This window comes from Apiospora marii (assembly GCF_038362585.1).
Source record: "Apiospora marii strain CBS 49790 chromosome Unknown utg000007l_segment0_segment0, whole genome shotgun sequence".
In the NCBI taxonomy this organism is placed as follows: domain Eukaryota; kingdom Fungi; phylum Ascomycota; class Sordariomycetes; order Amphisphaeriales; family Apiosporaceae; genus Apiospora; species Apiospora marii.
The window spans coordinates 876,586-1,102,347 of NW_027117379.1; the positions used below are offsets into that span (position 1 = coordinate 876,586).

The 225,762-nt window shown below is 53.1% G+C and overlaps 54 protein-coding genes across 54 annotated transcripts; 28 read left to right on the forward strand and 26 right to left on the reverse strand.

Moving 5' to 3' along the window:
* Window positions 1-6,256: 6,256 nt before the first annotated feature.
* On the forward strand, window positions 6,257-7,254 carry PG985_010677 (uncharacterized protein; the record flags this gene model as incomplete). Its single annotated transcript, XM_066830445.1, has 3 exons — window positions 6,257-6,431; window positions 6,487-6,890; window positions 6,943-7,254. The coding sequence occupies 3 exons, from the start codon at window positions 6,257-6,259 to the stop codon at window positions 7,252-7,254; spliced, it is 891 nt and encodes a 296-aa protein (XP_066681127.1).
* A 13,228-nt stretch (window positions 7,255-20,482) lies between these two features.
* Window positions 20,483-21,028, forward strand: PG985_010678 (uncharacterized protein; the record flags this gene model as incomplete). Its single annotated transcript, XM_066830446.1, has 1 exon — window positions 20,483-21,028. One exon carries the CDS (start codon window positions 20,483-20,485, stop codon window positions 21,026-21,028), a length of 546 nt encoding a protein of 181 aa, XP_066681128.1.
* A 1,802-nt stretch (window positions 21,029-22,830) lies between these two features.
* On the reverse strand, window positions 22,831-25,302 carry PG985_010679 (ferric reductase like transmembrane component; the record flags this gene model as incomplete). The annotated part of the gene is made up of 1 exon (XM_066830447.1): window positions 22,831-25,302. The coding sequence occupies one exon, from the start codon at window positions 25,300-25,302 to the stop codon at window positions 22,831-22,833; it is 2,472 nt and encodes an 823-aa protein (XP_066681129.1).
* A 3,119-nt stretch (window positions 25,303-28,421) lies between these two features.
* PG985_010680 (uncharacterized protein) lies at window positions 28,422-29,458 on the forward strand (the record flags this gene model as incomplete). The annotated part of the gene is made up of 2 exons (XM_066830448.1): window positions 28,422-28,672; window positions 28,696-29,458. The coding sequence occupies 2 exons, from the start codon at window positions 28,422-28,424 to the stop codon at window positions 29,456-29,458; spliced, it is 1,014 nt and encodes a 337-aa protein (XP_066681130.1).
* A 636-nt stretch (window positions 29,459-30,094) lies between these two features.
* On the forward strand, window positions 30,095-31,866 carry PG985_010681 (Rab proteins geranylgeranyltransferase component A; the record flags this gene model as incomplete). Its single annotated transcript, XM_066830449.1, has 3 exons — window positions 30,095-30,168; window positions 30,250-31,313; window positions 31,517-31,866. 3 exons carry the CDS (start codon window positions 30,095-30,097, stop codon window positions 31,864-31,866), a joined length of 1,488 nt encoding a protein of 495 aa, XP_066681131.1.
* A 577-nt stretch (window positions 31,867-32,443) lies between these two features.
* PG985_010682 (REC8 protein) lies at window positions 32,444-34,729 on the reverse strand (the record flags this gene model as incomplete). The annotated part of the gene is made up of 4 exons (XM_066830450.1): window positions 32,444-34,181; window positions 34,249-34,524; window positions 34,618-34,654; window positions 34,711-34,729. The coding sequence occupies 4 exons, from the start codon at window positions 34,727-34,729 to the stop codon at window positions 32,444-32,446; spliced, it is 2,070 nt and encodes a 689-aa protein (XP_066681132.1).
* A 2,537-nt stretch (window positions 34,730-37,266) lies between these two features.
* PG985_010683 (uncharacterized protein) lies at window positions 37,267-38,273 on the forward strand (the record flags this gene model as incomplete). The annotated part of the gene is made up of 2 exons (XM_066830451.1): window positions 37,267-37,498; window positions 37,576-38,273. Coding segments are annotated over 2 exons (930 nt in total), but the record flags the coding sequence as incomplete, so codon positions are not given.
* A 577-nt stretch (window positions 38,274-38,850) lies between these two features.
* PG985_010684 (uncharacterized protein) lies at window positions 38,851-39,659 on the forward strand (the record flags this gene model as incomplete). Its single annotated transcript, XM_066830452.1, has 2 exons — window positions 38,851-38,899; window positions 39,118-39,659. The coding sequence occupies 2 exons, from the start codon at window positions 38,851-38,853 to the stop codon at window positions 39,657-39,659; spliced, it is 591 nt and encodes a 196-aa protein (XP_066681134.1).
* A 3,517-nt stretch (window positions 39,660-43,176) lies between these two features.
* PG985_010685 (uncharacterized protein) lies at window positions 43,177-44,224 on the forward strand (the record flags this gene model as incomplete). Its single annotated transcript, XM_066830453.1, has 3 exons — window positions 43,177-43,270; window positions 43,366-43,959; window positions 44,124-44,224. The coding sequence occupies 3 exons, from the start codon at window positions 43,177-43,179 to the stop codon at window positions 44,222-44,224; spliced, it is 789 nt and encodes a 262-aa protein (XP_066681135.1).
* A 1,139-nt stretch (window positions 44,225-45,363) lies between these two features.
* PG985_010686 (uncharacterized protein) lies at window positions 45,364-46,132 on the reverse strand (the record flags this gene model as incomplete). Its single annotated transcript, XM_066830454.1, has 5 exons — window positions 45,364-45,406; window positions 45,471-45,754; window positions 45,837-45,919; window positions 45,986-46,016; window positions 46,085-46,132. 5 exons carry the CDS (start codon window positions 46,130-46,132, stop codon window positions 45,364-45,366), a joined length of 489 nt encoding a protein of 162 aa, XP_066681136.1.
* A 2,469-nt stretch (window positions 46,133-48,601) lies between these two features.
* PG985_010687 (uncharacterized protein) lies at window positions 48,602-52,539 on the forward strand (the record flags this gene model as incomplete). The annotated part of the gene is made up of 4 exons (XM_066830455.1): window positions 48,602-51,055; window positions 51,118-51,451; window positions 51,512-52,359; window positions 52,426-52,539. 4 exons carry the CDS (start codon window positions 48,602-48,604, stop codon window positions 52,537-52,539), a joined length of 3,750 nt encoding a protein of 1,249 aa, XP_066681137.1.
* A 1,136-nt stretch (window positions 52,540-53,675) lies between these two features.
* Window positions 53,676-55,298, reverse strand: PG985_010688 (D-arabinono-1-4-lactone oxidase; the record flags this gene model as incomplete). Its single annotated transcript, XM_066830456.1, has 1 exon — window positions 53,676-55,298. The coding sequence occupies one exon, from the start codon at window positions 55,296-55,298 to the stop codon at window positions 53,676-53,678; it is 1,623 nt and encodes a 540-aa protein (XP_066681138.1).
* A 1,103-nt stretch (window positions 55,299-56,401) lies between these two features.
* PG985_010689 (uncharacterized protein) lies at window positions 56,402-56,785 on the reverse strand (the record flags this gene model as incomplete). Its single annotated transcript, XM_066830457.1, has 3 exons — window positions 56,402-56,566; window positions 56,634-56,693; window positions 56,759-56,785. 3 exons carry the CDS (start codon window positions 56,783-56,785, stop codon window positions 56,402-56,404), a joined length of 252 nt encoding a protein of 83 aa, XP_066681139.1.
* Window positions 56,786-63,269: 6,484 nt separating this feature from the next.
* PG985_010690 (uncharacterized protein) lies at window positions 63,270-65,467 on the reverse strand (the record flags this gene model as incomplete). Its single annotated transcript, XM_066830458.1, has 2 exons — window positions 63,270-63,840; window positions 63,918-65,467. The coding sequence occupies 2 exons, from the start codon at window positions 65,465-65,467 to the stop codon at window positions 63,270-63,272; spliced, it is 2,121 nt and encodes a 706-aa protein (XP_066681140.1).
* A 1,054-nt stretch (window positions 65,468-66,521) lies between these two features.
* PG985_010691 (uncharacterized protein) lies at window positions 66,522-67,911 on the reverse strand (the record flags this gene model as incomplete). Its single annotated transcript, XM_066830459.1, has 2 exons — window positions 66,522-66,715; window positions 66,771-67,911. 2 exons carry the CDS (start codon window positions 67,909-67,911, stop codon window positions 66,522-66,524), a joined length of 1,335 nt encoding a protein of 444 aa, XP_066681141.1.
* A 622-nt stretch (window positions 67,912-68,533) lies between these two features.
* Window positions 68,534-71,426, forward strand: PG985_010692 (Phosphatidylinositol 3-kinase- root isoform; the record flags this gene model as incomplete). Its single annotated transcript, XM_066830460.1, has 4 exons — window positions 68,534-68,592; window positions 68,656-68,742; window positions 68,800-68,901; window positions 68,957-71,426. 4 exons carry the CDS (start codon window positions 68,534-68,536, stop codon window positions 71,424-71,426), a joined length of 2,718 nt encoding a protein of 905 aa, XP_066681142.1.
* Window positions 71,427-72,769: 1,343 nt separating this feature from the next.
* On the forward strand, window positions 72,770-73,653 carry PG985_010693 (uncharacterized protein; the record flags this gene model as incomplete). The annotated part of the gene is made up of 2 exons (XM_066830461.1): window positions 72,770-73,065; window positions 73,599-73,653. 2 exons carry the CDS (start codon window positions 72,770-72,772, stop codon window positions 73,651-73,653), a joined length of 351 nt encoding a protein of 116 aa, XP_066681143.1.
* A 2,326-nt stretch (window positions 73,654-75,979) lies between these two features.
* PG985_010694 (uncharacterized protein) lies at window positions 75,980-76,666 on the forward strand (the record flags this gene model as incomplete). The annotated part of the gene is made up of 1 exon (XM_066830462.1): window positions 75,980-76,666. The coding sequence occupies one exon, from the start codon at window positions 75,980-75,982 to the stop codon at window positions 76,664-76,666; it is 687 nt and encodes a 228-aa protein (XP_066681144.1).
* A 1,443-nt stretch (window positions 76,667-78,109) lies between these two features.
* On the forward strand, window positions 78,110-79,382 carry PG985_010695 (NAD(P)-binding protein; the record flags this gene model as incomplete). The annotated part of the gene is made up of 2 exons (XM_066830463.1): window positions 78,110-78,291; window positions 78,356-79,382. 2 exons carry the CDS (start codon window positions 78,110-78,112, stop codon window positions 79,380-79,382), a joined length of 1,209 nt encoding a protein of 402 aa, XP_066681145.1.
* Window positions 79,383-80,015: 633 nt separating this feature from the next.
* On the reverse strand, window positions 80,016-80,767 carry PG985_010696 (ubiquitin-conjugating enzyme E2 35; the record flags this gene model as incomplete). The annotated part of the gene is made up of 4 exons (XM_066830464.1): window positions 80,016-80,200; window positions 80,300-80,431; window positions 80,524-80,612; window positions 80,715-80,767. 4 exons carry the CDS (start codon window positions 80,765-80,767, stop codon window positions 80,016-80,018), a joined length of 459 nt encoding a protein of 152 aa, XP_066681146.1.
* A 998-nt stretch (window positions 80,768-81,765) lies between these two features.
* Window positions 81,766-86,338, forward strand: PG985_010697 (uncharacterized protein; the record flags this gene model as incomplete). The annotated part of the gene is made up of 2 exons (XM_066830465.1): window positions 81,766-81,917; window positions 81,985-86,338. 2 exons carry the CDS (start codon window positions 81,766-81,768, stop codon window positions 86,336-86,338), a joined length of 4,506 nt encoding a protein of 1,501 aa, XP_066681147.1.
* Window positions 86,339-87,786: 1,448 nt separating this feature from the next.
* On the forward strand, window positions 87,787-88,895 carry PG985_010698 (uncharacterized protein; the record flags this gene model as incomplete). The annotated part of the gene is made up of 2 exons (XM_066830466.1): window positions 87,787-87,792; window positions 87,849-88,895. 2 exons carry the CDS (start codon window positions 87,787-87,789, stop codon window positions 88,893-88,895), a joined length of 1,053 nt encoding a protein of 350 aa, XP_066681148.1.
* Window positions 88,896-89,729: 834 nt separating this feature from the next.
* Window positions 89,730-90,712, forward strand: PG985_010699 (oxidoreductase; the record flags this gene model as incomplete). Its single annotated transcript, XM_066830467.1, has 4 exons — window positions 89,730-89,762; window positions 89,826-90,405; window positions 90,479-90,574; window positions 90,645-90,712. 4 exons carry the CDS (start codon window positions 89,730-89,732, stop codon window positions 90,710-90,712), a joined length of 777 nt encoding a protein of 258 aa, XP_066681149.1.
* Window positions 90,713-94,871: 4,159 nt separating this feature from the next.
* On the forward strand, window positions 94,872-97,000 carry PG985_010700 (Pal1 cell morphology protein-domain-containing protein; the record flags this gene model as incomplete). Its single annotated transcript, XM_066830468.1, has 4 exons — window positions 94,872-94,890; window positions 95,261-95,553; window positions 95,667-96,135; window positions 96,195-97,000. 4 exons carry the CDS (start codon window positions 94,872-94,874, stop codon window positions 96,998-97,000), a joined length of 1,587 nt encoding a protein of 528 aa, XP_066681150.1.
* A 969-nt stretch (window positions 97,001-97,969) lies between these two features.
* PG985_010701 (uncharacterized protein) lies at window positions 97,970-99,974 on the forward strand (the record flags this gene model as incomplete). Its single annotated transcript, XM_066830469.1, has 2 exons — window positions 97,970-98,236; window positions 98,352-99,974. 2 exons carry the CDS (start codon window positions 97,970-97,972, stop codon window positions 99,972-99,974), a joined length of 1,890 nt encoding a protein of 629 aa, XP_066681151.1.
* A 413-nt stretch (window positions 99,975-100,387) lies between these two features.
* On the reverse strand, window positions 100,388-102,295 carry PG985_010702 (FAS1 domain-containing protein; the record flags this gene model as incomplete). Its single annotated transcript, XM_066830470.1, has 2 exons — window positions 100,388-101,134; window positions 101,216-102,295. 2 exons carry the CDS (start codon window positions 102,293-102,295, stop codon window positions 100,388-100,390), a joined length of 1,827 nt encoding a protein of 608 aa, XP_066681152.1.
* An 865-nt stretch (window positions 102,296-103,160) lies between these two features.
* On the reverse strand, window positions 103,161-105,012 carry PG985_010703 (FAD-binding domain-containing protein; the record flags this gene model as incomplete). Its single annotated transcript, XM_066830471.1, has 4 exons — window positions 103,161-103,253; window positions 103,335-103,441; window positions 103,533-104,663; window positions 104,787-105,012. The coding sequence occupies 4 exons, from the start codon at window positions 105,010-105,012 to the stop codon at window positions 103,161-103,163; spliced, it is 1,557 nt and encodes a 518-aa protein (XP_066681153.1).
* Window positions 105,013-106,423: 1,411 nt separating this feature from the next.
* On the reverse strand, window positions 106,424-109,159 carry PG985_010704 (uncharacterized protein; the record flags this gene model as incomplete). The annotated part of the gene is made up of 1 exon (XM_066830472.1): window positions 106,424-109,159. The coding sequence occupies one exon, from the start codon at window positions 109,157-109,159 to the stop codon at window positions 106,424-106,426; it is 2,736 nt and encodes a 911-aa protein (XP_066681154.1).
* A 1,401-nt stretch (window positions 109,160-110,560) lies between these two features.
* Window positions 110,561-112,216, forward strand: PG985_010705 (uncharacterized protein; the record flags this gene model as incomplete). Its single annotated transcript, XM_066830473.1, has 1 exon — window positions 110,561-112,216. The coding sequence occupies one exon, from the start codon at window positions 110,561-110,563 to the stop codon at window positions 112,214-112,216; it is 1,656 nt and encodes a 551-aa protein (XP_066681155.1).
* Window positions 112,217-113,595: 1,379 nt separating this feature from the next.
* Window positions 113,596-115,293, reverse strand: PG985_010706 (putative heat shock protein HSP70 (regulator protein involved in pleiotropic drug resistance); the record flags this gene model as incomplete). The annotated part of the gene is made up of 1 exon (XM_066830474.1): window positions 113,596-115,293. The coding sequence occupies one exon, from the start codon at window positions 115,291-115,293 to the stop codon at window positions 113,596-113,598; it is 1,698 nt and encodes a 565-aa protein (XP_066681156.1).
* Window positions 115,294-116,057: 764 nt separating this feature from the next.
* Window positions 116,058-116,868, forward strand: PG985_010707 (exosome complex component RRP40; the record flags this gene model as incomplete). The annotated part of the gene is made up of 2 exons (XM_066830475.1): window positions 116,058-116,261; window positions 116,329-116,868. The coding sequence occupies 2 exons, from the start codon at window positions 116,058-116,060 to the stop codon at window positions 116,866-116,868; spliced, it is 744 nt and encodes a 247-aa protein (XP_066681157.1).
* Window positions 116,869-118,335: 1,467 nt separating this feature from the next.
* PG985_010708 (uncharacterized protein) lies at window positions 118,336-119,754 on the forward strand (the record flags this gene model as incomplete). Its single annotated transcript, XM_066830476.1, has 1 exon — window positions 118,336-119,754. The coding sequence occupies one exon, from the start codon at window positions 118,336-118,338 to the stop codon at window positions 119,752-119,754; it is 1,419 nt and encodes a 472-aa protein (XP_066681158.1).
* Window positions 119,755-122,844: 3,090 nt separating this feature from the next.
* On the reverse strand, window positions 122,845-125,518 carry PG985_010709 (uncharacterized protein; the record flags this gene model as incomplete). Its single annotated transcript, XM_066830477.1, has 5 exons — window positions 122,845-123,015; window positions 123,076-123,522; window positions 123,601-124,505; window positions 124,559-124,686; window positions 124,740-125,518. 5 exons carry the CDS (start codon window positions 125,516-125,518, stop codon window positions 122,845-122,847), a joined length of 2,430 nt encoding a protein of 809 aa, XP_066681159.1.
* Window positions 125,519-132,719: 7,201 nt separating this feature from the next.
* Window positions 132,720-134,416, forward strand: PG985_010710 (uncharacterized protein; the record flags this gene model as incomplete). Its single annotated transcript, XM_066830478.1, has 5 exons — window positions 132,720-132,857; window positions 132,935-133,289; window positions 133,344-133,415; window positions 133,495-133,867; window positions 133,945-134,416. The coding sequence occupies 5 exons, from the start codon at window positions 132,720-132,722 to the stop codon at window positions 134,414-134,416; spliced, it is 1,410 nt and encodes a 469-aa protein (XP_066681160.1).
* Window positions 134,417-135,729: 1,313 nt separating this feature from the next.
* Window positions 135,730-138,280, reverse strand: PG985_010711 (uncharacterized protein; the record flags this gene model as incomplete). The annotated part of the gene is made up of 6 exons (XM_066830479.1): window positions 135,730-136,327; window positions 136,403-136,771; window positions 136,827-137,146; window positions 137,200-137,536; window positions 137,617-138,023; window positions 138,122-138,280. The coding sequence occupies 6 exons, from the start codon at window positions 138,278-138,280 to the stop codon at window positions 135,730-135,732; spliced, it is 2,190 nt and encodes a 729-aa protein (XP_066681161.1).
* A 5,775-nt stretch (window positions 138,281-144,055) lies between these two features.
* PG985_010712 (ATP synthase subunit D) lies at window positions 144,056-144,879 on the reverse strand (the record flags this gene model as incomplete). The annotated part of the gene is made up of 4 exons (XM_066830480.1): window positions 144,056-144,085; window positions 144,141-144,227; window positions 144,323-144,718; window positions 144,871-144,879. 4 exons carry the CDS (start codon window positions 144,877-144,879, stop codon window positions 144,056-144,058), a joined length of 522 nt encoding a protein of 173 aa, XP_066681162.1.
* Window positions 144,880-145,504: 625 nt separating this feature from the next.
* On the reverse strand, window positions 145,505-146,385 carry PG985_010713 (nascent polypeptide-associated complex subunit alpha; the record flags this gene model as incomplete). The annotated part of the gene is made up of 3 exons (XM_066830481.1): window positions 145,505-145,826; window positions 145,887-145,945; window positions 146,149-146,385. 3 exons carry the CDS (start codon window positions 146,383-146,385, stop codon window positions 145,505-145,507), a joined length of 618 nt encoding a protein of 205 aa, XP_066681163.1.
* A 1,100-nt stretch (window positions 146,386-147,485) lies between these two features.
* Window positions 147,486-148,013, reverse strand: PG985_010714 (60S ribosomal protein eL14; the record flags this gene model as incomplete). Its single annotated transcript, XM_066830482.1, has 2 exons — window positions 147,486-147,800; window positions 147,885-148,013. The coding sequence occupies 2 exons, from the start codon at window positions 148,011-148,013 to the stop codon at window positions 147,486-147,488; spliced, it is 444 nt and encodes a 147-aa protein (XP_066681164.1).
* A 2,011-nt stretch (window positions 148,014-150,024) lies between these two features.
* On the forward strand, window positions 150,025-152,218 carry PG985_010715 (4-coumarate- ligase; the record flags this gene model as incomplete). Its single annotated transcript, XM_066830483.1, has 6 exons — window positions 150,025-150,067; window positions 150,138-150,373; window positions 150,451-150,819; window positions 150,940-151,197; window positions 151,278-151,796; window positions 151,880-152,218. 6 exons carry the CDS (start codon window positions 150,025-150,027, stop codon window positions 152,216-152,218), a joined length of 1,764 nt encoding a protein of 587 aa, XP_066681165.1.
* A 318-nt stretch (window positions 152,219-152,536) lies between these two features.
* Window positions 152,537-152,896, reverse strand: PG985_010716 (uncharacterized protein; the record flags this gene model as incomplete). Its single annotated transcript, XM_066830484.1, has 2 exons — window positions 152,537-152,763; window positions 152,827-152,896. 2 exons carry the CDS (start codon window positions 152,894-152,896, stop codon window positions 152,537-152,539), a joined length of 297 nt encoding a protein of 98 aa, XP_066681166.1.
* Window positions 152,897-153,562: 666 nt separating this feature from the next.
* Window positions 153,563-154,075, forward strand: PG985_010717 (mitochondrial 37S ribosomal protein uS14m; the record flags this gene model as incomplete). Its single annotated transcript, XM_066830485.1, has 3 exons — window positions 153,563-153,669; window positions 153,780-153,951; window positions 154,013-154,075. The coding sequence occupies 3 exons, from the start codon at window positions 153,563-153,565 to the stop codon at window positions 154,073-154,075; spliced, it is 342 nt and encodes a 113-aa protein (XP_066681167.1).
* A 661-nt stretch (window positions 154,076-154,736) lies between these two features.
* Window positions 154,737-156,362, forward strand: PG985_010718 (arb2 domain-containing protein; the record flags this gene model as incomplete). Its single annotated transcript, XM_066830486.1, has 4 exons — window positions 154,737-154,804; window positions 154,873-154,988; window positions 155,115-155,794; window positions 155,928-156,362. The coding sequence occupies 4 exons, from the start codon at window positions 154,737-154,739 to the stop codon at window positions 156,360-156,362; spliced, it is 1,299 nt and encodes a 432-aa protein (XP_066681168.1).
* A 300-nt stretch (window positions 156,363-156,662) lies between these two features.
* Window positions 156,663-157,751, reverse strand: PG985_010719 (uncharacterized protein; the record flags this gene model as incomplete). Its single annotated transcript, XM_066830487.1, has 1 exon — window positions 156,663-157,751. The coding sequence occupies one exon, from the start codon at window positions 157,749-157,751 to the stop codon at window positions 156,663-156,665; it is 1,089 nt and encodes a 362-aa protein (XP_066681169.1).
* A 475-nt stretch (window positions 157,752-158,226) lies between these two features.
* Window positions 158,227-159,945, reverse strand: PG985_010720 (uncharacterized protein; the record flags this gene model as incomplete). The annotated part of the gene is made up of 1 exon (XM_066830488.1): window positions 158,227-159,945. The coding sequence occupies one exon, from the start codon at window positions 159,943-159,945 to the stop codon at window positions 158,227-158,229; it is 1,719 nt and encodes a 572-aa protein (XP_066681170.1).
* A 970-nt stretch (window positions 159,946-160,915) lies between these two features.
* PG985_010721 (uncharacterized protein) lies at window positions 160,916-162,122 on the reverse strand (the record flags this gene model as incomplete). The annotated part of the gene is made up of 2 exons (XM_066830489.1): window positions 160,916-161,159; window positions 161,218-162,122. The coding sequence occupies 2 exons, from the start codon at window positions 162,120-162,122 to the stop codon at window positions 160,916-160,918; spliced, it is 1,149 nt and encodes a 382-aa protein (XP_066681171.1).
* An 8,826-nt stretch (window positions 162,123-170,948) lies between these two features.
* PG985_010722 (uncharacterized protein) lies at window positions 170,949-173,680 on the forward strand (the record flags this gene model as incomplete). The annotated part of the gene is made up of 2 exons (XM_066830490.1): window positions 170,949-172,320; window positions 172,371-173,680. 2 exons carry the CDS (start codon window positions 170,949-170,951, stop codon window positions 173,678-173,680), a joined length of 2,682 nt encoding a protein of 893 aa, XP_066681172.1.
* Window positions 173,681-176,459: 2,779 nt separating this feature from the next.
* Window positions 176,460-177,848, reverse strand: PG985_010723 (uncharacterized protein; the record flags this gene model as incomplete). Its single annotated transcript, XM_066830491.1, has 7 exons — window positions 176,460-176,644; window positions 176,705-176,962; window positions 177,035-177,063; window positions 177,123-177,312; window positions 177,560-177,653; window positions 177,707-177,731; window positions 177,781-177,848. The coding sequence occupies 7 exons, from the start codon at window positions 177,846-177,848 to the stop codon at window positions 176,460-176,462; spliced, it is 849 nt and encodes a 282-aa protein (XP_066681173.1).
* Window positions 177,849-184,922: 7,074 nt separating this feature from the next.
* On the reverse strand, window positions 184,923-186,330 carry PG985_010724 (short-chain specific acyl-CoA dehydrogenase mitochondrial precursor; the record flags this gene model as incomplete). Its single annotated transcript, XM_066830492.1, has 2 exons — window positions 184,923-185,673; window positions 185,756-186,330. The coding sequence occupies 2 exons, from the start codon at window positions 186,328-186,330 to the stop codon at window positions 184,923-184,925; spliced, it is 1,326 nt and encodes a 441-aa protein (XP_066681174.1).
* Window positions 186,331-196,369: 10,039 nt separating this feature from the next.
* Window positions 196,370-197,956, forward strand: PG985_010725 (uncharacterized protein; the record flags this gene model as incomplete). Its single annotated transcript, XM_066830493.1, has 1 exon — window positions 196,370-197,956. The coding sequence occupies one exon, from the start codon at window positions 196,370-196,372 to the stop codon at window positions 197,954-197,956; it is 1,587 nt and encodes a 528-aa protein (XP_066681175.1).
* A 2,856-nt stretch (window positions 197,957-200,812) lies between these two features.
* PG985_010726 (uncharacterized protein) lies at window positions 200,813-203,260 on the reverse strand (the record flags this gene model as incomplete). The annotated part of the gene is made up of 6 exons (XM_066830494.1): window positions 200,813-201,711; window positions 201,780-202,060; window positions 202,119-202,304; window positions 202,357-202,926; window positions 203,025-203,120; window positions 203,166-203,260. Coding segments are annotated over 6 exons (2,127 nt in total), but the record flags the coding sequence as incomplete, so codon positions are not given.
* A 671-nt stretch (window positions 203,261-203,931) lies between these two features.
* Window positions 203,932-206,177, reverse strand: PG985_010727 (alpha/beta-hydrolase; the record flags this gene model as incomplete). Its single annotated transcript, XM_066830495.1, has 8 exons — window positions 203,932-204,230; window positions 204,283-204,447; window positions 204,533-204,649; window positions 204,694-204,856; window positions 204,922-205,312; window positions 205,373-205,420; window positions 205,481-205,986; window positions 206,055-206,177. 8 exons carry the CDS (start codon window positions 206,175-206,177, stop codon window positions 203,932-203,934), a joined length of 1,812 nt encoding a protein of 603 aa, XP_066681177.1.
* Window positions 206,178-206,919: 742 nt separating this feature from the next.
* Window positions 206,920-207,432, reverse strand: PG985_010728 (uncharacterized protein; the record flags this gene model as incomplete). The annotated part of the gene is made up of 1 exon (XM_066830496.1): window positions 206,920-207,432. The coding sequence occupies one exon, from the start codon at window positions 207,430-207,432 to the stop codon at window positions 206,920-206,922; it is 513 nt and encodes a 170-aa protein (XP_066681178.1).
* Window positions 207,433-208,121: 689 nt separating this feature from the next.
* PG985_010729 (ATP-dependent RNA helicase SUB2) lies at window positions 208,122-210,242 on the forward strand (the record flags this gene model as incomplete). Its single annotated transcript, XM_066830497.1, has 5 exons — window positions 208,122-208,350; window positions 208,995-209,405; window positions 209,460-209,820; window positions 209,882-210,139; window positions 210,194-210,242. 5 exons carry the CDS (start codon window positions 208,122-208,124, stop codon window positions 210,240-210,242), a joined length of 1,308 nt encoding a protein of 435 aa, XP_066681179.1.
* A 10,834-nt stretch (window positions 210,243-221,076) lies between these two features.
* PG985_010730 (uncharacterized protein) lies at window positions 221,077-223,155 on the forward strand (the record flags this gene model as incomplete). The annotated part of the gene is made up of 2 exons (XM_066830498.1): window positions 221,077-221,461; window positions 221,519-223,155. 2 exons carry the CDS (start codon window positions 221,077-221,079, stop codon window positions 223,153-223,155), a joined length of 2,022 nt encoding a protein of 673 aa, XP_066681180.1.
* Window positions 223,156-225,762: the final 2,607 nt, after the last annotated feature.

Here is a 225,762-nt window from a genome sequence, read left to right on the forward strand (position 1 = left end):
TGCAGAATACCAACGTTGCACTAACTGCATATGTCCGACGATATTATAGCTTTGCTGTGGTAAGGTTTTGCGTGTATTATTAATACCAGATCAGGTTATGGCAATATGTGACCGCGCCAATGGGCCCCCTCGTTTGGGGAACACCCCTGGCCTGGATCGCCCTAGCCTTGTAGATCAGTCTTACCTTATGCGGGCATGAGGTTGCTGGCTGTACCATCCTGAGCCGGTGTACCTTCAGGTTCGAGCTTCTGTGATCTTGCTGCATTCTAGTGTAGTATCGCGCTTTTGCTGGCGGGATGATCCGGTGCAGTTGAAGCCGGTTCCAGGCATCGGTCAGATGTGCCCTCCAACCCCTCTGATCCTCCTCCAGGTGGAAGATCACTTTCCTCCTCAGCATTATCATCATCGCACATGCGTCTTCTCTGGTTGCGTGGGGTGGTGTGACCTCATAGACCGATCGGAAGACGACGGGTTTCCTGCTAACCTTGCGCTTGCATCTTCATATGGCGATCGGTGTTCAGGGCGATAGTGCCTACTTACATCAACAGCTACTGTAGTCAAAAAGTACACTTCCCCTCCGGATTGGATGTGGGGGTGAGTGGTGGGCAATGATGCAGGCTGACTGCGCTGCTCTTATACCGAACCTGTTTGCATGGCAGTTGTAGGCAATGTTGCAGGCTGGCAGGTTGGCAGATTGGCAGGCGGCCGCTATACACACGTGCATGTTCAGCATGACGCAAGGCGGGATTTTAAGGCGTCGATCATTAACGCTTGCACAACGGCATTGCGGCGGAGGAGGGAACTTTGAAGCGCGGGAAGATCAGAACAAAACACGGCATGGCGTCGGGCTCAGAGCTTCCTGTAACGAATGCGTGCTTCAGGACCCTCATGCAAAAATAAACCACATGGGACGACAAGTGATGCATGCCATCATCCCATGTGTTTTGTGGCCTGCAAGCATTGGGGCGCCGTCTCGGCCGACTGATTGAGAGGGGAGAGCCGGCACGAGCGTGGCCCGGCTGGTTTCCTCTTCCCATTCGATCATCCGAAACGAGCCCCAAGCTAATAACAAGAGACGAAGTAGCCTTGCCATGGAGGTTGGCTCTACCAGAAGAATCTTTGCTTGCCACCAGTCACCGACACTTTATCCGTTAGCCCAGAGGCGCATCCCCGTTGGGTAACATGGACTCCTACCCGACGAACAAGACGACCGGCTGGCGCGACATTAGCGCTCATCGCTTAGAATAGTACATGCTCCCAAGCCTCGTCGGTCGGTAAAACCTGAAGAAGAAGCCGGCCACCGGAAAACGAGTCACGGACGTGCATGGTGAGGAGGATTGGATGATTGCAATTACTACAAGTAGAAGCTGATGAGCTCTTGTCAAGCCATCTAAAGAGAAACACTGTCGTAGGCCTGTCACAATTGACAATGGGTTCGGATACATTTTATTAGACAGCCAAAGAAAAGAGAGGCTCCGAGGTACCGCCGCGGCTTCAAGCCACAACAAATCCTCAGAGGCAGAGCAGAAGCAGAAGCAGAGGCCGGTACCCAGAGAGCGCGAGAGAGAAAGCCCTTTGCAAAATACGAAAGCATCCCTGTCCCAACCCCTGCCGTGCCCTTTGAAACCCAGTGCCTTGTGGGCTAGCCTAAAGCCTTGCCCTGCTGCACCCACGCTGTATGACGCAGCCTACGCCAGCCGAGAAGAGGCTAGTGTGTAGCTCATCACGTTTTCCTTCCTGCCAAACAGGGATCGGGCCTGTCTATCGAGTTCAACGGTCGACGCCTGGCGAGCTGTTTTCCTTATTTGGATTAGATGAACCGTGAAGGGTCCTATTTTGGTGGTGCCAATCGAGACAAGCATACTTGGAGGTTAGCCGCAGCTGTATAGGGGTGGCTTGCGGTTTCATGACGGGATGAATTGATCAATGAATGAATGAATGAATGAATGAATGAGGATTGTCCTACTTGTGCATCCATGGTTACTTACGCTGGTTCCTCCTGGGCGGTCACTTTTGGGACGAAAGAGAGAAAGAGGAGCTGAGCAGGACTTGCGAGCATTCTCATTCGTGCCATGTGTCGTGTTTTTCCCTTTTTTTTTTTCTCCACACGTGAACGATACTACTAAAACATACGTATATATAAAAGGATATATAGAGAGTGATATGCATTCTTCCAATAAAGGTTGATATCGATCTCCCGTTGGGTGTGGAATGTATGGAAAACGGTGGGTCGGATCGCCTGATGCGAGTGTTAGTAGGAGTATACACACATGGATCCAAAGGAGCGGGTTGCATTTCCAGCCAACAGAATCCATCAGGTAGGAGCAGATTCGATTCTCATTGATGCCGTACCGTGGGCACGGTAAGGTCGCTAAGGTTGAGTTGAGTTGCGGGAGCATCGCGGCCACTCTCATCCCACCCGTACAACACTGGTTCTAATATTAGAGGAGCATGCAAATCATTGGCTACCTTGGTATCTGCGAGTCTGTAATAAGACGTTGCTTCGCTTACCACCTTACCGCGCCGTAACAAGTCATCACCACCACACACACACCATCACTACACCACCGCCAATAGTCCCCTACGACTATAGGGCATCCTACATGACCACATCTGCATCATGCAGCATCAACAAGACTAGTCTCTCCGAGGTGCTAGGCGCTAGGCTAGTGGCTTCCGTAATTCGCACTCACCTCAAACCCACGAGGCGAGGGGTGTTCAGTAGGGGTGTTGATTGTACGAAGTCGGTGGGCTCTGCTGTAGTCTAGAGCGTGGTGGCGCCGCTTTGGTGCCGTTCTGCCATCCCTTTGGCGCGCAGCCTAGCAAATGCTCATCTCGGCTTTTGGCTGGCAGTTGTCGGTCGGCAAGATTGCTTCACTCCAGAAAGTCTGTTCGCACGTGTCCCCGACGCTTCGGGGTTAGTAGGTAGTAGCTTTGGCGCATCGCTTGTACTCGAATGGGGTTTGCTGTCTGGCCCTTAAATTCTACATCAAAATGTACCTACTGTAGCTGGCGCACACGTAATCCGAGCCGCCGTGGGTTGGTCTGAACGACCCATCTGATGTTTACCTGTGCTGTGTTTGCTGAAGTTTTGGATCTGCCGGCTTTTGGGAGAACAGCCCACGACTCCGACCAGATCTGTCTTTCGACGACGGAATTCGAGCCGTTGAATCTGCACGGCGGACTCGTCTCTCCACAGTCATCAGATGGCACTTGAGTCTGGCTGGTCGCCACAATGACCGAATAAGAGGAGGAACGAACGAATGAGTCATGGGGACGAGAGACTGGTTCTTGGCGTGGGACAGATGGGCTTCGGGATCTCGTTCATCCTTTGTGTCCTCCTTCAAAATGTGTTTCGTCGCGGAGTCAGGAGTCGGCAAGTGCCTGGGGTAGGCAATGGCAGTGACCGGCAGTCAGGTTACCTGTTACTTCAGGTACAGCCAGCGCGGCCAGCCGCAGACCGACAGACAGGGCCTGAATAGAGCCCCTCTCCCCCCTGACCTGTACTGTATCGATGGTCGATCACGGACCCTAATTAGGCTTAAGATGGAGGCCATCCCAGGCCCAGCAATGCCAGAATCCTTGTCGGCCACTCAGACCACCCTGCGCAAGCGAGCGGCGCCGACTTGACGATCATATGAGATTAGCCTTTGTTTCTGGAAAACTCCGAGAGGTCTAGCAAAACAACCCACAACGGTGTTCGGGCGCGCCTCCGACAGCTGCAGCGCTGCCAGCGCAAGTAATAAGCATAGAAAGAAGCGTCTTTGGGTGATCGCCCTGTTTGTAACAACACCTGGCTATAATACCACTATGAGGATTCACCTATGACATTGGTTTCGACCTATTGCTACGCGCTGCAATGTTCCCCCGAAACACTCTTACATCAGCCATCTCCGGTGACGGTACGTCAGCCAAAGTGACGATCCTACTGTTAGAATAAACTCCCAGAAGTACATAGTATACTTGCACGCGAATGAAAGCCGAGGTCTGCCCGTGTATAGAGCATACACAGGCTAACAGTTGCATTAATCGATCAATTCATTCAGCATAGTGGTACGGATAACAATCACATCCAAAAGACGGAACGAGCGACCGAAATGCCATGGATTGCACTTCTGGGCATTGAGAGCCTAAATCAAGCCAATCTTGGGGTTCCATTATGGTTTCTCGTTGCATTTCGTTACGTGACCGGGTTTTATTACAGCAGGTACCTACCCAGTTGGCCTCGCGGGGCTCATCAATCTCAGCAGGCGCAAGTGCCCCAATGCGCTGCCCAGTGCCCAGTACAGCGCACATGGAGAGCCCCGCCCCTGCTGCCGGCCGTCATGATTCCTGCCGCCATCGACCTTGCACGATTCAATGAACTCATCAAACCGCCCAGGACGAGCCTCACGGCTAGGCGGTCTACGGTCTCCGTTTTCGCCCAAAGTGATCGTGAATCGCGACATGATCTGCTGCGCCTGTGCTAATGTTAGGTCTGGACGAGCCTTGGGATGTTTGTTGACTTTGCCAAGTCGTTGCTGGCACCGTCTTCAAACATTCCACCCTGAACTGGCCGGCTAGAGATGTCCCCCCATAAGAAGAACAGGGCGGATAAGAACAACGGCATCCAGAACCGCATCAACAGGGCGGCAATTGGCGATGCCGAGAAGCAGACGGTTCCGGTTCCGGGCATTACAAGCTCTGGTGATATGTTTCCTGGATCGGCTCCCGCCCCAAACCCATTATCCAACGGCATCATCTGCAGGCACCCAGCTGCTGGGCCCTTCGATTCAAAACATCCTGGACTAGAACAGACGCACGCAGGTCATCCGAAAATCTGACTGCAACGAAAAGTTGGGTTGACAGGCGCAAGAGCCAACCAGACAAGGGAAACCTCGTGGGGTGGAAAATCAATGCAACGGCATAAGATGATCTGGACAATCCGGTCGCAGCTCAAGCTGGGCAGGAGACCCCTCCTCCCCTCATTTCAGGTGTAGAATAAGAGCAGCATTAAACGGATGAAGCTTTCGTAACGTCAGCCATGATGATGATGAGGCACAGAGTGAGCTCGAGTCGATCCTCGTCTCAAGTCCATCCAAAGGTCAGGCCCAGGATCCTTGTCCCAAAACACCAGATCCCTGCCTAGCAGCCGGGGGTTCACAGACCATCTACACTACCGGTCTCATGCCCCGATTCGGCCATAGTGGGCCGGCCGACGACGCCATCCATGCCCTGGCCATGCCGTCTGGCCGCCTCACGCAGAACGATAGTACATGACAACAACAAGAACAGATGAAAGGTGTTCCATGCCACCTCGTTTTCCGACGCTTCCCTGCCTGTCTCTGGGACGGCCAACATGTGGCCTTCGATCCGTGCCTGACTAGCATCGAGCAGAGGCCACGGCACTAGCATCTGGTCAAGGGGAGAAGGCGAGGCGAAAGTGACCACGCGGGAAGAGACGAGGGCTAAAAAAGAGGCTTCATGGGTCCCATGAAGCCCATTCTTCCCTGCGCATAACGCTGTCTTGCCAAGTCAACGTTTGACCTTCAGGATCCTTGAACCCGTCTATTGCAACCCCCTCCCTCTCCCCATCCTTTCCTAGGTTCGATCTCACCCACATTCGCGTGCTACTGCGAGTACGTACCCATTGGTTCCCAACCCACCCCTAGCTGCGGGACTCGCCATGGTATGACCCATGTACGGGACCACCTAGGCGGGCAAAGCACAAGCATCTCTAGGATTACTTCGATGCATCTGCGGTCAGAGCTCGAACATTAATAGGAGGCGCTATATGTACATGCCGGGGATGCAGGAGTACTTTCGAGACCGGCGATCAACGGTTTATTTCATCCCACTCCCTGCTGTGAGCGCTCTAGCCAGACCCACTGTCAATTTTGTGACAGCCGTCTATTCAAGGATACCTGGGAGACTGACGCTTGATCGTCTTCTGTATGAACCTCCGGGAGATCTGGTAGATGCAGTACATCTTGTACCCTCGTCCATCGTGCTCACGCAACCCATACATAAGTGCCCACACTCCCCAACCATCCAGACTTTCCGTTGTCTCTCAAAACAAGATCGTCTCGATATATACAGAAGATACTGGTGTTATCTTATATCAACTCTTATTAGTACATTAATCACTACCTGGCCGACTCTACCAGCAACTATTTTTAATACCAACCACCACCCGCCCCCGAAACTCCCACGACTACATCGATTCTCAGTCAGGCACTCAACTCCCCCATCAACAACAGTTCGAATCTATTAAACTATGGCCGCTACGATATATGCAGCTCAGCCCGGTGCTCACTACGGATACCCGCAACCTCCCCCATCGCCTCCCATGGACGAAACATCGAGATGCTCGTTGCCGTCCATCTCCAACCTGCTGGTAATGGCAGATGCCGGCTCGCCAACCACTGAGTCGTCACCAGCATCGCAGCAAGGTAAAATTTCCCGAACCCAACCCCGTAGTGAATTTGGTGGTCTGACTTGCCACAGCACAATCCGTCAAGCCTGAGACTCGTCCCAGTTCTTCTCACTACTCATCCAATGGACCTTGCCGGACTGCTCTGCCCCCCACACCACCGATGAGCTCCGAGTCCTTTGAGGGATACCATTCGCCATCAGCAAGATCCGTGAGCCAAGTGTCTGTGGTATCAGCTCCCAACTACTACTACGAGTCCACGCCGCCGCTCGAGAGCGACATTCAGCGCCAACAGCACATGGCTGCGGCCTCGGTGCCCAGAGTGCCTATTCACCCTTCCAGCTACGCTCAGCAGACATTTGCGGCTCCCCAATACATGGCTCAACCGACCATGGCATCTTACTATGCCAGCCCTATGCCTCCGGCCGCTGCTCAATCACAGATCTCTGGGCTCTACTACCAGAGACCTTTGCCTCAGGTAAGGAGACCTCTTAGCAACTCTACCACAGGAACCACACTAACATGAATAGGGCTTCCCTCCGCTGCCCGTCGCTGTTCCCATGGCCCCTTCCTCGGGTTCCAACCCGTGGCAACACCACCACTACATCTCTCCCTCTTCTGCCGCATCTTTCCCCCAGTCGCAGGACCGATACATCTGCCAGACTTGCAACAAGGCTTTCTCCCGGCCCAGCTCCCTGAGAATCCACAGCCACTCGCACACGGGCGAGAAGCCCTTCAAGTGCCCTCATTCCGGATGCGGCAAGGCCTTCAGCGTCCGCAGCAACATGAAGAGGCACGAGCGTGGTTGCCACAACTTCGAGTCAGGCGCATCATTACACTAATTTATACACGGATCGATAATAATAACCTTCCCAACATGTCGTTTATACAGTACGGCTTTAATCCTGCGCGGATTCGAAAGGAGGAAAAAGAATCAAGATGAGATCGGAACGGGGAATAGGCGAAGGAAAAGGAGGATGCCTCACGGTATCGACGTTTACGGCCGACAAAACCATGGAGTCATTCACTTTATACCCTCGTCTGGGCATCGGCATCGGTTGGCCGCATGCATGGGATGGGACAACGGCGCAAGACCTTTTACGGGGAAAACACTTTTTTTGCTTTTTTATTATGGGAAAGACGGCATCTATTTGCGATGGGGGTGTATTTGACGAGGGACAGGGCGCATGACGGTACAGCATTTACAACGGCGTTTGCATCATGGACCATGCTCCTTTTGGGCGGAGAGTGTCGAATCGTTCACTAATTGGCATTTTTTTTCTGTCAAATGTCTAATGTATAGATGGGAAGACGAGTACAAGAAGAAGACGAAGCTACGGGGGAGCAGAAGGCGTGTATCAGCACGACTTTGGCAGAGGAAGAGGGGAAAGCTCAATTTCTACTGTATGATGCTAGGAAGCAAGACATTTACAGTACCCACAAAGGGGAATATGAAGAAAAATAAAATTCAAGAAATTATCACACACACAAGACCAGACCTCTGTGGCAAAGTCCCAATCCAATGCTAGCGACGAATCAAGATTTGGCGAGAGTCAGTAGTATACGAACTTGGAGTCGCTTACCCCAGGATACGACTTGCTGCTTTGACCAAGGGAGAGGTTGTATTCACTATTTCCCCCGTCCACCTGAACCGGGTTTCTGCCACCTTCTGTGGCCTTGATTTCCCAGCATGCGAGCAACCTTATTCGCAAGTCAAAATGTTTAATTGTCTTGGTGGAGGGCGGAACTCCAGGTTGCCATGAGCCCCTGGTGTAAACACCATCCGCGTAACATGGCGATAAGCGGAAACGGGCGCAAGGCCTGTTGCGCATCGTTTCCGATTCACATGCAGGGATCCACGGATGATGGGCGCAGTGATGGTCGATACTACCGTACCCGCGCACTATAGTCTATCACGCCGTGATTGTTCCAACATTAAAGTCTATGCGAATCAATTTGTTACAGCACCGAGGGTTGTCCCCCCCTTTGCCCCAGCTGCTAAGCAAGACTACTACACCGACCTTTGGGGGAGCATCGTTTATTTTCGATGGGGACTGCCATCTCACTACTCTATCTCTTCTCTCTCGCTATTGCATGGTTACGACGCTGTCACGTTGTGTTTCAAGCCTATGTAAATCCGAATAAGGACCCAGAGTAGAGGACTGGACTAAGGGCCTATACCAGGCAACGTATTATTATTGGTGCGCGAGAGAAAGCGGTAGTGAAGAGCGAGAGAGAGAGAGAGAGAGGGCAGTTAGCGAGGAGGGGTTGCGTTACGTTCAGGGGCCATATCCCGGGCCCAGTGCTCAGGAATTGAAACATGCCCCGATGTCACTCCAGATCGCCCATCAGCGGAGATTGGGAGAGCAAATCGCAAAAGCACAAGCAGAATTGATGGAAATACGAGCAATAATATTCGACGGCACCTTATTGACCATGCTATTACTGCGACCCCAAAAGCTGATAAGGAAACAAACATCCAAGGTCTTTGGCGATCCGTATTCAATAGCCTACATGCCACATAGTAGCGATGCAACACAATAGACTCCTCCCCCAAGCCTCCCTATACTGCTACCGCTACTACAACAACAACCCTCTGTTTAGTTTTTCCTTTTCACCGTTTCTTGCAGACGCTGCCCAATCCGGAACTTGCCAGGTTCCCATTATGGCAAGTCGCAGCAAGCGGGGAGAAGGGGTGACCCTTGCTTCTTTCGCGGCGGGACAGGCGTGGGTAAGTAAAGTAAGCAAGGCATATTTTCGCGATGGTACGCACGCCGGCGCACCGCATACCGCCTGGGACCAAGTAAAAATATACGGCACCATGCTACACTACCGCCGTTAGAGCCGAGTTAGAGGGCTTGCATGGCCTGCTGGCTGTCCATGGCAGAAGAGAACGGCACTGGCGAGAGATGCTCCTCCACCTGGGCCGCTGCGCTGTACACCATGTAGGTACATACAGACACGGCTCTGCCTAGTGCCGTCTCCTTAGGTATCAAGACACGACACGACGCAAGCTCGCAAGCAAAGATCGCCCTCTAATTTAGGTAGAATGGGGTCGAATATGTAGAGCAGGAATGGCTGCTAATAACAATGCTGTTGGCTGCGGCTGTTGTTAATGTGGCTAACCTACTTGGCTAGGCGTTACCTGGTGGGGTCTGGCTGCTTGGGCGGGCGTAACCCCGAAGGAACCTACCTTACCCGCCCACTTATACCATACAAGTACCTGCTGCATCGTGGGATGTACACCTGAAAGAAGCACTCAGCACTGGAGCCCATAACCCATGGCTACATCACTATATATTGTGGGCAGGGCGGGTTTTGCGTGCGCAACGCAACTCTTCCACGGGCGCTCTGGCCGCCGCCGTCCTTGCCCACATCCACGGGTTTATTTCGACATGCTCCATGCCGCCGACCCAACTAGTACCTGCCTGAGACGAGACTGCCAGTACCGGAAAAGCGACCTCCCCCCCTCTTGGCACTTGGCGCGCGGCGGTCGTCTGTCTGTCTGGGACTCTGGGCCCCCCTCCCTCTGCGATCGACGTCCGAATGCTACGCTGGCCGCATCCATGGGAGAGCAAAAGTCAACAAGAAAGTGGGCGTGGGCGTTCGACTCTGGTCCAGGCTCCATGCAGGTGAGGAGTGCGTGCATGCTGTCCTGTACGTTGCATGCATACATTAGGTACATGTAGCTATTGGAAATAGGAGGGGTAACGCTGGTCAGTGGCTTAAGCGCTTGCTGTAACGGAACGTCGTCAGCCTCTCCAGTCCGTCGTGTCTCTCGCTAAGTAGCCTACCGGCTAGAGAGCAAGGGCGGCTGGCTGGATAACAAAGCAAGAAAAGGGTGTTGCTCTGTGTGTCAAGTGTGTGCGTGTGTGCCGGCGGACGGCGCTGGCGGCGGCAATTATCGCGTGGAATATGGAGCCCGATTTCCCATGCGAGACTGGACTTGGGGGAGACGGGCTGGTTTAGTTAGTTCTTGGTGGCTTTCTAGGGCGTGTCTAGGCAGATCCCGACTCCTCTCTCATCAGCCAGCGCTGGTTTTGGGTGAGTCCTCGTTGTCTGTGACTAGCAAGGTAGTGACAGCGCCGTTGGTGACGGGCTAGTGACGCCGTTCCGTGACTTGGTTTCTTCTTTCTTGCTTCTTCGGCGGCCGCCGCGGTTCACTTGTTAGCCCAGCCCTTCATCCCTGACGACCGACCGGGTCGGTGTATTGAAGTACCTGCGTTCTTTGCCAGCAAGGCTGCTCCCTTCCCAATCTATCCATCAATCAATCGACACCAGACGGCACATACCGCACGCGCGTGGCACATGGTTCACTAGCTCTGCTAGCTATTTCCGTATTTCTGGATTATCAGACGATTTTAATATATTCTAACGGAGTAAGCAGCCTACGATTGGCGATGGGCTTCCTAGCATCTAGTCGTAACTGCCTACTTTCACATATGCCCACATGTGCCTAACTCATACATGGAGGAGAGGACCATCGTCGTCTTCAGGCACCGCCTGTTACCGTTTTGGCCGTTTTGGCCGTGCTGTTCGGAATTCCTTCCAGCGACTGGAACAGTCAAGGAAGCCCCGGGTCAAGGTCAGGGTCGGTCGGGGTGAAGCCGGGTACCTACATACCACGATCGCGGGGCCCTCGCATCCCATCGCGATAACGCCAGATGTATCTGGTGTAGTCAATCTAACTAACCCAGAGCTGTCTCTCGTAAGAATTGCTGGAATTGGTAATCACTTCGCCCTCACGGAGCGGCAGGCTGGCTGGCTGGCGCCTAACCGCACCCCCCTCCGCTAGCCAACCGCCGACAACTCCAGTCCAAGTTGCACGGGGACCAAACCCCGAAATGACATCAATATCGATTCCTCCTTACCATGGGGCCGGGACCAATGGATCAAACGCGCACATTCCCTCACCTCCAAATGCCGCTATGGATCTCGCTATTGGCATCGGCATGAATATAAGACCAAATCCCATATCCCAACGTTATTATAGGCGCATGACACGAGATGCACGTTGTACCCGAGCATTGACGTAGCGAGGCTGGTTGAGATTGGAATATTCTGAGGAAAAAAGGGTACCTTGTGCCTAGCGAGCTAGCTAGGCGCCAGGGGCAAGCGCTGCTGCTTAACGGCATTGACCCTGCAGCGTTCATCTAATCTTCTGTTAGGCCTCGGCTCAGGCGAAAGCACATGGGCAGCAAGTCAATTTGACACGAGGCAAGGAGTGTGGTGTTCGTTGCGGTTGTTGTTGTCGTTGTTGTTGATCCCCATTGCAGCCTCGTCGGTGTTTACTTTTTTTTCTAGTCTGGTTCTTTTTTTTTTTTTTTTTTTTTTTTTTTTTTTTTTTTTTAACCCTTTCAGTCCCCGCGGTTATGTCATTTTCGATATTTGCGTTCGCGCGGCTGAAAGAGCGAGTTTCACAGAGACCACAAAATAAGGATCAGATGAGACCTCCTCTGCTCGTCCGAGACATCGGAACTTGCAGCGGCCGGTGGCCAGCCCCAACGTTTCGAGATGAGACGGGGGGCGCACGTTCTGTGAGCTGCTCCAGCTCCAGCCCCAGACTTCCGTCTCCAGACGAAATACAAGAGCGAAAATCACGTCGCCGTCGATGTACAATGATACATTTGTACATGCTGGGAAAACATCCAAAGTAACATCAATATCATCATCTTCAGCATCATAATCGTATCATGGCTTCTGTAAGCGAGCTTCTTTTCCACCCTACAACCAACCCCCCCTTACCCGAGCCGTTCCTGCGTCAAGCTTGGATGTCGATGCAGAAACTACCTTGTGCTCATCCCCGGACGATCCTGGATCGCCGCAACCTGGTCATCCCTACCGTCGTGTGATTTGGGGTGCGTAGCGGTGCGTGGTCATTTCACTAGGCGTTTAAGTACTTCCTTAGTCGGATGCACGCCTTGCAGGTTCTCGACGTAAGCCATCCCATCCCATCTCATCATCATCTCGACACCAGGGATGGCTAGGTAGGTGATTCCTCTTTCGAGCAAGCCACACCCCAACTGCATTTCCGTTCGTATGCTGGCCACTCGGAGTTTCTGGCCGCCTGGACCGACTCGGCGGCAAGAATATCAAATCATACATACATACATACATACATCACGCATGGCGGGCGCGAGGCGCCTGCGACTGTGAAAGTCGCTATGTCAAAACGCCATCAAGCCACCAAGCCATGTGTCGAGTAGTCTGCAGGTACGGAGTATATACTTTTTTTTTCTGCCCCCTCTTAGCTGCAGCAGTTGCAGCGAAGCGAAGCTCTCATTTGCAGCCAAGACCCTACTCTACTTTGACCACCCGTCCCGGGTCTCGGTGCTCTTGCCCTAGCTTCAGTGTCGGGTGTCGCTTCCTCTAGAGCGTCTAGAGCGACGCCACGGAGACTAGTCGCCGTCGTCGTCGTCGTCGTCGCCTGTTCTTTCTCTGCCTGTTTCTTCTGTGCGCTGCAAGGCGTCTAGTCAATTTCTCATCGCGACTATCACTTCCTCACACGGCCGTCGCGTCGGATCCGACGGTTAGTGCTGTTGTTGGGCAGCAATTGGCAAAAGATGATCGGCCGGTTCGCCCTTTTGTCTAGGTGCCTAGTGTTGTAGGGACGATCTATATCTACGACTAACACGGAAAGGACATCTGCTTCAGCCTTAGGTCGTCGTCGAGCCGCGCCAAACGTCGGATTAGACTTTGGCTAGGCCTAGTGTGCAGCAGCCGGCCTTGCGTAGTAGGAAGTGCCTCGTACGACGCCTGCTTTCTGGCCTGCTTTGATAACCGGTTTCTTTCAACTTCCTCTCTTTCTCTCTCTCTCTCCAACTCTTGCCTTACCGGGAAAATGCATTATCTCGGGATCCGTCAGCGTGCTTTCCCCAGTAGCCCCAAAGTACGTTTTGTACCATGTCCTGCCGTCTCGGCTGCTAGTGGAATATGATCCATCAATTACAGCTTGCAACTCACCGAATAGCATGATGTTTGTACAACGTACATGGAAGGACGTGTAACAGCCTCAAGCCTCATCGAACAACACATGTTGCTCGCTCATCTCAAAGTAGCATCTCCTCGTAAGGTTGTTTCAGGAATAAAACCCTGGGTAACGATCAGTCGATCGACGAAAAACAAGCGTCACTGTGTTTCCTCCCCTTGCCCGGGAAACAGTGTTACCGAGCCCTTTGCCCTTTCAGGGTCCATTTCACCCAGGGAAGATCTGCAGCTTCCTGTCTTCTGGGCTGTCCATCCCAGCTGTCGTCTGAAGTACCAGAACCGCAGATGGCAATGCAGGCTGCCAGCAACCAGTGGTGAGGCGCAGGGGTAGATGTCGAGTTTCAGGGTAGCTGTCATGTTTGAGATGCTCCAGGTCTCCCTCCCCATACATACCGGCGTGCTGCAGAAGAAAATTGCCACTGATGATGATGATGTGGCAACGCCAATGTATGAACCAAGCCTACGGAGTACTTGCACGTAGCATCACTCATCTTGTCATTTACGATTCAGCAGCAGGCACGATGCGATGGCCCGCCGGTGGCCACTTCTGCATCGTGCCATCGTGTAGGCCCCCGCCGGGCCAGGCCGGGCATCCAGAACACGCCGAACTTCACCGGGCTTGGCGCGCTGCTCCGTCTTGGGTGCATGATATGACCTGGTCATCACCACGCCCTAAGAACCTTCTTTTCGAAGGCTTCGCTCTGGTTCGCCCCGTGTTGTACCTACATACCGGTGTTTCCGAGGGTCTCGCCCAAAAGGAGAAATGATGGCGGTATGACTCGTGTAGACTCCTCCCCCTTTCCCCATCCGCCGCCCAGGACAGGGCTCGATATCTTTCGTGGCCGATGTTACCCTATCTCTTGCGCAATCTGCCACGTATCCGAACAGTTGGTGATCCGGAACCATATGTGCGCCATGTGCGGTCCCCTCCCGGAAGGACAATATTTCGGAGCTCCCAGGTGGGCGGGCTCGTAATACCTTTGATGGAACACGGAAGGCCCCGGGGCCCCCTTCCTTGAACAGGGACAGGCAGACGGCTCGGGGGTTGCAGTCACAGCCAAACTGGAATCCCACCAGCAACGGCCGGAAAAGAACAAGAAACAAGGTCCTGGCTTCGTCGGCGAATTGCTTGCCTGTCTGGGGGGAAAGACCTTCTGGAAGGTTGCAGCCCTAGACAGAACTGGCTCGGCCTGGGAAGGAAGAGGAGTGCTTCGGGGTCGGATCTCGTGAGTCGTGGGCGACCCGGGGCCATGGTAATGGAATCGCACCACCCTACGCTTTTTCTCTGACACACACACACACACACACACACACACACACCTACTCATCCCCTTACCCCTTTCTCCGCTCTTCACCGGTGATATTTCTTCCTACAGTACTATTACTTACCTACCCAAGGGCGGCTCCACCAGATGAACCAAGATAAGGCTCGAGCGGCGAGGTAGGAGAGCAAGCGGAAGTTCCCGTTGAACCGCGAATGGGTGTCTCCGTAGCAGGTAGTGAGTGAGAAGAAGCGGTCTGGGTAAATGATGAATTGCATAAATACGGAATTATGATGGGGAATGCCATTTATGCCTCTCACCGCCGAACTGAGGCGTATGCAACAGTTCATCATGCGGGCAGGACAGCGGTGGAATACTCCATATACGTAGCGTAACAAGGGATAATGGAAAAAAGGGGGAAGATGCGGGCTCTGGGTGGGTGTAAATGGATAATGCCCTTGCGTACGAGCCCATCTGCTTACTATGCTGTGATTTTCATATGGACAGAAACGAAAATTGTAATTCCTGCAACGACTCGTGAACAGCGCTTCAGGCTGTCTCTTTTGTTGGTCAGTGACCAGGGCTGATAGATGCTTTGTGCCGCTCGCGATACTTGATTTGATGACGATAGTACTTTGCTGCCGAAGGAGTACATCACCTCGCAGGGGGGTATGATACATCTGGCATACCAACCATTGTGGTAACATAGAAGCTTCAGTTTTGCCATTTGGTCTGTACCTCCCTGTTCGCTCTATACTGTATCTAAATGGTCTCCTGTGATACGGTATCCTGAGCACCAAGGAAAACGACAAGATTGCGTCCCGCCCAAGCGTCATCATACCTGCTTCCACGCGTGCCCGTCGTGGGTGACAATACAACAATACTAGGCCATTGCTTCTTTTATAGGCATAGCCAATATAGTCATACTGAAGAAGTTGGCCAGCGTTAAGGTCTCGAGATACTGACGGATTGGTGTGTCAGGTCTTGCTGGATCGATCGACTGCCTCTACCAGTCCCCAGGACACAATCGGGGGTTGCGACGCCAAGTTCCCCCTTTGGCTGGAATGAATGTAGAAGCAAGAGCTAGCTAGATAGATCTTCTGGAGTGCATGTCACATACATAGGGGTGGGTGGTGGCAGGTAACAGCTTCGAGAGGTGCAAGTACTATGCAGGCGAAGATCTGCATCGTAAGGCACTCCCCGTTGGATCTGCAATAAGAAAGCCTTCTGTTACTGCTCTTGATGTTACGAAAATCGGAGGCTTTATTTATCATACCAGAAACAAAAAGGGGAGCAGATATGTAAGTGCTCTCGTGATATGCTTTCATGTCGATACTGGGTATGGCAGCTTCCTCTTTGGGAACGTAAGTTGGAAGGCAACGTGTCCGACTTCGGGGATGTGAGCCTGCCATCGCCCCTGATAATGTCGGCGGCAATGATGCATTTCAACCGGGACATTCAGCTAGGTATTGCAAGTTACAACTTCGTGGCCTACGAGATGGTAGTTGAGTCAGGGGAAGCCATAGGTTTGACCCAACGTGCACATCGAAAGGGGGTTGATTGATGGTGACTTGAAGAGACCGAGTTCGAGTTCAATTGCTTGTTCAGGTATATGGGATATCCGAGTTCCGTCCCTTTGTGGAGGCAACCTCTGGTCTCTACAATATCGTATGCACGAACTGTGACGACGGGTAGAGCATATGTCATGGAACTATGTACAGGTAAACGTTCGCGGCCACTCCCGCGTCCTCGTTTGCTTGAGCCCGGGACTGTCACTAGAGTACACCATCACGCGCAGGGCACCTTCGAGGCATCTTCGCGACACAAGACGTTGATTGCTGAAGTTCGCCGTCCAACGCGGTGTTCGGAGAGGATGCTGACATGTCTATCAAGGAGGTGGTCAAAATCGACGATACGGTCAGAATGGCATCAGCGGGGCTCACTTAACCTGGAGCAGATAGGGGCCGGCCGATCAGCAACTGTAGCAAACCAGGCAACAGTGATTGATTATGATCCGATCCCGATGGGGAACTGGACCGGGGCTACGTAGAAGTAACGCGGCCTACATTTCCTCACTGTAACAAACTCGATTTAATCAAGTTCGGATATTTCCCTCCAAGCTGGACTCATCCGCCCTCGGATAAGTTTTGAAAGACGGCATATTGACTGTATCACTCCACCCTCGCAATCTTCTTTCTTACCTATAGTGACTAAGTATCTAGGAACTTTCCCTCCTCAGTTGCAGTGGGAAAGCCATGTGATGTGGCGTGAAGAGAAGACAGGAACCCGCAGCAACAGGCCAAGGAAAGGGAAGACAGAAAGAAGAAAACAAGACGGGAATGTCTATTGGGTGGTCGTTGGTTCTCCAGTATAAAACTTCATGCTTTCAGCTACATAGCCCAAGGACGGGCTTAATAAGGGGCCTGGCAAGTCTTCCCCGTGGGGAATGGTTTGCCGTGGCCAGTAGACGCGTCAAGGCCACCGTTGGCAATGGCGGGTAGCTCAAACCAACGAGAACTTTTCGAGAGGGCCACGGATGGGCTCTATCTATGCCAATAATTCCGAAGACCTTAGTTGTCCGAGCGTATCATCACGGCATCATTGTAAGCAGACCTACGGGTGGCCTACATAAGTGCCCGCCTCTGGAGATGACGATATGCACTCGCGGCATCACCTACATCGGGCAATGGGGGTTGTGCCGTGAGCTGACTGCCATCAAACTATTGACCATAAACCGTGGTGTGCTCCCGGCACTTCCGGGTCAGCGCTTACAATCAAACCCTGGGGAAGCGAACGTGTCTCAGAGCGGAGATAGTCACATGCGATAGATATGCCACATTGTGTCTTAGGAGATATGTTCTACCCCGCAACTGGGTTGGTTCTTTGTCTTGAACATATAGCCTCGTCCAAGAAAGCTTCAATATGGAGCATACGTGCCCCTGAGCCCGGGTCCCTCGTCCTTTTAAAACTGGATGAAGAGAGCTTCGATGGGCGACCTTGCGGAGAGGGTGAGGGCGATGATAAGACAATAATCCATAGCCACACCAGCTCTTAGGGAGCAACCTTTCCCTATAGATGACGATGGTGGCCTTGGACGTCATCAGCCCAGACAGGGAGGGCATATGCCTTGCGTACCCGGTAATTCGGAACTATCTTACACTATATCAACTCTGAGCCAGGAGAACACGGCGGACGAACACGTTCCGCAACGATACCGTAGGCAGACCCGCCCCTGAAGATGCCGGACCTGCATCATAAGGGTGGTGCAGCGAGGACTGCACGTGTAGAGCTGCTGGGTGACGCCTCGGCCTCTTTAAGCGCGCCAAGGGAGGGTGTCATTGGGTGGAGTGTGACCCAAGCCACCGACAGTCATCAGCAGCGGCTAAAAGACAAGTCGAGTTTGATTCCTTGCATATCCATCCGTGAGACGCTGACCAAAGGCGGATTACCCTCATGCAGAGCTAGATAGATGAGATACCTGCTGCCATCCATAACTCAGTGATTGCTTCTTTTGTATATTTATTAGACGTAATCATGCAGCTGAGCCTTGGCGAGCCGGTTTGAGATATGCGGCCCAGACTCCAGTCTCAGCCTTGCGAGCAAACAAGACCAATCAAAAGTCGAGGGGGGACGCCTGCGCTGCACGGATTGGCAGATATTATGAAACAACCCTTCTGGGGACAAATATATCAGTCGGATGTATTGGAGTTCGAAATGGAAATGGGTTGATATTGGCAATTTCGTTTGTCAGATAGGGCCAGCCCATGTGCCTGGTTGAGTAAAGGTAGGCAGGTGGCATGACGGTTGCTGATTGATATCCAATTGTACCTTGCATTATTAGGTGCTGCAGGAGGGGAGGAGGAGGAGGAGGAAGAGGAACTTGAGCATCTCACCATCTATACTTGGGCGCAGCATGCATCGATTCTATGATGGGGTGCCATCGATGCGTGCCGGTATTGATTGATCCTTACTTCAAGTGACAGCTCTTTGGGAAATCCCATCAACAACCTAAAAGGAAAGTACTGGCCTACGTCGTCGTACAAAACCATTACGTAGTCCAAGGATGACCCCGGCATTGCATTGACGCTGTTCCAGAGGTTCCATCCGGCGGCAGCGAAACGCTTTGCTTTCGCCCCAAATTCAATCCATCTAGACTGGCCTTGACTTCGAGGAGAGGCCGAGGTGGGGAAGGCAAGCCCATAAAAACCAATTCAACTCCCGTCTGCCGCCCACGCCCTGCCCCGGTCCACTGTACATACATACTGTCAATCAATCTTGATCGGTCGGTGTGTGTATGTTTGTTTGGGGGCTTTTGTTCGAGCCTGTCTGTCCCGTCCCTTCTCCTCCCTCCTCCAGAAGCCCAGCAGCCCAGAAGCAGAAAAGCGACTCCCGTTCCGGCCGCGCCCTCGCTGCTTTGCAATTTGCTGCTTTTGCATCTGTCGTGCATTGCATTGCATCGACATCGCAGTGTGCATCGCATCGCTCCCGTCCTGGCAACCTGGATGCTACAACCACAAAAAGTAGATCACACTGACGCCGCATCCCGCCCCAAGCACCCAAGATTGACGACTGCCCTGTTCCTTATTAATCGTGGAGCAGAGAGCAATTGCCGAGGCCAGGGTCACTCTCTCCTCCTCTTTCTGGATTGCCTCTCTCACTCCCATTCTCCCACTTACTTAGCTACTACTACACACACTCACGGCCTCTCTCTCTCTCTCTCTCTTTTCTTCTCTGCTCTGCAAGCCACTGAAATCGACTGTCACTGTCCCTTGTCACATTTTAAAATCCCGCACACCTCTTTTGCCGTCAATTTTATATATCATTACCTCATTACCCATCCCAAGATAATCCCTACCGGCCAGTCCGCCCAAACGGAAACATCTGACGTCCCCACTGCGATCGTCCAATACCACCACGGTTGTACCTGGAGCGTACTGTAGTGCCAACATCCTGGCTATAGACTGTCTTGGCTCACCCTCCTGTCAGCTCACGCTGATTCGGCCGAGGGAAAAGAAACCATTTGTCGCCAGCCTGCTGGTTTTCCCTAGCTTCCTCTTCTGTCCAACGCTTGCGACTTGATCCCGAGTGACGAAAGGCTGAAGTCGAAGTGGTGTGTACCCCGTCGGTGTGGGTGGTCGAGTCTACTGCATACAGAAAGAAGGGTACGGTAATCTAGAAGACGAAGAAGAAGGGGAAAATTTCCGTGTGAGTGGGTATGCTTGTGTGTGGTGAACGAACCGGCTCGACTGCTGCGTGTATCACCAAACCAACCCCAAGCCAAATCACCAGAAAGAAAGTAGGACACCGCTGCTGCTGCTGCTGCTGTTGTTGTTAAGCGGTCTGAGGTACCCAGGCGAGCCAACTCCGGCCGGCCGTCCCCCTTCATTCTTTTGATCTCCATTTGTTCCAAGCATTGCATTGTGCCGCCGTACACCTCGTCTCATCTCCCGCCCTCCCACCACACCACCCCCGGTTGGAGCTCCCTTATCAAGCTTGTATATGACCTTCACCAGCCCGCTCACTGTCGCCCTCGCCTCTCTTCGACTGCTTCCATGACCGCGATGCAATGAGCATAGACCTTTTGCCGTGAGAGACAATGAGGCCCTCCGCACCGCTAGATCCAAAGCTTGACCACAAGGTGTCGCATCATCCGCCTTTATACACCAAAACCAGACGACGTTGCAGTCCGGACCTGCCCCTCCTCGGCTCGCCACCGCCGACCCCTGTATTACCGACGCTGCACAACGCTCCATCCTAGTCAAGCGGGCAGCTGGAGTTGCCAACGCAGACGCTGTGCTGTGCTGTGCCCACGTTCGTGCCAATGCCGTCGACCGAGGCCAACACGGTCCCGGACGCGCAATTGGGCTTGACCGAGGATGAGATCCAGCTTCTACGTTATCACCAAACCCAGGCCAATTCTTCCTCTTCACGCGCCGCCAGTCGCGCTTCGTCGCAGGGCCGCCTGCTGCTAGACAGCTCAAGTCTTGCCGCGCTCTCGAGGCATCTCGATCGCCTGATGGTGCAGATCCAACAGCGCATCGAATACCTCAGCGAACAGAGCTCCATGGTCACCATGCAGCAGTATGACCAAGCTGGAAATTTGATCGACACTGCCGACAGCGAGATCGCGCGCTTCCACGAGATCATGCGCCAGCTCGACGAACTCGAGTTGGACTTCGATCGCATCCGCCATATTCGTGACATCGTCAGGGGCTACCGACAAAGAGTCGAGGAGCTGGACCGTGAGCTTGAGCAGACAAGCTCGTCGCGGCGGGACCGCGAAGGACACCACTCCTCTCACCGACACGGGCATGGGCACTCCCACCGCCACGAAGCTAGCTCGTCGGGGCGCCGACACCGACACTGAACCTAATATACGCGGCGCATCCACCTTAGGAAACCCACCCCTGACTTCAAAGACTCCAACGACATATTACAACTCACGATGCATCATTTGCGGGTGTCAAAAGGTCGACGACTGGACTACAAGCATGGATTGGTAGAGGCCACGGTCACACGACCACGGGATGGAGGATAACGGCAAGATTGTTTGGTTTCGCGACTCGGCAGGGAACCACAGCACCGCCTTGGAAAACGAACGCCAAAAGCTGCTCGGTATATCAAAAAGAATCTTAACCGACCAGCATTTCAAAACAATGATTTCTTTCTGTCACTATCAAAATTAAGATTGATGGGGCCTCGCGGCCGGGCAATATAGGGGTAGCCTCACGGCTCATTTGACCATTTCGGCGTCTGGGAAGTTGTGATTCTTGGGCGGGAGTTACGGTTCGTTGTCATTGCCGCCTCTACACTACTTCTCTGGATATGATACCTGGGATTGCTTTGCATACGAGAAAATGGACACTGTTTCTTTGCTTCTGGATATTCGGGTTGTTTCTTTTATCTGTTGCGCAAATACCCCTGCCGTGATGTACCCCCGAGGCTCGAAACTGCAGTCATATAGTTCGTTGGCCTTGTTTTCTGTCTTTCGGTGCTTTAGCGGCGGCTCATCAGCTCGAAATGGCGGCGCTGTGATTCGCGAAAGAAGGATGCCAGAGCTTTTTATACAGGGCAGCACGAGTTGCTTGATGCTGCCCGTGTCCACAAAATCGTCACGAGACAGCGCAGGCTCAAGGAAGGACTTTGTCAGAGTAGATATTGCACGGACAAATACGAAACATCAGTATCTCTTCGCTTCGCCTGCCATGGTCTTAGCTAATCCTTGACTCGTGTCCATATACACACATGACGCTGCAAACGAAAGAAACCCCTGCTTGCATTAGATGTATACGCTGTTCCCTACCGGCTTGGCATTGGATAGAGCATCGAGATCGGTCAGCAATCAAAGTTGACGGAAGAGCTCTTGATACATGGTCATAATAGGGATAAACGGCATGGGGGTCTTGACTAAAACCAGACAGCCTCCAGCTGGTCCTCCGTATACCGAGACATCCACGTCTTGCTGCATGTCTTACACTCTATTTTCTCTCTTCAACATCCTGGGGGTGATGATGAACCAGCCTTGGCCACCGATTTAGGGGGAAAGGGGAAGCATGTATTGAGACAAGCGATGGACGAGCCTGACTGAGCCGGGAAGTGGGCAAACGCAATGAGGAGCAAGATATCAATTCCAGGGTCGAGAAACTGTAGCACCTTTGTTGACCTTGCTCGCCCACCATAGGCAACGGACAAGTTATGTAGCTGCGGACTTCAAGCAATGGAGACGCGAATAGGAGACAGAAAACCGGGTGTGGCTAAGAAGAGAGAGATGCGGTCTCATTAAGGAATATGAATTAACGTCAGGATGCTGTCCGATGGCCCAGCTTCTAAGGGACGAACCCCGTGTGGCTTGATCGATCGCCCAACCATTCAAATATGATACGTACGCCTACATACGCCTTGTGTAGATATATATAGAGTCATGAAAAAAACAAAACGAGAAATACGTTTTTTGGTATCTTTGTCCCCCCAAAACCAATAACAAAACTCCACAAGAGGTATAATTATCATCGTCCCATCATGCAGGGCCCGCTTCCCTGTTCCCTGCCGTTGTTATGCCTCCCACTCCAGTCATTGATAGCTGCTGGTAGGTGGTGGCTTATAGTATAAGTAAGGTATATATGTGTGTATGTATATATACAACCGAGAGCCACTCTGCCTTGTAAAGTCTTACAAGGCATAGTTCTCGGTGTGCAAGAAGATCTCCTCAAGCTTGTCGTCGCCCCAGATCTCGGCCTGCAGCCGCGCCACCGTGTTGGCGACGCCGACCCGCATGCTCTCGGGCCCGCAGACGAAGACAGCCGTCCGGCGGCCCAGGATGCCGCGCCCGTCGGTGCCGCCCGTCGCCCACTCCTTGAGCATGTAGCCCAGGTCCGGGCGGCCGTACTCTACGCTCCAGCCGCCGTCGATCTGGTGCGGAACGGGAAACGCGAAGCGCATGAGCGACTTTTGGAATTCCGTGGGGGTCTCGGGGAACCCAAAGTCGAAGCCCGAGGGGGGCCCAAACGTCGACGTCGGTCTCTGCTGCTGGCCCTGGCCCGGACCCGGTAGGTTCGTGGTCCGGAGATGGGCGAACTCGGGAGGTCGGGGCAGATCCTGGGAGGGCTCCGCCGAACGCCGCTCATGTTCGGGGCTCTGCGTATTTGAGCCATCGAATCTGCGGGGCGACGGTGGCGCATAGTTAAAGTGTGGCTGCTTATCCGGCCGTGTTTGTAGAGGAGGGAACTGGAATTTCTGTTTGGGTTTGTCCTCGGGGTATTCGGAGCCAGACGGCGGGGGAGGAGGCGGGGGAGCATCAATATGATCCCCTTGATCCTCTGCATGGTGTTCATCTTCTCGCCCCTCTAGCCTCCGCAGCGAGTCTTCTTGAGCCGACTGCCTGTTGGCCGGCGCCTGTCGCTGCGGCGGCACGTGATGCGGCTGGAGATACTTCTGCGGGGGCAAAGCGGTTATCCTGTCCTCATCCTCGGCGCGCAGCTCGCGCTCATAGTCAACGTTGCCTTGGGATTCATCGCGGATGTAGGTGGAGGCTCGCTTCGAGGCAACGCCAGCAACGAAGCCATCTAGCCTGTCGTGGAACATGGTGCTCAAGGGTCGCTGTGCCCGCTCCCCAATTCCAGCACCGATGCGCTGTCGCACAGCCGACGTGACGAAGAACTTGCATGTCACACTTTCGGGCGGTGCAGACTCTCGACAGATCCGGAGCTCTTCCCGGAACCAATCCATTGCTTCCAGCCTCTTTAGGGCCCAAATGACGACGACCTTCTTGGTAATAGCCTTGCCGTCTCTCATTCGCTTGATGAGGTTCAGCAGTTGAGACATCAGTGAAGTGATGCCACTTCCGCCCGCAATAAGGATGCAGGTATCGAATGCAGAGAGCTCTCGGCGCATCCCGCCGTAAGGACCATCGAGATAAGCCCTGTATGTGTGGAAGGGGCCCTTCTGAATGGCGGTTTCCAGCACTCTCCGCGTGAAACCCCCGTAGGGCTTGAAGACGAGAACACAGTCCCGATATTGCTCTCCGTATTCGGACGGGAAATCTTCGCTGCAAAGTGATGATATAGTAAAAGGGTGGTTGTCAAAGAACGAGATGCCAGGCATCCTCAGATAGACATATTGGCCAGGGTTCCACCTCATCTGTGTAGGGATTGTGACCTTGATGGCATTTTCCGTCATAAGAGTGATGGCTGCCTCGTCTCCAACCATGAAGGCAAGTCGCCATGGCTTGGTCCAATTGAGTTTGAAAAGTCGCAGAGCATAGCAGAATGCCCAGATTGCGATGGTGCTGTATAGGTAACTCCACGAGGCGAGGAAATTCTTCGTATGCCAGAACAGGAGGCCAACATAGACCATCCCGACAGGCACATGGAGGATCACGAATGCCTCGAATGCCACCCTCCGGATGAAGGGGAGAGAGGCCACACACAGCCAGATAAGAGGAACAAGACACGCAATTCCTGTTCCGTAAATGACACCACTACCTTCCGGGAAAAGCCGCGAAAATGTCTGCATACCACCATCATCCCACACTGGCTGAACATAAAAGGGGACGGTGTGGACAAGCGACATGAACAAGCAAAGATACCCTGCCCACCGATGGAATACATTCAGCCTCTCGGGGCCAATGCCGGTGATGTAGGTAAGAACATTGGTTTTCATGCTGGATGCGATGATCCAAGGGGTCATGGCCACCGCAATCATGCCTGCGCGGACTGCGACCGGAGGCGAGCCGAATTGGATACTCTGCCAATAAAGGGGCTGTAGCAAGAATGTGTAAAGCGCGGTGAACGCGAACCCAATAAAGCCGACGGCCACCACCGCCAGGGAGGAAAAAGTGAAGCGGTGCCTGCGCCATACAAGATCGGGTATGGGTCGGTAGAAGACCCAGCGAAACAAAGCGAGGGCATCGAGTACGGGCGTGATGGATGAGAAGTCGCTCCGGGGCTTGAAGTCCTTCTTCTCTTCGTGCGGTTCGGGGAAAAAGTGGCGCTCGTTTTGTCCAGTCTGCATCCCCGTCATGGCCTGTTCCGGGTCCAAGCTGTACAGGTCCCGGTAGTGTCGCTCAGCATCTTGCTTGTAGATCGCTTGTCGGATCTTATCCTGCCACCAATGCCATATCCTCACAAAGAGGACTGACCCCATCAACGCAAGGCAGAAGTATGTCCATCCAAGGCCGTACTTCCCTGCCCTGTCCCAGGGGGTCTACCGTAAGGGCCTCGATAAGGCCCGGTGGGCTGGTCGCTGTTAACGGAATATGTATTCGCTTTGCTAGTTGGCTCATTGTCCGAGACGCGCCGGCCATTGCGTCCTGAAATTCGGAGGCCATGTTATCGAAGAGTTTTGCTTTCCGGTCGACTGAGATACGATCAAAACCTCCGTGCTATGCGCCAATGGCAAATCGCATCGCACTCCTTTAAGCCCGGAGGGCATTCGACCAGTTTATGGAGACGACCTTCAACTGATAAGAGTGTTTATACCGACCACCTGGACTCTTGATCAGATGAAGCTATACCCTGATAGCTCCGTGTGGACGAGCAGGAAGGATCGACAGGTGGATAAGAGTTGAGAATGATGCGCTTCGTTTGCGACTGAGGAATACCAGACTCCCCGCGCCACAGTATTAGTGTATAGCTGGAGGAGGTTAAAAGGGCCAGTTGCTGCCGCGATGGGGATGGGTACTGCGTGTATATACCACGAAGTCGGCAGGGGATGTTTGCTTTAGGGAAGCTGTTCTTCTCCGGCTAGATGTGACCGGAACTAGCCAAGTCGAACGGTGTAAGACGTTTGACGACCACGGCTGGTCTGACCTAGTTCGTAATGTGCATATACAGAAGCGTGCTGGTGGGACAGAAGGGAGATGCGCAAATTCGACTTCACATGAGCCCAGTCAATCACAGGCAAGAACAGCCTGGTGTGATATGGATGCTGTAAGGGGACCGGACGGAAACTGGCACCAAAGTGGCGCCAGGTCCAGCGGCTGGCCGTCTTTAATATTGGCTGGTCCGAAGTTGGGCTATTCCCCGCATACTGCAGGTCTGCAGGTCGTACCAGGGAGGGTGTGTAACCGTAAGCGCCAGAGGGAAAGCAAGCTCTTGGTGCGGGCCGTTATCTGGATGCTCCTAATGAGGCGGGAGGCGTCGGTAGGGTCGCAAGGGGCATGGTCTATACCAACTAGGGTCTTGGGTCCTCGCATGCAGACGGGCCCCGTAGATCGACAGTGATGTTGGTGGGGCGAGTGCTGTGACAGTCAAAGGGAATATGATAGACCTGTTGGTTGATGATGTCTTCGATGATTCAATCGCACCACTTCGCACCACTTGGTGAACACGTCTGACTGTTGTTTCTGCTCTTCCTCCTCTGCTTGGGAAATGAGGTATTTTGCCGGCTTACGGCAGCCCAGGTCTGCCATTTTTACCTAGTCACGAAGGTTGCATCGAGCGGTGGTGAAGCGCTACATACAGTCACATACCTACTGCAATAGCACACATGCAATAAGTCAGCTTGCTGTCAAGACAAGTGTCAAGACCGAATGTCAAGCAAGCCAAGGAAGAGCGTGGTGTAGCTCTCGAACCGGAACACCAAGACGGATAAGCGTTCGTCTTGTGCAGATGAACGAAACCCCTCCCCGAGCAGGAAGAGTTTGTTTGCCTCATCCTGTCAGAGCCTAGCAGATGTCGTATCATCATCGTTTTGATTTGGGGGTCCGTTGGTGCTATCGAATTAGAGGCGAAGATGCGATAGCTCCCGTGATTGACACCGGGTACCCTGCTCTGAAAACCCTAGTGGAAGAAGGAAAGAAAAGCCTGCGCATGGCTGGGAAGAGGCATTGGGATTCGACGGCATCCTGTTGGCTGTTCACAGATTGAGCTCCGCGGTGTGCAGGACGGGCGGCAAGAGGCAGCTGGTGATTCGCCAAAGCTATCGGTTGGCTTGGACAAAGTAGCTCCACCACAGCTGCGCTTCCAGGATAAACCAGGACGCCCTGGGATACTATCGAATCACCGCGTCTTCCCCGGGCCTGGCACGTCTTCACCTGCATGGACAAGAGATTCTTGAGCTTGATCCGGCTTTTTCGGCTAGCCGATTGTCTCCAAGGCCAGCACGGATGAGTTGTCACCACTTTCGACGTGACCGTTGAACCTCTGCTGCAGGATGGAGCCCGGATCCCGGCAGCTGATTGGCCGGCCTCTTCAACTCATGCAATGTGTTCCAGAGCGCTGGGAATTGAGAGCAGCACGACGAAGTTGGTCAATAAGTTGGATTGATGCATGGAACTCTGTTATCCACGAGCATCGTAGCAGTAGTAACCGCAAGCAACGCTATCATTCCCGTTTCGAGCACAGCACAGCACAGCCGAGCCGACAACAATGCTCTCTCCGACTCTCCGAGTATGTAAGTAGTAGGAGTGCTAGAACCAATGAAAGGACTGCCGAACCCGTCTGTTATATGGTCAATTTGGTTGGGTCTTCCTCTCACCCGGTGTTATTGGTCGGCCGGCACTCGCCATCATTACACGTTACCATGAATACCTGCAGGGAAGCATTACGTTGGATAGTCACGCAGGCTACATGATAACTAACACCTGATTCATCCATTGATGGGTTCATGTATGTATTCCTGCCCATGTAAGGCAAAGTACCTGCCAAACAGTTAGACACAGCCATCTAGCAAGCAACCTTGCAACTCACAGTTACACTTGGCGCCATAGGCATCACGGCAATCTATGCTAGATCCCTTGTCGCAACTATCAAACAACACATGCTCAACTCGAGATTAACGAAGAGCTAAGTCCGAGGCTTGTTGCGCTGCGATAAATGGAGTCCGGGCTGTCTCCAAGTATACGGTGCTCGGAACGGAAACGTGCAATATCAGCCCTGCAAATAAGCTCCAACTATGGCTTCCTGTCGGGTTTTACGCCAGTCGCATCAATCAATCTCTGCAATATCATCCTCTTCTTCATCACAAAAAGTCAGTCGAGGAAAAAAATAAAACTCTGTTCCCTACCGTCGTGCCTATAGCAAGCATTGAATGGCCCGTACTTTGGCTTAGGTAAGGCATGTAAAATACCCATGGAGCCTACCAAAGCACAGCCTTGCAATCCACTAACACCGGTCGCATGGGCGTTGCACCCCACTATCGATTGTGGAAGGCAAGGCTGAAAATATTTCTATCGATCATCGCTCTGTGCAACAGACATTGAAGGAGCTGCATCTGGAATTGTCAGGATCAACTGCTTGCACTTGCAGGCACCCTTCACAATCATGGCGACAGCAAAGTCTTTGACTCTCTCGAGTACCACGTTTGCCAAGTTATCGCCACACCCTTACCTCCTCGCAAATCTGCAGCCCAGCGATCCTTCCACGACGCCCACTCGTACAAACGGACGCCAACCCTCCGAGACTCGCACCCCGTACATCAACACCTCGTCTCTCTCACACGCCCATGGCAGCGCCGTAGTACGCAATGGCGACACCACCGTCATATGTGGCGTCCGGGGCGAGACGATCCTGACGTCGGCCATCCCCAACTACCGAGCGCCCTCGGACGACCCCAGCTCCTCCTGGACGAGGCGCGGGACTACGACCTCCTCGTCCCCAACATTGAGCTCGCCACCGGCTGCGCCCCGAACTTCCTGCCCGGCGTGCCGCCCACCACGCTTGCGCAGACGCTGAGCACGCGCATCTATTCTCTACTCCACAGCTCCAAGCTGGTCGACGTGAGCCGGTTACGCATCTATCCCGAAGAGGTTGGCGAGAAAAACACCGGAGACGACGACGAGAAGATGGACGAGGCGGAAGAAACCGACGAGTACGCGGTCACCGAAGAGAAGGCCGTCAAGGCCTACTGGGTGCTATACATCGACGTCCTGTTCATCTCGTTTGACGGAAACCCCTTCGATACGGCCTGGACCGCCATACTCGCGGCGTTGCGGGACACGAAGCTCCCGCTCGCCTACTGGGACGCAGACCGAGAAATGGTGCTATGCAAACGTTCTGAGAAAGAGGCGGCCCCTCTCAACCTGCGGGGACTGCCTGTTGCATGCACGGGAGCTGTGTTCACAGAGAAGGAGAAGCAAAAGAAGGGCAGCGGTCTCTACTGGGTTCTCGTCGACCCGGATAGACTCGAGGAAGGGCTATGCGACGAGACGGTCACCGTGGTAGTCGATAAGCTCGGTGGAAGCACGAAGATCCTCGGGATTTCGAAGCATGGAGGCACAGTCGTCGGTCCTGAACTCATGAGGAAGGTGGTAGCTACGGCAGAGTCTAGATGGGACCAAGTTCGTGCCGCCATAGAGTAGGAGCGGACGCAAACAAAATAAAGATTGATACCCCTCATAATTCGTGCATATGGATTTGTTGTTCATTTTTTTATGATCGATCTAGCCAGGGAACGTTTATTAGACCCATTATATGCATGTTACAGGTTCTTGCGGGCGGTTATTCTGAAGTCATACTGCTGCTAAAAGCAGGTCATTATCAAAATGGGCAAATTTTGCGGAGATGTATCAAACCCTTCGAACTATCCTATCAGGTTGTAAATCCAGGACAGTAGATACGGGACGACGATTTGCTCTGCCGCCCATTTGGAGTAGCCTAATGAAAGGCCCTCGCTGCCGGAGGTGCTATGGTGCTTTGAGGGCAGCAGAACCAGACTTGAATGAGCGGTAATTATTTGAAAAAGAGAAAGGAAAATCAGGCCCTCTCAGGTGCGAGCTATCAATATCCCGCCGATTCTGAAAGGTCCGTGCACAAGCTGGGCTTGCAGCAATATCTTTTTTCCCGGCTACAGCAGCGGGGCTAGACAGGGTCATTCTTGTCGGAACAGACTCCATTCAAGAAAAAAAAAAACTTGGGCTGGTCCTCTTTCCCGCCTATTCGTTTTTCCTACCTCAGCTGCCCATCTCCTTGAGGGGAGAAAAAGAAGGTCCAGAATCATGGAGTCTCTCGGCGACGAGCCTTGGGATGTCGTGATTTGTGGTACTGGCTTGCAGCAGTCCCTCCTGGCGTTGTGAGTAAAAGATGCTTTCTGAGGATACAATACAAAGCGAAGTCGGTCTGACTGACCTAGCCTCCTGTTCCAACGATGAAGAGCTCTCTCGCGGTCCAAGAAGCGTATCCTCCACACCGACCCCAATGACTACTACGGTCAACACGAAGCTGCCCTGACGTTGCAAGATGCCGAACGCTTCGCCGCCAAGTATGCAGCAAGCTCCGGCGCGGGCGACGAGAGGAAGAGCGTGCTCCGCAACGCTGCCGTGTGGAAACCCGACGATGCGGAAGCTCAAGGCTTGAAGTTCCCCCGCGCCTACTCGCTGGCCCTCGCACCGCAGATCATTCACACCAAGTCGAAGCTTCTATCCAACCTGGTCTCGTCGCGAGCCTACCGACAGGTCGAGTTCTTGGCAGTCGGCTCCTTCTACGTCTATGAACCGGCGAAGGATGGATCCGATTCCAAGCTCTCCCGGATTCCGAGCAGCCGCGAAGACGTGTTCTCGAGCCAGTCCATACCTGCTCGCTCGAAGCGGTCCCTGATGAAGTTCTTGAAATTCGTGCTGGAGTTCGAGTCGGATGACCAGAAGCCTCTGTGGGAGGACCAGGCCGATGCCCCGCTCACCGACTTTCTCACTGCCCAGTTCAAATTGGAAGATGATTTGAAGAGGTATGTTGTCGCGTTGACCATGGCTCTGGATGGGAAGGCCTCTGTCAGATCCGGGTTGGCAGCCATCAACCGTCATCTGACGTCCATGGGGACATTTGGTCCAGGCTTCTGCGCTGTGTACCCGAAATGGGGTGGTCTCTCGGAGGTTGCCCAGGTTGCGTGCCGTGCTGGCGCTGTAGGTGGTGGCATCTATATGCTGGACACGAGCGCAACTCTGAAGCCTTCGGGTGAGAACGAGAAGGCATCCTTGGAGCTGTCCAACGATATCACGGTTCAAGCAGGCTCAGTGATCTCTGGGCAAGAAACTACAACCGGTGGCCAAGCTATCAGCAGACTTGTCGCAGTGGTCAAGTCTCCGCTTAATTCGTTGTTCCAGGTGTTGGTCGAGGGTGCTCCCACGCCGGCAGTCGCCGTGGTGGCACTGCCAAGTACACCATCGCCTATATATGCTCTGGTTCACTCTAGTGATACCGGAGAGTGTCCTGTTGGTCAATGTAAGTTCTACTTCTCGCCCCCTTCATTAAAGCTTTGCCCCTCTTCCATGGTGTTAGGATGAACCAGATCAAAATTCTTATCTACATTGTCTGAGCTATGCTTTGACGAGAACAACCTCTGACAAACTGATACACCCACAACTCATACATTTCGATGTCTTATCAAATGAGTCCGAACAATCTGCTAACCAGATTTGCAATAGGTGTCGTGTATCTTACAACACTGGCGACAGCTGACTCGAAGCATGAGCTCGAGCAAGCGCTTGCTATGCTTGTCAAAGCTGTAGAAGGTGAAGAGTCAACATCTCCATGTCTCTATCAACTCTACTACGAACAAGCTATCGGTGACAGGAAATCTACTACTGAGAAACTCGGCACCACTTCTGCTTTGTCCTTCCCACCACTTTCAGTAACCCTGGCTTTCGAGGATTCTGATCTAGAGGCTGTGAAATCTGCCTGGAGCCTTGTTATGGGTGATGAATCTGACGAAGAAACGTATTTAGTCTTCGAGGATCGGGAAGGGGCTGATGCAGAAGACGAGATATACGAATAAGATGATGTCTAGGCTACTCATTGCGGCACATTCGCCTTAATTGATTCAATTCGCGTATCGTATTGCTTTTCATTGCAGCGTGAGCAACCCTAGTCTGTGTCTATTTGCCCTATGAACACAATGAACTGAAACTCCTCAAAGCCATGACTCTGTAAATGCTCGCCCCATTTACATCCATTTGGGAGACATCATATCCTCCAATCTTGAGAGCAAATCGTCCCCGTAAATCTCGTCTCGAAAAACGCCAGGTGATTCTGTTTGGTGCCTATTGCACACATAACCTCCAAACGCAGAATGATGAAGGACTCGCAGCCCTGAATGGATATGCTTTCCCATGTTGATCAAGGTGGCCTGACTTGTTGAGTCACCCAGATCTGAAGACATAACCTTCCAGCCGCCATCCTCGAAACTCCTGACGCCAATACCATGTAACAACAATTTATTAAGAGCCAGTAATGGTCAGCTGGGCCTCTTTTGATCGTCATTTCCGCATCTATGCCCACCTCCTTCCAGAAGTCCAAGTCTCCAATTCATTAGGAGAATGTACTGGTGCAAATGCGTGGTTGCCCTGCTCGCTCTAACTTCCAGAATCGATCTTGACGCCCATGTGGATCTCGCCAAATGGGTCCTGGAGCGTGTTGTTCTGCTCAACTACCATTCTTCCCTTGGTCACGAGACCAAGGACGTGGTAGAAAGCTTGAGCTGCAGTGGCTCGCTCGGTGCGGGCGGGTACAAAGGCGTCGTCGAAGGCAACCCATTTACGCTGCTTCTCGAAGTCCTCGTCATGACGGCGCTCGCCGCTCTCGTTAATGGTCTGCTCCATGTAGGCAAGGAAGTTGGCACCCTCACGGTCGAGGAACTCCCGTGCGTACTGGCTTCCTTGCTGGGGATTAAGCTCGTTGTTGTCTCCTTTAGCGGGCATAGGAAAGAACCCTCGGTCAGATCCTGAACCGTTGGAGTCGCCACCAACACCACCGAACTCGTAGTCGAAGTCTCCGCCACCGTCGCTGTAGCGTACGATATCTTGGACTGAGCCGGCACGTCTGTTGAGAGGGCTCGAAGGCTGATCGCGACCAAATTGTGGCTGCTGTCCACGGACGGATGAGCCGGGTACAAGAGAAGAGTTTCGGTTGTTCCAAGGCAAAGCAGATGAATGGTGATCTTCAAGAGCTGACTGACGCTCTCTGCCGACTTCAGAAAGTTGGTCGAGGCCGTCATTACCGAGGCCGAAGACGTTATCTCCGTTCTGATCGCCGCGGCCCTGGTGTTGCTGCGCATGTTCGGCGTCTCCCTGGTCCTCCAGGCGTGGCCGGACCCGACGGCCTTCGCCCTCGGAATCATCGATTTCTTCGGACGCTGATCGAGCACGCTTACGTCCACCCTCCTCCGGGTCATTAAAGACCTCGAGACCAGTCATTGCAGTGAAGAGAGAATCACCGGAATATTGAACAGCCAGCGGGTGAATCATTCCTGGGACGCCGAGGTTCTGTCCGATGTTGGCAAGACCTAAGCCAAAAGTAAGATGTATAGCGTTCTTCTTGGCCTCGTTGGCCGAGGTATGGTTTCGCTTGGGTTTGCAGCAATTTCTTTTGTACACCTCGGGGTGTTGCCAATCTCGAAGGACATTCCGGGAGATCTCAAGTCGCTCATCAGCATGAAAAACCTTGCGCTTTCTCTTTCGCTGAGTTGGTGCGCCTTCCTTGTCTGCTTCTGGGCTGGTCTGGTCATACACCTTCTGGTCGTCGCGCTGAGCTTGAGGTAGAGCTTCAACATCCGGGAGTGGCTGTTCGTCCATCATAATAATGTCGCCCTGATCATCAATGTTTGGCTGTTGTGCAGCCAATGGGGAAAGGTGATCTCCTCCTTCAATGCTCTGCATTGGGAACGGCTCTGCCTCTTCGCCAAGAATAACAGGGCCAACGGCTGCAGACTCAACGACGTTGCCATCTTCATCAACGTGGAAACCCCAATCTGCAGAAGGTCCGAGTTCATCATCGCCAAAGATATCGCCTTCGCCACCCAGAGGTGCTGGCTTCTGTCCTGATGAGAGGCCCTGGAGACCTTGAGGGAACAGGTTATGGTCAGGCGTATCCGAACGGGGGATATCCAGCTGCAGCGGGAAGCCGCCTTGGCTAGATGCGCTGCCAGAGCCCGGTACCAAGGAATGCGGTGACATCTGTGAAGATGTCTTTTGGGTGTTGTTCCTTCCATTGCTGTTGACTTGAAACGTGTCTGCGTTCAAGTCGAAGGCGGGCATCTGGGGAATGAAGCCAGAAGCGAAGTCGGGGTGATCCATGATCATCAAATTCTCGCGTCTGTAACTTGAGTCAATGGAGGCTCTTTGACGAACTGAGAAGGGACGGGACAGGATGTTGTACTCACTTTCCCTGGCCAGCTTCTGGGTCGATTTCATTCCTTGTCATATTCTTGAAGAAGGCATTCATGTGGAAGTTCACTTTCTGGGCGTCCGTGAGAAGATACTGGCACTGCTGCTTGAACACTCCAGACACTCCAAAAAGGAGACTGCCTTGCAAGCGCAGTGCAATCGGAGCACCAGGCTCAATGATCTTCTCGACAGCTTTCTGTATCTCGACATCTTGGATTGCCTTACGAGTTACACGTCTCGTCTGAGAGCGCGAGCCAATGGTGGCCACGATCCTGCAAAACGAATGTCAGAAAAACAGCCAACACGAATTCCCATGCTTCGATAGTTTCGTTGCAAATCGACCCTGGTGCGATTGGACTGCTTACCAGATGGTGGCAACGCCATATTGGCGGTCGGTCAAGACTGCCTCGATGTTAGCAAAGGTGGCAAACCACATGAAAACACAAGTGTGTACCTACTTTCGTGGCTGTAAAACATCACGAACGTCTGGACGCCGTCGTCTCGCGTCAAGCGGCAGAGACCTGATGGGGTTCCAAAATGATAGTTACTGCCAATCCAAAGGCAGCTCAGTTGCGTTCTTGATGAGTCTTTGCTGATCGTGAAGACATATGGGCCCTCAAGGACGATCAGAAGGATGGAGCCCAACGGGAAGGGTTACAGGATAGGAGAAATCAGAAAAGGCGCCTTGAACTTTGTGTTCCTAGGCGGGGTTTTTTTTCTTCCTGACGATTTCTTGGATCCTACAATATTGCAGCAGCTTGAGAAAACAGTAGGTAAGGCAGCAGCAGTGCAGTTGGGAAGTCGCGTGCTCCCCCCTATGGCAGAAGTGGGACCCAACTGATTGTTCCTATTCCAAGGTCTTCAAACAATCAAACTCCCATCAATCGGATTGCCCAGTCAACCAAAAACTGCATATGTGCTGTGTGTACGGGTACGGCAACAGTCTTGCTCTTGTTGGGATTCTCTTCTGCCCTCAGGCATCTCGAGGCCAATCGCTGCGGCTGCACAATTGGAATCCTCCGGAGCTTGCTACTTACTGCTTTATGGTTGCTGCTGCACATAATCACACCGTCGATATCTGTGGTTATATCGTTGTCCGATTACTCTGCGCTACAATTGATCTTATTCAAGCAGCTGTACGTGGTCGCATTGCTTCCATCTGCGGTATCCTACGAGCCAACCCATAGAACCCCTTTTCGAGCCAGTGTAATTGGATGAAATGGACCGATCCAGCACTTTCCAGCTCGGCTGGTGCTCCCATACGATCAATACGATCAATAACGACAAGGCAGAGGGCACACCAACTACATGCACATTCTACTCGATGCCATATACGGTGATGGTGAAAGGTCTGCATGGAGCCATCCATAACACCTAATTGGCTTGCAAGAAGATACACATCGTCAACGGGAACCTCCGGGCACTCACTTGTAACAGCCTCCTCTGGCGAGGGAAGGAGACAACCAACTGCCCCAAAGCTCCAGAAGCGCCAACTAAGTACATGCATTTATCTGATTCCCTGATTTCCTTTTGGTATACTGCCTACCGCACGCAACAGAGAAAATTGTGTGCTGTCTGTTGAGCTCTCTGCCGCGAAGTGGTGGCCAAGCTGCCATCAACAACCAAGCTCGCATCCCATGTCACCAGAGCAAGCTGGGCGAAATGAGATATCTGACGAACAGTCATACAGCGGGCTGACCTTGCTCCATGTATCTCGATTTGCTTGGGAGACTGTTTGGTGGTCTTCTCACACTTGATTCCTGTGGCCAAGTCCACACTCATTACAAAGTCTTGCAAGTGGAATTCGCTTAGTACGATGATATGCTGCACACCAAGCTGGCTCATAAGATATACGCAGTTCAGCCTTAAATGTCTGCATATCTCCGTTGCAACGTTGGTTGGCGCCCACCTGTCTATGGCCTCCGAAGTAAGTCAAGGTTACTCAATCCCACTTTTCCGCCGCTTCCCGTCGTGATAAGATAGCTTAAAGACAAGTTCTTCAACCAATAAAGGCAAGATGGCCGAGCGGTCTAAGGCGCTACGTTCAGGATATCAGTCTTCGGATTGACAACCAACATCGTAGTCAGGAAACTGGCGTGGGTTCGAATCCCACTCTTGTCACAGAAATTTCTCTTTTTGCTGTTCTGGATACCGGCGGGGTAAGTAGCCTCTTGCACTCGGCAATTTTTGCGTAGTCTCTCCTGCCCCGCCTGCTTCTTCAAACAACCGACTGCTAAAAGGTCGAAGGCACTGCAGCGGGTGATTTGCCAATGTTGTACCTTTGGACTGAAGAGACTTTCACGTGAATGTGGGTAGTATTGGCAGACGATGAGGGTGCGGACGACGGAGGCTCGGAGGCTAGTTCATTTTCCGCATGCGGTAATTGCCATGTCAGGGTCTTCTCGCACGGGGCTCTGCTGGTTTGGAATGCGTGCGGACTGCTGCGGACGCCGTGATCTAGAGTCTTACTCTATTTGGAATGATGTCATTCATATGATTGGTTTCCCATTTCTTTCCAATCCTCTGCCCCTACTCTACCCAGCCAACAGCTCACCAGATCGGATCCATTACCCGTTGATATTTGCTGGATATATATCCCTTTGAGGAGCCTCGGCCTTCTAGATAATTCAAATCAGTTGCATCTGCGGATCTCACCACTCCAACGCGGTGGGCCGATTTGACATAGACTCTAGTATTTTCGGTAGCCTCGGCTTCAGCGACACCACTTGCGCAGCAGCGGCTGTGAAGATCGGGCCCTTCGATAGCCATACTGCCACATTGTGCTAAAGAGGCATCGCAGATTGCCAGTTTTGAAACCCATTGATGGGCTGAACTCGACTCCACCTAGCATGAATAAATATCGTCCATCGTCCGTTTCGACTTTTAGTTTCAGGAGCTCTCTCATTAGACGACAGCTACAAAGACCACTTCTGACTTCCTCCCTGTACAAAACCACACCAAATCTATCCGTACCCAGTTCGCAAAGGAACTATTCGACCGAGGACAAAGCAGCCCGCTTTGTGACGAGCTTCAACAGTTTCCAGACGTTCACCGGAGTGCTCTTGCTATCTTCTTCGGGCGCATACTACCTGTACCAACAGAACGGCGCAAAAATGTCGTCCAAGCTCATCCCCTCCGACCCTTCGCAGGTGATGGTCATTCGCGACATCACCCCGAATGTGGTCACCTTGTCAGTGCCATTTGCACGGTTCGGCATGATCGATGTTGGAGGTCGTGCAACCATAGGTAAGGGCCAAGAAAAAGAAACACCTGCGCGCCCTAATGCATGCGAGTCTCGAAGCTGACACACGCGCCACACGCAGTGCGCCTCACTTCCGGCCGCTTGGCCGTCTTCTCGCCCGTCGCACTGACCCCGGACGTGAAGGCGAAGCTGGCACAGATGGGCGGAACCGTTGGGTACATCATTGCGCCGGACTTCGAGCACCACATCTTTATCACCGAATGGGCTAAGGAATACCCAGAGGCCAAGATCATCGGGATGGAGGGTCTGCCGGAGAAGCGCGCCAAGGCCGCCGGCAGCGACGAGAAGATCGGCAACGAGAAGTTCGACTACGTGTACACGCCTGCGGACAAGCAGTTCAACCAGATCGATGAAGATTTTGCCCGGGACTTCGAGGTTGAGTACATGGAGTCGCACCCCAACAAGGAGATCATCTTCTTCTACAAACCCGACCGCGTCCTTATCGAGGCCGACCTGCTATTCAACCTGCCCGCCATCGAACAGTACTCGAAAGTGCCCGAGGGGGCCAAGAACTCGAATGGCTTTGCCAACAAGCTGTTTGGCGGCTTCCAGAGCACGGCCGGTGAGGCCAAGGGCATGAAGCGGTTCATGTGGTACGTCTTCAGCGCGAAGAACCGCCCGTCCTGGAATGCATCCATCCAGCGCATTGATCAGTGGGACTTCACGACCATCATCCCTTGCCACGGAGAGACGATGGAGGGAAATGGCAAGGAGGTCTTTAAGAAGATCTTCGAGTGGCATCTGACGGGCAAGAAATGAGCTCATGGGCTGGGAACACCTTTGCTTGGGGCTTTGAAATCCCATTAATGTGATGCGTGTGGCAGTTGGTGGCGTTTTTTTGTTTGCTCTATTTATTCTGATACCACTCGCAAGAGATAACTACGATATTGCTGCTTTTCAATGTGCCTTGAAGTTTTCCTTTGATAATCAGCAATTCGGCCGATTTAAAAGCGCGATCCGTTTCTCATCACCTGATTGGAAATACTTGCTTTTCGAGTGCAGTAATGCGACTGCGACTTCAGAGCTGATGGTTTTGTCAACCTAACATTCCAAGTGCCGAGCGGCCAATTGTGGGGGCTTTTCAGCTCTGTCGGGGCAGTGAGCCGACGCCCCTCCTCCCACCAAGTTGCCCCGTCAACGGGCCAAACAAGGAAATAATTGATGATGATGCTGCTGCACGTCGGATTCTACCGCTCAGATCGCTTTTGATGCAAGACAGAATCAGTTCGTGAAGAGCTTCAACATATCATTGCCATTCTACCATATACTGAGCCCTATTTGTACATAAAATATTACTATCTGCATGCTCATCCTCATATTCTTGGGAACTGAGACAATGTTGTTGACCTCGTCGCAAGTCTCCATCGCCCTCTCGTCCGGAATTGGTAAGTGACGAACGACTCAAACCCCGTCTCCATTCCGTCTCCCGATGCCCGTTCTCATGAACACTTCAATATGTCAATTTAAGACACCCACCCACTCACACCTGCGCACGCACGCCGTGCTCCAAGATTGTGTTGAGGAGAACAAATAAACTTCCATATTCTAGACGAGGGTAGACCTACAACCAGCAAGCTGCTTACCAATTCTCTTCTCTCTGCAGTCCTCCTCTTCACCACGGCCCTGTTCCTCAGCGGCTACGCGATCCAGCAGCGCACCCTCAACGACCTGCGGAAAGCCATCCGGCCCGAGCCCCGGCCGAGCCCCAAGATCCACCTCGAGCAGCCCGACCGCTTCAAGCGGTCGACGACGGAGCTGCCCGACGGCACCGTCGTCGAGGTCGATGACAACGGCAACATAATCACGGGGGAAGACGGCACGGGCGAGGTCCAGGCCGTCGTCGACCCGGACGCCATCCGGGCGCCGCGGATGCCCCAGAAGCTGCAGAGCAGCCGCTGGCTCGAGGTCCGGCCCTCGACGCCGGAGGATGTGGCGCTGAGGCGGCTGCAGGAGCAGCAGATCCTGAAGCAGGCCGAGGAGGCGAGGCGGCGGAAGGAGGCCGAGGAGATGCTGCGGAAGAAGGCGGAGGTCGAGGGGCCCGAGAAGCCCCTGAGCAGGGCGGAGCGCCGGCGGCGGATCAAGCAGGATATCCGCGACCTGTCGCAGGGCGAGGGGCCGGTGTACTACCAGCGCCGGCTGTGGTAGGATATACGGGAGGCTACCTGACTTTCACGGCGGACGCTGATATGGTTGATGTTTACATGATTGGGACGAGCTCTCTACTTGGCTTTGGGATCGTCCATGGTGCAGACTTGCATGCTCTGGAGGAACGAGGGAAACGAACGCGGGCTGTACACACTTTGGACTTTTGGGCATGGCATTGCATGAATTGGGATGATATATATGGTCTTATCTATGACGGGATTCTTTTGGAGTTATTGGGTGCAATTTGTTAGGTTTGTTGCTGATACGCACGGGGAAAGAACGCCATCATGGAATATCAGCTATATAAAGTATTGATAGGGATAGTTTGTATTGAAGACTGTTATCGTGTAATTGGACCTGGGGGTTCTTTGCAAGAGAGTACCTAAAGACCTCCATCACTGCCAAGATATGAGAAGACGCCACTTCTACATGGTTACCTATCGTGTGAGAGGCTGGGTCAGACGACTCAGCGCTTGTGAAGAAGATGTCTTAGAGCTGGCAGCCACCAAATAGAGACAGATGACCCCCTTTGGAGACTGCCAAGAGCCCATTTCAGCAGCCTGGTGGAGTACCGCGCTCCCTACGAGGCCAAGTATGTTGATACGAGCATGCTGCGGGCTAGATACATATGCAGCGATAGGGGTAGATTTCCAAGTCGGGACGTCAGCTAGGCAAGAGTCCTGTGCTGCCTGTCAGGTCATATCTGAGGATGATCATGTTGTTGGTTCTACCAAATTGTTGGCCGGTGCCACCCAAAAGAAATCCCGACGGTGCCGAAAGGGCGAGGGTCATAAGAGCGGTAAGCAAGCAACAAGTCGATCGAATACATTGGAAACAGGCTCTTTCGTTTTTGCTGTCTTTTTTTTTTTTTTTTTTTTTTCTCGCAATTTTCTTATGGATGATATATATGATGCAATCCCAGACGGGTTGACGGCATCTTTGATGTTGGGCTCCGAAATAAACAAAGGTCGGAGATGCGGAAGAGTTGAGCGATTGGTTTTTTGTGGCTACAGGTCATTGGAGGCTCCTCAGCCCGTAACAAGAAACCTGCCACCGGTCGAACCCGTGGCGGGCTTGCGCAGGGGGAAAGGTATAGATGTACCCAATCACCGTCCTGGCTTACACGCGGCAATTAAATGGGGGTGGAAGATTGCAAGATTTGTGGCCTCTCACGAACGACTTGGAGGATGCAGGTGAGCAACTGGCATTATGCACGTATTCTGCTGGGTTGCACAGATGGCCGGGTCTCGAACACATGGCATAAGGACGAGGCGGCAAAGGAGTCGAAAGATATGATGGCCGTATGACAGCAAAAGATGTAATTAATTATCTGTGATTGGGCAAAAGAAAGGCAAGTAACTCGAGTCTGCCCAAAGTTTAAACCAGCCGGGCAGGTCAATACCTGTGCATATTCCCCTCGAGCATCGTGAACTCTACCGGTAGTTGATGGTTGCTGCATACGACGAACGACTATATTCCCCCGACTTAACCGTTTGACGATCGGACATGAAGCTAACGATGGGCTGGCCCACAAACCACTTGGGCCTGGTGGTGTCTGATATCATCAACTGGCTCTTATTTGAAGTCCCACAGCAGGCCGATTCCTCTGATGAACTGGTTTTGCTCGCTCCAAAAAAGAAGTGGTACAGCTTGGAACATTTTTTCTTCTTCTGATTCTTCTTGCAGGTTTTGGGAGCGGGCCTAGTATGCAGAAAACGCGTCACTCTTAGACCCGACTGGCTTCGTGGCCGGCCCGTCGCCTACTGTATGTCGTACCTGAAGTAGCTGGTAGATGTGCAGTAGTAGGGGAGATCGGGATATACGGACCTTCGGCTCGAAGAGATAGCTCGGTGGGCCTTTTATTTTGCTCCGCATTATTGTCATGGATTATCTGTGCAGCAGTTGTGTAGGAGAGGTAGCAAAGTTACCGATGCCATCATGTACATTGAATAGCTACCTGCCCCGTGTAGTTGGTTCGGTTGGCGTCGTCGCTACCCATTTACCCCGCCGTGCCGCCCACCGCCGTTAGACGAGTAACACGAACGCTTCGATAGATGCATACATATTCAACTCGCACTTGTGCGTGTTAGGTCGGTGTGGTTCAACCCAGCCACAGACAGCAACCCCGCCAACACATGTGAGATGGAGATGCATTTGGCCCGGGAAGATGCATTCTGAGTGTGAGCTTCTGAGTTCTAATGGTGGGTTGGGCCAGCCACCTGCTGCATTCGGTTGGGGTGTCATTCAGCTATAAGAATATAGGGTGGTCTCGCCATGAACAGGTTGCTCGGTGGGATGGATGGCAGATGGTGAGACTACCTGCATGTAGGTAGGCAGTAGGCGCCTAGCAGATGGATCACCATCTGCCTCTAGTTGCTAGCTTGGGGTACATGGGCCTGCGCCTGCGACATACATCAATGATATGCGCTTAGGCGGGTATTGCAGTAGGCTCGTATGCAAGCTAGGGGAATTTCCCATGCACGCCCGCTCACGCAGAGTCAAGCGAGTAAGGCAACCTGCTCGTTTCGTACCCTTTCCCCATGCTGCTGGGCATTTGGGGTATTGACCATCCATACCTCGCTACCCCCATGGCCGTTTCGGTTGTTTATCCATACCTACATAATATTCTGGGTCCGAACCAGTGGTAGTTTGTGGTACGCCGTGCCAAGAATCGCCCTGTAAGCGTCGGTCCAAGTGGAGGGAGGGAGGGACCGACGGAGAGGAGGCAGGCAGGCCTTCAGAAGAAAAAGAAACAGAGGGAGCGAGAGGACCTGCATCCCAGCGATAGATACGACCCGCCCGTGTTTCGAGCCTTCCGTCAGTCATCCGTTTGGGCAGACCCAGCAGCAGCGGGCTGAGTTGGCATTCCTTGGACATTTCTTGGGGCCATTACATGTGTGTATAGCTAGCCCGAGGGTGGCTCATCATCGATATCTTGGTACGCCGCCTATCTCTCTATTTACCTCTTATATAGGTTTGTTTCCCGCCGCCCGTCTACTGCATTCGTTCTTGCCAACCTCACGTGTACACCTGCCATCTGGAAGACCACTGCATTCGCTTCAAAGTTCGTCTAGTCTCGGAAGTGTTCAAGCTGCATATTCCAAGTGCGTGACAACCTCCAGGACTGTCTCTGTCTGTCTGTGTGTGACCCTTGAACCCTATCCTATATACCTCCAGATACTGTGCCTTCTCGAGCCGGAGTGGGGGTTTCGCAGCAACCGCCAGTCGTGCATTCATCCATTCATTTACTCATATATTGGCAACCTCTCGGACCACTGCCGTCTTGTCACCATTAGCCGAAGCTATTCTGGATGATTCATGATACGGCCCCTTCACTAGAGTTGGTGTGCGAGTTGTTCTTATCAAATCTCCCAGCTCCTTGAGAGATCTATTCCTTGGTTCTATCCTTTTACGACCCCCCAGCAACTATACACACTTATATCAGCTCACGCGACAACAACCGCCACCTTACCCACACAAACAAGGATCAACCCAAGACCGCCTCAAAACCACAAATATGGCCGAGGTACAATATGCTCCAGGTTCCATGGACCGACTGGGTGCTGATGACTTCGAAACGGCTTCGATCCGTTCAGCTGCGCCGTCTTACCGTTGGTTGCCCCCTCCCGTCATCTCTCCCCATGCTTACCCAGGCACGCACCACAAGCTATCCGCGTGAGATCTGCTAACATACGCCCCCTATTAGTCTCGGATGCACCATCCTACTCGACCCTTCCGCCCGCCGAGACGGTCCCCGCCTACTCGCCCAGAACGGCACCGCCGTACAGCGCCACGGCCCCCTCGGCCCCGGCCAACGAGCGGGGCCGCGGCCGCGACAACAACTCCAACAACGCCTCCTCGGAAACGGGACAGCAGCAGCAGCGGACGATCGGCCTGCCGCGCGTGCCCTCCCCGTTCCGCCGGGGCCAGGACCCGACCCTGAGCCAGTACCTGCGCATCGGCACGAACCCGTGGAGCAGCCTACACAGCAACCCGACCGCCCGGCACTACCAGGCCGTGGCGAACCGGCGCGTCGCGTCCACCTCCACCGGCGGCAGCGGCAGCGGCAGTAATAGTAATAGCAGCAGCAGCAACGCCGAGGCGGTCCGCACGGTGCGGGACACCATGGCCCGCATGAACGAGGAGGAGGAGCAGCGCGCCGCGGCCCGGCTCCGGCCGCTCGAGGACCCGCACCTGGTGGGCGAGGAGGCCGCGGCGCGGGCGCGCCGGGCGAGGCTCGCGCGCGAGAACGGCGATGAGATTCTGATTCGCGAGGATCGGCGGTGGGACTGGTTCCTCGGTAAGTCGAGCACCCGCAATGCCTTCTCCTTCTCTTTGTTGCTCTCCTCCTTTAGAGCGAGCGGTGTTGTTGTTGTTTAGGAGTTCGTCCGTGCCCCCCTGTCTTCTACTCTTTGACTCCAAGTACCACCACCAAAGAATGCTTTACTGACTCGCGTTCCACAGCCAACCTCTCCGATATGGACCAACGGTCTTCAGGCTGGAAAGACTTCGAGAACCGACAGCGAAGGAGGGCGACGGGCGGCCGGAGATTCGGCCGCTTCTAAAAAGGTCAAAGCGAGGCGGCCCCGAGGGAGGGCCAGGAATCGTTGGCCGGCAACCTTGATGGTGGCCACGATTTAGGTTACCGACTGACTAACCTACCACACCGGCTTCCCGGAGAAGTACCTAGGTGGTGGGTATGTCCTTGTGTTTGACGGAACGGATTTCCGAGCGTTTTACTTGTCGTTTTCTGTCGGGACGGGGGTCATTTGCCCATTCCCTCTCTCACGCTGCATGAGGGCGCTCACGGCAAGGACTGTAAGAACGATATCTGTCACCACTCTTCGGGCGTTTTCTCCCCGAACACGGCGTTAAGGGGTCAGGCATGGAACGGGTGTTTATAGACTGGAAGCATTTGGCACCAGCCTTCCCATTTAAATTGGACTTTCCCCCCTTTCTGCTGGGATTATCATGATGGAACGAATAATGGAAGGGACAACGAGGTTTCATGTCACTTAGCATTGATGTATTCACCTGAGACTGGTCGAGACATAGCAGCGGCTATATAGTCAAATACTAATTCCTCAAAAATAAAAAAGACCTCGCTGACATCCTTCTGAGATGAGAGTTATATGATGAGAGAAAAGTCGTGATCGCGGAATCACGTATGATGCTTTCACTAGAAAACGAGTTGTGTAAGTTTCGTCTCCGGCGTCGTTGCAGTGTCGCTAGGTTTCCCTCAGTCCACAAGTCATCGTAGTTGTAAGGGGTGGTGATAAGCTCAATAGACTGTCAAGACGCTGACTTGACAACGTCGTCCTTTTGAGGGTCGGGTTGGCCGGTTGGTTAGAGCACCGGTTGCAGCACCGTGACAGTAGTATAGATTGCACACATTGACTGTACCATCTTTTGTGCAGCGAACTCAGATCCAGATTGGGCTTGCTCTAAGGTAAGTTACATTCCACTAAAGCAGGGATAGCCTATCACACACACATACTCGGACACGCCCCCATTGCCTGCCTACAATCCGTCGATCAAAGGCCTTCTCGTGGCACTTTGATTCTCTACAACCATAAACGCCGTCAAATATGCTGCTATTAACACAAGTTTTTGCCCGTACAGTGACGGGCTATAAGTTCGTTGTAAGTTTTCGTACCCCGTGCGATTTGTTGATGTCGTTGTTTGGTAGTCTCGGGTGCCGGATTTAGCCCTTGGCCTTGGTGTTCAAGATCAGAGCGACGATAAGACTGGGGGCAACATTAGTCGGGTTCTTCTGCGCTGCGCGAAAGGGGTGAGGTGGTTTTTCCTTACCCGTAGAGACCCAAGACTTCTCCGAAAATGAGAATCAGCACCATGCCGACGAACACCCTCGATTGCTCCATGTAAGCGCGCACGCCCTTGTCGCCAACCACACCGATGCAGTAACCAGCTGCAAGACCAGTCATGCCGACAGAGATACCGCATGCCAAGTGCATGAACCCGTTGAACAAGCTGTAACGGGTCGGTCCGGGAGGGTTCATATCTTCGGCGATGAGAACGGAGATGACGAGAGAGTAGACGGCGATGATACCAGACATGACGACGGGGATCAGACACTATGCGAAGGGAAGACGGCGCGTGTTAGTTGTGTTCGGGTGTTTTCCGGAGTTGATGCGTCTTGCGAGCGCCTTTGCTCACCTTCATGATCAGGTCGGGTCTGAATGTTCCGACACCTGCAATGCCGATTCCCGATTTCGCGGTTCCGTATGCTGCGCCGATGCCTGTTAAGATGTCTTAGCGATCTGAGTTGATGATTCGCGGCCCAAGCCGAAGGATGGGGTCCATACTGCCAAAGATCATGGCAGCGGCGATGCCAGCCTGCATTGAGCGGTAATTAGTTTCTGTATCGTTGCCGCATCGAGCAAGGGAGCCAAGGCAATACATACCATGCCGAAGAACGGCGCAAAGTTCGGAGCAGTCACATGGTCGTCCATCTTGTCGATTGCTCGTGGAATGAAGGGCGTGGGATGGATGATGTACAGGTTGAAGCTGATGGAAGCTACCTAGGCCGATGGTCGTCGTCACAACAGACAAACCAAACCCTGGCTAGATCGAAACAGCAGCAAGCTTCCTCCTGCCGCATCCGCGTGCCTGGCCAAAGCTTCCCGTGCTTGGGAGAGAGGCCTGGAGGCCTGGGCTTAGCTAATGCGTAAGTCACGTGCCGGCTTTATCGGCAAGTATCTCCACGATAAGGTACCTGAAACTTGGATGGGATCCAGGCCCAATGATTACTTCGGAGCCTCGGGGCTTGAATGCGGTGCTTGGTACGGCGTAGTATGACGACTGCTGCAATTCCCGCTATCTCCATACTGCAGTCGGGTCCAGGTCCTATTACAATGTCTCCTGAGAACGTATTAATAACGGTGTGCGTGAATGGCCTGATGAACTGCTTCCTCAACACGGCATCTTGCAATCTCTGCTACGTGGTCCAATACTCTGTCTGCTCGAAAGAGGAAAAAATTATGGTTCCCTATATGTACATAATAATCATAATGTCCTTTTGTTCTCCTTGCTCGATGAACTTGGTGCCTGCCCTACATTACCAACACCCAGATTATCTATCCCACATGCATCCGATTAGACTTTTATGTAGAAATTCATTAAGGTCCAATGCTGCGAGGAGCAAATATAGAAATTTAGTCGGAAGGGGCTTTTGCAGACTCATTATTGGCTAGGGAATATCGCGGCTTGCATACAGACTTCTGAGATCCCAACGGTGAACCTTGATTTTCTCCAACCCCTGGCTTAGAGGCATGTATTTAATGTACCTGGCGGTTGCAGGTACAGAATCATTCCGTCAGGGATCATTTGTACTTTACTTAGGTCGGGTTCATATACTTCGTACTTTTCTTCCAATAGAGATCTCTCGTCAGCTACTTAACAGCTACAGGACTGCAACACCTTGCCAGATTCGTGTTCTCGTTATCAGGTACTGGACGCCCGTTCTGGATCATGCATGGAGGCTAGTTGGCTCTGTGAGGAATTGGGGAAGACATTGGCCAACCTGCCATCTGACTTGCCGAAGGTTTCTTTTATCGTTTCATCCGCAAAACTTAGATGGTTTCCATGACAGAGCGGGTAGGGAGAATATGGCTTCTAGAAACCCGGAATGTCAATAATGCATCACCATGATACCAGCAGTCGCTTGATTCGAGGGGGCGCACGCGACATTGGTTTCTGGCAGTTCCCAACTGCTGTGTTGGAGGTGCTTCTAATTGCAGATGGTAGAATAGGGATTCCCCCCCTCCTCCTAGCTCAGCTAGGCTAGGCCTAGCTTAGGTGGTAAAGTGGGTGGTGGGATTAATTGAAGGAGAGGCCAATCCAATCCCGTTCTGGGCCGTCCATGCACGCACGCATCTGGGCCGACCATGATTATCAGAGTGTGGTCAAGAGAACAGAGCCTGAGAGAGAGGGATAGGGAGGAGCAGAAGTAATCTGCCCCCCTCCAGCTAGAGCTACACAAAACCCATCAAATGTGTACCGCTTGAGAGTGCTCCCCCAACCCAACCCAACCCTTTTCTACTTATCGCCTGCAAGCCTGCAGTGGTAGCCGTATGAGAAACTAAAACAAAAGGACGAAATGAGAGGTGCCTTTTCTCACCGCTACCCGCAAAGCAACCCTTTCCCCCTTGATTCTTGACTCGGCCCAAGGACTTTAAACTTGAAGACAGGCAGGTACGGGCTGCAGACTGGCTGGGGCATTTGATTCGAGTTGTCCATTAGGCACTGCTGCTAAGTGGTAGTTGGCTGGGTAGGTACATGCCTAGGTACAGTACTTACTGTACTTAACCTCCATTAGCAAAAACCTGGGGCCAGTCCTAGTTCAGTTCGGTTTCTAGAGACTGACCGAGAACTTCCAGAGATCCATCCATATCGCTTTCCAACAACATAACCTCCCTACGACTTCGCTTTCGCGCACCACCACCACCCGACGCACCAAGGACAACACAACCACCACCTCCACGCATTCCCACGAAACAGGTTGTCGCGTCGGACCTGGCCCACGACACACTCTAATTCGCAACGTCTTCGACCGTTGGAATCCATCAACCTTCTCTCTCTCCCTCATCATCCCACTTTTCGGCCCCGATAGCTTCCTTCTCAACTGGAAAGTCTAAACTGCGAGAGATCCTGGCTCTGTCCTAGGCTCAGGCAGCCGCCTGGGCTTCTCAGCGAGTGAGTGCATTCTTGTAACTGCCGCAAGCACCGATTCCCAATCATAACATTGCCCGACGCAAACCACATTTGTCGTGATGGCGATAGTGCTGCAGCACATCGCACATCCCTCTTTGAGCCCCTCAAGATGCCCGTCGGATATGACATGCGACCACAATCCGGGGCTGGCCCCCTCCTACTGTTGAGCAGTCCAGACTAACATGAACGTCATCTCTTAGGACGACACAATGGCTGACTACCATTACGACCAACGTCGCTATGGCCCTGGAGGTAATAATGGGCAGCGAGATGCAGCCTTCTCCAACATCTTTGGCGCTGCGCCTCCGCCTGGCCGTTCACAGACTATGACTTCGTCCTCGGGTGACGTGCCTCAACCTCGCATGATGCCACCGGATGGACGCACGCATACTATGGGCTCAGGAATGCCGCCCCCTGATATGCAACAGCGACGAATGCCTCCCCGCCCTCAGCGAGGCTATTACGACGACCCCGCGGCGTCTGGTCGGACTCGCACCATGGATACGAGCATGGCGAATGGCTATTATCAGAACCAGAGAAACCCTTCAGGGGGTTATCCCCCACCGCATCCGCAACAGCAAACGCAATACGGCAGGCCGGTGCCAACGCCAGATCGAAGACAGTACCCCGGGCCCCCTCAACAGGGAGGGCAACCACGATTCGATCCACGGGCCGCTCCAGGACCGACTCCTGGCTACCCCCCACGAGGGCCGCCGCAGAAATTCAATCAAGGCCCACCGGGTTCTTCTCCTGCTATGCGAGATGATCCATATCGCTCCCAGTCACTGGCCAGTATGCCGCGGCAAAATATGTACCAGCCGCCTCCCACTGCGTACAACCAACAAGCCAATAGCTTCCGAGGCGCCCCGGGCCCGGCGCCAGCTTCACGGACTACAGCGCAAGGAAGAGTCGTGCCGGAGCGCCACGATGATCGGTCAATGTCTTTGACCGGGTATCACACACAAGAGAGAGACGCTCACCAGACAATGAGCGGCCGCATCATCCCCAACCGATCCCGCGCGCCTTCGAACGAGGCCCCATCCATGAACGGGTACTCGAACTTTAACGGATATCCACCTGCCCCCGGTGCAGCAACGCGGACTATGAGCATGGCATCGTCAACTGCCCCGTCCGTGGATCATAATAGGACAATGTCCATGGCAAGCACCATCGCTCCGTCCATTGCCCCATCGGAAATGAGCGTCAATCCTCGAAAGGATATGGCCCATCGGCCCTCGATCTCCGGGAGGTCTATAGAAGGCGACAGGCCACCGACTGCCAAGATTCGGTCGCCTTTGGTCTACCCTGCGCTTCTATCCAAAGTCGGCGAGTGCTTCAGGCAGAAGATTATCACTGGTGAGCGGACAAAGAACGGCCTGGCGTACAAGAATGCTTTCAGTGGATCTGAGGCTGTCGATGTGCTCTCCTACATTATTAGGACCACGGACAGGAATTTGGCCCTCCTCTTGGGTCGATCGCTCGACGCGCAAAAGTACTTTCACGATGTCACCTACGAGCACAGGCTACGTGATTCGACCTCGGAGATGTACCAATTCAGGGAAACCTTGATGGATGAGCCCGAGGAGAAGCCTCTGGTCAATGGTGTGTTTGTACTGCTTTCGGAGTGTTATTCGCCCACCTGTACGAGGGATCAACTATGTTACTCGATCGCTTGTCCCAGACGCTTGGAACAAGTATCGAGGCTCAACCTCAAGATCCAGCCAGGATTGAAGAAGGAGGACGACGCCATCAATGACAATGACGATGTCGATCAGACGGACGAGCAGAAGCTCTGGATCAACAGCGTGCCTAAGGAGATTGTTGAGAGTGTTGGCGATCGGGAACAGAAGCGACAAGAGGTTATTTCCGAGATATGCTACACCGAAAGGGACTTCGTTAAGGACTTAGAGTACCTGCGGGACTTCTGGATCTTGCCTCTGAGGTCGAAAGGCTCGCCGATTCCTGCGCAGCGGAGAGACCAAGTTGTGCGCAACATCTTTGGCAACATTATCGACCACCCTGCGATCCATACTGTCAGTTCGCGGTTTGGTAAGGCCTTGACTGAACGGCAGCAGAAACACCCGGTGGTGAAGAATCTGGGAGACATTTTCCTCGAATTCGTCCCGCAATTCGAGCCTTTCATCCTATACGGTTCCAAGCAAATGGAAGGCAAATTCGAATTCGAGCAGGAAAAATCAAACAACCCGTTCTTTGCGAAGTTTGTGGACGAGATTGAGCGGAGAAAGGAGTCAAGGAAACTGGAGCTGAACGGATACCTAACGAAACCAACGACAAGATTGGCACGATACCCATTGTTGCTTGACAACGTACTTAAGTATTCAGAGGAAGGCAGCTCTGATCGCGAAGATATCCCCAAGGTTCTCGTTATGATCCGAGACTTGCTTACCCGCGTGAACGCCGAATCTGGCAAGGCCGAGAACCGCTTCAACTTGCGCCGCCTCCACGACCAGCTGCGCTTCCGCCCAGCTGATCGCGTAGATCTAAGATTGACCGAGGATGGACGAGAGTTGGTGTTCAAGACCCAGTTCAAGAAGTCCCCTAACGATCAAGCTGAGATCACGGCATTCCTGTTTGACCATGCTGTTTTGCTGGTCAGAATTAAGCAGGCTGGGAAGGGCGAAGAAGTCAAGGCATACCGCAGGGTAAGTTGCACCTCGAATCCATTATCGGGGGGATTCGGCAATGCTAACATGGGCCCCTATAGCCCATCCCACTGGAGCTGCTCTCGATCCGTGAGATGGACGAGGTCATTCCTCAGCAAGGGATGAAGCGTGCTCCCTCAAGTATTATACCCCTCCGTGCAGGTAATACCGACAACAAGAAGGTAGAAGGATGGCCGATCACCTTCCGGCATCTGGGCAAGAACTTCTACGAACAAGTGCTGTATGCATCGAACCAAGCAGCCAGGAAGAAGTGGCTCGAGTACATCGATAACGCACAGCAACGCCTGCGGGCTCGGGCCGACTTCTTTAATATCGGCATTGTGTCTGCGGATTTCTTCAGCGCTGCAAACCATATTAATACCGCCACACCCTTCGGTGAGTATATAACATGCCAATCAGGGGAAAAAAGACAGGATGCTAACAAACCCTTACTAGATGGTGGCCGCAAGTTGATCTACGGTACCGATAATGGAATCTACGTCTCTGATCGCAAGAACAAGGACGCGACGCCGAAACGTGTTATTGAAGCACAGAGTGTGACACAGATTGATGTTTTGGAAGAGTACAACCTGCTTCTCGTCCTATCCAACAAGACATTAGTATCGTACTCCATGTCAGCCCTGGATCCCAACGAGCCTGCGCTTTCGAAACGACCCAAGAAGATCCAAAGCCACTGCACCTTCTTCAAGGCTGGTATCTGTCTTGGTAGGCACCTAGTGTGCTGCGTGAAGTCTACTGCGCTTTCAACGACCATCAAGGTCTACGAACCCAACGATGCCATGAGCAAGGGCAAGAAGCAGAAGGGCTTTGGCAAGATGTTCAACGCTGGCCAAGACGAGCTGAAGGCGTTCAAGGAGTTCTACATTCCCACTGAATCCTCGTCCGTTCATTTCCTTAAGAGCAAACTCTGTGTTGCCTGCTCGCGAGGCTTCGAGGTCGTCTCGCTCGAGACTCTTGAGACTCAGAGCTTGCTTGACCAAGCGGACACGTCTCTGGACTTTGTTGCTCGGAAGGAGGGCGTCAAGCCTGTCCACATCGAACGTCTTAACGGCGAGTTCTTGCTGAACTATACCGACTTCTCCTTCTTCGTCAACCGCAATGGCTGGCGGGCACGGCCAGAGTGGCGTATTGACTGGGAAGGTACCCCCCAGGCCTTCGCACTCAGCTACCCCTGGATCTTGGCTTTCGAGCCCAACTTTATCGAGATCCGAAATATCGAAAGCGGTGCTGTGCACATCGTGCCGCATAAGAACATTAGGATGCTGCACAGCAGTACGCACGAAGTGAGTCATTTTTCGTGATTCTGGGCGTGTTTTGATGGGACATTTGCTAACTAATAATCTCAACAGATCCTCTTCGCATACGAAGATGAGCAAGGCCACGACATTGTCGCAGCCATAGACTTCTGGAAAAACAACCGGAAATCGGAGATGCCAATGCTGGAAAAGGGAGCCATCAACTAGTCAGGGGCGCTCCCTAATTCATTGGGTGTATTGACTCCGAGCTCTTCGTCTTCGTCGTTACGACAGCCATGTTCGCGACCATCCCCATCACCGACTTCTGCCCCGACTCAGCAGAATCAGCCGGGCAGGAAGGAGAAGGTGTTATTAGACTAACGTATTTTTGCGCGCGAGAGACCCGAATAGGGGCAAGGGGGTATATTATAACTTTTATGTAGGATCATTGTGTGGTGAATATCTGGGTAGCAAGCAGAGCAGAGAGAGGATCTTCTCGTTTTTCTCATTCAATGGCGCCAAAGGACCGTATCGGTAACCCCCTTTTCCGTATTTTGACAGCCCGCGACTGGATTAATATTACCACACATTCACCATAGTTCCTTACCCAAAAGTGTTCTCGCTGCATTCGTGTCTATTGTGGCCAGAACCCAATAACGCCGGGTGCTGTATTGTTCCATTCCGGCCCTTTGACGCCACCTCGGATGTATGAGGCTACGTATACTAATGTGCTCGTCAACTATCTGGGCTCTGGTGAAAAAACGATGACAAGTTCGAGCCGGACGGATACGCAAGGACTGAAACTGATTATCTCTCATGTCTATATGCAGACCTCTTAGCTACATCTGTTTGACTGATCAACCTAGTTACGTAGGCGAATCGGAACTTAGAGAATACATGACACTTACACTTCGAAAAGAGAAACTACTTCAGTTGGTCGAGACTAGACACCACTCATGGCACATTTGAGATCTGTGATTTAGAGAAAGCCAGCGGTGATCGGTGATATGTCTTTAGATTGTCTTGCGCAAGTCTGGTAGCAGGGAAGTTCAAGGTTACTCGAAAGCAACCCCAGCCACTGCGTGATAATGTTCAAGAACTATGTAGCAGTAGGTAGCAAGGAAATCAGAGAAGGTACTGGCTGTCCTCTCTGTCCCTGATGAACCCGCATGACCTTGCTGTCTGGATCTTTTCCCTACAGAGCACATCATCACACACATACGCGTTCAACAGTAACATGATATTGCGGACATGCCGAATGGGATCCTCGAATTCGTAACCTGCGCCCTATACTTCTGCATATGTATCAACAGGTAAAATAAAACGGGGACGACAGCTTATATCGGTGGCGATTTGATAGTAAACTATTCCTGGCTAGCCGCCGCCTCGAGGGCCTTAAGCTGTCCCGTGGTGGTCCCGGTATAGCCCAAGCCCCCGCCCCAGAGCCTCTCCCGCGCCAGCTCGAGCTCCTCGTTGGGCAGCTTGACGCCGTTGCCGAGGACGGTGTCGCGGTGCCACGCGCCGACGAAGACGCCGTCGGGGTCGGCCTGGTCGCGGACCCGGCGCCACTGCCGCAGGTCGTCGCCGTACATGCGCTCGATGTCGGCGCCGCCGGCGTCGAAGTTCTTGGCCCAGTGGGGCCGGCCGCCGAGGTCGTTCATGAGCCACTCGAAGGCCTCGTAGTAGCGGGCGCGGCAGGGGGGGTCGGCGTGGTACGGGCGGTAGAGCGTGGCGTTGAGGTAGAGGGTCGCCTCGTCCCGGGCCGTGATGTCCAGGTAGGGGCGGGTGACGCGCCGGTTGGAATCGAGGGCCGGGTTGGACGTGTCGCTGACGCGGACCTCGACGGGCGCGTGGACGTACAGGCCCTCGGCCGAGAAGGGGATGTTGTGGGGCACGTAGTCCGGGTCCTCGGGCGTGAGGTGGTTGAGCCAGCTGCTGAGGCGGCGCAGGGCCTCGGGGCCCTTGCTCAGGGGGATGGCCCACTCGTTGACGAACTGGGAGTAGAGGCAGTTCATCAGCAGGGCCTTGTCGCTGTGCTGCACGGCCTCGGTGACGGTCCCGTCCTTGAAGCCGTACTGCATGCCGAAGACGAACCACTCCACCCACGGGAGCGTCCGCGGGAGGAACTGGGCCAAGTAGAGGAGGTTGTGGTAGACGTAGTAGCCGAGGCTGCCGTCGTACCACGAGTACTTGGGCTCCCGCAGCGGCTCCTCGGTGTCCTGGGCGGACCAGACAACCGCACGGCGTGTGTAGGGGAACCACCAGACTCGGACGTAGTGCGCATGGGTCCACAGATCCTCCGTCCACCGGTTGAACATCTTCACGTCCCGGTCGATCGACTGTCTCCAGTGGAGATCATACGCCGGCACTGCCCGAAACGTGATCTCGGTGATAATGCCAAGGGCGCCGAGTGAGATGAGCGTCGCTCGGAACAGCTCCTTGTTCTCCGTGGGCGAGCAGAACTTGGAGGAGCCGTCGCCGAGGGTGATGCGGAGAGACTGGATGTCCTCGGACAGCAGCCCGTGCTGAAGACTCGACCCGTGCGTGCCCGTCGAGATGGCGCCGGCGATGCTCTGGCTGTTGATGCTGCCCAGGTTGGGCATGGCGAGGCCGAGCTTGGCCAGCTCGGCGCTCAGCTGGTAGAGGCGGATGCCGGACTGCATGGTGACGACGCCCGACGCCTGGTCGTGGGACAGGATGCGGTTGTACTTGTCGAGGTTGACCAGCCACGACGAGGTGCAGGTCAGGGTGCTGGGGGAGTGGGTGCTGCCCGTGGTGACGACGCGACGGCCGCATTGCCGGGCGGCGTTGACGAGGGCCTCGATTTCCTCAAGCGACTCGGGCTGGATGTACAGCTCCGGGCGGTACTTGAAGGTCTGGGCCCATGTCGCACCGGCATGGTTTGTCTTGACGCGCTGCGGCAGATGGGGCGCTGATTTGGAGCTGGCCAAAATCTGCGCCAGGGCAGGATCCACGACAGAAGACATAACAGCAGCTGGGGCCGTTTGGGTTCGGCGCTCGGCAGCAAGGTGTCAGTACCAAAGCGATCCAAGACCTCCTGGAAAACCTGTCCAGCAGAATTGACCAAGACTTCTTTGACTTGAAGTTCGTATTAAAAGGCAGGCCGATTTCTCTCTTTTCAGAGTGGGGCCGGTGGTGCTATCCCGTAGTTACTTGTCAAAGTGCCCACCTTCCTTAGTTGAGCAGGAAAGGACTTCTAGACAGAGGAATCAAAGCTTCCTGGCATGGGAGCAAAGAACCTTGACGGCGGTAAGAGTCATGATAACGAGAAGAGAGAGCGGATTAGTGAAAAAAGGTGGTGGTTTCTCGGCGCAACGTCGAGTTCGTCGGTCCTATGTCAAGTAGGTTGACTAGACCAAACCCTAGCTGGCAGTGGGCACGATGGGTAGATTCCGATGGAGGGGTCATGGCCAAAAAAAAAGTAAGGGTTCGATCGGCGGCCAATGGATATTCTCGAGCGAACCCATCGCCTCGGGGACTTTCTACTGTAGGTACAGTACAGGTAAGTGTAGCGTGCTTGGCTCGGCATTCCTATCTCGCGTTCCTTCAATGCTTTTCTTTGGGGATGCCGTCATCGATTGAGAACCTGATTGGTTCCCTGGCTGTGATGCGCAGTCAGCATCGCATCGCCGTCACAGACATCCCACGCATGAATTGAAGAAAGAAAGGGGGGATTTGTTTGTTTGATCGTAAAGTCGTATTAGTTTTTCATTATGTACTCCGAGTGGGCGCTGCTGTGTAGCTAGCTATTCCTCCCACTCTCATTGACCAGATGTTCTACCGAGTTGTTGTTGGTGACCTCCAATGCCTGCCTGGATAAGCCAATGGTCGTTTTTTGGGGTATTTTCCTGGCTGTCCCTTTTCGGTAAAAATAATAAACTCCCATGTCGTGGCTCTGTATCCCTGGCACATGACAACGCCAATGTCCCTTGCGGCGTGGTTGATATATTCCAAGCATATCATTTTCCGGCTTTCATTCTTCTTCTGCCTCTTGGTTTCTTCTTTTTCGTTCCTTTTTACTATTGTTCAATTATATGGCGTGACGGAGCTTCGTTGTCTTTTCTTCCGTCTAGCTGTGCTGTCGCGACTTGCCGGAGTCCTTGCCCTTGCGCTCGCGCGGGCGTCCGCGGCGCTCTTCCCGGCTGGAGTCGTCTCGGAGCATGTCTTGATAGCTCTGCGGCTGCGCCTGGTGGCCGAAGCTGTCGTACCGGGCCGAGACACCTTCATTCATGACCTTCAAACAAAAGGGTCAGCCATTTTTGGTGTTACAGGAGACAGGTAACGGGATGGGTGGAACATACTGTGCAGAGCCGGCATCGCTCACCGAACTGGGAGACTTTGTTGTGGCAGTTGACTGCGCTCTGAAGGCCAAAGTTGTTAGTATCTGAGGAAGCAGTTGAGGCAAGTAGGTAAAAGGTATACATACGTAGTAGTTGGCGCAGTAGCAGTGCATCTTGACGGCTGATGTGGTGTGGAGATGTGGAAATAGGTGTCTAAGCAATATTGGAGCAGAGCGAGAGGGCGCGGGTGAGATCGACGATCAGATCAGCGTGTAGATAAAGTTGGTGGGCTGAGAGCTGGATCTTGGAGTTTGGATAAAGATTGGTGGTAGGAGACCAGAGAGATCGAATAGCAGCAATACAATGTATATAGAGTATAGCGACAGGACGAGTTCGGGAACAGGACGCAGTCTTGTTTCCTTGCTGTATGGCGGGTATTGGAGCTGTTCTTGGTACGGGACAGGCAGGGTAGCTTGAGGTGATGATGTGCTAGAGACAGTTTGAAGGGATGAGGACGAGCTACCCTTTTATATTCCCAAGGCTCTCATGTGAGTTACCAGGAGGGAACATCGATGTTCAAGCTTTGGGATGGCTACAATAACCTACTCCCTTGCCCTTTACGAGTACCTACACACTTACGCTGCCATTGCCTAGTCCTTGTCCTCTGGCTAGCTTGCAGTCTCCGTCCCTTGCTTGTTTTGGAGTGGGCTCCATCCCGAGGATGGAATTCCCCCACACATCATCAAATAAATGGGGACGCTCAGGACAAGGTTAGCTTCTAGGCTTTCTGGGCGGCACTCACTCGGACCTGCGCACGTATGGGATCGTATTGCATCGTATTGGACTGTACCCGTCGCTAAAACCGGCAAAAAGTAATACGGTTGACGGTGGTTTACTCGGCGCAGGTGCAAACCCAATCCAGCTTCTAGTTGGCACCGTCGATGGCCCGAAAGAGGATATGAGTAAGTTCTGCACGTAGCTTGCGGGCGTTGGACTTGTCAGGAATTCATAATAATGCTGTGCTGATAACAGGAGTTTCCAGAATCTCTTACATAACGACGGCTCCCACGCCCACGCCCACGCCCCCTTGCTTGTACTCCCTCTGCCGTATTATAGGTACAGCGACCAAGACTTTAGGTAATGAGTGGCAGAGGTGCCACTACTGTACCTTGTATGATTCACAGTGGTTGACGACGACGGCGACCAATAGGGGGAAAGTGAAGTGGGGTGGCTTTTACGGTCAATCAATCAGTCAAGATGTGCGTGCACATGCACCGGGCCCTCTAGAAGTCACCCGTGGCTGGACGCCCTGAAGGTTTACGCTGACACGCTGCTGCTGCTGCTGCTGCTGCTCCTCTTCCTCCTGGTAGCCATCCAACCGCATTCTCTAAGAGCCGCCGAATATTAGGTAATTGGGAGGATTCGTCTGATAATGGCAGGCACTCAATTCTGATCACGGTGAAAGGATATGATACTTGGTTCATACGTACATACGTATGTACTTGCATATGTGCACAGGACAGACAGTGATTTGCAGCACAGCAGCGGGAGAGCGTCGTCTTGTCTTTTCTTTGCCTTCCAGGATGGGCTGTTGCAGTGCAGCTGCACTGCCGGTTGAAGATCTACCGGCACGTAACCTAACGGTCGAGGAAAGTGTAATCACGCAAGCAAGCAAAACGCTGTCTGGCTGTAGTCCCAAAAGCCCCGCTGCTTGCAGGAGGTGCGTGTACCTGGCTAGACCAGGGCCGGGGATTGCCAAACGTGCATCTCGAGGTTGGCTGGCGAGTAAGTAATCGTACCGTATCGTACGGGCAACGTTCTGGGATATCGCTGTAATGGTAATGTATCTTGCTCTCTCTCTCTTACCTGCAGTGAGTGAATATTTGCCCTGCACCTTTCAGGCCCCCTTCGGTTGGGTACGTGTATCCTATTGCCTGCCAATAAATTCCCCAATAGTGTTTCTGAATAGTACATCTGTGCAGTAGTGTAACCTCTAGTATATCTTGCATTGCACGCCTTCCAAGCAGTGATCAATGTGATGAAATCGGGGATGCGATCGATCGGCGTTTGGACCAGCGAGCACCCCCAGCCAAGCGAGCTGCTAAGAAGAGAATGACAGGCGCCAGAAATAGACAGCGACCCAGCTTCCAAAACCGCGCCAGAGATTTGGGAAAGATGGGACGTTTGACTGTTCGGCGTACTCGCTCCTCGCATTAGCCTCGTGCGATTGGTCGAGGGGCGCTTAAGAGGGAATAAAAGCGACCGCGGTTTGTGTTACACTGCTTGTCTCGTGTTTCGCGGCCCTCCAGCTCAACCCCCCCACTCCCAGGGCCCCCAGGCACCAGGCAGGTATAAGTCGTAGGTACCGAAAGAGTCCCGGCCTGTCATGTTACAGAACCGCCTGCTCTGTCGAATCGGGACGAGAGGGATCAAGATAAGAACGGGGCACCGTACGATGGGGGGCATTGAACCTAGAACCTCTTATTCTATGTACCAATCTCTGCTGGCAACTGGTTATCGTGTTTCAATCCATCGAACGGCGTGCATGATCCGTTTGTTAGTATTGTTGGTTGGTGGACTGCGGGCCGGGACTTGCAGTGCTTGCGGGCACCGTCCATGCTGTTTCTGTCGGCCCCCTCGGGAAGACTCTCACTCGCTGGCTCGGTGGCAGTCAATCAGTCCGTTAGTCACGGTCCAGAGTCCAGACCATTCATCTGATGAGGAAGCTAAGTTGGGGTGACATCGCTGAGGTTTCGTCTCGCGGGACAGGCGTGTCTGAAGACTGAGAGTGCTTCGCCGACCATGTCACGGTTCTGAACCCAATCAGCCAGCTGCCAGCATCCTGCCACATTATCCCATGAACGACATCCCCGACCCAGAGACAACTCAGAAACACTGACGAGCTGACGACTGCTTGTTTGGTACTACTGTCAATTGCCGGCCGCAACCCGGGCTCGGCTATTATTTCGTCCCTCGCTTGCTCACGCCCGTCGAAACTTATCCTCGCTGAAACAAAATGAACACCTGTCGACGTTGCAGCGCATCGTCGCCATCGGAAAGCCTATTATGTGGACAGGTTTGCGACGCCCAAAAATCCCCAACTGGCTGGTGGCTATCATGTGTATTTGATGTAAGGTATGTCAGAGTATGTTGTCTACATGCATCAGCATACCTGATGCATGCTGGCATTGTCTGTTGCTGCTACCATTTGGGTTGAGCCCTTCGGTCGCTAGGAGGGAAAATTCGTTTCGGTCTTGAATCATACCGAACCTACTACGTACAGCGCAGGATCTGGCATCCAGGTCGGATTCCTACTGTCCTTCCTCTTTGGAGGAGGCTACCTGGAGAGCCGCATTTTTGCTAGAGGCGGCTTAAAAAATGGGTAATCTGCACATACAAATCGCAGATCTCCCCAAGTCTAGACCGAGGGATCGGCAAACTAGCTGAACCAACATCACCCTCACAGAGGTAAGAGACCAATCTACAGATTCGACTTTGTGTTTAGAATACCTACTCGCGTTATTCGCGTCAGAGTTGAGCTGCAACCTCTCGCATAATATTGCATTATTCTCTGCCAGAACACAAATGGCGCAAGGCAAGAATACTAGACAAGATCGAGAATATATACCCGCACCCGCTCGCCACAGCTCTGGTCCTTGATGAGCTGGGGGGTGGGTAATTAGAGTAGTGTGAGGCTTTGTCGATGGTGGACCATGCACGCCCTCGGCTTTGGGTCCCAGCCTGGGACTTCAAACCGATGAATTAGCAATCTAAACTCTTAAGGATAGCCTGGTTGGTCTCTGTTGGTTACCCTAATACAGGCGTCGCCATGGCTGGCTCAAGTCTGCAGGTGTATGCACTTACAGCACCTCCTCATCGATTGTTGGACGGCGATTCTTCCGAGAGAAGCGCCAGCAGGCCAGCAAGATATCCAGGCTCAGCCTTAGAGCTAGGTCAGTGGACAGCCAAAGCCAGGACCCACCCTCCTTGATATACAGTGTGCAGGTATGTGTATATTAAAGAAGACTGGAGATTCCCTCACACAGCCGCCCTACTGCCCAGATGTGCGTAATCACCACTCGGGCTCACCACGGCCGTATAGCAGGAGGCGAATCTGCTATAACCGCCAGGGCAGAAGTGCCATCCAGTCGTCAGCCGCTGCCAGGCCGGCCAAGGTCAGCTTGCTCTATCCTTAGAAAATCAGGGTCTTTAGGGCGCCTGCTCTGTGGAGCGGATGGGGATAAAGTGGATTGGCATTGAATACGATACCCGAGGGAGCACACACACGCAACCACTACATTGATAGATCTTGGCCAAGGGACCACCACGTTGCGGGGCCGGGGTGTGGGACATCGGATGCCTCTTCGTGGTACCTACATTGCGACTGCCTACTATTGATACTCCAGCCCACTACATACTACGGCTACATATGTCCCAGGCAGATGCATAATTATATGTAGGGAAACTAGATTGCGGCTCGACTATTCCTTCACATTTCGAGTCTGCTGCAGCAGGATTACTTTTTATGATTTGATATCACATGGAGGGTCTACATATACCTTGTATGATCATATCGGCGTGCGAGTCAAGCAAGGTGTTCCATTTCCCAGTCGGCCACCCCCGACTGTGGCAGCGGTTCCTGAGAACCTGGATTTGCAGACGGGATTTATTCGATTGCTTGACACCTACTATTCCGGGTAGATCCCGACATGGGAAGAGATAAGGCGCAGGATGAGATTTGTGTTCATTCGCCAGCACCAGCACCTTGTTCCCCCTTTCTCGTTCTTTACCCAGATACTAATTATGGCCACCACATTGCGTGAGTAATGATGATAGCGATAAATCGGCTCACTCCCAGACATTGGATCGGCCAGTCGCATTGATTCCGGGCCACTGGGCCGGGTAACCTTATGCCATACTATCCGGCGAGGTTTTAGGTGTGATTGGTCCTGTTCTAACTAAGTCGAGCCTGAGCTGGTTATTTTTGGATGGGCCTCTCCGAAAAGCCAAGCTCGTGGTCCGTCGCTTACTGCCAGCGACGAAGCTACGGGCAAACCATAAAACGGTGGACCAAGGACGCAGCTCGGACGACGCAGCTGGCGCCAAGCAGCTGTCCCAGGACGTGCAGATTGCTCCGGATCGATCACTTTGAACCCGTTCCGCCTGTCAGTTGCGCGATCATCAGAGCGTCGCGCCGGCTGGGTGAGAGGGTAGCCAGATGACGGAGTCCCGCCGTCATAATTCAGGGTCCAGCAGGACCTAAGAAACTCTGCCGTGCAATTGCTCGGTGGAAATTGGCACTTTGGGGACAACATTATGAATATTGTTGGGACCTAGGCGTGGTGTACGACGTGGCTAAACGAACGGCCTAGAGGGAATATTCTATGAAGCCGCAATCAGGAACGCCTGTGGTTCGCCGGGGCATAGAAGTCTGGAAGCATCATCTAGTCGTAGAGTGTACACCGAATCTTCCGAAACCGATCACTATTAGGTATGGTTTACACCAGAATGCAATCATCTTTCAGGTTCAAAACCCTTTCCAGAAATAAAGCCGTATATCTAGAAGGCATGCGACTACGCCCAAATCGAGCCGGTTGCCGAGTAAAGTTCAATGGTTCAGGGGCAGCTCGGAGCCTCACCTGTCCCGAAAAACGGGGACCTGAAAGTAAGTTAAATCAGAGGAGCGCCTCCCTCTTTGACCACTCACCAACCCGCGGAAATGTCGCTTGTCACTAAATGATTGACGGCTCAAGGGACACAGGATCGGACCAGAACTTTGTCGGATTTTCGAGTCAGTGCAGTCGGGATAGCATGGTGGCATTAACGATGGACGACCCCCTTTAATCACTGGAGAAAGAGGAATGCATCGGAAAACTGCCGAGGGACCATCATGGAGGCCAATCCAATCGTCATCGGTTCCCGTATTTGACGGCGCCACGGGAAGATCTCGAAGCTGGGCAATACTGTAGAGTCTGCGGTATCGAGAGATGGGATGAATACGGGATGCAAGTTTTGCCTACCAACCGGTATTGGCGCACTTCTTACCTGGTAAGGGATGATGGCCGTACTGTCCTACTGCTAAGCCCTTGCCAGCTACTCCTACAGTTAAGGGATGGGTTTTCGTGAGTTAAGGACTCAGACAGAACCTACTCCCTGATTCCGGTTATTTCTGGCTTAAGTTGCGATGAATCATCTGGTCCGAGTTCAGGGCTTCACAGTGAGGTCAATGAATCCTCCCTTCACAGTTAGTGAGACAGATATGGCAATAACGTAGATGAGGGTATGATGCAAGAAACTTGGCTACATTCCCACCAGAGTGCAGACTCTCAAAAGCGTTCATTATATACGCCAACGTCTACCTGCTACCCCAATAGCTATATCGAAGACTGACAAAAGAAAGTAGTCTTAAACGAGTGTCGTGCGGTGCTCTTGACCAACAAAAGGAAGTGTCTCGTATGAGTGTCGTGTGGTAGTCGTATTGACTGACAAAAGAAAGGTGTCTCGTATGAGTGTCGTAGCCGCCTTACCAATAGGCTGCCAATGTATTCTGTTCGTTGTGCAACATTAGAGGAAAGGGATAGAGACATGGTATCTAGTTGCTCCCCATGGCCCCCCTTGGTTTCTCATCTTCTAGTTGATGGATGAGCAAATAGCACATCAATCTAGCCTCGGGATGCCGAGGGCGTCTCGCACCATATAGGCAAAGAAGCTTATGTGAGGCGCGCTCACACAGGCGTAGTGCCGGTCCTCCGCAAATAACGCCCGCGACGCAGCATTCGCCTTAGCCCATTGCGCATACTTGCTACCCTCGGCAAACGTAGCCACGAGGAAGAACAAGATCATCACCATGTGCACCAGGCCCAAGAAGGAGCTATTGCTAACCCATCCCTTCACCCGCTGCGGTATTGCCGCCAAGGACCAGCGCGGTTTTACTACTGCTGCAGGTGCCGCCGCCGGGAAGTTTATGCCATGGTACTCGCTGCTGACGCCGTTAATGGCGTGCACCAAGTGGCCGTCGACATGCAAGCGTACGGCCGCGGCCCGGAGGTGCTCGGAGAGCTCGACGAACGGCTCCAGGGGCTGTTCGTCGGGCCCGACGGTCCCCTGCCAGCTCTCTCGCACGAGGGCTTCGACGTTGTCCAGGTGGTGTTTATTGCCCCCGGACCGCTCGAACACGGTGGTGCACATGTCGAGATCACCTCTATGGGTCTTGACTGCGTCCTCGACTCTAAATGGCGGTTACGCATTAGAAGAATACATCCGCTCGAAACAAAAGTCCTAGATGCTGGCGGGTATGTGACTTACTTATGATAGTACTGTAGAAGTTGGTCATAACCAGGTCTTGTCGGCGGTTCGTTGCCGTCTGACGAAACGGAATCGCGGTCGGTATCGCCACCATTGCCGTCACCTATTTCCTCGATACGCTTCTTGGCTTCTTCGAGCTCCTGCCGGAGGCTTTGGTTCTCCTCCTGCAGACTCGTGTTCCTGGCCTTGTGCTCTTCCAAAGCACTGCTCATGTTCTTCTTCTCGCTTTTGAGCCTCGTCACCGCGTCCATCAAGGCCTTGCTCTCCTTTTCGTACTCCTTGACCGCCTGTGCGTGTCCGGCGTGCACCTCCTCCAAGCGCTTCCTGTCCTCCTCCGTCTCGTTGATGAACGTGAGGAACTTGACCCGGAGCTCGTCCAGCCGCTTCGCGAGCTCCTGCTTCTGGTCCCTCTGGTCCTCCAGCTCGCCCTCGTGGAGCTGACGCTCCGTGTCCAGCACCTCTTCGACGTCCTCCTTCTCGCGGGTTAGCTGCTGTATCTTGTGGTTAGCGCCGTCCTGGAATCGGGTCATGTCCTCCTCGAGGTTCGCCTTCTCGTCGGCCAGCTGCCGTATGATGGCGTCGGACCCGTCATCCTCGAGCGCCCTTTCGAGCTTCCTCTGGAGGTCTTTCTGCTGGTCCGTGAGGCGCTTGATCGCGTCGTTGGCGGTCTGTGAGCCCTCCTCGCTTGACTTGAGCTTCTGTTCGAGGTCCTGCTTCTCGTTGGTAAGTACATCTATCAGGTCGTCAGAACTTCGGGAGCCATTCTGGCTCTGTTTCAGCTTCTCCTCAAGATCCTTCCTCTCGCTCTCCAGACGGGACTCAAAGTCGCGCTTGTCGCTCTCCAGCTTCTCCTCGAGCTCCTTCTTCTCCTCATTCAACTTTTGTATAGTTTCGATATACTCATCCGGACACTCCTGCAGCTTCTGTATGAGATAACCCCTTTCGCTAAGGAGCTGTTGCATCTTCTCTTCACTCTGCTCGGAGTCATCCTGGGACTTTTTCAGCCGCTCTTCAAGCTCCTCCTTCTCGCTAGTCAGATGCTGCTTCATTTCTTCGTGACTTTCCGGCCACACTCTCAACTTCTCATTGAGGTACTCGTTTTCGTTGCCGAGCATTCGGATCTTCTGTTCGGAGTCTTTGGCGTGAATCTGAAGCTTCTTAAGCTGTGATTCGAGCTCATCCTTCTCGTTGGCGAGTTTCTGCACGGCCTGTTCAGAGTCGCGCTTCTTCTTCCGCTCGGCCTCCTCCTCCCGATGCTTTTGCTCGATACGGCGCTCCTCAGCCAGGCCCTCTGGGCCCCAGGTCCGAAGTGGCGGGGGCGATAACCCCATCGAAGGTCGTGCAAATAGCGAGCCTGGAGCCGAGGTCGTCAACGGCCGTCCTCGCCCGCCGTCACTGGGGGTTGCCGAGCTGTCGGACGACGACGACGACGAGTTCCATCCGGCATCCGCCAGCTCTGCCGCCAAACTTCCAGGCTCGGCGCGTGCAGAACTCGATTTCCCTCCTCCATCAGAGCTATGGCTCGATGCTGAGCCGCTTCCACCCTCCATAGTCGCGTTCACGTCCGCGGTCTTGCTCCTTCCTACTGTGCTGCTATCTTATCAAAGGGGAACCCCTGGGCGAAAGAGAAAAAAAAGAACACAGGCGTTGTTGTCTGTAAAACCAAAATTGGGCGTCCTTAGGAGCAGAGGGACAAAGTTTGATTGATCTATTGTTTGATCACTTTCCGATAGATCAATTCTGAAGTCTGCTTGTCCAGCGGCCAATGCCCCTAATTGACAAAGCTTGACCTCTACAAAGCTGCACCATGCTCTGCGCGTCCGGATGGGACCCATTGCGCTGTTGGGCCTCCTTTGTCAGATTCATTGAGCTGGGTCTGATTGTGTTGATTGTTGTCCACGTACGCTTCTTCTTTGAGGCATCCTTTATCACAACCACCACGATGGCTTCCGCAAGCGAACCTTGTCAACACATTCAACACTTGTCAATCAAGCCTTGGACAGCAGGACTTCCAACTTACATCTTCATTCTAGCAATGTTGGAAATGCGGTCTTTACTCACCGTCGGGACATCGAGTTGTAAATACGAGTTGAACCAGCCAGATAATATCCATCGTTGGCTTTCCTTTGTCAGGGGTTGCTTTGTCAACTGCCCATTTATACTCCAGAAACGGAACCCATATGCACGCATGGCATGTAAAGATATAATTGAACCCCATGTGGACGATACCTACCTGGCTCTGCCAACTCCATAGCATAATATTGAAAGATATTCCTGGTAGTACGCTGTTGGAGAGACTCGATGCCACACTTGGCTGAGCCCATCGTGGTCTTCATCGTTTCACTGTTCGTTTTCGTAGGCACAGCATAAGATCAATCAACTGGAGAATGCCAAAATGGGTATCATGAATTCATCCCGATGCAGGACCGAGCATCCCTGGTCTTGGTCTCAACTGATCGAGCCTTACACTGAGAACAACATCCAGCCTGCCGCATATCCCTTACAAACTACTTTACTCCGACTGTTCGACTGTTCGCTGGGAAACTTGAACTGCTCCGTCGAGATATGCGCAAAGAGCCCTTCTTCCATACACGAGTTGTCGGCTCAGCTATACCAGCCACGGGCTCCTGGCCCCTTCACCTTTTCCTCTCTCCGGTGCTCTATGAGTGGCTCTTTTATGTTGTAAACTTCGACGATATCCCGCCACACGTCCATATCGAGATGGAAAACTGCTTGTTGCCTCTGTCTGCCGGTTTGCCGACCAGCGTTTTGTTCGACTTCTTCTGGATCGATTGGCACTGCAGCATGTCAATACTCATTACTAGTGATTAGTCAAATTCAGTAAACACTCACCAAGGGTTGCAAATCCGTCGTCGTCGTATTCCAACTTGATCTTGGCATCCCTAATCAGAAAGCTCACATAAAACATGTTTTCAACAGTCTGACCAAACGATTTTGGGTTCACCACAAATCTCAGCAAGTCGATGCCTCCATTTGCCTTCAATCCGTATGTGTCCATAATTTGGGCCGTCATCTCATCGTCGTTGGCATCAAACGCGCTTTGTGCCTCCTCTTGTGCGGTTTGTTCGACTTCTATGAGCCGCTCTAGGACCGTTTTGCAGATGCCAGCAAGGTCACCATTCTCGTTCTTCTGGATATCATCCGGATTCAACACCTCGGGCCGAACTTCTTGAAGGTTTCCGGGTCGAAAGGGGGCACTTCTCTTCACCACTTTACGTATCTTCTTTTCGACGGATAGCGGGCCCAATAAGAATCCTGGAGTCGCAGGCCGTCGCGCCTGAGTGCAACTTGCAAATCTTCCAAGATGTTCCCAGTTGAATGGGTCTCCTGCATCGCCGTTCTCCTCATCGTCTTCATCCACAGCAGCAAGGGCGCTTCTGTTTGGACGTCTTCGCTGTTGCTGAGTACTGGACAAATCAGGTGCGTCGTCGTCGGCAATGCCGCCACCTATCCTCATGTATGTGATGCATTTAGAGACGAACTCGTCCACGTCCATACCCTGGGCAATGTTTCCGGCGGTCAGGCGCATAGTCTTGCGGTAAGAAGCGTCGACTGTATTGACCAGAAGTTTTGAGTCGATAGTAGCTTCGGTTGTCTGTTTCACGTTGGCGGACAAGGCGTTGGCCCTGCGTAGCGTGTCGTGCAGACCCTCGGAATCAGCTTGGAGGAATTCATCGCCGTTCTCTTTGAGATTCTTCAGCAGGTCTCGGAACCCCTTCTGGACCTCCCGCCTCTGCTCTATCGACTGGTCGGGATCATATTGCTCTGATATGTTCTCGTCACCAGGCTCCTGTGTTGCGGTGCGACGTCTTGAGTAGGCTGGACCGCCGCCATTTGTCATGGTTCGCTTCCTCTTCGAGGCCCCTTCGGCCGCCTTGCCTTTGTCCCTCATGACTAAAGTCCTCGGGCTGTTTTCCTTGTCGGAAGCCCGTGATGGGGACTCTGGCTCTGGTGATGAGCCATCTGTCGACATGATGGGTATGTGTGTGTGCAATAAAACAGCAGCCGCGCGTCACGTTACACAGCGGCGAGCGAGTTAGAGCAAATAAGACAGTTGAGCCAGACGAAGAAACCTCGCGCAGATTGATCGCCACCGTTCGGGTTATCGACGGCAAGATAGGTGAACTTCGTCCAGATATATTGGTATCGATATTGGTATCGATCGAGGGTGGGTTCTTTGACGCGTTCGTAGGCTTGGCGACGCGTTTTGGTGTTAATTGCCTTTGCTCCAGGCACCACACTGGGAGGAGCCTAGCACTACCTAGAACAAAACGTGGGGCAGAGCTGGTGAGACATCCCACCAAGAACCCTTGCATTAGAACCTTCAGTAGATGCATATCAGATCAGATACGTATTTAAATAGCTATGTGGTTACTGGCAGTGACGTGACTGCTGTGGCGCCTGTACCTATTGATTGACCCGATTGCCGACCTACTGACTGTTTGCAGTATGTAACCTCAGTGCTGATGACAGTAATTATTTGGTTTGTTAACTCGCTCCGTTGGCGCAAGACTCTTTCATCCTCTCTCTCGTCTTGCTCGTCTTTCGCATAGGTAGTTCCCAGGACCTGCCATGCATGGCTTTGGCGCTTTAGGATGGATACCTTCTCCTTCGCGCAATCGGTGTCGCTCGACTATCCGCTCAGCATTCGCATGTAAGGTCTTGCTTCCCTGCCCTTCTGAAATACCACGCCCTAACTGAATGCGCAATCCGACAGAGTCAACCTCGAAGGCGACGAAACGCCGCAGAAAGAGTCGACACTGATCAAAAGACCAGAACTTCGATACATCGGCTCGAACACAAGGTATGCGCCCAACGCTTGTCGCTATCCGAACAACTCCGTATCTGACCTAGCACATAGCCCCTATTCGGATCTATACGTCACCGTCCAGGTTTGGGCTGGCTCGAAGCCCTTGACTGTTCCGGTACAGACGTCCTACAAAGCGTTCAAAAACGAAAGAAGGTTGGTCTAACTTGGCGAAACTTGCTAGTGATATTGGCTAATCTGATTGTCGCAGTTGGAACGAATGGCTCGACATCCCCATACCATACAAATCACTTCCTCTCAACTCATGTTTGGCCATAACCCTCTGGGATGTCTCCCCGACTGGGGGCGAGCAAGCCCAAGGCCACGCGATACCGTTCGGGGGCACTACGTTACCACTGTTTGACAAGGACAACCAGGTCCAGAAAGGTCGACTAAAATGCATGATCCATCGCCATCACAAGGCGGACGGGAACGATAATACGACCACTCCGTTTACTGTCCCTAAGAGGAGGCAGGGCACCAAAAAGAACGAGCTTGTCGCTGTGGATAAAGAGCGTGATGAGATGGATCGAATGGAGAAGCTATTTAAGAAATACGAGATGAACGAGATACCCAAAGTTGAATGGCTTGACCATCTGGTCTGGAGAGTGGCGGAGAGGCGGGCGTCCGAGGTCACTAGAAGTTCAGTCAAGTCGCTCCAGCGGCAAGCCAGCTTACGGCAGGAACAAGAGGGATCGGTTGATGGGGCGCAAGATACGGAAAGAGGCCCTTCGCAGTTCACTCTTACGATCGAGCTGCCTCGATTCGATTTCCCGGTCGTCTTCACGGACCACGAATATCCCCCAGCTCCTATCTCTACCGTTCAACAGCTCTCGGCCTCTCAGTCCAACATTGACATCAAACCGCCCCCAGAGGTCCAATTTGGCCCTGGTATCAACGGGAGCGCAGGTGGGAGTTCCCGTATCGTTAGGATATATGACCCTGAAGTTGCTGCAAAAGACAACCCTGCAGAAAGCAAACACAGACGGCTTGTTCGTAGCCAACATCGCCATGGTATTCTCGATAAGGACTTGCGACCCAACGCCAAAGTCCGAGATGAGCTTAATACGATAATGGCGTATTCGCCCACTCATACTCTAACCCTAGAAGAGAAGGATCTTGTCTGGAAATTCCGTTACCACTTGACAAAAGATAAGCGTGCGGTGACGAAGTTTGTGAAGTCCGTCAATTGGCAAGACCAGAGCGAGTCGAAGCAAGCCATCCAAGTACTCGCAAAATGGACGGAGATCGATGTGGATGACGCTCTGGAGCTGCTTGGTCCTACTTTTGATAGCCCAGCTGTGAGGGCATACGCTGTTGACAGACTCAGCAAAGCCGACGACAACGAGCTGATGCTTTACCTATTGCAGTTGGTGCAGGCGCTGAAGTTTGAGCACATATCGACCGACTCTCGACATCCTGCAACAGAAGCATCGTCATTGGCAACGTTCCTGATATCCAGAGCGGTTGAGAACTTCACTCTTGGAAACTATTTCTATTGGTACCTTGGGGTGGAATGGGACGACAAGAGCCCGGAGCAAGGCCCTGACGTACGCACGATGTATGCAAAGGTACAATACGACTTCATGAGAGAATTGGAAAGCCGACCAGGCGGTCTCGAGACTCGACAGACTATGAAACGCCAGGCAGAACTCATTGCAGTTTTCTCGAAAATCTCCAGCGAGATTCAAGCCTCGCACGAGTCCTCCAACCGTAAACTTGACAAAGTCAAGGCCCTCTTTGCAGACCCCAAGACGGAGATGCTCGTTATCGAGCCACCATTGCCGCTTCCGCTGGATCCGTCAGTAATGATTACGGGCGTGGTGCCCGAGGAAACTCGCGTCTTCAAGTCATCTTTGTCGCCGATTATGGCCACTTTCAAGACAGTATCAGGGGGCAAGTACCCAATGATGTTCAAAACTGGAGATGATTTGCGGCAAGATCAGCTCGTGATCCAGATAATCACACTGATGGACCAATTACTCCAGAAGGAGAACCTAGACCTCAAGCTCTCTCCCTACAAGATTCTAGCCACCAGCACGACGGCTGGTGCCTCGCAATTCGTCCCTTCGCAGACGTTTGCGCACATTGCGAAGAAGCATCGCAACAATCCTGTACTCGCGTACCTCAAGCAGCATAATCCTGATGAGCGCGCCGAGCTGGGTGTTCGCAAGGAAACGCTAGATGCATTTGTCAAGTCTTGCGCAGGTTACTGTGTCATCACTTACATTCTAGGTGTCGGAGACCGGCATAACGAAAACCTGCTGCTCACGCCCGATGGATATTTCTTCCATGCCGACTTCGGTTTTATTCTCGGGCGCGACCCGAAGCCGTTCGCCCCCGCGGTGAAGCTGAGCAAGGAGATGGTCGACGCCATGGGCGGCTCCAACAGCGACCTGTACCTTCAGTTCAAGCAATACTGCTCGTTGGCATTCGCGGCTTTGCGGAAATCGTCAAACCTGATCCTGAACTTGTTCAGTCTCATGGTGCACGCCAATATTCCCGACATTAAGCTCGAGCCCGACAAGGCCGTCCTCAAGGTCCAAGAGAGGTTCCATCTGGATCTTCCCGAGGAAGAGGCGACGCGGCTGTTTTGGAGCATCATGGAGGACAGTCTCAGTGCTTACATGCCGGTCGTTATAGACTGGCTGCATGCTAAGACACAGGCACTCAGGGCGTAAGGGGGGACATGCTATGTGTTAGCCTTCGATGAAAGCACAGGCCCATGAAGCATCTGACTACAAAGGGTGGCACCTCGATATCCATCGTTCCATGGATGGAAGGAATTAGACTAACTTGTTCCATAATGCCTAGATGGAGTCTAATTATCAGTTATCCTTTCGTACCTACATGGGATCGCGAACACAGGCGCGTCAACACTGCCCCGACAATAATATGCTAGCGGGTTTATTGGGCGTATTATCGTGAATCAACCAACTTGTCTATCTGTTTCCTGATGACTAGTTTGTTTTTCCAAGCTGGAAAGAGAGTATTCTATTCTATAAATGAAATGGGAAACGGGACTTCGAGTCTGAGAAGTATGATAGATAGGGGAATATGATTAAAAGAGCAATGGTCCTACGTACTGTAAACGTCCGAAAAACAAGTTCTCAGTTACATGTGTTGCATGATGTTCCGACAAAATCTCATGACTGTTTCGCAACCACTTCGCCTTCAGGCTTGTAGAGCGGCGCCGCCATGCCAGATAGAGAGGAACACAAGGTCAACACATGAACTCTCTCCACACACACACACGACCCGCCCCCTTCGCGGGGGAGCTCGGACCCGTAGCAGAAGTCCGGGTTGGCGGCGGCCAAGGTCATCGCCGTCGGTCGGGGGATGCGCGTGGCCAGCTGGCGGAGGAAGAGCTTCCCGAGCAGCTTGGACGCCCCGAAGCGTTCCTACATGGCCCAACCGGGAATCTCCCGTCGGTTGGCGTCCAGGATGGGCCGTGACGTCCGCTCGGCGAAATAGGTCCAGCTGGCCGCGTCGGACGAGATGAGGATTAGGCGGCCGACACCCGGTGCGGGGGTTTTTCGGCAGTTGTGTTTCGCTGTCGGAGAGTGGGCAGAAGCAGGACTGCCATGAGGGCATTTTCCTCACGGCCATAACGAGTTTGCTGAGCTCTTAAGTCCAGGAGCTGACGGGCAATACACTCCCTGATCGACGCTCATAGCCAAGTACGTGTGGCTTGACATATACCTTACCAAAAGACATATTTGAGGACAGTTGTAACTTGCGCACTTTCTCTAAAGGGGTTCGGTCTCCGCGTCTCATCTATCAACCAACGCGGAACCCTATCCAGAAGAAATCACCTCTCTACCTACCTGTACACATAGCCGCTGACAATGTCACCTCAGCGGATAGTTCTTCCCGCCGACTGCTCCAGTACAGCTTGGGCGCAGCGCCCGCTCTCGCCGTTCACAGAATCGGGAGTTGGCGTGTATTCACATATGCTTGCAATCCCACGAAACTGAAGCAGGCTAGCAACGCCAGCATCACCACCGTGTAGCTGGACATCGCCATGATCATCACCACCGTAGAAAAGCTGACGGGCGATTCGCTCAACAATATTGTGAGCAACGCGTCCAAGGCAGCGGCTGCCAGCCTCGCTGAGGGGCTCCGGCTCGAGCCCGGGCCGTTGGGCGACGAGGTGGTCAACCTGCTACCCGGCGGCGTTGAGTCCACCGTCGACAACGCGCCCGCCGTGATGCTGACGCCGGGCTCGCTCTACAATGTGACCAAGAAGGCCGTCACGTGGGCCGACTCGGTCCCGCGAATCCGCCGCACTGGAAGTGGCGGGGCCGGCACGTATCGGAGGTGCGGCTGGCGTCGCTGCTTCCCGTCGGTAACCTGGACGGCGTCATCAAGAAGACATAGAAGCTGGACATGCTGGAGCAGAAGATTAAAGTGAAGGGGTGTGCAGGAACGAGTAGAGAGTCGTCTATGGTACGAGCCTCTGCAGACTCAGAGGTCATAGCCCCTAGGCAGAATCCACGGTGATGCATCTGAAAGTCTCTAGCGAGATTGATGACACGCAGTCCGGGAGCGATCGGATAGAATTTGTCTTCTGTCGATGACTGCCGAGCTGGTGAGACATATTTGGTGAGTGTTAAGTGATTACCTGAGATACTCCCCATCTAATCTTGCATCATCATGTGGCAGCACTGCAACATGAATCCATCGTTAGAAATTGTTCAATGATGGCATCGCACTGGAGGCCGACGCTATAGTTGCTCCGAATCGCCATGCTACGTTGTAGTCCCGCAGCTATCTCAATGCAATATTGCAGACGTCGTTGGCGCCCTTGACCCTAGACACATAACAACCAGGATACGCTTAACATATAATAGCAGCGGACTTAAGATCGCGGTTCCGATTCGAACTCCAGCTCTGCCGTCCGGCTGAGTTTCCATGCATCGTACATGGTAAAATATCAAGTACAGAAGGCTCGCTTGATATTACGCACTTTGGAGCTATTCAATTTTGTTCGGGACAAGGATCTTGCCAGGCTGCCGAGGGAGATAGCCTAGCTTGAAGTATAAGTGAGGTTTGCAAGGTTGAAGCCTGGACGAGAAAGATATAACGACCCGCTTTTTGACAAGCGCGATGGCAGATTTTCCATAATGCGCCATGGCTGGCGGCTCAGAGTCCGTTCGCTGCTTGCCTGGTTGCTGGCCGACCACTTTCGATGTCGCACATTCGGGGACGATGGGACTTCAATGCAAGCAAACAAGCAAAGCAATGATGGGGCCGGCCAGGGCAAACTGCAGTGATGATCCATGCTATGCTGCACGATCATCTGCAGATATATTGTCCGATATCGTGGTAGCCATCACGATTAATGTATGCCATTATCAATCAGTGGGCAACTAGCACTGGCAGATATCTAGTCTACTGATAGTTCCTTTCTAGTAGGTTGTGGTTGGGAAAGCCACCACGATATTCCTACATGCAGATGTGGTGTGGGCTTTAGAGAAATACATAGACAGTCCCCTATTTACTTACCATGGCGTGTCTAAAAATACAGGGCAGCCAGGTTCATGTAGTGGCCAATCCTTCAACGCTCGCTGCAAAATCGGGATGGAGGGTACCGACAGGGCGGGCTCCAAATCTGAGGTGGGTGCGCCCAAGACAGCAAACGAAACATTAGCACACTGGCTGAGACAGAGTGATAGAGGAGATATTCTTTCCTCTTTGCTCTTTGGTCGGGCAGGTATGTACTTCAAGAGCGGGATAAACGGCTTTCCGCGAATGAATAGGTTAGGTACTTTGCTAAGGATCCGTAATTGCGGCTTGCAAACGGCAAGGTTGAGGCCTGCTGCTGTCATCTGATGATTTACAGTAGGGCCGGGGAACAGGCGGGTATGTTGTCGTGCGCTTTTTCTAGTAGTACCTCCCACCTCCCACCTTGGAGGCTACCTCTTTCATCGGCGTCATACTGTATTCTTTGATCTTAGGTAAGTATGTAGGCAAGTCGTAGTCTTTCTGGGTCTGCGTCAAAAAAGACCATATCTACTTATGCAATGTCATGCATTGCGTTGCTTTTTCTTGTACTGGGCCAGCATGAACCCCAGTGGTTCAGTTGATCAGAGACAGAGAACCGAACATCTGGCGCAGGCCAGGTACCTCGTGTCAATCGATCTCTTTCCCAATTGGGTTTGTCTGTCAGACGCCAGCCTTTCCGGTCTGCGGTCTTCTCCAGTCTCCAGTCTCCAACTCTCCACTTTCCGCTCTCTACCTCTCCACGCTTTGCCTATTCCACGCACAGAGGCCTCTAGTAAAAGGGGACCATTCAACCAGTATCGAGTTCAATTTATTCCAACACGGGATTAATCGACACTGATGGAAAAGTAGGTACTTTTCCCTCGGGCCACGGTAAGTACTTTGGCGGTTCCCAAAGCTTTGCTAATGAATGCCTTCGACCACACTGGTTCGTCAATGTCGGCACTCCATTCCATATAGGCTGGCAACTTGTGATATACAAACAGAAGGCCTTATTTGGCCCAAATTACACAACAAACAGGGGACCCTTTATTACGTGTGTACATCTCTATATGGGAAGCTATGTATCATCTGTCAAAGGTGACATCAATTACCCCCCGACTTGCAGCAAAGCAGCCCACGATGCTAATACCTGCTACCAACGCAGCCCATGGTACCTCAGCCCCCCAGGGTGCTTTCCCGGCATCCTTACCCCTGGTTCGTCTCTCTCGCTCTCCAGCGCTTTCGTCTTGTCGTCCCTCATCTCTCCACTCATTGGGAGAAGACAGCATCGAAGCCCGCGCGCCACCTTTTCAATCTCTTAGGTTGTCGCTCAGACCCTTCCAGCCGTCTTCGTCGCTCACTCACCCTCTCTTGTGTTCCTTGAAGGCTTGCTTGTGTGATTGTTTCTTCTCTGTGCAACATCATTGCCAATTGCGTTGAAGCCATCTAGTTCTGTGTCGCTCTCTCTCCCCTCCCCCCTGCCGAACGCGCCGTTGAAAAGAGGCCCTGTGAATTGACAACGTTCGACGCCCAAAAACCGCCACGGTTCGTACCGGCTGGTTCGCCTAGACGTGCGCCCCTCAGGAATATCTTTCTAGTGGCCCTTTATTAGTTTTGGTCCAATACATCATCGGTCACCGATTGCAGCAGATATCTGCCATTCCACCACAGTACGGCGACTTTGATCCTGTCAACCTTGAAGAATCCAAGCATAGATACTTGGTCTCTCCACTACCAATCGCCCGCCATGCCCGCCTCTACGACCACTGCAAAGCCGGTAGGCACCAAACGCTTCCAATTGCCGGCATTAGACTTCCACTTTGGTTCTCTGACAGACGGTACCAACATCCCACCGCCTATTCCGTCGCCAGTGCAAGAGGTTCCGACGCCGCCCAAGACCCCTACACCAGCAGAGGTCGGTGGCGAGAAGAAGGAGCCTAACGGGGCCGCGAACGGTCATGCCGTCGAGAGGAAGACTTCGCCCCAGTCAGATCAGAAGTCAGATACCGGCCACACAACGACGATAACAGGCGGTGTGAAGCGCCCAGCGGAGGATATTCCTGCGTCCCCCACCTTGTCGTCGCGGGGTAGCCTTAGGCGTCTGCTCAGCAAGAACCTGCTGCACAACACTTATGACGATCATGCGTCAATCGCCGGCGACCAGAACACTTCGAGACCGCCCAGTCGCACGGCCAGCGTCATGGCGGAGGAGAGGAAAGCGAAGAGGAGTAGTGGTTGGTTCAGACGCTTACGATCCGGCAACAATTCCGTAGTCGAACAACAGCACACTCTGCAACCGCCTGCACCACCGCTTTTTGACGAGGCGCCGCAAAAGCCCTCGGGGCCGCCCCCGCCCATGATCCCCGAGCTAAGCGCATTGCAAGCGAAGGTCGATACGTCCATGGGCGATGACCTCTTCAAGGAGATCAAGTAGTCGCGCGGACGGCTCTGTTCCTGCGCCGAGCTGGTGCAGACATTATGGCCTAAGCTCATCCAGAGTCTCGGTTGACAAGAAAATGGCGTGTTGTCCCATGCCGAGAACGTCCCTGTGTTCGTGGGAGGAAAGGGGTGGAGTGAGGTTCAATTGGAACCTAGGATGTGAAGATAAGAGATACCCAGCTCCGGACGAGCTCATTCATTGACATACAGCGTCATTTTTCCTTGTTTCGTTTTTCCTCATTGGTTGGACTATTCCCCTTCGTTATTTTGCATATGTTGTATCACAATACCATCTTGAAGAACGCGGCCGCTCACTTACGGAATGTATCGCTCATTGTTTATCACCTACCATGGACATATGGCCGCCCCGAGTTGCGAATGAGAAGGGGGCGGGTGCCATAGGCGAGCCTCCCCTCTAGGACATCAGATGTATCTTCGAGCTTTGTGTCTCGGGGACCCGGAGGGTGAGTAGAAGGAGGCAGATTGTGCTGGTTGAGCTTGGACTACCGACGCCCAATGCTACGTTTCATGGGACATGAGAGCGACAGGACAAATGTTGTTATTAATACATATTCATTCACGGGTCTGGAAATAATCGCGATTGATCGTGTCAGTGGTGTGGATGGAGCATTCTCCAGGCGTGTAGGGAAAGGAAACTTGATTTGCCCGAATATTCATTTCTAACAATATTGAAGCTACATGCTCTTACATCATTGTCATGGACGCTGAGAACTTAAAAGTGCAACCGACTTCCAGGACTAATATGGACACCAGTAAATAAAGAAACTTTTTGGCTTCGGTGTCTTCGAGCTTGTCGCAACGGCGCCGGGCCTTATGGCGCCAGTGTATACAAATGCCGCCTTCGCGCATATTGTCAGCGCTTCAATTGATAAATTAAATGGCACTTTGAAAAGAAGCCGTTGCGGTTTAATTTGGTAGGGAAATGCCAGGTCTCAACTCGCTACCTATGGAAGCGGACTCATAAAGTCTGTCCGGACATGTTTTCCATCGGAGCTTTCAAGGTCGCTAGAATACGCGATTCAATGTATACTCATGAGCTTATCAGTCTATACATTTTCTATATATAGAGTATGAGCCAATGGCAAGAAGGAGTCGATACAGTATGGTAAGATGCGTCCATCTATTCGTCCGGCGTTTCGGAAACACTTTGGGTGCATTTGCGGGCAGTGGGGGTTAGCAAAAATCAACGTCATTGCCGAGCCCCTACAGCCGAGAGAGCTCTCCCAAAAAGCTCCAGTCGTCCATGGAGTAGGTAGCTCTCCTCCAGCTCTTCGATATTGACCACCACATCAGCCAAAGCCTCATCCCCACACCCCAGATTGAGACTCGATATTCCAATTGCGCGTATCAGGAAGCGACTTGACGACTTATGATTTCAGAACACTCATAAACACCACAATTTACGACAATGGTGACAATGCGACCGCAGGCGGCGCGAACTGTCGCAGCCCTCCCGAGATGCCTAGCTCGGCCCTCGATATCGAAAGTCACGGCCAACACCAGGCTGAGCCAGGTACGGCACAAGTCAGGACCGTACGGATATACACAGGCCAAATCGCTGGTCTTCACCAAATTCGGGGAGCCCAGTGATGTACTCAAGTAAGCACTAGGCGCTGTAACAACGTTTCTTTTTGTACCTTGCTAATAAGTCTTTACTTTCCAGGTTACACACACACTCCATCTCCCCGAGTCTCCCGTCCTCCTCGGTCCTCCTCCGCGCCCTTGCCGCGCCGATCAACCCGGCCGACGTGAACACGATCCAAGGCACGTATGGCGTGAAGCCAAGCTTCTCGCCACTGATCGGCACGACGGAGCCGTCGGTGATCCCCGGCAACGAGGGCGTCTTCGAGGTGGTGTCTGCCGCCGGCCACCTGCAGAAGGGCGACTGGGTGATCCCCGCCAAGACCGGGTTCGGGACCTGGCGCACACACGCCGTGGCGCCCCTGGACGCGGTCCTGCCCGTCGACAAGGAGGGGCTCACCCCGACGCAGGCCGGCACCGTCGCCGTGAACCCTTGTTCGGCGTACCGGATGCTGCGGGACTACGCCCAGCCGGCCCTGCGCGAGGGCGACTGGTTCGTGCAGAACGGCGCCAACAGCGGGGTCGGGCGGGCGGCCATCCAGCTGGCGAAGCTGTGGGGGTACCGCAGCATCAACGTGGTGCGGGCGCGCGACACGCCCGAGGCGACGGAGCAGCTCAAGGCGGAGCTCACGCAGCTGGGCGCGACGCACGTGGTGACGGACGAGGAGTTCCAGAGCCGCGAGTTCAAGGACCAGCTGAAGCAGTGGCTGGGCGGCAGCGGCGGCGACAGCGTCCGGCTGGGCCTGAACTGCGTCGGGGGCAAGTCGGCGCAGGCCATGGCCAAGACGCTCGGCGTCGGCGGCACCATGGTCACGTACGGCGGCATGTCGCGGCAGCCGGTCGCGCTGCCGACGGGCCTGCTCATCTTCAAGGACATCCGCTTCGTCGGCTTCTGGCTCAGCCGGTGGGCCGACGGCGACGCCGCCGGCAAGAAGCAGACGGTCAACGAGATCCTCGGCCTCATCCGCGAGGGCAAGTTCCGCGACACGCCCGTCGTCGGCGTCGACTGGGCGTGGGACACCGAGGAGGCCGCGCTGCGCGACGCCGTCCAGGGGACGCTTCAGGGGTTCAGGAAGGGCAAGGGGGTTTTCGTCTTCGGGGAGACGTAGAGTGAAGATGATGTCACAATCTGACTGTACATACTGTGGCAGGCATTTGAAGAGCGCGGCTATACAAACATTAAGTGGCGTTTTATGAGAGGCATCATCTGCTAGTTGTCACAAGGAATGTGGGGGCCATGAACGAGCACACGCGGATTCCAAGGGATATCGTGAACCCTGAATGTGTCTTCGCTATATGGAATACAGCGGCAAGCGCAACCGAGCTAGGCTGTCTGGAAAGATGAAGAGGACGTATATGACCCATTGTCTAGTAGTAAACACCTTGAGCACTGAAAAGAGAAAACCAGTCCCAGAACACCAATGCGCGTCTGTCACGTCAAGGACCCAACACGCGCCCGCCGCCACCGGCCTAGCCTATCATTTCGTTTCAATTCGTTCCAAAAACACGTATGGGGGTGTATGTTTCGCGCTGCTGCTCGACTTTCATAACCTATCCTCTATGCCATCGAGTAGATGATATGCCTGGTGGCCGTTGTACTCTCAGACTTGCCACCCTGCTTGCCACCCAAAGGCGACGTGCTTGTGCTTGGGGGCTCCGGTACGTAGTGGGTTGTCTCCCCATAGCATGATTCTAGCTCTTTTCTGTCTTTGTTTCTTTCTTTATTTTCTGACCATGTCTCTCTACTTGCTCTCAGGCATGGCGTACTTGCTGGTCCACTCCTTCGCAGTCGCAATCGCGCGGTTCTCGTCCTCCTTCCAGTCCTTCGCCACATCGGCAGCTAGGGGGTCGTCGGGGTTGGGAGCACCAAGCAGGGCTTGGATCGATAGAAGGATGGTGCGAATCTGCAGGGCGGGCGACCAGTTGTCTGCGGGGCACGAGGGGCAAGTGATGTCAGTTACATGCTCTCTGCTGCGGGCTGGAGCCCAGAGTATCAGACAGGACTCGGGGAGCAGCGCCAACTTACTCTTCAGAACATCGAGGCAGATGCGACCCAGCTTGTCGACGTTCGGGTGGTAGATCTTCGTGAGGAAGCGGATTTTCGGGGGCACCATCGGGTAGTCGTCGGTCAAGAAGAGTTCGAGCTTGAAGACACCACCTATTTGTTCGAGCGACTGTTAGATGCCTGTCGTCGCTGATGGAAAGGGGTTTATGCCCCCCAGGGCAGTGTAGAGTATCTTTGGGACTCACCCTCGTAGGGAGATCCTGACGGTCCATGGATCTCGACATCGAAGTATCGCAGGTTGTCTTCGTGAGGTACAGCACTAATGCCAGGCACACTATTGTCAAAATGAAGTACGGTTAGTTGACAGTCCTTCCTCTCTGCGTTCGGCTGTGCAAAATGCAGGCCGGGGTTGGAGGTGGGTGGTTATGCGACTCACGGCTCTGACATGAGGCGCTCCGTCTCTTTTATGATGCGCTTGGGCAGCGCCATTTTGGGTTAGGTATTTCTGGAGGGTTCTGGGAGCAAGCGTGGTAATGAGTGAATGATGGGCTTTGCTGGAAAGAAAGCAGAATAGTACAACTTTTCTATCGCCGACCTTGTGGGAGAGTTAGAAAGCAAAGAAGGTGTCTGATAAGAAGCAGTAGGTATTTAGCTGGGGCCGGGAGCCGGAGTCGTGGGGTCAAAGAGACAGGCGGCGGCTCTGGTGCTTCTAATGGTTGGCGGAGGTCTGGAAGTGGGCTGGAGGTCTGAAGCTTGGCGGGGTTTTTTTATGTTCGAGGTATTACTAAGTAACGAGAGGACCTGAATAGAAGGCAGCACTAAAACAATCCGAAGTCTCCCTCGAATGACTTCAATGGGATTGGGGGTTTGTTAAGTATGTAGTGGCATCAGCAAAGTCTGGAAATGAGGCTTGGGTTCTCGGTTTACCTAGGTAAACAGAGGCAGCAAGCGCTGATGATCAAGCACGAGCAGTACGCACCGATTAATGCATTCATGCCATCCAACACTTATGAAGCTCCCGTTGTCGATAAGCGAGATACTGGATACATCCTCTCTAAGTTGCCCCTCGTTCTTGGCACCAGGCCTGACTAAGGGAGCTGAGCGTGCATAATTTCGTATCACCCGCTGTTTATGCATATTTGTGCAATGATGCATTCAAGAGCTTGGACATGAAGAGGCGCTCATTCAATGTCAATCATCACATCTACTAATATCAATTTCATCAAATAGACTATTGGCGCCATCACGAAACACACGATCACCCTTGGGCTATTTTCGCATCATCATATACACGATGCATGGTGGCACTACATATCTCCTCTTCTAAATCATGCGGAGCTCAATAGCTTCTGTACAGGCAAAACACGCAGGACCATGAGTCGGAGTTGAAAGAGACACCGCACTCAAGTTCGATATATCTCAGCCTTGCTCTTTTGATGCAAGGCCAACTAAGCTTTGGCGGAAGAGCTTGTTAACCGGAACTCACCATGCCGTCGCTTCTGGACCCTTCCAAGAAGGGCAAGACGATCAAATCCGCAGCTGACAGCGAGACCTTTGACGCCGATGTAACGATTCGTGTCGAAGGTCTTGTGGGCTCAGCCACGATATCTCCCTCTGGCCGCGATATTGCACTCGCCTCGTAAGCGCATATATATCTTGGTACACTGTCTTCGTACTTAGGCGGCTGACATTTTCTTACCATATAGGCCTGAAGGTCTTGCTATCATTGACTTGGACTCTCCCTACAGCGGACCACGCAGGCTGAGCAGTCATGGCCTACCCTGGCTGGTGGTAGATGTGCAATGGTCGCCATTTGCAGCTCGTGACTACTGGGTCGCATCAACGGCTAATCACCGTTGTCTGATCTGGAACCTCAACTTGAGGGAAGCTTCTGCTAATGGTGCCATTGAGCACTCTCTTCAAGGTCACAGCAGAGCTATTACCGATATCAACTTCTCAGCCCATCACCCAGATATCCTTGCGACATGCGCTGTAGATGGATACGTCCATGGGTGGGATCTCCGGAGGCCCCGGCAGCCTGTCCAAACATACTGCGATTGGTTTGCTGGTGCGACACAAGTCAAATACAATCGCCAAGACCCGTTCATCCTCGCTTCTTCCCATGATCGGTGGCTTCATATTTGGGACGAGAGGAAGCCCTCGGAGCCTTTGAAGTCGATAAATGCGCATACCTCCAAGATCTATGGCCTCGACTGGAATCGTACTCGGTCTACTGCTCTGGTCACCTGCTCATTGGACAGATCTATCAAGTTCTGGGACTACGGCGTCTCCGACGAACCTGAGCGAATCATCCGAACAGATTTCCCTGTGTGGAGAGCGCGACATACACCCTTTGGCTCGGGCTTGTTGGCAATGCCTCAGAGCGATCCAGGAAACCTCTATCTGTACGATACTCGCAGGGGTGAAAATGAGCCGCGTGACCACCACGCCGATCCCGTGAACATATTTGCCGGGCATGGAAGCCAAAAGGCCAAAGAGTTCTTGTGGAGAAGTCGGGGGAACATCTCGGATGATGGCATCGACAATCGTGAATTCCAGCTTGTGTCATGGGGCGAAGACAACGAGCTGCACCTGAACAGAGTCGACCCAGGCATTCTTGAGACTGTTGGTCATGTAAAGGGAGGAGCCGCAGTCAAGAAACTCATCCTAACCCGAAAAGGAGCTACTTACAAGACATTTCGCTCCGTTGACGACAACGCGAAGCGTGAGAGAAGGTCGGCAACCATGAGTGATCCACGTCCCGGTAGCGGAGCGCAGTATAGGCGAAGTGCATTGACCATGGGGATGCAAACTCAACAGCAGTCCCGGTCGGGGTCTCTGCCGTCTTGGAGAGGCCCTTCGATGAAGGCAAAGGCGTCTGTGGGGAAGGCAGCCAATCGGAGCACTGATCAACTAGGCTGGATGAAAGGTATTACTATGAGTAGAAAGAAGAGCTCCACAAGGGATATTCCCCTGCGGAAGGAATCCAAGGATTCCACCATGTTTGGTTCTGGCTTCCATGGACATTGGGAAGAACCAGAACCTCTACAAGAGGAGATCGTCAGAATCAGTCAGCAGTTGCCGAATGTGCAGTGGGACAAGATTGACCTAACTGGCCTCATTCTCGATGCTTCATTAAAAGGCCCATGGGGTATGGATGGTGAAACCATCTATATCAAAGTCAAGGTTGATGTGCCAAGTAGCTACCCCAAGTCCAGGGCACCCAAGTTTCTGATCGAAAAATCCGCTCTCATGTCGGATCAAACGTACAAGAAGATTGACCAAGAGGTAAATCAGGTTGCCTATCGCTTTGCGAAGAAGAAGCAGAATTGCTTAGAGGTTGCTTTTACCTATCTTCTCGGCGAAACCGACCTGTCCAGCAGCACCAACTTCTTTAAGAACGTTAAAGACTTGGATGACGAGCTCGACCCTCTCGCAGATGAGAGTTCAAGCGAAGATGAAGCGGATGAGATACCCGCTGGGGGGTCAGCAAGTATGTCACAGGAGCTGACCGCAAGTGTCGAGCTCGATGCAACACTTGCCCCTGTCAATCGACCGACGCTGCCACCTATACCACGACTTTGTGGCGGGCGGTGGTCCAATGACGGAAGACTTGTCTGCTTCTTCCCTTCAAAGGAAGAAAAGGCCAAGGCTTTGCTCTTTACTCCTACCGATATGGTCAAGGAACGTCCCAAAGGCGAGCCAACGTTCGCAGGGTTCGGGAGACTGCAGCAGGAAACTCCACCTCCGAGGCAGAGACATCTATTGGATGAGTCTTCGATGGTTGGGGACCATTCCGACTCCGAGGATGCGGACGACTCGTCAAGCTCGAGTGACTCTGAAGAGACTTATATGCACAAGGTCAGCATGTGGTATACTCCTGGACGACGCTTCAAGAAGACATTCAGTGGTAGCTACTCAATGCGCTCTAGTGGAGGAGGAACAGGTGTAGAGACCGGTACTGGCACTGGCACAAGCAGGCGCCGTTCTACGAAACCTAAGAATGTTGTATCACTTCACGACATGTCGGATCTCCTGCCATCGAAACAGGAGCTAGCGCAAGAGTATTCTATCTTCGGTGATGGGCCCGAGGTCTGTGAGCACAATGCAGAAGTGGCTCTCAAGTATGGCCGATATGACCTTGTCCATGTTTGGAGGTACGCTGCATTGCTGCTCCGAAGAGATATCCCGCTCGAATTGCTTGAGCAAACACCACGGAACAGCTCGGTCCTCGTCGTGGCCAAGAATATCGTCAGTCATGTAAAGGATGGCAAAACAAGTCCAGGGAACTCGGAAAACCAATTAGCAGGCAAAGTGAAATGGGGACTGCACCCACTCGCCAAAGAGTTCATCGCTGACTTGTTCCAATACTTTGAGCGGGCAGCTGATGTACAGATGCTGGCAATGCTCTCCTGCGTCTTCAGCGAAGCTTCTACTGAAGACGGCGTCGCATACGCAGAATCTCACATTACGCAGCCTGAGACTCCCCTTGGAATGAAGGCTCCGTCGTTCTCGTTGGACTACTTCCCCACGGATGCGTCGTTGTGGCATACCAGTTCCAACTACAAAAGCCACGTCAACTCAGCAGTATCGACTCCCGGGACAGTTCACACGCCTGTTCACATACCAGGTTCCTATGGGTCTGAGGAAGGGTACTGGCTAGGTGGTCCGGGGACAAACTCCTATCCATCTGGGGGCACACCTCCACCACCAAGAACCACACCTCGCGATGGTATGTCGGATGCCGATGTCACTCAAAGCCTCTCAACATCCCCAGAGCCCAGACTATTCCGCCGCGCCAATACAGCTCTCAGCACTGGCTTCGCTGCTAGCTTTCCACGGCCCTTTACAAACACTGTTTCGTCCTCTCCTCCTACCAAGAAACGGCCAAGCCCGGGTGAGACGATTCTCGCTAACCTCACTCCCAATGTGACCTGGGGTGGGTCGATGATCCTTGGTCCAACATCGGAGCCAGCATCAACAGCACGAAACTCGTACTCCGATGATGAACAACGAAAGGATGATTACCAGCTTTCTGTGATCAATAGCATATCCGTTGAAATAGAGGATCAGTCAATATTCGACGACGATGGGTGGATGACAACACCCCTGTTAGAGCCAACTCGAGAAGTCGCATATTCAACTTACCGGTACGCATATGCAGAGATGCTGCATATGTGGAAGCATCCCTTGGCACGGCTTGAGATCATGAAGTTCAATGTGTTGAAAGAGGATCCTTCCGTATCGCATTTTGACAGTTTCGGGCAGGAAAGCTTCCGGAGCTCCTACCACACTCCTGATAACATGAGCCATACTACCATGGTGCCTCAAGGGACAGCCTCGCCTATTGTGTTGGCAAAGAAGGAGCATCTGCAAGGAGTTCTCTCTTCCGGACGCGGCCTCGATGTCGTTGGATACTGTCGAATCCATGAGACGCAACTAGATCCCATAGGCTCCACCTACGGGGTAGCTACGCCAGGGGGCGCAGTAGGCACCTGTGAGCGCTGCAAACGCATTCAAACGCGCCTTTTCTGTGTATATTGTCTTGCGCCGTTGGATGCCCAGTATGTGCCGTGTCTCGGCTGTGGGTGTGCCCTTCACGAAGCTTGCTTGGCGGAGTGGCATTCTATGGGCGAGACTGAGTGCCCGGCTGGCGACGAATGCAACTGTGCAGAAGAGGCTTGCAATGGTCAAGTCGAGCGATGGGCGGCTATGATGGGCGCGTTGCGTCAGGGCAAGCTCCGCAAACCTTCCGAGGACTTGGATAACAACGCCGTAGCCGCCAGTGCGGGAGGAGGTCGCCACAAACGGGCAAACTCCGTCGACAAGAACGACTGGGAGAGCGTGGCGAGCGGCTCGCAGCTCCCGGCGGCGGACGGCCAGGGCAAGCCCTTGCTGAACGTCGACAGCCAGCCGGCGCTGAGCGCTGCTAGAATCAGCCTGGGCAATCGGTTGCGGAAGTCGGCTGGTCAGTGGGGAAGCTCGGCTAGTCTTAGGAAGAAGGGGGGACCTGGTGGTGGTGGCGGAGGGCCGGGATCGTCGGGCCTGGCAAGACGTTAGAGAAGTTCTTGCGAGTGACTGACTGATGCTGCTCGGAGCGAGAGAAAAGGGAAGAGGGGCTAGCGACTTACAGTTTGCTGCATTCTGGATTCTGTGTGGTGTATTTATGATTTATGTACGAGTTTGGCATGGCGTTGAGGTGGTATTGCACATATTTGGCTGGCAGTGGGCTTGCTTTGCTATCTTATGGGTTGGATTACATACCTATATACTTATATAACAGAGTACCACGGGATAACATATTAATACCAGAGCCTTCCCGGGGCCTCCTACTTGTCGATATGATGCATGCAATCCGCGAAAAGTTGGTTTGATCTAAGAAGTATCCCATTTTACATCGCAGCAACACACGCTCTTATCAAACATGCCGCAGCTGGACGAGCGCTGGTCTTTCTTTCCGTTTCGTACAATCATGGCAGTGAGGCTCTCAGCTTCTCAGAAGGCGATGAAAATGCATGTAGCGGCCACCTCGCCGCACTTTTATTACTAACTAGAGGGTAGTGATCCAAGTGATGCTCTGCATCTTGAATGGCATTTGGCTTTACTTCAACTCCCCACTGTTGAAATCGTGAGAAGGGCGTGAAAGCAGGAAGCACCATGTACAATATGTAATCAATCACAAGCGTGGTATTCCAGCTGCAACTGCATGTCATTTTGCATGACTCAAATAGACTGCAATATTTGCAGTATCTCATGAAGCTGCTGCGTGAAGTAACCAACCTGATCCCAATGATAACAGTCACGTCTTGCACAATCAAAATGGCACAAACCCCTGAGGCTCCCTTACGCGAGAGCCGCATACATTCACTGCCGCAATTAAGATGATGGGCCAAAGACTCCCTACCTAAAAGGGCTTGTCTGGCCCTGTATTCACGTCCGTCCATTAAATGTAGACATGCTTCATTCTGAGTCACACGTTAACTTCAACGCCCTATGCCATTCAATGCCAGTTCCTGATTTTCCACCCTCTGGAAACCTATATATGCGCCCCTTCCCTCCAGGTCTCTGGCCTCTTTTCCTTTCCTTCCACACCTCCATCCTCAACCGACTCTCCCTCTCACAGTCCTCACGACTTCCACTCACTACCGCACCTCAATTCTTTCGAGTCGTCACCCTACTTTTTTCGCGTCCTTGACAGTCCTATCTATTGCAGACGACTGGCTCACGCAAAGTCGGTCCTCTTTGTTCGGAACTCGGTCACCATCTCGAGGTATGTACTCAATCTCGTTTGGGCTCGGTCGTCGTCGTGCTGTTTCCGCTTAACCTCGTTTGGGTCCGTTCGCCGTCGTGAGGCACTCGCACCACCCAGCGAACGTCCATCATCACCGACCCAACGTCGTGGAACGCCCGGCGAACGTCGCCGTCGCTCACTTATCGTCCTCGTTACTAACTCAACGCCAATTAGCATCCTTTAAACGTTATTCGGATATTCGCTCCCTATAGCAAAAATGAAGGTCAGTACTACAAGACAAGAATGTACAGCATGCTAGACTGCTAACACGCCTGACAGTTCCTAATGATGGCCATCTCGGCTTTCCTGCTGGCTGTTCAGGCACAGGCCAGCTACAGCTATGGAAAGCATAACACGTCCATGGCTTCTACCACCTCGTCCCCTCCCCTCAGTCTCTCCTGGCCCAGCTTGGCCACCGAATCTCTCACTATCGTTACCTCGACTGCCGGTCCCATTCACCACACCCCGCACCATTCCATGTCTAGCCACCATTCGTTTTCATGGAGCGTAAATAGTACAAAGACTCATCATATGTCTTCTCGCGGCAGTGTCACTCCCGGCCATAGCCACACGGCCAGCCATGGCCATAGCAAGATCTCGACTGCCAGTCCTGTTCACCACATCTCGCACCACACCTCGCACCATACCATACCTCACCACCATTCATTCTCATGGAGCGTAAATGGTACAAAGACACATCACATGTCTTCTCACGGCACTGGTATCCCTTGTCATAGCCACACACTTAGCCATAGCCATAGCAAGACCACGCGAGGTACGCCCCACCCCACGGTTACGAGCGCCTTCCCTCACGTCTCGTCGAGCTCAGAGGGCACCAACATCCCCGAGGGAACGGGATCGGACAACGGAGGCCAGCCCACGTCTACAGTCAGAGCCGGACTCATGCCGGTGCCCGTGACGCATCCGAACACTACCATGTCGCGCCACCATCATTCGCATCACTCAATCACGTCATCAACTGCGGCCCCAGCTCCCACCGAGTCGTACATTGTGGTGGTTTCCGTACCAGAGCACACTGGCACTCTCTCCTGGACGACTATTACCAAGGAGCCGTCGATCGTGACTATCCCGATGTCTCCCCATCCAGTCTCCGACCTGCCCCAGGCGGGTTCGCCCCCCAGCCCCGAGGCTGAGAGTGCAGAAGATGTGGTTGATGCCGTCATGGGCCGGTCTTCCTCTTCGTTCACGCTCCACTGTGACGCTAGCATCTGCAAGACATATTGCTACTGCGGTCAGGACGGTAATGTCATCTGCGACTACGATCCTGCCAGCTGTGCCAATACATGCGACTGCCAGGCGAACTAAAGACGTCAGCAGGTTACGGGGGGGAAAGAAGGTGTGTATGGTGGAGGAGTTATGGAGGCGATGTTTTCGCTGTAAACGGACAGGGAGACCTCTGAAAAGGCCATTCTACTTAGTTGGACTTGCCGGTGTCCCTCCCCTCGATGGGACAAGGCAGGTAAACACACATGTAGTATAAACTGATCTCATAAGTCATCTGCATCTTCATTCTACTTTGCGACTTTGAGTGGCGATCATGGCAGCTACGGACTGGTCAGGATCGTAACGCCAGTGCGCCAAGGTGATAAGGCCCAAGCGACTCATCTCCTTTTGAGACAGGATCCCGATGGACAAAATCTGAAGGAATCGTACAGGATGCAGGATCTGTTGAGCTGCCAGAGCTGCTTCATAAAGTGTATCTTCTTTATTGGTTTCCCACAAAAGCGTTGTACGAGTATCGCAGATAGTTCTAGACAGACAGGCACTGAAAGTCATGAGTGACGCTGGGTGAAACTCTCTGTTTCTGCTAAAGCTGCATACATCCTACCTCTTAACCTTAGGTTCTAATTGGCGTGTCGTTGCCTTCGTGTAGAGACCAGTGGATGTCTGGAACATCTCTTTACATCAACGCTTACCGTACTTTACCTTTGTCACAGATTGCGTGCTTGCCAAACTGCAGGTACAGCAGTTGCCCCGCCTCCACCGACGTCACCACCAGTTTGGTGCGTGCAAGTCGACAACTCCGATATCATCAAGCTCTTGACCTCAGCCTTTTGCCATCAATTTACCTCCTGTCACCCTAGAATTATTGGCGAGCAAACCTGCAAGAAACCTAACTTGACGTGAACATTACCCACCATGGTCTCGGTATTGATCGTTGGCGCCACACGTGTAAGTCAGCACCAAAACATCTTCAGCCGTTTTGGGGTTGTGATAGTCGTTAACGACGCATAGGGCTTGGGTGCTTCCTTGACGAAGCAGTACGCCTCTCAGCCGTCGACGACGGTATATGCCACTACTCGGTCTGGCTCAGGCCCGCAGGGCTTTCCCGATCATGTCAAGTGGCTGCCCAACATCGACCTCTTGAAGCCGGATGTTGGAGACAACCTCGCAGGCCAGCTGAAAGGCCAGCAGTCGCTCGACTTGGTGATCATCACGGCCGGTCGCTTCACAACTGAGGACTTTTCGGCCGAGAAGGGCCCCAACTGGCAGGAAGAGGTGACCATGTACACGACAAGCTCCATCGCGCCCGTCTTCATCGTGCACCGGCTGGCTCACGCCAACCTTTTGGGGAAGGGCACCAAGGTGGTGCTGGTCTCGAGCGAGTCCGGCAGCATTACGCTACGCCACGAGTCCGAGGGCGGCGGCAATTACGCCCACCATGCCAGCAAGAGCGCCCTCAACATGGTCGGCAAGCTCTTGAGCCTCGACCTCAAAGACAAGGAGGTGATCATCAGTATTGTGCACCCTGGGTTCATGCGCACGGAGATGACGAAAGGGGTTGGGTTTGATAAATACTGGGACGACGGCGGAGGTAAGGCCTCTCTCTCCTAGCAAACAATAGCCGTACTAGGCATTGACTGACTGGTTTTCCTGCCGTTGTGTAGCCGTGACCCCCGACGAGGCTGCAAAGAGCCTAGTGGAATGGGCCGAGAAGCTCGACATGAGCAAGTCTGGGGAATACTGGGCTCCTCGCGGACCAGGTATGTAAGGGCTTGTTGAGAGCCTGACAGACTGAACCATGCTGTATTGAGCCAAGCTAACCTGTGATAGGTGACATCGGTACCGCTGAACCAGTGCTGGGAACCGGCTTGTCTACACCACTGAAGCTACCCTGGTGATGAGGTTCGGGATCGACGGTCAGTCACATACATATATATGTACCGTAGTTGCCTCATTTCAGGGCACGATGACTTGAGCAGTGCAGGCAAGGCAGTAAGTAGGTAGTAAGTCAGCTGAAGCCCATCTCGGGGATATTATCACGCCAACGTAGATCTCGCCATTGCATCTGTCACAAAACACAGCAGCCTCTTAGCCTCATTAGGACCATCACGGACTTTGACCCAAAGGAGCAAGACGATAGAAAAAGGCCACAACCCCTGCCGCAGCTCGCCTATCATCTCACGGGCGGTGAATTATACCCCACACGACGCACATGGTCTACAGTACCTCTAGCATGCGTATACGTACATGATGATTGTGGGGTATACGGCAGTAATAACCTAACTTAGTGGCGCTTTACTAGGAGTAATTGCAGAGGGGAAAGCAGAGATGGAGGGGGCGAAAGGAGAGGCCATTCCCACATGTGGATTTCAGGGTCTTCTGCTCCTTGCGATCTTTAGCAAACATTTTGCCATCCATACAGTACGGATATGGTGTAGCGAATACTGTAGCCGGACAAGAGGAAGAGGCATTCTGGAAGACGCCACTGTCAATAAAAGTACCTGTAGGCCAGCTGAAGCAGGCAACATAGGTGCTTTTTACGCCAGGGAATTTGGCTGAATACGCGCCAGGTAGGAGGAATAAGGGCTTGGGTTCTGGAGCATGGAAAGCTTGACGGGTTCGGTTGCACCGAACGGGCTTGCGCGACTGCCGCAGCAATGAAGAGCGCGGCAGGAAAGGCGACCCCGGGCGAAGTGAAGCGAACCATCCAGCATGCTCTCCTGACGGCGGTGAAAATGAGGATGGCATTACAACTTCAGAAGAAATGGGTACGGACCGGCCAGTTGAAAGGGGTCCTAATTGGAGCTAAAATACTGCCACCCCGTCGGCCATTGACCCCTCCTAAGCTCCACCTGAAGCCGGGGTGAAAGATTTCGATTTCCAGGGCCCAAGGCCCAATTGGCCTAGCGAAGGCCCCGAAGGATACGGGCATGGCATTATCTCAGATACCTACGACCAAGATGCCCGCATGAGATCTCGCGGAAGGTTGTCTGGGTTGATCAACAAGCAAGATCGAGATGCATTGATGGGCGCTGTCACCACAGAACAGGTCTACCCTGGGGGCGGCAAGATTCAAGTTTACCTAATCGCCTGCAACGGGCAGTAAGGAATGGGTGGGCATGATGCATAAACACTTTAATAATTCCCAAGAACATCTGCAAAACGGAAATCAATCCGTCCCTAAGCCCGATGTTTCCCAGCTTTTCTCTCGACCCAGTGTTGGCTGCATGGTCAGGGGATCCTGTCAGACGGGATGGGCCTGCCAATAATCCAATTCGTGTTATCACCTGATCCTGGCCGCGACTTACAAAAGTAACAATGCAATACGACCCTAGAAGAATTGCCGAGGAAAGCTATGCGTGCCAACAACACACGGCGAGGCAAGGAGGCTTCGAATGTTCCCTGTCGTCTTTATTCACGGCATACCACCGAGCAGCGGGCGAGGTGAACAGGCAAGTTCGTCTCAAATGTTTTACATGTACATACATGCTAAAACCAAGCTGTCCGAGTGCCGAGTCCCAAAAACTACTACACCGGGGCCGTGCCTTGGCAAACGTCCAATTTGTTTGATTTTTTAGTATTGGCAGCTTGATGCATTGAATTTGAATGCAGCAAGACGCTTCGGTGATAGAACAAAACATGATCGCTTGCTCGGACCAAACAGGTTGACGTACACACACATGCCGGCTTGCTTGTTAACAACATTGAACATAGTGACTCGTGTGAGGCCTCTAGCCAGCTAGCAGGCTTAATTTATAGTAGCTTTCTCTGGATCCGCACTTCGAAATAGGCGACATGAGTACGGGGAGACAGCGAGGAGAGCCCACTGCTTCCTTCAAATCAAGAGGAGCCTACGGACGGGCTCGGATAGAGTCCTGACTCGCCTATGCTAAAATGAGTGTAATCCAACTGAGATGGGACATCAGAACCTACTTGCCGCGACAGTTCGTCTGTCTGTTCAGCCCGAGCTCTAGGGTTAGTTCATCAGGAAGTTCCCCGGACGCTCTGATGGCGGGCTAATTGCTCCCTACCTACGGTAACCTGCCCGATTAGTAGTGGTCGGTCTCGAGTTTGCCGGCCTGTGGTTCCGTGTGTCTGTCCTGCGCCTGCGCCATGCGTCTGCAGCTGCACCTGCCGCCGCCAGCCTTGGAAGCCACTTAGACAGGATGCATGTACATGTATAGGCCGCCCGGCCTCGATCCTATGCTGTGTGTGGGTGTGTGTCCTGGTGTCCTGTGACCTGCAGATGCATTACTCTTGACTATACGCCAGCTTGATGAGTATGTAGCGTAGAATGACCCACGCGATCCTCACCGAGCTTGACTGGCTTAGGTTATTAGCTAAGGGACCATTGAGCCGGACAGGGTTCATTGGAAGGCAAGATCGCCTGCTTCCGCCAGACCTCTCTTCCTCTCAAGCTTGTATCGGTCGATGCTGCTGGCGGGCAAGCGAGCGAAGGTGTCTTGTCTCTCGCTCGGGAAGCCAGCGATTCCTGTATTACCTTCCCGGTCTGCTGGTTCCGGGTCCTCCTCTCCTACCTTCCTTCCCTCTTATCCCGTCTACCCGCTCGCCCTTACGACTCACCTTACGCAACCACATCTCACGTTCTCTCGCTCTCGCTCTCTCGTGGTCTCACTACATAAGCCTGGCCACCCAGAACCGTGTCAAAAGCACCCACTCACTCGGTCGACTTTTCTGGCCTTGACGGCTCTAGAATCCCCTTCTAGATGCGCAATTCCCCAAGCCCTTGTGCCTTTGACCCTTGCGGTGCCAAGAACGCCGTCTAATCCAGTCGAGGACCCCAATTTTTATTTCTCGAGCTGGCCCGGTCCCCGCTTCTCGACCACCTAGCATTTACCAGAAGCCGGCGAGAGTCCATTGATCGCTCCCGAGACCGCCCACCTAACCTAAAAAAGCCCAAAGATCAGATTACCAGCGTGATTAACCAAAGGGGCCTTCCAGAGAATCATAACAAAAGCCGTTGGCTCTAGCCCAGGGGGAAATTCTCAATTCTCAATTCATTTCACTCGCTTGATTAAAATACAATCTCCCACATTTCCCGGCCAGGTTTTCTCCCATTAGATACTCCATTAGCAACAACCGCATCTGGACTGGACTGGTCACTGGACATCGCCAAACACACCTCTCCGGGGACTACCAATCCTGCCCCGGTCCCAGCGTCCGCGCGACAGACAGACAGAGCCTACCTAGAGAGGGGGAACGGAACAGCAGTTGTGAGAGAAAGAGAACGAGAGAAGAGCCGCCTGCGCGAACCACACCAAGAAGCCGCCGCCCGTAGCCCCTTACATTTCCGACCAGTACCTAACCCGTTGGGAAGCGGGTAAACTCAAATTCAGGAGTCCCCCAACCAAGCAAGCAATTGCAGCAAGGAGACGAGCTGCGAGAAATCGTCTGGTTTCGCCAACGACCAAAAGTCTCTTTCGACGTCGAGATCCTCACAACAGTGGAATATCGCAACCCCTGCCTATCTGCCAAAAACCCACCGGTCGCTCACCCAACGCCTTGTCACCCGCTTGGCTCCAGGCGTAACACTTACCATTTATTGACGCAGGTAGCCGCATTCCCGCGACACAGCTACAAGCACGACGCAGTCAATACGGCTACCCACGTCATAGCCTATCGCTGCACGGGGGAAAATTCCCTGTCAATCTGTTTCCTCTCCCACCTTTGCACTCCTCAACTCGACGATCTACATCATACCCTCCCTCAGGATTGACGTGCCTACCGAACGTCTCATCACAGTTCGAACGAGCGTCTTGGAGTTTGACAACCCTGACAACTCCTCGACGACGACTGGTTGGGGTCAGTCGGTGGATTTTATTAACCTTCGGGACTCGCGTGCGCAAATACCACTGCACTGTGGATTAGCACAGCAACGTTATACGCATCGCATCCTTACCACCCACACCACACACCCACCAACACGCACCACCACTCCATCTATTCCATTTCCTTACCTGCCTGGCGCCGTTGATTGAGATACATATATATCGGCCACCGGAGCATCTGTACCGTTTGCTTTCCCTCTCGCCAAACATGTTTGCCGATCAATCAGGTAAGGACTGCATTCCCTTGCTGTAGTGGCACCTTGGTTCCCTTTTTCTTGTCCTCCCCCAGCTTTGTTTCCAAGCGGATCATGGCAGATCGATCGCCCGTCTTCCCAGGCTGTACTCATGTCCCCCTTTTATTATTATTCGATATCCTGATACCCGGGCTGCCTTGGTTCCAGTGGAGACCAGATACACACTGCCACGCATCAGCACGCTTTTTGCAGGTTGGGCATTGGTGTCGGTCCACTTTAGCTGGCCAGTCTCCTGTCTCGATTGAGCACCTTGGTGTTTCAGGATGCCTTTGCCTTCGACATTCCCCTGCGTGCACTGATAAAAGAAGTCGCTAACCATTGTCCTAATCGCTGCTTGCAATAGGCCAGCCCACTTCATCTGCTGGGCGATCCCCTGGATTAACGCTCAATCTCTCGTCAAACAACCCCTTTCGCAGAGGCGCTCCTTCACCCAACGGCGGTCCCAGCAGCTTCTCTCCGCCTCCACCACGCTCACCATTTGACGACCCTCCTCCTCGACCAGTTTCGAGAAATCCCTTCCTCGACCCCAACTCAAACAACAACATCACCACACAATTCCCCATTGACCGAGTAAAGTCTCCTGACAGCATGGCATCGGCTAAGGATGCAAAGTCCCCTTCTGCGGAAGAGTTGTTTGTAAGTACATGGCACCCGACCGGTGACTGACTGGCGTTCCTCGCCAAACCCCGCCTTCTCCCCCATGTTGCTTCCTGTCGACGGTAGTACCTGTCGCTGACCTATCTGACCAGGACAACCTGACTCTTGAGGAGAAGGGTCAACAGAAGGCACCGCTTCGCCCTATGAACAAGCCGGCGCCTGGTCCTTCTAGGAGCGATAACCAGTCGTCGCGCGGCCGCGGCCCACCACCACGTGGCGGCGGACCCCCTCACCGTCCTTCTCGATCTCAGGAGGAAGCGATGAGAGCCCGGAAGATGCATGGACCTCACGCCTCTACTGGCGGCGACAAGATGCTCGATCCCAAGCGCACTGAAAGACGCCCGGAACGCCGCCCCCGTCGCAATTCCGACACTTCCATCATGGATTCGCCTTTGACCGAAGAGGAGAAGAAGCTGATCGAGAGGACACGCCGTGAGCGAGAGCGACGAAACCGCGAAAGGGAGCGAAAGGACGACTCGGCCCCCAAGGATCCCACGAAGAAGCCCAAGCGACTCGACTTGATTGACCAGCTGGATGCCACGAGCATTTACGGCACCGGGCGTGAGTATCTGCAAGCCATCCGTGCTGTATGTATTGCTTCTAACATGATGACGATGTAGTCTTCCACCACGACGGTCCCTTTGACGCCCTCAACCCCCACCGCAACCGCGGCGGTCGCCGTGCGCCCATGCAAGCCTTCCCCGAGGGCTCCCTGAACAACTCGCTTGGTGGCTCAGGGCCTCTGAATGCGAGACCCGACCATGCCACCTTCATGGGCCACCACGATGACGAAGCCCACAAGGACTACAACTTTGTTGGCAAGGAGAGCGGCAACCGGAGCGGCGAGCCGATCATCTTTGATCCTTCTGCGCGGGGTTCCATCATGCACGGAGACGAGAGCGTAGGATTGGGAACTTCGACCTTCTTGGAGGGAACCCCGGCTGCTCGCACTGCCATCCAGCGACGAGAGGCCGAGAATGCGCAGGAGTCTATGGAAGGAGGTTTGCAGCGAAAGAAGTCGCTGGCTCAGAGGATCCGAGGCATCAACCGACCGCCGCGTGAGCGTGATTACAACGGCGGTCGCTTCACCAACCCTGAGGCCGCCTACGGCCCGCGCAGCGGCGAAAGCACCGGAGAGAGAAATCCCTTCTTTGACGAATTCGACACCAAGGGGGATTCGGAGCGTATCACTGTCAAATCAAAGGGTACCAAGCCCATGTCGCCAGGATCGGCCGACGGCGGCAGGTCCCCCGGACCCTATGGTCTCGAACGACGAGCAACATCTGATAGCGCCAACGAGGCCCCCGCCAAGCCTCCTGGCGGCTTCCTTGGGCGCATGAAGAGCTTGAAGGGTGGTAAGCGACAACGCCCCGAGGTTCCGCCTCATGCGTCTCCTGCGCCCCCCACTCCTGGTCAAGCGGTCTAGGAGAACCGCCAGGAAGCAGGAAACGAACCGACGCTTAGTGGTCACGTATGTCGAGAACGTGGCTGGACTTGGTCTCAGGGGGTCCTAAAGAGTCGAGAAGCAGAATGAAGACACTTTGTTTCTACACATAGGCTGCGCTAGGCTGGGTCATGACGCGGGCTGTCCTTGGGCGGAGCTTGAGCGCTCTCAACCCAGGTCGGCTCGGTACAGCTAGCCGCGTCTGCATTCTTAGATATTTATTTGGTTGGGGGAAGGATTGGTTTGCCATAACTTACGAAAACGAGGAAGGCAGTTGATCACGACTTTGCACACACAGCGTGGCTGCCCTCGGCTCGGCACTCCCTCGAGAGGTCTTTTTTTGTCAGGATACCTAGAAGATAGCTTCTTTCCAGTAGAGCGAAGCAAGAAAAGGGGCGACCATGCCACCGGGAGCCACGAGCCACGAGACAGCGGCGCCTGGATCAGAAAAGGGTGCCGATGGAGCCGTCCCAAGTGAGGGTGGTGAAGGATGGCGCAGTCATCTGTCCGGGCGGCTCGGTGCGTGAAGTTCCACAAAGTCCCGGAAGTCGATAATTATGGTCGATTGAACAACATATGTATTAATGTATCTGTTTACTCGTTCGATTCAATCTGATTGGCCCTAACTCTCTGAAATTGTCTCTATCGTGAGCTATTGAACTTTTTTACCAGAAGCACCTGGGCCTGGGGTACACTGCCTAAGCTTGGTGCCTCGGCCACTTGGGTTATTATTGCAGTGCGTGAGTTCGGACAGTGTGCCAGTACCTACCTAGGTATATATGAAATATCAAAAACACCTGCAGTCAGTACTTATATTTGCATGTAATGCGCAGTTTGAAATGGGTGGAAATGGAAATAGGAATTAAAGTGTTGTGCAGCCAGCCAATCATGACGCAATAAGCTACTCCGCGACAAACAAGCGCGTGTAGACATCTTCCCGATTCCTACGCCATGGAAGAAGGCGTATATGACGACGAGCCGCCGCCGGCGCCGCCGACGCAGTCGCAGGCCAGCTCCCACTTCCCGCTGGAGCCCATCTCGGGCGCCACGCTGTTTGATGTCGAGGTCGCGCGCCGGGAGCAGCTGCACCGCCGCGGCGCGCTGGCCACGGGCTGCGGGGAGATCGATCGCCAGGTCCTCGGCGGGCGTGGCGGTGGCGGCTTCGAGCGCGGGTCCGTCGTGGGGATCAGTGCTGAGGGCATGGATACGGGGCTTTTGGTGAGTATTGTCCTTACTCGTCTATTTTACTTTGTCGTCATTGATATCCTTTTCTTCTTCCATCGGGTGCGCACACGTTTGGTTGGGCTTGGTTTCTCATTTTTATTCCCATCAGATTGGCTTGCAGACTATAGCGCACAGCTTGGTCGCGAGCCTTGTAGGTCCGGGGCCAGGGACAACGGCAGAGCAGCAGCAGCAGCATGCACGGCAACAGCAACAGCCACAGTCGCCATCGGCCCCCCTGCGTGCGGCTGTCATCACTACGCTTCCTACCCCGACCATCTTGCCTCACTTGCGAGATGTCATTAAAGTGCAGGCCAGGCTCAAGCTCGGCGGCCAGAGCCCACCAGAGGCGGTCGATGCCATTACCAGGCAGTGTCTGCAGCAGATCTCCATTTCTCGCGTCTTCGACATCGAGGGGCTGTGGGAGGTCCTGAGCGAGCTCGAGTTCACGGCCGCGACTGTCGCGGAGGAGGACCAGAGACCCGCGGCAGGGCCGACGATGGCAGCAAAGGAGGACGAGGACGAGGAAAAGTTGGAGGCCGAGACGGCAGATCCAGCTCCTCCTAGCGATATGGTCTTGCCGGAATCATCGCAAAGGTCGCCTCCGCCGTCACCGTCGCTGCCTCCGCCGCCGGCGCCGGCCACCAAGCTCCCCCCTCTGCGCATACGGACCGAAGTACAAGATAGCGATGAAGAGGAAGATGTTCTACTCTCTTCGTCTCCTTTGTCGTCTCTTCGCTCTACGCCAACACTATCCCCCGAGGCTATGGATGAACTAGCGGCGCTGTCACAACCAACAATTCCAAATCGCCAACCATCTACTTCGCCGGCGCTCCCGGAGACTGTGGGCGAGCCCAAAGAGCCGTCGCCGTCGCCGTCGCCTGCGGCCGCTCAAAGCCGACAGCAGTCACCATCCCCCGTACCACCGACAACAGAGCAAGAAGAGCCTGCTGCAGCTTCAGGGCTACCCGAAATAATCCTCATAACGCACATCTCGAGCCTGTTCTCGACCCTCTTCACGGGCCGCGACAAGACCTCGGCCCACACCACCCTTCAGCTGCTCAGCTCCCACCTCCGCTACCTATCCCGTTCCGCCGGGCCCCTAATCCTTCTCCTCAACATCACGTCCTCGTCCTCGTCCTCATCCTCGTCGACGACGACCAACAACCCGGCTCAACCGCCACGACGACCAGAGTCCGAGCAGCAGCCGCCGCCCAGACCCCTCGACCCCACCCTCCGTTCCATCTTCAACCCGCCACCGCCCTCGCATCTCGGCTACGTCGCGACGACGACGGCCAACCACGCGCACGCGCTCAGCCGCAAGAACAAGCCCGCGTTCGGGCACACATTTGCCCAGTTCCTCGACCTGCATCTCCTCTGCACCCAGGTCCCGCGGTCGCGGGAAGATGCCAAGGTGTTGTTTTCCTCTACGACTCGCCAACAACAGCAGGGCCCAGTCCGGTACGCGTGGGTCGTTGAGACACTAGTGGACGAACTTGGGGCCTGGGAGTGGGAGGAAGACGCCGCTGCCGAGGGTAAGGACAGCAGCAAGGGAGAGAAGACGCTGGGCAAGAAGAAGTGGAAGATGGTCGACAGGGAGCAGAAATGGGGCGCGGTCGAGGTGCGGAATGCGGGTTGTCAGGTGGTAGATGCATTTGACAGTATGAGAAACACGGGGAAGATGAGTGTAGAACCCATACGGCTCGCGGCTGGGTTTGGCGGACGCCGGGTTTGATTTGGGATGGTTGCGTCTCATGATCAGAAAGAAAGAAAAAGCAACCACATCACGAGCGAGCAACATCAGTCGGCGGCCCATGTACATATGGAAAAGCAATGCTTAGTTCATTTGTTACAGCCATGGTCGACAAGGTCGACGATAAGATCAATCAAACATACACCTATTTCAGGGTGGAGGCAAAATCCAATGAACGAGAGTAGTGAGCGGGTGAGGTTGTGCTGCGACCCCTTTTTCCGTGCGCAGCACTGATGTGCATGTCCAATCCTTCGCCAATCCCAATCTCCCTGTTACCCTTCCAAATATGTAGCATGAAAAGAACGAGCAGCCACGAATCAAAACATAATATTCCAAAACCCATGCCGTCATAACATCATTCCTTTGTGATATGGCCCAACCGTATGATGATCGTCCTACAGATCCCCCATGCCGCCGTCATTCGTATGCATCTCCTCCTCACCATCATCCTCGCCCTCATCCGCGCCATCGTCATCCTCCTTCATGTACGGCAAGAGGCGCTCCACCAGCTCCTGGACCTCGACCTCGCTCTCGCCGTCGTGGGCGCCGTGGCGGCCGTGCGGCGGGAGGAGGACGCTGGCGACGACGTGAATGACGCCGTCGCGGTCGGGCATGTCGGTGACGGCCACGCGGACGAAGCCGTTGACCTTCATGCTCACGACGCCGCCCCAGCGCCAGACGTCGACGGCGACGCTCTTGTCGCCGAGCAGGGTGGGCAGGTCGACGTGGTACCGCGAGCGGCCCCGGCGAGCCTCGGCCTCGACCGCGTCCTCCCATGCGTCGGCGGCGTCGACCGCCTGGCGGCCGTAGTAGGCGTCCGTGTAGAGCGTCTCGTTGGCCACGACGTGGTACTCGAGCAGGGCACGCAGGTAGCGGCGGCCGCGCTTCGTGTTGAACAGGAAGGCGTTGGCGCGCGGGCCCAGCTTCTGGAAGGCCCAGTTGGTGGGCGCGAAGAAGGTGCTACCGCCCGTCAGGTTCGGGCGCTTGCCCAACTTGTCCTTGAGGTCCTTGCCCAGCTTGGTCTTCTCGGCCGCCAGGATCAGCGACGAGAACTGCTGCGGGAACAGCTCGATCAGCTTCTTGCCCGGTGGCGGCGGTACCAGAAGGGCGTCAACGCCGTGGGCAATGCCGTTCTTGCAGTACTGCATTTCAGATAAGTCGTTAGCAAGTGTGACTTGATGTGGAAATTGGTCAGATTCCACCCATCCATCGTTTCAACTTACCAAGTTGGCAAAGACGAGCTTGCTGTAGAAGTTGAACCTGACACCGCCGTATCCGACCCCAACGTGGATCCGTTGAGGGCGCCCGCCGAGATGGCGCTTGGATTCCAAGGCGGTAGGCAACGTCGAAGAGACCAAGACACGGCCGGCAGGGAAATATCCCGGAACGACGTGGTACTCGAGGAGCTTCTCGACAAAAGCGCGCGGCGGCGGCTTGCTGTCGGGGATCTTATCGAAGGCGCGGTCGGTGGGCACGAAAACGGTGATCGACTCGTCCTTCTTGGTTGAGTTGAGCGTCTTCACGATGTCCGGGTAGTTGTCAATGAGCTTGGCGAACTTAGTGGCATACTCGGAGGCCTGGATCGCCTCGTAGAGCGTCAGGTCGCTCTTGTGGTGGCCGTGACCGTGGCCGTGGCTGTCTGGGGGTCCAGGGGGGCCGGGAGGGCCGGGAGGGCCGGGCGGACCAGGTGGCCCAGGCTTTCCGGGAGGACCTGGTTTTCCGGGGGGTCCGGGAGGTCCAGGAGGGCCGGGCTTTCCAGGGGGACCGGGCTTACCGGGCTTTCCAGGAGGGCCAGGGGGGCTAGGCTTCTCGGGTTTGCCAGGCTTGGTGTCGTTATTTGGCTTACTTGGAGGCTCGGGCTTTGGCGGCGGCGGCTCGGGCTTCTTCGGTTTGCCGGGCTTAGTATCATTCTTGTGTTTCTTTCCGCCGCCGCTGCTGAACTGCCTGGGCAACTCCCAGTAGCTTTCTGCGAAAGGGAGGAGGTTGAGCTCCTCATCTTTTTCCACGAAGACCGCCGACGAGCTCTTCAGGAGGTCGAAGGACTCGCTGATCCACTGCAGGCCCTCGTCGAAGCTGCCATCGATGACACCTTCGGTAACACTGTTCTCGTCCTGGTGGAGCTTCTGGAGAATGCCATCGAACGTGGCGGTGATGCGGTCCCACCAAGGGGAGGAGGACGAGTCTACCTCCTCAGACCCTTCGCCTCCGAGCACGAGCTGCTGTGCAGTAGCATCGTCCGGGATGACAAAGGCCGAAACGGCCCTTGTTGCTGCTGCCAGAGGCAGCAGAGCTGTGTATCTCATAACTGGGTAACGACGGGATAAACCACTTTTGTAACCGTCAAACAGCCAATGATAAAATCACTTTGGAAGTACTCAGATGATGCAGGAGAAGGTTGGAAACGGAATATCAGGAACTCATCGATTTCATAAACTCTGTGGAAATGGGAGGGGATGGACGAGCTTCACCACATATACAGGGATCACCAACTCGTCAGACACCGTGACGTCAAGGACAGAATAACTGTAACACCCGATGATGGCGGTTGTAAGGATGCGTCCTGGCAAGAAACCAGAGAGGAAACAAGATTAGTTAAGAGAGCGAGCGAGGGGAGAGGCGTCCATTGGTAGGGGATATGCCACCCAAAACCACGCCACTCTGGACTCCTCATCCTATGATGCCGCTCAGCATCATCCCGGCTTGCTTGTCACAGGCTTTCGCAACAAACGAGTAGATTAGTAAATGGCGGTTGAGCCCTCGGACGAACGTTACCGTCTCCGCGTCATGGACCTCCCGCCCATAGCTTGCTGAATGCGGGGGAGGGCGACGTGATTGGATCTGCCGTCTCGGCAAGTTTTACTAGCCTGCATCAGCTTCAGGTCTGCATTGAGTTGAGGCCCCGTCAGAGCCCGAAGCTCCGACTCCAGGCCAACAAATCAGCCTCCTCGTCGATAAGAGTTATGGTGTACGCAAGCACTTGCGTTGCCCAAGCCTCAAGGGGGAGGAACTGAAGTCAGCTAGTCATTTCATGGGATACACGGAACATTGGTGTTTCTCCCTCATCGCTGCCGGCGTCTGTTGTGACTCTCATTAAATTATGTGCGGAGGCATGCTTTCCAGCTAAGAAACTTAGTCATCAAACAACGGCGTGCGCCCTGTTTCACTGTTTCACTCATACAATCCCATGATTTCTCCCAAAACACTCTTGTAGATGTTGTTAGGGTCAAACTTCTCGCGGACGACTTTGAAGCGGGCAAGATGCTACGGCCTTGGGTTAGCAACCAAAGCATCATCCTCATACAACAACCATTTATACAAACAACAGGCAGGTGCTGGACTTACATCGGGGTCGATGTTCTTCTTTCCGTATTTGAATATATCCCGCGTGTTCTTGGTCCAGTGCGGTCGGCATGGGAATTCGTCGATGAGGACCTTTGCCAGCCTGGGGTCTAAGCGGATTGCGAGTCAGTTTAAACATGTCCAGACCATCAGACCAGCGGCGGAAACTCCAGCCTTGCTAGCGGGACCATTGTGACTTACAGAAATCAGGATTGAAGGGTTTCCCATCGCCCCCATTGGGCTTGAACCGGGGAAAGTCAAACATGATGGCCCCCTTAGACCAATCAGCACCATCGCTGGTGTTGTATGTCGTCTGGCCCAAGAGGTCATAGTAGGCCTTGCCAAACTTGATGTTAATGCCGCTGCGGTACGTGCTGGTCATGATGATACTCTTGTCCTTCCACTCGTCGTCGAAGAACTTGCGCACCCGTTTCAGCATGTCGTTGGCCTGAGTAACCGGGAAGGCCATCTCGAGCGTCTCGCCGTGCATGCCATGTTCCCATTCGGGTTTCTGGTCCGGGTAGAGACCCCCAATGAGCACGTCGTAGTTCCAGCCGTAAACAGGCCAGTCGCTGATATCTTTCCAGTTCGTCTTCTCCTTGAAGTTGGGCTTGGACCAAAGGCCGAAGAAGATGGTCTCGGCCAGCATGTTGGACGTGGCCAGGTATTTGCCGGCTTCGAGGATGCCCTTGGCAGCGCCCGCCTCGAGGTCAGTGAGCGAAAAGGTATTTTGGAAACCTTGTTGGTCGCTGAGCGTCAGGGGAACCTCGTCGTAGTACCGGTGATGGAACTTCTTCAGATAAGGCCACCACCAAAAGTTGGCCGTCGCATACGGGGCAATCATGCCATAGATGTCGCCATTCAAGACCTCATCCTCTTCCAGCGTCTTCTGTTGGGAGAAGACTTTGAAGTCAGGATAGATCTTGAACTTCATCCTGGCGATGACGCCCAAGAGACCCAGGGAGGTCGAGGCAGCCAGCCAGTCGTCGCTGGTCTCGTTCCTCTCGACGGTGACGATCTCTCCCTTGCCGTTGATGATGTCCATGGAGAGTACGCCGGCCGACACGCCCGATTCCTCGCGGATAGAAGAGCGGTGGGCGCCCATGGCAGCAGCGCCAGCCATAGAGATATTCCAGTTGACCAAAGTATACCCCATGGAAGCACCGTGGTCATGCAGGTACTCGGCGAGCTGCAGGAACGTGACGCCCGCCTCGATGACCACGGAGCCCGACTCGGCGCCGGGCTCCAGCTGCAGGTCCGAAATCTGGTTCGTGCTCTCGGTGCGGATGATGATGGTGCTAGGGTCGTCCTGGCACATGGTGTCATACCACACTTCAAGTTTTTGTCCATGTCAGCGCGCCTTGTACCCCGACGGCCTTGAAGGACGATAGTCGGAAGGCAAGGAGAGGTAACTTGTGACGACAGGGGAATGAATATTCTTGGACATCAACGTACTGTGACCCTTGCCAGAGGCTCTGACGGGTGTTCCGTTGGCGGCTGCATCCTTCACGATGCTGACCATCTCATCAACGCTGGTGACGTTGTATACAGCGGCGACATCATTGCATGCTGGAAAGCCTGGCCCATCGAACGTGTTGTAAGGGAAGCCCGAGGCGCTACCAAGAAGAGTAGCGGCGCTGCCCAAGAGGAGGCCAAGCTGGCGAAGAGACGCAAACGACATCGCGAAGGGTGGGAGTATCAATGCCTGCGAAGGTGCTCGACAAAAGCTCTTCCTCACTGCCTTTGTTTTACCGGAAGTTTTACAGCCAACCAAGAGTCGACCCAAACTTGAAGCTTGATGAGAGGAGGGCGGCCTTGGACACTGGACTGCCCGGGCTGTGTTGAATAACGACAGCAACCTCTATGTACTTATACGCCAACGGCTTGAAGAAGCTGAGGAAACCGCGATGGGGGGTACTTGCAGCCTGTACTTCGCGAACAACGATCCACACCGTGAAACCGGGGTCAGTCGACATACTATTCCGTCATCCCGTCTACTCGCTTGTGACCCACCACAGGAAGCACCAAGCAACTGCAACCCCAGATGCCAGGAAAAGAAGGGGTAGGTAACAGCAAGCCGCGGTACCCCAACAGTCCTCAGCTGCAGTTGCTGCTTCCCCAGATTGCATCGATTCCGTGTAACTTGGGACTTTGCATGTGACCGTCACTCATGGTAGGTACCTTCTCCCCGCTTGTGCAAGCGATCGCCAGCGGTGTTGTCGTAATAAATGCCTACCTGCGTGCCTGACTACCTGAATGTTGGTGGTAGTGGTGGGTTTTCTTGGCACGATGCCCTCCCAAAGGTCCTCCGAATGGGTGTGACGGTGGTGACAGGACCCTTAGCTAGATTGAGGAGATGGGTGGTACCTACTCACCATAAACGGCCATGCCAAGCCGGTGTCTATACTCAGAGCGGTGGTGCCCTAGGTGGGCACAATGTAACACCCCGCCAATGTGCAAGCTCGCTTAAGAGGTGATCAACGTGGACTATGCGGAGAAGCTTGCTTTGGTTTAGATGTGACCATCTCGTCCCTCTCGAAATGGGCGTGGTTGAAATTGCGCAGCAAGCATCCATGCTAAGCACATGATGCGACCAGAACATGGTAGTAAACTCTTACTATTGGAAGCGTAAGTCTATATCATATACTGCTCCGGTAAATATATTTGCAATGAGCGACGCCCATCTCAGCTCAACCAAGAAAATGTTGTCTATCTACAACTTAGAATTGATTGACGCGTATCCGTGCTGACGACGAAAAAGAATTTACAGTGGTAGGAAGAAGGAATATCATCTACTGTGCAGTGTCGATCGTCACCTTTTGTGAGTTTCGCCGGGAAAATACTTGGTTGCCGTAAAAACAGGCCTCCTGACTCGACGTTGCATTATACTAGCCATGCTAATTTCCTGGCAAGTGTGTGCCCAACATCATTGTATCTGATCTGAATGCCCGCAGTCGCTGTCAGTTAATTACGTCCCTGTCAACTGGCTGATACGTCCTCGCCACAGTCGAAAACCGGCGTTGGCATCTTCCCGTACACGGCCCCCTTTCCCGCACAATTTGTCAAGGTTATTTACACTCCAGATGTGAGATCTACACCAACTTCCACCTCGCGATCCAACCGACATTTTGGCCGGCATTCCGTACTATGCACAGTCCCTCGCCAGTCTTGTGCTGGACCGCTTCGGCAGCCGAGATGGTAGCAATACCCTCCGACTGCCCCGTCCTGAGATGGTAGCTGCCGGCCGTGACGAACCCAATGAGATCTTCAGCATCAGGGCAGAGCGGGTGGCCAGTGATGTTGTCCTGGGTCGGTGCGGCAGGCGGGTAGCTTGTCGGAGGCTGCTTGAGGAGCTCCTGCGCCAGCAGGCGTTTCCGCGTCTCCGGGTTCATCTCACTGGATACGTTGAACTTTGGCGGCTTCTTCGGCTTGCCTTGCCTAGTAGCAGGCGAGCTCTGAGGTATCTGCGCGAGCCATTGCTTCCTAATATCGGCTGGGAGCTTGCTGGTGCTGCTTCTCTTCGTTGGCGGCTCCGTCGCGGGGACTTCGGCTTGCGTCGACGCGGGCAGCTCCTTAGGCAGGCGGTAGACCCGTGCGCAAGTGTCTGGCGTGCCTCGCGAAAGGAAGCTGACCCTTACTGTAGTTACAGAAAACGGCGGAAGCGGTTCGGCTTTAGGCGCCCGGTATGACTGCAGTTCTGCCTTCGAGATGTGTCGAACTTTCTGCAATGAATCTGAGCCCTTTCTTGCCTGGGTGGTCGCAGTATTAGCTGTCTCGTCTTCTGCATCGGTCATGGTGACGTCTTCCGAATCGAGATTTGTTTTTGATTGCATGCCCAGCAGGGTCTCGAAATCGCAACTCCAGCCATTTCCTATCTCGCCCTTTCGGCCGGCGCCAAGATCCAAAGTGTCATAGTTCACCCGCTTGCCTTTCGGCATACGATCCCATGCACTCTTCCGTTCTTGTCGTTGTTGTAGTTCCCACCCCATTCCAGCGTCAGACCCGATAACATCACCTGGGAACCATGGGACCCTCTGCTCGAAAGCAAGTTGCCGGAGCTCGTTAAGCCCACCAAACATCACATTTCCCCCAGTCGACAGCGGGCAGTGCATGAGACTGTACCAGACTGGAAGAACGCACTTCCAGGGCAACAGGACTGTCCAAGTGCCTGGGCCTTCGGAATGACCCTGTATCATGGGTGGCCGGTGAGAAAGAAGAATGAGGGGTATTTCTGGATCGACTTGGGTAGGTTCAAGTAAAGTGCCAGGTGCCCCCTTACCCCGGCGTCTGTTCAGGGATTTCAGGGAGGGTAGGCGGGAAGCCTTGTAGCGTGAATCACGGTCAAAGAGCGCAAACGGCTTAGAGCTTTGATATAATTGATACCATTTAGCCACGGTCTCAACACCAGACCCGTTCACTTTGCTTGTTGGAAGTCTCCGGGGCGGGTGTTGAAGACGAGGATCCATAGCTGAGAAGGCCAGGAGAGACCCAGTCGGAAGCGATGAGGGCTCAACCCGACCAGCGAGAGACTCGAACTTTGCCGCATGAGTTTCTTTTGATTCAGGCTTGCTGTAGTACGACTTCAACACAGTAGAGAGTGCCTCTGTGGCGCTTGGGCCTGTCACATCAATACTGCCGATTTCATATCGCAGATCTTCAACGTAGGGTTTGGGCGTAACCCCTTTTGCCAACCTCAGCAACTCATTGAAAGTTTCGAGGAAAGCTGAGGGATGGACCCTGATGAACAGACGTCTTGTCTTGGTCGTCTCAGCTGTCGCACTGTCGTTTCCCTCAGGGTTCCAGAGAATAGTGGCTGGACCAATGGTCCGCATATCCGCCCCCTTTTTCCGGGTCAAAGTCGTACTCCAATGGCTTGCCCCCGATCTCCAATCTTGGCCTTTCGGCTTGTCGTTCCATAGCCAATCTTCCGTCAAACCAAGAGATCTCAAGACTTGTTCTATGCATCTTGTAATGCCACAGAGGCTGATGGTACTCATATAACTCATATCCCAGGCTATTGCCCCCTTTTCCCAATGGGCTCGATGAGTAGTACGGTATACCTTCGCGTTGGGTGTTATAGGTATGGCGAACCTCCATAGAGGCTCTTTGGGCTTCGTCATCCGCGCTCTTTTCGCAAGCCAAAGGTGAGTCGGAAGCCATGTCTTGTCCAGCTGTCGCTTTTTGAACCTCTTTTCCGTGACCAGAGGACTGTTGAGTGCGTTTCTTCTGATTTTGGGTCTTGCCGCTCGGACCTGAACGATTTCAGGGTCCAACTCACCCTGCTTTTGCAAGGACTTCTTCCGTTTTCTCTCTACCAGCTTCCCCAGGCGTTTGGCAGTCTCAGCACGGAGACGAGCCCGTGTACTGGCAGGCTTACGCGTACGTGCGCTAACGGTAGGCGTGTTGTCGTTGACCATCTCCTTCCTGGCTCGTTTCTGAAGCCGCTTTGGTACCCTCTTGTGGTTGTGTGCTGCTGCACGCCGCCTCAGCGAAAAGGGAACCTTCTGGAAAGCGCGGCTCGTCTGGGATGTAGCGGTCCGTCGCATGCTCTCATCCAGAGCCTTGATCTCGAAGCTCCGAGCATTGATGAATGCCTGCATGTCTAATTCGCCATCCTTCAGCGCATCGTCCGGATACTGAGCCGCAATGGCCCTCACGGTATGTATCTTGGACTTTCGTGTGCCTCCATTCTGCTCTCCCGTTTTGGGTCTCTTGTTTGCGTTACCCGAGGACGAGTTTTCTGATGGACGTTTTTTGGAACCCGCACCCTGTCCATTAGCAGGCTTGTTCTGCCTGAATGGCATAGCACTGCCCTGCTGTGAAGCCATGGTGAGAATGCAATGGTAACGGCTGGACTCCCAAGTTGGTGCAGCCGGATCAATCTCGGTTTAGTGCTCCTACAAGTCCTGGCTGACAAGCTTGGGCAGTGTCAGCCAGCCACGGACCTGGTGGTGGACCTGGTTGTTGAAGACGGCGTTGGCTGTGCGGTACACTACAGTTGTTTTTGTAACGTCGACAGGAGAAACAAGAAAAGACTTTAGATCATGATGTGTTGCACATTGCTCATTGGTTCATTTCTGACAGATGGGAGCTATTGGAGATGGACCTACGCCTCTGAGGCTCTGGGATTCGTCAATTAACGCGTTTTGCCTTAGCCCAAAAGCGTGTTGGAGCTGTACCGTAGACTGGTTGCTGTACTTTTTTTTTCCTTTACACTTTGGCGCAGCGCCACATTTCAAAATTAGAAGCCACAACGCCGACCCAGCTGAAGGAGTCCCCACCCGCGATCTCTTAGCTTCTCCGAGTCCCTGGAGCCATTCAGTGGACCGAAATCTGACAAGTGAAATGACGTGGACATGCTTTGCATTAGGGATTAGGAGAGGAGAAGAAACGATCTTTGGCTCATTAGGGGGGCCTCCCTCCTGAGTGCCGCGTCTGTGCCGTGCAGGGCAGGCGCAGGTTTACTAACGTAGAAAGGCTTGTTTCGTGTTCTATCACCTCCTTCTAGTCTTCGACTTTCTCAGTTTCTCCCGTGTTTCTCTTATCCTGTCGCATATGTGGACTCCCCCCTTCCGCCGGGCCAGCCGGAGAATACTGCGATAAGCCTTTCTCGCCTAATAAACCATGAACGCTATCACCTACGCCTACGCCATACGTCAACAACTGCTGCTGCCCCTGTGCATCGCTCGGTGATAACGGACGGCTCTGCCCTCCCATCCCCCACGGAACCGAAACGGGTGAAGTCCAGCCGCCAACCATTGGGGTGAATGCGGTTATAAGATTATGGCGTCTTTGAGTAAGCACATCCCTCCCCGAGCGTTCGCTTTCCTTCTTGCGTTACTTTTAGTCTTGTTTGTCCGCTGGTCTTTTTGGGTTTCCTTTTCTCCCCCGGCGGCCCAGAGTCTGTTTCCGTCTTTGCACTCTAATCGGTGGCATTCCGCTGGGAGAGTGGGAGTTTCCCGAAAGTCCCGAAGCACCCATCCCCCCAACCGCATGGGCGCTGCGGCTGGACTTTGCCCGGTTACAATTATTTGGATAGTTGCGTGTTACAGGCATATGGATATCTCGCTTCTTTGTTTGATCCCTTCTGTCAATGCTGCCACTCCTTGTGTCTGGGCAGCTCTTTCAAGAATGCGACAGACCCACCCGCTGTCTCATATACTATTAGCATCAACGCCTGCTGTTCCGTTGCTGGAGGCGATGCGCCGGCCTCGAAAAACAAGCTGACCATGCCTTCGCTTTTGCCCATTCTAGTGAACAAGGCGCGCAAGCCCAAATTCGAGTTACACCTGACCATCTACGACCTCAACAACGTCCCGCTCGTGAGCGGCACCTCCCAGATCAAATGGCATCTTCCACATTCCATGCATGGCGAACACCGAAGCCGAACGGACAAATGTCCCATCGATAGTACCAGTCACCGCGTCTCCTTCAACTACTCCAAGGTCGTGCCGCTGCGGATAACGATTGACCGGAACAACATCCTGACCGAATGCCCAATTGAGTTCGAGGTCGCCCAGGAATTTCCCTCCGGGACAGGAATAAGGGAGGAGAGGATCGTACTCGGCACTGTCAAGTTGAATCTTAGCGAATATGTGGAAGAGAGCGAGAATTTTCCTCGACGAAGCATATCATCAGCACCAGGGGGAACAGGCGGGACAGGCGGGGGAACAACTGGCCGCGCCAGAGCTCGTTCCAGCTTAGATCATGCGCGCGAGAAGATTCTTGGCCCAGCCTTGAATGGCAGGCCGGGGAGCGGACACGATTCAAGACCGCCCAGTAGCCCAAAGAGTACGATGTCCCAAGGGGCGGCTACCACAAGCTCATCCGAAGGGGTGATACTGGAGGAAGATATGGCCGAGGAAGGTATCGTGCGTCGCTATCTGATGCAGGACAGCAAGATCAACAGCACCTTGAAGATCGGCATCCTCATGGTACAGCTCGATGGAGATCGGAACTACGTGGCGCCTGCGCTCAAGACAGCACCTATGTTTGGAGGTATTGCGGGTATAATGGCATCTGGCGAGTCTGCCGTGGATCAGGATGATCCGTCCCTGGGCAAGACTAAGACGCAAAACCCGTCGAGTGCCAAAACAAGGGATGCCAGCGAGCTGCAAGATATGTATCGACGCGCCCTTGCTGCCTCTTGGTCATGCCAGCCCGGCGAGCTGCCAGCCGATGAATGCGTGGAGGACATATTTGGTGGCGGGGACGGGTGGAAGAACCCATCAGCTGCTTACCGACATCGAGAAACGGATTCGAGAAGCAAAAACAGGTTCCAAGATGACGCGAGCAGCAGTCGCAGTAGCGGCAGCGAGGAAGTCGGCCACAATACCCTCAGACCTAGCGACCTCAGGAAATTGCGCCGGTACATGCACCATCGTCACCACAGCGGCACGAGCGAGAAGAGCGGGCTTTCGACTGTAGTGGGCTCGCCTCCCCTGACCGGTCAACCGGAGAACGACGGCAACAATCTTCAGCATTTTGGCAGCACCCATTCCTCACGCTCTCACAAAGGGCGCTCAACATCGCGTCATCGTCTTGGCGCTGCCCACAGCAGCCACCGGCGGCAACATAGCCGAGAAAGTGGCCACAATGGGCCCTTCAGCCTCGATGCCGCCGTGAACAGCGGCAACGGGGGTCTGGGCCCTGCGGTGTTCATCGAGAGTGCCAATAGCAACACCAGTAACAATAGCAGCCACGGCCGGCGCGAAAGTCTGACCAGTCTCGCGCCTACACTGGGTAGCATTAGCTCAGACCGCGATTCCCATACGGGTCAACAGGATCGTGGGCGTGAAGGTTTCCGCAGGCCGAGGGAGGTCGACGAGTTCGAAGTCAGGTCCGATCTGGTGTCCTGGGCATTGCCCGGCGCCTCTGTCGCTTGAGAGCTATGATTCAAACAGTATCCGATGCGCTTTTTCATGTTCGCGATATAAAACACGACCAGCGCTTTTACGTGTATACCCTATGTTTCGTTGAGCATGCATTTGGGGTGGTAATTTTCTAGGTAAACACAGAGCGGCGTCTCTTTGAGACCTTGGGGAAATTAGGAGAAGGGGCGTTGTTGGAGTTACGGGCGCCAGTGGAATGAAAAAAAGAATCTAAGACGAAATCGCAGCAAAACGGGAGGCGTTGCTGGCCTCTTCTGCGATCTCATTTGTTTGTCAGCTTGCCTTTCATTCTCATTCGTCTTCCTGGGAGGAAAGATTTCGTTTCCATTACACATACAACCATGGTACTCTGCCGAGCGATAACGGCAGACCTGGTGTTTAGCGAGCATTACTTGATCAAAAGAACTGGGTTTCCCCTTTTGCATTTTCTGAATAAGCGATTTAGCTGGTGGTTCGTACGCCTTCTCGCCAGTACTTTACCTGGCGTGGTGCATTAGTATGGTCATATATGCAATCATCAATAGAGCTGGGCAAGTGACACTACATTTCTATATTTTGAGCATTTCGTGAATCAGGGGAAACTAATGCCATCAACTTTTCTCCCAGCCTGCTTCGGTGGGACAACTCTGCTCACATACATACATCGAGCTTACGTCCACCAGATCGATACCTTTCCCCCTCTGAGCCATGTTGCATGGCGGCAATGTTAGTATGCCCCCTTCCCCATTTGGAGGTCCAGCTGGACTGCTTCACGAACGTGCTTTTTACCAGCTGTAGGAGAAGGGACTCCCCCTAAAGAGCCACCCTCCATAAGTGCACACGTATCGGCATACAGCCCCCATCACACGAGGCCTTAATCCTCGACACGTACTGCGTGCGAACCGCTCCTTGCTTCCTGATAACTCGCGCTATGGCAGCTTAGCCACTGTGCATTTGGGAGCTGCCGCTTTGCCCTGCTCTGGGCATGACGACGAAGCTCCCTTGAACTGGCTTACAAAGTCTGGGACGAACCCCGACTACGAGGTTGGTGAGCACCGATACTGTTTCTACAAGTAAAACTTACTCTCGTTCCAAACGCCTTTTGTCGAGTTGACTGACACTTTGTCTTGCGGCCCGAGCTTGGTGGTGGAACGAACGGGGTAGCTGGCAATGAACTGGCCAGTTGATGGCGGATGACCAGCAGCGGACGACGAGACATTCGATGGATGAAAAGGTAGCTGGCCAGAGACGAAATCACATGGAGGTGCATGAGGTGACGCTCATGATGGGAAAGCATTCGTTCTTTTGGTTATTCTATCAGACCCCCCAAATTGCGCCACTACCCCCCGTTTATCTGTTTGTCTACCTTGGACTCATGATCGTCGTGATGTAATCTATGGGGCAGCAATGTTACCCCTGACGCCTCCCTTTCCGCCGACCTCACGCGCGGTAATCGTCACACTGAGATCAGCGGCAACGTTGACGGTGACCTCCACCTTGCTGCCCTTCTTGGTCTCCCGGACGGCAGCCTCGGCAAGAGTCTCACCGGACTTCCAGACCTTCTCGCGCTTGTCTTCCTCTTCCTCCTCGTCGCTGAAATCGCTGTCGTCCTCGTCCTTCTCCTCATCCTTCTTCTCGGGCTTGGGCTCGGGCTTGGTGACCTTGATGTGAGTGTTGCCCTCGATAACCTTGATGAGAACATCACCGCCCTCCTTAGGTGCGTTGATGTGGATGGTTCGGCGGGCAGGGACGGCAGTCTCAGGGGCGATAATAGGAGAGAAGGTCTCACCATCGTGGCCTACTGAGACGACACCAATAGCGTTGGTGATGTGAGCCACAGTCGTGACAGCAGGGTGGGTGGACTGCTCGACATCCTCGGTGTCGTACTCCTGGATGAGCGAGGCTTGCAGGGCAGCACCGCGGGCCTGGAGCTCGGAGGGGTTGATGGCCGCGGGGTTGGTGGAGGGAGCTTGGATCTGGGTGCTTTCAGGGAAGATGTTACGCATGTTGGCGGCAATCTTAGGGGTGTGCGAGGTGCCACCGGACAGGATAACCTCGTCGATATCGAGCACATCCAGGCCGGCGCTCTTAACAACACCCTCGATCAGCCTGTTAATGCCACCGAGCACGTTACGGGCAACGGTCTCGTAACGCAGCCTGTTGATGGTGGATTGGAAATCGATACCCTCGGCAAGACTCTCGACGCTGAAAGAGGCGTTGGTTCCGATGCTAAGGGCCTTCTTAGCGGCCTCCGACTCGGCCTTGAGCTTGGCCAAGCTACGAGCGTTTTCCCGTGGGTCGACGTCCTTGTTCTTCTTCATAAACTCCTTAGCGAAGTGGTCCATAAGGACCTTGTCCAAGTGGACACCAGCGAACTCGTAGTCGTGGGCGGTAGCAAGGATGGTATACATTCCACCTCTCGAAGCAACAACGGCGACATCAGAGCGGCTGCCACCAAGATCGGCAACAACGATGTTCTTGTCCTCGAGAATGGCCTCGGGGCGCGCATCGTAGGCCAGCACGTCGGCGACGGGCTCCTTGATCAGCTGCAGGACCTCGAGATCGGCGTTGTTGGCAGCCTGGATGAGGGCCTCGCATTGCTTGTCGGTGAAGTTTGTCGGGATGGTCAGAACGGCCGAGGTGACCTTCTTTCCGAGGTAGTCGGAGGCGGATTGCACAAGGCGGCGGATGTATCGTGTCGCGACCTCGGAGACGGAGACTGTGTTGGCATCGCCCTCGGCCTTGTCCTTGATGGAGAAGGCGACACTGCCACTGGCATCCTGAGGGTGCGCAGCGGCGTGGCAGTGGGTGGGATCGATGGACTTGAAGTCCTGGCCGAGGAAATCACGGAAAGAAACGACGGTGTTCTCGGCGTTGCGGACCAAGAAGGCCTTGGCCTGTGTTCCGGTGTACTCCTCGCCCTCGACGTAGGACAGGATGGAGGGGATCTGGCGATCACCATCCTCGTTGGCAATGACCACGGCACTATCGTCGATAGTGCAGGCGATGGAGCTGTAAGAGTTGCCAAAAGTCAGACCAATGGCGCACCGTTGGTCCGGCGCAACAGTCTTTCGCTCCCCGTTGGCAGCCATTTTCAAATATCGGTTGTCGTGGAGGGAAGAGGGTGGATGTGTTGAGGTGACGACTGGTTTGCAGCGTCTAGTATATTCAACTCTTGAAGAAATTCTTTACACACATGGATGTAAGAGCAACTACGAGGAGGAAAGGCCCCGCTAAAAAATTGGAAGTCAATCCATCAATTTCCCCCACTAGCATTGGCTATGCAACACTGATGCACTGCATAAATACCTCCAAGCTATTGCTACTACCTACATTGCTGCATCACATATGTTAGGGTTCCGACAATCCTTACAGACTGCAGGTATCCCACTGCTACTTGTATAATTCGTTGAAATGGTGTAACATTTCTACAGAGTAAGGCTATATCCATGAATATCATTCGTAAACGTGTATTCCACTACAAAAATTGCGATTCCTACCATCACCTCGAGTTGCCTTCACAAGGCTTATGCCTGCTGAACTTTTGTAATGTTCAAGCGCATACTTCGACAATGTAATTATGCAAATGCTAGGCCTGAACTACCCCCACTGTCCCGCCCTAGGAAAAAACCACCAGCCACGAGTGCCCCTCCAAGTCGTAATCCACTCTCGTTCCGTGCTATCAAGCCACACCAGTGCTTGAACCATATCATTTTTCAGCGAAGGCAAGCGAGCGCGCATAGGTACAAACATCACGACGTATCTGCTGTTTTGGGGACCTCTGAAATTCGCAAAAGTCGACAACACAGCTAAATTGTGCAAGATAAAATCCCTCTTGCATTTTCAGCTGCCAACGATGGCGACCCAAACAGACAAAGTTTACGTCCTTCCTGGTGATGAGATTGATCCGGCCTTAATACCATCTCACCCCAAACACCCTCTCAGGCTTGGTCCCGGTCTCAGGCATGTCCCTCCGAGTGACCTAATCCCCACAACTGCCGGTCAGCTGGTCACAGATCGAAGGAAGAACCTGATATGGGTGGAATCCAATGGCGGACGAGTACGTTCATAGCCCTCTCTCCCTGCCTTGTTATTGAAGATGTCTAGAGACTAACATGACACCATAGTATATCCCAGCTGTTGGCGACTTGGTTATTGGGACAGTCCACCACACTGCAGCTGACTTCTTCTATGTCACTCTCTCAGATTACACATCCAATGCCACGCTGCCCCAGCTGGCCTTTGAAATGGCCTCCAAGAAGAACCGGCCTCAACTGCACGCCGGAGACCTGGTGTATGCCCGAGTAAGTCTTGCAAACAGACACATGGACCCGGAGCTGGAGTGCGTGTCACCAAGCACAGGAAAGGCCGAGGGGCTAGGCCCGCTGTCAGAAGGCATGCTTTACAGCATCTCCTTGGGGATGGCGCGAAGGCTCCTCATGCGCAAGTCTGCCGAGGAGGGCAAAGTCGTCGTCTTGGACGAGCTCGGATCGGCCGGTCTTGCTTTCGAGACGGCGGTGGGGAGAAATGGCAAGATGTGGGTGAACAGCAAGGACATGAAGACAGTACTCGTCGTTGGACGGGCCGTTACAGAAACAGACGAGAAGAGCCTCACCGTGGATCAGCAAAAGAAACTGGTCAAAAAACTGGTCAAGGAAATGGCATGAGTATACCGGAACAATATCTACCATCATCCGGCGTTGACGAGTTGCCGAAAAGCTGCCAGTCATATGGAGCCGCAGTCATATGGGTTTATGTGCCCGGAAGGTACATGATGAGATACAGCGTTATCCTACGGTTGTCTAATGCCATGTTCTGGTGCAGAAAGCACTTGCATCTTGAGCAGAGCAGGCTAGGCCAGGGGAGCCGAGGTATACGTTCTTCACCCTGGATGGATCCATGCCTGCGATGAATCTCCTACCATTACATTGACACAGGCGTTGCGGCAAGGACATGGGCAGTCAACTAGGAGTCTCGATCTCAGTCACTGTTCGTCTTTGCATGTGGTCGAGGTGTTGCTGGTGAAAACAGTTGCCCTTCGGAGAGCATCACGTGAAGACAAACAGGGATTTGCCAAGTTGTAGCACTGGGTAAGACGTACGAGCAGAGGGATTGCATACAACTACATAGTGCAGATACAGCAAGACCATAGGCATCTTCCCCTTAGTAATTGAAACTCAATTAGCTGTACACTTGATTAAGGGTCTGTGTTGTCGTGCCACGGCGTACAATGAAACCTTAGCAGATCATCCTGACATGACGTCACCCAAATGTGAGTGATTTAGGACACAGATAAGCCTTTTTGCATCTGATACCTGTAGCTGGTTCGCTTCTTGGAGGCCGCTCAGCACGTTGAACTTCAAGACTTGCACCTGCCTTTCCTTTGCCCCAAATAAGCATTAAACAGATGCCTGCCCTTCCACTTGGGTAAGTACATATATGCAGGTTAGTGGGGTCAAAACGGCCGCTGCTTGGCGGGCGACACCTTTCACCAGCACGACCCCAAAATTACTAGCAATGCCCCAAGATGGACTTTTGCGTAGACTTGGTGTTTGCCGACTGGCTACGGAATGAAAGTAGAATCGACAAGTGATTGTCTTAGAGGTATCAAAGATTGCACTATCAAATCATCGTCTCCTATGGTATAACGCATGTGAAATCAACGACATTTTGGGGGATTGGCTTGCCGTCGGTCAACGTGGGGGTGTTTCCTGCAGGTGAGTATGCACTTACAGTCGGGTAATTGGTTGGTTGGTAGGTGCCAGTAGTCAGACAAAAACACACAAGGTAAGTAAGTAGGTATCAAACGAAGCTTTGCGGGTGAGTCTGGTGTGAGTGAGGTGATTGTTCCCGGGCCAGTCGGCCACCCCCCCAAAACTCATATTGGTTTTCTGCCCGCCCTTCAGAGATAGAAAGCCCGTTACTACAATTGAATGCAGAGTGCGCTTTGGGCACTCACCCGTACATACATAGGTACACCTGCAAACCAAAAGGCAGCTGCTGTTTTGGTAGTCCATTATCAAGCCTCACCTCGCCATATCGTCAATAACAAACACAACCGCACCACCCGGTCTACCTAGAACCGGCGCACCTGGACGCTGTAGCATGGTATGACCAGTATCTGTATGGCGAAAATGGCAAAAAAGGCAAACATCGACAACTTACCCCCCGAGATGGTCTCTGCCATCTGCGAGCACCTTTCGCTGTACCAATGTGTCCGCCTGGGCCTCTGCACCAAGTGGCTGTACAGCTGCATGCAGAACGATAGGGTCTGGGAGCGCGTGCGCTGCCACACTCACCAAGCGCCCGGCAAAGGGACTGTCTACCGCGCCAACACGGACGACGCGGATCGGTGGGATTTCCTGGAGGAGCTGGAAGTTACGCTTAGGGATTATGAGCTCTGCTACTACTGCCGCATCTTCCACCGACGCACCCTGCCCAAGACGCAGTCTCTATGGCGGCCCGTACCTGGAAAGAAGGGCACCGGCACCGAGTGTGATGCCAAGGAGGTCACGTTTCCGCGTTGGGGCATCGAGGAATGGGGTTTTGGTTTCCGCGACGTTCACGCCCTTATGAGAAGCCATCGTCTGGGCCCTGGCTTCGGGGTCCCTCTTTCGGAATTCTGCATCTCCACCGATTGGACATACGCAGAGGCCTACAAGAAGCTGCACAACGCCTCGCGCTCTGTATTCAAGTGCTTCAACAGCTACACAAAGATAGACACGGAGGCCGTCATCGCCAATGAGTGCCTACTTGTCCATCGCACCCAGCGCCTTTGGGTGCCCCTGCACCCTTCCGGGACCGACGTGCTGGTTCGATACGGCCTGGGTGGCATCGCCGGCGACTTCAAGATCTGCTCCCACCACAACCCCTACACCAACGAGATGATCACCAACTTCATCGGGCCCGTTCGAAGTGGTTACTGTTACGTCTTGGCCGCCAGCTCCGCGCTTGGCACCACTCAGGGTCTCCTGCCCCGCCAGATCAAACGTTGCGAAGATTGCCCCACCGAATACGAATTCACGTATCACATCCACGAGGAGGATGGCAGTGTCGAATTTGTGCTGGACGTATGGCAGAATTTTGGCCTGTGCCTTGCGCCTAATGAGCCAGGCTGGCTCAACTGCTGGGGCCGATTGAACCCTCGCTTCCATTCGGCCGGCAACGACGAGCACCGCACCGGCTGGGTCAACTCCGGCATATCGTACATCGCCGACGAGACGCTCTTCCCAACCATTTCAGGCGCAAGTGCCTCCAGCCACGCCTCTGCGCAAAGGGTTCGCGAGCACTGGGAGGCTCTGAAGGAGGAGTCCTCTACCGCAACCCCCGAGGGCAGGGTCGGCCCGCCTGTCGTCCCCCATCTGCCTCGCCGCGAGCTGGAGGAGCTGAAAGAGAGCATTCTGAAGTCTCGTGGCCAGCCGAACCTTAGAGTGGCCCCTTTCCCGACCTGCTTTCTCGGTATCGGCGGAACCGTGCCAGTGGCATACACACGCACACCCGGAGTCGTCGGCGCGGACACCCTTCGTCAGCAAGCTCCTGTCATGCCGGGATAGTAGTACCGTGTCGCCAGGTATCTTTTCATAGTAAGATGTTTCCTCCTACATGGAAACGCTGGTGGATCGACTCGGGGCAATACCGATTACGCTCATCAGGTATATGTCTACTTGAGCCTTTGTGTTTTCTTCATTGTGGCAACTGGGCTAAGAACCACTTTCTGGTCCTTTGCTGTTGACCGTGTCAATTTTGATAGCGAGCAAGCGGTAGTCGGTAATTCTAGCGGAATCCTTATGGTATATAAAATCATCATGATCAGTACAGGTGTGGTGTTGCTAGTGACCTCTGTGTGTCATATGCCCTGAAAAGCGTTAGATATTCCCGGCAGGGAGACGGGGGTCATGAGCAGGGAGGAACCAGGGTAATGTGTCTGCTTCCCAAGGGCGCCAATAGGTACTTCATAGCTTATGGCAGCGAGTTCGAACTTCTCCCAACCCTCGTAACCAAGCCTCGAGATGCTCTTTGAATGGTGTCATGCTCCCAAAAGTCGGCACTCCAGTACTGGCGGGTGGTGGGTTCTCAGGCTCGTTTGAGGACGGGAGCTCAGATGATTGGTTGGCTGAACTGTGTTTCCAACTCGCGCTGCGTTATTCTGCGTGTTTGTAATCTCTAGATGCCAATCAGCGCCGCGTTCCTCTTCAAATTGAACTGCTGCGTCAATTCCAGGCAGAAAGGTAGCGTGTCACCACTCACGATGAAGGAGGACCACTTTCCGTCACTGGGTAAAGCCATACTTGCTTCAATCCATAACGTGTTGGCATGCGGTGCAGGGATAGGCAGTGGTTTTCACACTGGCAGCAAAAGGTCATTCGACCCGAATAGGAGGGTACGTAACGGGTCTGGGGAATCTACTGGTACCAGTTAGACAGGTACTGAGGCACCCGTTGCTGGCTGGCTACGTGTACCTACTACGCGAAGGCGATCTTGGCGATAGCCTCGTCCGCTCACAACAAGGGTCCGGCAGCATATTCAGAGGCAATCTATGGGATACATGGTGCTACACTGAAGCTGGTGAAGCAGTAGTTACCGGGATCTTCATGCGTTCCTGTGAATCTGATATGACTGACCCAGCTTTCCTGATACAGGTTCAACACATCATCTCGCACTACCCCGGCTCTTTCAAGGGATCAGTATCAGGGTTCCACGCATTCTACAAGCTGAGCTCATTCCCATTCTGTAAGAGGTATGCTAGAAGACCGACGTGCAGCATGTGCAGCAGCGTCGGGTGCGTTTCCCATTGAATTTGGGAACTGAGGCAGAGAGGAGCCTTGGGAAAAGTCAAAGAGAATACATAATATAGCAAGAAAGGAAGATCATTGGTACCCATAAGGCCTTGTAGCTACCTACCTACTGTACCTAGGTGCTTGAGTACATGGTAGGTGGGTAGGTCTTGGGGTTGCTGTGGCTGACCGTTACCCGGGCGCATGTAGGTAGGCACCTAGCTGGGCCATGGGGTCACTGCCAGGTTAACCAGATCATCTGGGTATGGGCCGCACAGAAAACCAGACGAACAGCATCGTCAGACCCTGTTTTGTTGGCGGTGGTGTCGCCGCCATCGCGGGCTACTATTACCCACGAGCCCCCCTCCGTAGGCCGGCTCCGGCACCTGGCCCCTTATCTATGCCCACATTGTCAGTGTTATGAGCGGCTCCCAATGGATCTCACCCTGAATCATCAGTAGATGAATGGGTCTACCAGATGGGAACAGGATCATGATCGACTGAGAGTGAGCAAGTAGAGGACAGTTCTATTGCAGCCCCCCATTTTTAACATTATTTCCCATGATGTATGTTTATTGGCTGTATCTCGGTGCCATCGCCACCTTGTAGCAGCATCCTCGCCCTCCAGACAAGTATGTAAATACGTATGTCCATGAGGATTTTGCTGTCGACGACTCAAGGGGGTCGGTCCCCTGTTGTATTGGGGCCCCTTTCTTGTCGGCGATGGCCGATGAAAGCTTCACTGGCGCCGACAAGAGTAGGGCTAGGGTTTACTTTCGGCGAGCCGATGACATCTGCCGGCGAGTTCTGCCTTTCTTGCGTCTTTCTCGTATCTTTCTCGTGTGAACGATGGAAAATATTGCGTCTTTCTCGTGTGAATGACAAAAGAAGCGTTTCCCGTCTGCAGGGTCAAACGCCTCGTCTGGCTAGATGTGGTTCCTGGCTGACCAAAACTGTCCACAGACCACGAGATGGATACTTACGAACATGTATCCGGCGGCACCGTCACATGTATTGCCTCTTTCTCAAGTTGCCAAAAGCTGTATATACACCACCAGATGACTCACAAGCCACACGATCCTACTTCTGCCTTTTTTTACTTCTGCCTCTGCCTTCTCTGCTCCTGAGCGATCCTAGCACATCATGTCTTATCCCTCACTGTTACGTATCTGCGTGCTGCTTTTGGCTTGGGTGGTAGTAACTCAGTTGCGTCATTACACTGATCCCAGATTGCAGTGGGAAGATGCTTGAGCCAAAACCATAGCCCGTCTGGTGATGGTAGGGTCCGACGGAAAGTACAGGGCAGAGCGAAAGCATTACAACTTGGGCAAGCCATTAAGCTATAAGTTTGGTTGACCGAGTTGTTTGGGTGGACTTCTACAGAGCTTGTCTATATGTTAATGGGTGGCTCTTCACCCATGCATTTTATAAGTAGACTGCAAGCGTGGCAAGTTATCCTCCACACACCCAGTCGGATGGTCATGTCACTAAGAGCCGTAGGTGTATGGTAGACAAAGCGGATGGATTACACGAACTAGCTATGAATGAATAAAGACAACGCAGCGTACGGGTATCTTCAGTAGACATCCCTCAAAATATTCGCAATAGAGTCAAGTCATCCTTGCCTCCGAATTGTACATGCGACCCCGCCACTGAAAGTCATCGCAGTAAATAGTCCTTCTCCTGTTATTTACCGTTCGGGTAGAATACTCGAGAGAAAGCGCGCAGAACGAGATTGAGTTCGCGCTCTTTCCGAATGGACGGACGCAAAACGAAATTGAGTCTGAAGGCATAATAGAGACGCATAAATGGTGGTACAGTATAGAGGTGTGTCGCTTAGTTGCTAGGGGGGAGGTGAGGTGGTGACGATTAGTCCACTGTCGTTTCTTCGTGGCCCTTATAAGCCATAGCCTCAATGCCCTCGGGTACCCTGCCGTTCTCAACCGCTTTCCGTCTTTCTTCAGGGCTCTTGATCGTTTCTGGACGAACGAAGCGTGCGGTCAAAGCGAAACGGAGCTTGCCACTTGGGATAACGTCATGCTGTTTTCCCGTTAATATGGCGGCTATAGTCAAACCGGATTGGAAAACACAAAGACTTACCTCATACTCTCTGTGAATGTCAGTTCCATGCATGATAACGATATCCCCGTGGTTCAAGACAAACGAGAGGACGGCCGGCTTGTCGCCATTCTTTGTTGTTCCCTCTTGCCCGAGCTTGGTTCTCTTTTTCGGACGGAATCGCATTATCGCGGGTGATCCAAGAGAGAGCGTGGCGACGGTGGGGCCCAGTTCTTTCTCACCATCATCATGGTAGCTTATTTTTGATCCTTGGAAGTATCCAAGGGCCAAGAGTTCGTTGAACGTCTCGGGCTTCAGGCTCATCGATGTGTCCGAATAGTCGACTGGCAACTTCCGGATGAACTCGGACAAGTGAGTGATTCCGAGGGACTGTGCCCAATCCAGTTGAGCTAAACCTTTGAGAATAGTACCCGGGGCATCTTCAAACCCAACCGAGTCCACAAAGACACCGAACTTGTAGAATGCACCCTAGATAGACCTTTTTGTTAGCTCGCTCTTTTAGATGTAACTCAATGAATTGAGTGAGTGAAAAAGGGAACCACTCACATAATTGTAGGCGAAATGAGATGTCAACTCTTCTCGTCGACTGCCTTTGGCTCTTGCAGGGTTCCGCTGGAGTTTGAGATCCTCATTCTGCATTTGCTGATACATCCTGTCCGGACCGTTCTGCAGACTACGCGTTTCCGGAGTTGCTCGGAGGATGGCAACCGCTCCGCCGATCAGACCCTCGGAGTTCGGAAAGCCATACATTTCAATAGGGTATCCTCCACCGGAAGCTGTATCATGAACGATTGACGGATCATTGGGTTTCAGGCGGCGGCGACTCATGGCTTTACGCTCGTCTTCCACATCCAACAGCGGATAGTTGGTGAATTCAACGATGTGCTTGAAATCACATCCTGCGTTCTCGTTCTCATTCTCGCATGCCCATCCCCACCAATACACCCGCCGGCTGCAAAGACCGCACTTCGGGCAAACGATTCCTCGTTTAAACTCAGCTTCGGTCCCGTAGCTCGTTTCGTTCGTTACTGGTAAGGCCGGTACAGCCGGAGGCAGCGGAAGGAGCTCCTGATGATCGTGTCGTTCAAGAAGGAACCCCTCGTTATAAACAAGCTGTTCCGGATCGACAGGGTAGCCGAATTCGAAATGTTCCGGGCAGTCTATGGATAGACATGCCCACCCTGCCGTGTAAACGGTTTTGCTGCGTTTACCACACGAGGGACAGGATCTTCCGTCACACTCCACATCGCCGATAGATACTGAATCCGTTTCGGCCGGCACCCACCACGATAGAACTTCCGGGTCGACCTTTTCCAATCGAGCCATATACTCTGGAACTAGGCTCCCGTCCACTGTAGGGGTTTTGTGCGCCCACATGTATGTGATGGCAAAGAAGCCCATGAGGCAAAAGGGGTGCGGCGGCTGCACCGGGTAATTCGGATTCTTTGACCCTATTGTACACCGTTAATCCATCAACTCCAGATCCCTTCACGGGGCGTCTTACCAATCACGACGGAGACCGGCACCTTCTTCTCGAAAGCATTCATTAACGCTCTGTATTGCCGGAGGTTCTGGTCCTGGCCTTTGGTCCGGAGCATTCGTCCAGATGCATCTAGTTCTCTTCCCCCGCCGCTATCATGAAGAGTTAGCTTGCTGGGATGATGTATCATGATCTGAAGACTCACATGGTGGTGATGATGACACTATCGTTAATCATCGCATGAGGAGATGTGGCAGCATCGAGAATCATGCCCTTCGCGACATTGTCGACCGTGTACAGAAAACCTTCGTGGTTCTTATTGAACGGCAATGCATCTGCGAGTTGTCCACGCTTATCGGCGAAGGCAAGTGGCCGTCCGCATGGCTCTGCTTTATGTCCATGTATGTCATCAGGACTGAGGGCGGCACCTTTCGTAACGGTCGCAGGGGCAATTTCGGTCGCGTCTACTGCAGCTGCTGCATCTTCTTGCTGCTGGTCTTGGTAGGAGGACGAGGTGATCGTCGCTTCCTGTTGAGGCTGTGACGAGGTGATCGTCGCTTCCTGTTGATGTTTCGACGAGGTGATCGTCGCTTCCTGTTGAGACTGTGACGAGGTGATCGTCGCTTCCTGTTGAGGCTGTGACGAGGTGATCCTCGCTTCCTGTTGATGTTTCGACGAGGTGATCGTCGCTTCCTGTTGAGACTGTGACGAGGTGATCGTCGCTTCCTGTTGAGGCTGTGACGAGGTGATCCTCGCTTCCTGTTGATGTTTCGACGAGGTGATCGTCGCTTCCTGTTGAGACTGTGACGGTGATGCGGGGTTGGCTGTATGTTGGTCCAAGGCCGCGATGGGACCCTGTACAGGGGCGATACGCAATTCGTGGGCTTGATTGTTGGGACCCTGAATTCGACGTCGCTTGGTTTCCAGAATGGGTCCCAGCTGTCCCAGCTCTGGCAGCTGACGCTTCTTATCTGCGTGGCTCATCCTGGCTAACTATCAATATTGTCAGTAGGTGTGGTTGTAGTGGTTGTAGTGGTTGAACTGGTTGGAGTGGTAGAGATGGTTAGAAGTGGTTGTCTTGTGGAAGAATCGACGAAGAAGGATTAATTGTGCTTAATTACACCTAACTTGAAAGCGCGCCCGAGTAAATAATAAGCACGATCAATTCGTCGAGAAAGGGGCAGGCACGATCAATTCGTCGAGAAAGGGGCAGGGACGACCGACTCGAAGACAGGGTTGGGAATGGGGGGCACGACCGACTCGAAAGCACGATCGAGAAAGGGGCAAGCACGACCAATTCGAAGACAGGGTCGCCGCTGCCGTTCGGAAGTCGTTCTCCTCTCTTCTCGCAACGTTTTCCCAATGCTTAATATCGTTGATAAAAGAAAGGGATAAGCACGGCACGCATTATGCCTTTGTGATAAGATCCACAAAGTACAGCCCGTCGCAGCAGCAATTGCGATGGCGGTAACGAGGAGGTGACGGGGAGGTGACGACAACGACGACGACGACAACAACAACAACAACGATGACGGGGCTGCGAAGGGGTCAAAGGCAGTGAGGGAGGCAATGGTAAGGGGCCGACGAAAAATGGGAAGTCGCGATCAAGGTGATATGGTGGTGCAATGGCTATCCCCAAAGGATAGATAGAGGCGCGAGCAGCCTGTTCAATGGACTTACCTGGACTTGCGCGTTGCTCAGTGTCAAGCGCGCGAGATAGACGACGTCGTGAAAAGGGCGCGCAGAGGAGATTGAGGATGATTCGAGGTTGAAAGGACAAAGTGATGGATGTTGTCGCTTGAAAGTTGCGAAGCGCGACCAGGTCGGCGATGTTGGGTGCAGAAAGGCGCGAGGACAGGCCTAGCGCGAAATGGTTATTGATATCTGCGCGAGGGAGACGACGTCGCGAAAAGGAGGCGATTGAGGATATGTTTTGGAATTGTAAGAAGAAAGTGATGGATGGATGTTGTCGCTTGAAAGTTGCGAAGCGCGACCAGGTCGGCGATCGTGGGTGCAGAAAGGCGCGAGGTTAATCCCAGCGCGAAATGGTTTGTTTATATTTGCGCGAGGAAGACGACGTCGCAAAAAGGGGGCGATCGAGGATATGTTTTGGGGTTGTAAGATGTGAGAAGAAAGTGATGGATGGGTTGTCGCTTGAAAGTTGTGAATAACAACTAGTTCGGCGATGTTGGATGTAGAAAGGCTCGAGGTCGGGCCCAGCGCGAAATGGAGGGTTTATTTATGTCGAAGGAATGGGGCCCAACTTGAATTCAAGTCTCAAGACCCCGCCGTCACTAGGTACCTTACAGTCATTGTGAAGGGGTCTGTTGGGAAGGCACGACGGGACGAAGTACTACATCCTAATATTCAAGGAAGGTACGATGCCCCTTAGTGTCTTATCGGTATATGTACCCATGAGCACTGAAAGGGGGAAGCGACGTCCTAGGTAGTGCCCCAGGATTACTACATTGGATTTATATTTCGGCGAACTTGATGTAGTGTTGCTGCTACACATTCAGGGAAGGCACGAAGCCTCCTGTCGTCTTATCGGTATATGTACCCGTTATCGCTGAAGGGAAGCGACATCCTGGGCAGTGCCTCACGGCTATTGCACTGGACTCGCAGTTTGGTTTTCAACAAGAGGTGGTGAACTTGATGTAATGTTACTACACATTCAAGGAAGGCACGAAGGCCCATATCGGTACCACCCTTTATCGGTACAAGGTATGTGCAGATTCTAGAAAGCAGACCTCGTGCAGAGAAGATTTTATCAGGGAAAGGAATACCGTTTCCATCAAGTGTTTGGCCCAGAGATGCCATGTTGAAAAGGCTGGAGGTGCTACCATGTTCAAGGAAGGCACGATGCTCCTTATGGTGTTTGCCCTCATCCGTACCAGATGTGCGATGTATGTAGCTAGGATATCCATCTCAGGGGACATGGGAACCGCCCCTAGTAAATATGTCCATAATGTACATGTGTTCTGGGGCCATGACGCATGGAACGTCATGACCCGTGGTGCGAAGAGATGATGGGCATATTGCTGTATTTTGTATTCAAGGAAGAGGCGAAGCCCCCAGCCGGTACAAAGAGTGGGCGGTACTCCAATTGGGCAAATAGTCATCTACCTTATGACGACGAAATAGACTGTCATGAAGCAGCTGGAGAGAAAAGCTGTAGTTATGTCATGCTGTGTGCGTGTCCAGCTACCATGGACTTCCAGGGAAGGCACGAAGTCCTCCTTGGTATGTATGTGCCTCATGTTGTGATGAAAGACGTGAAGAGTAGGTGATTTAATGTACTGCCCCGCTAAGCTTTTGTGACTCAGGATGATTGATGGATGGCAAGTATGTGACTGTCAATATGTACAGCATGGTTGGTAAAGCACATGCAAGATGCCATTCAATCGTAAACAGACAGAACAATCGGCCATATCGCACACTTCGCCCATGACCAAGCACCTATTGAATGGCCGAGAATGTGTGCATGGCAATGTCTGGTGACGGCCAAAGCTAACCTGTGCATTGTCAAGTACCCAGCTATTCAATGTTGGCAGTGACAATCGACATATTGTAGGTTTTGAAGCATGCCTACTTGTGAGCAAAACACTTCGGTTTGACAAAGCACGTAGTTACTGTTGTGATATGGTGCCCATTGCGAGCGACTCCAAAAAGGGGGCAAAAATGATTGCTAGTGCCGCACGATTGCTAATGCCGAAAGCGCTTGGGTCGCAGTGCACACTCAAGCCGCCACGTTTGTTGGGTATAGTAGCAAGTAAGTAAACTTCTTGATAGGTCAAGCCAGTCGGTAAAGGGAAGGAAGCATGGCATCTTGTTTGTTGGATACAGCAACTGTATTCTATCACAGCCTATCAAGGAGCCCCTTGAGGACATATTGAGATATGTGTGCGCGGAGAAGTGAATCGACCGCGCGTCGGACGGCTAGCGGACGGGAGAAGATGGTTAGCTGACGGAAGAAGAAGATTGGCGGACGGACGGCGGACGGGAGAAGAAGATTAATGGACGGACGGCGGACGGACGAAGAACGTGATTCAGCTTCAGGCTCACGACACGGGTATGATAGCCAAGGAAGTAACCTCGACGGGCGGCGGAAAGCTGCGGATGGTTAAGGGGATAGTTTAGCATGCCGCAGACGGTCGGTGGACGGACGAAGAACGCAATCACGTCCCGTGAGATAATCTCCGCCTGACATGACCACATGATACAGGATGATGTTGCGTTAGTGGTGGACTGGGCTTGTGTCTGGAGGACTTCAGGTTAAGATGTCAAGTCCCATGAGGCTTCTGGCCTTGATATCCGACACGGGGGACATCAGAAGGACGAGATGGTAGCCGAGGGGAAATATCAGCGTTGGAGGCTGGTGACACTTTGGCCATTCGGCTTTCCTGAGGGCCAACAAGCCTTGTGCGCTTTATTGAGACGACGTCGAGTCCGTCCCATCACCTGCAGATCCTCTTGGATGCGCAAGGTACGAATCAAGGGACTAAGATGTAGGAACTTCGGCGGCAATGGATGGAAAGCCAAAAATTCGCCACGTATAATCCCCATATATCACCCTCTTCTCGAAAGAGAACATCTCTCCGTGAGACTAGCCCTCCTAGAGCATACCATTTCTTTACGTGTCGTCAGAGGTTTCGCGACTTCTGCCACGGCGCTCTACACTGAGGTCTCGAGGCCCCAAGTCCACGCCTGTGGAGGCAGTGACGCAGTACTCCTATCGGGGCCTGAGCTCAATATTCATTGAACTGGATCTCTCCTTGTCCCCAAGAGGGTTGCGAAGCCATAGGCTATGATGTCCAGTATGGCCATATACTTCAAACCCTACTGCCGCCCATATTCTTTCGACAGGGCCAGGATGATGTACGAGGAGATATCAATGCCACGGGCCGAAATAAGTTGATGGGCAACCAGGGATGCCGTCTTCAAACAACCAATTCTCGCTCAACAAGTGAGAATCTCTTAGCTTGCGGGTATTGCTTCCGCGATGTCCAGGTTGCCTGGTATATGCCTGCGCCGATTGTCTGGTTTCACGTTGCAATGCAATCTCTGGCTGGTCACGGAGTATTGTTGGTGACAGCAGCCCACCTGCAATGGGACGCCATTCTTTTAACGGCATGACCCGACATTCTGGTTGCTCGTGTCAAAGAATTTTCCGGGTTGCATTAAGCTTGTCGTACTCGAGTTAGACAGGGGTTTTATCGCTAATGGATATTCAGATCGCCCAGTACCTTGGTGTCATGTCAGCTCCATACACAATGGACATATACCACGCGACTCTGGTAAAGCATGGTCAATACCGATCCAAGGACATGTGTTTCGCATAGGCTCGCAGATTTAGCTTTGCCAGTGGGAAGGAGACACATCTTTGTTTTGTTCATCACCGAATATAGCGAAGGGGAGCCGCCTCCGGAGGTGGGCCACAACCCCTAACGCCCACCAGCCTAACACAATGCCGGGGATACACCACTGGTGTGTATCATTGAACCGAAGACAGCTGACATGGCGTTGAAAGGCAGCTCTGCTCATAGCATTTCAGGCACAAATGACCCAGCTGAGTTTGGGAGCCCTCGTTTGGCTTTTGGATGTTGTGTTGGAGCGGGTACAACAAGAATTTTTCACAATCCCCACCCAGAATTTCCAGAGTCAGTCGTCTGGGAACATGATCAGAGGTACCAAACAGACCGTGGTAGGCGTCAATGAAGCCGACTCGCTTCACCATGAGCTAATCGTCTTCCGAACCATTTTCCCATTCTCCACCACCGGCATCACATTCCACACATCCGCATGTATGAGCAGATGGGAACCTCATTGAGGAGAGATGCATCCAACTGCGCCGCTAAATAATAGCCCGTCATGACAGAGCGGCAGGGGCCAAGCGTTTCTCCTTCTGATTTATTACAGCCCCCTGTCAGTGCGTACATGCAGTTTGACCCGTATGTAGTTCAAGCCATGTGCTGACTAAACTCGGGGTGCAAAGTAGCAAAGTGGCGTTTTCCGCAGGCTGTATATTGTCGTAGAATTGGGCACCTATGCTGATTCGTAAGAATGAGAGGTGGGTAAAGTGAAGCCGAGTCCGCGGCTCCGCGATCTAGATGGCCATCTCAAGGATCCCCTAGGAAAAGCCATCTGGAAGGCTATCTGGTGCGCCGCCACGGGTCGGCCTGGAGATTGACGAGCTCCTTCCTGTCTAAGTTCACTTAGAAGCCCAACGACTTTTGGCATCTGCCGACTCAAGATGGCCAGTTGTCTCTAGTGCAACATGGAGCCAACGTCCCGAAAACTTCGGAGTTTGTGTAGTCTCTGTGCAAGTCCGGGTATTTCTAGTTCGAGCCGAATCTAAAGACAACCTGTAAGGCGACCTAGATAATTACCAAGGTTGACGGTGTGATCGGGGGCATTGGACTTGTACATCCGAATGGTATTTGCCGTTGATGGGCCTCAAGACAAGACGCATCACCTCTACACTTAGAACAATCGAAGTAGGTGTTGTTTTTCCCATTGTAAGCAGCCTTGTTGAAGCCTATGAGATCGTGTTTGGAAGTGATATGCGAAGTCTGGAGCTGGAACAAAAACAAAATGGCAAGACCTGCCCTGTATTGTGGGATAGAAGGAGCCAATCGTAGCGTGAAAGGGCGCATTCTTCCTTTCGAAGGGTTATATTGACTGCAAGTAGGTTGTTGCAGGTGCTTTTGACGAAAGAATGCACCGAGCTCCATGAACAGCCCAGCCAGACTGACGCACATCATACATTTGGCACTCCTCCGGATTTCCAAGATAGGTATATATGATCAATCAAGCTTTGTCGATACGGTAACTGTACCACGAAGAGGTCTAACATTACAAAATGCATGTCAATATATGTGAGGCTTGCTTTTTGCCGGTATGGATGTGAGGTTAATTGCACAGGGAGCAAGGGAGATCAGCTATAGCTGATGGGATGTAAGCCGTTCTCCATTCGGGTTCTACTCCGGGCCTCCCTGGGCGGAAATGACGAACCTAACCCCTCGCATACACCTCGTGGCAATCATGAGGCAGGCATATTCTGCGAGTTGGTGCACGGGCGGCATCCAAGCATCATCATGAACGAGCAACTGCAGGTTGGCCAAGTATCGACTCCAATTAATCCATTGATCCATTGCCCACTGTTTGTTTCAGAATTCCAGGCCCACCCGCACTTCCTCTCCTGGGCAAGCAGCAGTAACGGGCGACGATCAATTGATCCAATCTCTACCCCGGTAACCTGGCGGGGGAGGGGACCAACAGGTCGGGAGAGACGTTGCTTTTTACGGCATATTGACATGCTTTTGCGCAACCTGGTCTCCGGTAGCATTTGCAGAAATCCCAAGGTCCCATAAGGTGATGAATGACAAAACGACACTGAACGAGAAGGCGATCCCAAAACTGTAAGCCTTGCCTTATGTACTTACCTATGTACTTACTTACCAAAGAGCTCATAGGGCCGAGTCATGCACGAGGAAGTGCCAAAGGGTTGCAACACGATCAATGCTCTCGGCGGGGACACCCCCCCCCCCCTGCAGAGGAATTCGCCGAACGAATGCGGTATACTGGTCCGCTCCCGTGCATCTGATTCGACACAGCGAAGCCCGACTTTCCTCTTTGGTAAATTGTGATACCCAGCTGCATGCTGTTATCATCTCAATCAACCGAGGGGTAACTGGAATGCGTGCCGAGCCGTTCTCTATTCGGGACACACTTGACACTTGAAGGCCGAGAAGACAGGGGATGCACATGGCTTTGCCATGATCTTGGTGTGCACCTCCTCCCACCCCCTGCAGTATGCTGCAGTGTCACACCTCATCACTTGGTGGAAGTATGTTTGAAGTGTCAACCAAGGTGGGCCGTTTATAAGCAAGTATACCACACCATGAGGGAATGGGGTCGCCTTGTGGAGGCGTTGATAGGCAAGGGATCCCGAGGTATAAGCACACAATCCAGGACATCACATAGGGCAAACCAGATAGATCATATAAGGCCCCGAGCGGTTCCCTATGAAACCGACCCAGTCGCTCGGGGTTGAGTCTCTGATTTCCATCACGACGACTGCCACCCCCGCAAGAAGGCCTTGTGTGTCTTGAGAGTGTGAACACAAGTGAATAGTCCTGTCCTACTTCTCATCGTCTTCAAGCTGGACCTGAAGCACGGTACCATGTGGCTGTTGTCTCTTCTTTGTTGGGCCGCCGTTGCCCTGGGCGCAGCAACAAATCAGTCGACGACCGCCGGCCCCCTACAGTCAACGAGAGCCGCTGCCGCAACAGACCTGCTCAAGGAACTGTCCCCGTGTGCCGTAAGTCGTTGTTACAAGGCCCCCCTGAGGTGGTTGTTGGCTTCCCCGCAACTGACGAGTTTCTTTTTCCCCCGCAGCTAAAATGTATCGTCCAAGAAGCCCCAAAGGTGGGATGCGGCTTCCTCGACATCGAGTGCCAGTGCGCCAGCGAGCCTCTGTATGGGCTCTTGACCGAGTGCGTCATCAACGACTGCACCATCGCCGAGGCAATCGGGCTCGCCAAGGTCGATGCGAAGCAGTGTCAGCGTCCGACCGAGACGCGGCAGCACATGATTCTCGGCATCTCTATAGCGTCCGGCGTCGTCATCCTTGGCGCCTACGTTTTGCGCATGATCTCTCGGCTGGCCATTAGCAGATACTGCTGGTGGGACGACCTGTTCCACACTATCTCCATCGGCTTCGTTATACCCATGACCGTCTTTGCCAACCTGAGTATGTGGTGTCGAGAACCCATCGTCTTCGCGATGCTTTACTGATGTACTGCAGTGGCAACTCATGGATTCGGGAAACACTTATTCCAAATCGAGGCCGAAGACGCCCCAAAGCTGTGGGCGTGGTGTAGGTACCCCCCCCCTGATATAACACATGCGAGTCGTTTTGATTGGCCTGCTAACGTGTTCCATATTCAACCAAACAGTCTATATTTGCCAGATCCTCTGGGCCTTCAATATCCTCGCGCTCAAGATCTCGATCCTGTGTCTGTACCTGCGCCTGTTCCCGGGGCGGCGCTTCCGCCACGTCTGCACCGCGGCCCTCTCGCTGCTGGTCGTGGTCTCGCTACTGCTGATCGCGCTCGATGTCTTCCAGTGCAACCCGGTCTCGGCAGCCTGGACGCTGCAGCACGGCGAGGCCCAGTGTCTGGACCTCACGGTCGTGGCGCTCGCCAACGCGGCCGTCAACATCTTTACCGAGGCGGCCATCTTGGTCATTCCGCTGCCGATTCTCGTCAAGCTCAAAATGTCCACGCGACAGAAGGCCGAAGTTATCGGGCTGCTGAGCCTGGGCGCAATGTGAGTACACCAAACTCAACTTCCGTCCCTCTGTACAAGGCATGGAAAGAAAAGCCATTGTAGCTAACTCCACACAGCGTCATCTTAGTGGCCGTTCTCCGGATCCCCTCCCTGCAGACGCTCAAGAGCCTCACCGATGCCACGTACACCAACGCGCCCGTATTTGTGTGGACGTGCGTCGAAGCCATGGTGGCGCACCTATGCGTCGCGGCGCCGGCTATCAAACTTCTATTCATAAGGGTCAAGACCCGGGTCAACACGTCGCTCGATGGCGGCAGCTTCGGGTACCAGAGCTTCGGCAAGGGAAACGATAGCTCCAAGGTGAGCACCGTGTGCCGCAAGGGGTCGCTGGTTAAAGGAGGGCAGCCACAGAAGAGGCAGGACCACAACAACAGCCACACAGCGGAGGAGGGGAAGAGAGAGGACGATGAGATGGGCGGCCGTTGTCGCCAACCACAACAAGACGGGATTCGCTTGGAGACGCGGATTGGCAGGAAGAGCGAAATGAAAAGTTGCCAGGACGCGTATGATGCTTCTTGGTTGGCTTGACTTGAGGTTTTCCGCTTAAAATACGTACTACCCTTTTCCAAATGTTAGAAACTATTATAAATTGTCTTAACCCCTTGTCCTTGCCTTGAAGGGTCTCTGAACAAGTACCCGTAAAATCTGTAGCCGCCCGCCGTCTTAAGCCCCTTAGCATAACCAAAGTGCCTTGTTCTGACTTACACATTCGTAAATCGGTTTGAAAGCTGAGAGATAGGTTTGTTTACCCATGCGATATCGGCTTGGAAATAATAGTATTAGAATTTCCACGATCACAATCTTTACATGTGGTTCCTATTGCCCAGTACGCAGACCAGCACAGATTGCAATCCCAAGCAGGGACCGAGTACGGCATGCCAGATACGTCCAGAGCCCAGTACCGACAGTAATGCGCATATTCTCCCAAAGCAGCCTATGACCATTCCATGACCCCGAGATGGTACTGAATGACATTGTTTCTGTCGTCCGTATTGGGACATGAAACGAAGCATGCTGGCTGGCTATGGATCGACAGACATAATGGGTAACATAGTACCACCAGTTGATTCAATCTGAAGAGGTGTTTACATGGACGGCTCCTGTGGATATCGAGAGCAGTCAAGGATTGATCAATCCCTGTCTTTGAGCAGCATGACGGTGGTTATTCCATGGCCTCCGGGCATGAGCTGAGGTAGGCAAAGGCAAAATACGATGGCACGGTTTCATGGCCACGTAGGTATAAGAGGCGGCGGTCATTCAGCGGTCCTCAATAACCTTCATTAACCCTGAACAGCGCCAGATGTTATAAATGGGTAGTCCCTCGTAGTGTAGACGGTGAGTAGCAACCAAATTTCATTCAACTGGTATGCTATGGAGAAAGTTGAGGGTGAGAGTTATTGAATAAAGCAAAACCTCCGGCTGACTGGTCTGCGCCCCGAGTTAATGATATTTATTGCAAAGAAGGGTATCAATCATGAATCCGTTAGTAATTGCCCGCTTCCCGCCACACAAGAAAAGATGGGATAAAATGGATGGATTGAACCTGGGGGCATTCCTGGAGTGTAGCTGATCTTGTGTCAGTCGGGCACTGATGAATCCTGGCTAGCAGAGTTGAGCGAAAGGGCAAGGTCAGAGGAAGCAGACTTCCGTCGCGGCCACACCTAATCGCCGGAATCTACCAATCAGTGCTAGACGCCGCACCGACGTTGACATAAACGTTGCAACATATGGGCCTCCCCGATGCCTAATCTTCCACCAGCAAGCAACTTCATGCGTTTCCCCTTGGCCTGCGAGAAGGGAAACGCGATCGCTTATTATGCTTTCCCGACAGCGATATGGGATCAGTCCGCCATTGATCCATCCTCAATCGGTCCTTCGTTGACGAATTCTCGGAACAATACCATGTCCTCAAAGCTGTTGGCCAAGTTCTCCACTCTAGCCGCTTCAGGGTCCGACATGGCCAGCTCAAGATCTCCCATAAAGGTGGCCCTGATAGTACCTTCATCATGCAATTGTGCCAGGCCTCGTTCTTTCAATTCCAACAGCAGAAGTCGGGCCTCCTCAATGGTAATATCTGAGTTGCGGAGTGTCATGGTCAGCAAACTGGTGCCGATCGCTTCAGACACACGGAATGGTCGGTTCAGGCTCTCGTAGCCGTATATGCACAGGAGGAAGTACACCCGCCAGTCTGCGCCCTTGGAGACAAGAACTGCATTGGCAACGTACATGAGGGCCGTGTGCCACAGAATTGTATACGCTGACGATTCATAGCTGGTCCGGTATTCGATAATGAGATGCTTGAGCTGTTCGACCGATGCATCGAAGGCAGCTCCTGGCGAAGATTGCCTTGCCGAGAATGTCTTCAGTTTGGTATGCCTCATTCCCGGTTCTTTGACAAAGGGCCGGAACAAATCGAGTACCACCGCGTGGATCCATATACTACATTGTTCAGCTACTGTTCATGGCCCACTACCACCAATGGGAGAGCGTGAACGACTGTTGAACAAAACGTACTGAAACACCACAACATGATGCGGGTTATCCTCTCCGCGTGCCAATTCCGCTGGCAAATTTTGTATCCAAGCCAGGAGTTCGTGACACTTCAGCTCGGCAAAGTCGAGCCATGGGGGTTCCATCACTTTATTCTTTTCGTTGTAATACTTCTGTATGAGCCCATGCACAATACGCCATAGTTGGCAAAGATATGTGAAAGTTGACCCCATGTATGCAGGAAGGTTGCGTTTCACCGATCCGGAAGTCTCTTCGATCGACTCGTCTGTTGCGGGAGTACCCTGTCCGGTTCGAATGTTACCAGGGATAAGTAATAAGGGAGGAGATTCCGGGTATGCGATTCCTGGCTGTCGGTAAAAGATAGCAGTCAAACTGAAGCACTCGTGAGTTGCGTGTTCTGTTGAACTAGGACTTGTTCTTGGCTTACACGCTCCAGTTGAATATACCCCAAGCTGCGAATGAGGTAGCGCTCTGATCATCTACCGACATCTCGCGCTGGGTTTCTTCCCCGATTGCGTCCACTCTGCCGAATAGTCTCAGTCTCACTCCCATATCGACGGCTTCTGCGAGGTATTTCAGGCAGGCGTGGTCTTTGCCGTGGCCCATGAACGCGAGGCTCAAGAGCTGGGCTCCGGCCATGTTCAGGAGTGTATCCGTATGCTTGACTTCTGACCACAGACGTTCGGCCTCTGCGCAGAAAAGTTGGGCATTTTTGTTCACCTCCTTGTCGATGGCACTGTACATTTGCTGCCGTGGGAGGTCAGTGACATTCCACTCGTAGCATTGGTTGCATCACATACCGCGCCCCAATATAGCAGTGCGTTCACCAGCAACGATGAACAGAACCTCCCCTGCTGTGCGATCAAGTCTGATACGAACAGATCTGGGTCAAATGTCCCCAGCATTGGATGGTCCGTTTTCAGATACAAGGATATGATGCGCGCAGCGAGCTCGTTGCTGACCTGTACGGTTGTCCAGGCCGATATATGCAACGCGGATAGTCGATGATCGCAGTAGTCTCTCGAGATGGGAACTGGTTCTTCTGGCGCTCCATGAAGGCGGTAAAGTTTGACAGCTGAATCCGCGTCGATGTTGAATGGCTCTCCGGCGATTAGAGGAGCTCGAGAATCGAAGGAGCTATAGAAGTTAAGCGCTACCATTCGGCTGCAACCTGGACGGGCCGGTTGCTCGTGAGGCCAGAGCACAGCTCTACTTACCGCTGGAAAGATAACTCGGTAGGACGAGTGGAATTGACCGTACGAAGTAGATTGCTCTCGCTTAGAGCGGCGACAGAAATTGGTTGTAGCATGGGGTATGCTAATGGATGGCGTGTCATCAACTCGATTTCCATGGGGGACTGTGCCGGTATCTCGTCTTGGGGGACACTGCAGTCAGAGGGTCTTCGGGTTCCCCCTGGGCCGCTTTTGACAACGGATAGCGCGGCGGCGCAGTCACCGCCATTGGCCCTGAGGACTCTCAAGACATCAAAGGCACGATGCTCGGGCAACCACTTGAGCAACTCGAGTATCTCGTGCGGGTCTTCGCCGAGATCCTTTCTTGCGCTGTAGGTGCAGGCGGTGGTCCGCTTCCGACAAGGACCGCAAGTTGGCCGCCGACCATCGCACTTTGACAGGAGTTAGTTCAGCCAACACTCCGTGCAAGACAGGCGGCGGACCAGCGGAGAGCCGCACCACCTCCAAGCGATGAAGGGGGGATACCTACCCTGGTCTTCTTGACACGGCAAGAATTGCAAGCTATTTGGGTGCCGATGCGCTTTCGTTTGTTGGTGTCCTCTTGGGTGTTCCCGGAGGAGGAAGATTGATCGGCTTCGTTTCGCGGCCCTGAAGCTGGCAGGAGTGAAACGTATTTCCTCGGTAACATATTTCTGAAGTTGTCTACTAGAGGGATCCAACATGGCAGACAGACAATTGGTGCGTTCGCTTGGTGGATTCAGGCAGGCCTGGTCCAATTCAATTTGATGGAGCAGTTTCGCCAGAATGAGGCAGCCCCCCGGAAATGGAATCGTCCAAGTGCATAAGAAGCCTGCGGCGGCGACGGCACCAGCAGCCGGCAGCAACGAGATACAGGTACATCTTACAGAACAGCTTGAGCTAGGTATCATACCATACCTGAGGGATAGCAATACCCTGAGCCTGTGGCCCTGAACAAGCCAAACATCGAGACAGGAGCAGTGGCTAGCCCGGGCGCTGATTGGCCAGATTGGGCTCGGTTAGGCGTCCGAATGTCTCTAGCGCTTGGTCTAATACCTCGAGAAAGGTCCAGTGCTGGGCTTGGGCCGTTGCAACTCAAAAGCCAGGCTGCCAGGGCCCAAGGGTTATGGACCAGAGAGACACTTGATAGGCATGATCCCATGGCCGACTTGACCTCAAGATACATCAATGCCTCTTGAAGGACCCCGATCCAGCTGCCGAAGCCCAGACGTATTGTACCATTTTTTGTTTGAAAGGAACGAGGGCGAGGAGAACGGATACATAACCAACATGGTGTACGTGGTACCGCACTGCATTACAATCAATGGCTTGGGGCAAGCAAGGCTATCCCCGATGGCAAAAACGGATCGTGATCTGAGGAAGGCCTCTATACCTTGGGTGGCGAGTCACAGACAGTACGTGGTACTGTACGACACATTCTGGAACTATTCGTTACTTCACCAAGAGGGAGGGAGCAAAATTGGAGAAGCCAGCCGGGAAGGCAGCCTAGGTAAGCTACAGTACAAACAACTAAGGTTACCCACGGTTTGCGACGACTACCACAAGTAGCCCGCGGACACAAATGTCGATCTCCCTTTTATTACAATTCATTACATTGTCCATGCGGCCATCAAGAAGACAGTTTTAGCTTCCGCCCAACTACATAAACCTACTTCTCTGCCCATCCCACCTGCTACAGTACCTCTGCCGATGTCCCAACACTGCAGTCTGGGCATTATTAGTGCCTCATGTCTTTACTCTGCTTCCGTGGCTCCGTCTTGACGGCGGTGCTGTCAGTCTTCCATCATCGGACGAAAGTTCCACTTCGCCTATCACGACAAGGGAATGAAGCCGACATTGTTTCTTTGCTCGCCGAGAGATGTCGATGCGAGCAGTGATCGTCACGTCTGCTTCCGAAAATGATGTGGATCAGATTTTCCTCGGCCATCTGTGTGACTTCTGTCCCTGGCGACTCTCGCCCGGGAACAATCAGCCAATAATCGACAATTATCCTGTTCATCTACATTTTTGTCTAGGGCAGCGCCTCAGGCCTCGCCCGTTCTTTAATGTCATTGCCTTCTTGGTCCGGCTGCCGGCCTTATGTATCCGCCTCATGGTCACACAGTGGCGACCGATATTACGACGGCCCTGAAGCCTCTGGTTCCTATGCCAGAGCCATGGATCTCAGCTTTGGGTGCTTATCGAGAACTGCTTGCCCTGGATGAACATCTGCAAAACGCCCTGTCACAATCTCTTCAAGGTTGAATCGCATGTTACAGTTAGCTTGCATTATGATATGTAGTCCCGGTCTTAACACAGCGGCCTGGTTGAAGCGCCATTGCTACTTGCCGCCATCTCCACCAGTCCCCAATATGAAGCAGTGTTATTTGGTCCTCATAATAACCGATCAGAAGTTTGCTTCACTCAGGCTCCTGCGGGAGATGCTAGGTGCCTGCCGGCGTATGAGGAGGTATTATTGACACGGCCAGTCCATATACAGGTTTCAATTTTTATTACCCTGGGGCGGCCATCATCATGTTCGCTAGACCACTATTGTATGATCTCGGTAGCCCCGTGCGCCCATTCGATCACCGCTACGTCTTGAAGTGGTGTTGAATACTCTTGGGCACGCGGTACGTTTGCTGTAAGGCAGCCAGTTGAGGCTACATCTCATCTGATCTGACCTTGGATCCACTGAGAAGCTTCAAGCCACCAAGCTACGAGCTACGGAAGCGCCATCATCCATGTTTTCTGGGCATAAGAGTAAGTTGAGACGGTACATTAGGCCAGTTGGGCTACGGGTGGATGCTCTGAATGGGTACTCTCGGACCTGAAGCCCGAGCTAAGCAAAGCCTTCTGATTGGCGGGCGCACTTGAGAAATTGGTCTCCAGCGGGCATCTCCCCTCCCCTACATTTATCTGGTGGGCAAGACCCAGGGCATTCTGTTGTGTAAGCTGCGAAAGACATCGATAGCCCGGCTCTGAAGCCCTGAAGCTCGCGACCATTAGCCACCTAAGTTGCGGCAGGCTAGAGCTGTCGCGAAGTGAGGGAAAGGGGGGAGGGCCCTTGTCATGACACACTGTGACAACAGCAGGCCATCTCTTGTTGCTACTTTATCTTCTGCAACTCAATTTGCATTTTCGTAGGCATGCGGTATTTGTGGGAGATATGATCTTGAGCTCTCAGTCCTTTCGCGAATGTTGACGGCTCGTCCTCGTCCTAATCTCTACAGGGGTTCGAATTCTAAACAAGCCCAATACCACCGATCAAGAAGCAACTTCTTAACCTTAGCAACCGGCCGTCCACCAGCAAGTACTTTGAGTACCCAAACCATTCCGAGATGACCATGGACAAGATGGAAACGAGGATACGACAAGCTCGCGTAGTCAACGACACCCTCCTCTTCGAGCGACGCAATTCGAAATAGCCACGAAGGACAACACAATATTCTGCCCTGAGTTCCACGTCAGCTCATCCGACGATGAAGATTTGCGACATCATATCGAAACTGCACTGACAGTCGCGACTACTCATTGGAGTGGTTGGTTCCACCGACACGACACTTCTGCTATCGCCTTCACCTTTCCTCCTTTACTGGCCGTCAACGACAGCAACCTGCCATCTCCGAAGATTACATACCAGCAGCGACTCTGCAGTATCATTTTCGTTTCGCGACCGAACATGATGCGTTTTCTTTCCCATTCGAATCGGGGCTAGAAGTTCTGGCTCGCGGCCCAAAGATTACACGCATCCCGCTGCTGTCGTTTCTGAGGGGGGGGGGGGTAATGTGCGAACCGCACGTACTTGACAATGACCTCGTATCCTGCCTTCTCACTTCGTCCTCTCTCTCTCTGCTTAGATCCTCCTTGTGCTGATGCCCCCATCTCTCGCGCATTGACTAGAATGATATATCTATCTCACCTGACCAACCGAGCGTTGACTCCGAGACTAGGTCTCTTCAACCTACCTTCGCTGCGAAATAGCATGACCAACAGCGACAACTACGCCATCATCACTCCGAAACTCAGCCTGGAAACCCCCATACCCCATATGAAGCCCCCCCTGCGACCGATCCTATATCCGAGCAATCCCCCTGCGAGAACTGAGCAAATATGTAGAACACAGATTTGTCCGATTGTGATACAAGAAACAATGGAAACAACCCAACCGATCTAGAGGACTGGAGCGAGCGCGCATAAATTGGTGCTGCTACAAGAGGTAGAAGGATATCCCGCGTTGTCGAGAAACGGCCTGGTAAGCCTGGAGGCGTGCCAGTCCTGGCACAATTTCTGGATCACAATCAAGTGCCACTTTATGGACCGTCTTCTCTTATTTTAAGACATGTTTGGGTGTAGGATATAGGGGTAAATCGTATCCTCGATAATGGTGGACCTATGTCTCGCTCTTTGGGCTCCCACCGCAGTTTCATCATAGTTGAAGATACGATACTGTTCAGATTTGCTCGTCCTGTCAGCCTCGTAACAATAAACAATCGACGCAAAGTCCCCCCAGTCAACAAACAACACAAAAGGGAGGTACAGACAAACCATTGGAAGGAAGGCCAGTCATGCGACTGACGGTCATTGTTGTGTGCTACTTACGCACCACATTGATTCATGAACGTCATATACAGCTGGAAAGGAACATTGGATAGAGATTAAGAGAAAGAGAAAAAGGGTTAGCCATGAGTCTTATACCATCACGGCCTACACTACTATGACTTTTCCGAACTTTGGTGCATGGCATCACGGCTTATGCCAACTGTGGAAGGATTGGCAGAAGTGTGTAGCAATACATCACTCCTTGCCCCCTCCCCCTTTCCAAATGTCGAGTCTTGCCCCCAAATTCTACGGCCGTGGATTGACAGATAGCCAGACTAATATACATATAGGGCCTCTCAAGATCTTTCTTGTTCCACGACCCGGCCCCTGAGCTTTCCAACCCTGAAAGTAGGCTTTCCAGTGGTAGGATTCGAGCTGCCTTTGTTCAGTGCCCCTGAAAAGATGGGTAACGGCCGGCGCTACCCCAAGCGGTTGCAAGTCTCCCTGAGACGCAGGCAAGCTAGCGACAGACCAGAACGGGACTCTTTCGCCGTTGGTGGATGTGCCCAAGGTAACCAACTAGCAATACTGGTGGGTGGATCATTCAATGTCACTATCCTGGATCTTCGCCATCAACAATGCGCACCCCTTTTCCTCTCCGTGGATCGCTCGAGGCACGAAACCGCGGGGCAGACGGAGGGGAGGGTGGGAATCTAGAACCGTCTCGTTGGAAGCGTGATGTATTATCTCATGCTATAGCTGACTGGGTGAATCCGCGCTTCTCGAACAGGGCGATAGTGATGGTTGTGAAAGGGACCCCTTCGGCCGGGCATATGATCCTCGTGTTCTCTTACCGGGAGTCGTAATCACTAGGAAAGGAAAAGGGTGCGTGCGTGCCGGAAGCTGACTGTCAAGATGCTGTGTTAGGAACTCATGACCCCCTGCGGATAGGGGTGCATATGTGACTCGGATTTTCCATCTGATAATGTATATAAAAGAAGTATAACCCACCACGCCACCCAGCCCGCTTGATCGTATTCGCATTTATGTTACATAGCAACAAGATTGTACTCCCCAAATAATCGATTCAGTGGCTCTCCAATTGCCCACGACCTCCTTGTGCGTAGTCTGCCGATACGACCAGCTCTTGAGCAAAGCCCAGCCCCAATGGTGATCTCCTATATAGGCCTGGATATGTGGAATACATCTGTATCAAAAGCATTTGGGTATGGCAGTCACATGAAATCGGAGCGTGGCCAAAGGACTCAAGGGGCTAATGGCGGCATACTATCTCGACATGGACAATCACGAGATCATCTTAACATCACATCTGAGAAGTAGCGGCGGCATGGTCAATTCCCTATACCAAGTGGCAATGGCACAGCTTGTCGCGTTGGCATCCGGTGTGGTGGTTCTGCAGCTTACGGTGGAATTCCTGAACTTTGAAGTCAAGTTAGCGAGGCTGCTCATAGAAACGCGGTCTTCAGACTTCATGAACCATATAAGTCGTGGGTTTGATCAGGGCAATGGTGAAAGATTGTCTCATGGCAAGCCGAAGCAAGCTCTGAAGTAGCAAATACATTTTGCAAAACATCATGTCAAAACAACAAAATGAAAGGAGAGGCTGCCTGCGTGACACAGTCGGGGAGCGCAACGTACCTTTGACGGCAAGTAACAGGTCGATTCCGGGTATGGTCGCAAGAGTGGTTCGTGTCGAGACCTGCATATCAGTTCCGGAGGTCCAGGATGAGGGAACTACCCAGAGACGAGTTCGGTTGGGAAAATTAGGATATTTCTCGATTGACCGATCGGCTCTACTCTGCCGACGCTTCTTCCTGACTTGCTATCTACAATGCTAGAGTACAAATATGAAATGGAAGAGTGAGTTGTCGCAGCGGGACGTCTATAGTACGGAGAGATCGCCGAATTTTTCCTGCAAAGCAATTAGCACCGAATAGCAGGGTCAGAAGCGATGAATGGGAACATACCTTGTAGCCGGGAACGTTCCAGCGACCCTTGGAAACCAGCTTGGCGGTCTTCTCGTCGATCGAGGGCTCGGCAGCAGCGACCTCATCCTGTTGTGGTTCATAACGTGATCAGTCTTGTTCTTCTTTCTTCTCTTCGTCCGAAGCAACACAGCGCAAGCTGGAGGCGGCGAAGCAGCACATACCACAGTGAGCTCGTCGAAAGGCCTGGCCTGCTCGATGTTCTGCAGCGTCTTCGAGAGGTCCTTCAGCTCGAGGTCGACCTTCTCCTTGGTAGCCTGGGCATTCTTGACGGCCTCGACCTCGAAGGCCTCGATGGCCTTGAGCTGGCGCGAGAGGTCGTAGGTCGAGGGCTTGAACTCCTTGAAGCGCTTCTCAATCTCGTCGATAACGGCCTGGTTCTTCAGGACGCCGCGGTAGTGGGCGAAGTCGACGGTGGTAGCCTGCTCGGACAGCAGCTGGACCTTGCGGCGGGCGTTCTCGTTGCGTTGCTTGAAAGCCTGGAGAGAGGCGACCGTCTGACCACGCAGGCCGAGGGAGGAGGTCACTTTGGCCCAGTCGAGCTTGAGGGCGGCGCTTCGCTGTTCGGAAGGGAAGAGGGAAAATTAGCTCATGCCTGCAATCCCGCACACGGATTTGTTGGGAGGTATCGGCGGCTCAATTGGAGAGGCGGCAGACGGTCGGACTGTCATGCAGAGCATTGTAGCACTTCAATTGACAAGGGTGAACTTACTGCTGCCATTTTGGTGATGGAATGTGAGGTTTGGAGTGGAGAGATTGAAGCAATTCACATTCGTCGTTGCTTGCTGGCTTTGCCGAAGTGTCGAAGGTTTGCTAGCAGCTCCACCAGCTTTCGCAGATTGTGGCTGCCTGAGGCATTTCACAGCCACTCCTTCCTAGAAAAGCCGACCCGGCCCGGACTGCACCAAATGCGAATATTAAGTAAGCAGATCTGGATCTGGTAACAAATTGGCCGGCCACTCACGATATTACAGTGTCATCCTGGAATACAAAGCATACAATTGATACTCAATTAGGCAGAGGCTTTTCCTATAGCATTGTATGGTTCTGCATTGAAACCAAACTTCCAGATATATCCGGGTTGGCAGACACAACAGTCTCCATCGCCTTTACAAGGCTTAGTGGATTCACAAGAAATAGGGACGCAAAGAGGATTCGCTATAGAACATGATTTGTTCGTTCACATTTCTCATGACACTCAAGGTGCTGTAACATAGATTGCAGGTAGCAGTCCTCCCGTTGTTTTATTTCCCAAGCGAGAATTTTCCTGGCCGTAATGCATCTAGAGACTCGACAGTAGAGGCCCTAAACTTGACTCCCTAGTCTTTAACCCAGTCCGGAACACCTTAAACGCTGAGAGCCATGATTGAATTGACAATATCGTTGTCGTTCTCCTTGAGGGCGTTGACGGCCTTCTTGCGAGAGACGTTGGCCTGGGTCATCACCAGCTCAATGTCCTTGTCCTCAAGACCGTCAGCATCGACCTCCTCGTCGTCATCCTCCTCTTCCTCCTCCTTCTTGGCCTCGCCCTCGACAGCCTTGCCGTGGTCGTGGCCGGCGTGGTCGTGACCGGCGTGGTCGTGCTCACCACCAGCCTGGGCGAGCTGCTGAGCAGCAGCCTGCTGGGCAGCGGAGTTCAGGTCCTCAATCTTAGCCTCACCGAAGACGCTGGAGACGATATTAGCTTAGGCCCAAGAATATGACCTGGGGCCATTGTGCAAGACTCACATGTAGGTGTTGCTGTTGGGGGACTTGTAGACCTCGGGGCTGTTGATGACGAAGAGGATCTAGAACGGGCATTTTGTCAGCACATTATCCACTATGATATTGACTTTTTGCGAATCGCCGCACAACTCTGATGAATCGTCGGGAAACCCAACAATTCCCTAAGTCAAGACCACCTCAGGCCATGTGAAGCTCTCAATAGCCAGCGACCATCAGGTCATAGAGGGCTATTGTGCACAAGTGCTTGGGACGTAATAGCACTTACGTTCTTGGGGCGGCGGAGGGTCACGCGGGTGATGCCACCGATGCGCTTGAGCTGGAGCTTCTCAATGGCCTTGCGAGCCTTCTTCTCGTTGCGGGAGTGGATGACCTGGGTCGATCCAGAGGGACCGCTCTCGTCACCAGCCTCGATCTCAGAGTCGGAGCTGTCATCCTCCTCGTCGACCTGGGGGCGGTTCTGGGGCTCCTCGTCGGGGAGTTCTTCGACACGGGGGTTGGCCATATTTGCTGCTGTGAATGGGAGTGGTGGTCAGCTTTTTTGGTGTCTTTTTTGGTTTTGTTCAACTGAATTTCGAGCTGGAAATCGCCGAGCACACAGACTTAGCGATTGCGCAGGGAAAAAAAGGCTTGTAGCTAGCCAAAAAGCAGAGCTGCCCCTCAGGTCGCAAACACACAGTAACAACACCCAAACACTTCGTTGCCTTACAATTTAAATGCTTCTCGAGACTGTCGACCAAAAAATGCTATAACGTACCTACTGAGATCTGAAGTTATCTTCCAAATGACCTAGCGGGGTTGATTCGTTCGACGGGTCGGGGATTGGCTACTTCGAATTCCTCAAGAGAAAAGTTGTGAGTAGGGTTCAATTTGGCACATAATGGCTCGTGCACTCCCCTCCCCCCCAAATTGCATAATCATTTCTTCATCGTCATTTATGCAAAGGCCACACGCATAACTTTTGAGCAGTTTCTCAGTGCATCCCGTCAAGTCTGCTTTTGCTGACCCGATATTGAATACCTACAAAGTCAGCCACAATTACATGTAGAGTACTGGTGTTCTGGGGTAAGACTGGGCCTTTACGATTAGGTATGGTATCTGCAGTATGCCTTTCTGATCTCTTGGCGGCTGCCGATGTCTCCTTTACATGGACGCGGAAGACTGGCTATTTACGCGTGCAGATTCGAGGCATGTCAGACATTGATACTACGGTCATTGTAAGGGGAGTAGGAATGGCGACAAGAGCAGAACCGTAGAAGCATCAATATTTGCATCGAAGAAAGCATCAAAGTGCTTGATTATCTCGTAAGATAATTCTCTATCGGACATTAAAACCCAGTCCGCTCATATCCCTTTAAGACCAAAAAATGCATTGACAGTGTTCTTTTTGGTTGTGTGAATTTCCCTATCATTTGACGCCGGTCACCATATGAGATGTTGTGACGTACAGGTCTTTCCCAAACGACGCAAAGGAATCCAGCAACCCCCATTCCCATGAGATTCGTGCAGAGACCAGTTTCCGTAGTATCAAGTAGTCGACGGGCTTGAATTTCGCCCGTCGTCGTGACTGTCCATCTATACCCCGTTCCCCGTCATTCGTGCACCTTAAGCCGAGGCCTTGACCTTGGCCAGGGCCTTGCGCTGCTCAAATCGTCGCTGCTTCTTGAGGCGCATGACCTTGAAGCGGTCGAAGTCGGTCAGAGCCCGGCGGCGCTCGTTCTGCTCCTTGCGCTTGGCCCAGCTGCTCTCCTTCCACTTCGCGTCGATCTGGGCCTCCTCCCAGTACTTCTTCACGGTACCAGTGCGGGCGGCACGGGGCAGCTTCTCGATGACGAAAGGAGCCAGCAGAGCGTCGGTGAGGGAGATAGCTTGTCTGGGAACGGCGAGCTTTTCGTCTGAGGAAGGACCGTCGATCAGGACCTAGATTAAACCTGCGTTAATTCCCTGTTTCTTTTTCTTTTTCTTTCTTCTCGTTCTCCTTCCGATAGTCCCGGTTTAACATACTCGCTTGTGGTCGATGATCTCGACGATAGTGGCCAGACGACCGGCGTAGGGGCCGTTACCCTGCAGGAGGATGACACGGCCAACCTCAACGAGGCGCCAGTTCGATGCGACAATGGTAGCGTCACCCATTTTTACGGTGTTCTAGAAGTAGGTCGGGAGTCAGCGCTGGGAGTCGACGCGGCAGAAAAATTTGGCACGGGCTGAATGGGCGTATTTGTAGAAATGTACAATCGCGGGTGATGATTGGGGAATTATAAACGTACTGATTATGGTACCGGGGTGAAGTGTCGATTCGTGATGTTGTTGGCTTTCCTCCAAAGTCAGATGTTGTCTGTCTCTCAATCTTCAACCTGGAGATCTTCTAGTGTGGGAATTGAAATTCGTAACCCTAGCTAACCACACTGGAAAATGGCTGGCAGTGTGGGTCGTGCCAAACTCGGTCGGACTTTCGAATTGCCGGTCCGCAGAGATTTCTAAATTGCAGAGGGACCCCACCATTCTTCTCGCACTCCAGAGGCCAAGCTGCTTATTGGTCGACCTTGCTACAAAACCTTTTGCATCAGAAATCTTTGACAGCAGGACTTCACTTCTTCTCCTCAACCTGACTGCATTACTTCCTCCAGGAGGCTGTGGTGCTCTCGAAAATGTCGTCAAACTAATTAAGGTAAGCCATCTCACATTTGCTTTACGCATCGCTTTACATTTCCCTACTCGAATGATGAGGTAATTTGCGATTGATTCCGCCCGGTGGCGCCCTCGCCGGGGTTTGCTATACCGGGTGGTTAGGTGATATTCAATTCTTACATATTCTGACAACCCTTACAACATATTACATTGTGTTGCCCATTGTTCCTCGAGAACTCAAGCTAACATAATTAAGATATAGTACAAGCTCAACTCTTGGTCGAATCAGGCCTTGCAATCCTTGTCTCAGGCTTGCGCTACACTTAATGTTCAATGTAACTTGGCCTTGTAGAGTCCCATGGCTATGTTGAACATTCATGTTACGCATAAACATAGGCTAGCCCCAGTGGTGTGAAGTCATTGCTACATGCCGAGTTCAGGTGACTCTTGCAAGGTCTCGCAAGACAGGTCTAGACTACCGTTTTCGGTACAGAAAATAAATACAGCATCTATCAAAATGCCCTTGGTTGTCTTTGCGTGATGAACAAACGAGTGCATGATCATTCCTACGATTGCCCAAGGAGTTCATTCATGTATCTGCACAAAATGCTCCAAGATAGACTTGCCATTAATCCCTAGTCCAATGGCCCCTTTTATAGCATTGAGCAAAGAGCCTCGTATCCCGTTTTATGATTTGTCATCATGTGTGTGTATTGCACAAGCGACGGGATTCGGAGTGCCGCTGGGCTGTACAGCATTATTGTCAGCCCCTTCGTCTCGTTGCACCCACGATTTCATTTTGTAAAGTGAGCAGCTACTATTCAATGTTGGTCCTGAAAGGTTGATGTTTGGTGTTTGGTGTTTCGTGAAGATATGGAGAAGTTGGACAATTGCTGCCCTTGCATCGCATTATCGATACGAGATGCTCTGAATGGGGAATATAGCTCAACTTTCCACCCTTCTGTAAAGCACCTGGCTGGGCCTGCACATGTCTTCCTGTCATTCGCCTGCATACAGCCAGGCTAGTCGCACTCAGTCGTCTACCTGCCTACTCACTACTGTAAAGCAGGCGGGGTAGACAGCCATCCTGATGCGGACGCAGTGGAGAGAATCTGCCTCACTAACATCCGGAAGGGGGTGAACCGGCTATCCCGGGGTGGGGAGCCAGGGCAGCTGCTCTACCTAGGTAATAATTACCGTTCCCTCTCGGACGGGCGCGACTAGGGAGGCGGGACAATGATAAAGTAATTGATGGTCCGCTGACCATCCCTCGCGTGTGCTCACAGGCAACGGGGTAGTTCAAAATCGGTGTTTCATCCTCGGGCGTTTCTCGCCCTGGAAATTTCCCCAGAAGCTGGGACTCCAAACTCCACCCGCAGAGCTATACAGTCGCGATACGCGACTTATTAGTGGCTCCCGTTGATCACAACTCGCCCCCGATATACTCTGTCCTAACTTGTTACACCCCGTAGCTATATCAGCGATTACAGTATACTCCAGTCCATCATCCCCCAACATGATCTTCCATCCTCCCTCATGGGTACCTAAGCTGCCATTCGGTAGGTAATGCATTCGTCCCTTGAAAGAGCAGGAGAGACCCCCGAGAGCGAGGAACTGACACGCTCCTAGATCCCCCCAATACCATATCAATAGGCGAGTTCTGGAGTGAAGAGCGATATGGCCGCCAATCCATCGCCAGCTCGCGGGACCCCTTCGTCTGTGGCGTCACGGGCAAGGCGTACTCGACGAGCGAGATGCGAGAGCGATACGAGCTGCTCGCTCGGACGCTCTCCAATCGTCTGGGCTGGGGCGTAAACGAGGACACGCCTTGGGACAAGGTGGTCTGCGTCCACTCGCTCAACTCGGTAAGCATTTTGCTACCTGCCGCCCGCCTGAGGATGTCTTCTTCTTATTGTTTGTTTGCTTACCGCCGGTCGAACAGATTGACTACATCATGTCCACCTTCGCCATCCACCGCTTGAACGGCATCGCCACGCCCGCCAACGCGGCCTACTCCCCGTCCGAGCTCGAGTTCCAGCTCCGGTCGTCGGGGGCCAAGGCCGTCATCACGTGCGTGCCGCTGCTGGACACGGCGCTGAAGGCGGCCAAGGCGGTGGGCATTGCCCCGGACCGCATCTTCATCATGCAGACGGGCGGCGCAAGCAGTGAAGGGCTGTCCTACAAGACGCTGGACGAGCTCATCGACGAGGGTCGTTCGTTGGCTCCGCTCGAGTCGCCGGCGTGGACCAAGGGCCAAGGAACGCGGCAGGTGGCTTACATCAGTTACTCGAGCGGGACTTCAGGATTGCCGGTTCGTCTTCCCTTTCACATTCTCTGGTCTTGATAGGAGATTCTCGTGCCTGGTTTCTCAAAGGTCGCGGGAGCAGGCGCTGATATATTTCTTGACTGACTCGTGTGTGGAAACCTGCAGAAAGGCGTTATGATTTCCCATCTCAACGTGATAGCAAACATCATGCAACTCCGCTGGTTTGAGTCCGTCGGGCGAAAGCAAAAAGGTGTCGAGACGCAAGTCGGCTTGGGGGTCCTGCCGTTAAGCCACATCTACGGCCTGATTGTCATAGCCCTGAGCGGCATCTACCGGGGCGACCAGATCGTGATCCTACCCCGTTTCGAGCTCGGGGGTTTGTTGGAATGCATACAGCGGTTCAAGATCAACCAGCTTTTCTTGGTATGTGTTCGAGTTGACCTCTGTCTGAAGACGTTGTTTTAGGAACGCGGACATGGACGGAACTAACCTTATATTCGCAGGTCCCACCTATTATCATCCAGCTCTTACGAAACCAGACCCTGTGTCGAAAGTACGACCTGAGCTCAGTGCGCTACGTCTACACGGGCGCAGCCCCGCTCGGCGTTGAGACGCACGAGGAGGTGGTCAAGTCCTTCCCCGGCTGGCAGGTCGGACAGGGCTACGGAATGACCGAGACGGCGACCGTAGTGCTCAGCTCGGGCGAGAACGACATCCTGGTCGGCGCGGCAGGATCCCTGGTCACCGCCTGTTTGGCCAAGATCATAGACACGGACACGGGGCGGCCAATCGAGGTGACGGGCGAGGACGGCGAGGAGGAAAAGCGCGGCGAGCTCCTGCTGCAGAGCCCCAGCATCTCGCTAGGATACCTCAACAACGAGCGTGCTACCGCCGAGGCCTTCATATGGGATGAGGACGGGCGGTGGATCCGCACAGGCGACGTCGCCGTGGTACGACGCAGCGAGGCCGGCCATCAGCATTTCGCCATCGTGGACCGGATAAAAGAGCTGATCAAGGTCAAGGTGAGACCGATTCCACAACTCCTCCCTCCCTGGGGGTTAAACCAAACGCAAGTAGCCGGCTAACAAAGATCACTCAAACACAGGGCCACCAAGTCGCCCCCGCCGAGCTCGAAGCCCATTTGCTCACCCATCCGTTCGTGAATGACTGTACTGTGATCCCCGTCCCGGACGAGCGCGCCGGCGAGGTCCCCAAGGCGTTTGTGGTCAAGTCACCCACTGCGGCCGCCGAGGGCCGGTCGGACGAAGAGATCACGCAGGCGATATGTAAACACGTCGAAGACCACAAGGCGCATTACAAGTGGCTCAAGGGCGGTGTTGCTTTCATCGACGCCGTGCCCAAAAGCCCCAGCGGAAAGATCTTACGCCGGGTGTTGAGGGACAAGGAGCGTGATGAAAGGAGAACGAAGGGGTCCAAGTTGTAAGATCATGGCTTGCGCAGGTTGATCTGCTCCGCAGCATAAGGATGGGTAATATAGCTGATTTTGAAGGAGTAATACATAAACCGTCTAGGTTGGGCAGATATTTTCACACATCATGGTCACTAAAGATGGGGCTCAATTATTGTGGTTGGTATTGTTCATTATCGTCATGCGTATAATCTCGCAAAACTCCATCTATGAAGCCTAAGCCTGATAGTGGAATAGCCGTTTGCGCCGTGTATGCCATGTGAACCAGTACCCCTCATTGCCCAAGAAAATCAAGTTCATACGCTATATTGGTTGGTTTCGGATTGGAACATCTTAGTTCTTCTTTCCGGGCATGTTGTTGCCCTTCTTCTTGGAGAGCATCTCCTCCTCCTCGGCCTGGATCTCGGCGTCGATCTTAGCACCCTTTGAGGGCTCGTTGCCGTGGGCCTTGGCGGGCAGTGTGGGGTCCTGCTTGGTCTGGCGGGTCTCAAGGTCGTCGTGTTGACCCTCGTCCTTGCGCTCCTCGGCGCCGAGGCGGTTGGCGATAGAGCGCTGGTCCTCTACAGATATGGATTAGTATACATGGAAAACCCAGGTGTGTCGAGGTTATAGAGCAAACTTACTGGAGTCGGTAGCCAAGTGGGAGTTCTCCTTGCCCTCCTCGAAGCGCTCGTGCTCAGTGTTGTCAGGCATTGTGATGGTGGTTGTTGGAATGGTTGAGATATGTGGGTTTGGTATGTTTTGGTGTGAGGACAAGGTAGTCACTTGATGGATTGAGTAGAGGAAGATGTAGAGATGATTTGCATATTCTACCGGCGTGCGTTCTCCTGGGTTTTATGGTAGATGATTGCTATGGAGGGGCAGGTTTGCCCAGGGACAAACAACTACGTCATTCCTGCCATCCTGTTGACTATCGAGAATAGAAACTTTCATTTGTACCCCAAGGTCACCCGGAAACCCACAAATGGTGCCTGATATGACATCAAATCTGAAAAGTCTTTGAGCGATCTGGCGATTCAAGCCTTACTGTGAGAACGAACGTCATAGATGACACTCCCTCATTGCCTTTTCTAGAGGCTGCCCGCTACAGTGGGGGCATGGAGTCTTGGCACTTGACATGGAGCCGCCTCCGATGCTTTTAAGGTTACCTTAGTCAGGTCCCTCCTTCTGTCCACTATCAGCTTATCGGCTCACAGCTGGCCGATCTACGTCGGCCCGCAACAAGCTGGCAGGCATTGACTTGAACCGAGCTCGCTTCCCTACAGACGACATACCCAAAATTTCGGGATAGCGACAGAGAGCTTCGCATTGGAATCGCCAGAGCTAATAACTGGGGGGACGACTGCCACAACCGCCAACATGTCGATGTTCCGGTCCAAGAAGATGGATATTGGGAGCTTCCTCAATATCCACGTCATTCGTGACCACACCAAGCGAAAGGTGTACGCACAGTTCGAGCCCGAGAGGTACGTCGCGCCCGCGCAGCAGCAAGCAGCTCCTCTGAGTCTTTGCCTCCAATTGGCAATCAAGGCACGATCGCACAAACTGACAATTAGGTGTCTTGCATGGCATACAGACAAGCGCTCCGTCATATCATCCGCAACACCACTCTCCCGGCGCGAACGCGGGCAGAGGCCCAGCTTCAGCTCACCCAGATGCACTGCTATACCCGACCTACACAGATCCGCGGCCGATGTTTGATGGGAGGAAAGGGGCGTGGTATCTTCAGAGACTTCAAGCTGTCAAGAGTACGTCTCGCAAACGATCAAACACCGCGACTAAACAAAGGTGCTAACAGTGAATCCCTAGTACAACTTCAGAATGCAGGCTTTGGAGGGAAACCTTCCTGGTGTGAGGAAGGCCAGCTGGTAAAGACAACCGCGAAATCGCTGTACAATATTAGAGAACATACATTCAGTAAATGGACTCTTGGCAGTGTGTACATAATTGTGATGAACCCCATGTACGATATCAGGTGTTGTGTGGTTGGGAGGAAAGCACGCCCCAAAGAGGTCTGTATGGTGGGTTTCACACCAGAGGGTCAATATATACGCCCTCAAGTTCCAGCTCCAAGCCTACCTGATAAAGAGGATGGCATCTCTCGTATGCCAAGTCTTGACGATATGCCAAGTCTAGAGGATGATTATGATCAGCCTCTATCCCATTTTCTTTTGCGTTGAATACTACGATCAAACGGCAAGCTGCAGTTATTGCGACCCAGGTTTTGTGTTTGCATCCCCCAAACTTGAAGAGGCAAGTGAAGATTGAATCCATCTCTTTAATCAGAAGCCTTGAACGGCCATTTATGGAAGCTGTTTAATTGCACAGCACATGAACCCGTCTACTTGCCACATGCTCATGGTATCACTTCCCTTGCCATTCATCTTCATTCCACACTTTTCTCACCTGAAGCAACTGGGAAAACTGAAGTTCGACTTTCTGAACCTGAACCACCTGTTCTCTAGCCATCCTACACGGATAAACATACTCGTTTTTTAGATTCACAGAAGCTTCTTGGTCGCCAGCAAGCACCATGTTCCGACGCCTCTGGTCCGGTCTACCCAAGGACCCTGAGTTCCCTTCCGATCTGAAGGGACTCGGGTAAGTTCTCCGTCGAACACGCAAAGTGTTGCCAAATGGAAACCAGCATCTTGCTCATCTACTTCCAGGTACTTCGTCAACGAGAAAGACGAAATCCGCTCCATCGAGGAGCCGGACAACTACTTCAAGTTCTTCTTGACCAGGAACCCACGACACAATGAGCGCCAGCGATACGCTATGAACGGTAAGTCTTTGGTGAGAGTTCTATTTGTTGATATGCATTCCCTCACTCCAAGAATGGGAATGAATCTTTCGTACCTGTCTTCCCTCTACTTCTACTGCTGGCAGAACTGACTTACAACCAACCCAGAGGCCTGCGAGAAGGAGGTTCACAGCCGCCTCGAGGCCCTTGGTCTGGAGAAGATCCTCCTCCCCCTCGGCACCGCTTCCTCCTCGGAGCCCCACGTGCCCATCTTCGCGAGCGCCGACCTGAAGACCAAGTCGCGCGTCGTCCTTATCTTCGGCGAGACCATCCAGGACCTCGGTATCCTGGCGCACCGCGTGCTTAGAGGGCCCGGTGGCGTCAACCGTGGCTCCCTCGTCACCGTCGTGCGCGTGCTGCAGAAGCAAACATCCGGACCCGACGACGACTCCGCCCCCGGCATCCTTCTCGCCAACACGGGCCAGCTCGTTTGGTCCCCCGCGCTCCGCCGCGCGCTGGGACAGGTCGCCGCCGAGGGTGCCCCCATGCCCAGCGCCGTCCACGGCGGCATGCTCATCACGGACAAGGAGAACCGCATTCCCGAGAACCGCACCGCCAAGGACCACGTCCGCTACGTCTTCGAGAAGGTCGTCCCGGCCTACACCCGCGCCGACGCCGCGCTTGAGATCATCGGTCTGGGAGATGGGGCCGACATTGTCCAGGAATACCTCCACTGGGGCGTGACCTGGAGTCGGCTGCAGGGCCGCATTCGCTGCTTCGCCATCATTGGCGGGTTCAAGCCTGTGGACGAGATGCAGTGTGACTCGTTCAAGATTTTCCTGCGTGAGGTGAGTACATTCATATCCCGTCCCTTTCTCTAATTGGTAGTCGCCCGCTCGTTTTCTGCCATGAATTCCATGTACAATGAGGCGCTGCTACTGTCGCTACTTTCACAAGCTAATTCGCCTTTGCCTCCAATAGAAAGCATGCGCCTGGGTAACCGCCTCGGACCCTCTGGGTACACTGATCTCCGGCCCCGACGGCAACCCGCACACGGTAACCTTCACGCGCCACGGATGTCCCGTCTACAGCGGCGGCGAACAGTGCTACATCGAGTGCCTTCTCATCAAGGCCCGTGTCGCCGTGCTTGACTGGCTCCAGGCCGTCGCCCTCACCCCCAAGGGCAGCACGCACTACATGAACCCCGTGGTCGAGTGCACCTACGCCGACGAGAAGCTCCCACCCTCCATGGACCCGGACTGGAGCAAGTGGCAGAACGCCCCCCTGGACCAGCAGCCTTCCCTCGACTTTGGCGAGGCGGATCCGCGCGCGGGCATCAGCGATGACGAGGATGATAAGGGGGCCAAAAAGCCGGAGGAAGTAGACGATGACAGCGACGACGACGACGATATGTAGAGTGAAGGAATCATGGGCGTATATTGATGATACCATGATCCTGCGAAAAGCCCTAGCTAAAACGCAGATAGACCTTCTGGCGTCTCTGATGAAAGACATGATCTAGGAGGAAAACAGGAGAGCTTCTTCTGCTGGTGATACCTTAATGAGTAACATGAAATCTCCATTTCCGTCCATTACACATACACCAACTGATATCTTTGAATGCTTTGCCAGATCCCTCAGAATAGCCCCCCTTGCTCCCATTCAATTTCCATAATGTAATGAGTGAGCATCCAACCCCTGTCAATCCAGCATTCGCTAGACTCGTCCCCCATTTGGACTGTTAAACTTCAGATCTTGCATTTCATAGTCCTCGGAAATCTTGCCGGTCTTACTACCCTTTCGCACCTTTCGTCTCGATTTCCAGGCACCTTTAGCATCGTCATCGATAACCAGGTATGACCTGCTGGTGCAGGTCTCAATCCCCCAGGCAACGGCTTCCACAAACTCCCGAGGCGTGGCCAAGAGGGGCTGGTCCTGAAATATGGCCAACGCCTCTGCGAAAGGCAGCGATTTTACCGCTTCTTCATCCAGGTATAGGGGTGGCGTTAGTACCCTCTTTGGTGTTCCTGTCTGTCCAACCATTGTCGATGAAGACGAGGACACGGATGACCGGGGCGAAGAGCAGGGGGAATGGCTGGCGGAGAAAGTTGTTAATAGGGGCGAGGGGCACCGGGGCGTGTCTGCGGTCGTCAGCGGCGGTGCTTGGTCCTCCTGCTGCGAGCGATCCCCTTCTTCTTCCTCTACTTCGCTCTCCTTTCCCTCTTGCTCATTCATACGCTCGTTATCGGCATTGGAGCCAGTCACAGACAGAGTGTGCAAATACCCTGGGTTCGCGAGCATCCTCTCATCCAAACAGGAGGCCGTTGCCAGAGGGAGGAGACCTGAGATACCGCATTTCCTAGACGCTGGCATTGACGACGGTCTAGACGATGGCCCCACTGGTGACCTTGATGAGGAGATTTGTTCCTGGAGGGCAGTTTGGAGCTGCTGTTGTAGTTGTTGCTGCTGTTGCTGTTGCTGCTGCTGCTGCTGACTCGACGTCGCTGACAACGACTGACTATGATGATTCTGAAGCTCATGAGACTGCATAAACCACCACGGCGACGAACTCTGAGGCAACTTATACTGTGAATACGTCCTCCCGCCCCCGGAACCAGCGACAGGAGACGATATTGGCGAACTCGGCGGCGTCTGCCTCGTCGTGTCGTTGTTGGGGGGATTTCGCGGCTTGAGCGTCTGCATCTCCATGGCCGGCGCCGGTCGGTTCTTGCTCGCTTTGGCTCTCTGGGTTGAATCGAAGAATTTGAGACTGGAGAAGAAGAGTCCGCTCAAAGAAGCAGGCATCCCGACAGCTTGTGGGGATGTATGTTTGCGTGTATAGTCTCTCGAAAGGTTTCAATTTGGCAAAAGACACGGCGGATTGGTCTTTCTATTCTCTACTGAAAGTCCGGAGAGGAAGAAAAGTTATATGGACTGATTGAATGAAGAAATTAGCTCACCATCTCCGTAACAGAAGAAATCCCCAGCGTCAGGCACAATTTTTACACATGTCGGAGATCTCTTCGATATAGAGTTGGCCCCTTCAATGGAACCTCAATCACAACCTTTAAGCACCCACATCTCAGAAGTTAACAAAACGGGACGAGAGCCTGGTAGAAATCAGAGGTTGATTTGGTGTGTACTATAACAGCAGCAATAGTCTGCATGTATCATACATGAATTTGACACTGTTTGCAGTTGCTATTGCTACAACTGTCTTAACGAGGGTATACTTTTGTATCGGCCAAGATGACGGTGGACCAAACATAACGTCACTTGATTATGCCCAGAATAGCGATCCGAGACCAGCCTTGGGGGCTTCGAGTACATCCAATATCTCCTGGGCCCTTCTGGTCCGTTCTTTGACCACCTTCTCCTCCGCGGTCCACCTACCCACCTCATCAGGTCGAGCCTGGCCTTCACCCCAGAGGCCCCCAAACCAGCCTCCGCCAGACTTAGTGGCTGATGTTCCGGCACCTGATTTCTGCTGCTTCTCTCTCTCTTCCTTGGCGAGACGAGCCACCATGGTGGCCCAGTTTTCGAGACCAGTGTGCAAACACTCCTTGCAGGTTTTCTTGGCGGCCTCATCCGCCGACTCCGCGCCAATTTTGTGCAGTTGCTCCTCGGCCAAGTCAGCAGCCTCGCGCGTCCATGCCAGGCCGTCCTCTCGCCCGGAAGACCCATCCTTAGCCGTATAGATAATCTCTCCGATGTAGAGGTTCAGGCCAGCTTCTTCACACAGCTCCTTGGCGTCCCGGAGGGGTGGGGCCTCGCCAGTCGGTGGTGGAGGGGGGTATGCTGGAGGCGCGGCCAGTCGCTTTGCGACTCCGATGACGTTGGATACTGACCATGGCGACGCAGTCTGTCCGTCACCTTCGAGCGGCACTGAAGAAGGAGCACCAGCGGCTGGGAGAGCGCGGCGAGCTCGAAGAATTGAGATCAAAATCGGGAGGGCAGAAGAGACATCGCCATTGCGCGCCTTATGGGCAGCGATAGCCGTAAGTGTGGTGAGGACATTGGCGGACGGTTGACGGGTATCCTGCAGCACGAACGTCTGGGGGTTGTAAGGCAGTGCCGATGGCAAGGTATTCTCCGAGGCCAGTTGTAAGGCCCACTCGTACATCTTGGCCGAAGCATCCGGGAGGTCTTTGAAGTCTAACCAAGACGCGTAGTCCAGGGCGGCGTCCATTTTCTGCTTGGTAGTGAAGCCCTTGGTTGTAAGAATCTTCATGTAAAACGTCTCTGGTGCCTCATATGCAGCCTCACAGTCCTTCTCATGAGGAGCGCTTGGCGAACCAGGTGGTATAGGTTTAGGATTCGGGTTCGACGGCCCGAACACCTGTTCCGCCGGGAAGACGATATGTCGTGTAGTGTCCACCAGGTGGTTGTCGAGCTTCTCTGCAGCTTTGGCGCATAGCACCAGAACCTCGTAGTAGCCCCTTCTCCACGGCTCGCTCTTTGCGGTGATGTCCTTGCCTGCGTTCCCGACTCCGTCGATCCAGATACCACCGTCCAGCAGCTCCTTCAAGTCGGCGCCGTCTGTCTCCGGGTCTTCCAACCGCTCCAGAACATTTTTGGCGTAGGTGCCGATTTGCACCCAGTTGGGCTGCGGGGTATCCGTCCGGTCGGGACCCCATCTCAGAAGCCTGAATCGCAACCTCGTGATAAACCTCCATTCGTCAGGACTCGGGTATCTTCTCTCCAACCACTCTTGCTGGACACTCCAGTAGCCGACCAGAAGACAGGCGACGATTGCCCAGGTGTACACAATGTATTTAGCACCCAAGAAGATCTCGTATGTCAGCCATCGTTTCCGTTCGGTCGTGAGGTAACGCCATTGCTTGTTTCGGGCCAACGGGTTGGATAAAAAGGGGAGTTGTGGTCGTGATATCGAGGTCAAGTGGCTTTGGCGTGCAAACAGTCGAGCTACTGAGGGGCCCTTTGCTTGCAATGGTCGGGCAAGGAGGAGCCTTCGCGCTGCCAATCGTGACTGCATCATAGTTTTCGATCACCAGAAACGCCCTGCGCAGCGTGTGCGAGGGCGCATGGGCGACAATAGCCTAGAGTATTGATGGTCGGCGGGGGGAAACCAGTCTCTCCTTCAGATGGGCAGCTGTAATGTCTACCAGTCAGAGCTCAATCCATCGCTTAGTGGTCAACAAAATTGGAACATACTTGATTCGGGTGAATCATGACAAAATAAAGGTTCACGAGCTGGGGTGGCGCATCGTCGGCGTCTATCAACTGAAGAGATGCTCTCGAATTGGTGAAGGATGAGGTCGGTTGATCCAAAGCCAACCCGATTAATTGCTTACTTAGTTCTTCTCAGTCCTCGAAAGCCGTTGAAGCTCTTATCCGGATGGCCCGTGCACCCAAACGACGATACTACTGCCGGGGTCGGGTCTTAGCAGGGCTAGAGAAAGAATACAATTGCAGATGCAGCTTGGCAGATGCAGATGGGGCGAGCTACGTAACTCCGCTTTCTTACATTGATCGACTGGGTAGCGTACTGCCAGAATCCAGGGTGACAGCTCCAATACGTTGATGGCAACTACAGACCTGGAAACAGCAGTCGGGACCTGGGCAAAGGGGCAGAGGGCTATCTATGCTCATTGTCACTCTCTCCGTAACCTAGTTGCCGCACCGTATTTGCTTTATTGTATAGGGGATCTTATCTGCCGAAAGGAATGTGGGTATTTTCTCATAAGCTACTCAGTACAATTCCAGCAACGAGAATGGGGAATATGAAGGAGGGTACTCCAAATCAACTTGTCGGATCGTGAAATCAACCATGCCTGCCATGCTACTAAGCCATATCGGAATTCCTAACGCGTTTTCATCCTTTCCCAGACAAATTGACGAGCCGATAAGGACCATGTAAACCCTCGTTCCCTTGAACATCCTCTTCTTCTGAGTGTTACAGTATACATTGCCCAACGTGGCGCGTTCGTTCAGTGAAGCGTTGCTGTTTAAGAGCTGTTGTCGGGCTTCTTGTCCGTGGCAAGCCCCTCCTCAACGTAGGAAGGCGGGGTGTCGACAACTTCCTCCTCCTGGTGAGACATCAGGCCAGCCTTCTCATCGCCGACGGCAGTCTCGTTTTGAGCGGCCTTGTGGACAGAGTGACCGCGGCGACGGTGGTGACGGCGGGTTCCGGCAGGGCGGACAAAGGTGCGCCAGAGGCAGACGATAGCGGTACCAACCATCATTCCGAGGCTGTAGATGAAATGTTAGCGTATGACTTTTGGCAGAGGCTCACGGTTGGGTAACTTACATGCTAGCGCTTACACCAGCAACGATTCCGATCGCAATGGGCAGCAGAATGTGAGAAGCAATGTTCTTCATGAGCTGGCTCCACTGGGCACGGTGGTTGGGAGCGTCGTTCAAGTGGTGAGGACCGGGGTGGCGGTGCATGCCCTCCAGCTTGCCCATGGCCTTGGGCTTACCGTGGCAGGACTTGTAGGCACGCAGGCGGGCGAGTTGCTGCATCGCGGCTGCCTTCATGCGGCAGACCCAGCTGGTGCACGTCTCCGGCTTGCCCTTCTGGCCGCTCTCGGAATCGGTGACGCCGATGTTACCGATCATGAGACCGCCCTCGGGTGTCTTGACAACCTTGACCTGGACGTTGGGGAGTCCATCGATGAAAACATTGCCGACCTCAATAATCTGAAGGTCGAGCTGGTATAGCTCCATGTTTTCCTCCTCGTCCTTGGCAAGGGCGGCGGTGCGAAGTCCGAAGCCAAGGGGGAACTCGTTCTTGTGGTTCCTCATGTGGCCCGGTCGCATCATCTGGTGGTGCGGCTTGGCGTCGTTCTGAAGCTTGGCGCTCAGAGTACTGGCCATGGGGTCGGAGTTGGGGTAGAGCTCGAAGCCGTTCAACAGCAAACGATCCGAGTTGGCGGCGTGGTCTACACTGAAGTCCAGCTCCAGGTAACTTGGGACGTCGGCGGCAGCCAGCTTCGAGTTGGCATGATGGCGGCCCGGAGCCAAAGCGGAGCATCCAGGACACTCCAGCTTGAGAGTTCGCTTCTCCGAAATTTGAGGTACGCGCTCGGCGTTGATGGGGACGGGAAGGGTGGTGAGAGTGCCGTCCTCGGATGACTCGGGCAAGGGAAGTAAGAAGGCGTTGGTCGAAGAGACCGCCAGGCCCGCGGCGGTAAGAAGGGATGACAACTGCATTTTGTCAGGTTTGTGGTGTAAGTTTGAAGAACAACTTCTTCTGGGATATGATGATGCAACAAAGTAGAGAAAGTGTGACGGGAGTCTTGATTGAGAGTTGGATGGGAAAAGAAGGGACTGGATGTGGAGTTTGTTGTTTAGTCAGGGTGTAGGATGGGCGAGTTGAATGGGCTGAAAGTGATCAAGGGGGGGCGGCCAAGAAGTGACCTCAGAGTCTCAGACAAAGGCGTCCCCCCGGTCACACGTCGTCAGCTTTATTGAAGGCGATCCAGCCCGACAGACTCCGCCTCAGATCTGGCAGCAGGTGTCAGCTGAGCCCAGCACTTGCCAATCAGGAACAGTCGTCGTCATCCAATGGACGGGCCCCTCTACTAACTCACTAATAACTGCCACTGCCACCGAACGAATTGGGACGGGGGGAAGACGCAGGTGAGGGGCCGGCGCATCCCCCACTGTACTTTGTGGATCTGGCGCCTAGCGGGCTCCTGCATCATGCAGCAGAGAACGAGATTCCTGTGTGTGTCGTTTCCCATCTGGTCATACTCTCGTGATGGCATCCTGGATCGAAGTGGGCTCCTGGGTTGCATGCTGCTCTGGCCAATCAAATAGGCTCTCACCACCGCATCAACATACATAGAACGTACGAGGAGTCTTTATTTCGACGGGAGCTACAATGCGCGCCCTGCATCCAATTGTGGTTGGGTGCCCTGTACCTATTTCTTCGCGTTATTGGTGTCGCTCTAGGGCGCGGTGATTTGCAACCGTCGAGCGATATACTTTGGCACCACATTCGTTTTCAACTGAGACTGCTCAGCCACCAAGAGAGCATAACAAATATCGATCTACAGGGACATCGCAACTATCAATTGGCCAGGATACCTATTTATGAAGATGCTTCTTTTGACTAATACTCTATATCTTGAATCCACAACAGCTCGCATATCTTTCTAGAGTGAGTTCACGACTGGAGCTCAAACAGAAATGGCCACTTCCTACCTCCATATCATTCTAGCCAGCCCAGCCGCTTGAAGTTGCGACAGGCAGAGACGAGGGGCGATAGCTTGTACCAAGCAAAACTCAAGTAGTAACAGTGGCCTTGAATGATGCGTCAAAATGTTAGCAGACTATTCCTAAGACTCGTCGCTAGGTTGGACTCTTGAGTAGGGGGTTTAATCGCAGTAAGTCTATTGATGCCGCGATGGCCCAATCCGCAATGCAAGCTGTAAGCACTTGATTACTTATCTAATATCTATCGGTTGATCCATGTACTATCCATTTGCGTGGAGCTAGAGCCCCTAATCTCAGCTATTGAAGAATGGTGATAGAATGCGTTGAAGTTTCAAACAAACTAACGATCTCAAAAGCTTGTGGTATGGATTACCTCTGTACCTTGACTGAAAGCTGTGTACACCTTATCTCGAGCATCAGCAAGTGAATCCGCCATCCTTCCTTCGAAACTACGTGGAATTACGATTTGGTCTCTGGGTTTCCCACTCCTTCTAACATACATCCCCAGCCTTCGTCAATGCTACTCGCCCTCTGGTGAGAAGCACCGCATACCCCCTTTCCCAGTCCCGGTACATCGTATATCTCCTATGGCCCCCGCTGCTTATGAGCACCCCGCCCACGACGGCCAAGAAGCTGGCGTTCCTTGAATGTTGTTTCGTGCTTCTCCCATTTGATGGCCGGCGCGTGAGATTGCCAGTGCACTCGATAGCAAAGCAGCGAGGTGCCCGCCAGGAGTTTGTACTTGTAGGTGCCGTAGAACGAGCTGGATGGTGATGGTGTTCGTTTATAATGTGCATATGCGATAGAGAACTCTCTGCTCTAAATTATATGATGCCTCGGTTGTTCAGGCATGAACTGCACACGGTTTGGCATATGATGAAGGAGCCCAGCTCCAGGACAAGTCGATTACTCGCTGGGATGCGATGAGCATAAGCTACCATAGAAGAACTGTAACCAATGCTGCTTTACGTTGGGCTCAAGCCGTCCAGGCCGTGACGATTTAACGACCTTCCTTTCGAAGAGTACCCTTAGCCAAAGTATTGTGATTGCGTAAGGGGTCATTTGATGGCCTGGGGGCCAGCCTCGACCCGATCTACCAACAACACGAGTCGGACGGTGAGTTAAACAGGGCATTTCTTGACATGTAACATAGATCATCAGACCGAGCTGGCATGGTTTACCATAGTCCGTCCCAAGTATGTTGCCTGTAGGACTTCCTCCGGGTGGTGTTGATATCGCAATCGTCACAGCAATGACTTGTGAGCCTGTCTACTGGACAGTGGCAAGGTGTAGCACAATTTCTCGGTAGGTAGATATTGGCGACTCAAAAACTGGCTTTTGATTACATGTGCTATATCCTATTGGAAAACATTCAATGATGTGAGTAACTGTTCACTTTCTGTTTCAAAATATTGCTTGATATATCAGTCAACGTACGTCACACCTACGCGGAACATATATGACAGTTTCCCTTTCGTTTTCTATCTTTACTGCCCATTGTTTATAACTGGATGGCTCTGACAACGCATAAGTATGTCACACCGATATAGCTCTGAGCCGGATGGTGAGGCCTGGAGCCGTTTCCTTTAATCAGCTAGATCGAGACCTGAAGTAAGCCTGAGTTGAATGCAGCATAACCCAATTTATAATCCTCGATCACGTTGAATACTCAGTTATGAGAAGTCCTGTCGATATTCTCAATATCGGCGACTTGTCGAGTTCGAGGCCATGTCGAAGCAAGAGAACATGAATTGTGAGTGCTCGTAGATGCCCATGGGTATTTTTATCTAGGTCGGTCATTTGTTACGTCTTCCCTTGGAAGCATCAAGTTGTCGACGTCGATCACGTCTCTATCCTTAGTCTTACAGGTCTGAGATAGTATCCTGCAGCCCCCGAACTGGGTTGGGAACCAGTCTACCCAGGTACAAAAGATCTGAAATGTGCGCTCTGGGAAAGAGGGGCGCGAGCCAGATGTCGTCTTAGGAAATAGTAGGGGCTGGGAGTATGCTCGAACTTCACGTTCCACGGCACTGGGCTTAATCGACGTGCCCGCTGGAGCAGGTCTTGCAATATGGTCAGACTGTGTCTATTCAGAAGCCAAGAATGGTCCTCTGGTGGGTTGCAGCTTGGGTATGGAAACGGCAGGCATGCCACCATCCTGAGCATGTGGAGGACCGGCTACAGGATTGCATCAGATTCTGGAAGATAGCAGTTCTCCTGTTGCCGTTCTCGATAAATATGTAAGAATCTATAGACATGTTGGGGTACTTCCTGAGAGGTAAGCCGGGTAATGGTTTGAATAATGACGACCACCATGTATTGACGACAGTGCGAAGGAGCGTCTATGACCGGAGAGTGTTTATATCCATACCAGCTTGCTTCATCTAGGTTCCCTTCAGTCACATCAAGTATTAGGTCCTGAACTGAGCCAACGCCACTTCCCCCTGCCACCAGAAGAGTGGTCGCGATTCCCAAGATTGTCAAGGTGGCTAGACATAGTCGGGGTTTCGATGCATCATCTCGTGACATTGTCTATTAAGGTATTATAGTAATTGAAGCATTCAATACTGATTCGCATATTTTTCATCCGTGGCGCGTGCATCCTACTCCAAGAACTGCAAGCTAGTAGACATGTCAAGGATGACTGACCCAAGATCTCGTTGCATGGTTCTCAGCAGGAGCCTCACACGCAACTTTAAGATACGATATGTTTTATGAGTATTCTCATGACCGTATGTTCCTTCAGATATATGCCCCTGGGCCTGGTGTTTACCATGCAGTAATATTAGTTGCAAAGGAGCATTCGACTGACTCGAGGCCTAAATTATTGGTACATATGACGCGGCTACCAAATGGTTCGTCTTGTGAATCCACGAGTGTCCCTTACTTCTCTCCCAAAGACGATCGCACGGGCGATTCAACCCAGGAGCCGACAGCTGACCAGTGCGGAAGATTACGATCGGGCCAAGCTAGATTGCAAAAGAAGCTTCCTCTATCCATGAAACAAACACCGAGATTGTTCTTTCTACTACCTAGACCTGGCTGCTGGTGCCTGGACTCAGCTACCTACGGATATACTTACTTACTTCCCATTCCAATTTCGCGTATCCATGGCGCGTCACAGACCCCTCATATGTACCTACTTACCTCCCGTTACAAAAAGAAAAGCAGAACGGCATGACGGCAACCCGCAAACGGCATTCAATAGTTGAGACGAGAATAGATTGGCTGCAATCGACTGTGCAGACCGTGATATGTCCTCCCGAGGTTGATGGGACGGCTGAATATGTCTGAGTTGTGATGCGCCTAATGAGAAACGGCCGTGGCCAAGACGCGTGCGCGCGGGTGGTAGAAGGGATCTAAAGAATTGCCTGAAGTGGAAGAAGGAGACTGGTCGGAACCGGGATCCACGTTTCGAAGATGTAATTGGCGAAGACGGATGGCTTGGCGCTGGGAAAACCTGGCTCCCGATCTGAAACACGTCTGTCGCAACTTGGAGGCTCTGCCAGCTTTCGTCACCTTCTGGCTCGCTGTCGACGGCCCTAGAGGTCATATGATTGGCACACCGTACGATCCAATAACCTCAGCGTACAGCGCCAAGGGCCCGGACCGACTTGCGACTTACGGAAAAGCACGCAAACAGCCGGAGCGGTCTGTCTGTGCTAGATGAATCGAGACCAAGCAATTGGACAAGAAAGAAAGAAAAGAAAAACAAGTCCCCCCTCCCCTCCTGCCTCCTCCCTCAGGCCCCTCAGGCCCGTCATCGTCTTGGCCCAACACCAACACCAACATCGTTACTAGGGGCAGGAGGCATTTGCTGCTCTTTGGCATTGTGACCAGTGCATCGCTCATACGCAACACAATACGCTGTCAATGCCGTTAGGTTACATAGTCGCAGCCATCACCAAGGGCAAGTGCCTGGCGCAGGTTGCAGCTCACACCAACGTGCCATCGCTTACTACTTAGCGGTTACTGTTAAGACAGTGCGCAGCGTCGGAAGGCGGATAGTCGAGATTAGGATGTCCATGTTGTTTGATACCCACGGGCGTTTGCGTTACCTTTTGTGCCCGGATTAATGTTCTGCTTCGAGAGCCTCAGATGGAGGACCCAGCAGGAGGACCTTGGGAGTGTAGCCCCGGAATTCATTTCATTCCGTGGGCCTGCATATAACCAGCAGAAGATATTCATGCTATAGATAGCACCTAGGCACTAGACTACTAGAGCCGAGAAGAAGAAAAGGTAAGACAGCGGGATGGTGAGCTGTCAGAAACAACCAAGGTTTACTAGCCTGGCAACTGGGGAAGAAAGAGGGTGGCCGGCCGTTTCGTTAGCTGGCCGACCGCGTGGGACGGGATCGATAGCAAACTAGCAGAAACAAATGATGCGCCTTTGCATTAAGCATTGGTTTCTTCCAAGCGAAGCGTAAACAGTGGGTGCGCGACAGACGGATGAGCTGGCCTTCCGTCGATATGGCTGCTCCAAGTAGGATCACAGCATGATTTCCCATCCGTTGGCACGCTGGGAGCCTGCCAAGTGTCGCACAAGTCATGGTAATAAGGGCCGGAGATCAGATATGCATTTCGAAATTTGCAACACCGACTGCAGGTAGCGGCGGCGGTGGAGTGCTGTCTATTTCCCCGAATGGATTCTGCCTTACTAATACTGTTCTTTCACGGCAACGTGCCAAGCGATGGGGAGAAGGGGGAAGAGGTCGTTTGATTAGATACGGCGCCGTTGGTTGATGTTGATTGCACCGGTCGTGGAGGTTTCGGGCCGCGGCGTCCCTTCTATTGGAGAACTGTCTGCAAATCTTAAGTCCTCCAGGTGAGGTGGGCGTGCTTGTGGATATCCACATGTTCGCTTGGTTCCGGGCCATCAATACACGTAGGTATTTTAAATAGCCCGGCCTTTCGTGAGCCCTGCTGATGAGTGAGCTGAGGATATTCGGAGATCTCGCTCCCAGCACAGGCAGTAAGCTACACAGGAGACCAGGCCCAGGCCGGGGCCCAAGAAAGACCAGAAAAAACAAGGGGTTCAGATAGCTGCAGGTGATGACGCTAGTGTTTCCGGTTGGGGGGTTGTCTGTTTGTGATTCGTCGTTGCAGAATGGACCCTGCAGACTCTACAGGGGTCCCTGACCTTCGCATAGCAAGGTGCAGGCTTAGCCCCAGGAACCGATCAAAAATAAGCAGAGAGAGGGACCGGGAAGAAGAAGAGGAGGCAGCACCAAAGGCCAAGCTGAGAGCGAGCCTTGTGTTGCTCCTAGCGGCCACTAGGCGCAGAGATGTCTCTACCAACTATCTGGGGACAGCCAGTTGTCCCCTCAAGTCATTTGTGACTATGGTTCCTGGCGCTTTGGTCCCTATTCTTCTGACCTGGTTAGCATGAGCTCCAGGGCCCAGTTCTTGCTTTTGGGGGTCGATCAGCTCCAAGAATATGCAAGAAACAAGAAGCGAGAAGAGCTCAATCTACATCTTGCCCGCCCTAAAATTAACGAAATAGCTAGCGCAGTGTATTTTGAGAGAACAGGACGTCTATGCCGACCGGGATAGATGAAAAATCTTACGCTGTTTGCCCAAACGCCCTTCCACCCCAAATTTGGAAAGGGGTCCCCGAAAGGCACGAGAACACGAAATCAGCCACACACGGCCCGGACCATAGCTACTTCCAAATGTACATATATCTTTTCTAACGCCTGGTAAGGCTTCACCACCCAGCAGGGGACTAACAGTACCTACCTACCGTAGTCGCCTCGTAATTTCGAAAAAGGACCAACCCGTCTACCTGGTGAGGATGAAGGGAACAAGAAGAACTTATACTTAGTCAGTTTGCGCTTTTTTAATCTGCAGATGTCACTGGCCCGGAGATTGGCTTGAGTATGCACAAGTAGCAGTCCCCATCCAATGCGACGCCCATTACACAAGCGATGGAACGTCGACGCCGGTCTATTTTCATTCTCTGTGCCTCTCTATTCTATTACCTAGTATTTTCTCCATGCACCGCCCTCCTCATCCTCATTCGTTCCTCTTGGCTGTAGTCGTTCGCCCGCCTTCCCTCCTTCTTGATATTCCATTTCTGCTCCCTCCGTCACGTCACCCACGGTAAAAAGGTCCGATATACTTTCCTCTTCCGTCAGACCAGACAGGAAGCAGTTAGCTAGTCGGCTGGCTATTTCTCACCTAAGCTCGTTGACATCAGTCAACTCAAACCTTCCTTTCTTTCCAAGTCGTCCAGGCGCAACTTGCCTTTTTGCCCAAGCGCAACTGTTTACGTCGGCTGATTTCTTGTTTCCCCGTCGCTCTTTTGGATCTCTGTCCGGCTCAGATCTCTCTCTGCCTGCCTGTCTGATTTTCTTCTGGCCCGAAAGCTGTGTGCGTGTGTCTTGACGGCATTCCCCAGCGTTTTCTCTCGTTCAAACCCGACCCACAGCGCAATATCTTCTGCGAACCCGTCTGTCTTGTCTGTATACTCGCACCCGCATCTACACCTGACAAAAAAAGAGGGCAACATCTACAACAACAACAACGCCAGCAAATCTCGAATCCACCAACAGACAGAAGAAGTATTTGTGTGCTTTTTGCTTGATTGACTCTTGATCGCCGCCCAAGTCTACCCGAGAGGGCTTCTGAATCTCTCTCTGCTTCGCTTCCACCACCCGACCCTGTTCTACCCGCAAACCTGAAACACGACGAGCTTCCAAGGTTGCACTACCACCGGTCTCCCACCACCACGCACTCTCAAGACCAGCCTCACTCTCTCTGTCTGTACCCTCGGAATTCCCTCACGCCGCGATTCTCGTTGGGGATAACTCAGGTTCATCCAATCTGATCACAACGACTCGATTCGACTCGCTTTTGCGCATCCCACTCGAGCGGTCTTCTTCCTCGAGATACGTTGTGTTGTATTGCGTCGTCGTCCTGTACGTTGCACACGGTCAACGTGTACCAAGAGTGACTCCCTCTCATCGCGAAACTTCAAGTGTACGTGACCTCCTCTTTTTGTCCTCCCATTCGCTGCTCGGGTGTTTAAGTGTTCCCTGTCTGTTTGGTACCGGGTGTTGTCCACTATCAACTGGTACCACACCTAGCCTACCATTCTCAGACCGGCCCATCATTCTCCCCTTAGTAGCCCCAGAAATGGCACCATGACTAGACAGGGGATGCGTGACCAGCGTCCGCCACCTCTGACCTCTGGGATCTCGTCTGGTCTCTCTCTGCCCATTCATGGTGTCGTCTGCCTCCCCGTCGATACTCTTGTTCCAAAATACCGCCACATGCAGCCGGGCCTGCCTCATTCACTCATTCGCTTTTACTTCGCTTCGACCAATGGAGGACTAATTTTTGTACTATAGTCTTTTGCCTTGTCCGCTCAGGATATGCAGTAATTATACTCCTGGCGCTCTACCTTCTCATTATACAATTGCCGCATTTCTTCAGGCCGGCTTCACATTGGAATCACCACTTCTTTCGCCTACGCATCCAGCCCGTAGGGATTGTCTCTCTTTTTCACCATCGCCATTCTGGATACCGTATCGACGAGACCTTGTTCCACAATTAAGACTTGCGATACCCAAGTCTATCTGTCTCGGAATCGCTGAGGTGCCACGAGGTTCATTCGACAGAAGTAGCACAGCCGGAACCGCGTTTTCGTTTCTCGAGCTACATCGGTCCCACCAGCTGTGCATTTACGTTAACTTTGGATTCAAATTTGTCAATTGGGCCTGGAAATTTTCGCATGCTGTTGATCAACGAGGATAAAAGTCGCTCGAGGTTTTGGGACAACCGAGGAGGGAACGCCAAATCGGGCTGTCCGGAATAAATGAGTCGAGCTCAATATGCGGACGAGATGGACGGACCATCTGGGATTGCGGGTTCGGTGAGGCGGGCTCGCGAAAGGGCTGAAGCAGGTCTGCCCCCAGAGTTTCCGGATTCACCACCGCGCCGGGCGCCTCAACCACCGGGGAGAGAAGGAGGAATTGGTGGTTTAACGATATCGAGACCGCAGCCAGCGGCGCCGCAATGGCCGCTTGCCGGGCCCATTCCCTCTCCGACCAGTTCGGAAGGGTCAGACCGATACAGACCTCCCCCGGGCCGATCACCACAGCCACCCCAACGTCCACCCAGACCAAGCCACGTACCTTCCATTCTCGATTCTTCCCGGATACAGGAGCACACGCCCGTTTTTCAGTACGTGCCACAAAATCAGAGGGTCTCCGAACTCTCCATACCAGAAACACCGGCGGGTTCATCACGGCCGTCAACTTTGTCATCAGTCGGTTCGATACCAGATTTCCCATTACCCACGAGTGCGCCAACCGTGCCGAATGGGCTCATCATCCCGCCACCCCCGCCAGTTCCTGCGCCGCGGAGGAGTGTCAACTTGGGACCGCCGCCGTCCTCGAGACGCGGCGCATCATCATTTTATTCTACGGCGTCATACGTGTCGCCTATTCCCGAAGAAAGTCCCCGAGCGCGGTCACACACATCTTATGCCTCGAGCGCGGCGATACCGGAAAGTTTTGGTACCATATCACCTGGTCTTAGTCCCGATGGAGCCTACTTCGACGATACGATCGCGGAGGAGTCAGTCTACAGCGACGACGACACCGATGAGCGTGGCCTAGTACGGAGTGCAAGTATAGGAAGGAAAGGAAAGCCGTCGTTGGTCACAACTAGAAGCGCCGAAAGTAGGGACAGCAGGGATGCGATGCCGATTCAGTTACCGCTCCCGTCCCGGCCGAAACCGAAACCATTTCAGTCCCAAGACCCATTCGAAGAAGGCACTGGTTATATCGAAGCTTCCTCCAGTTCAGGTGCCCCCTCGGGAGCAGCATCAACCGCCGCCGCGACAGCTGGCTCGGGGGCTACACTTCCATCTATGCTGGCTGCGCCTGATGCTACTTATACTACAGATCCGTCGGGAGTCCGGGATATATCCGTGTCGCCGAGGCCCGCTAGATTCTCCGCAATAAGACGGCCGCCACGCCTAGACTTGAACGCAGTACGAGATGCCGAAGCTCGGGGCAGCTTAACGAGTCTGCCCGATCTCATCCGAAGAGCGACGCGGTTGGCGTCGATGATTGAAAAGGGTCGAAGGCCAGCAAGTCAATTTAACGCGCTGGATTTTCCGCCAGAAATATATCCTAGGGATTTCAAAGATGGGAGGGATATGGAGAGGGAATTCTCCTATTGTATGTCTACTTTACTGCTCATTTTGTGACTTCGGCTAACATTCTGCTAGATGACAATGAAAAGCACCAGTCTGGTCTTTCGGACATGCTGGCAGCCTTCCCGCCTCCAGCCCAAGCAACTCAGCAGCCCCAACAGAACCTACAGAACCTACAGCCACCAAGGCCTCAACAGCCAGCCCGACTGAGCGGAACATCGTGGCCATTGCCATTGGGCCGTGTCTCATTTCGCGGTCAGCCTCAAGAAGCAATCCCCAGAGAAAGAGATGCGGAGTCGCCTGCGACAGGACAGGAGAAGCAACAAGGCCGACGCTGCTGCGGCTTGCCGATGTGGGGGTTCATACTCCTTCTTTTCATTTTGGTCATCATAATAGCGGCTGCCATTATCGTGCCACTGGAATTCTTCGTCATCCGGAAGCAAAACACTCGGGGTGCTCAGCCAGCCATGGAGACGTGCATGAACCAACTAACGTGCGAAAACGGAGGCACAAACGTCGTCAACCAAGGAGTCTGCGCATGCATCTGCTCGAATGGCTTTACAGGGTCTACCTGTACTGTTCCCGGATCGGATGGGTGTGTTACCACGATGCTGAGCCCCGACGACCCTGCCCTTCAAAACGTCACCCTCGGACAAGCAATCCCACGCCTCATACAGGGGGCGAATGCGAATTTCTCTATTCCTCTGTCGGCAACGGCGATCCTTGCCAAGTTCAACTCGGCGAGTCTGTCTTGCAATGCCGAGAACGCATTGGTTACTTTCGGTGGTTCTTCAACTCGAACCAAAGGTGCTCTCGATCAGGTCACGGATTTGGGTGTGGATCCGGGATTGCAGCGAGTTGGTGCGGCGGCCGCGTCCGGGTTTCCCATTGTCATCTCGGTTTCTCCTGGTGTTGATGTGACAGTCACACTGAACAACCCTGCCCAACCCAGCATAACCACCATCACCAACCCAACCAGCTTACCAAGCGGCGCGTCGACGGTATTCGCAACCACCCTCACCGTCCCGGACTCAGCATCCCCGTCGAGTGCTCCTCCAGTAACTACAGCACCTCCGCAGACAACGCGGACGACGGGGACAGCCACCACTACGTCCGCGCCCCCAGCAACAACCTCGACAACACCACCCCCTCAATTCGTGGTTACCGAGCAAGTCCTCGATTTCGCTCGCGTGGCTGTACTGTTTGTGTTACAGAGTCAAAACCTGAACAATGCTGTAATGGCGCAGATGGCACTCCAAAAGTTCTTCTCGGATGCGACTCCTGCTACAGGCCAGGCGGCAACACCAGACAAGGCAGAGAACCTGAACATTGGCGGCAAGAACACCATCGACTTGGTCCACCTCACGGTCAAACTGGACTCTTGAAGGGCCACTGAGATAGCCTGCTGAACTGGCTCATCCTTTTGCACCACACTAAACGCTGGACGAGTCTCTTCCACATTCACCCACACCGCACGAGGCCATGGAACGCTTCATCGTGGCTTCATATGCCACATGTACATTAACGACTACCCACGGGCAAAGCACCGTCTTTCCCCTTCTGATTCCCTTTCGTCTTCATCCCAGCGATATCTTTTGACGGCAAACAAGCCGGCACAACCCAGAGTGGACTTGCTCCGCTCGGGTTGGTCGACAACACCCTCTTGCCTTCCCTTTCCCCCATGTACACAAGACGTACGTTTTATTTTATTTTTATCTTATCATCACGACATAGCATAACGTCATACCCCCCGCTAGCAAGTCGCGCGAGAGAGAGCATTTTTGCATTATGAATTTTTGGGAAATGCTGAAAAAAGCGAGCGGGCGAAGCTGGCTGTGTTTGTTTTTCCATCTTCCAGCATGGCGTAGGAGAGAAAATATCCCCAGAACCCCCCAAGAAGGAGGAGTAGTGAAGGGTCTTGTGAGCGAATTCGAGGGGGTATGGAGAAGGAGGAGCTTGTAGATATCATCAACGAATCTCAAGACAATGTTTAATAAGACTCACATCATAACGCTTCTTGCTCGCTACCCGGCACGGTAGTCCCCTTGACACAGTGACCGTCTCATATTTCGTGTTGTTTTCTTGTGACTTGTATACCTTGATCGCCATGATACTGAACATCGCCAATCCCCCATCCCCCGGCCGGCCATCGAACAAACCTGATGGACTGTCGCTCTTGGCTCGGTAAGCAGAATAGGAAAAGGCCCTAGCCCCCACGACAACTTATGTATCTCCCCGGGGTCACCGTACATCTTTTGGGCTAACCCCCACATCCACGACTTCCGGCGAGGGGTTGTTAATTCCCTTCGCACATGGGTCCTGCTATCTCTCTCCCGTGCGGTATTTTCTTCCTCCCTTCCTTACTTCTTCTTCAGGCATCATGTTCGTTTCCTTCCCTTCTTGGCAGTGCAGGGACCTGTCTTAGTGTCGGGGCCTAATCGAGGAGAGACGAGAGAGGGAGGTCGCATCGCACCGAGACTACGCGGGCTCACCGAGCTACTGGGATGGGGACCTAGGGGACGACGTGCGCAGTAGCACGAGGCTCAGTGGCTGGCCATGATTCTGGTCACCTTTTATCTGTTTCTCTGGTTTGGCTTTCTCGATCCTAGTCCTTGTCCCCAAGGACCCGATGTGACGTTACCCATGTTATACTCTTCATATTGTTCTCGCTGACCAGTTTTGTTTTTGTTGAGATCGCTTATATTGGTGATGAACAAGATAAGTTCGAGATCTTGTGAGTATAGTAGCCCTCACACTCTGGGCCCAGAGCCCTTTTATGCTTTGATTTATATAAAAATATATATCGATATGCTTCACTTGGACCGGCTGGTGGTTCTCCTTCAATCGCTTGCCCTTTCCGGAGGCCGCATCCGTATCAGGATCCTTGATCTCCTAGCCTCCCCAAGCCCGTCCCGCCCCTTGAATCCGACTTCCAATGCGCCCGCCGGGGGCGAGCGTGCATGATCTGATAATGGATACGCACGCACATACCGATAGATAGTCGCCGTTCCCCACTCGTTAGTCTACATAGCGTGCTTACATCACTACTCTGTTGGCATCGTGGGATCTTAGCGTCTTCTCTCCATCTCTCTCTTTCGGGTACCGCATCCTACTATCCAATCTGCACCGGCAACACACGAGTAACGACGAGGATGGCCCCTTAGCCGATGCTGTCTGTGGTCATTCCCGGGGGGGATCCCGTAACCGGTGAGCAAAGAAGAAGGGAGGGACTGGGCGTACGTCAAACAACTTTATGCTGCCCCTGCTACGCCGTAGGCATGGGCACAACCTGGGACGAAAAGAAAGGATGGGCGTGGGGGGCACACACCACGAACGTCGATCCGCGAAGCTCTCTAGCCTCTTCAACTCCCGCTCCGCTCGGACTATCCCGATTCTTGACAACAAACGTGCGTGACGTGTCCCAAGTAATAGTTGTAGTTACAGCCTGCGGGTTGCATCACCCGATCTTTTGGGTTTATTTCAGTAGCAGATCTTCTCTGCATGAGGTGAGATGGTTTGTGCGAAACTGCGTGCTGCGATTGAGTTGCTGTCGGCTTGCGAACAACTGGGTATATAAATATTCGGAAAAGGGGGTGACTAGCAGCCTGCTATGTGAAAGCATTATTCGTGCCTCTTCCAAACAGAAATCTTTCTTCTGCCTGCGCAGTGACGATCTTACAGGAGAACACAAAAAAAGAAGCACCAAAACCCCATGCCCCGTAAACTCCCATTCGAGAGCGCTTGACTTGCATGCGCTGGTAAATATCAGTCCAAAGTGCCTTCCAAAAAACCCTAGACACGCAACCGTAGCAAACAAAGCTTTCCCATGCACTCCATGTAATCGTGAGAAATCCAAGGCTTTGCCTCTCTTCTGTCTGGAAGAGGCTGCGAAGGGAGATACCAGAGCGAAAGGCGCAAATTCGATGAAGCCGTTTTGCGATGCAACAGCACGGGAACTCAGTGGGTATGATTGACAGCACCTGGTCGCCCATCTTTCTTTGTAACTGTCGATGTCCTGAAGTCGTCTCGTGTCGCGCTTCGACACCATGATGATCCAAGACTAGTTACTCGTACCCAGTCGATACCGTGCAGTCGATTAGGGATCAAGTCTAATAGGCAGCCTCAACTTGGCTGCATATAAGCTGTGTTCTTGTTCTGTGGATATCACAGAATGACGCATCGCGGGCGATGTGGGTCCTTATTCTGCGACTTTCTTTGTTTCCTCTTGTCCTTATAGTACTTATAAGAATAGGGGTCGAATCTGTCACTGTCCTCGGGACAAGTCTCGCTGGCATCGTCTCTCCGCAGCATCTGGCGGCAGAGATCAACAAACACCTCGTCCACATTGGCTACCCCTGGTCAGTATATGCATGTAGCTGTATCCCTAGAAATGGTGCCGCTGGACTTACTTTTAGTCCTTGCACTAGATTCATAGTACGGCACGCCCCATCGCTGTGAGATGGAGAAGCCTTTGGTGCGAGGCACCGACCGTTGGTCTTCAAGGTCGGCCTTGTTGCCACAAATGACGATGGGAACCTTGTCGTCGTCCTTGATGCGTATGATCTCGTCGCGTAGGCCAGCTAGCTCAGCAAGTGAAGATGCCGAGGTTATGCTAAAGACCAGCAGGAATCCTTGGCCAGTCTTCATATACAGATCTCTCATGGCAACTGAAGTCAGTCAGCAGGGCGTACTTCCTTCCAATTAAGGGGCGATCATGCATGGCAAGGAGGAATACGAACCAAATTGTTCCGTCCCCGCAGTGTCCAGGCTTTTGTCCCGAGTCAGTACGGTGGGGTAAATGAATCAATTTGGGAATGCATGTCTTACATCTCCAGTACAACTGGCCGGCTCTGTTGGGAGGAATTGTTAGTCCTGTTTCCATGATTCGAGTGCAAAAGCAGGCCTGGGCTGGCCTGGGCTGGCCCTCCGCTACTTACGTCGACGTTGACTTGTGTGCGATACGAGTCCTCGATGGTTGGATCGTAGCTCTCGATCCATTCGTTGTGCACGAATTGAGCTGTTGGTCGGGAAATAGAGAATCCATCAGCTTCTTGGCTCGTTGTGCCGCATGCACGGGCATGGCATGGCATGTCATTGCATCACATAATCATCCCATTTTCCGGTTCCTGCCATCGGTCCCGTCCCATCTCATCGCAAGTGAATGGATGGATGCCAGAAAAGCCTCCACACACGTGATGGTGGGGTAGTTTTCAGGACTTGCAACTCAAGGCAATTGGCTGCAAAGGGTCAGAAGAATGGCTTACCAGTAAGACAGCTCTTGCCCACACCACCTAAATTAGACGAATCCCGTGTTAGAATGTGACATAAAACGGGGGAAGGAGAAAAACAGACACAGGGCTGGCTGGGCCAGAGTAAAAAAAGCAAAGAAGGGGGGACAAAAAAAAACTTACCTGCTCCGAGTACGACAACGTGGAACTCGCGGCTAATAGCAGAAAATAGGGAAAATTGTCAGCTGTCGAGTAACCTCGCAAAAAGCCGCCTGTGCTTGGGGGAGACAAACGCCGGTTGGTAGCGACCTGGTCGAGGCGCCATGGTGACTCGATTCGGTTCGACTCGACTTGATCAACAACAAAATTGGTTACGGGCGCATGGGACGAATCTCCAATCCAGCCCAGTGGCCCGTCGCTCGACAGGCAACCCCCTTCCCGGAGTGACTGTCTGTCTTGCCTGCCCGTCTATGTCGGCCGCTTTGGTAGCAACCGACGATGCCGGAGAGACAGGGGCGGCGGCGTGTGACGCGAAGGGTGAGTATGTGTGCGCGCGCGTATGTTATGAATTGGCCAGGTTCTGAGAGGCAAGCATGCGTCGAGCGGTGCAGGCCTTCTTCAATCAAAATGCCAGCGTACAGAAAAAGGGAGATCCCGTTGTTGCCAAGATTGCGGTCTGGAAAACCCCGGACGCGTTCGGCTAGCCGAGAATTGTTGAGTTGCAGACACTGAAGGGTATATATAATAGTTCAGATCGAACAATGGGCCCGGACCCCGAAAAAAGAGGGCAAACAGAGTATGATTTTCGCGTGGCTAAGATTCCTGATCGACGGACGGCGCCGTTTTTAAGGCGCCTGGCACGGAGACAAGTAAACAAGGGTCTCTGGCGGCCCAAAGTCGAGTTACAGTGAGCTGGACGATATGCCGAAGGAACCAGAAATTGAGCTGGCCGAGTGATTGATTCAGATAGAGGGTTTTGGGTGATATGTAGGAAATTTCATAAATGAGGGATGTGAGATATGCGAGGTGAGATATAGGGATGGGGGACAAAATATAATCTACAAAAGGCTGAACCGCGAACTAAGTCCGTGTCAGTCAATCAAGCAGTCAGCCGTTCAGTCAGTCATATATAGAGTTGGGAGTGAATAGTCAATATGTCCAGGAATGAAATCTCAAGAAAAATCGAAGTGGATGGGAAAAGAGGAATAGGGCGCCGGGGGTGGTGCATTATATCGCAGAGGGAAAAAAAAGTGAGAGAGCGCGCAGTTGCAACACAACACAGGGCTGCTTGCTGTTGCTAGGTTCTGGGGCAAGTCGCTAACAGGTCGGCCATTGACTGATCTGTCTCCTGCCATCATACCGTTATGTAGGTACAGATGTAGGCAGGTATGTGTGCATTAATCTATGTACATGCTTAAGTTACCTAATGTACTCACTGGTCCTAGTCAATGACTGCCATGACTTTCCTTGACTCGAAAGTGACCGGGACGGCCACTGTTTTCTTCGTGGCCAATCAGTACCGACTCTCTCTCTACCTATTCCTCTCCCATTCCCGTATTATTGGTTTCGTGTTTTTTTTTTTTTTTTCCCTTGCCGGCTTTTGCTGCCTCCCCGAGGAATCAATCATACGTACAGGGCAGTGGTTCTCACCAGACCAAGGGGGTGTGCAGGGTGGCTCTTTAGGTTACTTAAGGGGAGGGTCCTGAAGGGGGGCGGGGGGGTTGTACAGTCCGCCAGGTACCTTTTTTTTTTTCTTACTGGGGCTGCACGTTTACTACTCCGTCGTAACCAAACCGGCCTACCGAAACATTCAGTCAACCCTAGCACCAGCACCAGCACCAGCAGCAAGCCCAACCCAACTCAACCCAACCAGCCAGAACTGGGGACGGGACCAAGACACCTACTTAGCATCATGAAGTAGGAACCTAGATAGAACTGCTTCCAAGTTGATAGCTGATCAGTCCATGCTCGCACCGTCCCTGCATACCATACTCCAGTACGTACATACATCCATGTAGGTACATGGTATACCTGCTTGTATCTCAATGCACAAAGATGTGCCGGCTGCACTGCACTGCACCTCAGGCACCTAGCTGTGATTTGGCCTCGCCTATAACCTCTTTTCTTTTACAGTACTCTTTTTTATTCCTTACGGCGATGGAAGAGTGGAGTTTGTTCTTTTCCATATTTTGAGTACGTACGGGGCAGTCCTATCATATTACATATTCAGTCTATCGGTGGTGAATTTCCTTTTCTCACCCCGTACAGGAGGAGGCCATGCCGTCATGGCTAATGTTCCGATTTGCCTTGTACCACCACGACTTGAACTGCAATGGACCAACCAGAGCCGACTGTCTATGAATACATAATTACGTGTATTGCAATTACTTCCTTCAATCGCAATTGCACTACGCCCGAACCTGCTGCACAAGCAAGCAAGCAAGCCACTCTACTGAGCTGCTACTACCCCTACTCAGTATTCACACACACAGGGCCAGTGGAATATCCATCTAGCAAACAAGCGCCGCCGCCACTGTCGTCCGCTATAGAGACTAGCCACTCTTTTTGCTTTACTGCCTTACATTGATACGTCGTGTGCAAATGTCATGGTCCTCGAATCCAATTGGCGGCGGTAGTCCCGGTGGCAACCTCCCTCTCGTCTCGATTGGTCTCCGTCTCGGTTTGGCCTTGTCCTCCCGCGACTTGGCCCCCTCCAAGCTGGACTTACACGCAACACGAGCAACACGAACACACACGACGCTGGGGATGCACACGAAAGAGGCAAACAGGAACGGGGGCGACGGAGCGAATGTCCAAAGAAACTGTGCAGACTCTCGAAAATGGACGAGTCAGAATTGCAGGTCCCGCGGCCTTCTTTGCACCAGACCGGTTGCCCATGCAGCGCCGGCGGTTCGTGCCATTCCTGACTCGTCCGTGCCCTGCAGCCTTCCAGCCCGCTCAGCCAGCGACGGACCCAATCATGGCTTTTTGGAACTTGCGGGCTCCATAGGGTCAAGTGCAATCCTTACCTTCGCATGCGCACATGGCTCTCCAGTAGGTACTACGACTAAAACCGACAAGACGCATGTGGGAGCTCCCAGAGCGATTCCTCCAACGGGAAAGCGTGCCCCCAGAAATCCGCATGGGGAGGAGACTCGGCCCTGCCGCTGTACCCAGTCAGGTAGGCGAGGATACAAGAAGAGAAGGGGGAAAAGAGGGCTGATGAAGATGTGAATCGCCAAACGGCCTTGCGCACTGCAGCGTAACCATGCACATGCATTGAGCTGCACAGCTCGCAAGACCAAGCCGAAGGAGCATAGGCTCTATCACGTTTTCCCACTGCATGCCTCGTTTGTGCTTCACACACACATGCCAGCAGGATGGATGGCACAGTACCCCAAACGAGTGGGCAGTAGTAGGTGGCTCACAAAAATAAAGGAAAACTATACGGATGTTGTGTAGGCGGCTGCGGATATGTATACCTAAAGTATACCCATGTATATATGTATGCATCACACATGGATTGATGCAAACGAGGGAATACGTTGGGAGGTAGGTAGCTTTTGGAGGGGCAGAACAAGAACAAGGTAGATATCCCGAGGAGTCTCGGCCCCGCCAGTCTGGATTGGCCCTCCCTCTCTATGTTCGGCATCGTCGTCTTCTGCTTACCTACCTTGCCTCTTTACCGTCACCCCTAAATGCTAATAAAAGGCCAGCGCCCCCGATGGCGTGCAGCGACAAACACAAGACAAGGAACGTGATAGCATCATTCTACCCCTGGAGAGCCTCGTATACGTCGCGCTTGTCACCTGACGAATACCAGCTGCAGGCGTCACTTGCAGGCGCGACTGCTTGCTTGTTCAATAGTTCATCCCTTTATAAGGCCAGGAATAGGAATAGCGAACGACGAACTGGCTGGCTGGCCCGGCACGCAAAGGCAAAGACAAGACGAGAGACATACATACAGGCTGTTTGTAGGTGCCAAGTGCTCCACCACGGCGGCCGCAGTGGGAGCGCACACAAAAAAACCTGACGAGTAACAAGCGACAGGTCTGTCTGTCTGTCTTTTCGCCTTGTGCCTCGGGACCCATCCAGCGTCCAGCCAGGATATCAGAGAGCCGGGACGGCGTACCAGCTCCCCGGAGGTTTTAGCTTGCGTGAAGCTGCATGTACCTGGCGCAGCTATCCACTTGGGAGGCTGCCATGTTTTTTTCGAGGTACATACCCGACTTTTTAGCAGCATCCAAGACTGCCCAGACTTGCTTGCATTTTGGGCAGCCGTCATCATCACCGCTTTCTTGCCCTGATGTCATTGCCCGCTGTTTCACCTCACGCAACTCTGGCAGCTACCTATTACGACCTGCCCGTCAGAAAGTCGGGATGGCGTCATATCGGAAACAGCTACAAACCGCCCCCAGGCACCACCACACCTTTTCGAGCCTGTCAGCGACCGCCCATCTTGATGCCGTAGGTAGGACCTTTGCTCTCGACGAATCGGCCGGTCTTGTTAATCTGTCGCATGTTGTTTTCTTGGTTGGTGTCATGGACTCTCTCGATGCTTTAATGATTGCCTAATATAGACACATGTAGCAGTCGGCTTGCTGGCTTGAAATAAAAAAAAATCCTGCACAAACAAACCACACAACCACACAACCCCCACACATTGTGTCGTGGCCCTGAATTGAGATCTCGAATCTGCCCGGGCCTACTCTGCCACAACCCCTGGAGCCACGTGGGAGTAATAAGCATGTATCTATATGTTCACCCTAGGCCAAACACACACTGGAGGAACTGAGACACGCCCCCCTCCATTGATTTCTTCCATGTGAAAACAGCACAACCATTGTGGTTTTCATTTCTATATTTGTGACATGTTCGGTCGGTCCCTGGCCGCGATCCTCGCCTTCAAAGAGACGGACAGACCCTCCCAATAATACATCAACTGCTGTTTGCTGCGCCGCTATTTTTAGAGATTGCCCAACGAAGCGATGTCCCTATCTTTCGATGGATTAGGCAACGCTGCCCTTACCTCAACTAATGCAGCAGTTTCCCAACTGAGGTGATGTTCAGACCTTTTGAATCGTCCTGCATACCCGGATCCGTTGCCCGTTTCGCTGGATTTCCATTCCTTTCCCGCGCAGACCCAATGCGGCGGTCTTTCTCGGGCCAGCTAACGTGGAGCCGTGCGACCCGACGTGTACCGTTTGCTTGGTGATATACTCCGTACATGCTCTGTATTTTCAGTACATGTGTCTCTCAAACACTGGTCTGCTGCTTCCAGGGGACCTAGGGGGAGAGAGAAAGAGGGCCTCGTAATGACGTTTTACGCTTTCGCAATCTCTACTTCATACTTTCAGTAATTTGAGCCTTTGGGACACATAATCATTGCCCGTAAGGAAGAAGCTCCAATGCGGTGTCTCGCTATCTGTTTTATCCTTTTACGCCTGCATCCATCGTGCCGGCGCCTCGTCCCCTCCCCCCCTTCGCCAAGACCATCTGATCTCGTGTTGGCATACCGAGCAACTGGTTCCTTAGCTCATATGCCCCTCCCCCCTACTTATTCATATTGTAGCTATCACATGATATCTCACTTCTGGTGCAAGCTGTGTCGCCTCAGGAACTGCAGCAAGCAGGGCTGCTGCTGGCTCCCTCTCCCGTCAGATGCATTGCCTTTCTTCGCTCAGTCGTTCGCTTTCTCTTATTGTCGACCCGCATTGTGGAGAGCAGAAGATATACAGTTATATATAGAATATAGTGAAACATCGCCAACGGCTGCAGCGGTATCTGCTACTTAAGCCGTTGGCTGCGCATACCTATAAAGAAAGAATTATATATACCTGAGTGATATATTCACATTTCGCTGGGACGTATGGGTCTCGAATACCTCCCCTGGTGCATAATCACACCTTATTGTATGTAAGTACATGTAGAGCTGATAATCAGAGGCAACCTATCAACACGTCCCCTTTGGATGTATAGGAGGTCCTGACGCAGACCATGATACATCCGCATTGTTTGACTCGGAGCACGCGCGACTGCCACTTCTCCATATATGCAACCAATCGGCTACTCTTCATGGGGCGTTGCTGACACGCCTGGCAAGGCAACGAGCCATCGCCTGTTCTGTGCCAACCAAGGCGGTGGTGGCATGTGGAATGGAGGTGGGCGCAATGCGTCGTCTATCGCTCCCATCGATGACACCAGCCCACCACACACGCACTCGCGAGATACCCACGCAGGCGTGTGCATGCAGATATGTATGTACGCTTGGCCCAAGGGTCTCTCCGGACGACTTCGCGATCGCCGCCAGTCCACCTCAAACATGTGACCCCCCCATCCTACAGTAGGTAGCCTTGGAGGGGGTTTTCTGGTATCAGCCGCGCGAAGCAGTAAAGTAACGACTGGCGTGCATGCGTCTTCTTGTCCTGCCACTGCCTCGCTCAAGAGGGGGCCCCGACTCAACCGACGACGATATCCACGGCCCCATCCTTTCGGTTTCTGCCGAGCCTGAGGGGTGTTGAGGAGAGCCCAATCAAGCTGGTCGGCAGTAAGTAAGTGGAAAAGCAGGGTCGTTCGCAAAGCCACTCTTATTAAACGCCGCGATGCTTTACCCAGCCCCAGGGAACGAACATGTGTAGGGATGATGATGCAAGCATCGACTGTCGATCGAAACGTACCCAAACATCGAACCCAAGCAGTCCCACTATTGGGGGGATTACCGACCTGTATCACGGAATGATGGATGATGGCTGTTACCACCATCCACGGAAATCAGTCACCAAGGCTCATCAGTCCCAGACACATGATGTGTGACTCAAACCCAGGGAATGCACTGACATAAGACACACGGAGCTGCCTATACATACATATATACAGCTGTTCCATTCCCTTGATACCCAACAACGTCGTGGTGGATCCATACGATAGAAATGACTGGGCCCCCCTTTGCGGATCTTCTTGAAATGAGGTTATGCCAATTTTCGGTATGTCCGATGGAAAACGCCAGATTCGTCCCTCAATCCCATTTGGAAATAAACAAGGCAACTCCGAGAACAAGTAGAGCGTGCCATAGTTGGAGGGCTTATAGTTTGGTTGGTCATTGCGGGCTGGCGAAGAGCGGTCAGCGGAGCAGAAGGGCGCATTGGCGCCACACTGTGAACAAACTGCATCAGGTCGCTGTGGCAATGTAAGTGTGTCAGATAAACCACTGACGCTGGGAGCCAAGCCGAGGTACGTTCATGGTTTAGCAATTCGAACATGTAACGGGAAGTAGTATACTCGCACAAGGGAGAGAGAAAGAGAGAGAATGTGTGTATGTCTGGGAAGAGCACTCATCATTCGTTTGACGATGCATGCGAGCCAGTAGTCTATAGACCTTATCTGTATGACACCCGTAACCCTACAACTTCGAGGCAGAAGCTCCCAAAGCCGCCGTCTTGGCCTTGTAAATCTTGACCAACTGCCGCACCCCGAGATCCAGCAGGACATCCTCAGAGCCTCCTGGGATCCGGGCGCCGGGGACCTCGCGGTAGATCATCTCGGCGAGCGCGCCCTGGCCGCTGCGGGTGTACCCGTTGCCGCCGAACAGCAGCACGGCGGTGTCGGCGCACTCCTTGAGGACGATGCCGGCCTGGGCCTTGAGCATGGCGGTGAGGCCGCCCAGCTCGCGGTCCGCGTCCTCCTTGGGCATGCGCGTCATCTGGTAGGCGAACTGCTCGACCCAGGCCCACTGGCTCTCGAGCAGGGCGCCCGCCTTGGCGAGGCGGTGCCGCACGACGGGCTGGTCCATGAGCGGCTTGCCGAAGGCCTCGCGCTTCAGCACGTACTCGAAGGCGGCCGCGAGGGCGACGCGCGACGTCCGCGTCACGCCAACGGCGATGGACAGGCGCTCGTGGTTGAAGTTGGTCATGACGTACCGCATGCCCATGCCCTCCTGGCCGATGAGGTTGGCGACGGGCACCTTGACGTCGTCCAGCTCGATGTACGTCGTCCCCGCCGATATCTGCCCGGACACTTTCAGACGCCGCATCGAGACGCCCGGGTAGTCCTTCAACGGCACGACCACCATGGAGAGGCCGGTGGCTCCAGAACCCTCGGGTCCTGTGCGGACGGCCATGCTGGCGTAGTCGGTCCAGATGCCGTTGGTAATCCTATAAGTGCATGTTATTGGTCTTTGACAGCTCTCACAAGGTAGCATCAAACTAGATGTGATTGGTAATGCCATAAACATACCACTTCTTGGTGCCGTTGATGATATAATGCTTTCCATCTTTGCTCTTGACGGCTGTCGTCGTAATGTTGGCGACATCGCTGCCGGCGTCGGGCTCGGTGATGGCGATGCAGCTCCGCTTCTGGCCGCGCAGCAGCTCGGGGAGGAAGCGCTCCTGGAGGTCCTTGCTGCCGAACTTGACGATGGGCGGCACGCCGAAGGCCATGCCCGTCGTCAGGCTGCCGCTGGGGCCCGCGAGGCCGCTGCGGGCCATCTCGTCGGCGTAGATGACGGCGTGCAGGTAGTCAAAGTCCTCGACGCGCAGGCCGCCCAGCAGCTCGTGGATGCCGAGCCGCTTCAGCCACGCGACGGGCAGGGGCGCCGGCAGCGCGGGGACCAGCATGCCGGCCGCGGCGAACTCGTCGAAGACGTGCGCGGGCACCGTCTCGGCCCGCTCCCACTCTTGCGCGTGCGCCAGCAGGTGCTTCTCGATGAAGGCGCGGATGGCGACCTGCCACTTGCGGTGGGTTTCCTGGTAGATGGGCGTGGGCAGTCCCATCAGCCACGGAGGCTCGCTGAAGGGAATGGCGGCACTCATGATGTGTGTGTGTGTATGTTCTTGCCTGGCGGATGTTTGGTGAAATATGATTGGACGGTCGTTTTCAGGGACGGGCTTAGTTACAAATCGCTTACGGATTCTAAGCGTGGTGACTCAAGTGAGTTAGAAGAGAAGATGGACTGCCTTCAAGTTGATGTATTGTGCATGTCTTGGTTTGGAAGGTGCATCGCGTACTTGATATTGCCCTCTACTCGGGAAGGCAGTAAAGCAAGTTGCACACTGTCCTTCGTCAATGTGCAGCCAAGCGTTCTTCCTCTTCCAAGCTGCGATGCGGGGGAAACCGAGGTTTCTGAAAGTTGGGGGATGCTGAGCAATGCATGGGGTTGAAGCGGGAGGCCGATCCGGGGTGGGAAAATTGGAGAAAGCTACACCCCGATCTGCACAGGTGCCGAGGTACCCAGATCTACGACCTCACTTGCATACATGGCCAGATCTTGTCATTATTCCTGTTCTTCTTCTCTTTCCATGCTACTGAGCTGAGCCCAAAATAAAATATATGCCATATTTGGATAGACACAATGCTATCAGACTGTGCCCGACATAGTATTGCTCAAGATGACACCGGCCTCTACTGGCTAAACCGGTACACTAAATGTTCATGGTGCTGGCCGATCGGGGAGCTGGCCTGGCTGGCTGGTTTAACACACCAACTCTTGTTAAAAGAAAACTTGCTCATATGGCAAACTGGAACTGAAGGCGTCTTGCAAATGCGACTCGGCTGGATCCAGCATGACCGCCGAGATGGATGGATGGTCAGCTGTATTCGTTCCATTTCAAGAAATCGCTTCGATTCCATCAATTTTCATTGATTGGGCAGTCTTAGAGTTGACTGAGACGAATGACGATCAAGCATCCTCTTTGCAAGCCTGTGGCTCTCAAGGGCAGTACCAGAATAGCTCCGCCTACGATAAATTGTATAGAATTACACTATCATCGGGACGATACTGTTGTATTTACATGACGTATGGGAACCTCGAATGGGGCCAGATCGCAAGAAGGGGGTGTGGGTAGGAGGGTCTTCGAGACGTTGCTCGCCTAGCACGACCTAGCACGATTTTAGCACCTGGAGAGATCAATCACATATAGAATGGCGAACCATAACACAGTCCGAGCTGCCATGCTAGGCATCATGATTCTTCCATACATATCAAGGAAGATATGTGATAAACTTACGCACGAACCGTGGTAAATAGGTGGGTAAGGTGACAGGTTGACCACGAGATGGACAGGCCCTTACCCCGGACATGAACGTGGGGTATTCTTCAACAAGTTGGGCTTCTTTCCGATTCGAGGTATATTCCTCGAGCTTCCCTCCGGGATTGGGAGGACAAGTGACTTGTGCTTGGAACCCCTTCGTGGTAAGTACAACCATAAGACGTATCAGAGGGTGTTGCTGACAATGCTGACAGGCCCGAATCGCATGGTGACTTCCCAGGTTACACCGAGGAGAACCGACGGGATGTCATATTGTAAGGCTGCCCCGAGAAACCTTATTGTTTGAGCCTTTGGCCAAAGTCATGAGGATGGCATATCAGCCATATTGGTTCCCAAGACGCGATACGCCACCGTGAGGATCCGGACAGACCTGTCAGGTAATGGGTCGTGTGCCGCCGAGACAAGACAAGGGATATTTGCTCCAAAGTGCTCGTCATGCCAGTCGAGGTCGGGAGGAGGCAAGTCTCTCCCCCTCGGAGATCCCGCTGTCTTGGAAGATATTGTTCGACTGGCTCAGATTCGTGTGCCCAAGAACTGAGCAACTACAAGCTGCAACCCCGTCTGTGCGAAATATTCGCCGAATATCGGGGAAGCACACCTACACCCAGGGTCGAGGTATTCTCAAAGACGGGCAGACAGCAAGTGGTTCGCCAAACGAAGTCTACTCCGTAATCAAAACACTGAAACAGACCGGCTCATCGAAGGGCTTCCCCGGAAGTGTCAGTGAGCCAGGGAAGCTCCGAGCCAAAGTCAAGTCTGGGTGATCCGATGGCGAGGCCAACCAGAAGTGGCCCGCGTGGTACCATGTTACCGTCCCACCGGTGCCCCCGGCAATCCCCAGGACGAAAAAAGGAAAGAAAAGTTTAAAAAGCCGAAGGTTCTGTATCTTTTCGGTTGGATTCATGACAATGTCTCAAGACGACGACTGGCTCCCCGCTGTGTGAGACAAAGCCAACGAAGGATGCGGGCTGGGCCTCGGATTGTTTTAAACGCCCACACCCACGTTGATGTGTTTGTCGGCCGTTGTTCGATATTGTTCATCCATGTAGGTACTTCTTGTACTTCCATACATACGCCCTACATACGCTTTTGCTTCCCATGTAGGTCAGTGCATAGACCGAGGTCTCGAATCAATGGACGGGGATGCGCTACAGATGTAGAGATCCAATCTTTGCAGATCATCGCGGGCTTTTGGTCTTATAGTACGGGCAGGAAGGAGAGCGAGAGCCGCACCATGTGACTGTAGCTCAACGCGAGCCACCACAGTCTCCCCGAAGGCCACAGCCCCCCGCCGTTTGGCCAATGGGTAGGCCGATCCACAAGGCTGGGAATTGCCAAGTAATCTGCTAGTAGTAAAACCCAGCAACCAGCAGGCATTGCACCGCACCGACTTGAAGCACAGCTTCGGTTTCACTGGAGCTGGCACTGGTTGGCTACCGTCCCAAACACGTATTGGGGCCCAACCTACAAACAAAGTCCCACATTCTCCATTGACGGCAGTTCGAAGAAGAAGAAGGGCTCGCCATTGGGTGGACAGGCCCTTGTCACGCATCGCCGACAGAACGCCGTTGGGTCTCCTATTTCGAATCTTTTCTCTGCCATTGATCTGATTGACTGGGGCAATGTCGCTCTAATGCGAGCTCTTCAGGCGGCAGCTACATACTACTATGCAACTTTAGGCCAAGAGTACATGGCTGCAGCTCTGGGCATGGAATATGGTCCAATATCGGCGATCCGGGCCTCGTTTAGGTGGGTAACGCATATAAATTGAAGGCGGCAGGAGAGTTGATTGATTAACTGCAGGGACCGCTGTCATGTTCCTAGCAAGAAAAGGACGCCCGACTCTCCCCAGTTCCTAGATCTCGGACGGGACAGGGCGGTTGTGATTGGTTCCATCCCGGATGTGGGATTATTATCCAAGCTACCCATGTAGCAGAAACAGAACGCGTGGCGCCCCTTGGCCCTGCCTGCTTGCTGCTTGTTTGAGCTCTCACAGGTTGTGATCTGGAAGAAGCCCTCGCCGATTATGGGGTCTCACAACAGGGAGGGATTCCAGTTTATGACATTGGGGATTGGGACGGGTGCACAAACAAGTCCTCCGTGGGGGTTCGTGCGACCCCATTGCTGATATGTGGGCATGGCTCTCAATCGAACCCTGCTCTTGTTGATGAGCTTCTTCGGTGCGTGCTAGCTTGTGTTGAGTATTGTTGTGGCATTGTGAGCGACGAGTATAAACCGGTGATGCTCTATTGCCTGTAGTATATGTATCTAGCTACATGCATATACCTGTAAGCATGATCCTGTCGTCCTTGCCTCTGGTTAGGTCAAGTATGTAGGGTGAGATAGATAGTGATGTATGTGTCAGCAAACGCTCCCAAACAAAATCCATAATGTGCTACTACAGGCTAGGACTGCTAGCCCGACAGCAGGCAAGCATCACCCCAGGACACTGGTTTTCTGTCAACGTGGGGGGAGTGAGGGGGACGCAAGGGAAGTAAGCAGTAGGCCCGTTTCGAACGACAAACAGAAATCAGGGAAGCGTCTCCCCCTGTAAAGAGGCTGCATGTACATATGAGATGTGACTGTGATGTATTTGAAGATATCGTAGAATAAAGGGGAGACGTATTGGGTAAGTGCATGCGGTCCTCATTCCGTCGCTATCTCAACTTGATGACGAGGGTCCAGTCCATCCAATATGATCGATATCGAGGAAAATACGACGTGGTGGGGTCAATCAATCTGGGTGGGCTGAGCCGCATCTTGGTTTGCTGCAACGAAATCATGCGCGCCGACGGGAAGGGCAAGGAAAACTTCAAAATTAGATCTCCCCGTAGTCTAGGCAAGTGCTATAATACCACCAGCTTATCTTGCCAATCGTTCGTCCACTGCTGCGTAGCCCTTTTGGACCATCGCGGGCTGGGCTGGCATCTCGTGCAGATCCAGATTCGCAACAACGTCTTGCCCACAGCTAAACGCCATGGTGTGGTGGGATGCGAAAGGAGAGGTCGAAGGCGGGCAGGCCAGGTTGCTACGCCGTGGACGAATAAGATAATCACCGCAACGGCACTATTGCATATATGTGTATGTCGGTTGGGTTACTCGCTTCTTCCAGACACTTCTGTATATTGTACTTACTGCGTGCACTTTGTTGCATAACACCAATTGAATGGACGATGCCTTCTTTGTCGAAGACACTGCTCCATCGTTCCTGGCTTTGGAAGCTATTGCATCTTAGTGGTAATATATCCCAAAGCGCCTGCGTACTGCGCCTGTAACCATCTTGCATCCCAGTGTGTGATGCCAAGGTTGTACTCGATTATCGAGCCGTGCGGCACACAGCGAGGAGCTGTAAGCAAGCAAGCAAGTCCTTTGCTCCTAGAATACTTGACAATGTTTGGTTGGTGATGGGAGCCAGCAGTCGGCGGGAGTTTGTTTGGCAGTTGTATATCGGCAACTGCATGTATATTAGGTATCATTAATGGAACGGGCTGGGCTGAATGGGCTGTTGGTATACCTCGAATAGCGAATCGGGTGGCCTTCCACGACGGTCTGTTCTCTGGGTCAGCACCAAAAAGGATGAGCGAGTAAATGCGAACCCCACAACTAACCGGCATCTTCCAGGCTTTCTTCCAGCAATGTCGTACTGGGTTATCTTGGCTTTTGGGAGTCTTACTATCAATATATGCGCCTTTGCCTTTACGGCTTGTGTCGCTACTTTTGGAAGCCTTTTGCGAGAAAAACAACAGCATACGGTCTAATGCTTCAAGTATCTGATAGGCTACTTGCTTACGGGGCTTACCTCCCGATGCAACGGGGCGCACGCCTATACAAGACCTTGCCTGCCTGTAGGGCTTGTGTGCCATCGAGATCCGAAATTGGCATGGTCTAGGTGTTCTCTTCCACAATAGCGACTAGAATCTGCATCTCCGATCAAGAAGGAACGTGGAAATGACGTCGACATGCCTAGAAAGACATTGTTTGCTGCTAGCCAAAGGTCTCGAACAAATCAAGTTGGGTCGAAGGTGTGTTGTAGGAGGAGTTGATAGCGGTCGGAGTCGGAGGAGGTGTGGGTTGGCGGGGGAGGGAGAGAGCTACAGCCGAGCCAGGGCTTTGGAATATGTACAACCATATCGTCGCAGGCCACGAGATATCAGAAGAAAATAGCTTCCTTTCCATGTTGATTGTTGCTCTACTCCGTACCATGCTCAAGGTCTTGTGCATGCATATATGTACGTACGTATGCTACGCACATGTCTGCGACCTTTACGTCCGTGTAGTATTGTTGATGTGCGCACTTACGTACATACATACAACCGCCTGTTCTAGCCTCTGCTAAGGCTGAAACGGTGCTGGCCTTGGGATCTAGCGCTACAATCCACACTTGCCTGGCATTACGGGAGGATGTGTTGGTGTAAAATCCGCCTGAGCAATACCCCTTTGGCACATATGTATAAAGATATGTCATGTGGTGACGACCGGTCATGTTCATGATAGCCTACCGTGATGATCGGGTATTTATCTCGGGACGACATTTCCTCGCGCCCCCGAAGACGCCTAGAGCCTAGCTCTGAATGAACTCTCTCAAATTCGCTTGCCAGTGACTGCTCGGGGTTTTTTGACATCCCTAGGGCCAGTGTGTATGTGTGTGTGTGCTAGCTATCAAGGTGAATCAAGATGGTTAGTGGATGCCACACTTTGGAGCTCCGTTGCATGCTCCCTCCCGCATGCACCGTGTCAACCAACCCCTGTCAAAGATTCCTCACCGGTCCTGCACACGGTAAAGCCAGGCAGTATGTAGAATTGCCTGCGCCGTGTATACTGCCAACAAGCACAGCCTTCTCTCACGATTAAGTGTCTGCTCCCAATTGTTACGGCTTGTATCAACCCTTACTCGACGAGACTCTGCCTGTGGTACCTACCCCTTTGCCCATGTTGTCATGCCCACCAATGTAATGTTATGCAGACCGGGGAATGCGTGAGAACGAAATATTAGAAACTAGCCTTGAATCGAAAAATGGTACTCGAGCCCTGCCTCACTCTATGGGAGCCTTGTGCTCTGGTTACGCAGATAGCGGAATAAGGGTGGGTGTAGCGGACGTCACATATCCCAAGCGACGTGTGTCGTTAGTGGAGGGAGGCCTGGCGCATCAGGAACGAGCGTGTTGTAAGTATAACAATCAGCCTTTTTTTTTCCCACCACACACCGGCTACTCTGCACGCGGTGGACTTGATTGGCACGATAGCATGTTCAGAGAGGAACAATGCCATACAACCAATCGCTTGTGAGAAGGATTTTCCCTCCAAAGTCGAGGGTGTGCTGTGCCGTGCCCCTCCCTCCATCGCCGCCAATACTCGCTCTCAAGCACGTTGGGTCACCATCCACCCTCCCATCCGTATGCACACCCAGAACGGGCTGCTCCTCAAAACGGCGTTGCACGTCTCATTCCCCTTTTGATATGCCTGCAACGGGTCATGAATTAATTTGGGCACCACATTTCTCACTCGGGATGGGTGGTTAGAGGAAGATACCGAATGCAACTCTACCTCTGGGGTGTCTATCACACCAAAACTTTGATAGAGAAGAGGTGGCTTTTCTCTTTCGGATTACGACCCCCGGAAAATTGAGAAGCGATATGTTGGGTATCGCCCCGGCCCACCGTGCGATCTACAGGACTGTACTCGGCTACTTCTGACAACCGCCCCCCCTGCCTCTCTGTAAGCCACATGGTAAAAACACAAAAACCCGGCACTTTGAAACGCGGTCTTTCGAGCCAAGACCCGGGCCAGTAAAAGGACCCTTGTGCCAACCCCCCCAGATTGCAGTCCAGAATGGACGAGCTCTGCCTCAGCCCTAGGAGGCCTTCAAAACCGACATCCCTCTACCTCAAACGACCCCAGAAATCATCAGCAGCATCAAATCCTCCCCCCTTCCCCTTCTCCCACCCGCTCTTCCAAGTTAGTTCCTTTTTAGTGTTGGGTGGTGTGCCGTATCATTGATCGCATAAAGTTCAAACCGACAAGCAACCTAACCTAGCTCGGCCAAGTCACTCACGAAGAAGAACCTCACAACGAACCCTGCCTGCCTACATACTTACCTACGACGTGCGAGTATACTTGAATACAAATATGCCTCGTAGTTGCGAATCTTACAAGGTAGCCATTCAGAAGACTTGGTCGGCAATCAGATGCAATGGGAGCGGGACTCGATACCCGCTTTTTAATTTAGACTGCTGTAACGCATGTATTCAGCAGCGTTAGCGCACAGCTATCCCGCCGAGCCCATTCGAAGTTTGTACTTTGCAGCAGCATTAGGCACTAGGGGAATAGGAGGGAGAGACAGTATTCTGCATAGCGTGCTTTTCTTTTGTTTCGTCTTTGGCACCATCCATGCATGGCTTCTCCGGGCGGGAACATCAGCAGAAACCGCGGACCAATGGGACACATCGCTAAGTTGGCATTTGTTCGAAGCACGCACGAGCTTCAGTTGAGATGCTAGGTATGTACTTACTGGGAGTCCGGCTACAGGACAACCCCCGGCATATGTACCTCGCCTTACCGGGTACGTAGCATGGCAAAAACACAAACCTATTGAATTCTATCTTCAGAGCCCACCGTATCTAGGACGTCTACGACAGACACCCAGAAGCCTCGCCGGCTCGATGTCCTTCTGTTAGTCTATTGGGAAGGTAGGGAATGGATAAGATGGGGGGGGAGGGGGGACGGGTGGTGAGCTGTAACTGACAGAGGCATAACCACAGCGATGCGATGGACTTCGAGTTCCTATTACGTGGCGATCGTTGGGGGTTTGCCTTAGTGATTGATGGGTTGGCTAGGTACTAAGTATGTTGGTAGCGGTAGATAGCAAATCGCAGACATAGCCGGTGCATCCATTTGTCATCCCCGGGCCCCAGAAGACATGAGCCGACTAAAACCTACCTTGGCAACCCCATGTGCCATTGACCACTGATGGCTCACCAATCTCTCGACACACCACCACCAACTGCACCCGGCTCGGTGGGTGTGTTGAAGGGACCGGGCCTAAAAGGAAGACCTTGGGACATGCTTTACTTTTCGAACGTACAAGCGATATCCACACCCACCACCCACCACCCACAAGCACCCGCACCGCCGAGAAAACTGACAGGCATTGATGTTAGTTAGCAGGACGAGGACAGACATCGAAGGCAGCAACCGCCATGAGTAACATAGTTTGGCGAGGCCCCGGATTGGAGAGAGCGAGGAGATAACAGACGAGTTTATATCGGAGGGCACAGAGACAGACAAGACAGCCAGCCAGCCAGTCAGTCAGATAGAGGCCGAGAGAAAGGGAGTGTGTCTGTTCTGTCCTAAAGCAGCGTAGTGGAAGATAGATGCAGACAGCCAGCCAGACAGATAGCATCGAGGTGCATTCGTCTTCTTACCTCTCTCTCTCTCTTGTCCTCTTTTGTTCTCACGCTTCTACATGTAATCGTGGTACCAAAGCTACTGTACTCGCTACCAAGTGTACCGGCGGACTTTGAACCACACCACCTCCATCTCCATCAGACAGACAGCCAGATACACACACAAAGAGGTCTCAACCCACTCACCCACCACACCCTCCTCCAAAGGCCGCCCATCAACTCTCTCTCTTCCTTTGTCCCTCCCACCAACTTCGCACCCCCCTCCAATCCCATTACCCAACTTTTAGGAACGTCCCCCGAAATTTCGACAATCCTATTTTCCCCCAGCGCAACAACTCCTTGCATTCCTCTCTCTGGCTGCCTGCTTGTCTTGTCGCGTTTCTTCCCGGGCATCGTCACCCTTTTACCCCATAATTCCTCGAGTCGCGTCTCAGTCGCCGAGACATAATTGCATCGTCGCAATCCTTTTGGCGCGCCCACGCACGTACAACGACTGACTGCTATTACGCCTCTACATACTACCTACTTCACCTCTCTATATTGCTATCTGAACCTATCTTGTCAGTCAGTCTGGGCGGATTTGGTTGGTCGGTTAATTGATTGACTGAACCATCCTTGATCGACTAATTGGAACTGATTGACGCACTGCCGCCCAGCCGCTTGCTGACCCAGTTTCTCATTTCCATTCACCCTCTCTCGTACCTCTTTTTACCACTTTCAGTCCCATCCCCCCCCTCCCCTCACAGGCTCTCTCAAGCACACACACCACCACCACCCCCCAAGACGAAAGGACGCAAGGCAAGACCCGGCTCCAAGCTTTTGGTTCTTGGTGCAGGTCAGCGCACGCGCGCCGGCTTATCCCACATTATTGATTGATTGATCCCCGTACCTCGACCTAAACCCAGCCTACTAGACGACTACTGTACCGTCTTGTCGCTGTAAGCCCGTACCTACATACAGACCTGCGCCGCCAACCCACTCATTTCTGCGAAACAAGCACCCGCCGTCTTCTGATCAGCGCGATCGTCATCGCCCTCAATCTATCTTCCATCCACTCAACTCACAGCCATATCGTATCATATCAGCGCTTCGACTTTTCTCATCCCATCCTGCCGCAAGCAACAGCCTAGAGTCCATGCGCCACAAAGCATGAACGGTGAGCAGAGTTCGACGTTAAGTCCCGGCTCCAACAATCCTGTGAGGTCTTCATTCAACGCGACGGCGTTGACGTCGAATCGCGCAAGTCCGTTCCCCCCGTCGCTCGCGACAACAGCTTCGCCCAACGCGACAACCGCCAAATCCATCACTACCGCTGCCATGGCCGCGCCTGCTTTTCTGTCGCACTCGCAGCAACCGTTTAGGTCTGCGGGCATGTCGGCGCACTCCCCTTCGCGCTCTCCATGCATCACATGAATCCCTTTGACAACGACGCGAGCATCAAACCTGTGGGCACGCCGTACGCGACAACGCCCGCGCCCGTGTCGCAAGTACTCATTCGCCGCCTGCCGCTGGATACAACCGAGGAGAAGCTCAGGCTCATGGTTGTGTTTTCGCAAGAGTTGGTCGATGTCGAGATGCTGTCGCCCGAGCAATCGGAAGATGCGGGTTTCCGCTCAGCTGTACTCAAGTTCAAGACCTTGGCTGGCGCACAGCAAGCCAAAGATATGCTGCACGGGAAGTCGATCTCGAATGATGCCGAGATGATTGTCGAGATACTGTCCGGCAGCCCCTTAACCTCGCGAAGGTATCCCACCCACGAGACCTCGGCCAACAACAACCCTACTTCCGCCACCTCAAGTACCGCCTCCTCGACGACCTCGTCGGGCCCGACCTCGCGGCAGCCATCGCGCTTTGCTAGTGGATACCAATCCACCATGGAGAAGATGTCGCCGCCTATGAATGGTATGAATGGCGGCATGTACGGCAGCAATGAATTGCCCAACCCGGAGTCGGGCACTCATTACCAAAGCCTCTTCTCACCACAGTCGCCCATTGGCAACCACTTGACCGAGCGAGCGCGCATATCCGGCAAGACGCTCATCAGCCATGATAACGCCGAAGACGATGAGACGCAGGAGCTGCTCAAGAACCCTGTCGCGTATGCCGAGAATGGCGCAACACAGGGCCGGAGGGCGACTGCCCCTCATCTGCCGATTTCTCGCATGGCTAACCTATCGCTGAACACGTCCACATCATCTGCGAACTCTCTTCCCCCTTATGGGCAACCAACCATGACTCCTATTTCTGGCCATAGCAACGCCATGTCTCCGACGGCTATGAACAACGCTAGCCATTCGCTCAACTACCAGGTCGGAAGCCAGCACTTCCATCGCCATAACTTCCCGCCGGTGAATCCTGCAGACCAAAACCCGCCCTGCAATACGTTGTACGTCGGTAATCTTCCCATCGACACCTCGGAAGAAGAGCTCAAAGCCATGTTCTCGAAGCAGCGTGGGTACAAGCGGCTATGCTTCCGAACCAAGCAAAACGGCCCCATGTGTTTTGTCGAGTTCGAAGACGTCTCCTTTGCGACGAAGGCGCTCCATGAACTTTACGGCCACCCGCTCCACAACAGCGTGAAAGGCGGCATTCGTCTCAGCTTTTCCAAGAACCCTCTTGGAGTTCGCTCCGGTCAGACGCCTGGCCCGAGTGGAGCAGCAGCTATGGCAGGCATCAATAACATGATGGCCGGCTCTGGGGCTGGTTTCGCCACGACCAATGGACCACCCCCGGGTCTTTCTGCGCCCCCAGGTCTCAACCGCATGGCTTACAACAGTGCTTCGTCTTCGTCTCTATCGAATGGTGCAAGCGCCCCTTATTCGTCAACGAACTACCCCAACAACAACAACAACAATATCAACAGCAACAACTACGGCGGGTGGAATAATGCCCCGTACAACAACGGGCCCCTATCTGCTGGCGGGTCTTCGACCATGTTGAATGCGTCTACTACGTTCCCGCCACCACCACACATGATGGGGAAATAGATGGGTGCTTCATCAAAGTCGCCCGAACAAGCAATAGCGTTTTCACTTGCAAAGGCGTTCTGGGGCGTGCATTTGAAGGAGCATGAAAGCAAATGGCCGGGTTTTTCTCTTTCTTTAGTGTGTTCAGCGTTTCATCTGGCCCCTTTGGCCTTTAGTATTAACGGTCCGGGTCTTTGGGAACCGGCCGGTTCTTTTCGCATCATTTTTGCATTTTCTTTGCATGTTGGGATGGAGCTTGCGATCTTGTTTATTGGTTTCTCAGCGATGGCGCCGATATCACGATGATTCCCTACGCATACCGCCTGGTGGCGGGTGCTTACGAGGGAGTTACGAGGCATTTCGGGTTATAACCTAAGATTTGGCGACGATGGCATCTCTGGTGTTCTATGCGCTTCATCGGTACAGCGTCTCGGATTTTGCTTTTTACCAAGTTTTTCATGGCTGGGCCTTGGCGTTGGGTAGAGCGAGCGGGATTCATTCCGTAGCCTATCAACTTGGGTTGGAATTGAACCATCTGTGTGTTTTTCGGGGAGCATGGATAATAACTCTGCTCTCCCTTTTGAGCAGTGGCATATGGATAGGTTTATTTTATCAATGCGTTGGCGTCATCAGAGATAAAAAGAACATCAGGGCTTTGGCGTTCACTATCGAAAAGACCGGAGAAAAGGAAAATACCATTCTTGGAGGAAACAGGGCTTTATCAGACCAGGGCATCCGAGGGAGCAAAAGTGTACCCTTCCCCCTGGTAGATTGAAACAGGCCGGACCTTCACTATCCATGCCTCGATCCCAGGAGCATGGGGGACCTACAGGCTCGCTGATGCGCAGCCACCGGGAAACAGCCACAAGGTGTATATATATACCTGCCTGGTCTTGCCTTGGGCACCGAACAAGCTCCCGCTTTTTCACCCTCTTGGAATAAAGTCCCGGCCACCTGTTTACCGTTACTACCAGTATCGGCTGGAATCTGACCTCGACCACTTTCACACCTGGATGGTGATAGGGGCGGAATTAGATATTGGTTATATCTTAGCATTTTCCATGGGGCGGGGATGATTGGACACATAGCATACGGAGTGTACTTTGAGGAGGGGTTTGCCAGTTTACGATATACCTCACTTGATCTTCATCAGGTGTTTTTTTCTTTCCTTCATTTACGTGGGCGGGGTTCTTTTAATTGATTCATGGTCCAGCCTGGTCTTTGCCCTTTTTCCTCGTTTATTTCCTCATCTTTGGTTATAGCTACGTACCTACTCAGCGGTCTAGATGGTCAATAAGATTCACATCCACAGGTTCATCAACACATGACTATGGTAATTTCTTCCTTGATGCAATACGCACTCCAGTGACTATGTACTTACCGACAGGTAGTCCCCAGGGTGTTAGCAGGATTAGCAGGCATGAACGACGATGGCGGGCGCATACTTTTTCCAACAAACACCCCCACGTCCGTCGAGGTGGTAGTGGATGGGCACCATCAGGTTAGTAGTAGTTTGATCTCTTTCCTAATCGGTAGGCACGGCGAGGCGGATATACCCGGGTCACACAGCTGCAGGTTCCCGCATCGCACACTGTACGTGGTCTCGTGAGGAGGCACGTTGTGGCGAATTCTTTTGGTCTTTACTTTTTCATGCTTTTGGCATGTGACCTGGCCATGCAGAGTAGGTTGCCGCAGAAGATAATGCGTACCAGCCAGCGCCAAGCATCAATGTAGGGAAGTCCGCTTCATTGACGACGCACTTCTCTCTGCGGAACTACTGTCGCCCCGCGCGCCCCTATGCGGTTCTCCCGGAACGCCGACATTCAGCACTACCACCCTCTCCCCTTTTTGGTTATAACGTTGCATTCTCTGTACGTGCCCGCAGGTTGCAAAGTCTGTTGCCGTTTTGGAAGAGAGGGACAATACTGCGGCTTTCCCAGAGCTTGCTTCCCCTCTTCCTCGCCTGGAGAGATCACCGACCCCAACGGACCACCAAATGATTAGAACGAAGCAAGTATCTGCCTGTTTGCTGGGTCGCTCGCCCGGCAGACTTCAAACCGCTCTCTATCATTTGTTGGTCAATCACTACCCTTGGAAAGGGCACTCGACGTCTTTCCTGGTCGAATCCAATGTGTATGCGTTTCTTCATTGCAGTCGACAGAGTCAATTGTAGAGAATTAGCAAAGTGTGTAGTCACATACATGGGCAGCCTAGCTCTTATTATGACATATATTATTGATGGCTAGGTGGGTAATAAATAATCCGATATGTCGAGAATCCCAAGGCGCAGCGACGGTGTCGACAAGTCAACCACACTATGGCGAAGAATACTTCTAATATTTCACTTTGAACCAATACAAGTAAAAGATAATATACAGCATAGAAGTTGCGTGGTCAGAGCAGCTGTTTCTGTGGCGATGCCCAAAAAGGGAGGGAGCAGGAATGAGGGTGAAAAAGTGACCGCAGAGGGAATCGAACCCGCTTGCCTTTAAGTATAATGAAATAACAATACTACCGCTAGGCTACACCAGCCCGGTCAAGGGAGATCTAAGCTGTTGCCGTATATCAACCCGTTGAGTATGCTGTGCAGTGGACGCTGCGTGGGTTTGTTCCTTGAGTCCTTTCTGAGTCCTTGGTAGAGGTTGAACTCAAACCGTGGGTGAGAGAAACCTAGATTTCGCGCAGTCGAAGCCATATCGTACGATCAAACGCATTTGGGAACACCCGCTGATTCATCAGATACAAGGATGGCGACTGAGCGGGTTTCTTGTGTTGGTGTTCAGTGTGCTTCTCTCATCCCGGAAGCTTGACATGAAGACAGCTGTTGGACATGATGAACGCCCTCTCGAATGTCCCTTGTCGAGTCGAGTAGCGAGATCAGAAAGGCCCAAAGTTATCCGCATCATGTTCATCCATGCTCAAATTTGGCATGCTATCATCCGCTGCCCAGCCTTGGGTCATGGTCGCCCATAAGTCATGGAATATGGGAGTATCCAACCGAGTAGCTGAAGACGACTGCTGCGATGCGGCGCCGTCCACGCCAATCGTCCCCAAGACATTGCCGGTCCCTCCCCAATGATGCTGTGAAGAAGAGGAAGCAGACCCAGACAGGGACGAATAATGTCCAATACTGGTCTGGCCTTCCCAAAGGGGTATATACTCGGTCAGACTGCCATCGAGAAAGGGGCATCCGCGCAAGGCACGAGTCTCTTCCGCGGCCACCTTGGCCTCGACCGCGGCGACGCGCCTATCATACTTGGCCTTGACTTTACGCAGTATGATACGGAACGCCGCGGCGATGTTGTTGTTCCCAGCCTTATCGGTTATGGTGGTCTTCCCATCCTGGCCACCATCGCTCGACTTGCCTCGCACCGCACCCCTACCCGAAGCCGTCCTGGACTTGTGGGCGGCAGAGTCGCCGTTCTCCGGTGGCGGATCCACGCACAGCTTCTCAAGGTAGGCACCGGACTGCAAGGCGCTCCTTGCCTGAGCAGCGTCGAAGAGCGGGCACGTTTCCACGGGGAAGGATAGCTTGACCACGAGTATCACGGCCACGGTGAGGTGGGCCCATTCCACCGCCGAGAACCGGTCCAGCACGGAAGGCTCTAGCGTCAACACCTGGTCGAGAAATTCACACAACGTGTGGGCTGTTCCCATCAGTTTGGTAGGGTCGAGGGACATCGCATCGGGTTTTTCGGCTTTTTGCCGATGGGGCATCAAAAGGGGACAAGCGGCCACTTGCATGTCTGCGTAGAGGCTGGACATCTTGACAGTAGCTGAAGGGCGAAGAATTTGGCATTAGCCATCCCTCATCCCGTGTTCTTGTTTTGGGTGCACAACTTACGCATAGCCGACACATGATCCGGCATCCTTGCTTGCCATTCTCTGAGTTGGGCCTCAAGACCAAGCTGGATGAGACTGTGCTGGTGTCTGTTGTGGTTGTTTGCATCTCGGTTACAGCTCGCCCGCAGCTCCATCATCCCGTCATGGATAGATTGCAGGCGGCAAAGCCAGACAAGCACATGGTCTTGATGCGAGTGGGACCACTTCTCGACGAAGTCGCAGCACGTGGCAATCCAAGAGGAATGGGGGAGGATTGCCGGTTTGCCCCAAATGCGGAGTTTCCTTAGACGCATCTGATGAGCTCTTTGTAGATAACGCGGGAGACCATGCCTGTACTTACACCGATGCTATATAGAAGCATGCTATGAAGGTGCGAAAGCGCTCCAGGTCTTCGGGACCGACCCCTGACTCTAATCGATCTGCGAAAGTGGCTTCATCGTCGAGCCCCAAGTCATGGACGACGTCTACGGCCATTCGCAAATACTGAAAGGTACGCCGGTCGTTGGGTCGCAGATGGAATGGGTACCTGAATAATGTCAACGCCGATCTCCACTGTCCACATCTGGATGGCCTCCTACCAGGCGTTATAGACCAGGAGTCCCTGGAGTAGCTCCAACGATCTCTCGCCGCTAGTTACGAACTTCAAGCCCAACACCTTGCGGAACTCGTCGTCGTACAGATTGAACCCTGAGAGGCTACTCGAACAGCTGGCGGCCGCCAAGACGGCCAGCAGCAAAAAGGGGGACTGGCTGGCCATCGACTTGACGTTGGCGCCTTCGGGCAAGATCACCAGGGGGCAGAACGTCAACGTGTCCCCGAACCCGTCGAGGAGCTTCTGCGCCGAGCCGAGGTTGAACTGGGGTTGGATACCCAGGGTCGTCAACGATATCGAGCTAGCTGTGCCCATCGATGAGCCTGGCGAAGAGATGCTGGAGAAGGTGGCGCCGCCGCCCGATGAGGACGCCGAGATCATGGTTGAGTCGTTGTCCAGTTCGTCTTCGGCGTCTGAAGGCACCAGCTCGTCGACGAACTGGTCGTGCTTCTCCAGCAGGTCGTCGAAGCCCGACCCGGGATCCGCTTCAGCTGGCAGGCTGAAGTCGATACTGAAGGTCTTGCTGGGACCAGGTGGGTGTGGTAAGGGAGTTTCCCTAATTACATCAGTACGATCAATATGAACTGCAACAATAATTCGAAGGGCTTAAAAGGGATAAGAAAAAGAAGAAGAAGCAGTAATTGTCTCACTCACCCTTGGGCGACCCTGGGCCTCCTAGTCCTCGGCCGGGCTCTGAAGATGCATTCCTTCTTGAAGTCGCAACACCTGAAGAGACGTGTGAGCCAACTCCTACTGAACCACTCTAGAAGTTCTGTAAGCCTTTAAAAGGTCCACCTACCGTTTACATATTCCGCTTTGGTCACTGGGCTGACACCGGATCTTGGCAGCTCTACAGGACTCACAGGCCCGGCTCGGAAGCTTGGCCCGGCTCTGTATGCGTTCTTCCATATTGGCGGCTAGATCCGGGAGATAGAAGCCCCACTAGAATCGCTCGGGTTGAATCTATCGATTCACCCCTGCAGTCCAGATGCCGTCGTTAAACTTACAATGAGTAAGATGTGTCTCTCTGGTTGGATGTCTTATCAAACCAGACGATGGCGAATTATCTCGATTTTTGAAACGCCTCACTTCTCTAATGGAAGAGTTATTGAAGAATGGTATAATTCGGAATACCAAAGGCCGTATTTCAAGTTTGAAGAAGAAGAAGAAGAAGCCGCAGTATGCCTTGTAGTTGGTGACTTGTCGCGGTAGCGGCAACGTTACATAAGTCCGGTCAGCAACGGAGGTAGGGGATCGTCTAGTGGAAAAGTGGAGTCTAGATCGAACTCATGTTCCGTTGTCCGGAGTGCCGTCTTACACGCACACCACACTCCCTGCCTTTTGTTATGCAGTTCAGGATGTATCTAGGACTCTCCTGAAACTGCATTTTATTCTCACTTACAAACAGCTTATCCGAAGCTCATTCGTCTTCTATAATTCTAGCCATTTGGTTCTAAAACCTGGAATGACTTCTAACACACATTATCGTCATTGCATCTACCGGCCTCAACACGATTCCTAGCCATGCCTAGACAGATGCCATCATAATACCAACAGTCTCTCATGCCGATGCTGGTCGTCCAGCAGGACTGGTCACGATGTTGTTCTCCACGACCGCCGTACCATTTACCAGTGCAGCAATCTGCTCTTCTGTACAGGTGAGGCGGAGGGGGTTGGAAAGGGCGTAGCACTCCGACGCGGCCTGTGCCGGAGGCTCGTTCTTGACGTCGAACACCGAGGCCGGTCCCTCGGTCGCATAGTCGAAAGCATAATCGATGGTAACACGGCCTTCTGACACATCTTTGCCCAAGATGGTGCGGGTGAATATCTGGTAGGCGGTTTCGGGCTGGTTGTAAGCGACTACTTCACTGTCAGTTCTGTAATCAATTGCTGAAGATTAGGGCGAACATACTTCCATGGCTGGCTTGGAAAACACGCGAAAAGGAGAAGCCACCGTACTGTCGGACGAAACCACCGACGTAGCTCTCGTTCGTGTGGATGGGCGCGTATCCGGCGGCGGCAAAGTCGTCTTTATCCTCGTAGTCAATGGCCAAGCTGACAGCCTCACCTCCGACCCCTAGGGACATTATTATGTGTTACTTTCTCGCATCACGAGGCGTTGCTACGCGTCTTCGCTACGTGGCAGAGAGCCAAGCACTTACAGTTGCATCTGAAGTCGCGATCGCCGTGAATCAAAGCGACTTTGACGCCATCGTCAAGAAGCGATCCTAGGTCCTCCTTGAACCCACCAAACGCAAAGTCCCCCGAGGTGAGGAATCCTGCTACACAGTCAGAACCGTTGAATCATCACATGCCAAAGAACGCAAGAAGATGTTGGACTTGCCGTTAGCTATCGGGTTGCTGTTCAGAGTATAGTTGACCTTTGCACCGAGTGCCTTCAAGACCCATTCCTGCGACAGGAAGCCGTAGACATACGGGGGCGGGATCGATGTTGGAATGAGGTGGCCAATATCAAACGGGTCGCGCTGCATAGGAGCCAAAGTCAGCCGCTTCGTCTTCGGATGAGTATGGGGAGTTCCCCAGTACTTACGCCCGACAACGCATCGTAAGCGGCATACACGTTGTTCCAGCACCAAACAGAAGCAGCGCCGCACGCCTCTGTGACAGTATCATTCGTCCCGTACTGGTCGCGGTCGCCGTTGGGCGTCAGGGCGCGGCAGTGTTCGACCTGCTCCTTGCACCCGCCGGGCGAGGACCAGTTGTAGGCCACGGCCTCGGCGACCTCGAGATCGTAGGCCTGGATGCCGTAGGTGTTGTTGATCGCAAACTGGGAGAAGTAGCCGAGCTGGATCTGGAAGTCGAGGAAGCCGCTGATGATGCCTACCGTGTCGACAGTGATGGGGAGCGCGCCGCCTTGGAGTTGGAGGCTGTGGGCGCGAGACTGCAGGAGCTTCGCGATTGCCGGTGCGTAGTGCCCACCGCTGGAGGATCATGGTTAGATGCCTAGTGACCAGAACAGTGGTGTTTTGGGGACGACTTACTAAGATTCGGACCAGACGCTGATCTTGTCTCGATGGTAGTCAGGGAATCTGGATTCTCGTTAGCGGCTATGGTTTACACCATCAAAAGCGCACTCTCGAGGGACTTACTCGGACATCCAAACTTGGAGGAACTCCCAAATCGCTTCGGCAGCCACGGCAGTCGTGTTGACCAGCCTGGAGCCATCCTGGCTCGAGAACGTCCCCTTGTACGCCGTGTAGTTCAGCGGGCCCTCCCACGACTCTCCGGGGTAGATCTGCCCCGTGATGGCATCCATGACGCCGGGCGTGGCGACATCGTAGCTGAACCCCGTCTGGACCGGCTGGTCGACGTACAAGAGGTTGGCGTGGCGGTTCCAGGACCACGGGTTCAGGGCCGTGGCGTTGCCGCTGGCCTCGGGGACGGTACAGGGCCCGTTGCCGGCGAAGGCCTGGTCGATGGACGCGGCGCCCGGGCCGCCCTGGAGCCAGAGGCTGAGCGGCGCGGTCTCGGGCGAGTGGCGCGCCTCGAAGAACCAGAAGAAGAGCTTCTGCTCGTACGGCAGGAGGCGGGTGGACGGGAGGGTGAGATATCCGCTGTAGGATTTGACGCCTGGAGTGGTCTCGCAGATGCCGGGCTAGATTGTTGTTCAGAGTTAGGAACCCTGGGGTTGAGAAGCATCCCTTGTTTATCATGTCCGCTCACCTCTTTGTATTCGACCTTGACACCCTCAGTGATGCGCGATCTCAAGACATCAGCTGAACTGAGTGAAGCAAGTCCAAGGACGCCGACGGAGACACGGCCTAGCAGCCGGGTGAGTGATACCATTGTTTCCCCGCTTGATGCTCGACCATCGATCAGATTTCCTACAACTGTTGAAATTTGGGATGGCGCAACAATTTGGGAAGTTGGTTCTGGCGGCTTGATGCTTTTAATGACCCGGGGTTGAGGCTTGGAAGCACACGCGTACCCTACGTAAACAACCTGTGCAATATGCAGTATATAACGAGCACTGCCACACAATCGGAAGAATTAAATCACAAGCCCATAATGAAGGGTTCTCGTACAATGAAGAGTTGTATATAGAGTATTGAATGATATCCACGGCTACCTCGATTTGGTCACCCTGACAACCTAGGCTAGACTGACTCGCCACGATGCAGGTATTTGGGGGATTGTCCGCCATCCTTGACAGCCAAACATATCTATCCACAGGCACATCAGAAAAACCAATGACCTCTGGTTGGATTATATAAGCTTTGAATTGGCGGGGTTATTGGGCTCTTCCACCCAGTTCTGCGCGCACGCCGGGGAGGTGGCATTCGTTGCGATGTGATGCGATACGCCAATCGCTTACCATGATATTCTTATAAAGAACACAATATGTAGACCAAGATGCATTCATTGATATGCCAACTGCATCCAGCTATAGTTGAATTAACACGATGAGAGGAAAGCGGCATTGCTTTGACGAGCCAATAACACTCCTGTTTCGATTGTACTTGTAGGTGATGAGATGGCATTGCATGAGTACCATAACAGTACAAGTAATGAGCAGAATTCGTCGGAATCAGCTCGTCTCGGGCTCGATAACACCTGTTCCTTCAGTAGGCGTAGTGGAGTTGCGGAGCTTCTGTTTCTTTTGCCTGGAGGCCCCGACAGGAAACCGCTTCACCCCTTTGCAAGCTTTGCAGCGTATGACAAGGACATCGGCCCAAGGCTTCTTACCGCCCTTGCTTGCGTTCTCAACAACAGAGACACAGGTCTCACCTTCAATGAGTAGGCTGTCGCAGTATTTGCAGACAGTATGCTTCAGCGCGGGAGATAGACGTATCACGGCCTTCTCTGATGTTGTCCTCATGGTGGTGAGTAGATGCCGCGAGCATGCTTGCCTAAGCTGCGCCTCATCCAGCTCGGACTTTTCTGTTTGGGTGGGCTGGGCTACGCCACGGTTTCCTGCTGTCGAGGCAGAATCTTGCCTTGCAGTAGCTGCAAGATGAGACGCGGCTTGATAAAGGTAGGAAATTCGGGAGTGGATAGGCCGGTTCGGCACGCTTCCCTGCTGACCTTTTGGCTTGGCCATTGTGCCTGGGCTGGGAGCCTCGCAAGAAAGAAGCCTTGACGATTATGTGCAGCTGGAAACGAGACTTGCTGCTGACGCTTGAAGTGCATTCGTTGGAGCCGAATTATGCGACGCGCACATGTATTTCAATGCGTCTTGTCATGCTGGAAAGCCGAACGAATTATTTCCAACGGGTAAGCTGATGGATTTTCTGTCCAGGTTAGCTAGAGGACTGATGAATTGGATATCTGGGGAAGGATCGAAAGCTCCAATGGTCCGTGCGCTGCGCCGGTTGAAGAGGGTATCGCCTAAACCAGAATCGGTTAAGCCCCACCTGTAAATCTGGCGCCTTCGCTCTTACCAACTTTTCCCTTTCCGCGGCAGCTCTTCGCACTGCCCTGCCTCGATCCCAGCACCCAGCCTGGTCAGCCTCCATTCTTCGCGACGTCCGTCCTTCTATCCATCCTCAATCCAACTCTTCCTCCCTCAACCATCAACAACTCTGTCCTCTTTTTTTTTTCTCATCGACGACGGCAGAAGGGTTCGGCATTGAATCAGTCGCGTCAATTTTCTGTTGATTTCTCAACTCTCCGTTCGACAGCTTCTCAAATCTTCTTCTCCATCTACGCGTCTCTGCTTTTCTGCGACGTCACGCAACCTTGTCACGACAGCTTTACACATCCCAATACTAATCCCAACACCTTTTCACCATGTCTGCCGAAGAGGATCTGATCGATTACTCTGACGAGGAGTTGGCCACCAATGAGGCCGCCCCCTCCAACGGCAAGAAGAGCGGCGAGGCTGCCGCCGCCGCTGGCAACAATGTCGACAAGAAGGGTTCCTACGTCGGCATCCACTCGACTGGTTTCCGCGACTTCCTGCTCAAGCCCGAGCTTCTGCGCGCTATTGCCGACTGCGGTTTCGAGCATCCATCGGAGGGTTAGTCTACCAACTACAATCTTACATCTGCCAGCTTCCATCAAGACAAGTCCATCTGTCCCTCCTTCCCTCTTCTGCAAGCGTCCGTCCATCTCGCAAGCCAAGCCAAAAAAGCAAGACGTCAGGGAGATATCGTTCGAGAGGGAGTATCACGTCGAGCGAACAGAGGTGGAATCATTAGTTCCGCTCCCCAGTAGCAGCCGAGGGAGCCTGGCCCAAGAGGCCAAATAAGAACGCCTCGTCGTTCGGTCGGGGACATGCGGCAGATCTGCTTGCAATGCGACCTACTGCACTTGCGTAGCTTCGGCTGCCCAAGTTCCCAATCCACTCCGATGGAGTCGAGAACAATACTGCGCTTCAGCAGTCACTTGTTAGAAGGCAACATCCACCTGGCTGGCCTACTTTTGAGAGAGATCCTGGCCAAAGACCGTATGGAGAGTGCGGAGTAGAGCGCACTCGCTAGCTTGGCCCTTTGCGCCATCATTCTTTCGGTCGAGGTCTTATCTGGGCATCGTGTTGGGGGAGACTTCATTGATTCTACGGCTTATACTGCGTCGATGGGCGGACCTTGTCGAAACTTCCCTCTACTCTCGTCTCACACTCGTTTTGGGAACTTCATTCTAACATCCGATCGAAACCTATAGTCCAGCAAACTTGTATCCCCCAAGCTCTTCTCGGAGGTGACATCATCTGCCAGGCCAAGTCTGGTCTTGGAAAGACGGCTGTCTTCGTCCTGACCACCCTCCAGCAGGTTGAGCCTGTGGCTGGCGAGTGTGCTGTGTTGGTTATGTGCCACACTCGCGAGCTGGCCTTCCAGATTCGCAACGAGTACAACCGTTTCAGCAAGTACATGCCGGATATCAAGACTGGCGTGTTCTACGGTGGAACTCCCATCGCCAAGGATGCTGAGCTCCTTAAGAACAAGGACACTCATCCCCATATCATCGTTGGTACCCCAGGCCGTCTGCAAGCCCTTATTCGGGACAAGTACCTCCGCCTCGGTAGCGTCCGCATCTTTGTCCTCGACGAGTGTGACAAGATGCTGGATCAAGTTGGTAAGTCATTTAAGTAGAAAGCCCGCGCCGTGTTCGTCACTAACTCGCCATTAGATATGAGACGCGACGTCCAAGAGATCTTCCGCTCTACCCCCACTCAGAAGCAGGTGATGATGTTCAGCGCCACCCTGTCTGATGAGGTCAAGCCCATCTGCCGCAAGTTCATGCAGAACCCGACGGAGCACTACGTCGACGAAGACACCAAGTTGACGCTGCACGGTCTCCAGCAGTACTACATCAAGCTGGATGAGAAGGAGAAGAACAGAAAGCTCAACGAGCTTCTGGACGAACTTCAATTCAACCAGGTCATCATTTTCGTCAAGAGCACCATCCGTGCCACTGAGCTGGACAAGCTGCTCCGCGAGTGTAACTTCCCGTCCATCGCGGTCCACTCTGGTGTCAGCCAGGAGGAGCGGTAAGTTGATGCCCATCCGCGTACGACAATGCTTGGGCCTTTTCTAATTCATTATCTACAGTATCCGCCGATACAAGGAGTTCAAAGAATTCAACAAGCGTATCTGTGTTGCCACCGACGTTTTCGGCCGTGGTATCGACATTGAGCGTATCAATCTTGCTATCAACTACGATCTGTCTGCAGATGCCGACTCATACCTGCACCGTGTCGGTCGTGCGGGACGTTTCGGTACCAAGGGTCTCGCCATCTCCTTCGTGAGCAGTGAGCAGGATCAGGAGGTTCTCAAGGCGATAGAGAAGCGCTTCGAGGTTGCTCTGCCGTAAGTCACCATCTCGGGATGAAACCTGAAACTTCATACTAACTGTTCCATTAGCGAATTCCCCAAGGAGGGTATCGATGCCAGCACCTACATGGCCGCTTAGACGAGTCTCGTGACACACTCTTTTCTTTGCGTAAGATATGGATTTCCCATACTTATGGGTTGCACACGGTCTGCAAATGGTCTCAATTGGTTCGGCGAATTAGGGAATTTCATACAAAAAGAGGAGCACAGCATGTCCTAGTAGCGCAGCTATGGTCTCTCGGCTCCGTAGGGAGTTTTGTCGTCGAGTTGGTCTGCGACCGCAACGAAACGAATTTTGCCAATAATCTTGCGGCTTGATGCCTCCTTGGCCTTGAGTCGCGGCTGTTGATTTTTTAATCACAGCCTCTGCTCTAGAGATTGCTTGTGCCGCCAGGGCCCTCAATATTTAAGCTGTTCATTACCACCACAAGATCGTATGCGCGCGCATCGTGATGCTATAATACAACAAACCCCTTGTTATTGCCCGAGTATGGAATTCTTCCATTTGGCCAATGATGCGGGCAGCCCAGTCTGCTTCCAGATGATTTGTGTCTACTTGCATATGTGAATGCCATCGACAGAGAGCTACGTGTATTTTTGGCAGATCGATGTTTTGGGATAACTCGATATTCGAGGCCCAGCCTCAATTCTGTAGTAGTCACACACAGTGTCAGGAACATATGCAGAAAGACCAACAACTAGGGTCACTATTTACTTGTACTTATTCTGTACTTGATATATCACATCACCCCTCACAATAACCACGGCCTTTCGGGCCTGCTTTGCTGTGTCGTTCTTGATCGATTTTGCCTGCACGAGAATAATATACGGTTGAGCGACGAAGGTGTAGGAAGAAAGAGGATCACGATGACTTGCTCCCGGTCTTTTCACGGGTGTTTGCCGAGCCAGCGCCGAGCCTGAAGAGTTGGGTGTGATGGCCGTGGTTGGTGATCGTCACATCACGCCACGACCTCACTTCGGAAAATGAAGACAGTCCTGGCCACGCATTTACGATGTCGTCTCACTGACTTCGTCGAGCAGTACCGGAATTCCGCGAAGAGCGCGATGACGCATAGCGAAGGTGAGTGCGAGAGAAATCTCGTGGACTCATGACACGATCAGTCAAGGGAGGCGAGGTATGGACGAGTAGCAGCAGCGAGCACCAGCTGCTGTGTGGTGTATACCGATCCGAAGTCGGGCTACGTGTTCATCGTGGCGGTTGCTCATGTAGAGGCGGTGGCCGACTGCGAGGAACAGAATATTGCCCCATTGATCGGAATGGACGCTGGTCGGTCTTACGCCTCTATGACCCATCTTGCAGAGACTCATCATCGGCTGCATGGGCGGGAGGGGAATGGCGATAAGAAGCAAGTTCGAGTAACTATTTCGTGGCGCCTTCCAGCAGGAAAAGGAGCTGCGTTCGTCAGCCCCCTCCCGTTCGCCCCCTCTGTGACTACACGCGGGACGTACATCTCACGAGGGTCTCGTGGCCTGAGACGCCATTCTTCTGCCGCGCTTTGCCGTGGGGCTTGCGGGCAGCGTGTGCTTCGTGAGGTCTTCAGCTACGATCTACTGGATCTACCGGATCTGATGAAGCAAGTCATCTCTAGTCACGGGGAAGGGGAAGGGAAGGACCCCAGCCAACCGGCCAGTGAGCCATACGTCCGAGTGCGAGGGGAGTCACGATAGGCTACCTCTCGCCCACGCGTAAGCCTCTCGGTCTGCCTTTCTGCCTTCTACACCACGCCTCCTTCTTGCCGCGGTGCTTGATCAACAAGACTCATCATCGATGACGGAGCTTACTCCGGTACACGGCTTGTTTACTCACTGTGGATCTGCTTATTTCAATGTTCTTTCTATACGACGCCTGAGAAAAGGAGGATCGACTTATCCCGTTAGTAAGGGCTGAACGTATCATGTCAGCAGCACCGGAGATTCAGCTGGAAGATCCACATCTTCTTAAGTACGTATATGGGAAAAGCAGTCTTATTCGTCTATTGGTTTCCACGAGAAAGACAGAACACTAGAATTAAGTCAATAGGCAGGCAGGCAAGGCCGCTGCCCGCCACCCGATCAAACCTTCCTTCGGGGGTGTGATACCCAACGATATAACACAGTTATATGCAACCCACTGAAGGGGTCGGTCCCTTCGGCCATATTCCATCCATAGAAGGAGGTCGACCTTTTAGCTAAGGGGCGCGGCTGGGCGGGATGGCGGAAAGGATCTGCACTTTTCTCTTTCTCTCTCTATTTATTACTATATTCGGCAGCCGCTGCTGCTGCCTAGCCCGTCCATACTTGCATCCTACATTGCATGAACCCCACTAACCGCTAGGGAAGGCGTGAGATCGGAATATGTCAGAAGGCAGATCTTTCGCCCCTCATCAATGTATCATGTATTTCGCTTTACAGTAAGACGCAGGGAGAGGGAGACAAGAGATGGATGATGTCTTCTTTCGCTTCTAGAAGCTGGGGTATTAGGCAAGGTGACAGACGTACAAGGGGTAGTCAATATAACTTTAGGCAGGCAATCAGGTGGTGGAGGTGGGTAGTGGAAGGATTTCTTTCTTTTTTCGATGCGCACCCGCAAACTAGTAAATCACCAGATGCCATAACTACTTTACATGTAGTGTGGCACAGTGATTAGTTCGTAGTATTTCCCCCGAGCTGCAAAGTCCTTCAAGACATGCGAGAAAGGTGGTGAGGGGCACACACACACCCTCGTTCTGCCTGGGCTCAAAGCTGAAGTAAGCGAGAGCGTGTTGGTCATTCAGCGCGCACGGATTGGACTGGGCCAGACGCCGACTACCCTGTTGACGAAGCCTTGTGGCGCTTCGGATTTACGATGGGCTTCGATCTTCTCTCTCTCCCATTGCGAATCTAGCCGCTCCGCTGCTTCCGAGGGGCGCTACTCTAGGAGGAGGTTTTCTCGTATGATGGTCGAGAATGTCAATACTTATTGGGCAGATGATACGAAGATCCGTACGCGCCGCGTCGAACTGCTGAAATTGGCATCCTCATTGGTTGGCACACACAGGAAGACTGCAAGCGAATCCCTTCAGGTTTGCGGTTTGTGATAGGAAGGAGGGGCGCATCGCCTTCTTTGCCTCAGTGCTCTTGCATCGGAATGCACATACAGCAAATCGAGGCCCTCGGGCTTTGTTGGGCCGACTAGGGATCGCATACGCAAGCAAACTCCATTAGGCGCGCGTAACAGCATGGCAGTGCAGATAGTCTTTGACTGCAAGGAGAAACAGATCCTCAGGAGCCCATTGTCATTATCGTGTTCTAGATTGCTTCCGAAACCTTCTACGGGGACAGCGAGAGACATTCGTTACTGCAGCACTCCAAAACAGTAGTGATCTGCCGGTTTACTGGGCAAAGAAAAAAGCTGGAGAAGAAGAGGCCGCCTCGGAGAAAAGAAAAAGGGGTGGCCGACGGACGACACGATGTTGCTTGTCACTCGTCGTTGCCGTTGCGGGCGTAGAGCATGCCGCGTTTCACAAGTCTTGGAAAACTCCTCTTGATTGCTCATGGCGCCCACCCTTTGCATCGCCTCCAAAAAGCATCGCCAACAAACTTGTCTCGGGCAGGCCTTGGAGGTGGTGGGTGGTCATTCATACCGAGTCGCTGCTGCTGCTGACTCTGCGAGCGGCCTCATTGGCTCCGTGGAAGAAGGCATCTCAAGCGTCTTGGCAATTCTGGATCTTAGCAAATCGGATTTGGTTTTTTGGCGGGTGACTATCTCCAAAAATTCCCCTAGACGGAAGGTTTGGCGGGGTCCCTCGGTAGAGGTAGTAGAGTTCAGGATGGATGATGGTGACGGTGATGAATGACCCTCCTGCTGACTAGCTACATCTGTATGCCGTTTGTACTGGAAACGTCCGGGCATTTTCTTCTTGTTGCATGTCATCGTACCAGAGCTCGTTGTCGAGGCAGTGTGCCTCTGCGGTTCATTCTCGTTTGCGACCTGCTGTTCAGGGCTTCGGGGGCTGTAACTCTGTCGTGTTTTCCCGTGCAAACCATGGGGGCGTCCCGGGAGGACTCGGGACACCGCAGGCCTTTGCAGCTTTTGTTGGCGGCGTCCCTTGGAGATAATGACTCAGCAGCTGCTAGCCTGCGGTTAGTGCAGGCGCCAGACTCCGCAGTGAAGCGTAGCATGCCACTGTAAGGTGGTGCTAGGACGTTACTGTACTTTAGCAGGGGAAATCAAGATCTGGAAATAGAGATGAACCCTCAGATGCAAGACCTGGTGCGAATATCTCGTCAGATCCTTCGTGACGGCATAAGCAGGCTATTGAACAGTCTGCCAGATCTGAAGCATATGTTATCAGGCCACGATGGCGCCAGCAGTCTCGGGTATTGATTGTCTCTGCACGCTTTCAGCGCTCATGAGTGTGACCTCAAAATCGCTTGGCGGTTACTTGCCTACTTACACAGCCGACCAGTCACCTTCTTAGTGACGTCGGGGACTCCTTGGATGTATGTATGTACGTGCGCCTGCTATGGCGATGTTGATCGCGAGAAGCTCGGCTTCGTGAGAGTAGCAGTCAGTAGCAGTAGCAGGTGAGCAAGGCAAGGCGTTCTAGATCCTGCCTACTCCGATCTCGCTATAGTCCACGTCTATTGATGTCTGATGAGATGCAGCCCCGTGATGCGTAGCTGAACCACAAATTTTCCCTTCTAACTAGGTAAGCAGCACACGCTGTTCTACTAATCGAGGGGGGAGAGGTTGAGTCATCGTCGTGGGACGTGTGAATTTTGGGCTGTAACGAGCCATCAGCCAGCGCTTATTGGTCATACCTGACTGATCTATCCGCAAAGCGAGGCTAGTAACCGGAGCGGTGATTTGTTGTCGAGCGCATAGCATAACACCCCCCTGCTATTAGTTATCAGGAGGACACACTGCTGGACACACGCTGGCTAGGTTACCGCTGGATACGGCCAGCAGCCAGTCACTCCGGGCGGTGACCGCAACGCAATCAACCCCATCTTAACGCCGACATTTATGGATTGCGGATTGCTGTCAACTGTAAGCTAGGCACGCTGCCCGCCCTGGGGTAGCAGCGACCTTGCTATTTTCTTGGTACGGAATTGCATGCATGCCTCGCTCGTGGTAGTGGAGGAGGAGGAGCAGGAGGAGAGGAGGGGGTGGTGGTTGACTGGGACTGCAGCGAAAATAGGGATGAGACGAATTTGCGCTTCAGATACCGTCGGGAGTTGACGTTAGGATCATGATCTGTCTGTGCCTTGCCTGTCTCTACTGTGACCTAAAGGGGCTGATGAGAGTCTTCTACACTCGAATGTTTTACGAATTTCTTATCTCCTGCAGGAAGCGTCTGCAACTGTGCAGCGCCTTCCCTCCCTGTCTGCACGGCTATACCACCTTGCAGCAGGTTCCGAAGCCCGCGCCCCCAGTACATCTTGTAAAGAGGTGTGTGTGTGTGTGATGTGAGCTTGGAGCGGGGAATCATACAACTTGCCAATAGCGTCCATTGGACATGTGCGACTTGGCCGCCGCGGCAGCTCTCGCGACTGGAAACGGTCAAGTGAGAGAGAAAGAAAGATGCGGTCTAAGCGACGTGCAAGTCTAGCCAGCAATGCACTCTCCCTATTGGAAGAGACAAGTTCGTGTACGTGAAGCAGTCTATCTCTTGTCTAGTCAACTTGACTTACATAGGGCAGGACAGGCAGGCTCCATCCGGGCGCGGTTCGTCTCGGGTTGTGCCCCTTAAGGCAGATTAATACTCTCATCGCGTCGATGAGCCACCAGAGACAGAGCCAGCCAGAGAGAGAGCGCGCGCGCGCGCAGCCACCAGTAAATCAACCATTACCTTCAGCGTACACCCTATTCGCTGGGCCCGACGGTAGGTGTTGTGCGGCCGACCCAGAAGCAACTGTGACGCAGACGGCTTTCGCCCAAGAGATTGCGGATTGCGTGGTGTTACTTGCTGTACAAGGCCGGCCAGGCCACATAGCACAGAGCTTCGCTGCGCTCGCTCTGGACGCGAAGTACCAGGCTACGGCCACCGCTTGAGACCGGTACGTGCAGAAACCGCACCCTAGCGCATCTGTCGGATCAACTCGTCGGCTAGCAGGTACTTGTTTTGTAGCGTAGCGACGAGTGGCGGAGAGGAAGGAACCTCGGTTCTCCGGTTGGCTGAGTACCAAGCTCTGCTACATACGACCTCGCTGCCGCGCCTATCTTCTTCTTTTTTTACCCATCGCGACGGATTCATGCGAATATGTTTGAGATGTGATGGTGGCTCAGAGCGCTACCGAGTCAGTCCCGGCGGGCCCTTTTGTTGAGAATGGTACGGTCGGCCGAGGTGGGAGCGAGTACGTTTGCTGATTGATGCTTTGCGGGAAGAGGTGTGCAGTACTGTAAAGCCCAGCAGACTCGGAGCGCCGGACTCGTAAGTAGGTGGTAGTGGTAGTAGGGACGGCGGGCTGCCAAAGGGGGACCCTCCCACTGGCTCCCAGCGTGATCGACTTTTGGTGTATGTATCATGTTCATTTTTAGCTCTCAACTCCATACCGCATCTCTCCCTCATGCCTTGTCGTCAAGGAAGTTCTTTTGAGAGGGCGCACGGCTCTTTAAAGTTCACAAAAGGCGTCCGTGATATGATGAGCTTCGTGGCAGGGCCGTCAAGCAATTCTGTTGAATAATTACATAGGTGTGCAGCGCTCACTGTTTGAAGCGCTATGATTACATACTACGTGGTACCCTCTGCTTTGCCTTGAGTGCTGAGTGCCTGTCTGTATGAAGATTAGTGATGAATACGAGTGCGTCGTGAAGGAGATGAAGTACCGGCATATCACGAGGTGACGCAATCAGATAGTGCGACTGATTGCAATATACCCCACAGGCGGACAAAGCTTAGATAGGTACTCTGTACGGAAATTGCTATAAATCGCCAATGGCAATATACGAATTGGCCTACTTCAGATAGAGACTCGAGTATCCATATTGTGATGGCATTTGTAGCAGTAGCATGTCCAGGCTCATTCTCATGCTCATACGGAGAGAGGGATTTGGGTGCGGGCGAGGGCTGATGTGGATGGTAAAAGCTGATGGCAATGCAAGGCAAGAAGGATACATCTGGCACCTCTCCCATCGCATTCGACTCACCACCCCATCGCCACCAAACAATACATATATGATGCACGGCCCGATGGCAATATTCTTCCTTCACTGCATCGTAACACGAGCATTCGCAGGTCTTGGCGAAGTTTGGCCAGAGGGGGCGACGAGCAAGCAATCGAGACAACCTTGTTGAATGACGATAGAGTATTTGCCATCTGGACGCTTCCAGGCCCTTCGTCCAGCCGCATTGCCTTCCGGCAAGAAAACTTTGAGGTATCTTGACGGTATTATCGCGATTTGTTTTGGGCCATATTATTACGAGACATGGGCTGGCTAGTTGACAGACCTGTAGCACAAGCAATTCTCTATCCGGCTGCCAGCAGAATGGAGATTTACCATGAAAGGCTGGACATCCGTTCAAGATGCGCGTCTTGCTCTCAGGGGTTGGCAGTAGGTATTGCAATATGTGAGTGAATACAAGTAGTGCCCGTATCTTATCTCGCTCTCTCATCGTTTCACCACCCGACAATAGTCAGGGTCGGATACCAAGGCAAGGTACCACCAGCACCTGCATAGATTGCTTTGCTTTTCTGCGTGATTGCCAACCTGACCTGCCACGCTGCATGTGGATAATAGTAGAACAGACTCATCGGTATGCGTGCGGGCGTATAGTCCATTTTGGAAGCGTGGAGAAGATGATCAACACCTATCAAACTCCCAATCGAGCGCATAGCAAAAACCAGATTGACATGAGGAATGACTCTTCATCGCGACCCTCATCTCATCTCCATCCATCGCGGTTGCTGGCAACAACGAACAACTGTCAACCACTGAATGCCATCGAATTGCGCTTGTGGTCGCATCGGCCTGCTGATCGGTCCCGCATGCAGCCCGAGCTATGCCCAAACCCGTAACCGCTAGCTGGGGGGTCTGGTCGATGGCGCCGTGGGCACTCCACGGCATCCTTGGAAGGGGATGCTTAGATGACACAGTTGTTGGACATTTTTATTCCACCTGCATTTCGTCCTGCTCATGCTGATTTGCTCCAGCCAATGGGCCAGCCAGTGACAGCGAGTCGTTGGACGGGCCACCAGGCCATTTTGGGCAACTAGCCACTGGATTTGTGAACTGTACAAGTCGCGACTCTAACACGGAAGAAGAGGAGAGGGGGTCTTCGCTATCCCAGCCCCCCCCCCCCCGAGCACTGCTGGCCACCCCCTTCGACCTCTCCAGAATCCCATCGTGGGTGTTCTGCCTCCCTCCACCAGCCGGCTCGCGTGGCCAATCGCCGCTCTTCTGATGCAGAATTGTCACTGGGACAACCCCCAAGCATCGGCCCCCATTGTGCAGTCAGTGATGCTGCACGCGCTACTCGCACACCACGGGAGATGGGTTTTTAGGTTATCGAAGGGTACTTGACTCTCTGGGATGTAAGGCCAAGTACACACCGTAGAGTACAGCGAATCCCAATCCAATCCCACTTTGCTGCTGCCATCGCAAAGCCAGCCGGAGTCTCCAGTGCTGCCAGTGCTGCTATCCCAATTCTTCAAAACTGCCCAGTACCCCAAAGGCACATCTCAGCCGTGCACCCCCCGTTTCTTCTCTCTATCGAACAACGCCGCCGCAATGTTCGATTCCAAGATCTGAAGAGTACCACAGCGACTTGACTGAAAGTCTGCTAAAGTGCGACGACGATTCTGTATAATCTGGTCTCATTATTACAGCTTGATATACTCATTTTTTTTTTGCCCCATACTCCCCTCCGTTCCGCTTTCTCGTTTTCCCGTTCTCGAGCATCCAAGTGTGTCCTGTCACTACTTTGCTTGCGTCTAAGTTGGGGGCCATTTTATTACTCTGCAAAAACCGCATTCTCTCTCTCTCTCGCGCGCGCGCAACATCGCAGTGTGTTTGTTTCTCTGGTTCGTCGGTGGCATTGACTTGCACTCTTGCGACTAAAGGAGCATTTCCTGTACCCAGCGCCTTATCCAAAAAAAAGGAAGAAGAAAAAAAAAAGACCCTTTAAACAAAAAATACACCATACCCCAAAAAAAGATCGGTATATTCTCATCGCTTTTCGCCGCCGACCAGAGTCATCCGAGTCAAGGCCAACATACGAGAGAAAAAGCATTCCACGCAACGCCTGGCCGTGTTACTCAGAGAATCATTAGCCGTTCCCGTCATCTTTTTTCAACCCCCCTAAAAGCTTCTAATCAGTCACGTATACCTGCTGCCCCCTTGGCACTATCCACCACCGGACGTCCTTTGTCTCTTTCGCCGCAAAGGAAGCAAGAACAAACAACACGATACGCCGACTCACAGGTCATCCGTCATCTTCTCTTTTCGCCCATTGCCACTGCCACCCCGGACGATCGATATCCGCTTTCAGGCTTCCACATGTACGTGCCGTTCGTCTTGGAAGTACTCTAATTCTGCCAACTGGTAGGCACCTGCCCCACCCTCCTTTGTACCCAATCCCTGCCTCCAGCACTGTTGCCTCCCATTTCCGAGTCTCCACCTTTTACGAATCTGGCACCTGGCTGCTGGGGAAGTAAGTGTGACAGAGAGACTCACTGAGCCACAAACCCACAGCATCCTTGTCCTGGTACTACAGTCATCATTCCCTCCCCTCCAATTCCTCCATTCTCCCATCGAACAAGCCGAGCCAAGCCTAGACAATCCACCCCAAGCTGCCTAAGCCAATGCCCATGCCCAAGTTCCAGCCCAGCCTGCCTACTCCAAAAAGAGAGCCCAGAGCCACCCTTGCAGGTAGCCAGTCCTCCTTTAGGCCCAGCTTCGTCGCTCCATCTTCTTAGCAGCTCTTCGCCACCTAGCCCAGAAAGAGTCATCGAAACATAGTACCCAAAGGACGGGGCCAGGCTACAGACTGCTCTGCCACATTCGCCTCGCGCAATCATTCAATACAACACCACCACCATACACACCTCACAGCACGCAATCCGTGTCATTCACGCTCATTTACTCACTCACTCACCCACTTAACCCTGTCCCTCCCTCCGATATGGTGCCTGGTCAATAGATAACTAACGCCTTTGGTTTGCCCCCCTTTAGCTTACACAAAGCCAAGGTAGCCAACTCTCTTTCACGCGACGACTCATAGTCCGACTCCGCTCTCAGTTATTTGCCTTCGTCGCTGCCTCGAGTGCCCTTGGGTCTATAAGGGTTCTCCGATCTCGTCACCCCCCTCCACTCCAACTCTAAGCCGCATATATGTCCTCCAGTGGACTTTGAGTGGTCGCAGTTACCGTACCTTGCATAATCTCATTTGTGCCTCTTCAGCCACCATCGAGTTGCATTAAACCAACACGACTGCACTCCGACGTCACCAATAATCGCAACCGCACACAACTTGGTGCTACCTCTCACGAACTTCGCACCCTCGACTCGCACCCTCGGTTGCGAACCCCCCTTTGGTGATATCGCGGGCTTTGTCAGAAGACTACCAGTTAGAAGGCTTGATGCTTTTCTAGCTGTTCTTCTGCCTCTACCCCGTCACCTCGACTTATGCTCTTGTAGTCGAAACACCACAACCACACCATGATTCTTGCGAAAACGTTCTATTCCACTCCAGTCGCCCGTCCCGCCTCGTCTTCCGGTCTGATCGCTCGTGTATATTCGGTTACGAACGCCCTGTTCTAATATCCGACACTTCTTCGATTCTGTTTCTTGACAGCCCTTTGCGCGCTGTTGAGGAATTCCCCCGTCGATAGAACATCCACGACGTATTCTAGACTTACGGTTGACTCCGCGGTTAACGGCGGCTGGAGGTAGATCTTCCTCGTATCACCCCCCACCACCCACCTTCAAGATGATGTGCAGCGATAATGATTCGCTGGCCTTCATCAAGTCCCTCCACCATGGGCCTTATAACTCTTCCTTAGCCTCCTCGGCTTCCTCCTCCTCGGCATCAGTATGGTCCGATGCCTCCTCCCAACATTCCGACGACACTTCTATCACTGCCCCTACCTCCGATGCGTCTGAGCCATGCGACTCTTACTGCAATTCGCAAGCATCTATTAGCCAGGCGCAGATCACTACTTCTTGGGTAAAACAGGCGCAGCAGCCTCAGCTCAAGATTGAAGTTCCCCAGGAGGCTCGCCAGAACCCCAGACGGACCTCAAACAGGCCTGGATGCCCTCCTGTTCTCATGCGCCAAAGCGATCGAAAGGTCAACTTTGTCGATAACCTCGTTGGTAAGCCATGACTCGAAATTCTGTTCCCTCCGGACTACCGCTCAACATCAACTTTAGATTCATCGACACAAATCGTGGAGGCTATATGGCCACTATCCTCAGTGGTATACCGAGCTGAGATGGGAACCAAGGCTGTGTTACCTCTGCGGACTTTCATCCAAGAAACCCTCCGCCGATCTCGCACGAGCTACTCTACCCTACAGGTAGCCCTGTACTACTTGATACTAATCAAACCACACGTACCTAAGCATGATTTCACCATGGAGCAGCCCGACGATATCCACGCCAGTAGGGTCTTGCAATGCGGGCGACGCATGTTCCTGGCTGCCTTGATCCTGGCATCGAAGTACCTGCAAGATCGCAACTACTCTGCGCGGGCTTGGAGCAAGATCTCGGGACTCGCAACTCAGGAAATCAACCAAAACGAGATGGCATTCTTACTCGCGGTCAACTGGAAGCTTCACATCACCGACGATGTTTTCCAGCGATGGACGGAAATCGTGCTGAAGTACATCCCTTCGCAGCCTCCGTCCCCAGGCGCCTTGTATCCGCAGGCACATGAACGCGAAGTCCAAGACTGGAAGAATCTCATCCTGAGATTGAACCCTGGTTTGGACAACATCGAAGGTCTTCTGCCGACCATGTCTATGCACATCCCAGTCCGTCGGGAGATGTCTCCAGTTTCGCCTGGGTCTGCCCTGCCAGCCTCGCGCGAACGTGCTGCCGCCTTTGGTTGCGAATCCAACGAGGCTACGCCGACGCCCAAGAACTACCAAACCCCCATGGTCATGGAGCCATCTCCCGCCACTGTGTATGCTTCTGGTCAGCATGCCCCGGCCCTTGGTCTTCTCCCAACTCCTCGTCTCACCCCACAGATGACGGGTTTCAGCACTCCCGCTGTGAATGCTGCTTCTTCTCTTCTTGGTGGAAGGGGTTCTATGGGATTTGCTATGGCGCAAGTCTCGAACGTTTGCGCTGCGCAGACCTTGGACCGGTGGCCTGCCACCATGGGAACCTCTCCTCAGGGCTATTGTCCCGTGCGACGCTCTTCTCTTGCCAACTCAATCTCTACTGCTTCTTCGCCAGAGTCGATGATTTCGGATTCATCGCGTACCTCGCGCTCATCTTCCATCTCATCAGCTTCGTCGTTGGTCAACGCGCCGTCTACCAAATTGGATGTTCAGGCGCGATGCCGGTACGCGAAGCTGTGTAATGAGAGGTATGGTGCGAGGCCGGCCATTGCCTCGGTTCCCGAAGATTACGAAGAGAACTGCCTCTCGTCCTCGCCCGATTCCTATACGGGGCCCATGGGCAAGGACTTGTTGGACATGTCATTGGATACGCCGTTGGCACGTACAAGTTGCGAAGCGGATGATGCTGCCGACGCTGCGCGCGCCCTGCAAGAACTGCACAACTACCATCGCACTCACAGGGTCGGCTCCAAGCGGAGCAGGCCCTTGTCAATTGACAATTCTCTACAGGAGAATGTGCGCGAGCTTTTGTGCAGTCAACAGCAGGCGAGCGAGCAAAATCAGTGGTCTGCCAGTGCGATGCCCAGCCAACACACGCATATGACTGGCCGAAAGCGAGTCTGCTACGCTTCCGACGTCCCCGCAGCCTATTCCATCCCTTCGCTCCACCCCGCCGTTGGTGGAGCAGGCGGACCTGGGATGTGGGACGGTATCCTTAATTAGGGGAGAGTGCCATCCTCACAACAAACCGACACACCAGCCTCTTGTGACAATAACCATATATTTCCTTTGTTGATGGGAGGGTCGAGAAGGGCACGGAGACTTTTGATACCAACTTGGAAGACATCTAGTTTAATAGAGATTAGATGGCGGCCAAGCAGTGGGAGAAAAGTGTGTTTGTTGTCTTGCATGCATTTCCAGGATCAGTCGGGCATTGGGGACTGCTTGGTGAAGGGGTAGTCGTTGTACGTGTACGATTTGAGAGAGTATGGAAGAGAGCTTGAGCTTTTTACTGAAGTCACGGTGTTTTGGAGCATATTCACACAAGTCTTTTTACATTTCGGGATAATGGATGGATATGGTCTGGGGCAAAGACTGGGCGACGAGCCCGAGGAGCCTGACAAGGCAGTCGGTTTTGACGCCTTGAGCCTTCGCAGCATCACTCGGAGTTTTGCTGCCATATGGCTTCCAGTGGCCATGGTCAAAAGCTGCGAAACGGCGGGAAGTGGCATGGCCAGCGGTCGTCGAAAAGCGGACGCGGCTAAGGTCCACGACCGCGTCGAATCAAGCAACCAAAAGCACATACATACATAGTATCTATCTGGCCTGAAAAGGTGTTGCGATTACGATGATCGAAAAGCTTGCAAGGACGAGAAACTTGAGCAGGCCTGGAGAGAGAATACCCAACCTCGCAGATAAGATAGTATTAAAATTTCAAAAAAGGCTCCGATTGACAGCCGGCCAACAACAAAAACACAGGTTTTACCTTACTCTTCTTGATGGTCATGATGTTTCCGTACTGTTTGTTGTACATGTCTGTTGATATCGAGTGTTTTGGGCTAACTGCGCATAGAGATAGATATATTTGATCAGATGAGAGGAGATGTACGAAGAAAGGATATTCGACAACTTTTGAGATTTCTCACGATGAGGCATGAAACGGCACAAGAGAGAAAGAAAGAAGGGAAGAAACCATGGTTTCTCCATGCCTGGGACCAATTAGTCCTCCCCTACCACCCCCCTCCCCCCTCTCACCGTTTCCCTTGCTGTGACACAGCTTCGGCCAAGTGAGTCATCGCGGGTCTTTTTTTTAACCCTCACCCATCCTCTTTGGCACCAATAACATACCCCTGCACCAGCCTATCGTCCATGCTTGGTTCGCTACGGCTATGTACAAGTTTTTTACCGCGCCATGGCAAATTGCCATTTTAGGCAACGCATGAGCCAGCCCCTCCATCATTCCCACCACCTAGTTTCATCGGGTGTAAGTGTAAGTTAAGTGGTGTCGTTGTTGTTGGTTCCTATCGTGAATTTTTTACACGCGGACTGCTGGCTAGATTTCACGATCGGTACAATGTGGTGGACGGACGGGGGGTCCGTCAGTCAGCCAGGCAGCCCCTCCTCATCATCAATCATAACCATGACAACGGATTTGATATCGCTGCCCGTCGCCGGATCAACGGGTCCGCTCTCTATCTGCTACTCCTTTCTTCTCTTCTATATCTAACAATACACGTGGCCTGGGAGGGTGGCGATAGCTTCCTGCCTGCCTGGCTTTGGTTGTGGATGATTATGATACAAGCAGACAAACGGATTTGTCATACATGACTGGCTGGGCTAAGACCTGCCCATTCAATACATGCTTTTTTTTTCGTAATGTTGACGAGGTAGGTGACCCTACAGTTATATTGGGTATGTAGTTACAGGTGTAGGTTACGTTTCGCTTTGACTACTGGTAAATACTATCATGTCATGTCTTGATTCCGTTGGCATAGATGCCCGCCCTGCCTCGCGGATGCGGAAGACGCGGCTTGCTGCTTTCTGGTGCTCGTCCGTCAGTCACCCACCTTGGAGGAAGAGTTCCTTTTAGGATGCAAACGCCTACATACGTGAAACCAATATTAGTAACGTGTTGGTGCTCTTGATGGCAAGCGTCGGTGCACCACCACCGCTCACTTCCCCCGTGACATGCCCAAGTCTGCCTCTGGGAAGTTGTTGCCCCTGATCTGTCGCCTATTCGGATCAGGCCAAGGTAAGACGGGGTCGCATTACTCCAGTCCCTTGGATCCCGATTACCTACCCCTTAGGTAAGTGGTCCCGTGGGGCTTTGGCATCGTTCGTAACTTGACAAGCGCGATATGCATGCTGCCTCCCGAATCTTTCCCCGGGATGACGCATCAGGGCACGCTCGGCCAAGTACACGAAGAACTCGGGGTTGGCAGCTCTGGTAAACTGCCATTATAGCTGCTTGATTGGTTTCTGGAGGCTCCCTCTAGGCGGGCACGGGGACATTGGTGATTCATGGTGAATCACGCTTTCGAGGGGTTTCCCCCGTCGACGTCTCTCGGACGGATAGATTATGCCTTCTATTCCGGCTATATCCGACTGATCTAGACGTGGCGCACGCGTAAGCCGGCGCACAAAGCTCACCAGGTGTCTCCTAGGCAGAGACAGATACGTCGCGCTATCCCTGCCGTATCTGTGCCATGGCCACTCTGCCCGTATTGCTCACCACCTTACGGCGAAGATGACTTCTCTTTCTGACAACAGATGGAGGCCAATTCGGAGTGAGTCACTAAACAGGGGAGGCGGCGGCGGTGAGACAGATGG